Source organism: Calonectris borealis, chromosome 5, assembly GCF_964195595.1.
Source record: "Calonectris borealis chromosome 5, bCalBor7.hap1.2, whole genome shotgun sequence".
NCBI classification, from domain to species: domain Eukaryota; kingdom Metazoa; phylum Chordata; class Aves; order Procellariiformes; family Procellariidae; genus Calonectris; species Calonectris borealis.
In genome coordinates this window covers 19,587,952-19,876,309 of record NC_134316.1, presented here as the reverse complement: position 1 = coordinate 19,876,309, position 288,358 = coordinate 19,587,952, and the positions used below count along the sequence as shown (strand labels likewise).

Genomic DNA, 288,358 nt, shown 5'->3' with positions numbered 1-288,358 from the left:
ATGAGGCGTGGGGCACCGCAGCTGCTGGGTAGCACACTGGGTGCCAGCAGCACCCCAGCTAGGCTCTCCGCTTTGCTCGCGGACAGCATGGGCAGCAAGGACACACAGCACTGTGCAACGCATGCTCTGCTATGGAGATGTGCTCCCAGTTCTCAAATAAAGGCAATTCCCTTTCCATTGTACTATTTCTCACCTTTAATACTGTGTGACTTAGTATCAAAAGCCTATCTACCTACTGGCATCTCTAAAGCACTTATCTCCATGGTGTGATACCTTGGCATTATACATGGGAGTAAAATAATTACAGCAAGACTGCCTATGGGCAGCTTGTAACGATGGCAAATATTTTCATTTATGCTACTATTTCTATATGTAGTTTTGAAATAAACAATGTGTACTTACTCAGCTTCCTATGAAAAGGTTTGTTAGATTCTTTCCATTTCCATTTATCTGTTTCTCCTGAGTTTCTTCCTTCTTCTCCTCTTGCACTTGAATTTCCTTCCTTCCTTCTTTCACATTGCCCCTAAAAGAGATGAGAACAAAAAAGTCAGAACCTTTTAAAAGAACGTTTCCAAAAGGTTTTCTAAAGAAATTATTATGCTGGCTAAAAGAATGTGAATTGCATCTGCTGTTGCTTAACTATTTTAATTTGTAGCAAAGCACAGGACTGGATGAGGCTAAATAGATATGTGAGCTCTTTTGTTGTTTGAGCTCCTATTTCTAAGGCTTAGTTCCCTCAGCTAATAAACAGACCTGTTTTTACTGTGTTACTATTTCTGGTGACAAGATGAAATAAATACCCAAATACAATTGGGTCTATTTAAAATAATGATTAGAAGATAGACACGGTTATACCTAAACTCTGATCTAAACCTGAGAAAACGATGAGTTTTCATCCTGAGACAAGTGAGACACAAGACCCCCTGTTTGAGGGGCAGCACTCAGACACAGTTATGCAAAAGGGAAAATTCACTGAAATTATAAAAATCTAATTAGAAAAAAACTTAAATTATTTAAATTGTTTGCAATGAGTCCCTGTTCTTATGCAGCTTATTTCTAAAAAATATTAAGTGTCTTTCCTTCTATTTGTATACTTTCTATAGACCTTAACTGGAATCAATTTGCCCCTTAGAATCAGGTATAGATCCATCTTTTTACCATATGATTTAATAATCCCCCAAAACTTGCTGGGGTTCTTAAAAGGCCTTTATTAATCTTCAGCACATAAATGAGTACCATGTAAATAACAGTTTACACTGTTATTTACAACTGAGTAACAACCAAAACTGCCAGCCATCTTCCTTCTCCAAGAAAAAAACAAAATTCATCAGTGAAATCAATGGGTAAAAAGAGGAAACTTGTAATTAACCCTGAATTCAATAAAGTAAAAAAGGATTCATAACAAATCATTGTACATCTTTATACACGTTGATAGAAAAGTTTGCTGGGGAGCCTCGTCAGCTTGGGGACACCAGACGGTGCCGTGGAGGGCTCTGGGGGACATCAGGGGGCTGGCAGCAGGGAGCAGACCCAGGGCTGTGGGGACACAGGGGACAGCAGGTTTCCCCAGGAAGCCGGGAGAGCTTCCTGGGCTTGCTCAGCCTAAAAAGCCACTGAAAATGACGGGATGAGAAAGCCAAGCTTGAGGGAAGGACGTACTCTGCAGGGAGACGGGGGCAGGAGGGAGGCTGGTTTCCAAACCTTGTGCTCCATTTTGGGCCAGAAAGCTGAATTTACCTATTGAAAAAAGTTATCCTGGTTTAGTTTAATATTATAGCACATGAATAAGACAAAGCGTTAAGGACTGGAGAGTGCTGGTGTCTTTTCACATGCTCACTTTGAAGAAAGGGAGGGATGTGCCTGGCTCAGGGTTGCATCACGGGTAAGCGCTAGTTCCCAAAGTGCTGCTCTGCATGGAGAGGAGCAACTCAGGCTTGTGGTGGAGGACAAACAGAAATGCAAAGCAGAGACAACTGGATAAAATTTACTTTTCTTATTTTTTTCTTTATCCTTCACGTTGTTACATTCTTAATGCATGCAACATTCAGAAACAATTCAATTTTTAATAGAGGGAAATTTCAGATTCTCAGCCATTGATGCAAACCAAGGACAGGTCTCTGTCTTTGACGTATTACACAGCAAGCGTTACTCTTTTTGTAATCATGACGGATGGTGAAGGATTTCCAGGGATCCAGAGATCAGCTCAGTCTATCAAAACTCTGTCCTACGAATGAGATAACATACCACGTGCCACTTCCCAGAGCCCAACAGCTAGATACGCTTGTAGCTGGCAGCATCTTGGCAAATTCTGCTCAATGTCTTAAGCAAAAAGGGGGTAGAAGAAAGTTTCTGCATAGCAGGTGCCAAGCTCTGCTTTCTGAAAGCTGGGGACACAGGAGAGAGCAGTCCGTGGGTTTCCATCGGCTCCGCAGTGCAGCAAACAAGAGCAGCATCGCATCCCCCTCACTTCCATCCAGTTCCAGCGAGCATTCGAGCACTATCAAGGCAGTCAGACATCTATCTCCTTCACTACGCACCTCCCTTTAAACAGCAAGATTTTCAAAATGTTGAGCAGTCACAGATCCCACCGAGATCACGGAGGGTTGTAGCAACTTAGCATGTGCGAAACATTGGGGGATTTTAATTTCCACATTTAAATATCAACTTTGGTGTCTAACTTCAGGTGTCCAACACTTACAATTGGAGCCAAAGCAAATAAGCATGTCTGCTCCTGACTAATACTTTTTGGAAAGCTGAGCACAACAGAAAATAATCCTGGCAATGAAGGCTTCTTTCAGTAAAATTGTTTTCACATAAAGATTACCAGAACAAAGCAGTATTTTTTTTTTATTTAAGTATTTCTTAATGTATTTACTCATACAAAATAACAGTAATTTCTAATATAGGACCATGTGTGCAGAACGAATAATGGAGTAGACTGGAGTTTTCTCCAGCGCGTCTTTTCATATCCTCACTTCTGCTTCTGATTAGGTTGGAAGCACAGGGCTAGGATGGAGTAATGAACATCTTCCCAGTAACTTATGTGACAGAAAATTGAACAACCAGCTCCTCGGCCATTATTTCTGTGGATTTCCCAAGCTGTACGTGCATCAAACAGTAACAGAAAAACATAAATTCTGTTAAGCAAAAGGTCTCATTTTTCTAGGTATGTTTACAGGCTTTATGGGAAAAAACCCTCAGAATTAACAGGTGGACAGAAAACCTGTAAGAGCAAATTTTTATTCATTTGATAATGAATTACCATGGTAGCCTAAATTGTCTGAAGGTGTTAATGATTTTAGATGCCCCGTAATATGGGATCCTAAAACCTATAAAATGACATTGGTTTCAGAAAAAAGCCATACATTTGCTACCCAAATCTTAGACCTTTTACCAAATGTTTTAAACTGGGACTTCAAAATGCTGGACACCAAAACCAGCTCATTATTTTTACCCAAATGTTAGCCAGTGGACTTGGAAATGGAGAAAGGGGAGGTTCCCCATGAGGAACATTACTCTGACAAGTCCACAACCAGATGCTGAAGTACCATCTTCCAGATGTGCTATAAACATAGGACTTGATTTTACTTATCCAAAATTAATACCACTAAGAGTTTATAGAATTAGTTTTGAAAAACTGGAGAGAATGACTAATTTTGTGAACCTGCCAGCCATAAATTTATAATCTGGTAAAATATATTTGAACAAGAAAAACTCTGCGGTTCCTTAGTAACTAAAACTTCAGTGAGTTTAATGCTTAGGTGTGTTTAAATTGTCTGAAATATACTACATCAAAGCCCTCAGCAGCAGCAAAGAGCAAGGTGCCGGTGTCCATTGAGTAATACAAGTATAAAATTCAATTCTATTTTTTCACTTCGACTGCCAATTTTATGGCACTTCATTTAAGCCTGAATCTCCAAAGAATCAATTCAAATTAGCTTTGTAATTCTCCCCAAAGAATCTGCTTTAAAATAAATTGAATTGGAACATAAGACTTAGTAAATGAGTGTAAAATTCAAGTGAACTTCTCTGAAGGAAAACCTCTTTTAATCAGAAGACAAATAAAGCTCAGGTGCAATAATATATGACAGCTCTAAAAATAGTTTGTCCTTGCTGGTAGTTTAACATTGGACAAACCATACTTTGTGTAGTTGCAATGTCTAAGGATTTCACACCACGTTACTGGGAATATGAGTTGTATATAAGATTGTGTCTTAAGGCAGATGTAAGAATCTTTTTTTTTTTTCAAGAAATGTAATTTCATCAAATCTTAGTCATGTTGTGGCAGAGCACCAGTGCTTTTTGACTTGTTTTCATACAGTTGTGGTTCAGAGTGAGATTTATGCAGTTTCCCATCACTGATAGTGGCATTATTTGTTACAACTTCGGATGTTTTCCGGCACAAGTGTTAAAGTTTACCCTCCCTAAGCAGCTGATAGGAAGTCGAGGGACCGCATACCTGTGACCAGGTTCCTTGACCACTGGCAGTGGGCACAGGCTCCCGGGGACAGAGCAAAGAGGTGGGACAGTTGCAGCAGTCATCTGCCAATTTGGCTCAACCTTCTCCCCGAGGAGGAGGAGAACAGCATGTCTGGCACCAGGCTGGAAATGAAGGCACAAAAGCATAGCTAGCAGCCAGTGGAGTTGTCAGGGAAAAGCCGAGGATGCTTACCTAAGGTGGTATTAACAGATTTTAACCAATGACAGGGAGTTCAGCAGAGCACTGAACCCAGATGTCAACATCCCTTCTGAGTCCCATCTCCATCATTAATTTTCACTATGTCTCCTTGGCAATTTATTTAGATTTCCTTTACGGTTCTGAACAGTAAATGCTGAGAAAGTGCTAAGTTTAATTATCATATCACATATACATAAAAATCACTTTGCATTCTACTTATATGCAGCTACATTCAAGGTGGAAAGCTGAAATTGAAATAATATTAATTCCAGCCACAGCTTCATGCTGCCCTGGTGTCAGGTGTCCCCAGTAATCCACCTAAAGAAGGACGATGAGAAGATGGGGATGTTCTCCTGTGGACTCCTGTGGTTCTTGCCCCGTTGTAGTCTTCAGAAAGTTCACTCGAAATCCGGCCAGCGTCGGTGTCTCCTGTTGCCTCACCACGGCGGCAGAAATCCGTGTCTTAGCCTGTGCAGCTCTAATCACAAGCGTGTTAATAAAGTGTTCAAAGAACAAAAAAACCATGTGTTCACTTCATCTGATGCCACACATGTACAGAGGCAACGAGCAGTCACTCCTGTTGTCACCTTTCCTTTTCTGTAAAAGCAAGTGAAATCAGCAAATCGGATTACCTCCGATTTATTTTTTAAAAAATGCAAGGAACAGATAAGCAATTGTTCGGAGATGGCTGAGGCAGGTCTGTGCTTGAACCCAGCAGCTCCTGCCCCTCACTCTGTCCTGAGCTGCTGCATGGACTGTGAGATGAGTTGCCCTTCGTGCCACCGACGTACCAGCGATTTGAACATTTCCTACCACCATCCATTGCAAAATCGTTATGTATAGAAGACGGCATCTATATCCAATGCGCTGCCAAGTCTTGGTGTTTTGGGAGGATCTGGTGAGGGAATGGCAGCATTACCTCAGGAGTCCTAAAAACCTGAAGGTGGGCACTGGAATTTTTCTGCCCAGAAGAGGCCTGGTGTTGTTTCGGGCGGCACAGCGGGACTGTGTGACCACCCAGCACTGCACAGGGCGACCCGGTGCGGGAGGCTGTCTCCAGCCAGGAGGTGAACAAACCCCTGGGGCTGACCCTGAGGCAAGAAAACAAAAATACCCCAAGAATTTACAGAGCTCTGCTTTGTATCAACACCTCCAATGTCGCTCTTCTACATGTCTTCTGAACTTAAAAGAAACCACCTCACAAGCTCTTGAGGCAGCATGGGCTGGTGGCTCCCTGTGGGCCATGGGGGCTCCCTGGGGTGGCAGGGCAGGGCCGGCAGCCAGGGCCCGTCCCAGCCCCAGCCAGGAGCCGGGCACCAGGGGCAGCCCCAGCCCTGGGCATCGGGCACCTCCCTGGGGTCAAGGACGGGCCGAGGCTGGGCCAGGACATGGGCCCACAGGTATGCCCAGCTCAGCGGGGCCCATGGCCGGGCAGGACAGGGCTGTGGGGAGCTGGAGACCAGCCCTGCTGCGCCATCCCTGGGGCAGGGGCTGACATGGGGTCCTGGGCCGGGGGCAGGGCGGGGAGGCCCTGGGGAAAGCCGGGCAGGGGCAGTCCGCCCTGTCAGCATCCTCAGGCCATGACGTGAACTCTGATATTCTTATGTTTTACCCTCTCACACAGACAGATACAGTACTTAAGAGCAAAAGCCCCTCTGCCGTATCTGACAATCTTCATTAATATTATTTCTGGCTTCTGCTTGAAAAATATATTGCTAATATCCATATGGGCAATGAGATGCCCAAGATACCCCACAGACAACAAACAACAGGAGTACAAACACTCCATAGATACAGTCAGAGAAGTCTTCATTCAGGACACCTCATTATTCACTTAATTATTCATTTTGTTTATTTACAGGAGAGGTATTACACATAATATGGTGTAAATCCCCAGCATCCTCAAACACCAGATGCTGGTTTTTCTCTCCAGTCCCAAAAGGAAAAACCAAAGCATCACTGTGAGAATTAACAAAAAAGCCCAATTAAATTCCTTGCCAGAATGTTAATTTCCCAAAGATAAAAGCAGCAAATTAATAATAAGCTTCTAGTCACCTCCCTTATCACTTTTGCACACATTTGAAACGACAGTAATCTGTGTTTAAAATGGTCATTATCAGGTAGACAAGCAAATTTTAAAACTGATTTTAAAAAAGCAAATATATAATGCTTCACCATTTTCTCGTCTCAAATACAGGTCATAGGGAAGAACTGCTATGGGCATTGCTCCATTGAACAACAAGTTATGCATAAATGTTGGTATAAAGACATGGGAAATGAGAATCTTCACGCAGAATACAGAGGACCACAGCAGGGGCTGGAAGGACCTCAGAGGTTCTTTCATCTCCCTGCCCCATGGCAGAATGGGCTATACCTAAGCTTTTCTTGGCAGGTATATGTTCAGCCTGTTCTTAGAGCCACCCCTGTTAATGGGCATTTGACAACTGCTCCAGGCAATAGATCCCTGCCAGTCACTCCCTGATCATTAAAGAGTTTTTCCTGCTTTAAAATAAATCTCACTTGCTGCAGTTTAATCACATTACTTTTTGTACTATCAATGGACATGAAGAAAAGGATTATTTTTTTCATATCTGCGAGTCTTTTGCGCATTTGAATAATGTTACCACGTCCTCACTCAGTTTTCACTTCTTCCTGGGATTTTTCCCAATTGCTCTGACACCACCGCCTGTTTTGGGGGGACAAGGGCAATGCCATACACACTTGTATCAAAGGGAGTTTTGCCATTTACTGCAGCAGAAACTAGCCTGAGCCCCAGCCACATTAGAACCCTGCTCTTGCCTGCCATTTCCCCTGTGCCAGGGAAGCCCTAGCAGTGTGTGATAAAATGGACTGAAGGCTTCACACTGCCACTCCATGCTCATAGTAAAAATTAAATTTTTCAAGCCCAAAACAATCAGATATCTTTCAGCCATATTTTAATTCAATTTAGAAAAATTGTTATTAAATGCACATTTCTTAAAACGTTTTGACAAAGCACTGCTCTTTTTTTTTGTAGCAGGGTCCTACAAAATCATAAAGCCTCACATTAAATGCACTTCTATTTCATGTGTGGGACCAAATCAGCGCTTTCATTATCAACGAGCAACACATCTTAAGTTGCAACCAGACGGCACTTGAGCAATTATGCACATATATTATCCGGCACAGGGAGGAGAAATATCAAACATAGCTTGCCAACCTACTGTTGCCCATGTGATTTTTATGATAATACCAGAGACTATTTCACAGAGGTGAAATATTTAGGTTTTCTGTTGATTGATTCAGGAAGGGGCCTTAACGGGTTTTGCAAAACATGCAAAAAATGCAGTATTCACATAGCTAGAAATAAGTAAAATCGGTCAGAAAACAGTGGAGTAAGGATGTTATCTCAGCAGGAAGAAAGATGAACTGAGTATGTATCCTGTTCTTAGAGGCAGAGACCCTTTTTGACAGGTTTGGGGAGTACTTTGCCTACTGGCATCCTGTGCAAGGACAGATACTGCTGCAGTAAGTATTCCTGAAATAGTGATCAAGAGTATTTAAAGGAAAGAAAAGATTTTATACTGGATTACATGCAGTTTCTAGCATGGACGCTTTAAAAGTCATAAAAATAAAAAGTTTGAGATAATCCTAGCCCTATATTGCAGGTAAGTGAACACCACATGTATTTTGTAATATACAGTAACAGTGTAACTGGAGAGTTAGATTAACTGCTATGCTCTGAAAAGTGACTAAAATGACATCGTGTTGTTTCTTGTTTATTGGGCACCAATGATTTTTGAATCAAATATGAGTTGTAAGTAAAAAGATGCTTCGCATAGTTGCAAATCTTCCAACAAAACTTCCAACACAATTGACACGTAACTAAATTACTGTTTTCATGCACTATCATCATAATTCAAGATTCTGCCAACAAAATAAAATCTTCACTGACACCTGTGATTCCACTGATTATGGATGGGATATTGAAAAATGTCCAGGGGTGTTTCTCTGCTGTGGAGCACAATACAGAGACATCCACAGTTAGCAGTAGATGAACTAGCTCAGATATTGAAAGCAGCTTAGCTTCAGCTACTTTTTGCTGACATAAATTAGCTCATGCATATCTTTACATCCCTAGTCAAGCCCTAAGGTATTCAGCAATGTGTTGTACATAATTTCAGTGAAGCAAGCCACTAATTTTCATAGACACTTTTGAAAATCCCACTTTTACCTTCACTGGTGCCTATGTAGTCCTGCCAGCGTTGGATTTGCATTGGGTGAAATGGATTACAAATCAGCAGATGCAATTAATATTGCTATTACAATCATGCCTATGGAATAAAAATATATCAAACAAAGAAGTTTTATGCTTTTGTATAAAAACCACACTTTATTTGTTTGCGTATCTCCCTCAGTACTTTAAGTGCATTTCTAGTGTCATTTTCCAAGGTATTCTCAATTCTGCTGAGATGCTCTTGTCAGCCTGACACTGACAGGCTTCGTCTATTTTGTTTCTGGACGCTTTTCAGTTCTATTCTTCAAAACAGTGTCCTTAGTAGTCTCTATCAGCATTTCTGCTATACAATCAGCCCAACTGTTTAAAGACAGTAACATATTTAAACCTTCTGTTTGTATGTAACAACTTTATCAACAGAAGCCTGAATTTTGTTTAAACTAGTGTAAACTAAATTCATGCTGTTGAAAAGTAAATTGAAAAGGAAGTAGAAAGGAATTTGAACTCATTCTAATTCATTCATGTTAGAGTGTGAAGATTCAGACTACTCTGGAAAACACCGAAATTCAATGTTTAACATTTGTCTTAGCTTCAGATTCTCCTTCAGAAAAATTTTTAGGTAGACTTCTCAGGCATATACACTCAAAGGGTCCTTATGCTAATTGAGATTTTATCTCCTGGAAATCTCCACTTTTTCATGTAATAACAGGATGTCACGTCCATAACCATTGTGTAACAGAAAGAGTGAAGAAAACCTCTAAAGTGAGAGATGGAAGATAGGTCCTTCAATGATTGCCATTCACTTGGGAAGGTGTGGTATTTCCTGGAATCTGAGATGCTCTGTACAAGCTCTCAGAGAAACCCACAACTTTAAACACATACAAAGTTACACAAAAACAACCATGCCTATGAGCTTCATTTGTTCATTTTATACCATTTTAGGAATATAAATGGAGAGTATAAACTACATTTATACTCATTCTAACATCCCTTTGCAGTGTAAGAATGACATAAAAAGGCCTAAATATAAATAAGAATTGCAGATAATGCATGAGATAATACAATACCCAGTCAATAAGAAATCACAGGATGGTACTATACTTAAGTCAATCAATCAACACATTTTTAAAAATCAGATCTTCTTAAATAAACTTGGTATGATTTTCCTACGAAATTAGAAGTCTGGTCTATTAATGTTGTTCTGATATGACAACCTCTGTGAGGCACTTGACTCAGTACTAAACAACATTTGGATTTTGAAATTACTGTATAAAAGCAACACAGTATACACTAAAGGGATTCAAGTGTCCAAAAATACCCTTATTCATGAGTTTATGAGGAATCTTTTCTGAATGATATTCTAGAAGAGTAATTTTGTGTTCTTTCTTTATTCATATGTTATTCTTTAATGATTGTGTTAGTTTGTAGATTAATGAAGACTTGCAAATAATTAAGTGGACAGCTCATTTTTTACCACATTTAAACACCTGATGCAATACACAAACCACATCGGGCACATCTTTGTGAAATACAGGGATATGTTATCGAGAAAACATAATTTTCTTCTTTTCAGCCCAAATAGATAGAGGTTTTGAAGTAAAATATAACTGAAGGATTTTCCACCTCTTTTTCTGCGTGCAAGTCCATCTTTGGATCTTTCCATCTTTGATACCAAGGTCCATGTTAAGATCTATGGCTTTGCTGAAAGCACAATAAAAGTCATTTAAAAAAAAGTAGGTGTAAGGGAGAGCAAAGCTGCTACTGAAGAATTTCCTCTGTTGTCAGAAAGCTGTGGAACACTATTAATTAGCATTTAAAATCTAATCTCATTTGTATGCTTCCTAGAAAAAAGGAGCATGCTGTAAAAGAACAGTGACATATCTCTATAGAAGATCATAAATATACTTTGAAAGTCTTTGACTGTTTACATTTTCTTATGACAGAGTCTAGGTTTTGTTTTTTCAACGATGATTGGAAGGGTCCAAGCCATTTCAAGTTTAGCTTAGCCTGTGTTTAGCAGTTCTTGTAAAAGTAAACGGTTTTTTCCCCTCACAAGTCTTTAGCAGTGTGCCCTCCAATTTTTTTAATCCGGTGACTGTGGCTGCTGGGGCAGTATGAGGGGACTGAACCACAGGTAACATCCAGGCTTGTGTGCTCTTTCTAAATAGTGTTTCCCATGGGCACAGTTGGAGACAGGCTATTGAACTAGATGGACCACAGACCTGACCCCACAGGGCATTTCTAAAGTTCTTATGATTTCAGTAGGACAAAGGTGCCTGAACTTCTTTATGTCCCTTGGCCTATGTACACCATTTCTAAATTTTTTTGTTCCATACTATAGTCAGAAAACCGCCACAGAGAACAGAGAACTGTGATGATGAATCACTGCAGTGGAGAACTGGTACAAATCAGAGAGCTACAAATATTTTCTTTATGATCCTACTGTTCTTTCTGCCATGACCGGCTCTCAACTAGAGATCCAGCATGATTTCTCACCCTTGACTTACAGTCCTCAGTTCTATATGTCTAAGAATGGGTCTTTTCCTGATCTAAACTTTAATACATCATACCAACTTGCAGATTGTGACAGTTTTCACAATTAGGAGCAAAACATTATAATCATGGCAACAATGTAAACATAGTTTCTGACCAGTCTTTGTCAAAGGCACCTAATAAGTTTCAGTATTAAATGATTTTTTAATGAATCTGGATGACTCACTTTTCTTAAGCTCCAGTAAATTTAGGTGATTTGCTAAATTTAGAAATCCGCACCTGTTCTCTTGGATCACTGTGAACAGAGAAAACCTCTCTGTGAAGCAGTCTCTGATCATAATACACCCAGGCTGTGGCACTGCATAAAGACTGGAACGCTACTTGCCTAATAAGGCAGATCAAGCACAGGCGAGCATTGCAGAGGGTTCTCAGCAGAACGCCGAGGAGGGCTGCTCCACCATTCGGAGCAGCACAGCTGTGTCAGCACAGCAAAGCACAGGACCCAAACCTTGCTTCTAGGCAGCATTTTGCATGATATTGCCCTGCAGTGTATAACTACACCAGTGGTCAAGTACCAGTCTGAGGATCTACCTCATGTTCTCAGTGAACTGCGGGAGTGAGGCTGTCTGTTATAAGTGTCTGATTTTTAAAATTCTTCTTTTTCCTATTTATTCATATGAAGTCTCTAATTTTAAAAACCTAAAAATACAGGCTGATTCCTGCAGGATTTTCAAAGCTATGTACGTAGTTAGTGCATGAACTGTTAGATTCCAGTAGAAGCTAGCACTTAGCTGCCTCAGCCAGTTTGCAGATTATAAGAGCCATCTTCCTATTTATTTAGGTGCTTAAATATTGCAAATAATCTGACTTCTAATTTTTATTTCTTATTTTAGAGATATACATATATATTTATTTATGATAGTAAAGTTATATAATGTATGAATAAAGATCATGGCAAAAATAAAGAGAAATCTAACTGCTTCCTAACATCATTTCTGAATTAACTGTACACCCATTTCACTACTGAATCTTCAAATTATTATTATGAAAGCTATAGAACATAAAATGGGAAACATTATTATGCTGCTATATAAAGCCACAGTTATTTCCACAACTTCAGTAGTGAGCACAGTTCTGATCATCTCAAAAAGACTCTAGTAGGACTGAAAAAAACACAGAGAAAAGAGCAAGTGTGATTCAAGACAGAATCACTTCTATAGTATGGGACATAATAGAAGGGAGTTGTAAACCTCTGGCTGCTGGACATACAGGGCGAGTTAGGGAAGCATCACCCTCTTCTACAGCCCTACTGCTGTATGTCCAGAGACTGGACATTGGAAGAGGTGGATCTTAGGTCTGTCCTGTACAACAGTGACAATTTTCTGGCATTTAGCTTAAGTTTAAAGACTCTGTTTTTCATCTTTTATGTGGTGAAATTCTGTCTCTGTCTAGACAGGGATTTTGGGCTCCATTATCTGCACTATTCTGCAATTGCCCCTGTAGGTCTGGCTTCAGGCAGTATTAAAATCTCCAGTAAAATGTGTTCATTTCACAAAGCTTACTATGAAAAAAACAAATAACACCCCCCCCCAAACCATTTCATTAAATGTATTAATTCAGATCAAGAGCCTCTCAGAAAAAAGAAAGCTTAAAACACGTTGCTAATATATTTGCTAGCTTATCAGGCGGTGACCTGTCTTCCAAATGGGGACTTGGAAAATCTAGGATACCTGGGGTCCTTCTTCAGGGTTGCTCTCTTTGGGCACAGTGTATCAGTTCTGGAATAGGGCTTCCCTCTTCCAAAACAATGCTGTCAAAAGTCAGAATTTCATATAATTCATCCTCTGAGGCCTTTTGAGACAGTTAAATGTGTCTGTGTGCTGCTTCCCCAACAGAGTGGGTAAGTAGAACTTCAAATGAGTTGTTATTTGTACTCTTTTATCACTAGAATTTTGTATTACTAACTCTCAAGATTGCCCTTAGCCAGGAATAGGAATGCTAACAAATATATGACACTTAAAAAATTAGTACAAAGTTTGACTATGACATGATTCCATAATGTCTGTTACATTTCAATATGTCACTGAATATTTCACAATTATTTAACATCTATCACAGCTTTCTTTTCCAAGAAAGATTAAGTATTTCAAAGTTCTTTCCCTTCTAACGTACATGTTCTGCAGCTACTAGGGCTTTCTCAGTAGACCTATTTCAGGTCTTTTAATGCAGCATCCTAATAGTACATCCCAAGATGTACTATTGTAGGTGTCTTACTTTTCATAGCTAGTTTGTAAGCCATCTTTATCTACAGTCTTCAACATTTTCTTTTATTTAATAAAGTCAATGGTAAAAGAAACAAAATTTTCACTTTACATATTAAATTTATTTAAATTAGAATGACTCTAACAGGATTACATATCTAAATGCAAACTTGACTGGAGTGCGCATAGAAATACTCCTCCTTGGTGTCAGTGAGAGATTTCATCTTGACTAAGGCTGAGATTTTCACCATAGCATAGGTATCAAAGCAATTTTAAACACCAAACTCCCTGGCTAACTCTACATTAGCAAATACTTCAGTGCAAAGCAGTAGTTCAGTATTATGATGCCATTGGTGCTGAGTCATTAGATGAAATGTTCTCACCACACATTTTGGTCAAAGTTGTCTGAATAAAAGCTATGCCACAAAACTGTGGCTTTCTTGTCCACAGGATCCTCCACCCTAGGAAACTCCATGCCATCCTTTTGTCTGTCTCATGCAGAAGACAGTAGCACGTCACTGCCCTGTCTCCTTACGGTCCCAAATTGAAAAGCAGCTTTATTTCTGTTCCTGCTCATTTCTGGCTGACGCCATGATGCTGGTTGCCAAACTCTGCCCCCACTCTAAGTTTGATCAACATCCAAAGGTCCCATTGAAGGGACTAACGAAGGCCTGGAGCCATGGAAACAAATCCAAGAGGACACTTTGATGGCAATGACACTGGCTTTTCTTTCAAATGAAAAACCAGACATGGAGAATAGGATACCTTGCTGCTGTGACTGTTTTGCTGATGGTCAGCTGGACTGCTTGATACATGCTGGAGGACTTGGAGAACCTGATGGTGGTGCAAGCTAGTCATCATTCAGACTCACGTCTCCATTAGGTATTGAAGCATGTTTTGTGCATGCCCAGCGTGGTCTTCTAGTTTACTTTCCTCCAAAATGAATCTTGATTTGCATGCATCATGATGACTCTGCAAACTGAACCAATACACAGAAAGTGGGGAAGATGAGTGGATTCACTTCAGAACCACACTATGTTTTGAACCAGAATGTTAATGCATGTGCAACCTCTGGGCTCTTTTACAATTTACAATCACTAATTTTTTATTTCTTGCAAGTAAGAGGCTCAGATATGGATCCTTAAATAACTATGATTAAAAAACCCACTTGTTATTCCTGTTTCTTATGGACAACAGTGGAATGTATTTTCTCAAATTGTTATTGGCAATCTCTACACAAAAAGTTATACAAACAGGTCTGACTCTTTTTTACATTTGGGCAGCCTTCCCAAAGAACAGTGTTAAGGAATCAAAGCAGGGATGCAGCTGTAGTTCATCCTAATTTTAAGACTGCATTTCATTGCCAGAGAAGTGTAAAGCTGATATGTTGTAGTAAATGAGAGTCATGCCAAAGCTTTTCTTTGAACTGTGACATTTTGTGTGTCAGCTAGTTACTGGGTTTGACTTGTCAGCCACCACCCACCCAGCTGATTAAAGACAGAAGACACAGTAACACTGCCGCAAACCTAATGTACTATCTTTACACTAAGTTTTATTTTGGGAACCTTATAGGGACATATTGCATATGCTATGATGTACTGCACATATTTATTTTTGGATTCTTCTGATTACTGAATAAATGGATGAAATACTATTTGATATACCAGGAAAAAAAGTAAACAAAATATTTCAACGAGGACAATCTTGACATGGGGCTTAATTGTCTGAATTGTTTTTCAGTCAAAGCTCTCCCAGATTTCAGTATACTACACTGTGCAGGCTACCAAGAATGTCATGTTGCCCAAAGACCATAGTTTAACAACCACTCATTCAATCAATAAAATAATAGAATCATAGAATGGTTTGGGTTGGAAGGGACCTTTAAAGGTCATCTAGTCTAACCCCCCTGCCATGGGCAGGGACATCTTCCACTAGATCAGGTTGCTCAAAGCCCCGTCCAACCTGACCTTGAACATTTCCAGTGATGGGGCATCCACAACTTCTCTGGGCAACTTGTCCAATCTAAATCTACCCTCTTTCAGTTTAAAACTGTTGGCTCTTGTCTTGTCACTACAGACCTTGGTAGAAAGTCTAAATCATTCAAATCCTTTAAAAGGAAATTACAGATTACTAGATTTCAACAGTGAATTACAGAAGCCTCAGGGGAACAAAACAAATATAATTTGACAGTACTTACGGTTATATAATCTATCTATTTGCTATAAAATGGCAGCAATAATCTATGTGTATAAAGGATCCATTTGCAAATAATTTAAACAGATGATTCCTCACCTGAAACCTTGAGAAAAGTAAATATTCTTTTAATGGGTATTTTTAACAAGGAAATCCTGCTTGTTAAGTAACTGAGGTGTCAGAAAACAACAAAAAGTCTACGTAATAAGAAAGCAAACGTGCTCATAAACTTGGAAAAGATAGTATAACATTCTGGTAATTAAATCCTGAAGATCCACCTCTGTGCGGTTCCATAGGATACACGAATAATTATTTGTTAAAGAGCTATGGCTCTTTAGCTACTGCAACTCATTTTTTTGGTGCTGGAGGTTCAGCCACAATTCAGTTCCCAGGGTTGTGCCAAAGATGGTAGCCATCAAACAAAAGAAAACTTCTTATCTGGGCTCATATAATTCATATCATTGATGTCCTTACATGCCTGGAAATGTTGCAGATAAGAATGTAACCTGCTAATGAGTGTATAGTCCCATTTTATGTCACTCTAGAATTGACATGAGTTGTCAGAGTTGCAGCTTGTAAGCTAAGACTGATCATAGCTCTTAGCTCTGCCAATCCTTTCATGTTGACCTTTCATGTCGAGCTGTTACATCAGCAATAGAAAACATACAAAATGAAAAGCACGTGGCCTCTTTCATCCAATAGCTGGGTTGCTATTGCTTTTATTGTTTCCCAAACCGTTACTGAGATAGGTCACCACCTAACCCACCTAATAAATGTAATTCCTAATTTTATCAATTTGTAGTGATAGCTGAAGTGTTTCTGCAGTTTGCTAGCCAAAACCCAGATAAGCACTAGCTAGTAAATAATTTTTACTCAACTATTCATTAGGAAGAGTGTCACCAGGGCCTACTCAGTTCCACTCAACTGTGGTCATCTGCAGTTTCCTTCTGTCATCCCCACGGGACGAGAAATGAGAACACTTATGATCCTTTAATACAGTTCTATTCTTTTCTAAAAAAAATTCCAACATGGTAAAATAATTTCATTGGCCTCTCCTGGAGTTTATGCTCTCAGTAATTCAAGTTCATAGCAACTTTTCAAGTCCTTGAGAAAATGAGGATTGAGAGCATATAGAAATAAAGGAGATAGAGAGCACTTTCCTCTCTAGAGTTCCTTGCCATATATACAAGACACATATATTTCTTAAAATGAAAAGCACACAAAGACCTTTCTGTCTGTTATAATATTTAACAGAAGACTATACTTGTACAATATAGCAGATATATTGTCAGATATTTAGACAAAAAAACACAGCTGGACTAGAAATATAAGCAAGAGGCCATAGAGTTTTAAACTGCTCCTTGTGATCTAAATAACTATTTTTTAAATAAGTAAAGTAATAAATAATAATAAAATAATATATAGTAATAAAATATTACTGCATGGATTGAGTGTTTAGGGTCTGGGCACCATAAAAACTGAAGTCTATTGACCAAAAAAATACAATGTAAGTAATATCACAGCAAACCATCATACATTTTTTCATGAATGTGTCTAGACCTGTAGCGACTATCCCTGTGGGATAATAATTCAATCTCCTGCATCTCGAAAGAGGTTGTGATGATATTGCTAATTAACATCCATGGTGATGATTCTCTTATGAAAACATTAATCTATTGGGAAATGGCATTTCTAACGCAAAACCTCCAATCTATTAGCATGTCTTGCCATCACCTTTCAAAGGTAACACCAGTTCGCTCCCATTGATTAGCACATAAAGCATGCTATTTGAGTTACAGCTCATTTCATCTAATGGATATCTGGTTCTTACATATAGAATCAGCTATATCTGCTGATATATTCAGTGTCTCCAACTTCCTCCCTTTATTTATATATTATGTGCCTTGAAATTAAAAAAAAGAAAGATTTCACTTTGCCTGTACCTACTGAGATACATACATTTAATGGGAACAGAGAACATAGATACCGTTTTATAAATACTTCACCTGTAAACTGTACCCTGGAATGGCTCACTAAATTTGAAAGAAATTGGAGACTCTCTTGCTTTAAGAGTAGAATTGATACTCTATTCCTCTTACTGATCATTATTATTTGTTATTTGTTATTTATTTACAGCAGTATTAAGTACGTGCTACAGTCTGTAAGCTCACTTGAGGATTGCTTCTGGACAGTTTCAAAAGAAATCTCTAATCCAAGCAATTTAACAACTGGCAGGTAAACAGAAATTAAGCAATAGAGTGGACCATATGATCAGAGACAGTGGCCATAATGAAATCTCTATCATCTGTTACTATTAATATGAACACACAAAGGCAGTAGGAAGTAAGTGATCACAGATAAAATAAATTGAATAAGAAAGATTTATCTCACTATAGCACAGCTTGGATGGATGTATATAAAGTTACAGCAGACAAGAACATCTCCCAGTTACTGGATAAGAGAGAGAGAGAAGGGAAGATAGCTGTGTAGACAATGACAGATTCTACCTTATACTTCCCATCAACTCTTGGGAAATTCTCTGATCTTGGTAAAGTATATATCCAAATTCTTCCCTAAAAGTCAGCTGAAAGTTTGAATACACAGAATTTTCAGCCTGCAAGACTGAGGTCCATGATGTACACTTTAAAGATTTATTCTTATCTCCATTTGAAAAATTGTTTAAAAAAAAAGAAGCTACGTATTTATGCTTACTTTACTTCCTTACATATACAGTTCTTCATAATTGTTCAGAATTAAATCAATTAGCTAATTAATCAATAAATTTTAAAATGAAAATAATGTGTAATATATAAAAAAGAACAATATATGAAGGTGAAACAATAAAGGGAAGACAAATATAGTACTGATTTTTAAAAAACAGGCATTATCTGCCATAAATTTAATCAGTTTCTATACATATGAGATATTTTGGTCTGTCAGCAAAGGACTGTTGAAAAAGTGAACAAATAAATTTCACAGTAACTGGAAATCAGAGTTGCTCCTTTTTCATCTGTTAAGTCAAAAGGAAAAAGTACAGAGTTGCAGTTCCTAAGTAGGGTGATTGGGAATCAATTGAGACTTCAAATATTTTAAGTATTCTACACACACATACACATGTAAATTAATACACCCGACTTGTCAACAGTAAAGCTTCAAAGGCTGTTATTCGGAGCTACACTTACAGTCAAAGTTCTTAAAATGCTGGCTGAAACAAATGAAGTTTCATTGATTTTTAAATATCTTGAGATCTGAAGTTTTCACTTTGTCTTTTCACCAGAGAATATTCTTTAGGCAAAGCACACTGGTGATACTTCATCTTGTCCGTACTTCATTGCAGATTCAAACTCTTTGAAGCTGATGCAACCATCAGAATCCTGATTGACTTCTCCATAAGAGAAAAGAGATTTGGTATTTAAAACCCAAAATACATTATGTAAAACAGACATTATACTTGCTGTAGATATCCAACACCAATATTGTTTTTGAAGAGCTCAGGAGTCCTACCATTTGAATTCTATACAAAGAATTAATGAACTAAAAAATGCTTTTTGTGTAGTACATCTCATATGAGAATCTCAAAGCTTTTTAAAAAGAAGAACAAGTATCATTATGTGTATTCAACAGGAGGTAAAAGTTAATTACAAAACCACTTGTGCAAATTTAGCACTTTTAGCACAATTTAGTTCTTACATCTCATCACTAACTCTCCAAATTCAATCACCTGTGGCAGAGATCCTCAAAGTTCCATAACACAACATGCAACCCAAGACCTCTAGGTCTTAAGATATTGCAAACTCACATTTAAAATTTCCCAAATTGCCCCATGACCTTCCACATGCTGCAAGCAGCTTATTTTGAAACAAAGATTATGTACTCCTTGTGGTTGTAAGAAAAAAAAGCTAATTTGTATGTTAGTATACGCTACGCTAAAGTGGATATTCCAATAGTCAAAAAAAGTCTCTGAAAAGTAAAAGTTGTTAATATTTATTTCCACAATATAAGCTGATAGAAGATTGCAATTTAATTAATGCCACTAACACACAGGGCTAAGTTTTATCAAATACATTTTGCAAAATTATTTGATGCAGTTATAAATTAGGCTGACAAAATAGTATTCTGGAAAGTATTTGTCTTAGTTCTGCCTAGCTTTCTTACTAGAAATACAACACTTACACAAAAGTTAAAATTAAATAATCAAAAAACTGATTAATTATTGGATCTCAACATTCGCTCATCATGTAGGAAAATGCTTGGTTTATACCAATGCGCAGTCCATAATTTTACTTATAATGTGGAATAAAATTTATTATTATTACTGATAAAATTTACAGATGACACAAAGATTGCTAGAATTATAGTGCTGCAAACTTTGCCATCACCATTAGTGTTCCATGGTAGTATTCCTACCATCTTGCAGCATGCAAAATGGGATGCATCTTCTATATAGACAAAATTGAAAATTCCAAAATAATCCATGCTGTTTAGCAGAGACACATTTTATTATCCTTTGAATGCCCTGGAAATTTCGAACAGATATATATCCTGAAGTAGTAGTACAGTAATTCAGTTTTAAAGAAAGCCTTACACAAAGGGATAGGATGTCCTGTTTGACACTTACTCTAAACGCACTCTTGAGAAAAGCCTAGTAATGGTAAAAGAAAATAATTTATTTACAACAGCTTCAAATACAGAAACACAGTTACAAAGGTTACAAAGACTGATAAGAGAAAACAGAAAACTTCTTACATCTGCCTATCCTTGCCTCAGTTGCAAGCCGCTTCTCTAGATTATCCAGCTTTCAAGACATCAATGACTATCAAATCATGGGACTAAAGAAAGTTTTCTTCTGAAAAAAATACTACATCTTTACGTTTGTCTTCACAGAAGAGGGTCTCGATTTGGAGTATGTGCTTCCCCTTTTCCTGAAGAAGTACTATTTAGATTAAGTGTTATCATTCTTCCCTTCAATAAAAATTATTAATCTTAATCTTTTTCAAGAATCCCGCAGACTACCAACTTCCCACCTCTTTGGAACTTTTAATGTCATTTGGTAAGATTCCTCTCATTTCTTGGCAATAAACAATCTGAACTAGTGCTTAACTTTGCTACCAATGAACAATTAACCTCTTGTGAAGTAGACTTGGTCAGACAAAGCTCAAGCCTCATGGTGCAATGATGAACCTTACATGGCCATAAACATAGGAAATGACACCCTGTCATTATGGAAATATTTAAACGAAATTAATTCCTTCAGCTCAATGTTGGCTCTAGATTAAGACTAAAACATGATTATATTCTATTGCTTTTCAGGTAAGGACAAGTTTGAGATGATGACCACCCTTAATCAAGTCTTTAGGGACAACATGATAGCTGGAGATGGACCAGTCACTCAGTTTCTTGCTGAAAGGGATCCTTTCAAACACCACGTTATAATACAAAGAAATGCAAACTTATTCACCAGTGAAGGATGAATGCAGGTCATAATTACAAAATGGAGATGTTGTCCTGGAAAGCAGTGACTGAAAAGGACTGAGGAGTCATAGAAAGTAATCAAATTAAGATTATTTCCTACTGCGATGCTCTACATGAGAGTGTGAATATGATCCTTGAATGTATAAGCAGGATAATATCTAAAACAAATAAAAGACTGATTTTATTTCAGAATACAGCATTAGGAAAATTATGAAGGAAATACTGTGTCTACTTTCCGGTGCCCACACTTCAAAAAGGATACTGAGGAACTTAAAAGAATTGAGGAAATAACTACAGTAATTATACGAGTTCTGGAAAACATGCCTTATAACGAGACATTAAAATACTCTGTTCAAAAAAAGATTGGAGAACTGATCCAATCAAATCAAGACCGTAAGTATCTCTCTAGGGAAAGTATTTTGGATAGTATCTTTTTAAGCTTACAAGGAAAGACATGATGATAGGCATAAGTTGAAGCCAAAGCTAGAAAAAATTTATAACTTAAATAAGGTGTTTTTTTTTAAATGAGGTTGATGAGCTGTTGAAGTAACTTACCCAGGGATATGGGAAGTGATACTTCCTTGATTTACCCTCCCTTGGTGTATTCTCTCTATGTCCAGGAGTTTCCTAAACCACACATGTATGTCTGCATGTAATTATTTGTGATGTATATTTATTGCATGGATTTGTCTAACAGCTTTTTGAACCAATGTAAAGCCCATGGTTTGAACACCTGCTCTATGATTAAGTACCACCTCTTATTTGTTTTGAACCTGCAAGTCATTTGATACTCCTTTTAATTTAAATACTCTTCTCAGTGACTATATGTGTCAAAGGGTGCATAAAAGGGATCTGTTTTTAAAGATCAACCATTGAAGTATTTTTTAACAAAAAGCTATTTTAATAACAGTAATTATTATTATAACCTGTGCTATTTGCAAGTAAATTATTTCATTCAAAGAAAATGTAGAGATTTAAATACCTGAGAGAATGTATAACAACCAAATAGCAAAATCTATTTTTTTAATATTGTGATGCTGTTGTGGTTTAACCCCAGCTGGCAACTGAGCACCAGACAGTGCTCGCTCTCCCAGCGGGATGGGCGAGAGAATTGGAAGAGTAAAAATGAGAAAACCCGTGGGCTGAGATAAAGACAGTTTAATAGGTAAAGCAAAAGCCGCGCACTCAAGCAAAGCAAACCAAGAAATTCATTCCCATCGGCAGGCAGGTGTTCAGCCATCTCCAGGAAAGCAGGGCTCCATCACGAGTAACGGTTATTTGGGGAGACAAAATGCCATCACTCCGAACGTCCCCCCTTCCTTCTTCTTCCCCCAGATTTACATGCTGAGCATGACGACATATGATATGGAATATCTCTTTGGTCAGTTGGCGTCAGCTGTCCCAGCTGTGTCCCCTCCCAACTTCTTGTGCACCCCCAGCCTCCTTGCTGGTGGGGTGGGGTGAGGAGCAGAAAAGGCCTTGCCTCTGTGTCAGCACTGCTCAGCAATAACGAAAACATCCCTCTATTATCAACACTGTTTTCAGCACAAATCCAAACCATAGCCCCATACTAGCTTCTATTTAGAAAAGAAAATTAACTCTATCCCAGCCAAAACCAGCACAGATGTATTCTCAGAATTTAATTCTGGAAGATCACTTCATGAGTGTTTTAGAAGTTAGTGCTGACAATCTGGCTAAACTGAAGTTAATGGGAGTTTTGCCATTAATTTTCAGGAGGCAAGGATTTAATCCAAAATATCTGAGTTATGGGCATAAATCACATCTTTAATGTTTATATTCACTATGTGTGCCTGTTTGGAAGCTGCTCTTGAAAAATGGCCCTCAACTTTATGTGGTGTTTGTTCAACACCCTTGAAAGCCATTAAATGACTCTTTGAATTAAGAATCACTTTCTGAACAACCTTTCAGCAGAGATCAGCAAGATATGTTGGGTGATAAATAAATGACAAATAAACTGGTAAGTAGTTAGCTGTTGTAATCTGAAGAAACACTACATTTATTTAAATGTTATGGATTTTTGGAACCTTGCCAAAAGTAATTTGAAAGCAAGAATGGCCTTAGAGTGTTAAATTTTCATTTTCATCTAGCTGAAGCAAATGATATATTCATCCTTGTGATTATGAAAATACTATGTCACAGCATATTGATCTTTATTTCACAGGTCACTATTCATTTAACACTCTTGTAAAATATATGTAGATATTTCAAGGTATGTAGTGCCTCAGGTAGATTGTCTGATCTTTCACCGAAAATTGAGTAATAATCAGCATCACAAGTTACTGACTGTGAGATATAAATTATTCTCTTATACAATTAGGTAATTGAAGACTCCCAAAATCATCTAAGTGTATTTTCATAGGAAACTGGATTAGATAAATGGTATTTTCCTTTTGACAGGAATATTTTAACCATAAATCTGAGTAGAGTAAAATGAATAACGTAAAAGACTAATGTTTAATATAAGTTGCCTCTCGAAGTTTCATGTTTATTAATTCACTGAAATAAGTACTTACCATAAAAGTATCCACATGCAAATACAGCCTAGCCTTTTATTTTATAAATAGCGGTATATATTAATCAGTGACTTAAGCTTTTTCCCAACTAACCCCACAACAATTTACATATGGGCAGATCTTGTAGTTCCTGAGATAAAAACACAAATACAGAGTTTGGCTATAATATCTCTTCTTTTTGTATGGAAAGACTCTCACATAAGCACAACCTCTTAAAGTAGGCACACAATTGGAAATATACTGTATCTATCTGATTTATACATCATTTTTTTCATTAATCCATCATATCTGTCCAAAATTTGCAAAAATATAGATCAAAGTTTTTAATTCTACCTTGTATTTCTCTAGATAATTCAGTACCTGTCCTAAGTGGTAAATAAGAGAATTAAGCAATCATTTCTATTACTTGAAAATAAAAGTAGTGAATGCACTGCAGAGCCAGCAGAGACTGCCATTGAGTTGGCTTCAAGTGGTTAGCTCAGTAGAACAAGCCCCAAAAGTCAAATAAGAGCCAGGATAGATTAAACTCTGCTCAGATCTCTGATGCCATGGCCATACATCAGATGTGTGCAAGTGAAGAAGGTGGCTTAAAACTAGCTTAGATTTCTCCACTATGTAAACATCCTTAGAGATCATTAATTATGCTATTAAAGATGGATGGTCCTCATTTGACTTTGAAAGGACTGAGGTTAACCCTTGGGCAGGAAGTTTTCATTTAATCTATTTTATGGAGGCAGAAGTTTTCACAGAGATCAGTGAGGAGAAAACACCAGATATATCATGTAAATGAAATACAGGAAGAGAAATGTAACATATGGGATATACCACTGAGAATGAAAACTTCAAGGTTCCTTCTCACAGCTTTCTACAGGAATAGGGGTTCACTTTGGTTACTGCTCAAAAAAAAAAAAGTATTTCTTTAAAAGTGATAGAAATGGTTACTTGACTTTCCAAATAATGTATTGTCTAATTTATGACTTAAAAACATTCATGATACATTAAGTTTGGGTAAAACAGCATAAACAGTTACCATAACTAAATATAAAAAGACTGCCTTCTGTTTACAAATAAACATAAAATTAGAAATTTGAGGAATTTTAAATACTTGTTTCCAAACATTTTTAGTTTCCGGTTAACTGACGTATTATGAGAAACAAGAAGTTACAGAGGCCCCTACTTTCCATTCACAGTTGCAATTTATCAAATGCCTACATGTGGAGGCATAAAACATGGCCTTTTATGTATTGCTATATAACAACCATTTTCTCAGAGCAGATGAAAATATAATGAGATATACCATGTGTATAAGTAACTTATTTCTGTAATAGTCCATGCACTAGAGTGATTTTCTTAATTGGCCATATTTTTTCTTCCACACTGAAAGACTTAGCAATAACATATACTAGTTCTCCTGAATTAGAGACGAAAGCATGACAGGCACACAAGGCTGGGTCTTCAAATCACAATTTCTCTGCAATTTGTATTTCCCTGGTTTTAGGACATACCAAGAATAGTGTTTTTTCCCTATTTATTGTAGTGATACAAATGAGATTAAGCATTCATACACATTTCTATCATAAGTCTCCAAAATAGATATATATACCAAGTTCCATGCTATCGCATTATTTAGGCGTATACTGTGAGTAAAGAGAAGTTGTGCATTTTTTTAGAATTATTTAAGAGAAGTGCTAAGGAGTGCAGTTTCCTGAATTACCATGCTAGATTGTATCTGAACTGCTTTTAAGTACTGCGAGCCATTCAGCAGTACTGCCTTGCAACTCTCACAACACATTTATTGTCTCATTAAATATTCTCTACATTTCAAATGCTGTATTTTACTTACACACCAGAGGCCAGCAGGATTGCTGGCTATGAATGATTTAGGCCTGGAATCCGTTTTGCAAGTATTTCGGGGCATAGTTCTTTTATGCTTAAGTTCCCGGCACCATTCAGGTCTAACAATGTCTGCCTTACCTTCACTCTTCCGACCTGGCTGTGACAATCCAAAGCCTATTTTCTATTAAAATAACCTTTCTTATTGTATTATTTATGGAAATCTAATATGAACGTCATAGGGAGCCAGCCTACACAGGAAACCCATGGTGATTTCATAAGGAGAAGGCACCTAAGAACCCCACTGCCTTTTTCGCTAATATCAAATGATGTTAAATTTTGATCTAACTTATATTTTCAAGGAAGTAGAAGTACTGAAGAAATGCAACTTACCTTATGATCCTTTACTGCTCCTCTACTGTTTCTGACACTATCCTTCCTCTGCCTGAGGCAGAAAATCTGGATTCAATTTCCAAGGGAACCATCTTCCCCGTTAAAACTTTATCATCCACTGTATGTGCCCCAGTGATAAAATTTTCCAAATTATGTTTGTCTACTGTATGCAAATTCTATTTAACCCTACTACTGACATCCTTTTCTTCCACGTTCATTTGCTCTATAGAGCCACTTGTTACAATGTTCTCGCAACCTCCTTGATGCACTGAGCTTCAAAGCAATATGGGTAAATGATACTTGGCTCTCATCCTTGGTCCTTGTTTTATCTTATTCCTCGTGACTTGAACAATGTCAAAAGATCTGTAGGATAACATGTTGCCTGCCTGCCATGAGTCAGAGATGACTGCTTTACTGCCTTTTTCCTCAGATTAAATGTTAAGACCATGGGGCTCAGAATTTTCTTTTACATCTTCACTATCTGACTGAGAACTTCAATCCTGACTTCTTTCTTTGGGAATTACAATAAAAAAAAAATTAAAAACCCTAAAAATAAGACAATTTACAAATACAGGTCTGTTAAACATGTTTTCCTACTATTTGGTCACAGTTTTATAAATTAATACTGGCTCCAATAGGCAACTACCATAAGCTAGAAAAATAAGTCATATTAACTGGAAAAAGCCCTTTTTCTCCTATGCAAACTGCTTATGGAAACAGCAATGAAAAGAACAGAACATTTTTTTAGACTTTCCAAAGTACCAGCCTGTGAAATAAACAGATTCATAAAAATATTCCATATGATTACAATATAATTCCAGAGAGTAAGCAGAAATATCACTTGAATATGCATTAAACTATACAATGACCATACAAAGCTGTGGATCTACAACAGCTGAAATCTTGTATTTCACAGTTTGAATTGCTCTGAGTAAGAAACTCACTACTTGACAATTATTCAGAAAAAAACTACCACCACCAAATAACCTGAAAACAATTGCTAAAAACTGCAGAAATTGATCACATGTATATAACCCCAACAGTTTAAGAATAAAGTTTTCACATCCAGAGTTTAAAATTGTTTATATCTTTTAAATGCAAATTTTATTGCTATTACCTTTATTTGATATTTTTAAATAAACCATCAGGGAATAATTTAAATCAGAGCCAAGTCTTTCACTGCATTTAGAACCAAAGCTGTCATACTGATTGAGCAGTGAGAGTAAAAATTACACTTCATGCAAGGAGTCCCTGCTGAGGACAAAATGACCCACCAATTGAAGATTCAAGGATGACAGCTTCTTCAACAAGCTGCCTTCTCTTCTGATTAACCAGCTGGTTCTTTCTACTCATCTTGCTTGCTTCCTTGTTGACGGGATTCCTGCAGAGTTCCACAGCTGTTTTGTTACTAAAGTGTGTATTAATTTCACTTCTTTAAAAACCTGAGTGTTGAGAAAAGACGTTCTGATCTTTAGTAAACACAGAAGAATTATGAAGATACCCCTGGTTGTGCTTCCTGAAACAGGACACACTATTGAAGTACTAGCAGAAAGAAGTTTCAGTTAGGTAGGAGAGCTTAAGGAAGCATTTAAATTGTCATAGAATTGTATTACTAGTAAGATAGAAATGCATTTCACTTTACCTTCAATGCTGTTCAGTTATTTTAAATTATTTTTAAAAGTAGAGAACAAATTAATTACTAACTGAGGGGAGACCTGCACCAACAATATACTATCTTCAGTTGTTTCTTCTCTGGGATAAATACTGTCCTTTTTTTCTGAGTGCACTGCCTGACTACTGCTGTCAATAACTGTAACATACTTTCTTCTTGATGCCCAATTTTCTACCTGCAGTATTCCTTATCCATTGATGTATGTTTTCCCTGATTTTCTTCTCTCTGAACAACAGAAATAGTCTTGGACACCCTAGTCCTGCCAAAATTTGTGCCTTCTTTCTTAGCTGGTTCTGTTTTCTGAAGTCTTTATCATTCATGCCATGGCTGATCCCATCGGGCTCCCCAAGTAGTGGTACTTGGGTAGAGTAACTCTTCAGATTATTTCTCTGAATGCTTCTCAGTGGGCAAACTACCCCAGACTCTCGTCTCTTGATCACTTCTGCCTTCTTTTTCTGCTGACCAGGAGAGCTCCACAGAAGAACCTCTGAGCCTCTACTTCTCTGAGCATGTTTCCTAGCTCATCTTGAATTTTTTGGTGTGCAACTGCCCACTGTATCTTGTCTTCTCATGCCTTCTCACTCTCTTTCACTTAGGAAAAATAATTTACCCTTTGAATATAAATTACCCTTGCTTATGTCAATCTTTTTTACTGCTTTTTCTTGTTCTTAAGCTTCTGCCCCTTAGAAAAGATCTACTGAAACCTACAAGGATCTCCAGATTTTATAAGTGAATTAAGAAATGCCTTGCAGAGCTCAAGAAAGAACTGCCATTTGGAATCATTACCAAATGTGTGTGTTTCTGGTGGATTTATTTAATAAGCAGTTGTAGGAACAACATCATTAATAAATATTTTCATCCCTGACTTGGAATTAAGTAGAATTTATAATATATGATATATATTATAATGATATCTAATAATGTAATTATATACACCACATAATATATAATATGTGATATAATACTTAATAGGTAATATTTAATGTGTAATATAGAATATAATCATTATATAATGATATAATGTTGTAGAATACTATAATTAGAAATAATATATAATTTATGGATGATTCAGAGAATGACGCAACAGTATGTAACGTGGAAGACATGGTAGTTGGATACAACAGTCTGAATTGTGCATTAAGCTTGCCTGTTCAAACAAAATCACTTTTTGCAGAGTCAAAACTAGAAGCCTAGGAAAAAGAAATGCAGATTATATCCCCAATGGGAGGTTTATCACAGACAGATGATTATAAAGAGAATCTGGAATCTTAGTGGAAAAGCAACCCAGCGTGAGCTTTTAAGGAGCAGTGAAGACATAAAGAGTGAACTCATTTTTAGTTACACAAATAAGGGAGAAGTGCTATTTATGCTGCAGATGCAAAATGCCACGGAAAACACCAATACTGGAATACAGCATTCAACCCCGGTGTCTGTTTTTTGAAGAGAATACTTCTATGATGCAGACACCTAACCTGCCAAAAAATTATTTGGAAACAGAAATTGCCCAAAGGAATTCAGTTCCTCCGTTTCCGTCAGATGCTGTTTACATGACCATAGTGTACCTCCATAGAGATGATACTCAATATCAAATGGCTAGTGAACAAGAACCAGTGACAAAGGCTAGGAGGAGACAAAATGAAGAATAAAACAAAAAAGTTTAGGAAAAAATGAGTCAAATTGTATAGCCTGTAATGTAAAAATATTCAAGCTAGTATCTTTAAAAAAATTTAATCACTATACTTATGTCAAATAATCCCTCATCTCTTCCCATTTTACTTAGTGTAACTGCTTTAAAACCATCATCCTTGTGAGGACGATACACCTAACTTTAGAGCTAGCAATTCTGCCTTTAATTACTCGATAAAAGCACTGAGGCTGACTCAGAGATTGACTATTGTCTCCATAGTACTAACTCATCAGCTGAGGAAAAAAGGGAGTTTAAAAACCAAGTTTTTAGTTATATCTAATGTATTTAATATTTTCATCCTTTTATCTCCTCTGAATAGATTTATTTGAAAACATGAAATACCTTACTTCATGGCTAAAAAATTTAACTATTTTTATCACTAATGTTCATCTTTTGCTGTTGCCTAAAAGCCTCAATCAGGCTTGAGGTCTCATTTAACAAGGTACTATAAAATACAGAAGACAAAGACTGGAAAAAATGAGCTTATACCTAAAAAAGAGGACACGAAAAGAAGTAATCGAAGTAGATGAGTACTAGTCCATCCAAGTGCTGCCTAAACTGGAACTTAGGTTAAAATTTCCTTAAACTCCACGAGGCAAATGGTCACCCTGCTTGCCAGAGCTGCCGAATCTTTGAGATGGCTCATGAGGCATCACCTTGCTTAGCCAAGCATTCCCTGTGTGGCAATTGTTTACCCTTGCTCACCTAGGTTTGCTAGAAGCAGAGGAGAGCATGTACCCACCTAAAGCTTCAGTTTGAGCAGATGGTCACCTGCACTCTCCTCGTGTTCCTTGGAGAAGTGCAAATAGTTAAATAATCAAACAACTAAATTCAATGTAACTAGATGGTGTGGAGTTCTGCCTCCTCCATACCTTAACTTTTTTTGTTCCAACACTGAAAAAGAAGAATGCTATTCCCTAGCTAACTTGCAGATTGCAGGAGAAGACACACACATACATATATTTCATGGTTTTTCTTATTATTTAAAGCTGCACTCTCAGATCTTGCAAGCTAGGTAGGATCAGATGTGAAAAGTTTCAAATAAAATGCATAGGTTGGAAAAGAATAATGGTGTTCCAATACTCAATCCTCTAAGTCATTTTTGAAACAATGTTCTAGCATGTTCACAGAGTAGATACTCGGTGACATAGGATGCTATCTTTCTAAAAAGATTAAAAGTTGAGTATTGAAGTTCATGGACATATGAATAGGCTGAGAGGTGATGAGTTAAGCTTTCCTATTTGTCCAAAGCTGCAAACCCATGATGCAAATTTTCAAAGAAGTGGCAAATGTCCTCCTTGATGAACGATGCAATTTTCTCACACTCTTAAATGTTTACCTTTCATGAAGAGCCTGCTTGTTTCTCATGTTTTCAAATGCACATCTGCTCATCTGTGTGCAGCTGCCATGCTGCAGCAAAGTTCATGCTTTGAGCTTCACAAGTTAAGACAGCAACTTGATGCGGTAGCACTATCTGCACACATCTAATCCACATTCAAAATATATTCTTGCTAAACCTTGATTATTATATTCTTGTTGCCTACACTTTCAACCGGATACTACCAATCACCTGTCAGGATCTGAATTTATTGCAGTACACGGGATAGAAAGCACATTATGGTCTCTGTCAGACAATGCACATTATGTCTCTGTCAGACAATTCACACTATGAACACCGTAGTCATCCCTGCTCCTTCTTTTCAACCTCTCTAGAGCATTTGACATAGTTAATGAACTATGAACTGTATGTAAAAGAGGCTGACTGTTTTGAAACAGTTTATTTCAAGAGAGTCATAACCAGAGAGGAGCAGTAGAAAAATGTACCTCACAGTTCCCTTTTTCTTCAACCTTATTTAAAATACAGACACAGAGACTGAAAGAACTGGAAAGGTGTCATGAACTCCAGTGAAAACACTATGTGGGCATTACAAAATTCCACTCTTTTATCATATTGTATTGAATACAGTAACACAATGTCACCAAACTGCCTCAGTACTTGAGCTCATGGATAAAAAGCAGAAGGTGGAAGCAGAAACGGAGAAAAAGATAAGTTACACTTGATGGCAGGAAGAAACACTTTAAGGAGCTTGTGGCACAGTGAAGTACCTACTGGCTGACATTACACAACCCTATTTAGGCAAGTCAGGCTATAATTTAGAACTGATCCTGGACTTCTCTCTCTGACAATAACTCTAAAACAGGTACAAGAATTCATTCCGTCTTTACTGTTGACAATTTGGCCTCTGTAATACATGCTTTTGTCACCTTTCAGCTGGACTACAGCAATGCAATATCCTGGTCACGAAGCCATTAGCCCTTAGGAAACTCAAAATAGTACAGAACACAGCAGCACATTTCCGCTGCAACCCAGGGCACTATAAGCACATCAAAACTGCGTTCATCTTCTACACTAGCTCCTGTAAAATACTGAGCCAAGTTTTATGTCTTTGTCATTATCTTTAAGGTGTCCAATAGTGTAGGAACAGAATACCTAAAGGATCAACTGAGAACCTGCAGCTCTGTCCTGTTAAGGACAAAGCTTATTTTGTGTTGTAGATAAAGCTTTGACAGAGAATAGTCTAAAGCAGTTGAACAAATGCTCATTAACATCTAAAGCATTCTCACTTGCTATTGAGTACAAGATATACTTTTTGGATGTTAATCTCAATAACTAGTTCTTTTGTAATAATAATTCAGCAGTTTGAAACAAATTCACAAAAATATAACAATTTTTTGCTTGCTGTAATAGGAGACAATGAAGGAAAACAGAATCACACTTAAGTGTTACCCGTTTGTTCTGAAAATTACTCAGCTACAAAGATAATAAAGTACATATAAATATCTGAGTAGAAGAGCATTCGCTCCTTCTTCCAAATGTAGTGGCACTGCATGTCTTACATGAACCAGGATATTCCATGTCAGTGACAATTAATCTAATTGTTAAAAAAAAAATACATCAGAGCAATGTGTTTTAGAAACGTTTAGGAAAGAAGCAAAATATTAAGAGGCAACATAAAGGACCTAAGTGTAATTTATTTTCAGTGAGACAGAATTGTAAATGCCTAACAGACCCAGAAAGTAATGTGTGTGTTAGGCACTTTTAATAATTCCATTTAAATTTTATTAGACAGTAATATATTTAAGGTGATATAAAAAACTGAATTTCTCATGCCACATCTCGCATGCAAAGATGAAATTAAAAAAAGGACTGAAAATCCAGAAACACTCTATTCAGCAAAGGACAAATAGAAATGAAAATTTCTTCAGGGACATACTAATCTTAGTGTCTCTGTACAAATTATCAAAATGGATGCCATATAATATTAACTAAAGTATTGGTTTTATCAACAAAAACTGTTCTGTAATCAATTCATCTTAGGGATACTAACAATTATATAATCATCATGTAATAAAAGCTTTTGAAAACTGATGATTATTCAAGTGAAAGGTCCTTCCTCCCATTAAGCCTTCTCTGAGGCATCAAGTTCCCATTCTCCACACCTAATTCAGGTACAGAAATATTTCTTAATTTCTTAATTGTATTTATTAGTATCAATGTAAATAAGAGAGTTTGAAATCTTACCTCTAGCATATCAGTTCCTGTTAGACAGATTTATACTCTAAATGTCACTCAAGTCTTCAGGTAAGGGGACAGTTACAACGAACCATAAATATATTAACAGTAATTGAAATAAATCTTAAACACTGTGATACCAAAAAGATCAAATAATTTCTATTTCAAATATATAATCACTTCAACTGAGCTATCCAGTGCTATCTTGGAGTTGATTATAAGATGAAAGAAATGGGACAGCAATGATAATTATTTAATCCCTTAAGAACAGCTATTCTGAAAAGCTTTTCACTTTGTGCTCAACAGTCTTCTAGTATGTTATGATCCAGCTAGAAAAGAAGGATAATGATGAGGAAAATTATGTTTCCAGTAACAGAAAATTTTCACAATAACAGGATGTCCTACAAGAGAAACAATACCGGAAAACTGACCACTTGAACAGATGGTGTCATAGATGAATGTGCCGATGCAGTCTTTGACAGTGGGGAGTTCATGTCATCAGATGTGGTGAGGATTTGTAGCTTCAGAACTAATGTAGCAGAGATTAATACGTATTTGCCAATCCTGGATGCTGAGGATATATGCACATGGGACTGGGATGAGAGACTGCCTGATTCTGACTGTACATTCATTGATATATTCAAAATTAAATCCTAGTTGTGATTCCCAAACTGAGGGTGCAGACAGGTGACACATGAATACCCAAGCAGCTTCGACGTAGACTGCGGGAAAAGGAAGTATGGTTGCTCAAGAGGGAGTTCCAAGGAGCCCTTGAGGACGTTTGACTGAGTACAACCCATCTGTCAACTTGCTGGAGTTCTTTGCTGCTAGCAGACTGCGGTGGAGCGCAAGAGAGAGAGGTGTCTGGGATGTCCTGAGGTCTGCAGGAACTGTCAGTGCTGTTCCCGTGGAACGCTGACACCACCTTCCTCCAGGGTGAGCAGCAGAACACCACTGCAGAAATAACTCTCTACAGAGTTCCCTTTCTACGATGTATTTAAAAGAGCATGAAAATGACCGTATAACCTTCCTATCAGGTAATTTTTGCTGAGACCGCTTTTACATTTTCAGTTACTGCAACATTTGAAGTGCTTTGGAGAAGCTTGTCTACTACTGTGAAATGTTGTGAAATGTTTTAATCAGATGCTCCTTAGTGGCTGCGTAAACACAAAACTAACATTGCATTGTGATGTAAATCAAACTTGCGTGCAGTCTAAAAGACTAGTTTGAAGAAGAAAACTAGTAAAAATACCACTAAAGCAACATTGGATTAAACCTGGTTTGTAAGATCTGTTTTGAGTACAGGTTACCAAATATTTATTACTATTTTAATTTCTTTTTATAATATTGTATGTGGTCTAGGGAGGACAGCATTCAACATATGTTATCCTTTTCAAACCATGACACAATTTCCGTAAAGAACAAAATAAAAAAAAAGCAATGGAAAATAGGAACTAATATCAGTTAGTGTGCTACATAAAGGGAACGGTTTATGGAGTGCTTATTTTTAATAATTAGAGAAATTCAGTAAACAGGAACGGAATCAAGGTACCCTATCAATATGTGAAACAAAACTGTGCAGTAAGAAATTTCTACCTTGTAATAGCTATCATGCTGTCATACACTGAGGTAGCCGAAGTTTTCAATATTGTAAGATTTGAAAACATCACTTCAGCCATTAAAGACACATAAAAGATACTTCAGAGTCTACTTTGTCCCATGCTGGCAAGATATTTCAGTAAGTGTGAGGTCAGCTTTGGTCCCTTGAAAAATTTATTTGCTAAATGTTTGGGCAGCATGTAAAAATAAAATTTCAAAAATTTTATGGAAAGTCTAGCTTATATAATGTTACAGAATTTTTTTTGAAAATAATATTGAGTGTTCTTACTCACTCATCATATATGGTCAGTTCAACTTCTTTAAAATTTCAATGCAAATCAACATCACCTCTGTCATATCTACTTACAAACAAAAACCGGTGCAACAAAAAAAATAGTCTAGAAGATCAGCAGACTGTTAAATGGACATGCGTCTGGAAAAGCAGAAGGTATCTGAGCAAATTTAATGTCCAGCACAACTCATTTAGGAAGAAAAACAAAATAAATCAGAACAGGAAAATAACACACTTTTATCATGCTCCCAGTAGAAAAACCAAACTTGTAAGAAACTTAATGGTCTCTTTTTTTCAAAGTAAATTAGCATTATTCACTAAAGTTCCAGCAAAACATAAATCCTTCTGTTTATATGTGACTTTAACAAGCCAAATACAACTGATGGAGCATATAATATGCAAAAGACACTGACAAGTTTTGGCATATTAGTATACATCATAGAGCTCTGGTTCTTAATATTGCCATGTGTTAACAGCAGGTGGAATTAGTATATACCTCTTGACGTACTGAAGCACAGAGATGCAGCTATAATAGATTTCTAGTAATACTTCATTTGGTAGACGTATCACACTGCATCTTCTACCTTCAGATGTACATAACTGATTTCTTAAACTATGCATGAACTATGATATTATTCTAAAGATTCAATTTTTGAGGTAAATTTCAGATACAAAACTTTTCCATAATATTTTATAGAAGAAGGAAGACTGTGACCATTTTGTTACATGCCCTACTGGAAAAAGTAAAATGTCAACAAGACCTCTTGTTAAAACATTGGCATTCATACAAGATTTTGTAATTTGTATGTATTCAGCTTTTAATAAGAATGTTTTCTAAAACTTTTCTACACTTAGTGAAAAATGAGTATCTCTCAATTCATTTTATTTGCATCAGAAAGTCTTCTTGTAATCACCTATTCGTATTACTAATTAACCAGAACAGACTTCTTGGTCTTCTGTGTGCTTTAAGAAATACAGGCACTAGCATTACATGAAAGATAAATCCCTCACAAGATAAATAAGAATTACTGAAGTATGCAGTGAACCTTATACCTTTGATTATTACATTCTGACTACCTAAACAACTCTCTGTAATTGCATATGGTAGGCTTTACGTATTGATTCCAACTTGATTCTTGCATTGCCATACGTTTCTGCCACATTTCTCTTCAGAGGTGCCTTTATTCCAGTGATGGGTTAATGCGTTTGCATATATGATTGTGAAATGTGAAGTGATGTGAAAATGCAAGTTTCTAAGAGTATTTGTATTCTATGCTGTAAATCATAAATTTTCTTCCAGTGCCAATGGACCAGATTATATTAATTTTTTTGAGGCATAAATCTCAAGGAACATCAATTGGGAGGTAATACTAAATTCTGGAAACGGTATCAGGAATTTACACATTTCACTGATGCTATCTGCACTCTAGGAAGAGTACGTCACATGACGGACACCTTAACATAAATACTTTCATTCAACGATTTGATATTTTTGTGTTCTGTTTTCTTCCACATTTTTCCTATGCACCTTCATCTCAATTTGAGAACACAGCAAATTATTTTTTCTAGATAGAAAAAGAGGGCTTAGGAAATTATTTTAGGAAACTATTTTAAAAACAAATGAACCTGAAAAAAAGTGTTAGTTACAATGAATCTGAATTTTGTGCTTCAATTTTTCCATTTACTAAATATTATTGGGAAAAAAACATTGTATAAGAGGTAAAAATAGCATTAACTGTGTGTCAAACGTTTTTCACTTTGAGGTTTTCAGATATTTATGACTTCTGATTAATTCTTCTCATTTTTCTCCCTGTTTAGCAACTGGATTCACCATCTGTTTCAGTATAAAGCATCACATAAGGGTAGCATAGAGCTGGATAACCTAAACTGCCTCAAAAGCTGCCTTGATAAAAACAGATGGAATCATACAAACATAATCTTTAAATGTGCAGTTGCTGAAGTTATACTTTTTCTTTAGAAAAGGGATCTATTATTATTTATTTAAAGAAAACCAGGCCAGCTAGCTAGACTATTTCAGTAAAAGATATGTTACTATATACTTCAAACATTGAACTAAACTATCATTAAACCTGCATGCTTCATTAGGTGTGGTCCTATATAGCAGTACTATATTCAACAAGAAGTAAAGATATGCATCAAAGCATAAAAATACAAATACATGTTAAAAGCAAGTTTAAGAAGAAAACAGTAGAGGTAAATAAATCTCTTTTCAGATTTACAGAAATCATAAATTCAGAGGAAATCCTAGCTATTTACGAAACTTACTAAATAAATATGTTTTATAGAATCCATTATTCTACACTGGCCAAACCATATTTTCATTAAACTGTCTTTATTTATGTCAAAAAAAGAGACTTTTTATAGACATACTAAAGAAGAATAACCTGGTTTTACCAATATCATATTAAAGTTATTTCAAGATGCACAATACCAGCGTATGCTATGTCTCAGAAAGAGAAGCAACACATTTCTATTCAAAATTCTTAAAAGGAAAGAAGGCTATTTACCAGTATACGGAGCTAGAATATTCTGTTTCTGCAAATCCCCACTACTGGGAAGTGCATGCTTTCACTGCTGAAAGCAGAGATCAGTGAACCAGGTGTATGCTCCATCACAAAAACAACATTGTATACTGAGTTTCATTAAAAGCTGTTCCTTGGTGTCGTAAAGGACATCCACAGATGAATTGATTAAAAAAAAAACCCTGAAGAAGTGAGAAAATCAGAGAATTTACACTTAAATTCTTCAGCTCACTGGTAAAATTCCTTTTTCTTTCATGAATCAGTTCTATAGTTTTCTCTCTGCTACTGAGATATGACTGTAATAGATAAGAAAGGTAGTGGAAAAGAGTAAAATAACAGGTTGATGTTTTCAAAACAAGAATCTGATTGGACTCAGAGAGTGTAATTTTTCACTGGCATTTCACATTTTTTTCAAAATTTATACATTCCTACAGCAATCTATAGAAAGCTACTTCACATTTTATGGATAAATGTGCTGGTACAACTGCACCCTCTAACACCATAAGAGGATTTAATGCAAAACCTAATCCATTTGCATAGCATCTGAAATGAACTAGCTTTCTCTTTAACCTTATGTTTTCACATTAGAAAAAAAGAATATAAACACAAAAATTGCCACACTAGATCAAATAATTGGTTTTATCTTGTACCCAGCCTTTGACAGTTATCAATAGGAGACACTTCAGGAAAAAATACTAGTCCTTGCCAATAGTCCTAAGTATGGAAACATGCATTCACAGAGGAATGTTCTTCCCAGTGCCCATTGATCTGTGGCTGCCTTACACTCTACGTGTTGGTATTTTCTCACCTAAATAAAAATCTACTTAGTATAACTTTCTGTATTTTTACTCCTCATAGGAGTAAAAGGCTTAAGCCTTTTCTGAATACTATTGAATATTAGGATTTATATAATGTGTTCTGTGTTCATGCAAGCCTCATTGCATTTTTTCACATGGTGTTTGTACTTTTATTACAATAGAAGATAAGTACTAGTTCAGAGTTCCTTATCTTCTTTACCATCCTCTTTTTTGTTTCTTTCAATCATGCACGTCCTTATTCATCTCTTATCCAAGCTAACTGATCCCAATCTTTCCAATTTCTTCTAAGGTGTAAGTTTGCCTTTATCTATAATACTTTTTGCCTGTTTCTGGAATTTTTCCATTAAAAACAAAGCCCTTCTGAGTCAGGAGGTAGAATTTATGTGGTCTAACTTGTCATCAAAAAGTTCTGTCTAGTTGAAACTAGTTATCTTGGTTTCGTCTAGCCACTGGAGAGAGGGAGAGGCACTTCCTGAGAGGAAGGCATCCCATCCTACCACAGGCATCTAAGATAGGTGGGATGAATCATCCCCTGTAAATAATCCTTAAAAGAAGATGAGAGATGAGACTATCAGTTTCCACTGAATCACAGGGAGCAACCAAGAAAAGGAATAACAGCAGTTTACACTAGTATGTTACAAATATTCCGATATTGCTTTTTTCCTTGTTCCTTTTACTTCCCAACACTATCCCTATATGGTTTTGGTATTGCTGAATATAAGCGGAGATATTCATTGACATGGCTATGACAGTATGCAGGTCATTTCCTTTTTGCTGAGTTAATTTAGAACTGAGAATGCACATGACTATTGCAAACCATTCCTTTGGCTACCTATAATCTTAATTCTTTAGGTAATGGTGTTCATCTCCTATTGGGCTACCAATTTACTTTGCATTAAAGGTTCCATTGGATATCTTGATAAACTCACAGAGTCTCAGCCAACATAAATAATCTGACATTCTGTATTAACCAGTAACTTCGTTATTCACCCCGTTAATTAATAAATGTATTTTTAAAATGTAGGATTTAATCAGATGCCATCCCACTATTCAAGTCTCATCTTTGCAGTTTACTCTTTATTTTATGCGTGTACTTTTCTGTTTTTCAGACATAGACCTAATCCTGAAAGCGCCCAAAGCTCTGATCAGCATGGAAGCTTGTATGGAACAAAAAGTAAAATGTCCACAGAGGATCTGTAGTGTCTTTGTGCAAAGAAACATATTTTTCCCCACCCTAAACTCTCTTTCTGAAAGTAAGCGTGCTTTTTCTCCTACTTCCACACCTGCCAAGGCGTGGCAGTAAAAAACAATTTAAATTAAATACATAAAAGCAGTTAGGCACCCTGGATCCCCTATACCTATCCCACAGAAAGTAATGAGATCCCATTATTTAGCAGTGTAGATGATGTAAAAAGATCATGTGAAAAAGGAGAGAGCTAACTTGCAATGGTGATTGTTTTGGAAAATTTAGTAAATCTGCTACCACATGACATTATTAATTTACATGTAAATTTACTTATAATTATCTTTATTTATTAGAATTTGGTTTTCTCAATGACAAAAAATCTCTGTGATCAGATGCAACTGTTTATTTTATGCTGAAATACTGCAAACAAACTGTCAACAGCTCTATAAGCAAAACAGAAAAACAAATGAAAGCAGAGTAGTAAGTAATGTCTATTTTACTATCTAGATATAAATTCCATATTCTTTCCCATGAAGGCTTGCTCTGTAAATAAGTCACATTTCTGCTTCTCAAAGGAAATCATATACAATTGGAAAGGCACTGTATAAACAGTGGAATGTGTCATTCCACTTAAAAAAATGATGTATGAATTTAATAACCAATCATAGACAGAATCATAAGAAGAAATATGGGTGGAAGACACATGGTCTAGTCTAGAACTAGAGGCCTGCGTTCAGTTATGCTGCTTCTATTTGTTCCATGTGTGACACTAGCCAAGCCATTTCATCTACTCCGTGCTTCAACTTTCCTGTTTACAACACGGAGAGAATGCAACCCTTCACTCCCCCAAAATCTCTCATTATACACTTTAAAAGTGGCTGTAAGATACTGAGATCCTACTCTGAGGACATAAGAGTTCCTAAGATATTCATTATACTCATCACTAAGGTAATTCGTAATTTTATTATGATATCCAACACAAGAAGACCTTTTTTCCCCATTTTGTCCAACATATAGATAAAATCACAGCTGCTTAGTAGTTTAACTGTGAGCCAACTACAGTTAAGGGGTTGTTTTCCTCTTTTCATTCCTACCTGTGCTTCTTTTTCCCTGTTTTTTTGGGGTTTTTTTGGTTTTTTTTTTTTTTTTGCTGTTTTTTCCTTGCAGCTATTGAAAAAAAGTTGAAGTAAGGAATTTGTATTTTGGTCCTGAAGACAACAAGACTAAGTCAACTTTCTCTCTTCTGGTAAGAGCTTTAAAGCTTCTTCTCTTGCATGGAGAAAACACAGCTTTGTAGTTCACAATGGATTTAAGAGTTGAAAAGTCATTACTGGAATTTGGGAAGCACTACCTCCAGTACCTTTTACCAACAGCATTAAAAGTCTTCAGTATGAACACTAAACGACCAAATTCAGCTAAGCATACAGAAAACATTATTGCTGGGTAGGAAACATCAGACTGATGGTCTTAAACAGCTTATCTGAGCACATGGATTGCTACAGCAAAAACTATCAGATTGGAATATCTTCATCAGTTCATGAAGGCAAGCATCACTGTAGCACAGCCCACATGTTGTAAGACAGAATGCAGTCTTCTATTTATTTGCATATGCACAAAAAAAAAAAAAAAGTGTGGTTTTGCATATTTCTGGCTCACCCAGTAATTCTGTGGATTCTAAAAGGATATCAATTGCAGTCTGAAAGGTGACTTGGCAGCTTGAAGAAAAAGTTCCTCTAATCCACCCTTGAAGTGGAACAAATATTACTAAGGTAAGGTACTTCTTCCTACTAATATTATTTGTGTACTCTTTTTTCTTTTCAGAGTTGTTTTAGCTAGGTTTAATCTCATCCAGGCAGATGAAGAATTGGAAGGCAGCACTACCTGTGACAAGTGCAAAGGAGATGTAGAACTGGATGATGACTGCATAGAGCTGACATTAAGGACTGCCGTGTCTCAATAGCCTATATTAGCCTAATATTAGCATTAAAAATGAAAGAAAAACTAACTTTTTGAATTCCACAGGCAAGTTTTTGTGATCACGGAAGAAGCTACTCATCATTATTTTCAATGACAAAAAGAAAGATATTTATAGAAGCAATTAATGCAGCTTTCATGTATTCTAATTTTTTTCTTCATTGTTGATCAGTTGCTGAAAAGGTAGAAAATGTAAATATGGCATGGCCAGACTGCTCAATTCTCTTACTTTGGAAAGTAAGAGACATGTTATGAAAGGAATTTCATGTCTCTGAATAAGACTAGTTCCCCATGCATTTCCAAATGAGTAGATAGTTCTTTAATTTGGAACTCCAACATCCAGTTTCAGTAAGATAAAGAACGTTTTAGTTTCAGAATATCAGTTATGATGAAATCAATGTAATGTTGTCACAACTGAGATAGTCCAAGAATTGAAAAATTCATGGGAAGAGGTAATATCTTTCACTAGATAGCTGGATAAATCAGGCAAGATTTCAAGCACACAAGTTCTTCAAATCTTGTTTCTTTTAAATGAATTGATTTTTTTTTTAAATAAAAACAATACATTAAATGCAATATTATAATTTAAATGGAAATAAGATAAAGGGACTTTTAACAAAACCAAGAATTTTTAAAAACAAAAGTAGCACATGAAATAGCACATGCTAGGTTTTAGCACATTTGGAGGCCACCACTGAAAGTTCTTTTATGTATGACATCTAAACAGCTAAGGTACATAAAGTTCTTAGCTACAGTGTAAAACAATGAGAAATAATGGTCTAAACATTAAAAGATAGACTGTATCTGACTTATTCAACTCTTACTAGAGCTAGTGAAGATATTAATTCGCAATTTCTATGAAGAAATTACATTCGAATTTTTATTTTGTCAATATCTGACAATAGTGGTGGGATTTTGGAAGGAAAAATGTTTGCTGACCATCATTCTCCAAAAGTAATTTTCTTCATTGCATCTGACCAGCTTTATCCATTTAGTGTTTTAGAAATTACACTTTCAATCATCATCAGTCCAATAGAACAAAATATTACAGTTAAGTGCTGAAAAGTGTATAGCTGTCTATGAATTCTGGTGGGTAATTATGCAATACAAACATTGTACATTTGTAGTAAATGGTATTTACTTTCCTTCCATTCAACCATTTTTCTGTTATAGAGGAGACTCATGCTCTCTTTGTAGCTCCTCACATTTTTACTACGCAAACCAATGAAGCAATAAATTTGTTTGTAATGAAGGAATATTTCTGCCTATTGAAATTTTAATGATAGTGGCATCACAATACAGACTTAACCTCGTAACTATGAAACAGAACAATAAAACCAAATTCATATACACTCTAACATACCCACAAAGAAAATACAGTTCTGAAAGGTACAAAATACTGTTAAACCTTTACTATGACTTTATCGATCAGTAGATTGTTCACAGGTCATAAGTTCACCATATTTTTCAATAGATTACTTATTAAATACTTCTGTGCAGATAACATTGTTTTAATAATATTTTTTGTATTAACTGTTTTAGAGAGAAAAACCCAATCTTTTTCATGTGTGAATGGGTCAGAAAGCAGATATGCAAACTAATAAAAAAAGAAGAAATCAGTTTAATGTCTCAACATAGTTTGAATCTATGCTACCTGCTTCTCCTCTATTAACACAGTGGCATTTACAGCCTAATTCCCCTGTTATCATTCTTTAATTTTTTCCTTTTTCTAAATTCATATTTCTAAATTCATATTCATCTTTCCAGACTACCTTACCTTTCCTCCTATGCTTAAATCTTCAATGCTGTTAAAGAAAATATATTCTCCTTTATTACTCTCTGTTTCTGTCTTTCTTACCAGCTCCTTCCCAAGTTCCTAACAAAACGTAAGAGTTGTATTCAGCTGTATTCAGTAGCACCTATATGCACTTTTCCTTGTTACTCCAGTTGAAAACATAGTAGAAAATGATGATGTTGTTAAATTAGTAATGTACTGGTTGGAAAATAATTATAGCTAAATGGTCTAAGTCAAATGATGAACATTTTGGATGTACAGCAAGTTTCTTTATCAATGTCTTCAGAGCGGAGTGAGAAATTGCCAAAGTTTAGACGGATTGATAAGAATATTATTCCAAGTAAAGTGCTATAGGAGCAATACTAGCTGGATATTTCCGCATAGGAAGATTCTGATGAAGGATATTTTTATAAGGATTTTAATACTGGGAAAATTAGCAGTTACTAACGCAATTCGTAGCAATCATTAATACACACTGAACACTCACTACACAGTATTATATGTAAGTCTTGGCAAGAACTAGAGAATAGTACTGTAATATTTCAGTATAGGTCATGTGCTATGCCAGAACTGAGGGTCGTAACACTCACAGATAGGACTGTCAAGCAGATTAAAGAGAAACTGACAGCAGCACTGAGACTTGCAACCAGGAGGGATAAGGAATCATGTATTTAAAAGGTTCAGATAGGAAACTGAGAAACTAAGTCGTCCAGCTTCTGTACCTACCTTTGGTCCCTACCAAAGAAATTCTCTAAATTTTAACTGATTTGATATTGAAGCTTTCAGAAAGTGATTTGGTTTCTTTATTTATCAGCTGTTGCCCTATCTACTTAGTTATGGACAGGCTATTTAGAAGGTCCTTACTGAAACAAACATCTCATTTTGATACAGTGAAAAATTCAAGAGAGACAGAGCAAAGTGATAAATATTTAGTATTAAACAATAAAATTCCTCACATACAAAATCAGACTGAAAAAAAAGGTCCAAAGAAGGCTCTATTGTCTCTCAAAGTAGGACCCACTTCTGGAACACTTCCATTATTTAGATTATCAAGTATTTAAACACGTTTTCAAAAGTTAATTAAGAGCATTATTTCATATAGGTATAATGGTTTACAGGTAGCAAAAAACATGTCTTACTATATCAAAGTCTTAACTAGTGAAAAGAAAACAGGGCATTTTTTCAATATACAGAAATATAGTGTTTCAAATAGGTCTCCATCTGACAACAGTGAAATTGTTCTTTTACCTTGTAGTGGCTCAAAAAATCTAAAATTCTAGTGCTTACAGACAGATGATTAATAGATTCATGGCATTAAAACTAGAATGGCTTGCTATAACCATCTAGTCTTCCTTCATGTGTAACAGGCCCCAGAATTTCCAACCAATAATGCCTCTGATGAAGTAAATTATTCAGTTTGGCTTTACAGCTAGTCAGTTTAGGTATTTACCTTAAATATAGATAAAACTGCTTTATCTTCAGCAACCTTTGAAGAAACAAGAGCTGTTTTCTACGGGATAGGTATCTATATATTCATTAAATATTTTAATGAACTGATTTAGATAAATGGATGGAAGGCAACAGCTTTGATCATAAAATACTATTTTACTCTTGGAAACCATCTCCTTCACTATAACCTTGAATTATATAGTTAAGGAATATCACTTTATAACATTTTATACTGTTAAGTTATAACAGTATCATTTTATACTGTTTATGTCTGAAATATTTGCACAACATCAAAATACTGTGTGAAATAAAACATTTCAAAACCTAAATTTCGGTTTAGTAGATGCACTCATTAGAATGTTTTGTGACAAAGATAAAAGATTAGCTTAATTTACAAAAATCCACTCCTGGAACACATACTGTGATGTGCAGCATTACCATTTTGTGGGAGAGCCTAAATGACATCTCTCACATCTCCTTGGATCTCAGCTGTACTAAGGTCTAATTTTTACCTCTCTGAAGAAATAAGAAGTCTGATGTTACTGTCCATGCACCTCAACTATATCATTTAGGAATGCTTTAATTTTTATGAATATTAAGCCTGCTCGAGGCAGTGGAAAAAACTCTGATTTTACATAAGCCTGAACAAATCATAATAAAGAGTATATTATGTTAGTAAGGGACTGACTTACCTATATACTGAATGCTTTCATCACTCACAGACCTTAGCCCCTTGTATCTAAGGAATCTAAAGTTAACAGAAGGGCTAGTTACAAAAAGTAACGTTTTCTTTTCGCATACAATTTTCACATTCCATGTTCATAGATGAAGAGCTGCAGATACAATTCCTATCCAAAATCTTTATGAACCATACAGAAATAAAAAAACCCTAGCATTATATATCAATCTGTCCAGTGCTCAACTACAAAACTTGCTATTTGGAGAAAAACTAGTAGGAATCATCAGACTAGATTCTGGTTGCGTACGAAACATTGCATATAAAATGAAATACTTTATTTGACAGGTCCCCTCACCAATCTTACATGCCTGTAACCATGGAGGCAAAGTCTATGATGGAAAGATGCAAATTTTGCTATTGATGAGCGATGCTTCTTGCATTATATTTCTCATATGGTAAACTGAAATAAAAGTTAATTCTTTTGCCTGATGAACAAAGAAAATGGAATAAACCATAAATACAAGAAAAAGTTTAAAGTTGTAAAAAACTGTATCACCGAGATTATCAAAGGTTTGGCACAGTCCCAGATCATCCTAAGAATGGAACTAAATGTGTACAAAGCCAACACATACAAAGCAAATGATTCCTAGAATAGCAGAAACTCACTAATCAAAAGATTTGCATAATAATCATCCATCTGTAGGAAGCACCATATGGCCAACAAGACTGTAATTTCACTAAATATGTTTTCTAGGAAAAACATGTTGCTTGCACTTTCAACCAAGTAAAAAAACCCAAACCCTAGTCATAAATGGCAGATACACCCAAGTGAGGGGAAACTTTTGATGTAAATACGAGGAAGGCATGGAAAGCAGCATGCTGCAATAATCACACGTATATGAAAAATATATTTCATGTGTGTAAAAGATTATGAAAAAACCAGTTTCGATAAGAAGAAAAGCAGTGGGCTACTGGCAATGAATTACATGTTCAAATCTTTGTCAGATTTTTTAACATAAATAATTTCAAGTTCCTAACATATCAAAAACTGAATTCCAGCTTAGCTTTTGAGTTACATCTGTACAAATAAAATGAACACTTCAATAGTGCTTTAGTATACAAATTTGAAATAACAGAAAAGATAATCAAGAGTATACATGCAGGGATAAGATCTAGAACTCTTGTATCTGTTTATGTAAATTCTGAGGATACTAATGTTGACAGCTTCTTCAGGAACAGAACCAAATTGTAGCGTATCTATATAAACCACATAGCAGCCTATCTATATTCAGATAGCTGTGCTTCCCCAGAAACATGAGTTCACTGATTTTATAGTAAACAACAATTTTAGCAAAGCAATACTTTCAATAAGGATTTTAGGAATGCTGTGGAACTGCATGGTGACTGAGAGGTTTCCTGGTTTTAACCATTGATGAGGCAGCTTTTTAGGAAAAGCATTTAAATATAGACTACGCTAGTCATTATGATATGTAAATCCAAATTTGCCTTTTACAAATTCAGTGGCATAGAGAAATGTCAAATCAAGGAAGAAACAGAATTCAGCAATAGCTGAATGGGCCTGTTTTGTGGATATCTTTTTATAAATGTGGTAAGTGTGTTGAGGAGTCTCTTCCCTTTGAAGAGGAGGATAGGCAAATCTATTTTTGTAGGCATATATTCTTAGCTCTTTGGAGCTAGGTACTTTGACAGAAGACCACTCAGTAAGAAGGTACAATAACAGTTAGGATTAATTTTCAAGGAAGAAACCTGTTAAATCTCAAGCAATCTATGGGAGGAAGTAAATAAAAGTAAATAATAGAACAAGAGGGGAGCAAAAGGTGGCAGAAAGTAGACCAACTGATTGGAACTATATAGTAGAAATATGTAGAATTCTTTTATTAATCTAGACTTACATAATGAAACGTCTAACTGGAACTGGCACCAAAAGGAAGTACCTTACGAAATGTCATTTTCATTTTTGGCAAAAGGAAGGCCAAAAAAACACCTGAGAGATTCTGTCGAGAACACGCTAATTTTTGCCTCCACTAATCATGATTTAAGAATTGGAAAAAGTGTTTTCTGCATGAAAGACCCTCTTGTCAGCTAAGCTCTGAAGCACTAGAAACTGCCGCAGAAATTAAAACAAAAATAAATTGGAGAGATCTTTCCAAGTTCATCTAAAGAGGTGTTACTGAGAACACAAGTGACCAAATTAGAAGTCCATTTCATCTCTTTGGATGAAATCCTGTCCCACAAAGCCAATAGGAATTCATAATTGTGATGGAATTAACCATTTAACTGAGAGTGTATGTAGATGGTGATGATTCAGTCTGCTGGACAGAAATGTTACAGGCAGGCATCTCCCTGGTATATTTATGCTTGGAGCTAACATTTTTGGTGAACCAAGAGAAGCAATGCTGAACAGCTTCTATTATTTATTGTTACTATTAGTTCAGGTTAGCCAGGAAAAGAGATCCTAACAAACATATAAAAAACTTGGTATCTTAAGAAAAAATGAGTAAGCCTCAGACTGCTACTAACTTTGGCCAGTAATGATGTTTAATATTTACATAAAATTCAAGATTTTGGGTTAATATAATAGGTTACATGAGGAAAGCATTAATCTGAAAACTACTGTGGTTTTCTGAAGCTGAAGAACTGAACTGATTTTTAGAATAAACCATCTACTATGTTGATCTCAGCTTCTGTAGATGTTGCTTGGGGCGGGGAGGGGATTAAAAATACTAAAATATTTTGAATATAATAATGTTTCAAGAAGAGTACCCATATATATTATTAAAAACCAATATTTAAAATCTCCTGAAGTATACATATGATTAGTTCAAAATGCGAACATTGTGCAACTTCAGTCATTTTCTTTATTGTTTTAATTTTACATTTATTTGTACTAAGGTGAAACAGCATAAAATATAAAACACTTCAGTGCAATCACTTCAGAAAACATAATGCAAGCTGAAATAGAACATGCACACATGTTTCTTCACATGTAACAACTATTAGGTGATCATATTAAAATAGAATCTATTCCAGAAGCAAAAAATTCTCAAATTCCTGTGTACAATAATGCCATTTTGCTCAAAAAACTTAAAAAATGCAAGGAGGTATGGAATTTCTGTCTTTTTTTCCACTCTTCATACTAGTAAGTTCTTTGAATAATTGTATATTTTGGGGAACTGGGCTGACTTGGAAGAGATTTATAATTGGACAGAGGACTTCACCTTCAATTTACCAGATTATATCTGATGTAAGTTCTTTAAAATTCTTAAAATTGTTAAAACCAATGATTACCCAGTGATAGTGTTAGTTGAGTTCCCTACAAGCTAGTGCCTCTGCCAAAAACCTACCACCTACAACACCTACAACAACTTCATCGGCAGTCTCAGCAAAGAAACCAGGGGTTGAAAGCTATGAAAACACAGGAATCACGTGGTAAAATTGGCATAAACCGGAATGATTTTCTTACTGTTACAGTGGGCTCCTCCAACCTAGCCTTGAAGCACAAGAAATGGGCAGTGTAGAACAGCATACAGTGGAACTGTGCCTATAGTACAGCATACAGTGGAACTGTGCCTATAGTACATCATTCAGTTAATTCAAACATGATTTAATCTAATTTTAAATACAATCTCTCCATATGTTCATATAAGTATGGTCTCTCCGTATGTTCATGCAAAATCTTGACCATCTAAGATAAGGAGATGCCTTGGTTTGTATTATTTGAGATTATGGAATCATTTTGGAATATTTAATTTGGTTACAAAGGAACAAGAGCTGTGAATTATTTTTCCTTAATTTGTATGACACATTCCTACAATAAAATATTACTCCATTTAAACTATTATCCAGTAAATTTTTACATATTACTAGCGTCTAAGGAAAAGTATACTAGTAGCATGGTTTTGAAACACTGACATTCTTTTGATCTTTAATAACATTATGTTTTTAATTTTCAAAACCAGAGTACAGATTTTTAAGTCGTTATCGGGACCTGCAGATTCCATACAATTCTTCAGTTTCAACCATTTAAAGATTTCAAATATAATGCTTCTGGGGAACGTTAACATTCACAGTATTTATTTTACAGAAAAAAAGCATAAATGCAAGATATTAAACATATTAAACTTAAGATCCTCAGTCACATCCAGCACACGTAAAAGAAACTGCTTCAGGCTCCATGTTTTTCTTAGGTATCTTGCAGAACTGCTACTAGTGCTTATGTATCTTTATTAAACAGAAGAGATGGGTAAGATAATTAGTATTGGCTGGAAATCATAAAAAAATACACATATAGGGCAGGTAGGGGCTTCTATTTAAAGAAAGCCTCTTTACTGAGGGAGTCTTCCGAACTTCTTATATAGTTGCACATATCTATCATGTTCATTTTAATGAGCTCTACAAAAAGGTTACATTTTTGACCTCCAGAGCTCAAAGATCAAGTTATCACAGTTTTACTTCTTGTTAAAAACCTCTGGAATCTATTCATATCATGGGCATTATATGACCAATTGTTTTAATGAAAATTGGGCAAATACCGAAGTATAAGTCAAAGTGATGTGTTGCCTACAGCCCCAGTGTCCATAATTGATTCATCTTTAAATAATTACCATATCACCTATAACCCTGCTGAAGCATGTTTTAAGACTCAGGACTCCCTGGAGAAAACCATGTTTTATTACTAATTGGTGTTGAGAAGAGAAGACAGAAGGAGAAGGAGGCTAGCTTTAACTCTACTACTTCTTCAATGTTAGCATAACAAGCAGATAATTATTTCTCTTTATGCTGGTCTTCAGTGTTTCTATGTTTGTTCAGTGCTCACCTATATGTAATTGGGTAGTAAGACTAACTGCAGGCTAGTATGAGGTCTCCAATGACAAAACTGCAAACTTTGCCTAATTTTAGCAGCTATGGTGCAGTAATTTCAGTTTGCACTTTGCTTTGGTTTCTCAGCAAAGTTAATGAAGGTGAGGCACACACAGAACCTGAGGCAAAACATAAAAACCATGCAATTATTTCAGAAAGATGGCAGTAGCCATGCAGTAACTCTGAATTTGTTTTCTTTTGCGAAAGTACATAGACCCATGCACATTCAGTAATAGAACTATGATGCTGGATGTCTTCTTCACAATATTAGAAAATGGAAGTTGAAATGGTTGGTAAAACAGTTGCAACAGGAATGAGAGGGGGAAAAAAGACCTGTCCAAGGAAAGGAGAATGAGATTGGGGTCACTATACCTGCCTACACTCATAAACTCTGTGTTCAGTTTCTGTTTCACCTACAGATTTTGTGTGTTGTCTTCTATATGTCTCATTTCTGTGATTCAGTTTTTGATCTGTCAAATGAGAATTAAAACCCATATTTATTTCACTTCCCATTTCCCTCAGCTCTGGCATAATTCCATTTGAGAATATAGCAACGTGAAGAGCCTGGATATATTGTCTGATAGTTCAGATTGCCTCTAAATGGTAGCTGTAAAAAGACGGTCTTTACTGTGACTTACAAAGAAACCCTGATAGCACTTTGTAATTGTTTAGAAAGCTCAGTTTTGAGCCAAACAAGAATACCAGACACTTCAGAAACTCGTTAACCAAACAGCATTATTAAAACTATAATTAAATTTCACTCCTTTTGTCCAAGCTAGATGAGATAGAATCATAGAATCATAGAATCATACAGGTTGGAAAAGACCTCTAAGATCATCGTGTCCAACCGTCAACCCAACACCACCATGCCCACTACACCATGTCCCTAAGGGCCTCATCTACACGTCTTTTAAATACCTCCAGGGATGGTGACTCCACCACTTCCCTGGGCAGCCTGTTCCAAGGCCTGACCACTCTTTCAGTAAAGAAATTTTTCCTAATGTTCAATCTAAACCTCCCTTGGCACAACTTGAGGCCATTTCCTCTTGTCCTATCGCTAGTTACTTGGGAGAAGAGACCAACACCCACCTCGCTACACCCTCCTTTCAGGTAGTTGTAGAGTGCGATGAGGTCTCCCCTCAGCCTCCTCTTCTCCAGGCTAAACAACCCCAGTTCCCTCAGCCGCTCCTCATAAGACTTGTGCTCCAGGCCCTTCACCAGCTTCGTTGCCCTCCTCTGGACGCGCTCCAGCACCTCCATGTCCTTCTTGTAGTGAGGGGCCCAAAACTGAACACAGGATTCGAGGTGCGGCCTCACCAGTGCCGAGTACAGGGGCACGATCACCTCCCTATTCCTGCTGGCCACACTATTTCTGATACAGGCCAGGATGCCGTTGGCCTTCTTGGCCACCTGAGCACACTGCCGGCTCATGTTCAGCCGGCTGTCGACCAGCACCCCCAGGTCCTTTTCCTCTGGGCAGCTTTCCAGCCACTCTTCCCCAAGCCTGTAGCGTTGCCTGGGGTTGTTGTGGCCGAAGTGCAGGACCCGGCACTTGGCTTTGTTGAATCTCATACAGTTGGCCTCGGCCCATCGATCCAGCCTGTCCAGGTCCCTCTGCAGAGCCTTCCTACCCTCCAGCAGATCAACACTCCCGCCCAGCTTGGTGTCGTCTGCAAACTTACTGAGGGAGCACTCGATCCCCTCGTCCAGATCATTGATGAAGATATTGAACAGGACCGGCCCCAAAACTGAGCCCTGGGGAACACCGCTCGTGACCGGCCGCCAACTGGATTTAACTCCGTTCACCACAACTCTCTGGGCTCGGCCGTCCAGCCAGTTTTTTACCCAGCGAAGAGTGTACCTGTCTAGGCCGTGAGCCGCCAGCTTCTCTAGGAGAATGCTGTGGGAGACAGTGTCAAAGGCCTTACTGAAGTCCAAGTAGACCACATCCACTGCCTTTCCCTCATCCACTAGGCGGGTCACCTGGTCATAGAAGGAGATCAGGTTGGTCAAGCAGGACCTGCCTTCCATGAACCCGTGCTGGCTGGGCCTGATCCCCTGGTTGTCCCGCACATGGCTCGTGAGCACCCTCAAAACCAACCGCTCCATGATCTTCCCCGGCACCGAGGTCAGGCTGACCGGCCTGTAGTTCCCCGGATCCTCCTTCCGGCCCTTCTTGTAGATGGGAGTCACATTGGCGAGCCTCCAGTCGTCCGGGACTTCCCCAGTTAACCAGGACTGCTGGTAAATGATGGAGAGCGGCTCGGCAAGCTCCTCCGCCAGCTCCCTCAGAACCCTCGGGTGGATCCCATCCGGCCCCATAGACTTGTGAACATCCAGGTGGCATAGCAGGTCATGAACTTCATCCTCTTGAATTATGGGGGGTTTATCCTGCTTGTCGTCCCTGTCTTCCAGCTCAGGGGGCTGAGTACCCTGAGGATAACCATTCTGACTACTAAAGACTGAGGCAAAGAAGGCGTTGAGTACCTCAGCCTTTTCCTCATCCTTGGTGGCAACGTTCCCCCCCGCATCCAATAGAGGATGGAGATTCTCCTTGGCTCTCCTTTTGTCATTAACATACTTATAAAAGCATTTTTTGTTGTCTCTCACGACAGTGGCCAGGTGGAGTTCTAGCTGGGCTTTTGCCTTTCTAATTTCCTCTCTGCACGAGCTAACGCGATCCCTGTACTCTTCCTGAGTTGCCTGACCCTTCCTCCACAAGTGATAAACTCTCCTTTTTTCCCTGAGTCCCAGCCAGAGCTCCCCGTTCAGCCAGGCCGGTCGCCTTCCCCGCCCGCACTTCTTGCGGCACATGGGGACAGCCCGCTCCTGCGCCTTTAAGACTTCCTTCTTGAAGAACGTCCAGCCTTCCTGGACCCCTTTGCCCTTCAGGACCGTCTCCCAAGGGATCCTCTCGACCAGTGTCCTGAGCAGGCCAAAGTCCGCCCGCCGGAAGTCCATGGTAGCGGTTTTGCTGGCCCCCCTCTTTACTTCACCAAGTATCGAGAATTCTACCATTTCATGGTCGCTAAGCCCAAGCCGACCTCCGACCACCACATCTCCCACCAGCCCTTCTCTGTTCGTGAACAGCAGGTCAAGCGAGGCATCTCCCCTGGTGGGCTCGCTTACCAGCTGCGTCAGGAAGTTATCCTCCACACACTCCAGGAACCTCCTCGACTGTTTCCTCTCTGCCGTGTGGTATTTCCAGCAGACATCCGGAAAGTTGAAGTCCCCCACAAGAACAAGGGCTAGCGACTGGGAGACTTCTGCCAGCCTCTGGTAGAATATTTCGTCTGCCTCCTCTTCCTGGCCAGGTGGTCTATAACAGACCCCCAGCAGGATATCTGCCTTGTTGGCCTTCCCCCTCATCCTTACCCACAAGCACTCGACCTCGTCATCACTACCATCGAGCTCTAGACAGTCGAAGCATTCCCTAACATACAGGGCTACTCCACCGCCTCTCCTTCCTCGCCTGTTCCTTCTGAAAAGCTTATAGCCGTCCATTGCAGCACTCCAATCGTGCGACTCATCCCACCACGTTTCCGTGATGGCAACTAAGTCATAGCTACCCCGCTGCACAATGGCTTCCAGCTCCTCCTGTTTGCCGCCCATGCTGCGTGCATTGGTATAGATACACTTGAGCTGGGATTTCTCCCCCGACAATGGCGTGCGGTCCCTAGGCTCTTCTCTAGAGAGCCTGGTTTTATCCCCGTCCCCCTTCGAATCTAGTTTAAAGCCCTCTCGATGAGCCCGGCCAACTCACACGCGAGAATCCTTTTCCCCCTGCGAGACAGCTGAACTCCGTCCGTCGCCAGCAGGCCCGGTGCCATGTAAACCTCCCCGTGGTCAAAGAAGCCAAAATTCTGTTGATGGCACCAGCCCCTGAGCCACGTGTTGATCCGATGAGTTTTCCTGTTCCTTTCGGTGTTCCGCCCCGCCACTAAAGGGATCGAGGAAAAAACTACCTGTGCTCCCGATCCTCCTACCAGTCGCCCCAGCGCCCTGAAGTCCCTTTTGATCCCTTCGGGACTTCTCCCTGCAACCTCCTCACTGCCAGCCTGTATAACCAGTAGCGGGTAGTAATCGGAGGCCTGCACGAGACTAGGGAGTTTCCTAGTAATGTCCTTCACCCGGGCCCCAGGGAGGCAGCAGACTTCCCTGTGGGATGGGTCCGGCCGACAAATTGGGCCCTCGGTCCCCCTCAGAAGGGAATCACCAATGACAATTACCCTCCTTTTTTTCTTAGCGGAGGCAGTCGTAATTTGTGGGGCTGGCTGCCTCTCCTCGGGCAACCCCCTGGATGGGCCTTCATCTTCGTCCTCGTTCGTCTGGCCCTCAAGTTCCAGAGCCCCGTATCTGTTGTGTAGGGGCAGCTGGGAAGGTTGAGGCGAGGAAGGCCGGCCGGGGGTTCGCCTGGCGCCCCGAGCAGGGACCTGTGTCCATTCCCCTCCGTCGCCTGGGTCTCCTCCTTCTGCCTGGTGGCAAGAGGGCAGGGGTTCCTCCGCTTCTTGCGGAGCCTCCGTGTGCTGCCCTTGCCTCAGGGATGGCAGGGTGCGGTTCCACCAATCTATCTCTCTCTCGCACTCCCTGATGCTCCTTAGCCTCTCCACTTCCTCCTTCAGCTCTGCCACCAGGCTGAGCAGATCATCCACCTGGTCGCAACGCACGCAGGCGTCGTCTCTGCTGCCCTCCTGTACAAGGGACAGCCTCAGGCACTCCCTGCAGCCGGAGGCCTGGACAGATGTGTGTTTGCGTAGGGGCTCCGTCTGGGTCGCCACGTTTCTCCTGGCGATGGCTTTCGGCCGAGTGGATACCATGGCCAGGTCCTCTTCTGGGAGGGCAACGACCACGAGCTGAGCTGGCCTCTGGAGCCTGGAGGGGGGCTGCGCCCTGCCGGCGCGAACTGCCGCGCCACGCCCTTCTGACGCGCCACGCCCTGTTTGCCCGCCCTGTTCGCCGCGCTCCGGGGACTCTCAGTGGCAATTATGCCTCATTGTTGGTATGGGACCTTGAATTTAAAGCAGATGGTTGATTTTGACCCAGATCTAGAAATGATACATTCTGCAACTCACTGGACTGACTCACTAGCATCATTTACAGTGCTGCTCTAGTAGAGGTCTCAGCTATGTATGTCTACATCGTCCTGTGAGCCTGCAACAACGGCCTTAGGAGTAGCCTGAAGACATTCTCTGAGAATGGTGAGCCATGCATATGGATGAGCTTAGTAGCTGGGTACATTATTACGCATACCCATATAGACTGTCTGAGGGTTATCACAGAGATTAATATGCTAATCCGACTTGATCACAGCTGTTCCTAAATAACAATACAAACAGAATTAGTTGTCTTCTGCTGCTGGAAGAAGCAATATAACTACTGGTTATTGAGAGAGTTTTTCATAGATTAATAAAATTTAAAGTTAAAAGGAATCATTAGCAAATCTAGTGTGACTTTTGGTACTGCAATAACTTAATTTTTTTTTGTTAATTGGCTGCATTGAGTCAAATAATTTCTATGTAGTTAAAGTGACCAATATTTATTTTAAAATAGCAGGTAATTCACTATTTCTCTTGATAATTTGTTCCATTGGTGGGTGTCTAACTGCCTTTTCACCATCATTCTTTGCTATTTTGCCCATCTTAGTGTCATCGACATATTCTACCAGCACTGACAAATCACAAAAATGTTTAATAAAATGAAGCCTTGTATTAATAACTGCAAAACCCAAAAGGAAACACCTCAATTCAACGATAATTTTTCAATGACTTTCTGAAATCTATTCAGTCAGTTCTTGGTCCATATAACACATGTATAATCATAGAATCATTTAGGCTGAAAAAGACCTTAAGCTCATCGAGTCCAACCGTTAACCTAGCACTGCCAAGTCCACCACTAAACCATGTCCCTAAGCGCCACATCTACATCTCTTTTAAAACCTCCAGGGATGGTGACTCAACCACTTCCCTGAGCAGCCTGTTCCAATGCTTGACAACCCTTTTGGTGAAGACATTTTTCCTAATATCCAATCTAAACCTCCCCTGGTGCAACTTGAGGCCACTTCCTCTTGTCCCATCGCTTGTTACTTGGGAGAAGAGACCGACCCCCACCTCACTACAACCTCCTTTCAGATAGTTGTAGAGAGCGATAATGCTATCTTTTAAATTAGAAAGTCGTGTAAATTACATTGTACAAAATCGTAAGTATGTTAAATCTACACGGTCATCTTTATCACCAAACCTTGTATCTCACAGAATGAAATCAAGCATTGTCCAAATTCTGCCTTGCCAGGGGCAGTAAGGGAAAACTAATAAAGAGTGTCACACCTATTCATTTGTACTGTCAAATGGGACCCTACAAGGCACAGGGAACTCACATAACTTAGAAAATCATTGCTAACAAAAGTTCCTGAGCTTGTATGCATGAACTGTATGCACATTATAGTGAAAGCCACATTTAACTCTCCCTTAAAAGCAGTATTTCTCAGAGACATTGGAATAAAAGACTATTTGATATAAAATATTCAAAAATAGTAGATTCAAATATGACAGCATGATTTTTAACATAATAGTATTTTCATAAAGATAATTACAGTAGATCTAGTAACTCTCTGGGACCCTACATAATTTTAAATTCTTTTTTAGTTACCTGTTTTATTAGGAATCAAAACTATCAGACCATTTTTCTATTATATTTATGGGATATTATTGAACACTATGCTTATAAAGACATTTTACCATTTCTACTGTATATTTGCAACTGCCAGCCTTCCACTTCTAAACAATACAGGCACAACATAATTTTAGAAACTGGGAGAGGAAAATGCTATGTTGGGTGTATTAAAAAAAGCAAAAATCCCTTATTCCTTTCTAGAATCCATTCTGTGTCTAGTGGAGGCAGAAAAATAGATACAGACCTTTTAATACTAATGAGAAAAGGGCTGTTGTAAGAAGAGCAACAATGCTAAGCAAGAGAATGATATAAACAGTAAAAAGACCAGAAATAGCACTGTAACTGTAAAGCATTCATTGATTTTGGGGTAACAAAGGAGATCAGTTAAAACTGGAAATAATTTTGTGGCTGTGGATGTCCTCTATACGCATACATAGCACATGCCTTCTACGACAAAGTAACCTGCTCGTGATGTGGGGCATTGTCTACCTGGATTCCTCCAAGGCTTTCGATACAGTTTCCCACAGCCTCCTCCTAGAGGAACTGATGCGTTACGGTCTAGACAAGTGGTCTGTGCGGTGGGTGGGGAACTGGCTGACAGGCTGCACCCAGAGGGTGATGGTAAATAGCTCCTTTTCAGACTGGCAACCTGTCACAAGTGGGGTCCCCCAGGGATCGATAGTGGGCCCAATGCTGTTTAATATCTTCATAAGTGATCTGGATAATGGGATCAAGTGTACCCTGATGAATTTTGCAGATGATGATACCAAACTGAGCGGGGAAGTGGACACTTTGGAAAGGAGAGCCACCCTGCAGGAAGACGTGGATAGGCTGGAAGACGTGGATAGGCTGTTGTTGGGCTAACAACAACCTTATGAAGTTCAGCAAGGACAAGTGTAAGGTCTTGCACCTGGGAAAACATAATCCAGGAGTGCAGCACAGGCTGGGATCTACTGGGCTGGGAAAGCAGCTCAATATGAGTGCTGCTGTGGCAAAGAAAACCAACAGGATGCTGGGTTGCATCAACAAGGGCATCACCAGCAGAGATAAAGAAGTCATTATCCCACTCTACTCAGCACTTGTCAGGCCACACCTGGAATACTGTGTTCAGTTTTGGTCCCCGCTACGCAAAAAAGATGTGGACAGGCTGGAGAGGTTCAGAGAAGGCCCACAAAGATGATCAAAGGACTGGGAAGCCTGCCATATGAGGAAAGGCTGAGAGAACTGGGTTTGTTCCGCCTTGAGAGAAGAAGGCTTAGGGGAGACCTTATCACCATGTTCCAGTATTTAAAGGGTGGCTACAAAGAAGATGGAGACTCCCTTTTTACAAGGAGTCATATGGAAAAGACAAGGGGTAATGGGTACAAGTTACTCCTGGGGAGATTCCGATTGGAGGAAAATTTTTCACAATGAGAACAATCAGCCATTGGAATAACTTCCTCAGGGAAGTGGTGGATTTGCCAACATTGGACACATTTAATATGGGGCAGGGTGCTGGGCCATCTTGTCTAGACCATGCTTTTGCCAAGAAAGGTTGGACCAGATGATCCTCGAGGTCCCTTCCAACCTGGTATTCTATAAAATCTATGATTCTATGTACATGGTAGAGTTCTTCATAATACTAATTAAACTGAAATCACTCTCAGGGAGTAATATAAAGTTGGGATCCCATTCAAAACTCAACACTTCAGTGGCTAGTTTCCCAACCGACAGCAGAGGAATTGGTCGTCACATGGGTCCAGGAATAATTACAGCAGCAGATGTACACTCCTGAAGCGTCATAGTTCTGCTTATTCTGTCTTTGCTAAGGACTTCTATTAGCTCCTACTATCACAACATTGATTCACTCCCTCCAAGCAAAGCACATGGCTGCGTCTGCTTTAACAAACATATCTTTAAGGAATCTCTTTCTTCTCAGGATAGATCTTGTTTCTACAACAGGTAGCTTGTTACTTTAGGGAAGATTTTTACTAGGGGAAAAAAAAAAGATTACCAAGGAAGTAAAAAGAAATAGGGTGTAAGGATTTGGAAAGTGCTTTAAGTCTAAATTCTTCTTATCTACTCTATAGCACTAATATCTTACAGAACTTTCACATTAAATCTAAGTCAAAATTTTGGATATTTTATTGTGTACCTGTGAAAACAGTCTCATGTATGTTTCTTAACTCCCAGTTCAGGGCAGTATTCGTTAACCAATTGATTCTTGTGCATATGCTGAAGTACCAGTATAGCCATTAAAGTCAATGGATCTCAGTCAAGTCTAAGTGCATCACTGATTTATCTGTATAAAGGCCTGTAATTTGAATACATATTTGTAGAAGATTTAAAGAAAGATTGAAGAGTCAAGACCAAAGGCCAAATCCAACCTAGATATTCACCATAGTAGAACAGTTTTCTATTTGCTCTTTTCTCTAGCCAGCAATGTGAGAGCGAGGTGGCCAAGGTTTGATTTCTCAGCCCAAGCAGCTAGATACCCATTTACAACTGATGAATTCTGGCACAAATCCAGATAAAGACTGAATTTATGCTCAAGACTGATAAAGAAAGGCTTGGCTTTCTGACCTCAATAAAAGCTGGTACATCTGAAAACTTCTCCAGTTTTTCCAACTGAACCAATTGGTCTATATAAAATATTACTTTATAACCCTGTCTCATCTATGTCAGTGTCGTCATTTGTCCAGTCTGTTACTATATCCACGAAAGCTGAAAGCCAGCTTCCAACTCAAAGACCTTTCATGGTCCTTAAATAATGTTCCTGCATAATGATAAATAAAATAGAAAATTATCTGCTTAACTGATAGGATAGTTACTTTGTCTTTCTTTCAGATACTAATCTAACACAGAAACTTTGTTTCAACATGCAAAGTGGAACATTCCTATATATTCCAAAGACAGCAAACAAGCAACCAGAAGAAAAAACAAACCAAACCAAAAGAAGACATGTTTTTCATCTAAAGAACACTTAACAAATGACAGACACTTTACCATGTTTCATTTATAGAAAACAGCATTAATAGACACTCAACAACAAAAATTTGACATTTGTCTAATATGCCTTGAATATGCCTGCTACTCTCATTTTTCTGGTCAGTTCTGATGAGATCACCACATTTTGCTTCTGTAAAATGGAAGAATGACACTATCTCTTATGCAGAGAGGTTTGTGATGTGCTGATGAGAAGTACTATACACTAATTAGTTATTTATGAAGCTTCCACTGCTCGTGCTCTCCAAAAGAACTATACCTTATTCTACTTTGTTTGATTAAAAAATGCTCTATCTTCAAACAATGTTTAAAGGCCTTCTATTTCAAGTGCAGCTATGAAAAATATCACCTTACTTTCTATTCATGCTATTTTTCTCTATGCACATCTCTATCCTTTTTCTTTAATTTCAGTTTTGCTGCTGGTTTCTCAGAAAACGTCCTCTTCAAAGTCTGGGGGAAAAATACATGACAGAAGCAGCTTCACAGCCACCAAGTAAGAATTGGCAAAAGCAGGTTGAAAAAAACTTCTAAACTTTAAAAGAGGATTCTTTATAATTACATATACAGGATCATTTTCAGAATGAAGCAGGATTTTCAGATTGACAGTAAACTTTCTGTTTACCTCAGCTTCCCGTTTGTAATGTGGTGGTTGCAAGAGTCAACTGTTTCCAAGAGATCTTGTGTGGTGGTGTTCTTGAAACATGAGAATCAACGGAAGACCTGTTTAATTCAGTTTCTGTTCCCTTCCAACAGTTATTCCTAGACCCTTCAAAGAAGGGTATCTATCTCCATCGTAGTAAACCATTAAATGGGTTGTTCACAGATAACTTTCCTTCTTAATCTAATCCATCTACAGCTGGTGACTGGCTGTAATGTAACTCTCAATGTAATTTAATTAAAAACTCAGTGTAACTGTAATGTACTGTCAGTGTAACTGCAAATAACTAATGTAACTGCAAATATCCTTATTATTCATATAACTGTCTCAACTTCTTGAACACAGCTAAGCTTTGAACTTTGGGTTATATTTCATGGAATGCATTCTTTAGACAACTATTCTCTGGTCTGGGCCAAAACAAATATAAAAAAGTATAACCTTTTAGCAAAACGAAATTTTTTCATTCAGTTCTATTACTACCCCTTTACTACCCTCATCAGATGAAAAATGGAATTATATCATTTTACATCCATAATAAGAACTGGTACTATGTATCCTAATACTTATCTGCTTCCTAAACTAAAGAGTCCCCAACTCTGCAGTCTCCTCTCATGTGGAAGTCTAACCAGGTTTGCTCCTGTTTCCTTAAGTTCTTTTTAAGCTGGAGAAAGCTAGTGTTCAAAGGCAGAACATACCTCTGATTCACACATTTCTATACTTGTTCATAGTATTTTTTCTATTGCAGTCTTATTGGATATTTTAGCGCCCTTTGAAATGAATTTTACATTTCCAGTGAAAACTCAACATTAGCACTTCTCTTAATTTGATAAAAGATATCTGAAACCCAATAATTATTCATTCTAATTTGTATCAGCGTTATTGCTGAACACATCTCTTATCAATCATTGGGCAATTATCAATCATTCCTCCTAGCTTTACTGGGAGCCTCTGACTCTTCAATACTTTCTCTATGTATAACTAAGATAAATAACATTATATCATTTGTAAGTATTGCTACTTGATTGTTCATCTTCTATATTGAATTTTAAAACCTTTGGGCACTTCCTTACAAGTCTTTTGAAAATTAAAAATGGCCTAATTTTTCTTACTCTTTTATTCTCATTAACCGTTGTACAGGAATACATTTTAACTGATAGCTAACATGGTTGAAGTTTCTCCAAAAGGTTATTCTAAAAAGCCTTCAAAAATCTTGGGAGCTTGACTTCAGTTAATATTTGTGGAGTACTTTGGAATCATAATCTTGCTTGAGAATAGACACACCTATCTTTTAATTCAGTGTCAACACAGAATCATTAAGGTTGGAAGGGACCTCTTGAGATCATCTAGTCCAACCCCCTTGACAGCTAGGTTGTCCAGGATCGTCTTGAATTGGTTCCTGAATATCTCCACAGGTGGAGACTCCACAAACTCTCCGGGCAACCTGCTCCAGTGTTTGACCACCCTTACAGTAAAAAAGTGTTTTCTTGCCTTCCCACCAACATTTAAATAGCATCTTCATTAAAGGCAAGTTGCATATTGAAAATAGCTTTCTAATTAAAAAAAAAAGACAAAAAAAAAAATACGGAGATGTACAAGCTAAGATTAATCTCAGCATTATCTTGGTACAGAAATTCAACAATTTTTGGATTGAAAGTATTTTGGAACCTACTGGATCTAATTTTTCTGTTTTCTAAGCATTCTCATCCAGTTACTCTACAAGCCTGAGATGTCTCCTCTGGGAGACTTATTGTTGCTATGTTTGTATACAGAGTTCATTGTTTCAAGTGCTCTGCAAGTCAGATTAATTAAAATATTCATTTTGTTTATTTCACTGCTGCTGAATCAAGGCAGACCTACATCTTGTAAGAATATAAGTACTTTACACTTCTACTTTTAGAGCACATTCCACACAAAGTAGTTGATTTTCCTCATAGGGACCAATTATAAAATATGAAGGAAAATGACACTTATTTACTGATATTGAACCTTTAAAAAGGCCAGCAGAAACAGTAACAGAGGAAAGATACTACTAATTTTTGACTCCTCGCGGAAGCTGATAATGATATACATATTCATAGTGTTTTTGTTAGAACACTGATACACATTGGAGAACTTCAGTAAGTTTAAACGTTCATTTAAATCTGTTTCTTTTCTCTCTGTAAACTAGCTGTGAACTGTGACCAGAGAGTCTTAGATCTTCTTCAGCTTGGTTTTCCACTCTTTACTCTTTTGCTTTCATGGCTCAAAAGAGGAACAATAGCCTTGCTGTTGCTCAACTGTTCCTGTTCCTGACAGGCTTAGGAATAGGTGTTCCATGTGCAAAGAGGTAGCAGAGATATTTGCAAGTATTTACAAACAGGATTGCAGGAACTGCCCTTAATCACAGAACTGGAATCACCAACGGCTATGCTAACAGTGAGGATTTCCTTTCTCAAGACTGAGGAAGGAAAGCAAGCAGTATTACTACCGACAAAGGATTTTCTTTTGGTTTTAGGTAATGTTGTGTTCTGGATAACAGGAATAATTTGTTTTTTTCATTGATGTTTTGGGGGCATTCCTTTTTACATAGAGTACTTAAAGTGGTCAACTTAGTTTGGCATAGTATTACATAGTTTATCACTGATTTTAGTTAAAGCAGATTTTCGTTTCAGTGTTAGTAACACACCATATTAAGTCATATCCAATAAAATCAAATAATAATATAACTGTTCTGCTTAAATAAATGCCATCTTCACACTTAAATCTGTGATATCCTAACAGTCCTGAGACTTTCTTGTACTCAGCACTCTGGAAAACTGTATATATGGCTGTTCACTGTGACACAGCCAAGTGGAAGACAGACAATGACGCAAAGGCAAACATTGGAGTGAAGAAACTACTGGAACAGCCACTAGAAGCTATCAAGTAAATAAATTCCATACACAACCTGGGACTAAGCTTTTAAATTAGTTAACAATGGGATCTTCTTGCAAATTTAGACCTGAATATCCTTCTATTACATACCTTCAAAGATAAATATTAACCTTCATATCTTCTGCTGTCACAAAGAAGCTTCTATCACCCAGCTGTTTTTTTTTTAAAGGTTACACTTTCAAGAACCACAGCCTATGACTCTGAAAGTCTCAATACTTACTGGTGGTGCAGTACCAGAGGATACAGTAACATGAAAATGGCTTTACAGTTTGATTAATCACACCTGAATTAACTTTGCAGAGTTTGAATGGTATGGATTAAATTAAGCACAAAGCCATGCACTCAGCAATAACACTGAGCAGATGCTTATTAATTGAACAATTGCACTTGATGACTCTGAATGAAACAATGAAATGGGAATTCTTTCTTTAAAAAAGAAAAGAAAGCAATATGTAGTCACATAACTGAAGACCTTTACAAAATGCATAATCTCGAAATGGGTCAAATAAAACCATGCAGCAAATCCATCTTTGATTGCTTGATTCTGCATATTTAATATTCTTTTAAAACAAACTTAGTAAACATAGTTTTTCACGGTTTCCAAAAAAAATCAAGTACAGATGTAATAGTAATCAAATAGCTTATGATTAGAGTTGGAATCTATCCTACAATCAATTCAGGTAACAGAATATACATATATATGTGTATATATATTCATATATATTAACAGCTTTTATCCTTGTATGTGGACTTGGAGCACCCTAATGATGTCACAAATTCCTGCTGAGTAAGGGAATACAGAACCTGAAGACTCTTGGGATTTCAAATTATCCCACATTTCTGGGTGCAAATTTCGAGAAGTCTCCTGTAGAGTCCTTCCCACTAATTTTAGATTTCAGCCCCTTGTTACAACATGGCTTTATTCAAGTCATCATTCAAATTATTATAGCCATAACAAATATAAAAAACTACATCTGAACAACAGACTAGAACTTAATTTAGATTGATCTCTATTGTTAAGTAGCCTGTTTTTCAATAATTCTTACTGATTATGTACATTATGAGAATAAGTTTCATGTAATAACAGGCATACATTACAATAATATTTTGCAGTCCTCCATTATGGCATGATCACTGTACGAACAGTCAAAGTTTGTAAAAGCATTTATGATTACAATATTAATGTGCTCAGTGTGGCTGGTGAGAAATGCCATTTTGTGATGAGGAAACTCAGGCACAAACAGTACAGCAATTTGCAGAAGAGTATGCAATAACCTTTGGCAGGTATATAAACCACAGATCCTCTCACTCCTCTTACAAGACAATCATTCTAAATGCATTCATTGATCTGTGTATGTTAGACACCCTTAGTGTAACTTTCTCATTCAATGGCACAGAGAAAAAAAAAAGCCTAATATTTATTTTGATAGATTTTTATAGAAAATTCTTCATAAATTCCAAACCATACTTGAAGACAGTTAAGTGAAAAACTGTACTAGAAGGAATTTTGTCTAAGCATTAGAAAATGAAGCTTTAAAAGCAACCACACGAACAGAGTCTTTTGAGAAGTGATTCAGAGGCAGAAACTGTGGGCAAATTGGATTCTTGCTAAAAGAGAACGGTATTATTTCAAATGCTCATTTTCTAAGTAACTGAAATAATGTTAATTCTACAATAAATTGCAAAATAAACTTTTATGATATTTTAAATTTGTAATTTTGTGGGGTTTTTCACATTTTTCTTTATAGTCAATTCACATTTTTAAATTTATGTTTCCTTAGGGTAAACTATATTATATTAAGGCATTATCACAGAGGAAGTTGCTGCCCATTTTTTTCTAGCTAATGTTACAGGGAAAAAATTAGTCTACAAAGAATAAAAAAAGTTTCAATATTTCTTTTAACATTCTTTAAAACTGTTTTCTTTACTTCTCTCATCTTTTTTGTATTCCTGGTTATTATACCGTACCATGCCATGCACATGCCTCTTTCCTTTAATTACTTTTTGTACTTACTTGTTCATCCACATTTTTACTGCCTGTTGCTAAGCAACATGCATAACATTAGGATATATATTCATTTGTCTTTGAACATGTTCTACTTCTAATTTGTGTCATTCCTTTTCCAATACTTTATCCCACTCAGTGTTGCTGTTGATTTCCACATTTTTTCACACCTTGTTCAGAGTAACTTGCCTAAGAATATCTATACAATTTTTAAAATAATTCCTAAACAGCCAATATAGTTTTAATACTCAATGTTGATGCTCTTTTTTCATTTTTATCTCTATTTAATTAAAAAAAAAAAAAGATGATACAGAAAATATTCTGTATAAAGAAATGTATCTGTTAACTTGGGCAGAGGTATGAAGTCAAGAATAGAAGAGAGAGAAAGGCTACCAAAAATCGACCCGCAGGGAGGGCAAAAGACGACATGAGTTAGCATCTAAGATGGACCTTGTTTCATAAATATGGCAGCGTCTTGGAGGTAGAGAAAAGTGTAAATTTGAAGTAGTTAAGACACAGGAGCAAATGTAGGACTTAAAATGCAGAATATCTTGGATAAACCAATTACTTCAGCAATTAGGAAATGGAAGGCTTTGGTCCTGTATGTTTCTTGAAAGCACACACAGAATAGGAAACAGGTTAACTTTAGTAAGCTTTCTCTGAAAGATTTGTAAGACTTACTATGTAGACATCACAGGTGTCTACCTTTAAAGGTTCATATTAACATCAAAAACTGAAAAAGCTTCGTTATAAACTATTATAGAATATGAAAGAAATTCAACCACCTGCCATCCTTCAGCCTCCCCTAACTCTATTCATTTTTGTTCTCTTACATTCTTTCAGAGTCATGGAATATTTTAATAAATTCTCTTCAAAAAGCCAGACAGGGTTATGGCAGGGAAGAAAGGGGTTAATAATGTCCTAAGGAATTAGCCTTGCCAAATAACAGATGCTGTCAGCATCAATCCAATTTTCTCTTTCAGAAAAAAAAATTACATAGAGGAGCAGAAACAAAATGTTTAATGAGTAGAGAAATAATGAATCTAGTCTTCTATAGATTTGCTTCATCTACCTACCACAATAACCTGATTCCTCAGTGACTCCTCACTCACAAAACTTCCAATTCTCTTCATGCTTCTCCCTTTTCCTTTTCCTTTTCCTTTTCCTTTTCCTTGTTGTTTGGCTGAATAAGAGGCAGTATGCCACAACTGACTGAAGCTTTATGTATGTTTAAAAACTACATGTATGTAAAAATTGAGTAAATACAGGCTTAACAGATAACCTGCTTCTATTTCTCAGAATGAGTAAATAGCATGTTTTCTGCCTCAGCTGGAAAAAACCACATGTTGCTAAAATTTTAAGTTCTAGAAACTATTTGTCTCCATGTCCTGGTTTCGGCTGGGATAGAGTTAAATTTCTTCCTAGTGCTGTGTTTTGGATGTAGTATGAGAAGAATGTTGATAACACACCGGTATTTCTAGTTGTTGGACTAAACTTTTCAAGGACTTTTCAGCTTCCCATGCTCTGCCAGGTGCACAAGCATAGCCAGGACAGCTAACACAACTGGCCAATGGGGTATTTCATACCATATGACGTCATGCTCAGTATATTTAATGGAGTTAAATCCAGTTGGCAGCTGGTCACGAGCGGTGTTCCCCAGGGCTCAGTTTTGGGGCCGGTCTTGTTCAATATCTTTATCAATGATCTGAATGAGGGTATTGAGTGCTCCCTCAGTCAGTTTGCAGATGACACCAAGCTGGGCAGGAGTGTTGATCTGCTGGAGGGTAGGAAGGCTCTGCAGAGGGACCTGGACAGGCTGGATTGATGGGCCGAGGCCAACTAAATGAGATTCAACAAGGCCAAGTGCCAGGTCCTGCACTTCGGCCACAACAACCCCATGCAATGCTACAGGCTTGGGGAAGAGTGGCTGGAAAGATGCCCAGAGGAAAAGGACCTCGGGGTGCTGGTTGACAGCCGGCTGAACATGAACCAGCAGTGTGCCCAGGTGGCCAAGAAGGCCAACGGCATCCTGGCCTGTATCAGAAATAGCGTGGCCAGCAGGAGCAGGGAGGTGATCATGCCCCTGTACTCGGCACTGGTGAGGCTGCATCTCAAATACTGTGTTCAGTTTTGGGCCCCTCACTACAAGAAGGACATGGAGGTGCTGGAGCGTGTCCAGAGAAGGGCAACGAAGCTGGTGAAGGGCCTGGAGCACAAGTCTGATGAGGAGCGGCTGAGGGAACTGGGACTGTTTAGTCTGGAGAAGAGGAGGCTCATCGCTCATCACGCTCTACAACTACCTGAGAGGAGGTTGTAGCGAGGTGGGTATTGGTCTCTTCTCCCAAGTAACAAGCGATAGGACGAGAGGAAATGGCCTCAAGTTGTGCCAAGGGAGGTTTAGATTGGACATTAGGAAAAATTTCTTTACTGAGAGAGTGGTCAGGCCTTGGAACAGGCTGCCCAGGGAAGTGGTTGAGTCACCATCCCTGGAAGTATTTAAAAGACGTGTAGATGAGGTGCTTAGGGACATAGTTTAGTGGGCATGGTGGTGTTGGGTTGACGGTTGGACTTGATGATCTTAGAGGTCTTTTTCAACCTGAACGATTCTAATGATTCAAATATAAATAGGAAGCATGGTCCAGGAAGTAGCGATCGCAGCTTGGTTATCCGTCAGCGGGTGGTGAGCAATTGCATTGTGCATCCCTCATGTTGTATATTCTACCATTATTATTATTATTATTATTATTATTATTATTATTATTATCCCTTCTTCTTCTGTTCTATTAAACTGTCTTTATCTCAATCCACAAATATTTTTTTTTTCCCGATTCTCTCCCCCATCCCACTGTGGAGGGAGGGAGGGAGTGAGCGGCTTTGTGGTGTTTGGCTGCCTGCTGGGTTAAACCACAATACTCCCGTTTGGTTGAAATTGGCCAATATATTAAAAATAATTAAGGCAGGATACACAGAAAGGGTGAATGCATACGACCTATTTCCCTAGAAAACCAGAATGGTATATGATGAAATAAAAAATAGGAGTAGTATTGATCAAAAGTCGCCATATAGAATGAAAAGTCAAGGTGTCAACCTACTCCAGAGTAGGGAGCATATTGTAATTCACTTCAGCTACCTGTTCTTAAGTCTTTCTTCTACATGTCAGCACATACATGATGCCTTCAAAAGACCTCTAACTCTGCGCAGAACTATACAATAAAGAATGACTTCTTAAATCAAAACTATATTAAAGCACTGACAAAAGTATTCTGTACCCCTCTGTGAAAGTGCCAAATGGCACCATCAACAGGCAATGCACAAGATAAGTGTTTCCTTAACGGCAGTTATATGATATGTCAGTCTTGAATCACTCTTTTGACACAAAGGAGAAAGCTTTATTCTTTGGCATGGAACTTTTTTTCCCATTTACCCCAAAATTCTTGTTCCATTTTATACATGTCTTCGTAGGACTAAGAAAGAATTAAAAGGGGTGAGGAGGAAGGGAGGAGAAATCAATAGTTCCATCAATATAAGAATTTCTCCTAAGATTTCTTTTAATATATGATATCATTCATACACAAAGCACGATTTAGTCCATGTCCATGTTCTACCGATTGCCCTCCTTTTCCCAAGATTTCTATGAATCTATAATGTCAACAAACTTTAAATAAAGCATTCTACTTTCCCCATCTTACATGTTAGGCCTCTGGCACTTACTGAAAAAGCAGAGATATAAGAGGGGTTTTTACTTATTTCTCTGCAAACTGTTTAAATAGGAATCTCTTTGTTCACACTATTTTTCATTGTTTCACTTTGGCTTTTGCCAACTTCTCTGTTCTGCTGTATTTGAGGATGACATCTCGAACCAAAATAAACGTGTGCTTTTCTTCATTGTTATTCCCTGCAAAGCAGGCCCTGCATATACTGGCCAACAAACTCTTCCTAGACCATCAGGAACCATTGCCAGCACCAGCCTCAGCAAACAAGCCAACCAGATCAGAGACCCCGTATCTCTCTGGTCACCAAAGGTAAATCACAGTTGTTCCTGGTTGTGGCTGGACATCTGCCACCTTGCTGAAGTTGCAGAAGGTTGAACCAATTTAACCTGAATGACCCTAAAGTCTATCAAGAATGCTTCATGATTCCCCATTAAAGATGCAGTAGTAGGTAATAGTTCCTCTAATGTCTAAAAGGCCTCCTACTATCAAGACATGAGACTATGAAAGGATTCACATGAGACTAGGAGGCTGTATATGGTAACTTATTACATTGCAAGGTATGCAGATTTTAAATGCAATAACATTATATGCACTAAATAAGCAGCAAATGTATGTATGTGCCTCTGTAGGCTTCACTATACATTCAGTTCAGCAAGATAACATTGTTTCAATTCATGCCAGTGAAAAAATCCTAATCATGTTTCATAACCAGATTAAGAACTTTTTATAAATTTTTATGGGATTGCTACCAGATTTCTTGACATTTTTACTTGAGCTCTGGACTTAAATTAGCATTTGTTGCTACCAAAAACTATATTAACTGAAGAACAGAAAGAAGTTATTTCCAACTTCTGTGTAGGTACTTAGGTTTTCCACCCCTAAAAGTGAAAGTGTAAAACAATATAGAAGACAAAAATGTCCAAACTATTACAAGCTGTTACTATGGAGAACAGTTAACATGTAAGAACAGTATTTTCCAGACCCATTAAATTCTAACTACTGACACTGCTTGGGGGAAATCAATGATTTCTGAACACCAATAATATTAATCACTTGACTTCAGAAGCTATAGTCGCTAAAATTCATACCCTCCTCAGTTATCTTTAGGCATACATGTGAGGCATGACCGTTGTTTACTTTCTTCTAAATGAAGGACATCAGCAAATACAAAAGGAAATTCACTACTAGAAGGGGCCGACTATGAAAAGCTTCCAGTCCCAAACAGTCAGGATTTTAAAAGTATGAAAAACAGAGGAATGGGTCTGTAAAACAATGGCTATGGTATATACATATATGAAAATAAGCATAACACACATTTACTAAAATCAATCTTCAGAAAAAAGAACAACACTAAGGTGAAGGCCGGAGAACAAATTAGTTAATTACAGTCTTGTTAATTAAATGCATCAGTGACTCCTTACTGACCTTTTTAACTAGATGACTCCAGACAAGACTCCATTTGAAGTGTTTATGAAGCACAGTTTGTGAGCATGAAAAAGTTAGGCTGAAGAATTTATTAACCTTCCTACATAAGAAGCCAGGAGGAAGAGAGTAAATAGTTTATATAATTCTTTCAAATAAAACTTGACATGCCCTTTAAAATTACATTAAAATGTTTAAATTTTTTCAGAATTATTATTTTTCACTATAGAATTAATATAAGGAAAAATTTATTAGGTCCTTAAATTGGAATAACACTCATGCTCAAAAATTCTATCACAGCATATTACGTATATTTATGCATAAGCAGAAGACAATACCACTATGTATTTATATTCACTAACTTAGGTAAAGAATTAACACCACATTTGGCATTGTAGTGCATACACCATATTAATGTTACTCATGGGAGAAAAACCCAGCGGATAAAGACCAATAGAAGGAAGAAGACAATTTGCTGCCAAGTTTGTGATTTAGATGTGTAAGCAAACAGCTTAGTATTTATTAGCTGAAGCAAGAGACATTGTCAGTTACAGTAGACAAGACAAATCAAAACTCTCTGTTGAGAAAACAAGGGTTGTTCATTCTCTCATTTCCTAAAATTATTTGATTCCAAAAGACATTAACAGTACTAGAAGTTTATAATCAGAGGACAAAGACACACACATAAAACACAGTAGATAGACTGACTAGGAATATACTAAAATAAAAAAATAAAAATCCTTAATACAAGATAGTTATAAAAGGATCATTATTTTTGCTTTGCTAAATATACTTACCAGTTAAATTACAGAGATCATTGATCAACTTCTCAACAGTAAAACTGCATTCTAACTATGGAATTTTGTTTACTTTCAGCAAAGACTCATAACTAGCATGGAGAATAAGACTTCAAACTATGAAGGACTTGAAATAATTTCTTTACCTGTTTCTGCAGGCTATTTGGCAATATGGAGTGATGGGTTACCTTGATAGAAAAATCTGAATTTGTTTCCCTATGCTTTTTTGAGTGTAAGAAATATGACCTCTGCATGTGTCTGAGCAATCCCAGGAATGTACTCTACTGCTTGCAAAGTGAACATGTATTCTGATGCCTTCGACTTACATAATTCTGACAACAGGCTTTCAATAGTCAGTCAATCAAGTAATTGATTGAAACATCATAACCCAGAAAAACTTTGGTTTTGTTGCAATTGGTTTGCAGTTCCCAAACCAATTCTTTCATAATTCCTATAAGTATCAAACTCTATAAAGAAAGCACTTTAACTGGTATAAGAGACTCTACAGGGGATAAAAACCACAACCTTATCTCGCTAGGAAGTCTTGGTGAATTCTGGATTGTTAGCAGAAATTTGGAATTGGTGAAGGAAAAGAGGACAATCTCTGCTTCCGAGCTAACCAACTGTCTGGACATCAGCAATGTCCTTTAAACTCTAAAGCCTACCGGTACTGGATTATTAACTTGGAGGAAAACATCCTGAAAGAGAAACAAATGATCCAAATTGTTGAATGAATTTCTCAGACATTAGTGTTTGTTAAACACATGCAAGGATTGGGAGTAGATTGAATACACCTGCGATACTCATACAGCATATACATGGCATCTCCCATATCAAGATAGAAAGATTATGTCATGCCAAGTAGTCTTAAAAGAGGACATAGAGCATTGGTGGTACATCAGATGTTGAGAAAAGGCTCTTCTGCTCATTTTGTCTTGTTAATATCTGGTCTGGATCCAAATATAAATAATAATGAGAAGAGGTCACATCAGGTTACTCAGATGCCATACACATGATGATAGAATTGGAAATGTAAACTTTCAACAGCCTTGGCTAGGCTGTGAAAATAAATAAATAAAAAGAATTTATTTAAGAGAGTCTATGTTCAATGCAGAGAATGCAATCACAGCTGTTGTACAATTCTAGGATACAGAACCTGGACAGGGACAGTTCCTGGTTGAAATGGAACTACGAGTTTCATATGGGAAACTAATAGTTTGAATTATTGAAAAGTTTCTAAAAAGTATGACATGATTCCTAGGAAAAAGAATGTTGTTCTACAGAAATATGGGGATAACAACAGCATATCTGACAAATAAACAATTTCCTCCCCCATTACCTGCCTATCACAGTGGGCATCATCAGACGTTCCAAATAAAGAATAATTATGGAGCACTTTACTCACTAACAAGTTTTTTTCCTATTCCTAGTTAATAACCAACATAGACAAAGAAAGAAAAATAGGAAAAAATAACTGTGAATAGGGATGGGGTGGGATGGGATGAAAGAATTAGAAATGATAGGACTTTAAAAGTCTAGAAATCGAAGACCAATGGGGTGAGAAATTGCCATGAAAGGTCTTTTTTGCAAAGGAAAAGAGAATTTAGTGTGAATCAATTACCTTTCCTACAACTGCTACAGTACACAAACACAGAGTGAAGAAATCTGAAGCCACAGTTTCTGGTCACGTCTGAGAGAAGGAAGTCTAGAGTGCGGCAATTAAGGCCTTTTCACACAAAGCTCTTTTCAAACAAAATAATAACAGAAGAGGGTATGTTTCTCCAGAATATGTGGCAGGTAAGTACTGAGAGCGCTCAAGGATGATATTAACAAAGGATTCTAAATGGCTAGCATTTTATTTAGAATATCTAAAAATTGTTCACAATGACAGGAAATGGAGTCCTCTTGACTCCACTGAATCAATGGATTGAATAGAGCTTTCCCTGTACCAACTCCCTGTGAATGACACTGAAGTTCTGTGTGAAAGCCACGTATGCTCTTTCTTACATTTAGAAGCACTGTATTTGTATGAGAAAAAGCAAGGAAAGGCATACAGACCACAAATCCACAGAAAGTTCGTTAAAAGAACTGGTTATGAAGTTAACAAAATCTGTTGATTCAAATTACCAACAATTCAACACTTTGAAATTTTATCCAGAGCACATCAATGAAGCCCTTTCAATCACTCTTTTAGCTATATTGTTCCATCACTAAATAGTGACACTAGCCAATCTTTGTTGGGAGAAAAAAACACCATTTATTGCTATCTTTTTGGCATAGGACACGTCTTACCTAACATAGCCTCAGGTCTGATGCGGACCACTGACCCACATAATGATAGTAATCCAACTCCATCTCATTCAGAAGAATCTTTTGCTTTGGCACACTGACTTCTTTTTTATCATTCCAGTTTGTGTTCTATGACAGGTGCATACATTTCTGAGTGTTGAGATCATTTTCCAAAAACATTAAGGATAGTCAGTTCCATATCTCTATCTAACTGAGATATATGCCACAGGTCTTAAAACTGTGGAGGTGTTGCGTTCTCAAAATGTCCTCAGCACCCAGAGAAACATAGCTCATTTCTCTAAGATGAAGAGAACTCCTCAGGTTCTGGAATCTACTGCCTCTCATACGTATTGCTATTTGCTCAGTGGTAACTCACAAGATCTTTGGGAAACAAACAGTATTTTGCTTAGCATTTGTGTATCACCTAGTGCAATGTGTGACCCTAGTCCTTAGTTAAGTCTCTCAAGTGCTACTGAATGTCCTGTGACTTCTGAGGTTCTTGTGCTGTAACAGAAATCACAGAAGCATAGAATCATACAAAACTATGGGTTGGAAGGGACCTCTGCAGACCACCTGGTTATGTTGAAAGTAGGGCCTTAGATTAGGTTACTCGGGGCCCTGTCAAACTGAGCATTGAATATTTCCCAGAAGGGAGATTCCATCACTTCTCTAGGTAGCCAAATTCAACGTTAATTCTCCTCAACAATGAAGATTTTTTTTCCCATATTCAGACAGAATGTCCCCTGACACAACTTGTACACATTGCCTCTTGTCATGGTACATTGTTGTGCTATGCTGGGGCCTTTTTTATGATCATATGAATTTGTGTACTGAAGACTCCTCTTCTGTAGTATCATTGATGTACCAAAACCCAAGATGCAGCACATGCTCAAGGGTATCTGTAATCTTATTTTTTCTAGGATTCCATGATTAAAAGGGAATCTTCTCTTGTCATCAAACTTATTTTAAGAGAATTCGCACAATGTACAAAACATTTGGAGAAAAAATTCAGTGGATACATTTTAAAAATTCAGAAATCATCTTAGATTATTAAATCTTTCAGGATTTATGGCATTATGCTTTTCAAACTTCTGAGGGAAATATTACAAAAAAAGAACACAATAGTTATAAATCATACTAAACAAATAATTCTGTGAAGAGTTGAGCTAATGATGCCTGATTTCCTGTAGATTTGCATCTTATGATTGACTGACTTTAGAGTCTATGATGAAATCTTTGTCTGAAGCTTCTCTGCAGTTGGGCCTTTATAAGGTCTTGCTTCCATGTAGGCTCTATGAGGCCTTTAAGATTCATTAATTCACATAACAACCCTTTCCTCTGTTGGGGGCACTTACAGCACCTCTCTCTTTTTCTTTGTTCATTTATTCTTATGAAATTTGCAGAAATCCAATTATGTATTTGATCTCAGCTCTTTGTGATACTTCACTGAAACCAGTCGGTAAGACCCAAAGGTATCAGTGAGAGGACACCCATTATCCTACAAGCCTTGTAAGAAGTCCGTTAAAAAACTCACAGAAATTCTTGTAAAGCTGAGACACGAACACTTTTATAAACTTTGTCCAATTCAGGAATATAAGGATTACTAAGAGCATATACATAATTTAAATGCTATTAATAATATTTTATCCTTAATTTAAACAAAATACTAAAGATGAAGTAAAGGGACACTGTGCAGCTATATCATAAACAGTACATGCTGCCAATTAACTTGAGCGTTTATTAAATCAAGTAATAACCTAGTCTGTCATGTTAAAAACAAGCACTGTCATCAGGTATTTCTTGAAACTAGCTATTCATTTAAGTTTTGTTAGGATGTAATATTACAATATTCCCTTTTCAATTGTGTTGCAATTCTGATGCTGACTAGTTTTCTCAAAATGCAGCAGAGATTGTAAGAAAAAAGAACAAAATCTAAACTCAAAGAAAACTACCTAACAATTTGACAGGAGGCTGTTCTTTTATTATGGTTCATTTTTATTTTTGTCACAGTTTTTTCCCGCTACAAAGGGACCACAGACTTGCAAACTTCTTTGCTACTGCAAAGAGTTATTGCTATTTATATTATCTATTATTCATACTATTCATACTGTACTATTCTACAATATTCAATTCATTTTTGCCCCATTCTTTAATAATACTGATAGACCTTGGGCTGCCCAGTCCCCTGAGTCAGAGGACCACGAGTGTGGGAACGGTGGCTTTCCATTTGTGGACACTGAAATTGTAAGGGACCAGCTGTATCAGCTGAATGTTCACAAGTCCATGGGGCCTGATGGGATTCATCCAAGTTCTGAAGGAGCTAGAGGATGTTATGGCAGCACCTCTCTCGATCATCTACCAAAGGTCTTGGGAGTCCGGGGAGGTCCCTGCTGACTGGAAGCTAGCCAATGTTATTCCAATCTACAAAAAGAGCGTGAGGGAAGACCCAGGGAACTACAGACCTGTTAATCCAGTTTTCCAGGAACCTCAGTTTCTGGAAAAATTATGGAGAAGATCATACTGGGTACTACTGAATAGCATTTAAAGAATAATGCAACCATCAGGCACAGTCAACATGGGTTCACAAAAGGAAAGTCCCGTTTAACTACTCTGATATCCTTCTATGACGAGGTCACCCACTCAGTGGATGAAGGGAAGACGGTGGATGCAGTTTTTCTGGATTTTAGTAAGGCTTTTGATTCTGTCCCTCACAGCATCCATCTGGACGAGTTGTCCAACTGTGGGATGAGTGGGTTTATGGTGCGCTGGGTGAAGAACTGGCTGAAGGGCAGAGCTCAAAGGATTGTAGTGAATGGGGCTACATCTCGCTGGCGACCGGTCACCAGTGGTGTTCCTCAGGGTTCAATTTGCTCAGGCCAGTTCTGTTCAATATATTTATCAATGATCTGGATGCAGGAGTTGAATGCACCATTAGCAAGTTTGCTGATGATACCAAACCGGGAGGTGCTGTTGACTCTCTTGAAGGTCAGGACGCCTTGCAGAGGGATCTAGATCGATTGGAGCATTAGGTGATGATTAATGGGATAAAGTTTAACAAGCCAAAATGCTGGATCCTGCACCTAGGACGGAGTAATGCCAGGCACAGGTATAAATTGGGAGAGGAGTGCCTGGAGAGCAGCCCTTCGGAAAGGGATCTGGGGGTGCTGGCTGACAGCAGGCTCAATAGGAGTCAGCAGTGTGCCCGGGCAGCCAAGAGGGCAAACCGCATCCTGGGGGGCATCAAACACAGCATAACCAGCCCGTCAAAAGAGGTGATTACCCCGCTGTATTCAGCGTTGGTGCGCCCTCACCTTGAATACTGTGTGCAGCTCTGGGCCCCACAATTTAAGAAGGATGTGAAGGTCCTTGAATACAGCCAGAGGAGGGCAACAAAGCTGGTGAAAGGGCTGGAAGGAATGTCCTCTGAGGAGCAGCTAAGGACTTTGGGTTTGTCTGGTTTGGAGAGAAGGAGGCTGAGGGGCAACCTCATTGCTCTCTCCAGCTTCCTGAGGAGAAGAAGTGGAGAGGGAGGTGCTGATCTCTTCTCCCTGGGATCCAGTGATAGGACGCATGGGAATGGTTCAAAGCTGCACCAGGGGAGGTTTAGACCGGATATTAGGAAGCATTTCTTTACAGAGAGGGTGGTCAAACACTGGAACAGGCTTCCTAGAGAGGTGGTCGATGCCTCAAGCCTGTCAGTGTTTAAGAGGCATTTGGACAATGCCCTTAACAACATGCTTTAACTTTTGGTCAGCCCTGAATTGGTCAGGCAGTTGGACTAGATGATCACTGTAGGTCTCTTCCAACTGAAATAGTCTATTCTATTCTATTCTATTCTATTCTATTGACTAAAGTAAAAAAAATTCAAACATATCTGGTTTTCAGTCTATCAGCATACATGACAGATTACACTTCAAATAAAAGATGCAGTTTATTTTGAAAAAAATCTTTTATTCTTAACACTAGAGAAAAATCTACTTTTAATAAAAAGTATGCTCTGAAAGAGTTTAAGGAACATTTTCCCCTTCAGGGTAGAGGTTCAGCTTTGGATGAAAATGAACAAGAATTATTGTCATCTAATGGCTGTTTAATAGTCTACTTGAAATGAGTTTGGTGGGGTCAGTCTTTTTCCCAGTTTCTATCATCCAATGCAATTAAAAAATAATCAGCATCTGTGTAGGTAGTTCCTGTAAAGAGATCACCAAACTGAATAAACATAAGCTACTGCTAAAAGAACTGATTCACATTTGAGGCAAGTTGGCAGGTGAGAAAAAAGATATCTGCGCTGCTATTATCCCAGATGTTATTCATAATTAAAAAAAAATTAATCTTTGATGTTTTGAATTTGGTCTATTTTATAGCTGCCACATTCTAATATTTTTAATTATATGTCACAGTTTTATCCCATCTGAAAGAAACTGTCTTTAAAAGAGAGCCCCGAGGATATGACCAGCTAAGCACTTATTGTGGCATTAACACATTTTAATAAGTTGTATTACCATGGATGTATTATGGTAATTGACCACGTGCATATCCCTACTCCACGGCAATGCAAAATAAAATGGATTCCTGTGAACTAAGAATGGTTTATGTTAAAACAATTTACTGTGCACTTCGAGGACCGATGAAAGAAGGCCAGCGTGAACAGCAGGAGTGAAAACTAAGAGGCATGAACCAGTGACTTATTTAAATTTGCTAACATAATTGCAAATACTTGTTTGGACATATCCTCAAAAATAGGAAAAGCACAAATTTTTAATTTAAAAACTAACTTCATTTAAATTACTAACTTTCAAAAATATTTTAAGATTTATTTCATGTGGTATTTTTTCCCAAATTAGAAAAAAGTATGTTGAACTATTTAGCAGGAATGAGCGTGTAAATGTGCAGCATATTGTATAACACTCGCATGCTAGGTTTTGCTCTCAAATCTGCAAAAATTCATATGTGTGCTTGTCAATTGTTTTAGCAGTCCCTTTCTCTTCGGATAAAGTGATATACACAAAAAAGTTCAAAATTTTAAATTAATTTTCTGTAGGATTGGGAAAATAGATAGACCTGGGTCATATCCACAAGAAATGCTATTTAAAATTTTTGTTAGGATGATTTGGTGTTAGATTTATTTATAGTGAAAGCTCCATGCTTTCACTAGATGTGAAATAGATGTATAACGGCTTACTGCTCCGTAGGAAGAGTATTCCCATTTCCTGCAGGATTTAGCTAGTGATGTTTTTTATTAGACAAGTGCTAGAACAAATGAATAATTTCAATTTACAGTAGTGTACTAGGTCTGGCTAGGATGGAGTTAATTTTCTTCACAGCAGCACAAATGATGCTGTGTTTTGGATCTGTGACTAGAACAGTGTTAATAACACACCAGTGTTTCGGCTACTGCTGAGCAGTGCTTGCACAGCCTCCAGGCTTTCTTTTTGCCACTCGGTTCCCCTAGTGAGTAGACTGGAGGTGGACAAGAAGTTAGGAGGGAACACAGCTGGGACAGCTTACCCAAACTGACCAAAGGGATGTTCCATACCATGTGAATTTGTTGCTCATGCTGTAAAGAGACTTATGATATCACCTATTGTTGCAATAAAAGAAAGGCTGAGACAGTTGAGGCCATTCAGCCTGGAGAAGGCTCCAGGGAGACCTTATTGTGGCCTTGCAATATATAAAGGGGGCTTATAAGAAAGATGGAGAGAGACTTTTCACCAAGGCCTGTAGTGACAGGACAGGGGCAACAGTTTTAAAATGAAAGAGGGTAGATTTAGATTGGCTATAAGGAAGAAATGTTTTACAGTGAGGGTGGTGAGACACTGGAACAGGTTGCCCAGAGAAGTTGTGGATGCCCTATCATTGGAAGTGTTCAAGGTCAGGTTGGACGGGGCTTTGAACAACCTGACCTAGTGAAATAAGTGGCAGGGGGGTTGGCCTAGACAATCTTTAAAGGTTCCTTCCAACCCATGCTCAGCAATAAAAGCTTGGGGAAAGGATGAGGAAGGAGGGGATGTTTGTGGTTATGGTATTTTATTTTCCCAAGTAACCATTAGGTGTGCTGCTTTCCAGGAAGTGGCTAAATATCTGCCTGCCGATGAGAAGTAGTGAATAAATTCCATATTCTGTTTTGCTTGCATGTGCAGCTTTGCTTCACTGGTTAAAGTGTCCGTATCTCAACCCACAAGTTTTCTTGCTCTTGCTGTTCTGATTCTCTCCTCCATCCCACTGTGGGGGCAGTTAGTGAGTGACTGGGTGGGTATTTAATTGCTGGCCAGGGTCAACCCACCACAAATAGCGAAGTATGTTGTTAAGTAATTGGATTACAAAATTGGTAACAGACTTATAGATAGGAAAAACAAACCAAAACTCATTATTAATATTACCCAAAAGATACATCTATCTTTAGGTGTTAACTCAGGATTCTCCACAAAATGTTTTTAACCATACATGTTTTCTTGCAAAGTATCACCCCATTTAGGCAGAACCTGGGACACATACAGCCTTAATTGTGTATTGGTTCCCTGTGTAGTGCATCATCAAATACGTACTGCCTTGAAAAAGAAGAACTTGTGTTAGGGTACAGCTTCTCAATGTAAAAATAATTCAGTTTGACTCTTGTCAACACCCTGAACACCCTTAGTACTTTTTTAGATTAATTATGAGGATCTCTTTTTTTTTTTCAGTTCCTCTCATTTCTTATCTCACAAGAGTGAAACAGAGTGGGTATTGTAAGACAGCTGTTGGATTTTTGTCCACCTCACAAATGCCAGCTAACGACAGGTAGAATCTGTTGGATTATTTTTACTTTCTGTCTTCCTAGAGTGAGATACTGGTTACAGAAAAACATTCTTAACTCCAGTCCCTGATAGGAGATAGTAAATAAAGATGCTGAGCCAGGTCCTTACACTTTGATGTTCAGTCTGGTTTACCATCTTCTTTTACCAGTTTTAGGGCAATGATATATTATTAGGGGGCATGGGACAAGCTTTTAACCTATGATTTGAAAAAAAAAAAAATACATACACGGATAGGCATTTTTTCTATTAGAGATGGTTCTCAAAAGATAAGGAAAAAGACTTGTATAGGTGATTAAGTGTGATAATACGAAAGGCTGCAAGACAGTTGCTTAAGAAACAAGAACAACAAAGGAATAAACTACTGCAGGCATCACCAGAGCTGGAATGACATTGTACTGTGTACTATGTCTCCATGGCAACTAGCCATAGGAAGATGAATGTCTCATATTCACTGTGCTCTGCAGTACATGTCTATAAATCAAACTTGCATAAAAGAGCATAAGATTTCTTCCATGGGGTGGGTCTGAAAAACAGGTTATTTTCTCATTACTGGATAATTACATGAAAGAAATACGAGACAATTAGGTCATTTTTCGTATGGAAAGTACCAATACATACAAAAGTACTAATATACCTCTAGTGTGTGATCCTATCAATCTAAAGGCACAGCAGCATAAAATGCAGATCATGAACGCCTTCTTTTCTTCCTTAAGATTTGATTTATGCTTGCTAGCTTTAAAAACTGTATGAGAATTTTCTGTCCACTTTTGGTTTCTAAGACATTTTTCATCATTTATATGTTCACTCACATTCACATGTGATTGGTTTTCAGCTTACTTCTGTTACTATTTCCATTATCATGGTTTAAGGATTTAGCATACAAATAACCTATTCTTTCTAAACAAATGGTACAGCTAAGACAAATATTTTCTCAGCAGCAGTAATTAATAATATTGTATAATTCAAATATGACATTCATCTTCACAACAAAAAAGGAAAACAGTACTTGAAATATTTTTTTAAGAATTTGAATCCCACTTTAAAAGACAACATGTTCACTTACAGACAGCCATTTGTCACAAATTATTATTGCAAAGGACTTGTCACATTTTATATCCATGTAGCTACATGCAGAACAGCAGCATTATTATAAAAAAATTCCTGTGTGTGCTACCCATTACAAAAAGCCCCATCATGAAAGAACATATCATCAGACCATTAACCTTAGCAGGTACTTCGCAACTCCTGTGTCGAGAATGTTTGAGTTTTTATGGTACGACGGCATTTTAATCAGCTGCACACCAGGTGCATGATAAGCACTTGAGCATTTTGTTCAATACAACTGCAATATTAGCTCAGAAACAATAAATGTTATGCTACTGTTCAGGCAAGATTATGGTCAGTTAATACAATCAAATATAAATGGAAAAGTCACCCACATTTTGCAAACTTTAGCAGCAGCTACATGCAGTATATCACTGACATTTGTAAGAAAACAATCCCGCAGGAGAAAGAACGTCTACATTAAATATTATTTTATCAGTATGGGATATATTTATGTGTGGTCCTATTCCCATGGAATTAAAAAAAAACACCAAACCACCTACTTACTATACTTAGAAACACTAGTGAATGAGGTATCTTTTTTCTTTCATAAAATAGAGCATTTAACAACACCACTCCATCCTGAAGCTCTATTACCAATTCAAATTAATTCACTACATCTTTACAGATTTATAAAAGGATATACAATGTTAAAGTAAAGCAGAGAGATTAACTGTATGTTTCATAGCCCTGTATTCCAGTAAATATAGTACAGCCATTGCTAACAACAGGCCTCAAACTCTGTACTGAGTTTGCAAGGTCTGAGGACTGAGGCTTGTCAGACTTAGTCTGAACTTGCTTGACCTGCCTGGAGATTTTACTTGCTTTATCTGTAACAGCAGTTCTTTTAAGGACCAGGTGGCTATGTCTAATTTGTTCTTCTTACCTTTATACAGTATAAACATAGCTTTATACAGACAGTAGTAACAAGAATTTCTTCTATGTAAAATGAAATATTTATGAGTTTAAGATAATGATGTAGGGAAATATAGACCCAGCATGATAGCAGAGGCTTTCAGATGTAAAGATACAGCATGTAGAGTAGAGGAGTACAGGGATGGGATGTTAAGATAGAGGGCATAGGCTAACACTGGAGGACCAAGAGTATAAACAACTCGCCAATAGTGAATTAAAGAAATGTAGACACAGGAGCTGGGCAAAAGTGGTTTTATGGATGACAAAGAGAGCAAGGAACAAGTATCTAAAATATGTAATATGTGCCGTGTATAGTAAATTTGGATGCAATATGGGTTTGCAGACCGATGAAGAGAGGAAGGTATAAACTGTGTTGGAAAACATATAAAAATGATCCAAAGTGGATGCTAGAGTGAGAGAGAAGAAAACATTAATATGAATATCATACTCCTTCGTGAAGAAGTCAGGATAATGGCAATTCACCCTACCATGCCTGCCTTGAACCTGTCAACCTCAGGACTGATAGGGACAGTGGAAGACTGAGAATAACAACAGAAACAGGGGTAAATGTTAGGAGGCGTATAACATATTTAACTGCATTGAGATTTTGTAGCATAGTATTCTTTATTTTATTTTTCTTTCTTTTTTGCAATTATTAAATCTGTACCAATAATAATTCTTTGACTAGACTGCTAGGATTTCAGTATATAGTAAAAATAAATATTGGCTTTATGAATCAGGTGTCTCTCCTTTGTAGCCATAAAAAGATTTTGAGCATAACAGTTGTTTACAGGTAGGTTAGAAAAATAATCCATTATTCTTTAGCTTCTTACTATATTATATTAAACATTTAAAGACTATTTTAATATTAGTAAAATATTAGTTCAATATTAGTAAAATATATGAATGATAAATACAAGAATTCAATTTTCAAGCCTCAAGTTTGTTAAAATCAGTTCAACATGTATGCATGCCTCATCATGAGCATTTTGCACATCTACAAATCAAGTCTACTTGATATGAAAGCTAAATTTCTTCAGTGGGGCCCTTCATTCTTAATGTAAATCAATTACCGATATTCTTCCTTCCTTGTGTTCTGCGTAGCTTGAATACACTTGTTTTCATTTTATGTCTAAGAATATGTTGAGAATTACACTCTATAGCACAAAATAATTCCCTGCTCTGTACGGTAAGTAGAGAAGCTAAATATTATGTATGTGCCTTTAACTTTTTTTCCTACTTCCCTTTCCTTCCCTTTCCTTTTAGCCTTTGTGACACCGATCACAGACTTAGCTTATTCTGTAACATGTTACTTCATTTAAAGTATAAGAAAATAATACATGCAACCTTCCAAATTAAAGGAACCTACCAGTACCTGACATGGTTTGGAGACAGCATTTCCACCAAAGTGAAAATTTTATAAATAAACGTAAAAAACCCTTTTCATATAACAATTTCACAAGCTCTGAAATATACCAATTAAGCTCTTTTCCCCCTTGTCTCAATATGTCACTATGTTTTACTTAAGATTTGGAATGCTCTTTTGAATTGAATCTCCCAGTCTTCCCCACTGATTGTACTATGGTTAACATCACAGGGATCACAGTATACAAACTGCATTCCTTCCAGATGAAATTAAACTGAAAGATGTGGTCCCAGCATGCGCCCAAAGCACTCCAACTTCTAGTGATCATTCAGTCTGTTGACCAGACTAGAATTAGTCCAAGTAACTCCCTCAATGAAGGTCATACAGATACTGGGTCCCCAGCATAAACTTCTTGCTCTACAGACCTGATGCCTATGTGCTGTATTAATTGCTAATACAGACATAGTTTTAGAACTCACATTTGATCAGAGTCATCACACCTAAAGATGCTAAACATCTTACGTGTATATGTATTGTAAATTATTTTACTTAACACAAAAGAAATATTTTAAAACTATGTTCAGTCCCAAAACTTAATTTTAATCTCTATACTAAAAAGAGGGAAGTGCAAGAAACATATCTACAAATATGAAATTATATACGCTCTGTTTGTTTTAGCAGTCCATTGTAATATGGATTTTGTTACTCTGGATCTTTGTCACTCTGGTACTGTTTCACTTAACTTTGCAGCATCCAGCACGTCTCATCTTAACTTCTTTTTATTTCCTTCAGTTTTGTTTAATTGTTTTAGAATTAAATTAATACTCCAAATATTTAGGAGAAAAAACTTACCTTGCACATCAAAAGCTGTAAATATTTGCCTTGTTTCATTAATGTATAACTGTACAGCCTTCTTTGCACTCATGAGATTTAAAAACTTTTCAAATAATAGACCTAGGAAAATGTAAAATATAAATAAATCTCCCTGCAAAAAAGTCAGTTTTATTTTTCTCCTTAAAAATATATACAACTGTGGTCTAAAAATTATGAATAATTTTAATTATATAAATAAACACAAAAATAAAACTGAAATAATAGTCTTCAAAGTTAGATCATGATCACGCAAACATTTCAATATCGTTTACATTTTCTCACCTATTTTCTATACTTGAGTATAATGCTTCTGTTTACTTCTACTTTTTTCTTCTTGTTACCTGCCATCTCACATTTCTTTGCACTGGAGAAAAACATGGACTTTTCTAAGTCAATAGCCCTTGCATGCCACAGATAAAGATCCACGCTGCATAAACAATCTGGCATCATTCCCAGCAGTCAGAGAACTTGAAATAATCTACAACCTCGGATATAGATTCCTATGAAATTCATAATAAAATTGAATGTAGAACTGGATTGGTTATTCCTCCCGCATACTATATGAAAGTCCTTACTTGTGCATTTATCTTATCCTTTTAATGAACTGAAAATGAAAGAAATCGAAATGCAAAGCTAGTTTGTAAATACTTAATTGACCATTTCTCCTAAAATCAAAGTAAAACATAAAAATTAAGAAACAAAAATCTGTCTCTCAAAACTTCAGGCCTCCCCATGAAACATGCAAAAATCTTGATATAAAAATTCTGCAGATACATTTTTTTTTGGCAAAAAAAATCCCACTTCAGCTCAATATTTAAACAGACAAATATTCCTTTCTCATAACTTTCTCATACATGCTTTATGCTCATTTTAAACAATTTAATTTTCTTTAGAAGGCAACATGACTGTATCCTGCAGGAATTTTTCTTTATCAAATATCATAACAAAAGCTCTGCACTTCTCTTTCTTTTGATTCATTCATATCCTATTCTTGCTGCAGTGGTTCAAAAGCACAACTCCTTCAGCTCCACCTGCTGTCTCAATTCAAATCTTAAACTCAAGCTCACGAGTTTCCAGTGTTTCTTTCCTATTTCTTCTTGAAAAATCATATATTAAGAACTGTCACAGTCTCAGTTTCCAGGATTACAAAGACTTGCTGCTCTCAACTGCTAGGTTCTGTACATGCACAATTTCTTTAATAACAGAGGTTGCCTAAACATACTGAACTTGCCTGCATGAACAGCTTTCCATTCAATTGGATAACTATGGAAGTGAAACCATAAAAAGCAATGTAAGCTTTCCATCCATTTATTTTTTCCCTTTCAGAGTAACATACGAGCCCAGAAAATTATAGCATACAATTTTCCTTTTATACAATGACTCCTGTAATAGAGTGCCGCCTATTCATTGATCTTGAGACTTGGCAATTTATGTACTACTAGAACAGGCTGTAAAGCTATCTCAACACACAAAAAGGTCATCTTAAAAAAATATTCAAGCCAATTAGGTATTAAGAAATCCATAATCTATCTTTATATACTAGTTCACTATTTTTCGTTTAGGCATTCATATGTGGTTGTTCTCTTGAAAAAAATCTGAGTAAAATCTTTGTTCTGTATTTGTTGCCTAAACTAAAGATCTACAAGTAAGGTTTAATGAACATGGGTTTTGGCATTAATGCTAGAATAAACAAAACCAGCCTCCGCAAAGACCTTCAAATGTATTGATACAAATACTTATGGGGCCATGTGGCGAAAGGGATGAGGGAACTTATTGATAAAAGCAACCCCAGTTTTTGCCACTTTATTTTTTATATGAATCATTTCTCCAATAAGACTTGCCACATGACCCCACAAACAGATGTATGGGCATAACTGATAAGGTCAAGGACAAGAAAAAAACAAGCAGAACTATATAAATGGGAGGGTTGTCACAGAAAGAGATATTTATTGAACTGTGATTTGAGATTCCAGTATTTGCCCAAGTAAACAGTGGAACAGTATCAAAAAACTGATAGAACCTCTTTCATCACTTACCAACCTGAACACTAAAAATTACTAATTACTTTTCTCTATCACTAATCTATATAATGTTGCTATTAAGAAATGTCACTTCGAGAAGCAAGAGTAAGTTCAAGCTAAATGTAACATACAAGCACTAAAAATATTACAAAACTAAATGAAATCATAATATCCTTTTTAATAGCCATGGTCAGCTCATTTATAGAATCATAGAATCATTCAGGTTGGAAAAGACCCTTAGGATCATCAAGTCCAGCCATTAACCTAACAGTGCCAAGTCCACCACTAAACCATGTCCCTAAGCATCACATCTACACCTCTTTTAAGTACGTCCAGGGATGGTGACTCCACCACTTCCCTGGGCAGCCTGTTCCAAGGCCTGACCACTCTCTCAGTAAAGAAATTTCTCCTAATGTCCAGCCTAAACCTCCCTTGGTGCAACTTGAGGCCATTTCCTCTCGTCCTATCGCTTGTTACTTGAGAAAAGAGACCAACACCCACCTCGCTACAACCTCCTTCCAGGTAGTTGTAGAGAGCGATGAGGTCTCCCCTCAGCCTCCTCTTCTCCAGGCTAAACAGTCCCAGTTCCCTCAGCCGCTCCTCATCAGACTTGTGCTCCAGGCCCTTCACCAGCTTCGTTGCCCTTCTCTGGACACGCTCCAGCACCTCCATGTCCTTCGTGTAGTGAGGGGCCCAGAACTGAACACAGGATTCGAGGTGCGGCCTCACCAGTGCCGAGTACAGGGGCACGATCACCTCCCTGCTCCTGCTGGCCACACTATTTCTGATACAGGCCAGGATGCCGTTGGCCTTCTTGGCCACCTGGGCACACTGCTGGTTCATGTTCAGCCGGCTGTCAACCAGCACCCCCAGGTCCTTTTCCTCCGGGCAGCTTTCCAGCCACTCTTCCCCAAGCCTGTAGCGTTGCATGGGGTTGTTGTGGCCAAAGTGCAGGACCCGCACTTGGCCTTGTTGAACCTCGTACTATCACATACATTAACATTAATCTACATCAGGTTCTTCAAAATTCTTAAGAATCTAAGCTTCAGTTTTTTTAAATTTATGAATGAAAAAAGAGTAGAAATCATTGACAGATAGGTGTTTGCATACTACCTGAAGTTCGTGGTCTCACAGAAGACATTACTGAATCCACCACCACCTGGAACACAGAAGATATGCCACAGTGGTTTTCTACAGAAGTGATAAATCTGAACTCCTGTATGATTTCCATTTTATATCAATAATATGTGATTTCCCTAAATACAGATCTCATAATAATACATATTACACAACAGCATCATCTATGGCATTTAAGTAAGAAAATATTTTATTCTAATTAAAATAAAACCACCTCTTTTTCATCCAGTAAACTAAGTATATATGTAGTCCTAATAGAATCCTAATCAATATCGAAACGTTAAACTAAGTATGCTTAAACAAACATGCTTAACTTTATACAGATTGGTGTTCAACTACACGCAAAGGAACTGTAATATTCAAAATTAACTTTTGGAGCATCAGCCCCAAAATTTGTTTTTTCCTTTAAACAATGAAAGAACTTTCCGTTACAATATTCAGATTGGAAACCAACTATTTCCTGAAATCTAGTTTGATCAAAATTCATTTAGTAAATTTGTCTAAAATAAAAACTTTAATAAAAAGGTAGAGAATAAAAAAAATGAGAAGAAAATGAAAAAAACCTGTTTGCATCATCCAGCTTCTGCAACTATCCTGAAACTAATCCACCATGGTCTCATTTTACATACTATGTGTCTCCTCTACTGTCTTTCAATAGGATCTTACCTCACAATTTTGTCTGATAGGAACACAGGATTGACACTTACATGTTGATTAGTGTGTTACCAAGATTCACTAATACTCACTAATATTAGTGTGTTACCAAGATCCATTATAGCGCAAAAGCTAAAGGACATGATGAAAACAAAAAAATTGACTTTTCAGAACTGAATTAGGAGTTGACCAAGAGATCACTGGAAAAGATCTTTGAACAATGTAAGGAACAGAAAGGGAGTGTATATCCAAGAAAGCACAGAGGTCCACTGTGGGCTATATTTATACTGCTTTTTAGCATGACTGAGTGCTCGTGAGTCCAAACTCCCGCATCTATGCTATTAGAATACAAGATTGCACATAGTTGCAGCACTGAGAGAACTCACGTGGGAGGAGACGACATGTTAGCAGCTTCTAGTGCAACCTAAGCTTACTCCATTCTGGAGAATGGACAAGCCAAACATGCTGTGACCAGTTAACCTAAGACTATATATTCCATTTGGCCTGCAACACTTCTCACATAGACTGCGTCAGGCATACAAATGGACTTGGGAGTCCTTTTTAGAAAGCTTGTGCCAGAAGAGCATCTGGAAGTTGAAACCAGCCCTGAGCTCAGACTGGCCTTCTGTATTCTGATGTCAGGGTGCCCTGCTGTTGGCACCTCGTTCAGCAGCAGATGTCGACCTACCGGTGTCCTGAATGGTTGTTGAAATATGAGAGCATTTTAGATCAGTTCGAATAATTTTGGGGAAAAGAGCATCACTGAACCAAACTTTCAGAGAAAAAAAGTGTAAGTCCCACAAACGTGATTCCCACAATGCTGCAAGTTCCCAGAAATGATGATTTTTATATGCTAATATATCGAATATACATATAGTATCAGTCCAACAATCAGGTTAATCTCTTTCTATTTTCATGTTTTACTTGTCTCAGAAGGCTTAATTTTAAACAGTAGTAAGTTCAGAATCTCTATGAATAACCACACAAAAATAATATTTTATAAAAAATAATACAGAATTGTTTCAAAAAATTATTTTGTAAAAGCAAGTGGAGTAGGAATGGGATTCAAATTCTTAGGGCCCACCTTCTCCAGTAAAGAATTCGTTAATGACATCTAGTGGGTAAAGTTAGTATTACTTCTAGTTTATAGAATAAATAAAAACATGACCAAAAAAAAGATGCAGCAACAATTTACTAAAAATGCAGTTGCTTGATTGCAGTTGATGATGCTAAGTAATTGCCATTTCTACTGAAAAATGAAAAATGTATTGTAGTATGTAGTGTGGTTGAGGAAACAGTTTCACCCTAACTTAAGAAGTAACACATGCACACCATCCCCTATTTCTTGGAAAAGCTCTTGAAAGTACTCTCCTTGGCAGGGCTGTTCCTAGTAACTTCTGAAGACATACAAGGGCTGTTATAATAGTTTCTGATTTTAATCAGTTTGACAACAAAGTAAAATGCACAATAAAATGCTTAGGCACCGGTTCCTAACAATCAACTTTTAGGATTGTAACTTCTGCGGTTGGTTCCTGTCTAGTGCACAGAGAAAGTTGTGTTTCTCAGAACTAGATTAAAAACTACCAAAATGTTGAAAGGAACACTTACAAGGCCTAGCCATCAGCAAAAGCAAAAGCGTGGTTGTGCCATAAACCATAGTTAATGCATGTCAGCAAAAGCCACAAAGAAAAGTATCTGTCTACCCAGGGATCTTTTAGTACTTCACAATGAGCAGTCATTGGGTAAAGAGCAACAGTTGCTGGAATTGGGCCCACTTAAGGAGCTAGCAAAACCACTACAGGACAGAATCACTCCTGGAACAAATGTTTTTAATTAATTTTTGTGCAGCTGCAGAGACAAAATGGTCTACAGCCAGGTGGTCACAGCACTGCCTAGAGACACAGCAGGTGTGACTTGGCATCTTTTCAGGAAGAAGTAACTAAACCTGCACCTCCTTTCTTTCCAGGAGTCCTCCACTTCTATTCTCTTTCCAAGAAGGAGCCATCAGTGACTTATGCATAGAACCTGCTCTTGTTTGAATGCCTTAAGCATGTTTTGAGTACTCCTACTGAAAGAAACATTCAAGGAATTTAACAGAACAGCTAATTTTTACATGAAGGTAAAAACAGATAGGAGAAGATAGATAAGAGGCAGCTGAGCATTTTCAGATTCATAATTCAGCAGTTAAAACTCACTTTAGAAGTCTAAATTATTTTTAGATCTGGCTCTAGCTCACTGAGAAAATGTTTACCCACAGCTGAAATGTATCAGAGATGACTACTTTCACAGTTTAATAAAACATTTCTGTGGTTTTTACTTTAAATCATCATAGACAAAATTTTGTTTATGACCTTGTTAAGACTATTTTCATAAACTATGTATTCAAGTAAAAACAAAAAATTAGTCACAAGTGGTCCTTGGGGAAGATGATTGCTCAAACTGGAGAAGAAACATGAATCATAATTTCTATGCTAAATATACTTTATAGTATATTGGTCAAGCTTGTATTGACATGCCATGAGAAAGACAAACTCACAGACACACATGTATTTATTTTGAAATCTTGCATGTGTGTTCTTCTTTTGAGATCACTTGCACTACTAGAGCAGAAACGTAACTTCCAGAACTACATTAAGCCATACAATTTATCTTGTATCTTCCTGTGAGTATGCAACACATGATTTCTCTCAATAAACCTTTCTTTTGTTACGATTTTTATACAGCTATAGATTTATATTAGAGAAGTCAAGACTAAAAATGCCCAACTGTTACTTGAAATGAAAAATAGCTATATTTTTGAGAATACATGTTTATTATTAGGACATGCAGTAGTTTCACATCTACTGAAATCACTGAGTAAAGAAATTGAGCATACCACTAATAAAAACCAATAATCGATCAAGCTCAGTAAGTCACTTATTTCATACATCTTGTACACATATGAAATACAATGCATCCTTCTGCTCATCACAGTCTACAGCAGTAAAGGTAGGGGTCTGATTATTTTCTCTTGAAATAAATACCAGATAAGAAAATTACTTTAAGAATCTGCAGGTATTTCTGTTTACCAAACCTACAGTAATCCACTCTAATCAGCACGAATCAGTCAGTACACAGAGCTCTCAATAGTGAGACGTTTATGTAAGCTGGATCTTCAGAACGTAAATGAAAAAATATATACCTTTGAGGGTTTATAACCAACATTACTATAGCAACTTTAAAGTCCTCTCTGCTTAAATAGTCTTTGTTATCTTCATCACATGCTTCAAACACCTAGAAAAAGAGAGTGATTCGCATTAAAAAACGATAAACCTGACCTAATATTTTTTGAGTAACTGTTATGGGAAGAATAAAATAGGCACTTGCTGAATAAACTATGCTATTTTTAAAAACTATTGAAGATTAGTCGCATCTCTGTCAGAACTCTGTTCATCTACTGCGTTACAGTAGCTGAAAATGGACTGAGTCCACCTAATTTTAATTTTTTCTTAAGTTAAAATAAAATTTTCCTACTTCTACGTTTTGTGTGCTTTTTATGAAAAGACTTTTTTTGCAAACTTAGAATACATGGTACAGACTTCCAGAAAGCAAATTACATTAAATTTGTATCTGCAAGATCTTGAAATTTTTCCTTGAAAAATGTCAGGCATCTTTAAGTCTCTCAGTTAAGTCACTATATAGACAGGAACTATGAGGAGAGACTGGAATGCAAGCATAGTCAGAAGCCATCAAATTTTCTGAAGTACTTTTAGAAAACAAATACTGGTTCCATAGTCTATACTTAGACAAGAGATTAGGCACATAATATACAAAACCATGCAACTTTCCTAGGAGCTTTTCCCATAGAAGGCCTTCAGCAAGCGTTGATAATAAAACATTTAATCTCATAGTAGTGAAGAGTATACCCACAGATTGTTTCAGGAAGAAGCATTACATGCAACTCTCCAGAAAACTACTAATAGAATTACACAAACAATTTGAAATTTCATTAATGTTTTTCTAGGTGTAGCTTGCCGATTGTATTGCATGCTGATATAAGACACATTATTTGTTAACTGCAGTCACAAGCTTGTAATAAATTACGAGTAACGAGAACCAAATGCTAAGACAGTTCATCTTGGTAGATAGAGCAAGCTTTGACCTAGTCCATACTCTTACTTTGATTAATTTTACATCTGTTTTCCTCCCATTCCCTTCTTGAAGTCGTCACACAGTTATCTCATTAGGGGGGCACTTCAGACACAGTAATTAACACCGAGCTGAACGAACGATTATGCAAATAGTGCACCTGCCCTAAACTAGTATTAAGGTCAAATAAAGACTTATTAGATTAGTTCAGGTCACTAAGACGCCACTGTTTTGCCGCTTTAGCAACTTTGAGAGAGATGCCATAGCTGCTTGAGTGCCTCTCGACACCCGTGCGCCCCCGGGAAGCCGGGAAAGCCCTTCAGGGATCACCGGGCGCGGCTGGGACGGACCCGTCGCCCCTTGGGCTCCTCACCCGCACGGCTGCGGAAGGGGAAGCTCCCTTCGGCCCGCGGCGGCCGCGCCAAGGGGACCCACAGGCGCGCAGCGCGCCCAGGGCGGCGGCAGGACCCGCGCCGCCGAGCACCCCGCGCGCCGCCACCGACTCCCGTGGGGCAAGCGCAGTGCCGGCGTCGATTGGCTAAAATCAGACGCGCGCCATTGGCTCGGGAGGAGGGGAGGGGCGGGGCTGCGCTGGGGGAGGGCGGGCCTCGGCCTTCCCCTCTTCGTCTCAGGCTGCGGGCGCGCTGCCTGGGCGGTGAGACCTGGAGGTAAGCCGCCGGCCTCCCGGAGCGGGAGGGGGCGGGAGCTGGCGGCTGGGGTGAGCGGCAGGATCGTGGGGTCCCGGCGCGGGCGACGGCCGCCCGGCTGCGGGGCGGGAGCGGCCATTGGGGCCGTTGGCGCCGTGGCCCGCGCGCTGGGTCGCGCCGCCTCAGCCGGTGGCGGCTGCGGGGATGGTGCCTCCCCCCGGCCGCAGGCTCTGCTCGCCTCGCGGGGCGCTGTTGGAGCCGGCGGGAGCAGCGGTCCCGTCCCCGCGGCCCTCGGCTTCCTGCCGCCCTTGGCTTAGCGGAGGGGCGCGGCTGAGGGCCTCGCGGGGGGCGGTGGAAGGAGGCTGTGGTTCCAGGCTGTGGTCCCGCAGGGGCAGCTGGAAAGAGTGGCCGTGACTCGGCTCTCTGCTCCCGTGTCTCCTCAGCAGAGCGCGCTAGACCTTTAAGCGTTAGGGTCGGCGTGAGAAATATCTGTGTGAAACAAATTACTCTTTCGACTTTTGAAATACTTTCCTGTACGTGTCCCTATCCTAGCCGGTTTTCCATGTGCAGATTTCCCCATTAGTTGCTTCCCTCTTGATGGTTGCTCCCGTTGCACGTGTTTCTTTGTTTCCTGGGCATAGAAACAAATAAGCCTTGCGTGCTATGAAATTCTCCCGAATCTGAAGTTGCATGGAGATTCTGCTAAATACAAAAAGCAAAGCTCCCTAATAATAAGCAAAGGGAAACTAGGAAGGAAAACAGACTTGAGCATAGCAAAAATGCACAATTTTTTTTGGTGTTTTGTTTTTTAATCCCTAGGAACATGCTTCAGGAAGGTGCACACGGAAAATGGACAGTATCTAGCAGTGATGAAAGTACTGAGGAAAATTCTGACAGTGAAAAACCATCTACATCTTCACTATTGGATGCTGCACGTGGCAGAACAAGTGGGCCACAATATCCCTGCTCTGAAGCTAGGAAAGCTGCTCACAAGAGAAAAGCTTCTCCCCTGAAGCTCAGTGATAAAAAATTTTCTACAGAAATACATCCAGCAGAAAAACAGAGAACTAGCCAGGAAGGCTTAGGCTGGTGTCTTTCTAGTAGCGATGAAGAGCCTGAAGATCAGGAAAAGCATGCCCACAAAGAAACGCTGAAAGAAGAAAAATGTGATGCACCCAAAGAACATCCGCTGAATCTTCACAAAGATGATGAACTCTTAGAGACTCAGAAAGCAGAGGACTATAGTGAAATGCCCAGTGAAGCCCAAGATACCTGGGATTTGTTGAATGGAGGAAACCCTTTCAGGTTTTTTCTCACTAAAGTCAGAGGAATTAAACAGAGCTATAATTCTGGAGCCCTGCACATAAAAGGTGAACAAGTGGCTTCTACAGGAGTGGGCTTTTGGGAGACTTGTTTGCAAGAGAATGTTTATTTTTAGTTTGTGGGTATTTTTAAATTCAGATATCCTTTGGTGTAATAGAGGCTTCATATTTTAAATGTGCATGTTGTAGGAATTGGTTCTGTTATCTTTGCCTTTCTCTTTTAGAAGTATAGTGTAAAAAGCATTAATTTGCTGATACCGATTCTGTTGTAACTTCTGAATGATGCCGCACAAATCTAATATGCATTTAGCCAAGGCAAATCGTACGGTGCTTCTTATTGCTGCTTACTGTGTGAGTTAATCGGGGTAAACCACTTGCCTTCGTGGCTCTTAAAAGGATACTTTTCTTGGGTGCATAACCATGCTCCCTGAGTAGTTATTTGTACTTGTGTTCATGCTGCTGAGTGGTTTGGACCTAGTTATTCACTATTACTTGATGCGGTACAAGATAGTACTTCTCAAGTTTTGTGGCTGGAATTGATGGGCCCATTTCAATTCAGTTAGAAGTGAGCATAAGTCAAGAGGGAGTAAAGTCTTTGGTGTACAATACTGATGCTTCAGGAATGCCGTGTAGTTGTAGTTTGATGTAAGGGGGAACAGCTCTGTGCACCTGTAAACATCCCCTCATTCAGAAATGAAATCTCATACATTACAAGACAGAATCAGAAACAAGCATTAATAAGAGATTTATGCACAGAAATACAGTAAAACGAGGCATGAAAAATTTTGTAGTTCTTTGAAGGAGAACAAATGACTGAAGACCTATACAATTAGGTTGTAACTTTTCCTCAACCTCATGTGCTCCCTATGAGCATTGATTATTGATGGCAGCCCGGTATCAGAGACCTCACTTGCTTTACTGCTCTATGTCTTTATCTGCTTTGTGAATTCATTGTGGCTTTTGGCCTGTCCTCTCTTAGGACTAATTGTCCTGCTGGGTGATTAGTTGAGCTGGTGGAGGGGCTGAGTTTTCTGTTCATTTAGCCTGCAAAACCAGATTTCTATAGAGAGAGGACTTGAAATACTTTGTCTATCCTAGAAGGTATTTGTAGGATATGTTTTCAAGTTGCTGCTGTGCTTCAGTTATTGAGGTATAAATCCTCAGTCGGATTAGTTTTCTGTGTTACTGTGAATGAACTAAGGATACCCATATCCTACAATCAGTCTGCAACAGGTAAGTCTTTAAGCATTAACTATGCCCTTATTGCTTCTACCCTGCCACAATTCTTCCAGCCCTCTCTATAGGGGAGAGAGTAGTTTGATGTCCCTTTCTCCACATGATCTTGGTCTTTCTCCTAATGAGTTTTTAAAATTTGTTTTCTACTTTGGGGGGATTAATGCTTTTTATAAATGTAAGACCATAAGGGTTTCACAGGGGAATTGGTCACTTGAATAATCAAAACAGTAAACTGAATTGTGAATGTCTCTTACACCAAGTCTGTGAACAATCTGGCACTTGTGTTGCGGTAGTTATCAAACTGTTCAAGATGTGAAATGTTTACTTGAACTTTTTTTACTCAATTATGCTTTAATGTTTTCAATAGATATTTTGTCTCCTCTTTTTGGGACTCTGATATCGTCTGCCCAGGTGAGTTTCTGTTTGCCAAATTGATTTCACTTGCTTATTTCATTTTATTAACCTTAAACTTGATAATCCATGTTTGTGCCACGTAGCTGATGCTAGCAGGGAACTCTGTTAAAATAGAGAGGGAACTGTACATGTTTTCAACTGTACAATTTTTTTAAAATATAAAAATCATCCCATGTTCCACTTAGAATTCAGGCAATTATAAGACTGCTTTCTGTCTCCTATTTTCGGGGAATGCGCAACTGAAAAATGCATATTTATGTGCATGTAAATGATTTTTTTTGAAAGAAAAAAGCCTTGCAATCTAGGAATGATGTTTTTGTTATTGCATAGAAGCTTTTGTTATCATTCATGGTATAAGCACATGGCAAAGAGATGGTTCTTGAACCAAAGCTTTTAGATTATATGCATGTGATTCTTTTTTTCTGCATGTTAAATGTTATGAACACTAATACATGCTTTTGAATAACTTTAATTCCTGAATTGTTAAGAGACATGAAAGAAAGCATGTGAAATTCAAAAATACACCTGTTTTTAAAACATGCTGTGTATGATGTAAGTGGTATTGAGCGATGACTTTACATAGAAAGCTTTTTTGCTGTGGTTCATTGTTCTGACAAACTCTGCTTTTTCTTTTTAATGAGTCTGTTTTCTTTTTCATGTACAAGTTTAACTACTGTATAGATGTGGAATGGCTTGTAAGACAGTATCCGCAGGAATTCAGGTATGTTTATTTTATGAAGATGAAATGATACCGTTTCCAAATCATTCTATTCATGCAAGTTGCTGTTATAACTGAATGATAAACACTTGTTTGCAGTTGCAGATTAGTGTTACTAATTGTGTATGTGTAGCCTCTTGGTTTTCCTTGTACGGTTATACCACAGTTGTAGTTCTCTATTGATTTCTTGCCTTTTTTCAAGACCAGTACATGGTGTCGCAAATGAGTGATTTAGAGGCCGCTCAAAGAATCACTGTTGACAGTATTAGCAGAAAGTGATTTTAATAGAAATTTATAAAAGTGTGACTTAGCAGAGTTCGATAGCAAGGTTTACTCTATCACTTACTACACGGATGAAGCATACAAAGGAAAAGAGCATGGGAAACTGAGAAATCCTTGGCTAATGTAAACACTACTTAGCAACAACTAAAACATCAGCGTGTTATCAACATTATTCTCATACTAAATCCAAAACCCAGCATTATACAAGCTTTTAGCAAGAAAATTACCTCTGTCCCAGCTGAAGCCAGGGTATTGTGTTAGAACTGCGTTGGGATGATTTATACAGAGGCCAAGAACTAAAAAGTTAAGGGAGACCCTCCTGTTGAGTCACGAGGTTCAGAGAAGACCCAGCTGGATCTAATCCTAGTCTCAGACTAGGGCAACAGTTTATGTCTGATACAAAAAGGGTAAGGAGACCCTACCATTGAGTCACGAGGTTCAGAGTAGACTTGGCTGGACTTACTCCTAGTCCCAGACTTGGTCAACAGTATATGTCTAAAGATTTATGGGTTTAGCAGCAGTCTAAGGTTCATTTACAATCTTGAGATAGATCATAAGATTTTAGCAGACTCTAGTTACTAGCAGGTACTTCCATCAATACACACACACACGCACACAGATGCAAAGATGGATAAATATACAAAGATATACCTGTAAAAATCTCCCTCGAGTTCAGTGAAATACTCACGTAAAATGTCTTGGCATTTCTCAATGGGCGAAGGGTTGATCCTCGAGGAGTATTGCAGCCCAGGTCCCGTGCCAGCCGGCGACGGTCCTCCGAATATCGCAGACTCGAGAGTTTGCAAACTCTGAGGAGCGTTTCACTCGGAGGGAGATGCTGGGCGCAGCCCACTGCGGTCCAGGAGAGCTCGAAGGATCTCACTTAGGACCACCATTTTTAGGTACGCAAGATGATTGACTTTAGTCGTGTAAATTTTCCATCCTGGCCACAGTCCAAGGCGGTAGTGACTAAAATTCTGAAGGTTTCAGTGTTGTTACAACTGAGCTACAACTCAGATAAGATGGCACCTGGGCCAGGCAGTGGGAGTACATTCCCAGCCTCAGCCATGCAGAGTTTCTGATATGGTCAAAGAGTGCTCAGACTCAGTACACCATACAGCTTACTGAGCCAAAAGCAAGGTAATGCAAGAGAAAGGAGGGAATGTAGGAAGGCACAAAAAACTATGTGAAAATGATCAGGATGATGTGTCATGGATATGATATGGTTGGAGTTGCTGGATATTGTCATGAAAGCAATTCTTATGCTTGAACAATTCTGATAATTGCAACCTACTGCAGATGAAGTGAGCATATGATGTAGTTCTCTGTCTCTTTTTTTTTTTTTTTTTTTGCATTTTACTGGAAATGCAGTAGAACAGAGTATTAGGAAGTGAAAATGAAACTGCTGCCAGAGTAGACCTAACCCTCTCCTTTTCAATCTCATTCTTCCCATCTTCTCTGTAAGGTAACAATGATTAAATTGTCTTAGATCCACACTGTGTATATCAGTACTTTTGAGAGCTTTTATCTGTCTGTTTCTAGCTATACAGACAAGAGTTCCTTACAAGATCTTGTATTATTAGTTTCTATTTTGGTGTCTGATTTATTCCATGCTTCCTGTTTTCCTTTTTTTTTTTTTTAATTAAAGTTTTCTAGCGTCTTTCTCTTAGAGGTTCTATTGTATTTACTGCTTTTTTTGTGTTAGTTAATAAGGCATGTAGATTCTGGTGCCATCTTCCTAATGGGCTATCAGATTTAGGGGCCAGAAGTCATAACTGCCTGAAGGAGTGGTTTAGACTGATTACTAATTCACTTGATGTTTTAATAGTAATCTCCTTTTATTTTAGGAAGAAGCCATTGCTGATCATTCATGGCGAAAAGAGAGAATCCAAAGCTGAACTGCTTGCACAAGCACGCCCTTATGAGAACATTAGCTTTTGTCAGGTAATTAACATTTGTATCATCCTTTGGTTGAAATTAAACCATCTGTTGCACTCAAAAAATCTTGTTATGGATGAAGAGAGACACACCTTATATGGGAAATCAAGAATTTATTGTTACGCTTTAAGGAATATACTTACCAGGACTATAGGAACATGGTAACTATGTTCCTGGTCTTCTGTGATTATGGTAGACTGTCATTCACAAAAGGTTTGCACAGAACGGCTGCCCCCAAAAATGTCATGGGGCTCACAGAAGAGCTGCATACCTTCTGCACTACATGTTGCACTCAAATTCTTGTAATGGCTGAAAAGGAAGCACTTTTTGTGTAAAGTGCAGAATGTAGTCCTAGTGTCACTGTAATCTTAAGTCTCATCAAAGAATTATTATTCATCCAAATATGTTTTACACAAGAAAATGCTGTTACAAATAGTCACCATAATACTATTTAAGTTGCTATGAGCACACTTCCTGGCACATGCCATTTTCTCTCTGATGTTATGCTTGCACTTTTGCTGTCCTTGAGTCATGAAGTTATTGGCTTCAGCCTGGGGGAGGGATGTGGTTATGGCAACTTGCCAATATTTCAGGATTTTGCTGGGTGGAGTATGTTATTGATCATGGGGGTATCTTATTCTTTGTTAGGAAGAGAATGATTTTGGAATTTTCTTCCTTCTCAGGCAGTCTGATAACCCTGAGCTTCCTAAAGATTGCTATATTGATGTCAAACATAATGAGTTCTCAAGGCCAGGATTTCTGGGTTGCTGTGTGCTTTACTAATCACGTGTTTGCACTAAGTTGCGGAATAGAAACAATTTTAGACGAAGATTTCAAATATGCTAACAACAAATTCATGTTTTTGTGTATAATGTTTCCTTTGTGGTATGTCCCATATGATAAACTTGTCAGTGTAGTTAATAGTAAGTAGCAGGGGAAAATGGCATTTGTAATGATTTTCCTATTTGGGTATACTGCTTCAGATTCTTCTGGTAGTCTATATGCATTCCATTATGTTAGTACCCCAAAATGCAATGTAAGTATTTTAATCTTCTCCTCCATGTCCATATTAACTAGGCACAATGTTGGAGCCATCACTGGCTAAAAGTATTTTCTTAACATCTGTAACTCATGTTTCATTCTCTCCCTAGAAATTGTGCTGTAAATACTCCTTAATAAGAGCAGAGCACTGATAAAAAAGCATTTCTGTCTGGCTTCTACCTTTTCTTGGCAGTGTTAGCCATTAAACTGCTTGTAACAGTCATCGTATGCTTCAGAATCACAGAATGGTTGAGGTTGGAAGGGGCCTCTGGAGGTCATCTGGTCCAACTCTCCTGCTGAAGCAGGGTCGCTTAGAGTGACCTTCAGGACAATGTCCCTCCAAGGAGGGAGACTCCACAACCTCCCTGGGCAACCCATGCAAGTGCTCAGTCACCCTCACAGTAAAAAAGTGTTTCCTGATGTTCAGAGGGAACCTCCTGTGTTTCAGTTTGTGCCCATTGCCTCTGGTCCTGTCGCTGAGCACCACTGAAAAGAGCCTGGCTCCCTCTCCTTTGTACTCTCCCTTCAGATATTTGTACATATTGATAAGGTTTCCCCCCGAGCATTCTCCAGGCTGAAGAGTCCCAGCTCTCGCAGCCTTTCCTCATAGGAGAGGTGCTCCAGTCCCTTAATTGTCTTAGTGGCCCTTCGTTGGACTCTCTCCAGTATGTCTGTATCTCTCCTGTACGGGCGAGCCCAGAAATGGACCCAGTACTGCAGGTGTGGCCTCACCAGTGCTGGGTAGAGGGAAAGGATCATCTCCCTCAACCTGCTGGCAACACTCCTCCTAATGCAGCCTGGGACACTGTTAGTCATCTTTGCTGCAAGGGCCCATTGCTAGCTCCTGTTCAACTTGGTGTCCAGCAGACCCTCAGGTCCTTTTCTGCAAGGCTGACTGTTTCTGAAAATATTGCTGGTAAGAGACCAGAAGTCAACAAAGAGCTGCATTGCCATTTGAAGTCTAACTTCTAGAAATTAGAGAGTACATTTAAAGGTGTTGAGGGGAAAAATAATGTATTTAGTGATCTGTCCACTAGAGAGCAGTGAAATGAAACAAAATGAAGAAGCACCTCTCCTTTAATATTTTTGCATATAGGAATGCACAATAGGAATTTTTAATCATTAACTTCTTAATTTTATAGGCTAAACTGGATATTGCATTTGGAACTCACCATACGTAAGTATGAGCTGTGAAGCAGAAAGCTCCACTTGTAAAGATGACCACAGAGTTGGTACATGCAGTTACCATAATTGGACTAATAACTAGTGTCTTAAAGTATTTATGGGATAGAAAGATAGATTATTACTGTTTGTGAAAACATAATTCTGAAGGCCTAATATAACTGATGAAATGTAAAAGTAGTATCTTTCATGTTCTATGTGTATGTTTCATTTATCTGGAAATTATTTTAAAGCCATAAAACTGGGTTTCATAGAAATTGCTGAGTCTTAAAGAAAAATTTCCTTAATTATTTTGTATTTATAGATGATAGGATTGTTCTAGTTTAAGGAAACAAATCAGCTATTAGGTAGATATGAGATGTGTAAGTTAGACAATTGAAGTCAGTGAACTGCAGGTCCTGGCTCTTAACTCATGCCTTAATACCAAAACTGTAATGCAGACTTGATCAATCATTGGCAGGTGGGACACAACACTGAGTTACTGCTCAGTTTTTGCAGTTAACGTGGATGATCTAGAAATAGTTACTGAATTTTGGGGTCTCTTCAAAGAAAATACTTTATTTTGATACTACAGAAGTGTCACAAAGTTTGCAAGCTACAGATAAGAACAGATTTAATCTTGTGTCTCATAGTGAAGATCTTTGGTTTCAAGGCACTGTAGTTTTTTTTTAATCAATTAATCCTTTTGTATAACTCGTTTTATAAAGCATGACAATACATTAAAACATTGATCTGAAATGCCCACTTAAGGTATATCTGTCTTTCTGGTAGAAGCATACTGACATCCTCATTGCCTGTTTGGAGAAGAATATGCAAATAAAGGAAAGAAATCAGCATTTTGAAAATGAGTCTTGCTTTTCAGGTTTAGTGAGGGACGTAGAAGGAATTGGGGTTGTTTTTCAAATTGATCGTTCTTGAAGCTTTAGCTTATTTTCACTTAAGCAGTTTAAGCAGCAGCTCTCATTCTCTGTATGCTCAACTTCAAATTTTTTTCTTCCACCGCTCTTTGGGACAAATAAGTGGTAGTGATGTTAAATGCTACAGTTCTTTATCCCTGTATTTTAAAGGGTTGTTCTGGGTAGCGTATCTCTGAATGCATGTTCCACTGCAGATGGAGCACAAGAAGTGGGTAGCAGATCAGTAAATCGGATCTTGGTAGGTAATAAATCAATTTTGTTCCAAGAGAAACTTAACAGATTTCACCCCATCAAAATAAAGACTTAAATTCACGTCATTCCTGTCATATGATGTAAAACTTAAATTACATTGGTGATTTTTTGAGACAGTGGTGTTTTGGTGAGTTACCACTTTTATATACCTTAATCTTGCACTTTATTTTATAGTTAGGGGGTCTTGCATGTTGCGTAAACTATGCGGTAAGCACGGGAAAATGTGCAGGTACTTGAATGTTAGTTTGCTGAACTCTAACATTAAAAGTCGAAATTACTGATTAAATCATTGTCTGAATTGGAGTCTGATATCATTTGCGTAGCATCTCGCCATGGGACTGCAATGAAAATAAACATTTTTCCTTACAGCTTTCATTCTTGAGCATTGGTTTCTATGGATACCATCTTATCCTTCAGGGTTACATGGATATACTGTCTTTACACAACTATTTAAAACTTGTGTATGAAAATTCGAGCACTTATGTTACAAAAAATATGGACATTTATTTTTAACTCAGTTACTAGTTTTAAAATTCCTTTGTGCTGTAGCTTGAGTTTATGGTAGATAATAGTTTTTTTGCTATCCCAATGGTTAGTTACCTACGTATCTTCTTTTATTTTAAAAGGGAAAAGAACTAGGTTTTAATAAATTCAGCTATAAGCAAAAGCCTTTTAGTGTTCCTTAATTCTTTTCTTAACTATCTGTAAAGGAATAAGTTTATCTGAAGAACATAGCAAATATAGAGTGTGTTCTGCAAGTATTCATTTTTGCTTTGGGAAATCAGTTGCATGAGATGTCAAGCTGTATGCTGGAATATATCATATGATGCTGCTGACAAAATATATGGGGATAGTCTAATGACTGCCACGCGAGTTTGGCATGTACATGGATTGAAGTCTAAGAGTTTGCATTATGCAGAACAAATCTTTTGAAAATAATGATCTTGGAGCATTTTAATGAATTGTTAATTTCTCTCTTATTCTCAGTGTACTTGAAACAGACGAAGTATTACATATCTCTTTTTTTTGAAAGGAAAATGATGTTGTTGTTATATGAAGAAGGTCTTCGAGTTGTGATACATACATCCAATCTTATTGCTGACGATTGGCACCAGAAAACTCAGGGGTAAGCAACAATCTCTAGCAGGTGTATGTTTACTTTAATATTTTCTGTAGGCATCTGCTACTGCTGGAGACCGGATACTAGATCAGGTGATCCAGTGCTACAAGTCTTACACTCCTAAGATAGGAGTGTAAAAATAAATAAAAAAAAAAATCAACACTAGGATGATGGTAGCTGTCTAAGCCTGAACTCTACTTGCTTTCTACTGTAAACGAAATTATGTCCTGAGCTGGCTGTTACCTTAAACTCAGTCTGACTGATTTAAGATCATTTATTATGCCATGCTATCTCTTTATGAAAAAACTATCTCGCTATAAAATACTCTTTATTTAAAAAAAATCTTAATACTGCAAGAACAATATGAATGTGCAGATGTTCTGCTTCTGCTGTGACTGTATCTAGAATGTAACCTGATAATTGCTGGCAACATTGGTTCATTTATACAGTAGATGACCCAGTAGCGTTTCCTTGGAAGGAATTTTGTTCCTTTTTTTTGGTAGAAGTTTTTAAACTTAATGGCCAGCTTGGGACATTGTTTTGTTTAGAGCACAAAAAATAGGACTAAGTGCCATGTTAATACAAGGCCCGTCAACCTCTTGTTTTCTTGGCTATTTTCTTGGCTATTTTTATGGGAGCATTTTTTAGTTAGATCTCCAGAGTAACTCCGGGTATAAGATTTCTTCATGAAATTAATTGAAAATAGCGTTTCAGAAGTTACTGTCACCTTAACATCCATTTTGCTGCCATTAAATATGGCAAGGTTTTGAGGCTTTTCACTTGTCTGAGGCAAACTCTCATAAGGGTTTTTGAGTGGCAAAAATATAACCACTGATTTTTTGCCTTTAAATCTTTTACTTAAGGATGGCTTTATTTGGCAGTTAGCTTTTCAGAAAGCCAAGGCGGCATGAAAATAGATACTTGATATGCTTAACAAGTTGCCCTACTTGTCAAACATAAAAAACATTTTTCTTTTTTAGCTTTTGCACGCTGCAATAATACCCAGTATCACCAGTATGATGGTTCACTGGATTCTCTGTTTTATAGGCTTCTGAATTACAAAAGATAGTATCAACATGTTGTAAAGTTGATAATGCAGAACCTTTGGTTTCCATGGCTACAATAATGTGTGACTGGAAAGAAATGCTAGATGTTTTCCCTGCGTAGTGCCCACCCTATTTTATTCTGATGGAAGTTCTGGAGAGGCAAGCTATTGTGGGCTACTCTTCAAACTATGCAGAACTTTCAGGTGCCCTAACTGGTGTTTTTCTATATCATTACCCAAACCAGTAGCTTAGCAGAATGCGTTGCAGTGTTCTATTCATACAGAAAATCTTGATGAAAGGACAACTGATTGGTAAGTCTGAGCCTGGCCTGTTTAACAGTGATGAAAGCTGTAAACGTATGCATGGATAAATGTGTCAAGATTGTTGTTTTCATTTGAAAGTATTAGCTTTACGGTATTGAGTGTAAGACTTGACGATTCTGTAATTGTAAAGGCAAGTCGCTCTCTAGTTAGTATTACAATAAATCTGTCTAGTATTCATTTAGGACCTTCAGATGTGCTTTAATCACTTAATAAAACCATGTGTTAATGTGTGGTGTCCTTGTTTTTGTGGCTTTGTTTTTAGAATATGGCTGAGTCCTTTATATCCAAGGCTACCTCAAGGAACAACTGGTTCTGCTGGTGAATCTGAAACTAATTTTAAATCTGACCTAATAAGTTACTTGATGGCTTACAATTCACCTGCGCTCAAGGAATGGATAGATCTGATTCAAGAACATGATTTATCAGAGACAAGGTATATGTTATCTTGTATTTATAGTAACTTGCATGCTTTTTTCCAAAAAATTAAACATCTGTTAGGATCTATTAGACATGGGTTTGTTTTGTAAGCTTACCTTGTTTCAGACTTAAGTTGTCAAACACGAGTCTAACTTTAGGCAGTTTTTTAAATCTATCTTATGCAGATTATGTTGAATTGACGAACTTCTAGTTTTATAAACATACATTTTAAAGGAATGAAAAAAGGTGCATCAGCAGTAACTTGACAGAAAGTAGCTGTAAGTAATAAGGACTCAGAGTTTCATTTAAGTCAGCAGGGCTTAAATATTTGCTCCAGTAAAATTACCAGTGGAAAAAACTGAGTTGTATTTGGTTTGTAATGTAAGAGGGATGATATAAGCAAAGGTTATTGTAATGGGGATTTTAAGAATAGGCTTCTGTACTTTTAAGGCAAAGTTCAATCCATATATGTATGTATAGAATTTTGCCTGTTACAGGCATGGATTGTGTCTGGTAGGCAATGTTACGTTAAGCAATAATATACTTTGTCTTGAAACAGTCTTCTCCAATATCACATTGTTGGTATTACTTAAAATAATTCAGGATGCTTAATTCTGAATTATTCTTAATATATCCAAAAGTGTCAATCTCCTTGGCTGCCTAATAGCAGTTTTATAAGCTGGCAAAAACTTGTTGAAAAGCTGAAAAGGTCATAAACTGTGGTGGAAATAGAGACTGAAACCTTGTCTAGTAGAAGGTATAAAATAAAAAATGTGCTTTTTTCTTTACATGGAGTCTTTACAAGATTGCGGGGCGGGAAGTATGTACCTTGTAGTCAGGTGAGATAACAGCCTGAGCTGCTGTTCTTACTCACTTGATCGTTTGCATGAGCTTGGACAGGTTGGCTAAGCCCTAGCTGATGTGCATTTATGCATGGGCTAGGGCAGAGTCACTTGTTAGGATAAGGATCAGTTCCTTGCCATATAAAATATGTATGGGACATTCACTCATGGATAAACCTACACATGAGATGCAGTAAGGAACAGCTCCTTAAACCATCTGTTTGTTGTGACTCTGGGCAGGTCTCTTCTCTGTTTTCAGGGCAAAGTCAAACAGGTTACTAAACCATATTAGGAAGACAATTGAAAAAGCTGTACTTTGCATCTGAGCTATTAGGTGCCCAAATGAAATCTCGTACCTGAATCTGCTGATTTGGATGAAGCAATAGATTGGCTTTACTTAAAATTACATGCCTAATTATGTGCCAAACAAGCTATTTGCATTTATTGCTGTCATCATCTATCTTCTGCATTTTTGTACACAGAAATAGATGCAGTTCCTGTCCATGCTATAGAACAGCCTGGTGGTGCATGACAGCCATATAGGATGCTAATAATAAATTATACAGCTGAAAATCCACTTTTCTTTATATTGTAAATCTTAAGTGTGAAAGATTAAATATTTCTGGTTGCATTTCTATGTTCAGCCTTGCTGATAGGTTTTACTTAAATACCTTAATACTTTACAAACCAAAACACTCAAGAGCTGCAAATAACTTGGTGTTATTTTTTTCTTTCTGTAGAGTGTATCTGCTTGGTTCTACCCCTGGACGATATCAAGGTAGTGATAAAGAAAAGTGGGGTCATCTTAGGCTCAGAAAGGTACTAAAACTGTAACCTTTTTTGTTAATACCCTCTTAACTGTAAATATAATTTTGGAGAGCATTCTTTAGTTTCTTTCAATTATTCCAGCTATGGTCAGCAATCTTCTAATACATTGTCACAGTTTAAGTTAGCAGTAACATAAGCTTGCAAGTTATGACAGTGTAGACTTTGCACATAATATTCCTGGGCATTATTGCCATGGTCAGCTTGTGGTCTGAATTGTCATGTGTTTACAGATATCTGAGGAGGCACCATCACTCAAATGACTTCCTATCTGCTGTTGGTGTTTCTAACAAGTGTGACATTATCAAAATCCAGTATTCTGTGACTGGGAACCAAATACAGTCTTTTTCAAAGGCACTCACTGAGGAAAGATGTGTTGATACAGACTTGCCTGCACATAGGGAACAGGCTTATTTTATTTACTTAAATATTAAGGGCTATTACAGTTTCTTTTTCCCTAATGACCTGGCAAAAAAAATCAAATTAAAAACCAGTTTGCACATAGCTGATGTCATCAACTCAGTCAGGTTTTTAGTTTTGTTCTACTACATTTCTAAGATCTTGATGGTGTTTGTTTTGTTTTGTTTTTTTTAATCAACTGAATAATTAGGAACATGGATTTTTTTTTTTACCTCCACCCCCTCCCACGTTATTTAGATAAGCCATAATGGTAAATCTTCATACAAGATTGCACATCTCAAGTTAGTAGAGCCCCTTCTTTTTCAGTATTTATTTAGAATCAGGTGAAGTATTTCATGTCATCTGTTAAATACCTGTCATTATTGGGGAATCTTCAACCTGCATCTCCTGCTAAAGTGGCATTATTTCAAATTCTATTGTGAATTTTACATGGAATTTTAATGCTGTCCATGGCAGACTTCAGTGACATACAAAATGTCTATTTATCACATTGCTTTTCAACACAAGGTTACTCTTTTAGACTTCCCCTTGTTCGTAAAGAGCTTGCCCTTTCTGATGTATGTTTTCTGCATGGCTTTTTTGCCTAGTAAGACACTGAATGAAAACAAAATAAAACAGAAAAAGCCTGTAAAGGATGAAGATGGTCATGTGGCAAATGTTTCTGTGATTAAAAAGATTAATTTTTTTAGTGACAATGAAGATAGACCTGGTGACACTACACTGATGACTGAAGCCATTTAGTTATGTGTCCTCTCTAGAGGAGGGGGAAAAGGTAGCTGCTACATACAATTTAATATGCGCCTATATCCATCTGGTTTTAATGTGACTTTAAATTCCATTCACAGTTAAAGAACTCCTCTAAAAGGGTTATTTCAATTTCCTCTTCAATTGTTCTTTTTTCCTCTCTTATTCTGGGCTTCTATTGTAGCTGGGGCTTTAGGATATGAGAGGAATTTTATGGCTGACAACCACCAAATATAAAAAGATTAAGTTGTTTAATTTATTGTGACTTCTGAAGCTGATGTTTCATGTTTTTAGGAAGAGATGCTAGCATTCTTTTTACCCATTATTTAATGATTGGCTTCGGTGCTTTTGGATAAAACTCGTGATGTTTGGCCTTCTCTTGAAAGAACAGTGGATTTATTTGGAGAGCCTGATGACTCTTTTATTGCAAAGTTAAATATATAGTATGAATGTTGATCTCTGTTGTCAGAAGTGAATTATAGAGGATTTATTATATCAGAAATGATATCAAACCCCTAATTAAGGTTTTCTTTGCCTGTTGAAGTCTAACAATGTTTTAATTTCCCTCGCTAGCTTTTGAAAGAGCATTCTTCGTCAATACCAGCACAGGAATCCTGGCCTGTTGTTGGACAGTTCTCAAGCATTGGTTCAATGGGAGCTGATGGATCCAAGTGGCTGTGCTCGGAGTTCCAGGAGAGCCTGGTGGCTGCAAGCAGCAGTGTGACAAATTTCCTTAAATGTGATGTTCCAGTTCATTTGGTATGTCTTTTAGATGCTAGTGACCTTTATTTAACATTTATTCATTTGTTGTTTAAATCATAGTCATTGGTTTGCTTTTAACTTGGAAGACATTAACGTAGTTTTCATCCTGAAATCATAAGGATGCCACTTAGTGACACTTACTTGTGTATGGTATACTATAAAAATGTGCTATAATTTCCATCTGCATGACACTGGAGTATATACAATTTAATCAAAATTATATTCTCATTCTATAGCTTGTCTTCCATTGAGTTTTATAGATGCAGCTGTTCCTGCTACTGAGATGTAACGGAACCCCTGAGTGATTAATACCTTAAACAAATTATTTTCTAACCTGGTTATTTTAGTCAGGTTATTAGCACAGTTAAGGGAGGAGCAGAAATAGTTCCCTTACTGTGTGCTAATTGCTCCTGCGTATTTGTATTTGAGATATGAGTCTAAAATCTCATAAAATAACGTTAAGAGCTTACTTTGACTCCCGTGGAAGTGGTTGAAGCAGGATTGGTTGAGTCTTGCTAGCTAATTTTGGTAAGCTCTGCAAGAGGGGTAAAGATATCTTCTACTGGCACACGACTAGTTTTAAACTGCAGTGTAATTTTATTCATGCTGAAAAATGAAGCTTTTAATGTTTTTTTTTCTCAAGTTTTCTTTAAGGTGATTTTTGTTTGAAAATTGACAGCTTGTGTATTTAGAGCTGTGTTATTAAAATTACTTTTTTCCACCCCCTCCCCCCCAAAGGTTTATCCTACTGTGAACAATGTGAGGCAAAGTCTGGAAGGCTATCCTGGTAAGCAGATGAACCCCAATTTATTAGGTTTTTGTGGTCATAATGTCCTGCAAAATCCCTTCAATGGTTGATGTTGAATGAACCTGAAGTTGTCATCTTGCTGAGAACTTGGTAGAATAGGTGGTAGTAGAATCCTTTTATTACTGTTACTGGAGCTCTGACTCCAGCTCTCCTATTGTGATTGAATAGCAAAAACTTTGTGGACATTGGTATATAATGTTTAAGTCTGTATAGCCATGTTCATATATCACTGTATAGGAAAAAACAGCACTTGCCCTCTGTTCTAACTCCAGTCATACCTTCATTTTGGCAGAAAATTCAGGTTTGAGTGTGCCAAGTTCTCCTTGTGTTTTCTTTGTAGTGTCACCCTGCACATCAGACACAATGGAGAATAAGTTGTTTCACTACTCATTAGTCATTTTTTTTTAATATTGCAGTATGCAATTGTTCTGTTCAGTCTTCCCATGCCTGTGTTCATGAAGTCAGTATATTTGTATAAAAGCATGGCCCCAGCCACCTCAAAGAGGAAGAGGTACTGTTGTATTCTGATGCAGTGAAGTTTCTGTTTCTCAAAAGCAAGCACTTATGTGGGTTACACCCATGCGTGCTAGGGAGCTGGCTGATGTCAGTGCAGGGCCGTTGTTGATTAGTCTTCAAAAGGTCAAGGCAGTTGGAAAAGATTTATCAGGACTGAAAGAAAGGAATTCTTTCCTGTCTTGAGGAAGTGTAAGAAGGAGGATCTGGGGAACTATAGGCCTGTCAGCCTCACTGTGATCCCTGGGAAGGTGATGGAACAAAGAATCCTGGAAACAATTTCCAAACACGTGACGGATAAGAAGGTGATAGGGAGTAGTCAGCATGGATTTATAAAGGAGAAATTATGCATAATTAACCTGATGTCCTTCCACAATGAGATGACTGGCTTGATGAATGAGAGGAATGCACTGGATGTTGTTTATCTTAACTTTAATAAGGCTTTCGACACTGTCTCCTAAAACATCATTACAGACAACCTGATGAAGTTGTCTGGATGAGCGCACAGTGAGCCAGATGAGAAAACAGCTGAACTGCCCTGCCTCAATGGCTGTGATCAATGGCACGAAGGCCAGCTGGAGGTCAGCCACTAGTGGTGGTGCATGTCAAGCATTGATACTTTAATATCTTCATTAATATAGTAATATCTGGATTAATATCTGGATGGTGGGTCAGAGTACATCCTCAGTGAGTTTGCAAATGATACAAACTCAGGAGGAGTGGTTGATGTATCGGATGATTGTGTTGTCATTCAGAGGGACTGTACAGGCTGGAGAAATGGGCTGACAGGAACCTCTTGCAGTTCAACAGAGAGCAATGCAAAGTACTGTGCTGGGGCAAGAATAACCCCAGGCACTAGTACTGTGGTTGACCAGCGGAAAGCAGCTTTGCAGAAAAAGACCTGGGAGTGCTGGTGGTCACTAAGCTGAAGATGAGTCAGCAATGCACCCTTATGGCAAGAAGGCCAACAGCATTCTGGGCTGCATTAGGAAGCACATTGCCAGGAGGCTGCGGTGAGGTGACCTGTCCCCTCTATTTAGCACTGGTGAGACCACATCTGGAGTGCTGTGTCCAGTTGTTGGCTTCCCAGTAGAAGACAGACATGGACATACTGAACCAAGTCCGGCAAAAGGCCACAAAGACGAATAAGGGATTGGAGCATCTGTCACGCAAGGAGAGGCCGAGAGAGCTGGGTAATTCTTCAACCTGGAGAAGAGAACTTTCCTGAGAGATCTTATCAATGTGTATAAATACCTGATAGGAGGATGCAAAGTAGAAGCAGATTCTTTGCATGGTGACCAGTGAAAGAACAAGAGGCAATGGACATAAATTGAGATATAGGAGATTCCAGTGTACCCTTACAGAAAAAATGTTTTCTGATGTTTAAATGGAACAGATTGCTCAGAGAAGTTGTAGAGTCTCCATTCTTGGAGATACTCAAAACCTGACAGGACACTGTACGGAGCAACGTGCTCTATTTGACCCTGCTTTGAGTAGGGAGTTATTCTAGATGATCTCCAGAGGGTGCTTCCAATTTCAACGATTCAGTGATTCTCTGGCATTGCTGAATCCGTAAACATATGTTCTGTTCCAAGCCAGATACCTATGCTCATATGTAGTATGGAGTAGCTGTTGAGCTCTTCTAAAGATCGGTGGAATTTGAACATAGGGCTAGCAGGAATGCTTTCAGCTCTCTTGTCTTTCCTCTGAATTGAGCAGTGTTTGGACATATGTAGAAACCGCAGCCAGTGAGTTTATAGATATCTATGGTTCCCACAAGTGAGTTAGTCTGTTGAAATACATTTGGTTGTCTACAGTATCTGTTTAGCAAAGTTGATACTCTTGAAAGTCAGGGATGCAGTCTGCACAATGACTCCTTACTGTCATTTCTTTCATGTTGTGAAATAACTTGGTGAATTACATAACTCTGTATTTGTGCAAATGAACAGCTGCACGGACTCCTGCAGTTAGTGCATTCCTGAGAGTAGTAAAGCTTTTGTAACAGGACCTTATGGTGTCTTCTAGGACAGGTTGATGCAGTAGGTTTTGCATCATGTTTTTAATACACAACACTAATATAACTCAGTATGCCATGGCTGGTTCTTCTTTGTTAAATTCGTGTCAAGAAATCGCAACATGCATTAGCCAAAGACCAAATCAATACAAATACAATTTCATCAGAGAAGTTCTTGCTCTTTAAAGTAATGTTGTTTGGTAGTTGTTTTTTTTTCTTTTTTTTTGCTGAAAGCTGCTTGTTTTATTCCCTCTAGCTTGAATGGGTAATGATTCTATTCTGTTGACATCAAGTGATATCATAACAAAAAATTATCCATAAACATCTATCTTGTAAGAGGACTTAATTCTGTAGCCTGTATACTGTTTCTCTTTTTCCTAGTATAAATCTGCTACATAGTGTTTAGGAACTTGTTAAATTATAAAAATGAAAAACCAAACAAATCTATATACCATTTAATACTACTGGAGCATTTAACCGTTTTCTGAAAATAAGTCATGAGGATAGTGCAGATAACTTATTCCCCAAGATGCTCCTTTTAGAATGTCTTTCAAAAAAGAAATGTACACGTTCTATTTTTTTTTTCCTTAAGCTGGTGGCTCCCTTCCGTACAGTATACAGACAGCACAGAAACAGCTGTGGTTGCATTCCTATTTTCAGTAAGTAGAACTCAATTCTTTGGTTTTTTTTTCTTTTCGTAGTCTGTATGTTTAAACTTACAATGCTGTAATGTTTGAGTGTTAAAAGCAAATTAAGGGGAAGTGGTCAGAAGCATGATACTCTTGAACTCCTTAAAATAAAAGCCTTTATTTCCTTATCTGCTGGTCTTATCTCCAAAACAAAGTCAAAATGTGCTGTTTACCTGGAAAAATTATGTGAGGCACTGTTGCTAATGGAGGACATAAGCAGATTTTGGATTCTGTAAACTTCTATTTAAGCTTTGCTTCTCTGAATTGGAGTAATACTCCTCTTTTTTCCTTTTTTTGGTGTTTTTTTTGTTTGTTTGTTTGTTTTTTTACAGTTGTATTTCACTTTCCCACTTGTGCCTGGGTATTAACAGAATTTCAACTGAGCCACAACAGGGTTAGGAAGGCTTTTTTTGTTTGGGTTTTTTTTTTTGAGTGCAGCAGTCCTGCTGCAAAAATTCTTAGTCCCTTATGGTAATATCATCTTTTGTTAAAGGTGCCTGACGTTTTCCATTAAGAACTTCTATTTTCACTTGCTACTAATACTGCCAAATTCTAACAGTCTAACACATTCCATACCAGATGTCTCCCTCAGGCTGAATCTTTAAAAACTTAAGCATGTTTTGAGAACAATGGGAAAAGTTGTTTTGCACAGATCAAAAAAAAAAAAAAAAATTCAATCTGGTAACCTCTTACAAGACCACAGCTCCCCATTCCTTTCACCAGAAACTCTTAACTCTTCCAGGTGGAAGTTGTGCTGGTAAGATACTTTACCCGTATCTAAGTAAGAGTTTGTAAAGTTGTGTATATATTCAGAGGGCTGAGAATACAACTGCTAGTTGCAGAGAGCATCATCCATTTTGGAGTGAACATGATTGCTGCTGTGAGCCTTGCTGGTCAATGTCCAAGGAATGGAACTGGAACAGAAAACATGTGAGGCATTGTCTCTCCTGTCTTTGAAGTATGCCATCTGAGCACATTCAGCAAAGGAAGAAAGCTTCAAACACCTTCAAGACTTCAAGATTGTTCAGTCATGATTCAAAAAAGTGAGGAGATCATAAAACTGGGGGTGTTTGTGAAGCCTTAATTCAGGTTTCTATAAGCGTATACCTCATGAGAATCTTATTGGAAGAAAAATGTAAACTTTTTTCAGTTAGTCTATTATTTAGTGCACAGAACATTACTTGATATTGAGACCATTCATTGTTTCATTCCTGTTTAATGAGAAAACACCCACATACCTGTCTCATTGGACATGTTAGGGTCCTGCTCTGGTAACAAAAGGGCTGTTTTAAATTCATCTGTTGAATTGGTTGCAGATGACAAGTGGCCCTGCATAACTGCTCTGTAGTGGCTACCCAGATGCAGATTCTTACCCTGCAGTAATACAAGATATTAGCCCTTGAGGAGAGCCTGCATGTAAGCTGTTACCATAGAGCAGATGACATACAGCAGCTTCTTATCCGTGGTAACCTGAGAGACACAGAAAATGGTAGGTCCTGTTTCAATAGAGTGAAATATAAGATGAGCTATTTTAAAGACTTGCCATAATGCAAAGCTTTTGACAGTAGAAAGATTAGAGGAATTTGTCTTTACCTCACTGGAAAATAATACAAAACCAGCAAGAAACTAGGATCCTACCAGAGTTGAAAGAAGATAAATACTTTATGCTTACAGTAAAGGAGAGGAATAGCTCCTTTTTAGAAGTAGGGAGAGATTAATGGAGTTGCAAAATGATGTTCTATAGTCTCACTCAAAGAGGTAGAACCTCTGCCCCAGACATACAGTTTTTATAATGTCTGTGGGCTGTTTTTCTATCTCTTGTGCCAGTTTAGTGTATTTAACTAACCAGTAATGCAGCTCTGAACTGTAATTTCTCAAATTTCTTGAAGTAATTTCTCAAAAGAATAAGATGACTAAACTTAATATTGATTTCACTTTTCTGATCACAGCAAATGATTACTAGACTGCTTTATTACATTAGCTACTGTGTAAATGGTAAATGAGCAATTTGCTCAGTTTTCTCTCTGGTAGGGTTGCTGTTTTTCCTTTCAGTATTTAGTATTACGCATTGATAAGGAGAGATTTGCAATGCTTAATGATTTCTGTTATTTGTTGCTTTTGAAGCTTTAGCAGTACATAAACATTGTATTTTAATGCTCATTTTAATTGATTGACTTTTAATACCACATGCCTTATGTTTGTGCAGTTACTTTGTCAAATTTTTATTTTCAGAGAATGGAAGAAATTGGTTTGACAGGAGCTTGTTTGACTTGCTGTTGACAAGTCCATAACTGTAGTTGTGTTAGAGCTTTATGCGTTCTGTAGGCCTGTAGAGTTTTGAAGAGTAATCATGTTTCTTCTCAGTTCGAAGAACTACAGTGTTGTTCCCCTAACATCATAAATGATGAGAGAGATGGAGCATTTACACAGAGGACCTATTGTTTTCTTATGGTTTAGACTAATGATGTGAGTTGTTTTAACTATGCTCAAGCCTTGTTGCCAGCATCTTGAGATGGAAAGCCCATTCACTATTTGAAGGAAGAACTAAATGATGAAAGAGGTGGTGGTGTAGGAAGTGAGTTATTCCTGGCTCTGCTTATTGATTGAGTGTGTCTGCACAGATTAATTTTCAGGATGTTAGGATTATCTGGCTTCCCTGTCTCAGTAGCTCCACTTGTAAAGGGGCCCGTGTCTGCTCCTTTACCTCATTTGTGCCAGAAATATCAGACGCTGGTGGCAATTGATACTTGCTGTATGTCTTCCAGCTAAATGCGCTGTGATTGCAGTGTAGTCTCCTTTTCAAACTCTAAAATTCATTGCAGAGTAAAACAAATATTTATCAAACATTTAAAAAAAACATACTTCTGAAATTTTGCAAGTGGTTAAGTACATATAAAAGCAACAACTTGTAAGCATTCACATTTGTAGTGCAGTGCAAGTGAGTGCAAAGTATTTTTTATATTGCAAAAGTTACCTTATTTGTGGTAGAGAACATTTTTTCCCTCCTGTCCCAAAAGAACAAATTACGTGAAACTCAAAAATAGCTATTGGAAAAATGGAGGGGCAGGAGGGGCAAAAGCTGTTGCGTTTTAAGAGTTGGAAAGTAGATTACATCTTTAATTCAGTGCACCTAATCATCACATTAGAGGCTGTGTAATTAAAACGAAAAAAGAAAAAGTTGCTGACTGAAATGCTATAAAAGACTGGGAGGGAGGAAATAGCAGCAAGTTAGTGGTAAAAATGTCAGGATTAGTGGTCTACAGTCAGAGTTAAGTTGTATTAGTGCTAAGGAGTTCTAGTCCTAGGAGTGTAAAAGAATAAAAAGAACTAGCAAGAAGACTTTCATGTTTTACTGTTCAAATTCTGAAAATACCTACTCACGTTACTCCTTTTCCTCACCCCACATTTGAGCTTTTAGTTTACATGGTACCATGGCCTCTAACTGTCAAAAAAAAAAAAACTACTTCAAGCTGTGGTTTTGCTCCATAAAATTTTTCAAAGCTAGTTTCATTTAACTTACCATATTTATCTCTGATGAGACTGAACATGAAGTTTACTGCAACATGAGATTAGTCCTGTGTACATCCTCCACCAGCTGCATTCTGATGAAAAGTTTACAGCTTAAAATGTGTTAAGACAATTTGACTAGAAGTAGCCTGAAATTGTTATATTAACATATGCTCTTATCCTTGCTGTGCAAAGCAACTGCACTTGTATTTTACTTTAGGCTTTTTTTAATTTGTTTTGGCTTTTTTTTTTTCTAAAATATGCCAGGAAAGTACCATGGTGAAGTTGAAATTTAGCTGTATTAAAAATAGATTAAATGAGATATTGTACCCATCTGAGATCCCTTCCAGTTCTTTTGGTTTATCATTCCATTATGCGGTCTGGAGATAAGCTGACTTGTAGTCGAAGGGAAAATATTTTTTAAATACTTCTTTGCTAATAATGCTTTTACTAAAAGCATCTGAGTTTTTCAATTGAGGTAATTACTTTAAAAAATAAATAAATAAGAAAAAACAAAACCTGCAAGAAAACCTCCTAAACAACCAAACCTGGTTGAAGAACATAATCACTTTCTTTCCTCTTTTTGTCCTTACATACTTGTGCTGTTCTATTAAAGAAAATATGGCCAAAATGTATGCTCCCCTTTCTGATTTTAACTTTCTGGAATACCAGTTTCAATCACTTGTAATTGAAACTAACCACAATTAGATTACTGTAGAATGTAAATGGAAGAGAAGCGGTAGTACTCTTACTAAAACACAGTACTTAATTGTATCTCTCAAACCTGATAAGGAGGCAAAAAGGCAGTAGACTGAGATAGTATCTCAAAATTACTGTAGTTAATAGTGGGGGGAGAAGTTTATCCTCAAGTAAGGCAGTGAGATGGATCTAAACAAAAAAAAAAAAAATCTGTGTTCAATTCCCAATTCTACTATTTTTCCTGTTTTTCATTTCTACAGTGTTACTGGACTTACCTAATTATTTTTGTGCCTTAAAGATAATGTTTGCCTAAACGGTCAGCTGTGAGATAAAAGCTATTAACAAGAATTGTTGAGTTATGGTATAGCCTTACAATCTGTATGTATGTAAAGTGTAGAGTTCTGTAGGGGAACACAAGTTTAGTTAGCTATTTCTGTATCATATATATCTTAAAAATCATATATATTCTTCAAAAACAGACTTCAGTGTGGCTTGCATCAAAGTATGAAGATGTCTAGTTTGCTCCAAATGTGCATACAGTGCTTTAGCTCTTGCCCTTTAGGAATACAGGACCAGTTTTCAGAAACAGTTTTCTTTCCTTCATTGGAGGATAGGGTTGTTAAAGTGAGTAGGTCTTGAACTGCAAAGCCTCTTGACTTAACTCGTGAAAGTCCTGGAAGTCAACTTGGGTAAATAATTCCAGCCCTTCCACTTCAATCTTCTTAGACTTTTAAATGAACACAGTTCACTTAAGAGGTTTTTTGGAGCTGATCGCTTCTTTTTTATTTGCCTTTTAGAACAGAATGCTAAATTAGGGAAACAAGATTGTGATAACCAAAGCCAGAGCCTATTATATTCTGAACTGAGAAAAGAAAAGTCTCTGGTGGAGGAAGGTGTACTTGGTGGAAGCCTTTTTCCTGATTTTGAGTGAGGACTAACAGTTGTGAGTGGAAAGTGCTTCTAAATACCGTGACTACATACCTTCAGTTATGTACATACATTTACTGCTTGCTTACAGTTTAATTCTGTAACATTAATGCTGAATTACCCCAGCAATGGCTTGTTGTTTTAAACGAGTTTATATATATACATACATAGATATGGCCTCTACTTTCTTAAGCCCTCAAATTTCTCGGTGGCTTAGGGGCGCAGAAAAGGGAAGAGGAACGTAGTGTCAACAATCTCTCCGCTGCTCCCTGCCTGTACTTCATGCATAATAAATTGTAATGAGCTTGGGGATTTTGCGAGCTTTAATTTGGTGCCAAGCTCCTTTGCTTAAAGGCATAACCACTGATAGTCTTCAAAGACGAAATATTGGCTGGAAGTTTGGACTTAATTTCTTGAGTGCTAGCTGGAGTGGAGGAATGGAAAATCTTGTTAGGAGAGCCTGATACACGGAGGACAATATCTGTCTGGTTTGTTTGTAAAGAAAAAAAAAAATCCTGCCCTTCTGGCTTCTAGTAAGATTGGATTTCAGGATTAAAAATTTTGTTAAAGTATTTTCAGCCTTTCGGGGGGGGCAGGGGGGAAGTATTAAATCTTAAAAGTATAGGGTAGTATTACCAAAAACGTGGCACTGTAGTATGGTGAGTATTTTTTAGACCTCAAAATAAAAGTGCATATGAAAAGAATTCCTTTTCTTTTTCTAGCAAATGGTCAGCAGAAATCTCGGGTCGAAGTCATGCTATGCCTCACATTAAGACATACATGAGACCCTCTCCTGACTTCCAGAAGATTGCATGGTTCTTAGTTACAAGGTAAACAACTAACCATATACCTCTCAGAGAAAAGAAAAAAGTCTTATATAAAGTTCTTGTCAATTGCAGGCCCAGGTGAGTTACTGCCATAATCCTCGTAATACTATAAGTAGTGACATGAATTTTTGTCCATATTTAATGTTTCTTCATTGCATTGCCCCTTTTGGGGCTGCAAGTTGAAATGACTATGTCAGGAACTGTGGCATTCGCACCAAAATCTTGTCTGAGCTGTAACTGCCAATTTTGGGGTTCAGCATCAACTGAAGTGATAAGTAATTTTAAACCTTGGTTTGAGTTTCTTTAACACATGCTGTACATGAATATGCTGGTTTGTACAAAACTGATATGGGTTAAGCCTAAGTTTATCCTTGCACTGTCTTATCGTTACAAAACATGTAGATACCTAATATTTGGAATCTGACCTTTTGTCAGATTGAATTGTTCAGCAGTCTAGGTTGAAGTCTAGCTGTGTATTTCTATTGTTTGGTTTTCAAAGATGCCAAAAGAGGGAGCAAGAAATTTCTTGATGTGAGGGGAGAATGTCTTGTGAATGAAAAATACATTTCAGTTTTGCCAAAACTGATTAAGTTATTCAAATGTGATGCTGAGTCCACCTAATACAGAAATTCATGGTTGCTTTTTCTCATGTTTCTTCTATCCCACCATTTGCTACTATCAAAAAGCAACCAGTATGCGTGTCAGTTAAAACGTAAGGTTTAAGCTTTATATTTTGCTGTAGAAGTAGGTTTTGACAACAGAATTATATTAATTTCTTGACTCCCAACTTGATCTACTTCATAGCAGATACTGATGAAGGATCAGCTACAACATGGTGCTGAACAGCACATTAAAACAAAAATGCTCTGTACTAAATGTTTTCTAATGTAACTAGTCATAATTGAGCTAGCCTTTAATCTTCCTAAGTCATCAAATTGAAGCTATTTACCAATACCAGGTTCCTTTCTGAAATGTACAGATTCAAAAGGCTGAATTTGTCTTGTAGATCTGTATGACACAAGGAGGCTTGTATAATTATCCACATGTGTTGTATGAATACCGTTTTATATATTGTCTCTGCTACTCCCACTGTGCTGTAAAAATAACAATAAGGAATAACACCTGAATGACTTTTTATGAAAAAACTGTTGTGATTGAAGTTCTCCTGCTAGAAGTGCATTGCTACAGCTGTGGTACTTAAGCATTTTCTGTTGTGAAGGTCATGCCTCACTGAAATGCTTTATTTCTCTTTGCAGTGCCAATCTATCTAAAGCAGCTTGGGGAGCTCTGGAGAAAAATGGAACCCAACTGATGATCCGTTCTTACGAACTTGGAGTCCTTTTCTTGCCTTCAGCATTTGTAAGTTCATAGTTCAAGTACAAATCCTGGGATATGCTGAGAATCTGCAAATATTGATTAATACTAATGTGACTGAATAATCTACTTACTAGGTTCTGTGTTTCCAGGTTAGAAAGCTAATAGCAAGTGCAGTTTACACAAGGTATTCTTTAAAATAGAAACAGTCTGTTTTCCTACACAGCAAGTATGGATTTGGTATTGATGTGGCTTTTGTTGCGTTACTGAAAGGCAATACTATTTTAAAATTGTAACATATACTAAATGTTGCTGGAAAGGATGATCAAATCTCTTCTTTTGTGCTTCTTAAAACTAGGCTGTGAGTGCATATTCACATTGAAGTGATGCGAATGGGTGTAACTTGAAAAACAGTTCCTAATGTTGCACTGATTGCCGTTCTTGCTCTTTCCCTGAAATGCATTTGCAAAGCCATGTGACTGTCTCTTCTCAAACTTTCTGCTTTGAGAAGAAGTTCTCAAATGCGTCTTCTAAAATCTCCGGTACAAATCTAAGAACATCTTCATAAAAGGCTGTTTAAAAGATGAAAGATTGTATCTTCCAAACCTATGTGACAGCAGTCTTGGTATATAGAAGACAAGTTTGACCCAAAATAACTATTATTCTAGTGTGTGGAGCAGAGGATTGGGAGACATGAAATGTTTTTGTGGCAACTAAGGTCCATCTAGCTTGTAGTCTAGTCTTAGTGCAGTTGTAGCAGATGCCATGGAGATTAGCACAATAAACAGTATGTATGTGATATCTCTTTAGTAAATTTTCCCTATGATTTATTTTAAAGGCTTTCCAGGATGAAAATTGTATCCAAACCATAATGGTTAGTAGCCACAACTCGGTTTATTCTCTTAACACATCAAGTTCTTTATTGAACTACTCTTGCTGTATTTTAGCCCCATGCAGAATCCTGTGGTAGCAAGTCCTGTGACTTCATTGTATTTAAGAAAAAAAGCTTCCCTTTTTTGTTTAGATTGTTTTTTGTTTTATTTAGATCTACTGCCTGATAGTGGGGAGATGTGAGTCTCTTGTTCCTGTTGTTGATTCCTCCTTCTCTCTGGTAAACCTATTAGTACCAAAATGTTATCAACAGCAGTTAGTGTATGATCAGAAGCCGTTCAAACTCCTTCCTGTGTGAAATTTCTTCTTTTCCAGAGAAGAAATTCCAAGTTTCTCTGAAAAAGGGTTTGCATGCTAAGAGTCCTTAGAAATATTTTTCTGATGAAGAATACATCTTTCCTTGATAATGTTCATGGATGTTCACGTAATGTTTCATAATTTCTGTTGATTAATAATGTATGCCCAAATGAATATTTACTAATATTATGACATCGTAAAAATGTTTACCTACCATAACTGTATAATTGCAGTGTCCTAAGATCGCAATACTAAGATTGATGGTTTCTGACTAAACAAACCTGCAGGTTTCAGCTAAAGAACTCCTGTATATCACTCTGGACATTTATGAAGGAGTTTACGTAGTAGTGTGGTCTCTGATATTGTGAATCTTAGAGACAATCTCAGACATCATTCTCCAGCATGGTTTATCTGGAAGAAAACTTAAAGAGAAAAAGTGTTGATCAGAGATTGAAAGAAGAAAAATCCTACAACTTCCTATAGGAAAAATCCTACAACTTTCTACTACAGTAGGAAGCATTGGTTTTGATACCACTGCACTCTTTTAAAAAAAAAAAAAAAGCAAACATCACTTGCATAAACAACTGTCAATAATAAATAATGAAGCATTGGGCAAAAAAATTGTGCAAAAAGATTTGACTTTTAATAGCAACTGACTTCAGGGGTAAAATAATGTTCTAAGAAGTTGGCAACTATTACCTCCAGATGCTGCCAAGCAAAGAATTTACGTGTGGTACTGTTATGATTGTACTTAGTGGATGAAGTTTTTTGTATGAACATAACTGATGACCAGATTGCACAGTCATTTTACATAATCTGAATATTCCTGTTCTGACTCTGGCTTTTCCATGCATTGCTAGTTTTGGAAAACATACTTCACATGGGTAGAAAATCAGGAATAATTGAGTTAGTCTTTTTGCCAAGAGTGACCATACCTGTTTCAGATCTGAACAATCTGCAAAACTTTCACTTTAAAAAAAAAACAAAACAAAACAAAAAACCACCACCCCAAAAAACCCCCTCTGAGAAATTTGACTTGCATTCCATCCCGAACCTTGCTTTCTACACAGGATTTCTTGCATGTGGAGCAGGGGAGGGGGGGATCACCAGAATGTTTTTCAGGGGGCCAATACTTATGTAAAAAGATTGTGAATTTTCTTCCCCATGCCTAAAATAGTAAGTATTAATGCCTTTGATGTCATTCTTGTGAGTTTTTCTATAACGTAACTCAGTTTTATTCTAAAATCAGACTTCATTTTGATTAACAGAATTATTTGTTCAGGAGCACTTAATTTATTTATCAGAAATATAAAAGATTCTGAGGCACTCGAACCTGAGAAAATTTCAGCAATCTGAAGTTAAAACTTTACTTTCTTTGCAAGCTAGTTAGACCTTTCTGCTATTAATGACTTTTTCATCATTCTGGGTGTTTATTTAGACCAAAATTATTAATGTTTTTGTTTCTGCTTGCAGTCCAGTCCTAGCAGATGGAGTAAAATCCACTTAGCCATTTTAGAGATTGAGAATTATTAAAAGTAGAAGTGTATTTTTATTCTTGTTTTGCATCAAAATAACCGGAATTTAAATGCAGTGTCTAAGTGAAGTTTACTGATGATTAAAAACACATTGGATACTTATTAAGCATCTGCTCCAGCCTTTAGCAGAAGCCTGCAGGCCTGTTTACACAAGAAAATTTAGAGATAGATTCTGCTATAAATCCAATATGAGTACTCTACTAGTAACGGCAACTGTAAGGAACCGTTTTGGTAAATACTGTTGGGTAAACAGTTCCTATTGAAGCTCAAGCCTTGTGGTCGTCAGGGTGAGAGGCAAAAAAGACATTGATTGGGTCTGCTCTCATGAGAGAAAGTTTTCACTGAAACACTGCAAAAATTTGACCTCTTCTCTCCCTTCTTTGCCAAGCTTCTGTTCGGGGACCAGAGATAATTCTGCTTGGTGTGGGAGCGGGACTGCATTGCTTTGAATCTTAAAGGCTTTTCAGCAGCTTTTGCTGCATTCTGCATTCATATGCACACTCTAAATTTGTTTATGAAATGAACCCCAGAGAACACTTGGGTTTTAAATGTGTAAGAGTCCTTGACTTCTCGCATTCTGTTTTTTCCTTTTGATCAGCCTTTTGGAAGAGGTAGTTAGGGTGTTCCTCTGGCAATCCCCACTATATTCAGGAAAAGATCCAATTCACCTATTGCTATGTAGCTCTATGTTATTTTGACATCAGTTGAAGCAGCAAGCAGTGTGAAAACTTCCTGCAGTGTAGAAGAGTCACTGCTGAAAGTTTGACCATTAAGTAAGGGGATGAAAAATGTTTATTTTGTTTTTAATGTTTGTGGTAGCAAAAAGGAGGGAGTATTAATACATTTCATACACTGGGAGCAAGAACTGTAATCTTGTATAGTATGCCTGCAAAGTAACATCAGATTAGAGAAGTAGGATTTGTCTGCTGCCAATCTACTCCACTGCTCCCTACCCTCTGATTGTTGTGACTGTCCCCTAGAAAAAGATTTCAGGCTTTAATACTGTAATAGTGTCATTGTGCTGCCTTGCCTAACACCTGTATAACTGCCAACCTTACAGCAATAATGAAGTTCTAGTTTTCATCTTGGGATTGTCCATCTTCTTTCTTAATAAGAAAAAATTGTCGTAAAAAACACAGTTTCTGTGTTGCTTGGTGACTTCTTTTTAAAGTTCAAAATAAACACAATTTATATTTAATATAGTCAGTGTCAAACGCAAAAGCTAGGGGCCAGTATTTTCAAAACTGAACTTTCACTTATATCTCTAACGTGGTTATAGAAGTAAGCTGGATTGTGGGGGGTGGGGTCTGGAGTGGGGTTGTTTGGGAACCCAATGGCTTTTCAGAGAGTGCAGAAACATACATATTGGGAAGATGAGTCACTGCCAACAAGTGAGTAAGTACTGCTGAAAACAAATTCAATTGTAAGCATCAAGGATTTGAACGGCTGATGTTTTTTATTGCAGCGTAAATTTATCCTTATGATGCATGCATAACGCAATCTTATGTCTGAAAACCAAAAATAGCTTAATGCACACAAGATGTTTCTTTATTGAAAATTGCCAGTTGATGTTTATAGCAGTAGAGTTCAGTACAAAATGGCAAAACTGTCCAAGAACTGGAGCTAATATAGAGCCATGGTAAGTACCGTGTTACGATTACTGTGCTAGCAGTGTCCACATTAGTTTAAGGCTTCCTCAGGCATATCTGTACAAGCTGCTGTCATTACAGTGACATGCCTTTCATTAATCAAATACATTACTAATGATTTAGTAGACACCAATGCTTTTGGCAAAGTTTTTCCTTTATGCAGCTTTAGGAGTCAGCATCTCAAGAAGATGGTTCTAAGTATCTTTAAATGAGATTTAATTTAGCATCCATAACTTGAGATAACTTGCTTTAAGGCTGTGTTTCAGTCTAATGATACCGTGTAGTAGATTTTCTAGTGATAGGATCTGACCCTTGGGATCTCAATCTGTCAAAAATCATTCATTTCAAAGGTGTCATTAACCTTTAGAGATGAGAATTTTGTCTGTTGAGCCATCCTTTGTCATCAAAGTCTATGGAAATGTTGTAACTATATTCAGTGAAAAAGGAGCCTTCAGCAGGAATTGAAGTAGTTAGTTACTCAGAGTAGATTAATCCAATTTCTATACATAGAGCGGATCAAATCAACAAAAGTAACTCATACAAACCTGGCCAAGATTTTGATCTCACTGAGTAGTTGTAGGGTGAGTTTGGATTTACAGAAAGGATGCTGAAAATCTTGGGATTGTGGCAATCATTTTTTTGATGTTCAAGGCCTCTTCCTTAAACCTACAACTGCTGCAGACTTAAGCCCTCAGCCTAGGAAGAATAATATATAGTGAAGCTTTGCTGCAACTCAAGATCATGTTCTGGGCACAAGTAGGTTGCTGTACCTGTCTGACTCAGCAGATCAGTCTATTAAGAGAATTAACTACCTGATAAGGTAGGTTGGAATATGACTTCTCAAATATGTCAGAGCAATAGATTAGCTTAACATGTGGAACTACATCATCATTGACCCTACCATGATTGTAGCCTGTCCGTGGCTGTCTTCACTCACATAGTTGTGTTGGCACTGGTGCTCAGTGGATTCCTTGTGCTTTAAACCAGCTCAGACTGGCCAAAACCAAATGGCACAAGTTTTCAAAGTGTTGTTCCATAAACCAGCTCAACATGATCAGGTGAGTGCTAATGCAAGGAAGAAATAGGAAGGGCAAGTTCAAGGGGGCAGAGACCAGGGACGGGCATGTAGGATCACATTGAGATAGCCTTCTTTTGGCCTGGTTTTGGAACCAGAGCCTATGGAGAAGGCTGATCAGTGAAGTTTTGGATGAAAATAGGCATAAATGGCTAGGACCCAGCAGAGGAGAATATATTGTGCACTATAAATGGTAGAGCCAAGCCCCCAGATTTTCCCTTTTTGGCACACTGGTTACTCTAAAGTAGCCACTGTTGGGGGAGTAGGCGGCTTTACTTTGTCATATCAAAGACACATCTCAAAACTCTCAGTGGCCAAAATCAGATGCTTATAGAAGAGTGGGCAGGCATGTATGTAGTAGTTTAGCCCTGAAAATTTCTTGACTTAGAGGCTATAGCCTCTTCTGTGGACATCTCTTGTCTTCTCTTAAATGCCTGTAGGCTTCTAGCATTCACAACCTGCTCTGGCCGAGTTCCACAACTTAACAATGTCACATGAGGCACAGTGTTCTGAAAATTAGTTTAATTTGATGGTTTTCCCTTCTTGCGTTGAAAGACGCAATAACCATGTGATCCCTATTCACCTTTTCCATACCACTCTTTCTATAGACCTTTATCTGTTTGTAGGCTGAAGAGTCCTTAGCCTGCTCAGTTGCTCCAAGGGTGGAGATTGTTTGATCGTTCTTACTGCTCTTATCTATTTTTTTTTTTTCCTTCTGTATCATTCGGGTTAGGAGGGTAGTGAGTGGAGGGACAAAGGTGCACATGAGATGCAGGTATAAATCTGGAGAAACAGATCCAGATATAAATCTTTGACACAATGATGTTCTCAAGGTTTTCGTCACTCACTGAGTCTGTTTGGCCTGCTGTATTTTTTACAAAGTGATATGTAATATGTTAGCCTCTGATTGTTTTTCATTCAGGATTGACAGAAATGTGTACACGTGAGAAACATAATTCTAATATATCACACTTCATGACAAAGTTTAGTTTGATTTTGTCGAATACTGTAATTAAAATGTATGTAATATAAAGATGCTTTGTGTAAGTATAATGCTTTCTCTACAGCCTGCACAACTCGTATTTGTCTTATGTAAATTATAGAAAACACACAAATATGTGCTCCTATACAGGTGGCTGTACTAAAATCTGCCAGTGTGCATGAGATAGTCTTATGTTTGAGTTTCAGACCTCTCAGAACACAACTTAATTGAAGCTCATCTAAAAACTTGCAAGAATATGTAACATTCAATACATATTTCGGAAGAGAATACCTAGTTCTTTTCCTCCCAGTTTCCTAAATATTGATACTTAGTTGTGAAGACTGGCAACCAGAAAAAAACAAGTCACCTGTCAGTAGTCACATGAGATGGTGTATATGGGAGCAAAGCGGGGAGAGGGACTGCAGCTGTCTTTCCTTTCTTCACTGGGAAGTGCCTGCAGAGACACCTGATAACAAGGAGGTTGTCAGAGGGACAAATATTAATACTTGCCCTATGTACATGCAGTCATCTGATATTCAAGTTGCAATGCTTAGCTTGTAAATCTATCTTAAGTATATGCCCTGCAGCTAACTGCATAGAAAGTGCTTCTTTGATAAGTTAGTCTGGTTGTCAAGACTTTTGCTGGTTCTGTGTGGTTTTAACATACTGTGTGGCAGAGTAGTCTTAGGTGAAGATAATGGAGAGCTAGGAATAGACTAACATTTTTAGAAACTGAATTTTTTAAAGTTTGTTTGCGATTAAAAATACACAGACTACAAACTAGATAAAGTGCTTTGAAACATAACTGAGCATTCCTAGGCCTCGAAAGACTCAGTATGCTGTAGCTATTGGAATGCCGATTCAATACTGCCAACTTCTGACAGTTCTGTTTCTTCAGGTTGTTTTATGCAGTTTGACCACAAAGTTAGTGACACTTATTCTGGTAGAAGTTAAGACTCAGAATCATAGAATCGTTTAGGTTGAGAAAAGACCTCTAAGAGCATCGAGTCCAACTGTTAAAACATTCCTGGCAGCGGTGGGATTCGAACCCACGCCCCCGAAGAGACTGGAGCCTTAATCCAGCGCCTTAGACCGCTCGGCCACACTACCCTGGTGGACTTGCATAGCACACACTTAATATTCCTAATCTTAAAAACTCCACTAGCTCTGTGGTTTGTGCCTTCTATTTTCTGCTGAATACAAATTTGGAAGTGGATTGTTCCTCACTTGCCATCTGTTGACTGCCAGTTTTTGTCTGGTTTTTAAAATGCTTCAAGAACTTATTCTTTGAGGTTTGGTCTTGGCCTGGTGTGCTAATGCAGACTCCTAAAAATATGTTGAATGGTTGTTCTCAACATAGCGGCAGCTGTTGCCGTTTACAATTTTAGTGTTTAGGGGAAAATCAGCTGATGGTGACATTAGATCACAAGCTTCTCTTGATTAAAACATAATGTTCATAAAAAAGATTGTGTCCTGTGTTTGAACTGCATTTCCCTTTCTATCTTCATTTCTATGTCTCGCCTCCTACATCATCATTCTCCCTCGTGTTCAGCTTGCTCTTTCAGCTGCTGGGAATTCCTTTCCAGAGGCTGAAATAAATTACATCTTTAACATTAAAACATGTTGAGAGAACGCCATCACCTAACCTATGGAGTTCTGGGAAGCATGTTGCAGTAATTATTTTGTTTGAAAAATACTGGAAATGTCTAATGGAAAGCTTTCTAAATAAGTAGTTCCGTCTCACAGCTTCTGTGTCTGATAAAGTTGTAAGATAAACTGAGCTTGACCTGTAAAATGTTATAAAAGTTTGTGGAATACTTAAATCTTCTAAAGGGTGTGTTGAAGAATATGGTACTAGCCAGTCAGCTTTTGGAAATATAGACTCAGAGAAATATAGTAGTTGCTATTAAATTGAGAACTTACCCATGATTGCCTACCTAGTGCTATCAGATGCTGCGATTATATCTAGATAATTGGTCACAGACAACTAACAATAGTATTTCAGATTCTGAAATGCTGTATTTGATGGCGAATATTCCCTGGTAACGAGTAAGATACTCTTTTATAGTTGCCTGTGGGGATGGGTGCATGAGCTGAATCTGGATTAGAGAGTAGCCAGCCATTATGTGTGTGTGATCATCAGAAGGGAACTGCTTAAATTTTTGCTGAGTTCGAACAACTGAACCAAGCACCATCAGTCATAGCTCAACTTAGACCAGAACCAAAGTAAAGTAGGTTAAGCTCTTTGACTGTAACATCAACTTCCAAAGTAATGTCATCCCACTTTTTTCTTTGATTTCTCTAGTTTCAGATGAAGTCACCTATCCTGTATGAAATAGAGTGGGGGTGGGAAAATAAATGCAATGTCGGTAAACCAAGACTTTATATGTGGACTTTGGGATGTTTAAACCTTGCTTTTAGTGTTCACAGAACTGCTACAAGGTTTTCAAACTCCAGTGGTAAAGACTCCCAGAGACATGTTTTCCAAGCCAAGAAACTTTGGGTTTAGATACCTGGATTTGTTACTGTGGGCTTCTTACAAAAAAATGTTTTGATACAGTTGAGTAAAGCTCTGTTTTGAATAAATGCGCCTCGATGTTGAGGAAGGATTTCATTTTGTATTCCTCTGGCCAGGGGAGCATGGTCACTGTAAAGTTTGTGTGCATCCTTAATTCTTTACTGCTCAAACTAGTGAGTTTTTAAATGGTTTTGCTGAAGAGTGGGCTTTTTTCTGTTTGCTGGCATGGGAAATAATCATCCAGTGGAAAAATCAGCTGTCTCCTGTAGGAGTTACTTCAGTAGTATTAAAATACTGTAGTGATATCAGTGTTACTTCCCACTCAAGTAGGGATAGCAATTCTTACCTCTATCTTATGTGATGTTTTTTTATAATCTGCAATCTGCCTTGTGTTTGGGGCAAAAAAGGCTGGAAAGCAGAATTTTAAAAGCTGTTCTACTTCCTTTTCCCATTCTTCCTCCCAAAGCCTACTTTTACAATGTATGATGTTAAGGCACTAAGAGAACCCACAACAGCATCTGAAGTTTCCTAAGTACAATAAAAATATGCTTTCCCAACTGAGAAATGTATCTCTCAACATTTCAAAATGTATTGCTGTGAGTGGCAGTCAAAGAACAAAATATAGCTGCAGAGGGAAAAATTCTAAAAGAATAAAATATGGCTGAGGAAAATTTACAAGGCAGGCAGAATTTTTTTTAGGCAAGATCCTGCTGGTTTGGTTTTTTGGAACAGCAATGAGAGCTGTCAACATCCAGGAAATGCTCAAAACAGACAAAATGTGTGACTTAATTCAATTTCTGTGTGATCTTCTGTGTGAAGATAGACACATGAGAGTTATTTTTAAAAGCATGTGAATCTCCTCAGAGGGCCTTGTTAAAGAATGTATTCCATAACCTAGACTCTTACTCCAGGATGTTTTGAGGAAAACTAAATATATTATCCTAGATTAGCATTTCCTGAATGGAAGATCTCTACAGGTTAAATTCTGACAGACAAATAAAACAATTTTGGGATCAGCTGATGGAGTCCAGGGGCGTTGGAGGACAGCATCAGAGAGAAATAGGACTCTCAGAGGAGAGGAAAATGTAACTGGTGACTACTGAGAAAGAACAAGGAAGAGGAAAGCAAAGGTGTAGAACAAGAGATGGAAGCAAAATGCCTGAGAAGAAACACACTGAAGTAATAACAGGGCACAGAGGGTAGAAGAAATGAAGCAGAACCAAAAACATTACTGCGTTGAAAGAAAATGAGATTAAAAATGTCCTACAAGTGGTGCATTTTTCTTTCATGTTGTGTGAAAAGCACCCACTGCTATGAACTTCAGAGTGGAATACATGTGGCATAGTTCTTGATACTTAAATTAAACTGAGATTACTATGTGTGTATGTAGAGGCCTAAGTAGGTATTGTTCTACATTATGTGCTTTGATAGCAATGGTTATACAAATTTCAAACTCAGATGGTGCCAGGCAACAGCTGTGTAACTTTGGTGCTCTTGACCAGGCATGCATATGAAGTTCATTGTAGAATAAGAATCAACTCACGATATGGCCGAGAAGCCTTCTCTGCCATTCCACGTTTCTCTTATAGCTGCATGTCGAAGACAAGAGAAAAGCTCACAGGTGCTCGGGGCAATCAAACCTCATACAAGCCATTTTAGTTCGCAATTTCAGTGTCGCCTTATAAGTAGTATCTAGGACTGCACAGCATCCAGACCCTTCACTGACTGAAACCTGACTACTATGAGTTGTGAAAAAAGCTCTTACCACCACTTACACAGATCCTGTTCTTTGTGAGCTATAGCATCCCTGGCATATTTCATGTTCTTTCCACTACAGACATAAGTATGGTTATTTGCATTTTTACATGAAACTTCTATCAATCCCTGAGTGATTCAAGTTCATTGGAAGTAAAGCTGTACAACTTGATTGCGTTTTTTTTCCTAAGTAATTCTGAATTTTGTATTTTTCTATTCAGTCAGTTTCAAACCCTTAGATATTTATGAGCTTTTAAAAATAATCTTGTATCTTTGCATTCGTTTGTTTTGAACATATTGCTTGTTACTTAAAGGCTAAGCTCTACAAAAGGCTGTAGCCTGGTTTTAATGAAGTTTTATCAAAATTCCACTAACTTCAATGGTATAAAAGGGGTTTAAAATGGATTTTCATTTACACAGTCCTTTAGCGTGGACCTTGTTTGTTTGTTTCCCCTGTTCTTTCATTTAAAAGGCAGTGGCTTTTACCTAGTCTTTGAAATAATACACAGTTTTTGTTACATCATAACTAGTAGTTTCCTGTTACTTTGGGTCATGAGAGAAAACAAGCATCTATATTCTAAAGGAGTTTCTTGAACTGACTTGCTGGAACTGCTGTAATACAGCTTGACATTTTCTTTGGCAGCTCTCCCTATTCTCTGTTACTATCCTGCTTGAATATCAAAGAAAAAGGTGTAAGGCTGCTTTGTATCCCATGCTTTGTGTGGTCATGTTAATGTTACTTCCTCCAACTTACAATGCTAACATTTGATGAAGTAAGACTTCAGTAAAGAAGAACTTACAGTATTTAAAAGTACTGTATATAGATGGGACTATGAATTCAGCCAGCATGTATGTTTGAATAAAATGGGATTATTTAGTGGTAATTAAGAAGCTTGCTTGTATTGTCACAAAACAGTAATCCAGTAAAACTTAGACTGATGGATCCTACAGCTTGGATAAAGTATAAGTTAATATTCAGACGTGAGCCGGCAACGTGCGCTCGCAGCCCAGAAAGCCAACCATATCATGGGCTGCATCAAAAGAAGCGTGGCCAGCAGGTCGAGGGAGGTGGTTCTGCCCCTCCGCTCTGCTCTGGTGAGACCCCACCTGGAGTACTGCGTCCAGCTATGAAGCCCTCAGCACAGGAAAGACATGGACCTGTTGGAGCAGGTCCAGAGGAGGGCCACAAAAATGATCAGAGGGATGGAACACCTCTCCTGTGAAGCTGAGAGAGTTGGGATTGTTCAGCCTGGAGAAGACAAGGCTCCGGGGAGACCTTATTGTGGCCTTTCAGTACTTAAAAGGGGTTTATAAGAAAGATGGGGATGGACTTCAGCAGGGCCTGTAGCAATTGGACAAGGGGGAATGGTTTTAAACTAAAGGAGGGTAGATTCAGACTAGATATAAGGAAGACATTTTTTACAATGAGGGTGGTGAAACACTGGTACAAGTTGCCCGGAGAGGTGGTAGATGCCCCATCCCTGGAAGCATTCAAGGTCAGGTTGGACAGGGCTTTGAGAAATCTGATCTAGTTGAAGATGTCCCTGCTCACTGCAAGGGGGTTGGAGTAGATGACCTTTAAAGGTCCTTTCCAACCCAAACTAGTCTATGATTTTAGAAAGAAAAATACAGTTGTTCAGTAATGTCTTAGAAAACAATAATAAAAGCTTGATAACCTTTAAACTTTTAGTCTGTTCTAATCAAATTGTACTTGATTGACAATAGGCTATTGGAAATCTCAGTATTAGAGATTTGCTTTTATATAACTCATTACAATTGATGAATGGGATCCAATTTTCTGTGGAGAAGTGACTAAGCGATATCATCTGCCAAAGTTACTTGAATCGCTTTAAATCTATCTGCCCTTGTATTGCATTGTATTATAGCTTTTTTTTTTGTAGTCCTTAACCTTGCTTGAAATCCAGTGTCATTCTAATATGAGTGTAGTCTTTGAAACTTTTATGCAAGCAGTTTCAAATCTTCATTAATTTTTTTTAGCGTACATAGATAGTGTTACCCAAGATATCTGGAAAGCATAGGTTTGAAGATTTTCCGTATCACGAGTTGAATTTTAATTCAGTTCATGAAACACACTGAACATCTAACTAATATGGTCAAGATGAAACTAAACAGCAAAGAGAAAATTTTTAAAGCTTTTCCCTTTAGTTAAATATTAAACACCAAAGGTGTTCATATTTTGTTTAATAATTAAAATTTTATTCCAATGTCCATAAGCGTTTATGCAAAAGAAGCAACATCTTGTATTGAGATGTGCTGCCCATATGGTACTAGCAAAGACCTCAGGCAATTTGGATAGAATGGCTCACACAAGCAAGGCCACAAGTGTGTTTACCTAGTGAACATGGAAATAGATTGGTATATGTGTAAGGGACTGAGAAGGTAGAGTATATCCAATGTGGACCCACCTGTGGGGCCAAGCCAATGACTGTAAAAGAGAAGAGCCTGAAATAGTAGTAATAAGAGAAGCTGAGTTCTTAAGACAGGAGGGTGGTTTAGGAAGTATCTAATCTCAGTAATGGAAGCAAAACATTTTGTTTATTAAAATGACTCTTATTGAGAAAGAATCTATTGTGGATTAGGTTTGTCTTTTTCCCCCCAAACTAATAAGTCTTTCTTCTGTATGTCTCCCTTCCTTCATAGGGATTGGACAAAGGTTACTTTCATGTGAGAAGGAAAATGCTTTCAGAAAGTAATGATTCAGCGACGTATTTTCCTGTACCTTATGACCTGCCACCAGAACAGTATGGAAGCAAAGGTAAGGTGTGACTTCAGAAGAAAATTAGGTATATTATACATGGAGCAAACTAATTTGAGTAACTCTGAGTCATTTGAACACTGCTGTGTTCCAAAGCTTTATTTTAACATTTTTGTGGCACGACTGCATTTGAGATTATATCAGTCCCATATTCTGCTTGTGACTTCAAAGAAAGCAACTATAGAGTCTTTTGGTTCTAATTTTTTCTTTATTGTTGTTTAAGTTTTGGATCAACAACCTAAATATTATTTTTTCATTCCTCTTCTGGGATTCTTGTATGCATTAAGAAAATAGATATTCTTTATGGAATCAGAATGTTTTTCTGCAGAACTAATGGGGGAAGGAGTGTTGAAAGCAGAATGTTTGGAAGAGAGCGGGTGTGAGGGAAAAACAATCCTCTGGAAGTGGGGTGTGAAAGAAATATCATAGAGCAAATGTGAAAGAATTGCTGCAAATCAGAAAAAAGAAGAGTTGCTTTTGGTCCATTCTATATTTCATGGTTTCAGACTTCATTTTCTTGAAGATCCATGTTGGAATCCTGCTTGGAGGGGTGGAGGGGTTATTTTATAACGCTTGACGAGATTTACAAAATCTCAACCTTCTCAGCTTCCAAGACTATCTCTAGAACATGCAAATCAGGAAAGTGATAAGTAAGTGCTGCTATGGGGTGATGATGGCTCGAAAACCTAAAAATACATTGAGGATAATGATGTTGATGCGAGGATAATGATGATGATACGCAACCTGCAATATGTGGGAAGAGTAAATTTTTATATTTTTGTTCTTAAAACTAATGCGAAAAGATTGTAACTCAATTCTTTTTTTGAGATGCCATGATCTAAAAAAGACATTATCTTCAGCAGAGCTTGAAATAATAGAGAGTAACAAGGAGTTCAGGAAAGATAGTGTTTATAGCAACTCAAATCTTTCTGTAGATTTTTGAACTAACAAATGATGTGGGGAGAAAGAATGTTTAAAAGCTAAGAAGTAAATAGACTTATAGAGTCTTACATAGTAAATAAAAGTAAAGACACATTCCAGGGTGACTGAAGTCCCCCAGCAGGATCAGAGCCTGTGAGCATGATGCTTCCTGTAGTTGAAGTAAAAATGCTTCAGCAGCATCCTCTTGATCGGGCGGCCTGTAGTAAACACCAACCATGAGGTTTCCTTCTTTGGCTTGATCTCTGATTTTTCACCCATAAGCTCTCAACCTGTTCATCACTGTTTTTCAAACACAGCTCTGTGCAGTCAATCCACTTTTTTTTTACATAGAGGGCAAACCCCTTGCCCCTTCTTCTTTGCCTGTCCCTTCTTAACAATTTATAGCCATTGATTGCTCCAGTCATGTGATTCATCCCACCAAGTTTCAGTGATATCGATTAGATCACGGCTTTCTAGCTGTGTAGTGGCTTCCAGCTCCTGTTTGTTATCCATGCTGTGTGCATTGATATAGAGGCACTTCAGCTAGGCTGTTGACCGTGTCACTTTTTTAGAGGAACAAACCCTAATTCCTTTGCAGCATTTCACAGGTGTTTCCCTGTTGGTTCCTAATGCTTCAGCAGCCCCTGGCTCTTCTGTGTTGTTCATAACTCCATCCCCTTCTGCCACTGGGTCTGGATTAAAGCTCTGCTTACAAGTGTGGCCAGCTTGTTGGCAAAGAGGCTCTTGCCCCACTTGGTCAGGTGAATCCCATCAGCTCCCAACAAGCCTTCTCACAAGTAGATCTGTGATCACAGAAACCAAAACCTTGAGTATGGTACCAGCTACACAGCCAGGCATTCACCTGTTCAATATGATGCATGTTACTTTTATAACTTGCAAAGACGATTTTTCTGCTTTAAGAGCTTACTACTTACCTGAAAGAATTTTTAAATGGTATTTCAGTTTTCCCAGAGAAAAAGTACTGGCTCAATGTAGAAATGATAATACAATCTATTATACTGTTTTATTTAGTATAAAACACGCTGTCCATTTAAGTATTGTTAATGTCGTTTCAGGGAGTGGTGGCAGGGCTTGCGCCTAGATTACTAGCTAACTAAAGGGGAACTGTTATGCTCTGGGACTTGTATGCACTGTCTGCTTTTTGACTAATGCTCATACTGATGTTTTTTGGAAGGTTTTTCTAAAAGATCATACCTAAATTTTTGGAAATTTTAAAACAAAGAATAAAAATTAAAATCTGTGTATATTCTTAAATGTTGTCATGAATGAGTGGTTTTGAGGCCACTTAAAGAATCACTGGCAAAGATATCAGCAAAAAGCGATTTTAATAGAAATTTATAAAAGCACAACTTAACAGAATTCGATGGCAAGGTTCACTCTATTACTTATTACATGGACTAAGTATACACAGGGAAAATTGTGTCAGAATTGTGTTGGAATGATTTGTGCAGGGATTGAGGACAAAAGGGTAAGGGAGACCCTCCCGTTGAGTCACAAGGTTCAGAGAAGACCCAGCTGGATCCAATCTTAGTCTCAGACTTGGACAACCATTTGTGTCTAATACAAAAGGGATAAGGAGACCCTCCCGTTGAGTCACGAGGTTCAGAGTAGACCCCCTTGCTTTCTAAACTCCTTCTCAGAGAGGAGTCTGGGTGTGGCTGGATCTACCCCTAGTCTCAGACTTGGTCAACGGTTTATGTCTAAGGGATTATATGTGTTTAGCAGCAATCTAAAGTTCATTCACAGTTTTGAGGTAGATCGTAAGATTTTGACAGCACTTAATCATTGACTAATTTAACAGTTACAAAGTAAGTTAATCAAGTTTACTACAATTACTAAAGTATTACAGATTATGCTTATTATTGGTTATCTAAGTCAATACACACAAACACACACACACACACACGAGATCTAGATCAATTCACACATAAGGGCCCAAAGGTAGATAAATTTGTAAAGGCCTAAAGCTAGATAAATTTATAAAGGCCTAAAGCTAGATAAATTTATAAAGGTATACCTGTTAAAAATTCCCCTCGTGAAATACTCACATCTTGGCATTTTTCAACGGGCAAAGGGTTGAGCCCCAAGGAGTGTCTCAGCCGAGAAGTGTTTCAGCCCAGGTTCCAATGGTCCTCCGAATATCAGAGTCTTGAGAGTTTGCGAACTCTGAGAGGCGTCCCACTCAGAGGGAGCTGTGGTCCAGGAGAACTCAAAGGGTCTTGATTGGGACCACTGTTTATAGGTTTGCAAGATGATTGGCTTTAGTCATCAGTAAATTTCCATGCTGGCCACTGTCCGGGGTGATCCAGGATAGTCATTACGGTACCACAGTAACAATGGTATTGTTCCACTTGAGTTATGATCCAGGTAGGGAATGCTTCAGGGCTGTCAGGGATGACGAATTATCCCCTGTTTTCATTCCCTGCCTTGATCAGGTAGCCGGTGTTCCTTGTACGATCAGTGTCACTCCCCACCTTAGCCATGTAAGAGTGCCTGGTACAGTCAAGGGACGCTCAACCGCCCAACTCGTTATACAATGGCTAAGGCCCAACAGGAGTTCCTGAGATCATAGAGCGGCCCAGGGGAAGGGGGGAAACACACCACCACAAATGTCCTACATATACTGTCTTCCTTGTGCGAAAATGTAGTTGTATAATTAATAGTGTTCTTGTTTTAATTCCTGCATTTAACCTACTGTGTCAGTGAGTTTTATGCATATTTCAACTAAATGTAAAGATCTTTTTCCAAATAACTTTTTTCACTTTTTGCATGGAAAGCTTATTTCTGCAGAGAACTCATTTGTCTGTATTTCAACTTTTGAGTCTCAGCTTTCTCCCGTGATATGAACAGATGTCAGAATTCAAGTTGTCTAGGCTTTGGCAATGGAAGCAAAGTTAGCTGCCTGTGCCTTTTCACATCTCTTTCCTGAATATTCTGTTTCCGTTCCTCAGCCTCCTGGTGGAAAAGAGGTTTAAAGAATTCCCATGTTATGGGATGGACTCATAAAATAATCTGTCCTTAACAATACAGTTATCAACTCCCAAAGTCTCTGGAGAGTGATATAAATAGATTTATTTTAATAAAGTCTTGAGAAGCAGAAATGCAAGTAATTATCCTTTCGCTAAAGAAACTGTATTGACTGGTCCCTATAATTGAAGGAGAAAAGGCTCTGGGGTATTTTCCATGAACTCAGATTCTCTAACCACGGGAAAACAAAGTATGCATTACTTTCATATAATCAGAAAAATCCTATCAGGAGCAGGAGGGAGGAGCAGTAGGCAGAACAGTCAACAGATGGTCAGGAGCAGGGCCATACCTTTGCCATGTAAAGTTCTAAGTAGAAGATAGGTATACCAAAATACCTTTTTTCCTGTACTTGTGCAAATTTGAATCTTGGCTCAGACATACTTAATGTTACAGAATTATATTATTATATAATGTAACAAAGTGAAAGAAAAACAGTTCCTTAGTTTGTGGAAATAATTTAATTTGTGAAAATAATTTAATTGCAGAGATTCTTTGTTATTCTGTCACAATGGCTTTCTTTTAATGTCATATTAATTGGTGTTTATCAGATGGGACTGGACTTCCAGTGTGAAAACTGTTACAGTGAAGGAAATGCATCGTGAAAAGCAATAAAATACATCTCAGGACATACAATGATAAACTCGTCAGTAAACGATGTAAATAATCTGTCTGGTTTCAACCATAATCATTCATGAGGTTGATCCACAGTCTTTTAAAGTCCATTAAGTTCAATAATAATGAAATAATCTGGTCCCTGTCCTACTTTTCTCTCACCCCATATAACAGGGAGGAAAAAAAATGCAGAAGACTTGTCCACCTTTGCCTGGTTTGCCTCATTAGTCAGCGAGTTTCCTTCTAAAACTCAAGTTCAGGCAAAACTGAAAAATAGGATCTCTTGGAGAAACAATCATGAAGATTTTCTTCCTCCTCTTCCTCCAAAGATTTCTAAAGAGTATAAATTGAGGTCATTGTGAGACAGATAACTTGGTTTTGCGCTGTTGTTTTTTTTTTTTTTTTTTGCACTGTTTTTTTTACCCAGAGAGATGGATTATCATTCACTGAAATGTAATCATAGGCTAAGCTGTAGTCACTGAAGGATGTATTGATGTGCTTTAAGATGTCACTGGTAGGGTAATTATGATATATCACCTCTGTGACAAGTAACATATTTAAAAATTTCCCATTGCTTTCATTTAGTTTTCAGCTGTATTTCAGAATTGCACAGAGCCACATTTTACAATACATGGACAGGTAAACTCCATGCTTGTGCCAACCAGAGTCATTGGATCTTCCTGAAGAATAAAATTTAAGTAGATCTCAAACCATAGCTGGTAGCAGCATAGTCTCTTCAAGTTGAGATGAGTTTGTAAGATTTCTTCTGTGAGAGAAATCATACCAGAAATATTTCCATGTCAAGTAGCTCATTTTAACTACATAGGATGATTTAAAAAAAAAAAAAAAAACAAAACCAAAAAAACAACCCACCAAACAAAAAAAAGCCACCAACAAACCACACCATCATGCTTGAAAAAAATATTTTTGGACCTAAAAATTGTCAGAAAGTAATGATTACGTGATTAATTAGCTCAATGTATCAGTGAATCTATGATTTACATGTATTGTAAACCAGATCGTTGTTGTATTATAGTAAGCTTCAGTATTTTGGGCTACTTCATCTGCTTTTTTTCCTAGTGAGTTGCAGTTAACTTTCTAGTTACATTTAAGTGTGATTACATTTCGGCTTAATTGGCTCTGTTTCCTGCTTTTTTAGGGAGACCTCAGCAGGTGAAAGATTTCTGAAACATTTTTCTGCGTTATTATTCTGCCACATTTCAGATTTATTAGTCTCATGCACTTGTTACGGATCTCTGTTATAGCACTACTGAAAAGGGGATGAGCTAAAAATATATTTATCAGCAGTTCTTTGAGTTGTGACTGGGTTACAAGGCAGGAATTTATATAAGCTTTTTCTGAGCTTTTAGTTCAAAATGTTCTGGAACTGCTTAAACCCTCTGGAAGAGAACCCCATAAAGTAGGGGGGTAGGTAATTTCTGATAAGTTATTTCTCATTCAGTTTTCTCTTCAATGTATGTATTTAAATCAAGGAAAGAAACTGACTATTCAGTTGACTAATAGTATACAGAAAATATATGTATATACAAGAAAATAAGACAGGTTCCAGCTCAGTTGAGATTAACCTAAAGTTAGAGTGAAACTACATATTACTCTCCCCATATGAATTACATTAGTCTTTGTTATTTTGCTCTTTGTTGAAGATTTCTTTCCTGGGCCATTCTAACAATTTGTAAAAATGTACTAAAATGTATTTCATTATTTTCCATCAGGAAAATCTATTTTACTCTTGGTAACTGGGGGCTAAAGCTATCAAATCTCATGCTATGAGAGGCTGAAAGAATGGTGGGCAAATGAGATGGAAATTTGCTTTAATGCAAGTTGAAGCATTGTGGAAAAATGAACAGTCCACTTAACAATTCTTTAGTTCTCTAGCTGAAGTTTTCAACCTCTGACAGCTGTGATTTTGTTTTCTAAAGGATCTGTAACATGTCTCACAGGAACAGCTCTCTCCCTTGTGAAGGGCCCTGCTCACTGTTCAATGTTCCATTGCCACACTTATGTGGAAGAGCAAATTGACCTTTTCCTTGTAACTTCAGATATTCAGTGCTTGATATTTTGTCTAGTTTTCAATGAGTGGGAATTGGGAGTATGGTGAAATTACATTTGGTATATATTTGTAGTGATTTCAGGAAACTAGTAATACTCCATCTTGTTTATTACACATAAACTGCTGTTGTGTTGGATAAAAACAAGAAAAACTTCATGGCTGTCATGGTTTAACCCCAGCCCAGCAACTAAGCACGACTAAGCCGCTCGCTCATTCCCCTCACAGTGGGATGGGGGAGAGGATTGGAAGGGTGAGAGTGAAAAAACTTGTGAGTTGAGATAAAGACAGTTTAATAGGCTCAGCAATAACGAAAACAATCCTGTTTTCAGCACAAATCCAAAACATAGCCCCAAACTAGCTACTATGAAGAAAGTAACTCTACCCCAGCCAAAACGAGCACAATGGCATATTTGCCTCCGGCTCTGGTAGATTTAGATATTTGTGTTTATCCTATTATTTAAAGAGTGGGGATAATTTTCATTTATCCTGCCTTGTGCTAGTGACAGAGTCCCTGAAAGAAGAGATCAGTGTTTTGTCCAGCTAAGCTAGAGGAGCTTTTATTACTCTAAGCTCCCTTACGGGGACCTGCTGTATCCTGCTGTATTCTGGGAAAATGTCACTGTACATGGTCTCTACCTTTCTCCCACTTTTGTTTTTTGTCCAAAGTTCTAGAATTCTCCACTTTCTCTGTCAAGTAATTAAAATATTTTTGAAGACATTAAGAAAGAAGACTTCTGGGGAAGTCATTCACGTTTTTTAGTAACTTCCTTTTTTTCTATTTAATATTGCATAGCTACATGGAGCCTGTGTACTTTCTAGAGTTTGAAAGAACTCAACTGGCAGCATCCTATATGAATTTTTAGAGAATTTCAAGTCCTCTCAGTATGCTTAACATGGTAAAAACTCTTAAGAGAATACCCTTTCTTCTGAGAAGATAACAACTAGAAGCTAATCCTGTTTCTAGTGATACTACTACATTGAATAGAAAATATTTCACTTATTTAACACTCAGAGCAATGGTAAATGTAAGTCTGAGTATGTTTAGAAGTATAGTTTTCAGTTTTTTCAAGCAGCAAGTACACATTGTCATTGTAGTTCATATACTGGGGCAGAGAGCAGGGGTTGGAACCAATCTCAGTCAGTGCTGGCATCCGTTTCCTTCCTAGGTGGAACCAAAAGCGTTTTTATTGACTGGTAAACCTGCAGTCTGGGATTGAAGCTCTCCTAAGACAGCCTGACTTCAGACGCTTCCTCAGATGGCCTCCCAGAGTCCAAGTGTAACAATTGAGTACACAGCAAAACCTGTTTTTCTTCAAGCTTTTTATAATGACGGTGAAGAAATTAACAGTTTGTATGGGAGGAAACTTGAGTTACAGAGTCACCATTTAGTTTGACCACTTGCCTATATTGTTTTGATAGCATTACAGACCTGAAGACCAGAAGAAGACACTAGATTGTCTGATCTGATTTGCCACGTTACTAGCCAGTTTCTTTGAAGTCAAAGCTTGTGTTTGGCTAAGAGGGATCTTCCAAAATATGCTTCAGATCCTTGAGAGCATCGTAATGAGATGGCAAATTCACCAGATGGTCAATATTTTGCTTCAATACTTGGTCAACCGAAGAATTTAAAAAAGCACTTTTATTTTGATGGTTCTTTTTCAGGATAGATGTATTATGCCCAGTCTAGTCATTTAATTTATATGTGATTTGATCCATCTTGTGCAGAGTGCAAGATTTGTAGTTGAAGTCTGAGGAAATGTAACAATATGTCATCCTAACAGATCAGAGTTAAAGCTGCATAGAGAACTTTTACTTGAGCATTTTTCCTTTAGACTATTTCTTTCCAGCTGCTTTAAATTACCAGCACAAAACAGTTTTATTATGCATGATATACATAGCTTGCATCTTTCTCTTGCTGCAGTGAATAACATGCACGTTTTACATCTGGCAGTTTTAAAATAAAGATTAAGATCATTCCACTCTGAAGTGAAAAAGGACCTCATGAATTTTTAGCAGATAACATTTGTTGTGTGCAACATGTACATTATTAACTCTTTGCAAATTGCTGTTTTGAGCAATTGCAGTTGTTCACCTCTGATAGTCAGCTGAATAGCAGAACGCTATTTGTGGGCAGCAGATGCATCTTCAGGGCAAAACATTTAAAGAATTTAAAAAAATAAAATTATATGGTAGCTGATAGTACTACTTAGTATCTTGACAGATAAACTGTATAGATACAACAATCTCCTGAACTCTTCTGTTGTTAACCAACAGATTCAGTCTGTTATAACAAAAAAGACTATGACAAAGCTGAATGTATTGATGATACTAAGATAAAAGAAACGTATAGACCAGCAATATAATTTCAGAGATCCTTGGAAGGAAAACAGAAAATGATCCAGTCTGGTATTTGGGAAACATGCACACAACAGCCAGTCTTACCTAGCAAGATATTTTTATAAATAAAATTTCTTTGTGCCTTTGATAATGTTCAGACTTTTATTTCCCTCTAGAATCTTTCAGATGAGTACTGCTATTTTGTTGTATAAAATCATCTTCCCATTGAGCTCCATTGTCACATCTCAGTTGCAATATTGCTATTATCTCTCTTACCAATACAAGTTGACTGATCCTCTCATGAAAGCACAGCATTTCATTTAGAGTGTTTGAGGACTGATTCCCCTATCACTTTTGTTTCACCCTATTGAGAAGTTTCTTACAACAGACTTAGACTACACAAAGGGATACAGCCCCAGGGTTTTTTTGTACCTTTGCGTGGGAAGAGGTACAAGCTGCTTGCTGTAGTTGAGGAATATCACTTAATTTGTGATTTAGGTATTACACAGTTTACTGACTGGGGAAATCGTCTGCTGTATGGGAGGAACTTGAAACTTTAATACATAAGTCCATCGAGGTGTTTTTTAGAACAACTTGGGAAAGGCCTCAGAAAAGTGCAAAGGACTTTTTTTTTCTCATCACATCAACACTTTGAGAAACAAAACAAATCCTGCTTTTAAACTGCAGTACTGTTTTCTTTTTCTTTTTCTGTTTTTTTTCCCAGTGAGTGGTCATTGTCCTGGCCTCAGGAATTATTACCTTGTTTGTGAATATTATTATAGATCCCACATCTATACCCTGCCTTTCCCCCTTCTTGAGATCTTTCAGATATGATTTTTGCATTGAGAGGTACAAGATGAGTTCCTTTTTAAATGCCATGCTCATCCAAAGGGATGGGAGAAAGGAGACTGAAGTATAGTGTGCACTTTCTGCAAATGCTGAAAGGGAGAACTTTCCAGCCTTATGCAGCAGGGAGTAAGTTTTCCATGTTAGAATGTATATGTAGAATGACTTGAAGAACTCTGGTTATTTGTGAGTAAGCTTTCTATATACGTGAACACTTATTACTTCAAAGCTACATTTTTCAATTGGAAGACTCATGAAATATTGTGAAAGATGATGTAAGAATCCAGTCTCTGCATTTAGAAATCAACCAGGAATATCTGTCATCCAGATCTCCATTCACAGTGCAAAAGACACTTGTATTTTAAACTGTAGGAAGAGGATCACAAAGGTGCTTTAATTGTATTTTATACTTTACTATTCATAGAATCATAGAATCATTAAGGTTGGAAAAGACCTCTAATATCATCGAGTCCAACCGTCAACCCAACACACCATGCCCACTACACCATGTCCCTAAGCGCCTCATCTACACGTCTTTTAAATACTTCCAGGGATGGTGACTCCACCACTTCCCTGGGCAGCCTGTTCCAAGGCCTGACCACTCTTCCAGTAAAGAAATTTCTCCTAATGTCCAGTCTAAACCTCCCTTGGCGCAACTTGAGGCCATTTCCTCTCGTCCTATCGCTTGTTAATTGGGAGAAGAGACCAACACCCACCTCGCTACAACCTCCTTTCAGGGAGTTGTAGAGCGCGATGAGGTCTCCCCTCAGCCTCCTCTTCTCCAGGCTAAACAACCCCAGTTCCCTCAGCCGTTCCTCTTAAGAGGAACATTCAATTGCATGTTCCTGTAATTCACAGACTTTTCTGGCTTTGGCTGTACATACCATACCACCATCTATCATACTTCGAGAACATGAAGTTTTGAGATGGCTTGCTGGCATATTTTTGACCTACACAATATACTGCATTTGTAAAATACTATTGTTAAAATTTGCAAAACCACCTTGTTGTACCATTGTCAGCTCATGATTTCATATTCTGTAATGTGATCTCAAAATGTGATTTTTTGATGGCATCCCAAAATGGGATTCTTTGACTGATTCATCAGGTGTACTTGAAAAAACTTGTCTTATTCTCCAGGAGCTCTCTATCTTTAAATGAAATGTGATAATCTATTCAGTTGTGAGAGAATCTTCAGAAGTCTGTCTGAGTATAACCGAAATAGTGCTTTGTCTGAGATTTCAGATAATCTTAAAGTAGCAGTGGGGTAGGAATGGCCCCATTCATTTTACTGTGTGCTAACTCTAGTGCTAGAGTTCTGCTGCTTGTAAGTGAGGCAAGAAGGAAGCAGTGGCACTGGGTCACTAGATAACACTAATTCCAATAAGGTGCAATTGAGACAAAATTAGGGTATCAGAAATGAAGAACTGAACTTGAAAGTTGTGGAAGGTAGGTATGTTGAGCGCGCTTTAAAAATATATATAGTGGGCCTATAAATAGGGAACAGTTAACGTTTTTTTTTCCCAGAAAGATCAAAGGATTTAACTTTCAAAAGTTTGGCAATCATTTTAGTGTGCAACAGTAAGCAGCTACAGTCATACAGTATTTGTACATAGTCATTGTCTTTCTTTTGCTGCTATAGCTCCTATTAAAAGTGATAAATAATTTTAAATTGGATTTGACATTTTAAAAATAACTGAATTATAATTTCTTTCAGCAATAGTTTCACACATGGCTTATTAAAATAGTATCAGGTGTTTTATAAAACCAACAGCATCCCATTAATGGAACAAAGTTCCAAGTACATTAATAGCTATCTTAAGAAAATTTTATTAAGATAGCCACAAAAAAAAAGAACTAATTAGGTATTGAAGCCTCTCAGAGTGGTTTAAGGGGTGACTAAAGTTATTTCTGTACATCTAAGTCTTCTTCTGCCTGTATGTTTTGCTAAATTAAACAGAGTAACTGCAGATGGTAGCAAAGATGGATAGGTCCAAGCTGCATAATATACTCCAAGTGACAGATACCAGTGCTTGAGTGGGACTGGATTTGTTCTGATGTCATAGATAGATGTCAGTGATCAAATCTGAATGTATGCTTGAATTCCTCAATGCTTTTTCCAACATTTGCTTTATTCTGTACCCATTCTTATAACTATTAATGTTTATGGTATTCACCTAAAATACAAAAGGTACAAATGGCTCTCAAGCAGGAGACTGATAAAAGAAGCTTAGGGAAATAATGGTACTACTTTTTTTTTTTTTAAGAGATCACTCAAAGTCTCGGTATCCTGCAGTTGACCCAGAAACCTAGAGACACTTTTTGGCAGTGCACTGCGAGTTATGTGCTATAGTTTCTTCTGGTTTCCGATGCCTTTTATTTTTTTGTGCTTGGAAATCACCTATGCAGTGTAACCAAAAGCTAGCCAACTACTTCTTCCACCTAGAAGCTATATCGTGATTTTAAATCAGGGGAAGACATCGATGTTTGCTTTTATTGTCTTTTTATAATAATGTTATATGAAAGATGGCATTCGTTGCACAGGCTGTTCTTTCTCTGGTGATCACATTCCTGTGACTTGTAACATCCCTATCAGTCTTTATAAAGTCTAAACATAAAGTCTTTTTTCAAGTCAAGCAGATTCAACTTTGTTGTAATTTAAAGCATTTTCCTATTACCCTCTTACTACTGTAAACAGACACTTTTGTAGAACATTTGCATAGCTGGGATATGTTTCACTGCAACATACGGAACTACAGTACTAGAATTAAACGCACTCTAGTAGTAAGCAATGAGTACTTGGTAGGAATGCTCTCCCTGCCCCATGTTTAATTGGTGTGGTATTTGTCACAGTGTGCTGTTGTGTAATCTATACATCCCTTCACTACTGCTTCTGTCACTTTCTTACTCTCCTCTTGCTACAGTAATTCTCGCTTCATATATTGTGAGATCTGGCATTGGATCCTGTAAACTTAAAATTGGACAACAGTAATCATAATCAATAGCTTATCTAAAATTTCCGTTGACAAGCATGTAGCAAATCTTCTATAGCAAGTATACATAGTATATCATGTAGATGAATAGCTTGGTTTTGATAAATGAACTACTCCTGTCATCCTCGGAACAATTCAGTTTAATCTATGCATTGTACAGATTAATGTCACTGTCTTCCTTCAGGGCTCATTTTGGAGATGGAGAAAAGAAACAGGCTAGATTTATAGAAACTTCTTATTTGAGAAAAATCACTGAAAGGATTGAAGGAGTTGTCTCTGTATTTCAGTAGGAGTAGCCTGAGAGAATGTCGTGGTTTAACCCAGCAGGCAGCCAAACCCCACACAGCCACTCGCTCGCTCCCCACCCCCTGCAGTGGGACGGGGAGAGAATCGGAAGAGTAAGAATGAGAAAAACTCGTGGGTTGAGATAAAGACAGCTTAATAGAGCAGAAAAGGGAAAATAATAATAATAATAATAATGATGATAATGATAATATACAAAATGAGTGATGCACAGTGCAATTGCTCACCACTCACGCTGACTGATAACCAAGTAGCAATCGCTACTTCCTGGAACACGCCTACCATTCATATACTGAGCATGACGTCACATGGTATGGAATACCAGCCAGCTGTCCCGGCTATGCTCCCTCCTGCCTGCGCTTGGTAGGACATGGGAGCTGTCCTTGACTAGCAGGGTACTTAGCAACAACTGAAAACATCAGTGTGTTATCAACATTCTTCTCATACTAAATCCAAAACACAGCACTAGGAAGAAATTTAACTCTATCCCAGCCGAAACCAGGACAGAGAAGTAGAATAATAGCTTGACTTCATAGACCAGCTGTTTTTCTGCAACATATATGTGGTAGGAGAAGGAGCCTAGAGCAGGTTGCAGAACTAGTAGTTGGCTCCTGCTGTGTTGCCTTTTCTCCTTCCCAAGAGTGAGAATGGCTTCTGTATTCTGAGAAGTGGAGGGAGGGAACTGTCTGCTGCAAACCTGTTGCTGATCTAAAGATGTAATGTTTGAAGTGAGGTGTGAACTCGAACATTTCAGAGTTCAGGCAGCGTCATTCTTAGATACTGAATTCGTACTGTCCCTGTGAAAAATACTAATACGTTACAGCACTTATTTATAATTCCATTGGGTTAAGAGATACGCAGCACAAAACTTGCTGCCTATGGGCCAAATCAAATTTGGCTGCATTACTGTTCTTGTATACTGTCTGAAATACAATTCTTTTACAGCTGGTGGGGAGTATGTTGGGTTATGATAATTATATTTAAAATAATATTTGAGGGGAAAGAAAAGCCTTTTGAAAACTCTAAATCTTACCGTTTTTAAAAAAAGCTGAATAAAAATTTCCAGTAAACTGAAATTGCACATGGGGTTATGTGAAAATCAGTGGGAATTTTGACCTTCCTCCTCCTCCAAAGGGAGGGGTGGAAGAGAATCAAAACTTTACATTTAATAACTGAATTTGTCATGAGCTTGTTTTTGTTTTGGTTTACAGATCAACCATGGATTTGGAATATTCCTTACACTAACGCCCCTGATACACATGGAAATATGTGGGTTCCATCATGAATGTTTCCAGTATTCTGTGACATGTCACTTACTGACACTGAGCCTGCCACGCTACTTGCAAGACTGCTTATTTCTGTTTTTTAAGCTATAATATCTGCTATAATGGCTAATTTGTAGTTGAAAGAACCATTAAAATGTTGATAATGGGGAGGTTCTTGGAGAATCTATAACCATATTATTGTAAGTGAACCTGCATTTTTAAATACCTTTTTATATGCTTTTTCCTTACTGTGGTTCCCAATATGCTTTTCAAGATTAAAACAAGTGTAGACTGTTCTCAGAGATTCTCTCCGCATTTTTAGCTGTAATGAATTAAAATTTACTGTTCTATGAGACTGTCAGTTGGCCCCAGTAGCTGGAATAGAAGTTATTGTATGTAAAATTTAAATAAAAATAAAGTCAACCTTGTTTATATATCCTTTGTTCCATCTTCTTCTAAGTGGGTGCATTTCAGATTGGATTGAAACTTTGCTTTGCAATTATCACTTCTAATGCAAGCTCTAATATTTGCTGGTTTGGCTTCTTGCAGTATTTGGCTTCTTGTCAGTTATTTCCTAATCCTCTTTTTTTTTCCCCCTTGCAGACACCCAAGTACTGTCCGAAACACTAAATTGAAGTGGATGGGCTTGGGTGCTGAAGAGTAGTCTTAAATAGTGCTGTGGGATGTACGAACAGCTGGTTCTGCAGCCTGGAAATCTTGTAGTATAGTGTGGTACTTCATTCAGAATTCCCTCTGGATCCCAAATAATCTGACTGCGTAGTTGTTCCAGTGCTACCTCATTCATTTTTCAGTGTCATTCCCTAGGATGGTTTGGAGTACACTGGGAGTGCACTACTTCCTAATGTTTATCTAATGGCTATCCCTGTTTCATTCAAAAATGACCATAGAAAAGGTGTATGTTTAGGAAATCGTCATCGCATCTGGCTAGCAAGGAGAAGTTTCCTTTCGTTTTCTTACTCCGTCACAGACCAATCCATAGAAAAACTCTATGAAATACTGCTTCTTGTCCATCTTTCATATCCTTTCCCTGTTGTTCTACCCTCTCGAGTTAATTCAAGTTCTCTGGTGCAGTTATCAGATGGTCTTTCAAATCAAAAAGGTTATGGCTTTGAGTTATTGTGGGAAAATTATTGTACAGTCTCTTATCCAAAGGGTAAATGGAGCTAGAGAGTGGAATAGCCTTGCCTATAACACAGAGGAATTTCACATGCACTCTTCACAGCAAATACCAGGAACTTGGGTGTTTAGGTTGCTCATTTCTTAGCTCGTGTTGGCAGTTTAGAGGCCCAGTAATCATTATTATTGCTTTATCTGGTTTTGAGAACTTCACAAATAATGTGAGCCGAGTACGGGTCAGAGTGCTGCTGGGATGTCTGTGGAACAGATAGAAAGATTGCTTTCTGCTTTCACCTTCCCTCGATTCTGTATGCACAATCTTTACTGTTTATGCTACATGCAGAAACTGTTTGATTCTGTCCCTGATGAGCCTGAAAAGACACGGATCGGGGAAGGTAACATGAAAATGGAGCAGTGTGCTCTAAAAAATGAGGTAACAACTTCATAGCCATTGTTATACTTTCTTTTTAACCAGAGTATTATCTTTTTTTTTTTAATTATTATGTATTTATTATTATATTTATTTTATTATTATTTTCATTCTGTGAGAATTGGAGAAGTTCTAAGTATGAAGATGTCTTCATGTGAGGAAAACTTTAAGAGTTCTATAAGGTCGGCTAACAATTAATGGACATTTATGCTTAATTTGTGAAGAATGTGATTTATTAATGTTACATATATGAGTATTTCTATTTTTGTCGTAGAGTGGTTTGACCAGCTCTGAGGCATTCCTGGTTAAATTCCAGCTGGAATTTTTCGGTTTCCAGGAACTTGGCGTGATTTAACTTCAGGTCTCCAGGGCTCAGATTAATGCAGTGTCAGAAGATCCTTCCAAAGTCCATTGGTGGAAACAAATAAACCAAGTGATCAGTTCTGCTCAGAAAACTCAGGAAATCTTTCCAACACAGAGCTGTGACCCAAAGCAACTTGGACTGTGGTAGAAGCGTGGAAGTGAGGCAGTGCTGGGTGGCAGAGGTGGAGGAAAGAGTGAAGGCTAGGGGTTTGGTTTGCTGGGCAGTATGTGGTGTGAGGCAAACTAATGGTTCAAATAAAGGTTGAGCTTGGTTGAAACAGATATGTATGTAGTTCTGTTTTAACCATTTAAACAATGCTTTTCCAGAACGGCAAGGAAATGTTTTGAAGAAACTGTCCGGAGATAACTAAAACTCCAGGGTGGCAACAGTCTTTTGCAGTCAGTGCTATGCAACCCAAACACAGTTGGGCTTCATGACATACTGGAGCTGGACGGAAGGCTCTTTACAAAACCTTTAGCCAGAAAATGCTATCCAATAACAATTTTCTAGACGTGCAGCCTCCCAGGTGCCAGGACAGACTTAAGAACACTTCTTAACTGTCTGAATAAAATTTTAGAATTTTTCTTGTGCAGAATACTTTGAAATTCCATTTTTCATAGCATCCTAATATTTTTTTGTTTCATGTCGGGGCCCTAACATTTGGAAAGTGGAACTATGAATAAAGAGAAGGAGAAAACAGACAATCAGTCCAACCCACAGCAGAATGTCTGACATATGTAACTGGATTTGACTCTGGGATCTTTGGTTAAAGTGATATTTAGGTCTGAGACCTGTGCGCTTCTCCTTTATTTTTAAAAGGTAGTTCAAATTTAAAAAAAAAAAAGAAAAAAGGCAATAGCATTGCCTTTTTAGAAGTAATTGTTATTCAGCACAACATCTTTTTTACTCAGTAAATTGCTGATTAATTTCTCTTGCTACTGCTGAAAATGAATGTGTTCTGGTGCCCCTTCAAAATTGAGTGCTTTCCATTACAGCAACAGTGTAAGAATTTATTGTTAATGCATATCAATACATGCTGGTTCAAACAATGTGCATACATTTCTGCAGTGCTGCTAATTAGGTTGTAAAGAAGGAAATAGTGCACTTTTCTGTGCCTAAATGGCTAAAACAATTTGATCAAGCCCTAGCTGATTTTAATGGCTGATGCAATTGGTTATGTTTTGTAAAAGCTCAACTGACTCTTAAGCCCCAGCTGTACAAGGTCCCACGCTGGTGTTACAAAGCATCCCTCAGAGAAGTCACAGCATGGAAGGGAAGCAAACTCTGCAGAGCTGCCATATGCCCTGCGGAAGGAGAGATGGAGGTGGACAACTGGAAATTTGGTTTTGCAATGGCACTTCAATATTGGACTGCATTGCTATGGCCATTAACATAATGGGATAATACCAGCTTACTCCCTCCTGGGACAAGGAAGGAAACTTAGGGGTTGCTTGTGATTCCAAAAAGGTTAAATCTTCTGTCAAGGACAGCATAACATTATGCAGTTTCTTGTTGGAGTCGCATAGTATAGCAATGATCTAATTTTGGTTTGCTCAAGACAGAGATACAGTGATCTATCTAGAGTCTTTTCACCGCACTTGAGGTTAAATCCAGCATCACAGAAGGTAAAAAGGCATAAAAGGTAACATGCGTTTTGTTCTATGCTAGATGTGCAAACATGCAACAATATTATAGCTGTCTCGGGTGATGGCTTTCCTAAATGCCAATGTGCTTTTTTTCAGCAATTAGTGATACGTTAATTCCTTGTACTTTCTTCTGCTAAGTCTTTCCATGGTTTTGATATTCCAGCCTGTCTTCCAGTAAACAAATATGAACACAGTAACAGAAATAACTGCACAAAAAAATCCAGGTAAATGAAATTTAATAAAGATAGATGTGATACCAAGAACTGAATATTGAAATCAGTAAATTAATATAATATATACATATTCACTATGACATACCCTGGCTACCCAATGTGTGTATTTGAAAAAGCTAGAATGGAGATGTAATATTCTTTGTAATGCTAGATGCTACCTAATGCCACAGATATTTCTACTGACATCAGTAAAGTTGCTGACATTTTACAGCTGTGGAATTAAACACTGTGACCCAGGATGTCAGAATTTTAGCTGAACACTGACAGTAGTCACACCATTCCCTCTCCCTTACCTCTGAGTTTCTTTTAATCTGAGCAACTGTAACTGGCATCCTGAAGGGCAAAAGAAAGAAACATAGCAAAAAGTACTGGAGGCTGAAAGGAGCTGTGTAAGTTCAGAGAAGTAAGTTTCTATGTTAATCTACAGTCTTTATATCCTTGGGTTTTTTTTCTTTTTGTAATATACTAGCTTTTCTGCTTCTCTGTTTATCAAATTTTATCTCTACTCAAACTAATTCCCAGTTACTGCTTTCTAAATGTTGCTGCAGTGCTTTCAATGTGACCCTATAGTATTAATCAGAATAAAAAGTTCATCCTTTAGTTGAAACTATTTTCCATTGCTTAGAATGGAGGAATGTGGGGGGGCTCCTGGATTCTTTTACTAACTCTTTTTCTGACTCTGTTCTGACTTCACACAAGTTGATTTGTGTGTCTCTGTTTCTCCCTTAACGTGCAAATCACTATCGTACATAGTTCTAGTACCAATAAGCATGAACAAACAAAAAACTTTGCTCTGAATTGTGGTTGGCTGTTACGCAGTTTGGAAAAATCACCCGAACGTGTTTTTCTTACCTGTTGAAATGCTGGAAGATAAACAGCATGCAAATACGAAGTGGCTTCCAAAAGTGGAAGTTGTTCCTGAGGACAGCTCTTGAGGAGTCCCTTATAGGGACTTTTAAGCCCTGTCTATCTCTGCCTCACTTTCCCAATTGTACAATTTAATCTGCAAATATCTTCAAATAAAAATATCCCTATAGAGTATTCACAAAGTATAAATGAAATATTGTCTTCCCCAAGAAGATTGGAATACGATTATCAGCCACACTTTAGTCACTGATATGAAAGAGAGAGAAAAAGTTTTCACATTTTTATTCCTGCAAATCTCTTTTATACAGCCAGGTTCAGTCGTCTTTACTGCGAAGCGTCTTCTGCTTTGTGAGGGATAAGTACACTAGGTAAAGGCAAGAAGCAACATTCCGGCTGAGTATGAGCCGGCCATGTGCCCAGGTGGCCAAGAAGGCCAACAGCATCCCGGCTTGTATCCAAAATAGTGAGACCAGCAGGACTAGGGAAGTGATGGTCCCCCTGTACTTGGCACTGGTGAGGCCGCACCTCGAATCCTGTGTTCAGTTTTGGGCCCCTCACTACAGGAAGGACATGGAGGTGCTGGAGCGTGTCCAGAGAAGGGCCACGAAGCTGGTGAAGGGCCTGGAGCACAAGTCTGATGAGGAGCGGCTGAGGGAACTGGGGTTGTTTAGTCTGGAGAAGAGGAGGCTGAGGGGAGACCTCATCGCGCTCTGCAACTACCTGAGAGGAGGCTGTAGCGAGGTGGGTGTTGGTCTCTTCTCCCAAGTAACAAGCGATAGGACGGGAGGAAATGGCCTCAAGTTGCACCAGGGGAGGTTTAGATTGGATATTAGGAAAAATTTCTTCACGGAAAGGGTTGTCAAACATTCGAACAGGCTGCCTGGGGAAGTGGTTGAGTCACCATCCCTGGAGGTATTTAAAAGAGGTGTAGATGTGGTGCGTAGGGACATGGTTTAGCGGTGGACTTGGCAGTGCTAGATTAATGGTCGGACTTGATGATCTTAGAGGTCTTTTTCAACCTAAATGATTCTATGATTCTATGATTACTTCACATTCAGTAGGAGTCCCCCAGAGGTGCAACCTCTTTCAAACTTTTAGCAAACCAACAGGGATGTTGAAAAGTTTAGCCTACTCTAGATGCCCCAAGTGTCACATGTTCATGAAGTTTTGGGATTTTTTTTCAAATTAGTTTGTTAACATCAAGGTTATTAAGTTGCAGAAGAAATTTTGTTTAGCATCAAAGGTAATAGAAGGCTGGTTTCTTTGCTCCTCTAGCAAGATATTTCATTATGTATAAAATTTACTCAGGAGTAAATGGCAGCTCTCCCATAGCTTCTCCAAAGATAAGCAGTGCATTTTAGTTAAGTGTACCAGCTTATCACTTCCAAAGGAGATGTTTACTTAAAAAGTGCTGACACTGTCAATGAGAGAGAGTAACTAAATCTCTGCGTGAATCTTCCACGTAATTTGCTGATGCATTAATAATAGCTCTGTTCTGACCGGACATTTGTTGGTAATCGTTACTAGGGTAGCTTTCTTAATTGCAGGGTTAGCATTTAACATTATCAACAGAAGTAGTAAATACATTGATTTTTTTCTATTATTTACAATCGTGCTAAGTCTCACCACCACCCATCTTTTTGTCACTAAGTGCCTGCACATATAGACAGTAGGGAGCTGGGTGCTTGTGGTGCTGAGGGGTAGGGCAAACCTAGCAGGTTTCCTGATAATGATGCCACAAGTGACTGCACTGAGGTTAATGGCAAAGCATTCAGTGTTCGGGCTCACAAGATGTTAACTCAGATTTGGGGTTAATTTAAATGTGAGCAGTATGTTTAACCATTTTTTTCACCTGAAACTAAAAGATAACTTTTTTTCCCTTTTGTCAGTGAACACATTGCATTTCTTTATTCAACCTTGCTTAAACGCTCTGAAAGGTGACTGCGTTGTTACACTGTTAGTGCTCTCCACACACTCAAGTTTTTCCAGCTATCTACCAAAGAGCAATGGGAATAGTGACCTTTTTTACAAGAAAGTACCTTAATTAAAACAGGGGAAGTAAAGGAAGAAAAGGAGCTTAAAACAATAAAAGGTGCCACACCTGTGATATTTGTCAGCCATCTTCTCATTTTCTACTTCAGGATTCCAGTCAGTATCAGCTCACTCTTGCTCTATCCCTTAATAGGGAGCATGTCCTTAAAAAGCCGCTTTCTAAGAGATTAAATCACTGCACGTCCTTTATAGTGTTTTAGTTTGGTGAAGATCAGATTTGACAAATTAAGGGACCTTGCAATTTTTGATGCTCAGTGACAGTAGTATACTTCATTGTCTTTCAAAACCATGCCAGGTGTGCTTACCTGCATTAATGTAATGCTCCGCTCCTTCTACGCCCAAGACCAACACAAAAATAACTATTCCTCACTAACAAAATAATATGTAAATAATAGGAGGAACTCCTATTATTTATTATCCTATTGGATAATTCTTTGGATAATGTGATTGTTCTTCACATTCCTTTGGGCAATCACATTGACGTCATGGTTGCAAGCAGTTAAAGGCTCCTGTTCCCCTGTGCTAATCCAAGCCACCCAAGAACAACTTTGATGGATAGAGACTTCAGTGTGGACTGAGGGTGCTCAGTCAGTTCTGCTGCCTCTGCTGGCTGGGAGAGCACTGATTTAGATCCATCTTCCTTCTGGCTGGCGAAGAGCAGCAAAGCAGGGAAATACAGGTTGGGGTTTTTTCCTCTAATAGGAACTATCAATAATTTTAAAGATACACCAGCATTTTTATGGAAGCATGTGGTTACCTTTAGCACTTGGCACAGAGTCTGGTTAGTTTGATTGGCATCTTGTCTTCCTCTTTTTTTGGCTGTTTAATGTCTTCCAGCACTGCTGCTAATTTTAATTGCCATATGTCAGTCTGTGTTGAAGGCTAATGAAGGGGGAATAAAATCCTGCAACATGATGTGTTATGTATCAACAACAAATAGGAAAAAACAAAGAGGAAGCATTCATCCTCGGCTGTTGGTTTACTGTGCAACGTGGGAAAAGGACTTGGCTTCTCTCTGTGCCGAGCAGTTTCGTTGCCAGGCAGTTGGTGATCCTCTCTCGAACACCGGCCCAGAACTGCCCACAGTCCACCCCCAGGAGTCAGACCGGTACCCGAGATGCAAGTACACCTCAGGCTGTGAGACCATCAATGCCTCTTACGCTAAGTATACGATTATCTACCGTTAAGGGAGATTTGTAATTACTAAGATCTTACCATTAGTTCCCATTGCCTTTTAACGGCAACATAATTAATAGAAAATGGGGGGAGGGGAAGTAAATGTAGTAATTCCTCATTAACCTGCTTTCTAAAACAAAATGTATGTAGGTTGTCTTTCATTGGAAAGAAAGAGTGTTTATATACTAATGTTTTATAGAGCTGAATTCTAGCCCCCAATCATTTTAAAGTAGAATTCAGCACTGTAGCAATTGCCAGATATTGCTGAGTTTAGCTTTTTCTTTTTATAGTAACAATGATTTTTCCAGAAGGTTTGGATTTAGAGCTCTTTGACCCTGAAAATAATGCATTTTTAAACCACATTGCAGTTGGAGAACTGCCTCTGTCTTCCACACACAATTTCCCTTCGACTGCCCAGTGTCGAGGATGGAGATGTAATAACTTGTCGAGAAGGCAATCGATAACCAGACCTGTAGAGAAAGAGGTGCCCTCTTTTGGCAAAAGGGAGTAATTTTTCTTGCTTTGATGGTAGGGGCATGTCATCAGCTGCAGATTTTTACTCCTGGTCTCTGGAAGAGGCCCCGTTGCCCTGGGCGGCACAGCGCTCCTCCGCCCCACGGCCGCGGGCCTGGGCCGAGGACTGGGCGGACAGCAGCCCCCGGCGGGCGGGAAGGCCGCGGGCGCTGGGGGGGGCAGCCCCCCGCCCCTCTGAGGGGTGGAGGCCGCGGGGCAGCCGCCCTCCGGCGGCCCGCCCTGCCAGGTGCCGGCCCGCCCCGCCCTGCCCTGCCCGGAGCACCAGGGAGACCCTCGGGGGCGGCGGCCGCGCCTCGGCCGAGAGGAGCTTCCCTCAGAGGCGCGGCCCGGCCCGCGGCTCCCCGGTGGCCATGGCGCGGGCGGCCCGGGGTCGGGGGCAGCCGCCCCCCGCGGACCGGGGCGGAGGTGCCCCACGGCGCCGGCGGGGGAGGGCGGCGGGGCGAGCTGCCCCGGTCCCGCCTCGCCCCCCCGGCAGGCAGGAGGCGCCTGGCGGTGCCTGTGCCTGCGCCCCGCTCCGACGTGCTCGGGGCGGGGGAAGGAAGGGGATATGAAACCGGCGGAGTCGGGAGCCCGGCGCGGGGCGCGGCGGGGCTGAGGGGCACCGCGGGACGGGACGGGCCGGGCCGGGCCGGGACGGGCGGTTCCTTCGCCCGCAGGATGCGCCGCAGCCCGAAGCCCGTCCGCCGCGGGGCCGTGCGGGGCACGGCGGGGCAGCGCCCTGCCCCCGGGGCGGAGGTGCCGGCCGGCTCCCGGGAGCGCTGCTCGCTGCCGCCGGGCTCCGCGGCACCCTGAGCTCTGCGGCCGCGGCCCGGCGCACGCCTGGCGGGCGGCGCCGTGATGCCCGGCGGCGGCGGCGGCGGGAGGGCCCCGACGTAGCGTGGCGGCGCGGCAGCCCGGTCCCGCGGGGCGGAGGATGGCGTGTCGCGGCGGCTGCTGCTCCAGCGCGGGTCGCCTGAACGCGGACAACGCGCGGTTCCTCCTGCTGGCGGTGCTGATCGTGCTGTACATGCTGTGCGGCGCCGCCGTCTTCTCGGCCATCGAGCTGCCCACGGAGCGGGAGGCCAAGGAGCGCTGGGAGGAGCGGCTGGAGAACTTCACCCGGCGCCACAACCTGAGCCGCGCCGAGCTCCGGCATTTCCTCAGGGAGTACGAAGAGGCCAGCGTGGCCGGCATCCGCGTCGATGACATCCGGCCCCGATGGGATTTCACCGGCGCTTTCTACTTCGTGGGCACCGTCGTTTCCACTATCGGTGAGCGGCGGGACCCGCCGGCGGCCGCGGAGGGACGGGCGGGGGCCGGGGCGGTGGCGGGGCGAGGGCGACCGGGGATGCGTGCCCCTTCTCTTCTCCCCAGCTCCCCGGGCTTACAGCGGGCTTCGCGCCGGTGCCGGGCATGGTCCTGTCTCCTCGCTGCTCCTTCTTTCCCCTCCTCCCCACAAAGCAGGTGCGGGAAGCACCACGCTTGCGGAAGGCGCGCTCCTGTTAGGCGCCCCAGCAGCGCTGGGAAACTGGGCGCCGGCAGCCCGGCGGGCTGCTCGCCCTGCGGGCGCTGTGCGGCGGGCGGGCAGGGCAGCGGCTGCCGAACTTCTCCCCGGGAGTTTGGCTTGCCTGCGCGGGGGAACCTGGCCTCGGCATGCGGTGGCAGACTCTGAGAGAACAGTCGCACCCGAAGCCCAAAGCTTTAAACAAATGCTGTATGTCTTTAAATTCTGGGAAATCTTATTCTAGCAAATCTTAGATCTGGAGGTAGGTGGCTTCATAGGCTTCATAAGCTCAGAAGAGACTTTTCTGAGGATCTAGTCTGGTCTTAACAAGAACCATAAAATAGATTTTGTAGTGTCCGGCTGCAAAGTGTGCAACTTGGAAAGGTTGGGTTTCAAAGCACTCGGCTTTTTGCGCTTCTGGCTTTCTGAGGCAGAATCAACAAGTCGATGGGCACCGCTGATTTCGTTTGTGAATAAACCCAAGTTTATTCAGGTTGAGGGAGCCTTCGGGGGAAGGTGATATTGAATAGAAATTCCGAGGGAGCTGACGAGAGTACATTAAGATGAAAAGGGGCACCCCAAGAACCGGTGTAAGCACCCCAGGGAGCCCACGGGTGTCAACAGACAGGCTTTGCTCAGGCGGCTGCGGACAGCTAAAAGCCCCGGAGAAACGGAGCTTGCTGTAGTTAAAGACAGGCAATCTTGTGTGCATTTACCACTCTGACAAATGGGGTCACTAAATCTTAGTAATGGTATCTCCAATTCACATCAGTTTCCCTCCACGTGTGAAACGCACACTGAGGAATGATCATTTAATTACCAACAGCAATTCTTCAGGAAATCTCCATTAACACTTGTTCCCTGAAGAGGAGTTTTGAGATGCCTTGCTTTGTGTGGGACGTGTGAGAGTTTGTGCTGTCCTGCAGGTTGTAGAATACCTGACACTTTCCAGTGGTTCTGCTCAACATCTCCCTAGTACTGAGTTGCTTAGGTCTGGAGTTAATTTTGTTGTGAAAAATGTCATCAGGCTGGTTTTGTATTTCCTCAGGGCATCAAGATTTGGGTGTTTTGTGTCCTTAGACCTTAAGTCTGTAAGGCTCAAGAACTATGCTTAAATGTTCTGCTGAACTGGTAATTTAAAGTAACTTACAACAGTGTTAAGCCCATTTTTGCGAACTGCTGTAGTTTGTTTGCCATTGTAACATCTCTCTTAAGGTGTGCTTCTTGTATGATCAAAATACAGTGTCGATGCTAGCCTTTGCTATAGCCATAAAATCGTAGTAAAGAGAGCTGGGACCAGATCTCCAAAGTCCACCTGGTCCACCTCTGTTCCTAGAGGAGGTCAATTATATGCGAATTTTTTTTCCTGATAGATGTTTGTCCAAGCTGCCATTTTGAACCTGCACTGTTGGAGATCCCACAACTTCCACAAGGAATGCAGCCTTGTGCATTATTATCCTCACCAGAAAAAAAGGTTTTCCTGATGTCTACCTTACTGCAGTTCAGTAACTTGCATTATTTTTGTCTTACCATGCTTCATACTCAGAGAATGGCCTCTTAGGTACTCAAAGATGGTTGTCATGTGTCCCTTCAGTCCTCTTTCAATTCAGAAAGCCACAATGTTGTAACTCCCCTTTGCAGTGATACAGTTACCTCTCACATGTATTAACTGATGCCAATAGTTCTTAACATTAATATTTATCTTATATAAATGAGACTGTTAAGGAGAGAAGGGTATCTATGGTCTTATTACCTGTAGCTGCTTGCAAACACAAGCATCCACATATCCACTCATACTTTCTGGTAATTTCGCTGGCTTGCCGATTTCCGTGGCCCACAATTTAGAGCTCCATCAATGTTTCTGCAGAAAATGTCCTCGAGAACCCTTTTTCCTTCAGATTGTGTATGGTTTGTAGACTTTGGCAATTTACATCCTGTCCCTTCTTTTGACCTGGTGTTGTTCTTTCGCAGTCTTATCAATGGTGTCACTTTTTCAGTGTGTTTTATCAATTGCATCATTCTTTCTTAATCCCATCAGTGGCATTGCACTCTTTCAATCATAGCAATGGCATCCCTCTTTCTTAACCTTCTTAGTAGCATTGCTGTTTTGTGAGACTGATTGTGCGTTTCAGCTCTTTGTGCCGCGGGCTGGGCTCTCCAGACATTCACAAGACTGTTGTGCTTCGGCCAGAGCCCCTCAGCTGTGCCACGCAGGAGCGTTCTCCTGCAGGCTCTGCAACCACACACCCATTTTTATCAACCATATTGGGGTCCTAACAATAGATATTGTTTCACACATCTCAAATCAATATTTTTGCTCTCTTATCAGCCCTTTCCAAATGGTCCACATCTTCTTTCATGCCCCAGCATGGTGTGCCAAAATTAATGTATTACTCCAGCTGTGACCTTGCTAGTTCTGAGGAAAGTGGAATGATTATTTCATGTGTTTTTCAGTCTATACTTCTGGTGGCTATATACATTTCTACAGCTAAATAAAATTTGGTGCCTTCAGTTGAAAGCGCTATGTCAGGAATACGTGCTTTTATGGTATATTCCTAATATGAGCTAACCTTCTACGCTCAGCACTATGTGCTAGTGTAGAAGCTTTTGATTTAGCAAGTAAATTGTTGTAAAAGCAGTCATCTTTTATCTCTTTTGTAAACTTCATATTATTTTTTTTCTTTTTTGTATAGTGTAAATTACTGTGGTGGAGTAGCAAAATAAATTTATTTCTTCTGCAGTAAATAAGGTGACTTTGATATACTGCTAAAGCATCACTCAAACATTACCTGTAGCATCAACTGCTTCCTGTACGTTAGCTAGAAAGAAATTCCGTAATGTGTTTTTGGCTTTCAGAGAAAAGAAGAGAGTTTTGCAGTATCTAAGGCAATTAATACTGGCTTTTTAATTAAGGTTCACATAAAATGTTTGTCACATAGATATCGGAGCATGATATCAGTGCATCGAGTCAAGAGGTCAAAACTTAATATAACCAGCCTGTTTTCATTTGTCAAGAAAATACAAAGCTAAATAGAGCTGAACTAATAAAAAATAAATAATGTCTTTTCTTAGTTTAGTAATTTAGAGTTTGTTCCATAAAAGGATTTATTCCTATCAGTGCTCAGCCTGTAACTCTTAATTTTGATGTGTCTTTTGCTTAGTGTCATCCAGCACTAAGGTTACCTATACAGTAAGTGGAAACATTAGAAATGTAAGAAGCTACCACAAATACCTGCCCAACTGGGAGACTACCTAGACTAGCCAGGAGGTGATTCCAAGGAAGAAGATGGGATCGAAGCCTCTCCATCCCATGAAGGCAGGTGCCTAACTCTAACCTGCAGGGAGGAGCCAACACATGTGTGGTGGGCTCCTCCATAAGCCCGCTTTGGTTTCCAGTTAGCCCTTTGTCACATAATGTAGTGTCCCTTTTGCCTAGAAATTAGGTGGTAGTAGTACTGCCTCAGGGTGTGAGAGATCAAAGCAACTTCTTTCTCAGCAAGGACTTGAAGCAACATCCCCGTGTCTCAGCAGAGCGCCCTGACCACTGGTCTGGGGAATAATCTTAAGCTGGGGCTCTGTGTTTTCTGTTGAAACTCTTCCACTTTGCATAGACTAATAAAATATTCTGCAGACCAGAAAGTAAAACAAGATCTAAGTCCCAGTTTGCACTTCAGTGGATGTTTATGTGGTTTATATGGGGGGTACAGCATTTGGTAGGCTCTGGGTGTTCAGCAGCATTAGACTGTAAGGTCTCAATTATCAGCAGGCTCTCTAAGGACCTCTGTGGAACAGACAGTAGCGTCTCCAAGAGGTAGGGAGCTGCTGCCCAGGTGATTGAAGATTGACGCATTGAATCACTTCTTATCTTTTGTGACAGACACTGGGCACCCTCAATTCCACTGGAAATAGGTGGATGCTGCTACCCTTGAGCAATACAGAGGCTTAGCATTACTGGGCTATTTGCAGCATCTAGATCCTCCTCTGCTCTTTGAAACCATTGGAAAAAAACGTTATTGACTTCAATTGCATCAAGTAAAGAATTTATCGATGCATCAAGACACCCTTATCTCTTGTAGAGCTGTTTTTCTTTGAATAACTTAAGAAAACTGAAAGGACTTTGTTTCCTTTTTCTTTTTGAAAAAACTCACCCCAGCCCATATTATAATCTTGATTAAAAGCTGTTTATTTTAACTCTAAATGGAATAAAATGTTTCTTGTCATCAAGGCATAAGCTGAAGCAACTCCTCAAACTGACGTATGATACGGCTGCCCTTTTCGCAGGCTGGTGGAGGTTGCAGGGGATCTCTGGGGATCGTCTAGTCCAACCCCCGCACTCCAAGCAGGGTCAGCTCCAGCAGGCTGCTCAGGGCCACCTGCTGTCGGGGTTTGGGTATCTCCATGGATGGAGACTCCATAAGCTCTCAGGGCAACCTGTGCCAGTGTTTGACCACCTTCACAGTAAAAGAGGGTTTCTTCTCCTGTTCAAATGGAATTTCCTGTATTTCAATTTGTGCCCGTTGCCTCTTGTTTTTCTGTGTGAACTGTTTATAAGCAGTGAGGCAAAGGAGGAAATTACATCATCTTCACAAAAAGAGGTACATTTTCTGGAGAAATTACAAAAATTTGCATCCTTCCTCTCTGCAAGAAGCTGCAGCATGTTGGACTGGAGGCGTAAAGTTTTGGTGCAAGGTGAGAAAAGAGATTTGTCCACCAATGCATTACCTGAGGCCCAAGAGGTAAAATTTCCTGGAGTGAAGGGTGAGATTTTTACAGTAGAGATGACCAGCAACAGACAGCGTATTGTACAGAAGGGAGTCACACCATCTTCTTTAAGCAGCCTCGAGGGGGTTGCTGATGGGAGCGTCGTTTACTAATGGGGAAATCTGCACAGGGTGAGACAGCCACACTGTCCATCTTACAGCAGTCTGTCCTGGAGTGAAGGAGGGAGTGCTCATCAATGTCAGAGAAAGTGCCAGTTTCCTCATTTCCACCCGTGTAAATACAGTACCTAATACTGAGTATGAGTTACAGCTGTGCAAAAAAAAGTGTGTGGGGGGGGTAATGCCCAGCAAACCATCAAGGTCATTAAAACCAGAGAGCTGGGCTACTGCTTGTAGCCTTCAGATCACTCTGTCTTTACCATATGTAGACTGAACAAAGGGTGGCAACTGCACTGAATGCTCCACCTGGGGCCAAGGGCCAAGCTTACTCCTAGAGTCACAGAGACCAAAGGATGCACCATTATCTAACCGGACCATGCCTGAACTATTTGAACTTGTACAGCACAAGGTGCATTGTTCTCCTAGCTAACATTTTTCTTCTTTAAGTATTGTTTATGCTGGAAGCAGCCCTAATAATTCAAAACGACCTGCTTAGCCACTGAGCCATAACCAGGGCTCCGTAATCCCAGGTGGGACAATGAGGTAAGCTCACAGGAGCTAGCGTTTTCTTTTTTCATAGATTCAGTCACTTTCTGGATTTTTCTAATAATAGATTCTGGCTGTTCTTGATGAAGATTACATTTAGTGGAGGGCGATGTGTACATCATTTTCAGTATTATGGATCCTTTACTGATTCCAAGATGCTTTTCACCAAGGCTGCTCTCAGTGATGGAGACATTCCTATGAAGAACTACTTGTTCGGCACGGGGCCTGTTTCAGATACCCTTCTGAGGTGCCTACCTTCTCCTTGGTACGATGTACAGAACCAGAGCATGCAAGGACTAGATTACATTCCTGGAGCCACTAAGCCTCTGAGTCCTTTCCTGCATATAAAGTACTTTTTGTCATCTTGCCATACTCATCAGCAGGAGTGCAAAGACTGCACCAGGCTGTTCAGATTCTCTTTCAGATAAACAATTAAAAATAAAACATTTAGTTCCAACAAACTCTGTTGAAGGTAACGTATTGATGGTTCCCCTGCTTTCTTCTATTGTAGAGTAGCCAGAAGGATAGGAATACCCCAAATATCAATACAGGTCATGACTGCTTGAGTTACAGTGACACTCGCTCTCTCTTTCCCTTTGAATCTACCACATCCTGCAGTGTCTGACTTGACAAGCATATTCCACTTGTAGCCTGGAAGGGTGGAATACGGGTTACCGAATGTGTCATGTCTGCTGTCCTTTTCCTTTTGGCATCCTTTAAAAATGATAATTAGTTTCCACAATGACAAAATATCCAAAGATCTCATAGTTTCAGTGCAGAAAACTAGGAATTCTGATGAGCAGAAATAGTATACAAGAAACAGCTTCATAAAAATGTCATTGCAGTAATTAATGTATCAGCAACTGTATGGTGATAGTTTAAAAGTGGAAAGTGCATCTGGCTGAGTAAGTAACATTGAGCAAGGAGATGAAATTTAGAAGGGAACATTTTGCTTTGAAATATTTCACAGATATACAAGAAACAACATGAAAAAAAAAATTGTTACACTGATTGCTTTGGAGGCTGTTTTTTCGGAAAGTATTGAAACAATCCTGCTGGCCTTTGTTGTGTAAACAGAACAGAACAGGGTTTATTTTTTTTCCAAATAATGTAGAATTTGCATTAAGAGGACTACAAAGAAGATTTTAATTAAAGATAAAAAATATCTCGCTCAATAGATGTCTTAAAAGTGGAGCTACAAAAGAAAGAGGAACAACAAGGCTTGCCCCATGCCAAGAAGAGGAAACAAATAGCAGCCAGAAACAACGAAATTAGAAGCAGCGAAGAGCAAGGAGGTTTATTTGACATGCAGGGAGCTGGCAGAGTGGGAAAAAAAAAAGGAAGAATGTTTCCTCTCTCATTTTGATACTTTCAGAAAAAAGTTTTGTCTACTGTATATAAAAAAGTCTTTCATTAATTATAGGTCATCTTTAAAAATGCATTGTAATACTCCTGCACTGATAGCCCTGAGCGCCTGAAAGACGTGGGTGCTCTGAGGTTGAGGATGGGACTGATTCCCTTCCCTTGGGCTTGGGAAGGAGCTTCGGGAAAGGCATCTCTAGAGCAAAAGGCTCTTCACTTTCCATTCCCATCCTTCATCTCTCTCCGCCCCCCGCCCCCATTTGATTCTGTGTTTGCCAGTAAGGGGTGCTTAGGCTGATGCTTTAGGGAAGTTGCAGGTAAACTGAGGCCCTTTATGTGCTTTACAGAGACTACTGTGACTACTTGGTAGTTGTCAGCTCGCTTAACTTTTAATTGCTACCAGCCTAAGGCAGCATATGTTAATAAAACTAAAACATTCCCCACCTTTGAAAGACTTACCTGCTTAAGTGAACGGTTCACTATAACTTTTACTGAAAGCTTTCTGTAATATATGACAGATCTGTATAAAGCAAAGATGTAGGAAAAAATGTGAAAAGGAGAAAAGTGGTTATAATGACAAAACGGCCACCAGTCTCTGCTATATGCAGAACAAAGTAGAAATCTTCAAACAAAGCAAACCATGTAACAGAAAGGAAGTATGAAATTAAATCAACCTGGAAATACTTTTACAAGCAAGATCTAAAAAAGGTGCAGGAGTGATGGCCTAGCATGTTCTCTCTTGGACACTGGTTGAAACACAAGGCTAAACCACAGGGCTGTAACCCACAAGGTTAGGGGAAAGGCCAGGGCAGTTCTCCTGTGTAAATTGTATTACTTCTGTTAGTGCCAGAGTCTTCAAGTGATCTTCAAGTCATCCAATTTTACAGAAGAAATCTAAAATAGGTCAGATGAATTAATATGTCCTAATGTGTCTGTTCCTCTTCCCTGACTGGAAAAAAGCAGCTGAGGAGCCAAGTGCAAAGGTAGATATTTATACTATCGGTGTTGAAATTTAGGTGAAATAAATCCCACCCTAGCAATCTAAAGATGGGCACCCAGGCAGTAGCAGAACCAAAACAGCACACCACTGTTGGCAACACTGACTATAACTTCTCTGCCACAGGTTCTGTCTCTCTTAAATGAGAGCAGTAGGTAGTTAAAAGCACTCTGAAGTCTGTAGAGGAAATAATTTTATCAGTTACACCCTCTCAAGAAGATTTGGATTAGGTTTTTTGTGGGGAGCTGGCAAGATTCTCCAGGGCGTGACTTGATCATAATAGAGGGTTTATCTATTTAGTGGTTTATGTGCTGGGAGATGAGCACAAGTTCTCTAGCAAGTTTTTGAAATGTATAAGCAACTTAAGAGGAAACCTTTCTGGATTTGATTCTATCCTAGTTTCAATGGATTTGTAGAAGGCAACTTCTGTGACCATAGAGTGGCAGAGTTCATTGTTCTTTAGAGGAGAAGGAGGAAGAACAGAAAACCAGGGAATTTCAAGAGCAAAACTTTTAATAAACTCAAGGATCTGCAGTGTGCGATCTCAGAGGAATCAAAACTAAAGAAAAAATGAGTTAAGGCAGGCTAGCAGTTTCTCGGACAAAAGATACAAAAGATGCTGGCTTAAGTGATCCAAATGTAGAAGGAGGACAGGAATTGTAGTAAAAGACCAACATGTCTAAATTTTAAGTTAGTTACTCATTTCAGTCACAAGAAGGAAGCGTATAGAAAATGGATAGAAAATGAGATCAGTGAAGACAAATAAAAGGAATAATATGCAAATACAGGAACAGAATAAAAAATGCAGCTTCTCAAAACATGATGCTATTAGCAAGGGGTATCAAGGGTGATGTGAACTCATTCATCCACACAATACTGATGAGAAAGACTAAGAAAAATATTGGTCTGCTGTGCAGGAAAGAGGAAGAGCCCTAACAAATTACTCCAAGAAGGCTGAAATGTTTAATGCCTTTTTCTGCACCCGCCTCCTCAAAAGGTCAACTCTGAACTGATGTGTGGTACAATTAACACTTGTGATAAAGGAGAAAGTAAAAGAACGGGTTAGAATCCCTAAATCTGTCAGATCTTTTCAAATCACTTAAGCCAACTCAACTTCATTCTAGAACATTCAAAGAAATTACTAAAGCAGTAAGGAGCCCTTTGGCAACTCATGGAAGGGACTGAAATTCCAGGCAACTTATAATGGCAACCATTTTGCCAGTCTTTAAAAAAGGCATGATGACAGGAAGGAATTAAAAAAGAAAATTATAGCCCAAACAACTTAACCTTAATTCACTGAAAATTGCTTGAATGGGTAATCAGATCAACTATTTGTAAACATCAACATGGAAACAAGGAGTCAAGTAATGATCAAAATAATTACCAAAAGTAGATCTTGTCAAATATAGTCTATTTTGTTGTATGACAAGGTAACTAGCCCTGTGGATAAGAAATAAGCATCTGATCTCTGATATCTTGTCTTTAGCATGACTTTTGACATTGCCTCACATTTGATAAGCAACGTGAGGAAATGTGGTTGTGATGAATTTGCAATGGGGCCAGCTGGAAATTGTTTTCACTGAGTAGTTTTCCCTGGATCATTGTCAGAATAGAAGGATGTATCAAATGGGGTTCTGCAGGGGCCTGCCGCCTGTCTCTGGTCCAGAACTGTTGCTATGCCTTTGTAAAAAATTTTTTTTAAAAATCGCATTGAAACGTATGAGGAAGATTGCAGTGTAGTATTTCCACTATATGCTGTACTGAGAAGCATTGTCTGGAATACAGTTTTCAGATTTCGGCTGCTTCACTTCTAGAAACAAGGTCTAGAAGGAAATGATTGGTATGATCAGACATCTAGAAAACAGAACTTATTCAAAAATCGGAAGAAATCAAGGAACTTGCACAGCTGAAAGAAAGGAATTAATGAGGGAGAACATAATATATGAAAATCCGATGCAGGAAGGATTGAACACAGTATTCTCGAAGTGCGTGACATCTATGACATAGGTTGATGGGCTTAAATTGCAACAAAGAGGATTCAGGTTATACGTTAGAAAAAGTTTCCTAACACTAAGTAAAGCGAAGCAGTTGTGCAGTCTCCCTAGGAATGCTGTGCAGACTCCATCACCAGAGTCTTTGCAAGCAGGTTAACCAGACATCCTGCAAGAATGACGCTGGAATCTTTAATTCCATCATCGGGCACCGAATGGATGAGATGACCTTTCTGTGCCTCTGCCAGAGCTTTTTTCCCCAGGTTCTATGATAGCATGTATTCATTATCCCTGTTAGCCTTGGGGGAAAAAAAAAAAAAAAAAAGGTAATGTGTTCGGCACACTGCATATAGAATCTTGTTCTTTGGCAGTTTTTCACTTGGATTTTTAAAATGCAGATAAAATTAATTTTGTGACATTTACATGCAACTTCATAGATTTATGTTTTTTTAAACCTTCAGGAAATCAAAGCAACATTTTAATATTAGCATGAAGCAGGCTTTGACATGTGCAATTATGTTACCCTGCTTAGCATACATCTCAAATTAAATAGACTTTAAACCAGCCTAAAATAGAACTGATCATGGACTGAGAAGCACTTACTTTAAGCAGTGAAATCAGATATAACAATATCTTTACTGATGCTGGAATGGAAAAAAAAACCCTGAATGGAAAAAGATTCATCAAAAAACAGCTAAAAATAAACAGATCTTTACTTTGAAGAACTTAGTCCTCTAAGGAGCTGAGTACGTTGCTGGAAGTCTCTATTTTGGCAGCTGTAATTAATTGTACCTCCTTCTGCTGGTGTTACATATACTGGTATGACTTGGAGACAAGAGCGTGAGGAAATTACTGTTATCCGTATTCAACAGATGAAGAATTAAGGCAATGAAATTCCATTTAAACCGAGCAGTCGATATTCTCCACTGTGCTCTCCACTGCTCCCTTCATCTCCCACGTGTTGAAAAGAGAGACCTAGCAAAATAAACCCTTGCTCACTTTGGGGCTCCACGCTTGCATTGTTTTCCTGCAGAAACCAGGGGATGGGGGGAAGTAGAGGGAGGAAGGGTGGCTGGGCATGCCCAGGCCTTGCCTTCGAGTGTGGGTGGGACACGGCTGAGGCCACTGTTGTGGGATCCCACTTTCCAAACACAGACAGATAATAAGTCTTAGATATCTGAAATTGTTGGAAGGCCTAAATGATTTGGATGGCCAAATCCTATATTCTGGAGTGATTTAACACAATTAAACTTTCAAAAAGTCCATATACTCCCAAGCCAAGGCATTTTTTGCTCAAAACACTGCTGAGAATGGAACATAGTCCTTCAGGTGGCATGCAGCAGGGACCTTTGTAGGAGATCTGTGTGTCCAAAGGAAACGTTGCGAGTTCGCCAGGTGAACGTTGGAAGGAACATGGCAGGCAGCGCCGGACTGCCCAGCCTCCGTCCCCAAGCTATTTACACTGCAGCCCTTGCAGAAGGGGGAGTAGCTCAGGAGACGCACCGTGCTCACGGCTGCTTTTGCAGCTCCCTGGCAAAGACTGAGCATACAAATACCAGGCCAAGGAAAGCTCTGGTAGATGTTGGCTTTCTCCAGATGGGCCAAGTGGAGAATGGGTCCATTCTCCAGATGGACCACCCTCCAGCCTACTCACCTTGTGAAAAGATCTCCCTGCTATAATTCTGCTACTTCTGCCTAATACTTACTTCTACGACATCTGTAATTTTCCAAGCCAGAAGTTTCCTGAGGAGCATGCTGCAGGCTGGAGATTCATTCTACATATTGGAGCACACAGCAAATGAGGGTTTTCTGACTGGAGTGGTGACACATGCAGTACTAAGTTTTCCTATTTCCTGGAGGGAAAATTACTTTTTGAATTGAAAGCAAAAGCCTAATCAGGGCTGAGAACATTAGACATGCCCTGAAGTGGGATAAGTTGGATAGAGAAAAGAAAAACACTAATGTAAACAAATTACTTGCTGATTATGGGAACAGTCTTAATTTGTCCAGTGGATGAATTCTAGGAATAAAGAGGGTCTAGGTATACCAAATAGTGAGATTGCTCAAAAGCAATAAGAGAGAGACTATATTGACTTAAGTGATTAAAAACTAGTTAGTTCAAATAATGATTTATGTTATAGTTATTAGTATAAAAGAATTATTTTGACTTGAATTAGCCCACATATAAAAAGAATGGGAAAGTTGTGCTAATTAAATCGTAAATGCTGGGGGGAAGGGTTGCAAACTTAAATCCTAATATTAGCTGACTGTCTTAACTGAATTTTAGAATAGTTTAGTCAAGATATAAAATACTGAAAATAAAGGCTTTGATTACTATTTATGTTTACTCATATGGATAGTACTGTTTATTCAGTGGAATCATTTCACCTGTTAAAGTGAAACATTTGTTCAGGTTATTGATGCACCAACAGTTAATATATTAAAGCTTTTTCAGCGCAGTAAAGATACTTCAAAACAGAATTGTTTCAATATTAAAAATGAAAAAAATACTTTTATGTATGAATAGTATTCTTTGAAATATTATTATATAATTTAGATTGCCAGGAAAAATATTTAGGATTATAACATTGGGATTTTTATAGCATTCATGTGGTTTAAGCGTTCCATTGATTTCACACTGCCATCCCTGAAGGAAGAATATAGCTTGTGGAAGTGTTTCAGTCTTCTTGACTTGTGAAAATTCAATATATCAGAAGGTGCTGTTGATTGCAAATATAGCCCAGGCTTTTTGCAACCTCAAACCAATTTTGAGTTTGAGGTGGTTTTGTTCTTACAGTAAGAATGTTAATAAGACCCTAAATGTGATTTTATTCACACAGAAGAAATGATGACTATTTTAAGTGTGACACTTTTTAATAGAAAGCAGTTCTGCTGAAAATCTGATAGTCTTCAGTTATTAGAAAACTAAAGAAGTGGAAAATATATATTGCTTCAGTGTAAAACTGTAACATTGTAAAAAAGCAAAACAAGTAGCAAAACATTTAATTTAAATGTACTAAAGAGGCAGACTAAAAAAAGTTTTCTATTTTAAGCATATATTTGCATCCATTTTGTACTTTTCTGCAACACTCTTTTGCAGTAATTAGTCAGAACTTCACAGCAACAGCTGTCCAGCCTTCTTGCTAAAATAGGCTGTTCCTGGTGTACGTCTGTACTTGTGATTCTCTTATTCATGCCAGCAATGTAGATGTAACCTGTACAGACAGGTGATTCTGTCTGATTCTGTCTGCTTGCCAAACAGGCATGATATTGAATTACGTGTTCTTATGCACACACATGTAGTTCCTTATATAGTCAAGCTCAAAAATCTTAAAGCTAGTTAGAGCAAAACCAGCATGTTCCATGAATTGCTTTGAAAATAAGGAAATGTTATAGTCCAGTTAGAAGCACAAACTGATTGTTTTTCTGAAGTTATTTCTATAAAAACAGAAATAGGATAGTGCTGTTAGGGTAGAACCTTCTCTTTAAATGCAACTTTTTTCATATCGCAGATTAATTCTTTTTTTTTTAATTCCTTCTTTTTGTATTCTCCCTACATCACATCTCCTTTCCATTCCCTGTATGCTGTGCACTGGCACTGTGGTGCTATTTGTTGTAAGAAAAATTATGTTTTGTAATGGTCAGTTTCTCTCTTCTTCTAAGTAGGAGTTAATTTTGTTATACAGGCTGCTCTTCTTCCTTTCATCTTTTATATGTAATGCTTTAAACAGGAATTTTCATCTGCCCAAAGAACTAGAGTCGGCGTCATGCATCTCAGGCTGCAATATTCCTAGTTCTGAGTAAGCAGGTGCAAGCTTGGTTTGTGGCTTGATGAGAAAGTTCTTAAGCCTGTCCTAGGTGCTCCAGGGAGCAGTACTGGCCATTCCTTCCTCTGAAGTGCTGCTTCGCCACAAATTCAAACATCCTTGTGCTGAAAGAGACGCTGCCTTCCAGATGAGCTGTAAACCAAAGCCCCTTATCATTAGAACTGTCCTGGCACCCTGTGTGAGAGTAAGACTTTAGCCTTGCCCATATTTTAATTTGGATGCTCCCGTACAGGTACATAAAAGGAATTCCCCCCACGTTTTCAGCTGGACACTGTATTCTGGCTGTTCGCTGATACCTCATGGGTTTTTGTTTGCTGTTACATTACAGTCTTGTTTCTTGGCAGGACTGCTACAGTTCAGTGCTGGTGACAAAACACCCCTATATAATCTTAAAAAAATCATTTTGGAAGGAAATGTGTTTCACAAGTTATTAGTATTGAAGTATTGCAAAGAAATAAAACATTTACTCTTGAGTGCCCTCATTTACTCTTGAGGGCCGTTAGTGACAATTTCAAGGTTCCCCACGTTTGTTTCTTCCAATTTCTTTGTCTGGAATCTGAAAGAGCAGAGGCATAGGGGGTAGCATGTAACAGGCTTGTCATAACTAGATACTAAATATTTTGTAATTTATGCAGCAAGAGCTAGGTTACTGCTTTGCAAATTGTCCTTTTACAAGGAGAAACACTCCTGTTAGCCATGTTTTTTCTCTGTCGCTCCCCCAGAATGAATTATCTCCTGCTTCAAGAGCTGATTCAGGAGGGTACTGGAAAAAGAAATTAACTGGATGAGGTTTTATTGCAGAAACTTGGGAACTGTTTTCCTGATGTCTTTAAAGTTGAGCATGTAAATAACAAGGTGGGTGAGTTTGCAATCAGTTTAAAAGCCATCTTTTGCAGTGTACTTCTATACAGATTGTAAAGTGTTTTGCTACTCAAATTAAGGACAAAATACTGGTTTTTGAAATATCATTTTATTTAGTCTACAAGTGTATGTCATATCTTGGAGAGACTGTTGCACTGAAGGGCAGATAATTTGAAGATTAATTTTTTATCTTACCAGCATACAAGGGGCTAAATTAAATGTTTTATACAACCTTTCTGCAGAGCCTTCTCACCCTAAAGAAAACATTGGCATGACTCAAAAAACACACAGAACAGATCTGCTTTGTTTACTAGGTGATTTTACAGTCATGTTTCTGAGCAGACTTGCACTTTAAAAATCAAATTTTGCTCCCATTGAATAAAACCCATCGAATATCATCCATTAGTACTAGTTTATGTAAAGTTCTTTACCATTACCTCTGAGGCTCATTAACCTAAATACTCCATCAGAAAAGAAGATGTAAATCCTACTTTTAATCTTCTGTCCATGCTCAAAGGCAGAGCTGCAGTCAGCTGGGTATCACCACTTTTTAAAGCAGGTGCCTGGGCAGCGAGCAGGCAGAAATGAGGAGGAGGGGGGCAGTGGACGGCAACTGCAGAGAAAAAAGACCTCCCTGGAAAGGGCCAGTGGGCAGGCAAGTGTTTAGGATGAGGGTCACAGGCTTAGAGTCACCTGCTGAGCTTCAGCAGCAGCACAGGTACTCACTACCCCTTGGTCAAAGTGAAGTGGTCCAGCTGTCTTTTAGTGCCACTGAGTATTACCCAGGCTAAATGCCTTTGCCCCTCAGTCGCAGGTATTCCAGATGTTTTGGAGACATAGGTCTGGCTAAAGAAAGTGTTGAATATAGACAGTTGCCTTTCAACAATGAGGCTATGCTCCAAAATCTTTTGGCTTGCATGTTCCCGAACTGCTTGCTTTAATGAGTCCTAAGATAGATTTCGTCCCTTACACATGACAATTATGGCATCACACAGGTGCTTGTTCCTACAACATTTCATTTCTTCATTAAGGACTTAGAGCTTGAGGCTTTGTTGCTAACTGGTGTATCTGTAGTTCCTGAAGAGGAAGGACCTTTAACATAACACAAGGATCCATTCATTAATGGTGTCTGTCCATTTATGTCACACAGGGAATGCCTGTTTTTCTTCCCATCACTTCAGTGGGAAGCCTTTTAATCACTTAGAGCATTTGCAGAAAATATAGTCACTTGGAGTGGGTATGCTTGGTGTTTTCTTTTACTTGTGGCAAAGACTTAAAATTTGCGTAATCTCATCCTAATCAAGAGCACAGAAGTTAAACTTCATCTACGTGTATGGATAGGGATGAGACCCATCCTATGACTGTTGTAAGAATTTGCTGAACAAGGAACTGATGTGAACCAGGAACCTAATTAGAGTAAAAACGATCTGTCTCTATACATCACTTCCCTCTGTCTCACCTTCAGCCTGAGAACCTTTTCCCATGCTGTCCCAGCGTGCTGGGAACCTTTCTAAGGATTTAAAAAATTACGCAGATTTCTGCACAATCCTTGCTGCAGAGATCTAGATCACACCACTATAGCTATGCCATGAGTGCCGCTGACAGGACCTACCTTGGTGGCAGAAAATTCTCCTGCAGGATAAGGAGTCACGATGCTCTGAGACAGTCAGGTTGGTGTTTAAGCGGTCACCAAAGTTGATGAGGAAAGGGCACAACAAGTATGCTAACTGTCACTGATTCTCTATACTTTTGGGGCTCCTTTCTCAGAGTCTCTTGTGCAATCCTAGCTGGAATTCAAAACTACTCTGATTCAGTGGGGTCCCTGGGGTGATCCTGCTGCCATTCCTGCTGCCCCCCTCCAGTTGCTCAGGAGAAAATTCCCTTGCAGTAGAGCAATCTCTCTGACTATCTGGGGTGTAACTGTCCATATTAGGGTAAATCAAGTGCTAGCTAGAATAAATGACTTAAAGTAGTGTTTCTTCATCTGTGTTTTTTTTTTCTTAGAGCAATGCCTTATATCAGCAGCACTTTCAATTGCAAACAGATCATTTTTTCCATGACAGAACATGTTGCACAAGAAGGAAGTAATAAGGACTAGCCCAAATCTAGCATGAAAATGAGCAGCTCAGAAGCATACAAAAATATCAGCTCAGTTTCTGATATGTTTATTTGCTGCTAGAGCTGTGAGATGCAACAGTCTCGTACCTAGAATTGCCTCCCTGGGAGATTAAAGGGGGAACATTGGCAAGTGTTTGCAATCCTGACAAAATCATGTCAACTCCTGACATAATGAGTAAAAAAAAAAAAAAGCGTGAAACACTTTTAAGTATGAGTTTGAGATATCTTAGAGTTGACAGAGAATCAGCATCTGATCAGCATAGAGAAAAATCAAAGCAAGAAATATGGGTAAGAAGAAGAGCTGCTCTGACTTCCGTAAGCACTTCCCAGCACTTGCTCCTAGTGCCAGCCAGGTCCGAGGTACAGCTGTCTGCAGCGAGGAGGCTGCCGGGGGTCAGAAGCCAGCTTTTGCCTTGCTGTGATATTAGAAAGGTCGGGTGACTAAGCTGTGTGTTAAAATAGCTGTGGAATAAAGGAATAAATGTAAAGGGCTATGAATTTACAGGAAAACAGTAAGTATCCACAGCAGAGGAGACTTTTCTGATTGGGCTGAAACATTAAAATCACATCATTTGTTTACCTTTCATCTTAAATAGTGTCTTGGTTGCAAATGCAGTCTCCTTTTCTCCCCCTGTGCTGTTTTGATTGTTATCCGATCCATTAACTGGAGCCCAGATTCTGTAACTGGAAAAACTGAGCCCTGATGCCTTGATTGATGCCTGCGATTTGTGAGAAGGAAGACGCTCTCAGCAAAGCAGTACGTAGAAGCCTTTATCTAATACTGGCTGCTGTAAGAGTCTCCTGTAACCAGGGATGTGGGATCTGTCTTACTGGCCCGCAGTATCCAGCCCACTCTTCCCCAACTGCCAGGGGATTATGCCTCTTTTCCTGAGGAAGGACTTGTTTTCTGCAAAAATATTTTCTTCCTCATTCTTCTGTTCTGTTCTGCAAGTCTTATTTTCCGTGTAATGCCTAGTGGGCCCTGGCCCTCTATTCTGCTGTAATGCCAAAATCGGAGTGCAGATAACCAGCTATGAAGAGGTGGATATTAAGGGGGGCAATCTCCCCCTGACTCCAGCTGAATTTCATCTTCTGACCTGGAATAATGAGAATTCCTCTTTACCTTTCGTTGTAAATCCGAACATTTGGTCATCATTTTATCTACCCTTTAATGGTAAATTAGGCTGCAGGATCTCTGTGACTTCATTTCTGCAGCGCTACTCCATAATTCAGAATTACAGACCAAGTTATAAAATGAAAATATATTTCTTAGCAGAACTGTTTACAAAACAGATGCTCAACTTTATTAAGAAAGGAGCTAGCTAGTAATTGGTAATTGGCCCACTAAACCCTTGAACTCTGGAACTGTCCCAGGACAGTTAGTGCTCAGTTAGAGTGCCAGAGGACAGTTTGCAATAGCAGCGTGTTCAAAGGTGTTAGGGGAAGCAAGTGACCTGGTGGAGCTAGTTCAGGCTCAAGATACCATTTGCCCAGAGACTCAAAAAGTTGTCTGCAGGAATACTTTCTTTTTCTCATTTTTCAAAGCAACATGGAGCAGCCGGATATGAAATGTCGGGGATTCTGCACGCTGCCAAGTGCACCAAGGACTCCACTTGCTGAATCTAAAAAGGAGAGTGGTTTCTGGGAAGTTTCTGGCATTGGGACAGTTGGAGACCTTTTCCCAGAATAAAGGTAGTTTCTCCCAATGCCGAAGGGAGCCCGAGGACCGCTGTGTGTCTGAGAGCCACCAGCACAGCTGGACTGTCTTGAACCTCTGGCTCCATGACAGGTTGTTTTGGGGTTACGAGTTACTTGTCACCGGAGAACCCACAGAGCGGGGCTGTCCCTCAGCCACACACAAGGAAACCGGGGCTCTTTAGCAGACCACTAAGGAACACGGCTTCTCAATTGTCAGAATCCTGTTTCTGTTTTGGGAAAAATATGTCAAAACCAAAATGTTTCTGTGAACCGCTTGGGTTTGATGCTTTGTTATTTCCCCGTGAAAAATGTTTTGTTAGAAAATTCCTAGTTAATTCCACTACACAGAAACAATTAGAATGTAAGTAATTTTCTTTCTTTGTTCCCGTATTGTTTTTCATTTTTTGAAAGATACTCTATTTTTAAAATTAGAAATGAATCAAGCATCTGGCAACATGGGCTTTTCTTCACGTCAAGGAACTATTATGGGACTTGGTAAGAAGTCAGTTTGTTCTGCCCGGTGAAGTTCATCTGCGGTGGCCAACAGAATTTTACTTGAATCCAGAGAAAACAAACAAACTTTTTTGTTCCATAGAGGATGTCAGGAACCTCTGCCTTAACCACAGAGCCAAATTCAAATTCTCCTTGGCAAAAAACCCGACAGTACCGATGGACATGAACATAAGAAAGTGAAGTGGGCCTTCCCCACCATTTCTGAGGCTTGTGCTCTTGCAGGGCTCTGACTCAGAGAACAGATAACTCAAATCAGAGATAAAACATGGGTTTAGCCCTGCAGAGAGGTGTGTAGCTCCCTTTCATGGCTTTAATGAGGCTCTGTCCATAGCAAAATGACAGAATCCTAATGCATTTTAAGTCTTTTGTAGACTTTGCTTGGAAAAGAGACATCCTGAGAGACATGAGTTATGCAGACATTTCAGCTCTTCATATTTAATTGCCACTTAATTAAAGCGTTAAAATGGAATAACTTTACTGATTAATGCTCCCAGCAGCAGTAAGGCAGAAAGGCAAAAATGTTAAGGTTACAGTGTTGTGTTAGCATGCAAGAAAGGAAAGTTAAGTGGGTATGACAAACTTTAACAATATGCTTTGTGTTAGATGTAAATATAATTGGTTGTCATTACTTCATTAATTAGGAGGTGATCAAAAGACCTATAGATAGAGAGAAGCAAAAGCCTCAATTACACCAAATACAACTTTTAAGTACTTAGAATAACAGCCATTTCAAAAGAATGGGCAAAGACTTTTGAACCACGAGACTAGCAATATACTGTCTTTAGCATTTGCTCTTTCAGAGGACATCCAAAAAAGTAAATCTGTGCAAGATCCCACAAAACTAAGCAATGTAAAAGAAAAAGGTATCAGCAGAGTAGATGCATAATTACACACTGCACAATTAGTGCTCTAAGATGGGTCAGACCCTGAAATACAATGAACTGGTTAGGTTTTGTTTTCTAAAATCATTAATTCAGTTTTGGTCAAACAGAAGCAGTAGCAGTAGGGTTTTTAATTTCAGAAGTTTATTTCTAAAATGGAGAATGTAGTGTTTACAACTAGTCCATTCAGAGAAGTATATCCCCCTCGGAGCCTCTCTGGGTCATTGTTTTTTGTTTCAGCGCTCAGTAAAGCTGTGGGGTCTGATGACAGCCAGAGTCCAACAGACACTGCTAGCAATGGTTTCATTTGGATGCTTTTTCCACTTTATATAAAATCGCTTTCAACAACCACAGACTTTGCACCTGATCTTTCTTTTTTCCCCCCTTCTTTCCTTATTGTCTACTTGTTCATTCATTCCTGACCATTACCTTGTCCCTGATGACAACACAGGCGTGACTGAGGCTTTCAGGCTGCGTTGGACTGGATCTTCTCTTTTCTGAAGAGTGCTCTTCTAGAACAGAGCTCTGGAGAAGCCCCCGGGGGCCTTTACCTGAGCCAGCTGTCTGGTGTGATAAGCTAAGGGGCTGACAGGAGCGGTTTTTCCAGGAGCAGATTCCCCTGAAGAATCTCATTTTCCTAGGGCAGGGATGAAAGATGACCCCATAACAGCATTCCTAAGTGGTGACAATCAGTGTCAGGACTTTGCTATACTGGTAAAATAAAAAAGTAGAGGTGACACGGTCATTATCTTCCCTGGCAACTCTATGTCCACACTCCATTTCTCCTCCTGTTATAGTTGGCACCATGGCCCAGGTTCCCTAAGAAGGGACAGAAAAGGCTCTGTCCCAACCTTGTGTTCAAGTTGGTGGTTTAGATACTGCTTTGGGGAATGAGAGCAATGCTTGAAACCTCCCTGTGGCCAAGTAGGACTTAGAGCTGAAGCTTCTGACTTCCCAGATGATTGGTTACTTCAGTCGTTGCCCACTATATGCAATAAAATTAGGCACCACCACTAGTGATTTGGAACAGAATTTGTAATTGCCAGTGCCTAGTAAAGTCAACAAATGTAAGGCAAAAGATGCAAAGAGAGTTTAGACATCTCTTTGCGTGACTCCTGGAACGCAAGGTTTGGATGGCCAGGCTGAGTTGCTGTAGAGTATTCATGGCAACTCATATTTAGGTGCTTTGGGTACTTTCTGGAGGAACAACGAGGCTCTAGGAATTTTCTAAGTCAGGTATCTGCAAAGGGGAGAGAGAGTGAATAGCACTCTTGAATTTCTGTGTTGAAAATGTGCCTAAAATAGATGGTGCTGTAGACAGTGTCTGAAATACAGTCCAGATTTTTGCAGATGCTTAATCTTACACATTCTCAGTAATCACCCTGAAGTAACAGAACTACTTACTTTCTTATTCTGGGCAAGTAATACTTATAGACAGGTCTCTGCAGAAACGAGTTTTAAATTTTCCCTCTGCAATTACACATAAAACATATAATTAATGTAGTTGAAATTTCTTTTTTGCTTTTTTCCCTCCATTTATTTCTTTACAGGACGGTGAAGTATAGCTAGTTTTCTTCATACTGGCATTTCTTACAGCAAGGTGAAACAGAAGAGCAAGTGAAGTCTTCTGTAAAACCACAAACGATCTCAGAAGGACAAAAAGGTAGCTATTTTTTAGATTGATTAGATTTCAGGTTTTTAGTATCCATTTAATTTTATATTTAAAATTTTCTTTTTAAAGTATTATGACAAAAATATGTAGGTTTGAAGCTCTGATGTGAGAAGTAGAAGAATAAGTACAATACTTGCTGTTGAAAAAATCCTGCTGTTAATCTGAGGACTGAGGAATCTGCCAAAACTTCTCATGGCGGCACCATGGGAACCTCTGGAAACATCAAAGGGTTCCGTGATTACTGTCAAAACATGCACAAATTAGCAATAAAACCCAACAACCCTGCAGCATTTTAGAGATTATTATCTCCTTTGAACCTTTCTGGATTGTAATTGATATCAGTTTGGTTTCACTAAATTAAGATCATTTTGTTGGAAAAACAATCATTGTCCCCCTTGACATAACATAATGAACCATGGCAATAACAGTTTCGTGGTCATTAGTCAACTGTATGCATGAAGTGTGAAGCCTAAACGGCGTGGCTTTCTGCCCTTAAATCACAAGGTCTCGGCACAAGATGCCGCACTGCCAAGGACTGCCTTGACGTGCCGCCAGGAGCCGACTGCCAGGGCCATCCTGCCTATGAACTGTGCTAATCTGCAAGTGCAGGGCTGTGATATGAGCTTAGACTTGGGTATAAATTACTTTTTTCAGTGCATCCACACTTAGAAATGAAGATTTCTAGTCTTACAGAATGCTTCCTTGCAGAAGTTACAGAGGAGGGCTGCCCAGGCTATTGGGACACCTCTCTGTGAATGTATGTTTGACACACGCCATGCCACAGAAGACCTGCATTCATTTACACACCTACACACAAACGAAGTAATAAATAGAAATGAACCAAACCCACAAAGTTTTCCTCAAATTTATCAGTGTTTGATATGGGATTTTCCTGTTTTCAGAAAGCATGTTTTCATGTAGAAACCATGTATATAATTTAGCTGATTCGTGTGTTTGGTAGGCAATTGAAATGCAGGAGTAATACTCCTGTATTGAACACCAAAATGTGTGTGTCTGATCAAAGTCATAGGGAGACCAGTGATGACTGTGAAATCCACGTAGAGGAACTGAGTTTAGGGATGGTTTTGGAGATGGTGCTGGCTGTACCTGGTGCACTCACACATCTGGTAATAACCTCAGGAAAAGAAGATGAGGTTTTAACTTAGGTTTCAACTGAACTGTGAGTGTGTAACATCCCAACTGGCCTAGATGTTTGTGAGGATGTATTTAAACTTAGTTAAGATTGTATCAATTCTATCTGATTTTTTTTTTAATTTTAATTTTTTACTTGAACTCAGTTTCCTTTAATTTGTTCCCTGTATTCCCTCAGCCAACCCACTCTACAGTGACAGTTATGTGTCTTCTGATCCCCTTAAATTCACAAAAATCGGCATATGCTATGTCTTATCAATGCTAGGCAATGCGTATATGCTGATCGCTGTCAAACAAAATATATAGAAGTTTTTCCAGACTGCTCTTGTTTTAGAATAACACGAATTAGCGTCTCTGTCTGTTACCCAAACTCTTATTGTCAGAAAATCTGTAGGATCATAATTATCTTGGAGACTTCTAGCCCTGTTTCAGATTTGACAGAGACTGATCAACAGCTCCAAAAATTACTCAAGCAGAATATGACTGACAGATAGTCAGAGAGATGAGCATATGGGCACGTAAGCGCCATTTTATTGCACAGCCCAACTAAAACTATATATGTGGTTATTTTTTCAGTTGCTATCACTACTGGACTTTCCTATGCCAAGCTTTTCTTTAGATTTCTGAATGCTTTGAGCTTAACAACATATCTATGGGTGTAATTGCTTTGTTGTTAAATCCTGGCTAGGCATGGTAAGAATGCTTTTGCATTTACATGTTTTAAGTGTACATATATAGGTTTAACAGAGGTACAGAGGGCTTCTCATAGCAGAATTAGGCAGGGAACCCTTGAGTTCTAGATCTTTACAAAGTAGCATAATCTATGCCTAAAAATGTATTTGCTTTGTAAATAATCTCTAAATAGACTAGAATGTAAAGGATGGGCAGGAAGGATACAGACTGTGGATGTTCACACACACTTGGATTAAAACTTGAGCAACTTCTGAGCAGCAAGTGAAAATGAGTAAGACAAAACTGAAATCTTTTATGAAAATGAGTAAGACAAAACTCTACTTTCATCTTTCAGACACTATCATCTGTCGTCATTATTGTTACCTCCACCATTTTTTCTGCTGAAAAATTCCATTTCTTCTCATTGCTATGGGACTATGAAAAAACTTGCTGGGTAAAAATGGAACAGCCTTGTTTTCCCCCCCCATAAAATCCAGTGAATCATCTTTGACTCTTACACATTGCTCGTGATCACATTTAATGATAATCAAGAGCACGATGGATCTTCCTCAGCAGCCGTAAGAAAAGAGTTACTGGAGAAAGCAGCCTTTGAGTCAGTTGAGGAAAATTCTGCAGGGGAAATTTTCACTCTTCCATCCCCCAGTATAATCCTGGGGCTCTCAGTACCCAGTAGTGAAAATCCAGGACAAATAATCAGCCTTGAAATGTAAAGAATGGAAACCATTCACTGATTCACCCAGGTATTTATAACTTTAAAAATATGGAACTATCATTTAGAACCAACATATAGTGCCAGCTAGAAAGAATAGTATTGCAGGCATAGGCAAGAAAGCCGATGTCCTGATAATGTTTGTTAGTTGCTAGGAAAATATCACTGCTAATGCAGTCCTGTACCCATGGCAATATGAGTTTATGAAGCTGAGTTTGCAGCTCTCAGGTTCTTCTGGTTTCCATATTGAAATGCAAATCATCCTGAGACTTCTGTCCTCACTTCAGGAGCCATATAGCAATGAAATTAGTAGCTCTGCCATTGGGAAAAAACTGATGATTGCACATTTTAAAATTCTAATGTTCTAGCTTAGTACATTGGAATATGAAACTCGCTGTTAATGGTGATTTTAGTTCCTCACTCACTGATAGAGGCAGTGCCACTGATTATTGCTGGGAACTGAATGTGCCGGTCTACTGTCTTAGATTAGAGCCTGATGGTAATTATCTAAGTCCAGAAAGTCCTGAATTTGGAAACTCAGCAACACTTTTATTTCGTGGTAGTCAATTCATAATAGGGAAGGAAGAAAGGAAAAGGAAATGATATCACAGTTTCTCACCTACACAAGTTTGGATTACATATTTTTTCTTTATTCCAAACTCTGTATTACTGGATATATTCCTTGAGAAGAGGTACACACAATAAATGTGTGATCTGGAAGGAAAGAAATGTCTTTAAGGAATGGACAATTCCATGTTTTCATGATGATGCATCCAGTTGTGTTAGTTGTAGTGATTTGTATTTAATCCTGGAATATCGTAAGATTGGCTCAGTGCTTTGGAAATGGGAAATGTGCCAAAAAATCAGCAAGCTACGCTTGCCAGGTAGTGCTCAAAGGTATGACTTGACTGAGATCTTTACAATACTGCAAATTGTCATCTTGCAAAGGTGCCTCCCTTGACAAGGTATTTTAAGTAGAAAATAAGAATAAAATTGTCCTTCTGGACTATATGGACTCGGTTATCTCAGTGCAAGAGCCTAGACCTTGAAATTAGTTTTCACACTTGGACAGAGGTGGCAGCCAAGGTGTTGCTGTCAATTTGTTACAGATGGTCTTGAACATTAAAATTGAAGAGAACTATGCTATGATCTGAGTTTCAGATACCTCAGAGTTCCCGTTTATATAAAGTCAGGGATGATTTGCAAGATACTGAAAGTTAGTGTTTAGTTAGCTCTGAAGTGATGTTTTCCTGCAGATCCTTCTGTCTTTCTGAATTTGATCTCGTACTATGGTGATATTTGGGGTGTCCCCTTCTCAGAGTGAAAGGGATCTGTGCCTCGGCAGATGGGAAGATGGGAAGATGGGAGTATGATTAGGACTGCAGGACTTCCCCAGGCTTTTTAAATGCTGTGGGATCTTTACATCCCACCTCCACAGCAACCATGCACGAATAAAAGAAACACTGGCTTAATGTCTCAGCATGAAGAGAAGCATTTGTTGCCTTTTGGCCTTACATAAGCACTGCGCATCTTTCCTTGCAGGAATAATTCAAAATAGAAACAGAAATAGAGGCAGACTGACTTCACTGGAAGAACGTCTTGTTTGCCTAAAGATTTCTTTGCAAAGAACTGAGGCCCGTGTATACCTGCATCACAGAGGAAAGTGCCGCTCAAAACCAAGATTTTCTGACATCTTTTTCTTCCTATGTGTCAGCTGAACAGCACAGTTAAACCCTGTAAGAGAAACTTGTACTCACTGTCACAGATATCACACTACACTGTACTTTGCATCACTACCTCATTTAAAGCTTGCCAGGTTATGCCCTCATTAATAACAGTATATGTATTTGGTGTTATTTCAATAGGAAGTTTTTGTTAACTGTATTGCGTAAAAAGGAGAGCCTGTCATATGGTTCCAGCTCAGAAATTGCTGTCTTTGTGACTGTATAATGTCAGCTGGCCATACAATAGAGATCTTGTGTGCTGCACTATACAATCTGTCCCTGCCTATGTGAGCAGGAAAAGGGAAGAAAATTGAGTTTGTTCCATGCAATAATATTGTTGAAAAGAAAAGGGCTAAGTTTAGCTCATATTTTGTGGGCTGACATGCAGCTGAATAAATCTGAATTTATTAGCAAAACAATCCTGCAATTACAAATTATGGCAGAGCCAAAATAGTCAGTAATTATATCCTGTTGATACCGCCGAAACAAAATTTTCAATGCAAAATTTGGCTAGCATGGGATCCCAAAGGGTTAAATAAACTAAGGAGAAGAAAGTACAAAGTCCACTGTCAGTGGGAGGCAAAGATGAGTATGCAAAAGAAGATGCCATACAATTTAAGCAGACATAACAGGGTGTTTTGCTAGAAGTGAAAAACAGGAACCATTCTAAGATTGGGTATGGTCTTTTTTTTTTTTGCCTCCTATCTCTGCTGAAAATGAAGACAGCAGTGGTCTTAATATGGCCCACCATCACCACAGTACTGTAGCGGCCGTCTGAACTGGGGGAGTTGTGTTAGCCTCCCGGAGGAGACAGGACGGCTGTGGCTGAACTGCACAGCGGGCAGTGATTCCCGCTCGCGGGTCCAGGTCTGGTTCCGCAGTGGGGCAAGACCTGAGCGCACCTGAGATGTTACTCCAAACGATCAGAGATTGTCAGAGAATATATTTTATGAATCAGCCAAGTACATAATGCAAATACGAAGAAAAAATGCTTACATGCTTTTAAGGTATAATATATGTGTATATATATTATAAGAGAGACATAAAATATGTATACATATATATGTGTATGTATGTGTGTGTATAGTGTTTATGAAGTATTTGTGAGGCTGAACACATTGAGGTTATACACACATTCTTCACGTTGTTTTGCAGCATGCATAAATGCTGTTGATTTGAGCTTCTAGGCTTTTACTGCAATAGGAATAATGATCTGCTGGTGTTATCTTTCCCTGCTTCCCTAAGAAGCTCTCTAACCAAAAAGAAATCATCTGTGATATTCTGCCAGGGTAAAAAGCAATCGGAAGAAAAATGCTCACCTTCATGAGGTTGTCGTGACAGATCTTCCCATGTAGTGATGAAGCATTTTGCTTCATGGTATATACCCTTAAACGACAGGTAAGCAAACCAAATGGAGCATCTGGAGGTTTGCGACTTATCAATATTTATTACCTCTTGTGACGGCTTTGCTGCTTGCTTTGTATGAAATAACCACTCATTCACTTGGAACCTAAAGACGATAGAAAGACAATAAGAGAGCATGAAGTTATCCACTGAAAATGAGCAGGCAGAAGTTTAGAAGAACACCAGGAAACTATGGGAAGAATATTTTGCGATTGCTTTCCTGGAAGAGGAAGGATGGAGTTTGACTTTCAAATAGGCAGGGAACAGCTGGGCATAGTTTGCGGAAGAAATCATTTGCTGGTTAAGAGACATACAATAAGCAGCTGAGGTAAATACACAGTGGGAGTTATAAAGAAAGAAAATACCAAAATATTAGTAACAGCTTCAAAGACATATTTGAAGTGGACCAGTGACTGCTGTAGTGACAGACAGACAGCTGGAGAGTTACTGTTACCTGAGCATTGAAATGCAGCAAGCAGTTACAGATCAGTCCGTAACTTCACTAAAAAGGAAGGTATCAGAAACAATTATGCAATATCTTGACAAGTTAAGCTGTGACAAATACAAGTGGACTTCAATTGACGGACTTCTGTTTATGAAAATAAAATGCTTGTAATTAAATTATGATAATTTTATAAAATAAATCATTAAGCACCTAGTTCAGGAGATGTTATATACTATGCTATGCTATGCCATGCTGTGCTATACTATATACTCTTTCATAGTATATAACCTGTATATAAGACTGTATACTCTTATATATTTGATAATTTTGCCAGATATGGATTATTTAATTTGAAAAAAAAACCTCAAATTTTTATTGTCCCTTTGGAATAAAAAGAAACAAATTAAGTAAAGAGAACATTTTCCAATTAACAACCAAAATACAAAACAAAAGAGCAATTTAAATAAAAACCCCCAAATATTCAGGAACATTTTTTAATTGATTGAAAAGATATCTGGAATAAATTGGAACATGTTCATTGATTCAAATGGCTTGGTTACAGCTATTGAAAAGTTACAGCTATTGAAAAGTTACAGCTGTTTATTACTGGTATTAGCTTTTTTGGAGAAAAATGTTCCATTGAAATAATTAGAAAATGTCCTTTTAAAAATTAAGTTTCTTCTATAGAAAAAAAATTGCTGGATTTTTATGAACAATGAATCTCAGGTAGGAAGAAGAAAGAACAGCTTTAAGAATCAGACAGGTGAAGTGGGCATGCTAGGTGACAATTCATCTAGTTAACCATTTTTTTGGTTTTTTCACTTGCTTTCTTGGAATAATTATATTTTGCTTCTCTGAACTTTTCCCCCCCCCTGGAAATTCCTGCCTTTTTAATTTTAGATAATTCCAGTTTTAGACCATTTCAAGAAAAAACAGGTTTACTGAGGTGTATTGCCAGTTTCTAGTCCACTGTAATTACGAAGTCAGAGGAAAGGGCAGCCTGAATTTTGGATCCCTGCATCTACAGGGACTACAGTTACAGCCAGAATCTTTCCCCTGTGAACTGGACATTTTCTTTCTTCCTCTCTTTTTTTAATATGGAATACAGAACAGCAGAAATACATTTCAGGCTAAAAAAATATATATATATATATGTGCTGATATACTGACAGTAAATGGAAAGGAAAGGAAATAATTTTCTTTCCTATAAGCTGAGAAAACTTGAGTAGGAAGGAATCAAGGGGCAAAAACATGAGAGCTGGTGTATGAGGGATGGCCTGTGTGAATAAATTTCTTTCCATGACAAGCTCATGGGCCTTTTCAGTGGGAAAACGGAAATGCCAGAGGTCATTATTTTAGCATAAATTTTGATACTGTCTCACATGGCTGTTCGTGCACATCCTGCATAAACATGGTCTAAATTAAATTACTGTAAAGTGGGTATAAGCTGGTTGCAAAACTCTGTTCAGGCAGAAGTCATCACTATGAGTGTGTGTACACGTACCAGGTGGTGCTCCTAAGGCAGGGTAATCTGGTCCCAGTCAAGTATTTTTGCTGGAAGTCTTTCTATGAGGAAGGAGAGAACTGAACTCACAGCTGATGGTGGGAGCGGTGCAAGCCTTTTGAATGGCAGAATGAGAATTCAAATTGGAGGGAAGATCCGCAAGAATGGAGTGAAATCCAATACCCGGGAATGCAAAATCCTGCAATGGAGAATGATCAAGCACACACGTACAGAAGCTGGACAACAGGTCGGACAGAAATTCTTCAATAACAATACCTGGGTGTTATAGAGGATCACAAACTGAGAAGATATCTTGCTGGGAAAAAAAAAGAAGGTCTCCCTTTGTGGCATATAAGCAAGAATATCGCTTGTAAGGTGTGCAAAGCAACCACTGCCCTCTGTTCGGACCCTGTTTGCAGTTACAGGAGTATTCCTGTAACTCTGGGCACCGCACCTGGAGAAGGTAGTGGAACTAGGTTGGAGAGAGCCCAGAGGAGATGACTGAGAATGATCAGAGCCTTAAAACATCATCTGTTAGCAAAAACTGGAGATTTAAGATTGTGCTGAAGAAAGAAAGAGGAAGGAAAATGGGGTAAGAGTCTTCTACTACATGAAAGAACCTGCAAAGGCAGAGGGAGCGGTCTGCTCCCTGTCCAGTAAGCAGGGCAAGATGTGTTAGGGGGAGTGAGAGAGATTCAGGCTAGATGTTAGCAGAAGTGTATTTCAGTGCCTTTTGGATCTTACTGAGCAATCAGACAACCTTCCTTAGCCTTGCTCTGGGTGGAGTAATAGATGAGATGACCTTTTGGGTCCTTCCAGTTCTATTTTCTCTTCTTCAGTGGGTCTGTGATTTTGCTTGTGCCTGAAAGCACTGAAATGTATATATCCTTTACATTTTTTACCTACATTTTCATAAGAGGATATTTTTTTCAGTAAAAATATAATTCTTGGATTCTTGCTAACCTCATGTTACCATAAAGCAGTGAGTCCTCCAGCAGTGTTACCAGTGTGACTGTTACTTATTTTAATGATATTGTTCCTTGATGTATCATTGCTATTATTGCTGATTAGGTTTAGTCACATTTAAATTGCAGTAGTGTATAGAGTTCTCATACCCACTTCTGGGTTGCTTTGTGCAAGTGCGTGGTAAAGGGCAACCCCCATCTCTGGTGATTTATGTAATGTGAAAATATTTTCTCTTCTTCATCAGTATTTGTATTTAAACAAAAACCCTCTTGTTCTTGGGTTAGAAAACATAGAATCATAGAATCATAGAATCATACAGGTTGGAAAAGACCTCTAAGATCATCGTGTCCAACCGTCAACCCAACACACCATGCCCACTAAACCATGTCCCTAAGCGCCTCATCTACACGTCTTTTAAATACTTCCAGGGATGGTGACTCAACCACTTCCCTGGGCAGCCTGTTCCAAGGCCTGACCACTCTTTCAGTGAAGAAATTTCTCCTAATGTCCAATCTAAACCTCCCTCGGGGCAACTTGAGGCCATTTCCTCTTGTCCTATCGCTTGTTACTTGGGAGAAGAGACCAACACCCACCTCGCTACAACCTCCTTTCAGGTAGTTGTAGAGCGCGATGAGGTCGCCAAGAAGCCAGAATGCTTCGCTTTCTTTACACCAATAAGTATCTTTTTTTATTTTTGTCGTAGTATATCTTCCCTTAATAGTTAACACTCAGAGCCTTTTCAATCTCTCTTCATTCAGCAGTTTTCCCATGCTTTTCATCGTTATTGTTACTACCCCGAATCCTCTTTCTCCTACAGTGAGAGAAGCCCACAGCTGACCATAATAACCGTGATGAGATCACACCAGTGATGTGGACCGGGGCTTTGCAGTGCTGCACGCTCCAACCCCCCCAACTCCAGCAATTTACATAAGTGCTTAACTTTAGTTATATATATAGTACCTTAGCCTGTACTGTATTTTAGGTGAATCTTATCTCCTGTTCTTTATGTTCTAGCATTTGTTAGCTATTTTGATTGTTACTCAGCTCTATGTCTTTTTAATGATAAAATAGTTTGGTGTGGCAAATCAGCATCTCTTTTCATTGTGGAAGGCTGTGTTGTCTCTTGCCATTTCTTCCAGAGGTGTGTATTTAACTAGTTTAGACAGATTCATATTAGACTAATTTAGTTCATTAACCATTCTTTTCTTATTTTACTTTATGCCTGTTCTTCCATATATATTTTCCTATTTTTTCCACAGTCTGATGATGTTTTCTGTTTCTTTGGGGGGATTCTTTATTGAACTACTCCCTCGGCAAAATTCAAGGCCCAATTACGGTCTCCCCGGCTGAGGATGAAATCAAGAGGAGAGCCAGTGCATGCATGCAGTTTCAGACAGGACCAGATCCAGATGTTGTGTTGAAGCTGTCATGAAAGCCTCAGAGCTGCGACTGACGTGTGAGGACATGGGCTGGCAATGTTTTTCCACAAGGGAAAAGCCAGAGGTGGATGTAGAAGGGATTCGTATATGAAAAATGGGTTTAAGTATCCCTGGGATTGTTTGTTCTTACAGAATTGGGAGGATAACAGCATGAGGATTTACAGCACTGCAAAATCTTGCCTTAAATAACAGGAATGCTTTCACACTTGCCATAGTAACAGCAAAATTGCTAGTGGTAAAATTAACTTAGCCTCTGTATACTTCGTATTATTGCCATTTTAACACTTGGTATGCCTTTTAACTTTGCCCGTGGCCAGGATATATAATGAAATCAGAAAGGCTACAGTTGATTAAAGTAGCCCTTGAAGTGATTGTAGCACATACATGTGAATGGTGGTTTAAAATCGATGCATGGAAATGAAGTTTTAATTCAGAGCCTGTCTCCATCAGAGAAAAACTGAAAAAAAGCCATTTGATCTAAAACACAGGCCACCTTGAGGGATAAATTTACTGCTAACTGTGCATTTTATCACTGAGGCTGTGTTTGGATTTTGGAGAGTCACTACAAGCTGTAACAGGGACCTACACGCAGACTTTTCTCCTAAGTGCTCGTTAGAGCTGCCCTGAGTTAACTCTGCTAACAGATCATTGTTCAGAACATGAACATCGGTGGAAATTGAGTTTTAGAGCAAATGACAGCATGAGTTTCCCAATAAATATATTCATGCGATTGTTGTAGGTATGAATATATCACACATTTCAGTAATTTTGAAAGAACTGTGAGGAACCTAAGTGACTTTTACAGACTTTTTAAAATAAAACCTCCCTTTTCTAAGAAAGCATTCCAACAAGTATTTTCTTTAAAAACCAACCCAACAGTTCCCTTCCCTTTCTGAGTCATCAACACCAAAAGCAGTAATAGCACGTCCTCCTGATGAATAGGATTTATTTATGATTTAACTTTATGGTTTCCTTTTCCTTTAGTGGCAAGGAAAATACAACTGGTTTTTGCAAGTCAGGTTATGTATTTCCATTGCACTTCTAGAAACCAGAAAACTCGGTTATTGCTTAGTCAATTCGATGAGTTTGTGGAGGTGACGAGGAACTAGAGGAAAGACGTCCTTCTCCTTGCTCTGCAGATGCCTGCGGTTGGGAGCTTTCCCTAGAGCCCCTCTTACCCTCCATTATTTCGGTAGCAGGGTGGTGCCAGCTCTCATACTGCTTCTCTAGCATTGAGCCTCTCTAGAAAACCCTCAAGCTGATACCTCTTGAAGCCTCCTAGAAACCCATTTGGGTATCGGTGGGCTGCACAGGGTTTGGCGGCAGAGCAAATAGGTTGTCTAAAAAAAAGTTTAATATCAGGGAAAAAAACCTGGAAATTTTATTAACCGTTAGCTGTCAGATGGTGGTTTTGAATCAGCAGTGGTCTAGAAGATGCTTGCTGTTAAGTGTTCTAGCTACTTTGATCTGTTAAGTTGTGCTCAAAGCAGTTAAAAGTCTTGTGAATCGTTTCTTATTATTTCCTTCCAAGTCTGCAGTTGTGCCAAGCTGGGCATGGGGATGGACTACGATTGCAAATGCTGAGGGAACTGACGTGCTCAGTCACAAGTAGAGGAGGCACCTATGAAACATCTCGTCTAGTAAGGTGTGGTTCTTGCACAGGAAAAGATTTTCGAATATGTTATGAGTCAATGAGGAATATTTTATTAGAAGTTGTGCAGATCCTACCACGTGATATATTTTAGCCAATTTAATAAGTTCAGTGGGTTAGAAGTCTTGATTTAATAAAGATTCCACTTTAAATTCTGGAATATCATGTAACTTTATTTTAATGGAAAAGCTGTGCCCAACTAGTAGCTTTCAGAATACTAAATCTTTTCAGATTTTTTCTATGTAACATAAAAGTAATGTAGCTGAAATATTATGTAGCTTATTACTCAACTAGCTATTAAAATAATTTGGGGGTTTTGATGGTTCCCCCCCCAATTTTTGTCATCCCTATCAGATAATATTTATTTTGTTTGCTAGATACTGAATCATTTGTGCAAAGTTTTACATCTGTTGTTTACAGCACATTTATATGTCACTGAATTTGCTATCTTGGTGTCTGACTCATCATTGTGTTTCCCCAGTATAAACAGATTTTTTGTAATGGAGTTACAAAGGCATAAGAAAGGAGTAACATAGCACTAGACCAAACTCTTTGGCTAGTGTAAAATTTTCCTGTGTGAATATCTGTGCATGGCTAATGAGAATATACACAAATAGAGACAATTTTTCAGAGGTTTTTTTGATAAGCTGTGTAAGTAGTTATGCTTTGGGGTTTAAACTGCTCTTTAACTGACATAGACAGAAGGAAACTTTCCGTGACCAATTTGTCTTACAGTCAACCAGCAGCAGCCCTTCCCTTTGTGAAGACTAGTTATCTGGTTATTTTCAGAGGCGGAATACACTATGTTGGGCACACAGACACCATAATGCTGTACCTATATTCCTTGGGAAGCCAAACAGTAGCACAAGAGTAGTGAAGCGAATGCAATTTTGAAAACATGTTCTCGCCTTTATTTAATGCCATGTACAATCTCTTCCAGTTTGTGATCCAGTGCAGGGCTCCCATGCCAAGTATATTGCCTTGTACTGTGTAACAGGCAGAATGTTTGAACATCAATGCCTGGGTCTCTTTTAAAACCACAGGTGTAATTAGGTGATGCTGACCTGAGGAACAGTACACAAGGGTGAGGGCAGCCACGGAAACTGGCCTCCAAACCTGGACAGGCGGAAATCTTAACTATACTGCAGGGTTAACGAGCTGACTTGTCAGGGAGGCTGGAAATGTGGGAATATCACAGTGTGTGGACTGGAAAGGTGCAAGACCGTTGCTGTTTGTGGCCTTTTGCAGTTCATCCTTTCTGCCACAGCAACAGCGTACTGAAGCTTTAGCAATAGAAGTGGTACGTGGAGTCAAACGTCGAATAACTTATCCATGGGAAGTCAGTTAGAGGTCAGCTGTGCACTACGATGAGATGCCTTATGCCAATGTGATTAATCTGTTAGATGACATGAGTTGCAGAGTCTTTTTGTTGCATTTAGTACTTTAATGTGTTTTCCTGATAAGCATTCATTTTATACTCATGGGACAGCTGCTTAGTCAAGGAATTAGTGCTGTAAGTTGTTTAAAGAAATGGGAGTCAAAAACATTTAGCATTTATTTTAGGTTCTGCCATTAGCTGATAGACCGGCTTTGCCTCTCCTGTGCCTCAGTTTAAACATCTGCCAAATTAGGCAAAAATGCTTAATTATCTAATACAACTGCAGCGAGATGCAGTTTAATCACATACATAATGGAATGTAATATTTGAGTTTATGAGTTATGAAAAGTACAAGCAAATACCAGTTTTAAGGCCTTTTTAATCATCATTTTCATTAGCTGCTTCAGTTTTCAAGGTGATGCTTTGCCATTGACAAGCCAAGATTTTACTCCAAGCATGGGCTTTCTTTGTACATTTAACCCAATGGAACGGTTTCTTTAGCTTACCCCATTCAGCTTTACAGTTACAGAGAAGCATTTGCCTATGGCCTCACCTGGTTTGAGAGCAAGTAATGTCAGGGCACGGATGGTCATTTGTTATGACAGACTCTCTTTAACATCCTGCTTCATTGCTTAGGGCTTTCTAAATAGGACACCTGAGATGTACTAGTAAACTCTTCTCCAGGTTTCTGTCTCTTGGTCAAGTCTATGCTTTGCCTTTCTTGCTTCAAACTGCATACAAAGAATAGGGAAATTCCAAGAGGAGAGCTGGCTCCTCCTTTGGTGGAGGAGATATGCATGTTCCTAAAAGGAGGTGGAAACCCCTGTGACTGGGCTAGTTCCTGAGTATCTGACAGTTTTACTGCGTAGCGAGTGCTAGCATGCAGCACGCTTTTCAGTCGAGGCAAATGGGATGTGCTGTGCATTTTGCAACAAACATTTGCAGGATGGAAATGCCCCTCAGCCGTTCTGGGGGTTAGCATGGTCAGCAACTCGGCATGCAGCCTGCGTGGGCTTCTGCAGCTGAAAGAGCCAGGGCTTATTTTCACCTGTTTCAGCAAGGAGATACTGAGAGGTAGGGAGGTTACAGCTCCACTGCGACTGCACGGTGTTGAGCGTCAGTGAACCTCGTTCTTGAAGGGAGAAGATAAAGTTTTAGGAAAGAGTCATGGGAACAGTAGAGTATCACGAAACTTGTTTTCCAAGCCTTGAATTCATTCCAATTTATGAAAAAGGAGTGTGTATGATGCTTTTGTGACTGCATGAGGAATAGAAAACTGATTTTAAAGATAGCCAATCTAGCAGATTGGTTTGTATGGTTTGGCCAGCTCAAGCTTTCAATGGTTCGTTTTAGCGATTGGAGTTAAGGCAGAAAATTGTCTATCGGTATTTACAGTTGGGATTCTTTCATTCAGAATTTATGAAGAAGGGGTTTTTTGCCTGCTGAAGATTTCATTACCTTCCCATGCCAAGAAGAATTGCCAGCAAGAATATTGATATAACTGAAAGTAAAGAGCTGTGTATTATTTTTCTTAATCAAAATAATTTTATTGCTTTAAACATAACCTTCTATCTTACATAATACGTTCCCTTTCAGACATGAACAGTTTTTCCTTTTTTTATTTGCCATATTTTCTGAACTTCTTGTGATACATGGGAAAAAAAGTGACTCCTCCCATATTTCTATCCATTCTAGGCATCGAAATACATGAGAAGATGCTCTGTGGAAGGTATTTGCCTCCAGAGACAGTCTAAATCTTAGAAAGAAAGCTAATTTAATGTTTTCTTCTAGCCTTTAATTACCATTCCATATGCTGGTGAACACATTATTGTGGCAGGCATGGTGATTATTTAATGCAAATATTTTTAAATCATCACTTTTCTGTAGTGTTTGCAGCCAAAATATTATGGCCTTGTATATTGCTGCCTGAGAATCTGCCCAGATATAAAAGCAGAACTCATACCTGTTTTCACTAACTGCAAAATAACTGAAAAACCCCTCAGAAGGGCCACAGATGGCAATTACTGAAATGCTTTGTTGTTGTTGTTTTTCTTACTTTCAGTAGTCTATGACTGTGTTATTAACATTGAAGAAGAAAAAACAATACTTGACCTTTGAGTTGGTTTTGATTTGAATTGTAGAGACAAAATTTATCTCTGGGAGAACCAATGGTGATTTTATCAGGATCAACTCAAACCATTAAAAAAAAAAAAGCACAGAGCATCAGATTACTGTATAACTGAAAGAAAATTTCAGACCCATCCATTGTAACTGAAAGTGTGCTAAAAAATCATCAAATCATCAGTGGGATTGAATAGCCATCCATCGGTTTATTCATCTGTCTTTCAAAGATATACCCATGCACTTCAATTTGTCATGACTTCAAGCCAGTAGTTTCCCGCCATAGGATAAACTAAGCAAATGTGTAAGTTTTTGAAAGCAGTGACAATATTTTCACTCATTCTCCGTTTGGTGAGAAACTCAAGGGGAAGTCTGTGTGTTTGAGACTCAGCCTCACTGCACACATTGCACACTCACTCGCTGTCTGCATGTGCCATCAACAACTCTTTTTCTTGTTAAAAGAGTTGAAGTTCCTGTTTCCCGTCACCACTTCACTTTTTTCAAGGCATAAGCCTCACACCATCTGTGCACATTTCATTGCAAGGCTCTAATTTGTATCTGTCAAGCTAAAAGGAAGCATCTTTTCATAGCAGTTCAATATTGCTCATTGACATTCAGTGGGATTCATCCTGGAAGGCAGAAAAAAACTTTGTCAGGAAAAGAGAAGTTTTAGGGTGTGGCAGTAAGACTCAAAAGTGTCCATCGCCCATGGAGATGCTTAACTTTCCATGAGGAGCAAATATGGCAGTTTCCTGCATCTTGTTATTTTAAATTGACAAGACCCAGCTTGCATTAATGGAATTGTTCACTTGTTCTACAGTGGCAAATGTTAGAAATTACTTCTTAATTATTGGTGTGAACAATTGCATCTTATCCAGTGTGCTAAAACACAGTGCTTCATCTGTGGCTGCACATGTGCTGTACATCTGCTTTAAAGTGAAACCTTGTCCTGTTCTCTGTTTCCTATATAAAGCTGTAATTCTCTCTTGCAGTATTCCAGTTAGTTTACGTGCACATAAATAGCAGGGAAGAGACACTTAAAATTTTAAGGAAGTGAGATTGTTGGTTTCTAGCAAACTATGCCTGTATCAAATGTGAGAAGAGAAAAAACAGGGGCAGGAAAGCTGGATGTTGTCTTCAGGTAGAATCACACCTAATTAGAAGATGTCTCAGGTTTTTCCATGAGGTACTAGCAGACTTCTTACTGTACCTGTTTAATGATGCTAGAAAATAATTGGAGACCTGAAGATGTGACAGGTCCTAATATGATTTATTTCAATTTATTAAAGTTAGGCTTGGATAAAATCATCCTCCATTGAAAAAAAATGGCAATGAAATATAAACTGGCAATGACTATTTCTCTATCACTTCTTCATAGACTTTGCTTATATCCTCTGGGAAGTAGAAGACTAAAATAAATGATATGAAATTAAAAAGCTGCTTGCAAATTTCAGGGTAAGTTCTTGTATATCTTTGCAATTGATTTCTTGCCTTAGAAACAAATGTCATAATGTGTGAAACTCAAAGCTGCGCATGAATAACGTTTGGCTGAATGAGATCCCAGGAGACTTTAGTCTCATTTGGGTTTGTGTTAAAAAGTGAGTAATTTTCTGTATTTTCAAAAAAAGGTTGATTTAGCCGAACCGCTTTTGTATAAAACCAAGGTGGATGGAGTCTAATCTGGACAAGTGTGTCCCAAAGGAGCCTGTGTAATGTCCTGGTTCAGCCCCCTCCTCCTGAGCTGGCTGCACCTCTGTCAGTGAGGCCCTAAGGAAAAGTAAAACAGGCAAGTAAGGTAATACTTTATCTTGGATGTGGGAAGAGAAAGGCAACAGCAACAGGATGGGATACTAAATTAAGAAAAATCAATGACCTGATTGTCCAGGTGGCCTTTGAGACGGAGGCGGCAGTACTGCACTCCTGGCTCCCCTGTGCCAGTATCCGAGGGGGAGAGCAGGGCAGCAGGGGAAGGCGAACTGGAGGACGCAGAGGAAAAACAGTTCTTTCACGGGTTTCCAGCAGTAGTGTTGACATACGTGATACCTGGCTTTCACAGTTCTGGCTGTTTCACAGCTTTCTGGCTCAGTGCTATACATGGGAAGGTTACCAAAACGGAGGCATGGTGGTATGCATGGAGTTGTCCATCTTAGACTCCTAAATGCAATTGCAAGACAACTGGAAGGGAAAGTCAGCTTTTAAACTCAGGCGCATAATAGCCGTTTCTGCTACATTCTGTGTTAATGGAAAGAACTAACGTTTTTCTTCAACGGAGGGTTGCACAGAAGGTTACCTGCTCATTTCCTGGACAACTAAACTGCTCAGATTAAACTGGCTTGTGTAAGTGCCTGTCAGACACTCTGCAAGTGCCTTAAGAGAAACTAAACATGAATTTCCCTGATGGTTCCAAATTAAAAAAAATATGATTGTGCCCAGCTAGATGTGAGGAAGGTAGTAAATTGATCATGATGGACAACTCTCCCTCAGCAGACGTCAGCTCCTCCTCTTTCATGAGAGCAGGGAAGACAGCAGAGGACGACGCAGAGCTGACTGCTTTGCTGAGTCTCTGCACCTCTCCGTCTGCTCCCCGTCCTCAGAGGAACAGGCCCTCATTTTAGGAAGCATGAAAACTCACGTTTGCTGCCAGGAGTGATAACTTTTAGCCCATTGGTGTATTGGCTGTGATTTTTTGCAATTGCTGACAGACTGCTTGAGTTGCTGTTATATCGGTGTTTATACCAGCTCTGAGAGCTGTTCCTGCTGGGCTGTTCTTTCTGCTTCATCCCCCTGGCTTTCTCTGCCTCTAGCGTACGTTCTCCTATATACAGTTGCCCATAGCAACACCCATTTGAAAAGGCCCCTGGTGCTGTCTCTCCAGTCCTCCGGAGGGGAGCTCTGCCGGCGCCAGCGGCAGCACTGGAAGAGCTCAGCTCTCTGAGCCTCTCCTGGTGAGCAGGGACCGAAGGAAACATACCTTCAGAAAACAACAGTTTCCAGGAATGAGAGGACAGCATATCCAAAACCAAAAGCATTTGATGAATCACTTACTCATTAGGAGCTGGTCTGGTGAAACACCACATCCCTAACACTGCGCATCGTCCTTGAGAGGCAGTGCTGCGCCCCGCAGCCCCGAATCCCTTCCACATCCAACACCAGCACCACCGCCTCCCTCCCACCTACCTGCTTCTTGTGGGGTTGTGTGATTAGCTGGATCAAGGAACTCGTCTGGTTAAAAATACTCTGACGAAAGGGTTATTTTTAACCTCTCCTCTGGATTAATATTTGGCCACAGACAATTGCACTGGCACAACAAGAAAGCCAATGCCAGGGTTAAGTGGGCAAGGGCTGCTTCTGCTGCCACTGCCACTGAGATAAACGCTTGTCAAATTTCAGTGTAAATTGAGAAAGCTACATTTTTTTTTTGTTAGTATAGCTGACAACTTCTGCATTCATGCTGGCAATGCTGGTGTAACTACAGCAACAGGGCTCAGACAGGACTTGGTAGCTGGGACTCACTTGCCCTGGAGTCCTGCACTCAAATTTGCCACCAACGAAAGTATAAAGGATTTGGTAAAAGATGCCTAATGCTGATATAGATCTAGCATCGGTCAAGTCTGTGTTCCTGGAGATCCAAGTCCCAGTCTTTTTCAACCTTAATGCTGGGATGTTTGGACTTGGATCTAAGCTCTCTACACTAGGTAATTTGAGCTCACACCAAGCTCCTTCTGCATCCTCTTTCTTTCCTGCTTCCCTAACATATACCGCCACCTGCCAGTTATGTGAAACCATGGATCTGTAGCTTTTAACCCATCAGATTACACAAATTCCATTTACTGAAACAGCAAAACTGCAACAGCATTTAGGAAGGCTCGACGCAGTGAGGTCTCTGAGCAAGAACTGCTGAAGTGGGTATGTTGTAACTCAGAACAGTGGTGCAGCTCAAAACTGGGCATTGAAGCTTCAAGATCCTCAAGGCTGCATCTCATCAATGCTAATAATGCCTTCATTTTCTTATTTGGTGTGCATGACACTGAATTTCTTCTAATAGGTAATGATTTCCTGAAGGAGTTTATTATTTCTGTTCTAACAGCTATGGCTGTTCTCATGTCCAAATACAAATTAGAAAAGAAGCGTATGTGGCAAACCTCTAATAAATACGGTGAAATAGAAGTATATTATAGCTTTTCAAACTGAAAGTGAATTTCTATTTTTTATGTAAAGCATGTGTTTTAGAGACACTTGGAAAATGCATAGTAGGTGTGTAAATCCTGGAGGAGAAGCTTATGGAAATAGTAGTGGGAACCTAGGTTTTCCTTAGCCAGTGCAGTGGGTAGAAAAGCTCAGATACTCACAGATATCTTCCTACGCAAAGCAGTCAATCCATGCTTTAAGTTTTTAAATCAGTTCAGCCTGCAAAATTTTGCTTGTATGCCTGATCCAGCTCTCAGGGGATCCATGCAGGCAGCGCTTAAGCTTTGCCTCACTCCAAAGAGAGCATTGCTGCAACAAAGGGTTGTGTAAAATGGGGAATTCAGAAGTTTTTAAATGATATACTAGCATCTTACAAGCCAAAGCAGTAAAGGATGTTTGATTTTAGAGACATCTATACTCTACCAGGCAGTATCGTTACATTGTGGAAGACCTGACCCTTGAGCAGGCTGCTTTAGGATGTGCCTACTCGTACAGCACTGGAATAAATCTGCCATTTCCTCACACCTGCTCACATCATTAAGTTATGATTATGCTGAATTACTACCCTCACACTGCTGAGGGCTTTAAAAACAGTCACTTCAGCCTATTTAAAATAGAATTAATTGGAGGATGCCATAATATAGACTCACAATTTACTAATCTGAATAGAAAAAGTAAAGCAATATTTATTTGTAATATAAGAAACATAATTGCACCTTAAACTTCTCCTTAAAAGGATGAACTCAGATTTTTATCATTTGCTTTTCATGGGGATATATAAAAGGTGGCAGTTTTTTTTTTAATTTGCATTTTGTCATGTACCAAAGCAAGAGAATCCCGTAGGCATCAACGCTTTCAATAAACCTGCAGCGAGCAAAGTCCCTGAAAAAAGCAGTTACTGTTCCTCATGCTGAATGGTCTGCAAAGCAAATGGTGTCTTTGCCTGAATCATCAGAGATCTCCTCAGACTCAACTGTTCCAAGGTAAAAATAGCAAAGTCTTTAACTGAAATTGTGAATGTTTTGTGGAAAGACAAGAATGCAAGAACTGCACATCCTCTTCCTCACAAGCTCCAAGGCCTCGGCTGTGGCAAGAGACGTGGGAGGCCATCTGCACAGCACTGTGTATTCTCGTAATTGAGTTGTGAACAAAAGTTGAAGTGCGTGTAGTCATGATTATTCTGTGTTGAGGGGAAATATGTACCTTAATGTATGGAGACACTACGGTGATTTGCAATTCAAACTATATATTTTTTAGCCATGGAATCTTGTACTCAAATTTAAGTTGACAAGTAGTAAAGTAATCCTGATTTGCTAATATCCCTTAATAATTTTATGAAAACAGATTACTTCTCACATCAAAACTTGTTGAGAGGAAGTACCCAAAATTTAATCACATGCATGATGTCAGTCAGCCCAGCCTCCCTCATCCCAGTCTTGTTTTTCATTGTGTCAGTGAGTATATTGTGTTGGATCTCTATGAAATGCTGGAAGCTGATTAATTAGATGTTTCTAAGATGTTTTCATAGTAGTTGTTTTCTAAGATATATGCTTTATTAAGTAACGAAGCAAGGTAAAAAGGATTTTCTAGCTTGAATTAATACTTTTGCTAAGGAATGCATGAGAAATGTGACATCTAACCCAAAACTAAAGGAGAAGGTGGGAGGAGGGTGGAAGGAGCCTTCCTTTTCAGCAGAGTTGGAGTAACATGCACACCCTGACTGGGCAAGCAGGAAAGCAAGGCTCTTCTAAAAACATGAGAAATTCCCAACAAGGCCAGACCAATGCTCCCGTTAGTCCAGTGTTGTGTTCCAACAGGAGGTTGGAAGGTGATGCCATTTGGGGATGTGAGCCTGGCCGAAGTCACAGGTCCTTGTCCTCCCTCAGCATCCACAGTCGTTGGATGTGGATGTTAGAAGGCGCGTTCTGACCCATTCCAATTCCTCTCTGTTCATGGACTCTTTGTCTATCAATTTGTCCAATTCTTTTTTGAGTTTGCTCATTCTGTCTGCCTCTATGGTCTCCTTTGGAGGCAAATTCTAGACCCTTTGAGTATAAAAGAACTTCCTTTAAGTTTTAAAGCAGTTTCTTACTTGTTTCTTTGAATGATGTGCTAGTTCTGGTATTTCAGAATCTGCTCAATACCATACCCCAGTTCAGCTTTTCTACTGCGTGGATTTTGCAACCCTTAATCATATCCATCCTCAGCACATTCCTCTCTAAACAGAGAAGTTCTCTCATCATATAAAAGCTGCTCCATTCCCTTAATCACTTTAGTCATCCTTCTTTGTACCTTTTTTAACTCCAGTATTTCCTTCCTGAGATGTAGAGACCAGAACTGAATGCAGTTCAAGATGTCTACACCAAGAGTCTTACATAGCAGCCAAATGATGCCCTGTTTCTATTTTCAGTGCCCTTTTTGTGGCTTGCCTTTTTTTTTTTTTTTTTGAGTGCTGCTGCACATTGAGCCAATAATTTCAGAGAAACGTCAACAGTGACTCCAAGATCTTCTTCCCATGGTGACATGGCCAGGTCTGAGTTCAGCATTGTATAGGCATGGTTTAGGTTATTTTTCCCTCGCTATGTTTCCCTACATTTCTACGCAGAAGTTCATCTGCTACCTTTCTGCAAACTCACTCTGTTTTGTGAAATCCTTCCTTGCTCTCAGTGTAACATTTGATTTCCCAAACAAACTTAATGACATCTGCAAACCTGGGGATCTCGCAATGCGCTCCCTTCTCCCGGTCATTGATAAAGATGCTAAATAAAACTGGTCCCAATACCGATTCCTGAGGAATTGCCACATTCAGAAGATCTCCTGTCTATACCAATGTACAGAATCTCTCTTCTATATTTTTGCTGACAGTGACATAGTGATAAAAAAATAAAGAACTAATCCAGCTTCACTTTGAAGGTTCAGATGGACTCATTGATCATCTAGTAAAGAAGGAATATAGGAAGAAAAGAAAGTTTGGATGTGAAGTAACTCTTAGAGCAGAATGTTTATGAGGCTGTGTCCATAGTTCTGACACCTAAAGGGAAACCCTGAGTTAGAATCTGAACAGAGAAATTTTCAAGTAGATATTTGATGATTTTTTTTCTTGTAATATTGTTTCCAGTCCTCTAATCAGGCGTGCAACCTTATACTTTGTTAAAACAATTGTGATTTATTCCTTTCCCTATTCTTGGCTTGCTCTAAAGTCCATGGAGACACCCGCCATGCCGCTCTTCATGAAAGCTATCTCGTTGGTGTGCAGGTGTATCTGATGGCATGTTCAGGGAACGTCAAGAGCCTGACACATTTCTCATAGTGCTATAAAGATCAGTTTAAATGTAGGTAACACAAGGAGCCAAATTTATCTAGAGAAGCCTCCTCTGCCAGCACCTACTCACCGGCAAAACCCATGGACTTTGATTACTGGGTGCTGGCAACGCACAGGAGGAACGTACGGGTTTGCCTGCAGCAGCCACTCCATAAACCCTTTTGAGCAGCACGAGTAAGGGCTCCCCGTCTGTGTGCGCTCCGAGGCTACGTGCAGGCAGAGGAAGAAGGAGCCCCAGTTGTGCAATTCAGCGCTCACTGCTTCGGCTGTGAGGTGCTAAGTAGCTGTGCTGGGGCAGGGAGTGCTGGAAAGCAGCCGGGCTGGGATGCTGTGTCTCCTAATGCCAGCTTTGCTCTGCCCAGCGTGGTGGGGAATCCCTTACCGTGCTTTACACAAGGTCTGCGGGCGCCGCTTCCACCCCAATGCTCTGCACGAGGGAGCGATGTCCAGAGGATTGAATCCAAATCTCAGACTTCCCATAACAGGCAGACATCGCCAGCTGGGTTAAGTGGAAGCGGCAATAGCTGTTGTGTTTTGTGCTAAATGCAGTCCTGCTGCTGCGCGTTAGCCATGTTTAGAATACAGCCGGTGATTCAAGCGCTGAGGGACCTCGGCAGAGAACTGCCTCGCCTGTGCACCCCAGAAATGCTCAGGCTAGGGGAGGTAACAGCATCTATAGGCACTCAGGCAAAGCAAAGCTTCTAGAGAAGTGTCAGCGGGGAACATAATTACCTGCAGATTTTTCAATACGTAAGGAAAAGCTGGGGTTTTGTGCACTGCTTGCTTAGATTTTGTCACCTAATTTTTTCATGAAACACACTTTAGGTGCTGTTGTACCATTTTTGCTTTGGTCCTTGGTAAGTATTTAAAGATTTACTTTACAATCAATATATCCTCTTGTCTTCAGCCAATAGTTCTTTGACATACATCCAGCTGCTAGATGCTCTTTACAGCACAGGAGTGTTTACTTCAGCAAGTAAATTCCCAGCTGTGTTTATTTCCAGAGAATGTTAATGAAAAGATTATGTCCTTTTTTCTTTTTCTTTTTTTTTTAACCAAGAAAAATCATCTATCTGTGTAGTCCCTCTTTAAATGACCTCCTTTGCATTCTTACCAAATTTCTGTGCTTGCACCCAACTTCCTGGACATTGTGCTTTAGCTTCCTGAGGTTGAGTTTGAAACCTTTTTGGTCTCTCTAGCACGTTTCTAGGAAAAGACTGATTTTTTTCATTTCATGGCTCTCGCTGTTTGGCTGTCATGGCTTCCAGGACTGATACTGATCCCATAAGAGACCCTGCCAGCATAAGCACCCCCCTTCCCAGAGCCCCAGCCCCAGGGAGCTCTGACGTGTGGTTTACCTCTCCAGGACCACACACTGAAGCACATCCCACACAAACTCTTCAAATGTTCAAAATCAACCACGGCTTTCTCTGAAAAGCAGAAGAAATACTCAAGCTGAAATGCCTGTTTGCTAAGATGGACTGGACCACTATCTTTCCAGTATCCCCCATCTTTTAATTTAGAGTTCTTTCCTCATAGCTATCACAGCTTCTCCTCCAGAGGAACATATCTCCTTCTCCTCCCCAGAAAGTCCCATTCTCTGGGGACTTGAAGACCTTTCTTCTGCTGACAGCTCTTGGCTCCCTTTTTCTCTTTAAAACAGTTCTGTTTGTTCCTTTTCAGGACCTACCATCACACATTGTTCCTTCCCTGAGAAGGAAAGGAATTAAACGGATTATTTTCTGGCTATAGACCCTTCTTGGCATCTTCATCAGCTACCCAGAATTTGGTTAATGCAGTCAAGTTCTTCTTTGTTTTATTCTGTTTCTCTATTTACTCCAGAGAGGAGGTTGGTATGTGTCAGCCCTAAGCTGAGTTGCTACATATTGAGACCGACAATTTCATACAATTGCAAACTTATCTTTGAACTTAGTTATCTTGCTTTAGGCAGAGTCCTCAAATCATCATCGGATGTCATGTAGCTTTTTCATTCATTCCTCAGAATCAGCTGTCAGGTTTTAAGAAGCTGAATGATCTTGGGCAAGGTTATACAAACCTAGGGAAAGACAAGAGTAGCACACATCATCGGTATGTATGGTTCTCAGTCTATACTATTCCTTTGCTTTCCGTGGTTTGTTTCTGTGATATATCTGCTCTCATCACAAAAATTAATGGCAAAACTTCACTTCCTAAGATGTGAGTAGCAATTTCCCATCACACAGCAGCAGGCAAAACAGCAATTTCTAGACAAGATAAAATGCTGGCCAAAGTAACTATTCTATTTTTAGCATTTATGCTTCTATCCGCTAAGATATTTTTATTATAAATAGGTAGCTCCCAATGAATCCCAGGGCTGTGGGTCAAATTTTACCTCACTCTTATTGCTGCAAAACCAATATAATTCCATTTATCTTAATAGATTTATATCTAATTTGTAGAATATGGTTTGTATCAAGGCCAAAATCTGATTGCCCAGTGAATTTCTCTGATACACCATCATGTACAAAGAGTACAGAAATCTGGCTAAAACTACTATGTAATTACTGCTTGGTCAACTGGATTTTCCTGCCTACTGGAAATAAAAGTAATGAGCAACTAAATTCAGGCATTTAATATGATTTTAAGAAACATATTTTCAGCCTCAACTGATTAGATCCAATTTGATCAACTCCCTCTGACTTTCACCTTACTGAAATGGAAGGGTGTTTCTTGCAAGGATGGGAAGGAGGTGGCAAGGACAATTTATATGGAAGTGCTTCAATAAGGAAGGGGCTGCAAATGTGAGATGAACTACTGATAATTCAGAATTCTCCTTGGTGTTCAGATTAACACAGAGCAAATATTTGCTAATGCCAAAGCCTCGTGTTGAATTGAAAGATTTAACTAGCTGCTTCTCTTTCTTACTGCCAGTAAGTTTTTGGGGAAGGGTTTGCACATGCATATAGTCGTATTGACCCATGCTCTGTCTTCCTATTTAATTCACTTATCCTTCCCATGACATTGATGTTTCTATTAAATTAAATCTGGGAAGCATGTACCTATCACATTATGTTCTTTATCTAGAACGTAAGAACTCTTTGGGTGCAAGACCTTATGTGCAGTGATAGGAAATGAGTTAGGAATGCCACATGTGTTGTTCTGTCTTTATACAGTCTTTTAGGTAGGAATAACGATTAGGTCTGGTTTACAAGAGATGAGGAAATGCATTTTTGTAAGTTGTGGAAAAGAACCTAAACATTTTGCAGTTGGCAAACTTTCCCTTCCTTGTGTGGTCACTTGAAAGAGAAGGCAGCAATGGGTTGCTCAGGCTGGGGCTGTACTCAAAAGCAGCAGTCTTCAAACAGAAAGACAAATTATCCTCCCCGGGAGGTGGAATGTAATGTGGAAATGTGGATGTCTAGAAAGCAGCTCCTAAAAACAATTCATTACTTTACCTCTGTCGATCAGTGATGGCTACCCAGGCAGCAAGGGGAAAGACCACTCTTGTTCTGAACTCTTGTTGGAGAAATGTTTTGGTGAATTTATATAATGGTTTGAACCAAGGAGCAAATTTGCAAGGGCAAACAGATAACAAACAGCAAAAAGGGCTAAAAGTGAAAGGCAGCGTGCAACCGGGAGAGCAATTGATCAACTACATGAAAAGCAGTGTTTTGTTATTGTTTCTTCTCTTCATTCTCAATAGCTGGATGATGACTTCCAAAGCCTTTCAGAAACTACACACTGGCAGTCCTGCAGAAGACAATATATTGTTCACCCTCCATCGCTGGTCATGCCTGACAGGGGTGTTTAAAAGGACACTCAGAGTATGAAATAAATGATATGAAAATGATCTCAAACACCATATTACCATAGTTTGGAAGGGAGTTGCTTTTATCAAACAGCTGTAAAACACTATATATTATCACCTCATTAAATAATTTTTTTTGTTTTATTTAATATTTTTATAATCTACGTAACCAATATGTCTTCACTAGTCGACAATGTTTCAGATCCAGATACATTTATACAGAAAGCATTTTTAAAGATAATGTATCATTCCTCAGATGAAGTGGGAATTTTGAAGTAGTGAATATTGTTTTTTACAAGCAGCCAAAAAGCACTTACTAAAACAGTAGGCAGATAACAACTCGGTTTCCAAGCCAGGAGACTTCTACTGTAATCACCAGCACAGTGTTTCAGACAAGGAGGTTCAGTGATGGGCAGCTATGGTGGCAGGTCACCAAACACAGTTTGAAATTTTGAGTGAAATTTTAGACATTTTCTCCAAGTAACTCAGTCCTTAGGGCTGAAAGGCAAAAGAGTTGCTGAAGAACCCAAGTTCTTCAAAGCCTTTTAAGAAGAAGACACATATACCAAAAATTTTAAACAGAGAGGGGAGATTTTTAATAACTCGTGAAGCAATTTGTTAAAAGCTTTTGCTTCATCAATCATAGAAACAAAATGAAGCTTAACATCTGGGATGTGGAAGCATTTTCTGATCCACAGCAGCATTTGCTAAGAAGCATTTTGTTGGAGTTTGAAGATTTTTAACACAAAATTCGTCAAATGCCTGTCACATATGTACGGACATTTCCCTACAAATTTTCTGAGAGCACGGAAAGGGTCTATGAGGACGGTTTGTCCAGGCTGTAACCCATTTTCAAAGGCAGATCATTTGAGGCTTCTTCCTGTAATCAAAGGCTTCTTTGAAGGGATTGTGAATAGATGTTTACTGCTGAACTGTTCATCATGAATGATATCTTAAGCAAGAGATTGAGACAAGAATACAGGTATAATGATTATAAAACGATTCTTGTTTCTCACTGAAGAATTACTTAGCCCCAAAAAAGACAGGGATTAAAATATTCCCGCTGAGAAGAAAAGGCTGTTTAAAAATGCTTCTTAGTTAATTACTTTGGATGATCCAATAGATACAACAGTTGTGGGGAAGCCTTTCAACTCTGCATTATTACATATATGAAAGAAAATCCAGAGGTCATAAGGTTAGACTTCAGTCCTGTGATGCTTCTTATACAGTGGATTATTAGCCAATAGTTAAGTATTATCTGTTGATTTTATTCATTGAGATTATCCAACATCTTCAGTAAAACTGAATACAAATTTAAACTGGTTGCTTCTGTACATAATCAAGTAACAACCCCTTATAGAGGATTTTTTTTTTATACCCCACTGCATTACCTCCCCATCTAAAGAACAAATAATAAATACATTACCAGACTGCATGCAAACTCTTTTGGCAACCTGCATTGCATCTGTAAATAAACACGACCCTGACATGATCATCATTCAGAAAAGAGCAGAGCAGGCACATCTCCAGTTGCTTTAGCAAAGTTGCTGCAGTGCATTAGGATTTTAAAACCCAAAGACTCCAGATCCTAAAAATGGAGACCTATTGCAAAGTAGAGGCTGGGCACATCCTCCGCCCGTGCTGCCTGGAACCAGTGTGTTTGGTGGGAATATTCAATGCCTCCTTGCAACGTTACAGCTCTTTTGAGAGTGGCAACCATTTTAAAACCAACATCTCCAAAATAGCCAAGGATATAGTGCATCACTTTGCCCAATCTTTTTTGACCGACATGAAGGATCTGGGCTGAGAGGATGCTGACACCCCAGGTTTTCTGAATTCTTCAAGCTGTTGTACCTGCCATTAAGGGAAGTCTAAGAGGGTGCCTGGGCAAAAGAGGGAACTTCCTGGATAAAAGAAAACCCTTTAGCACCCGTGTGGTTTTGCCCTGTGACTCTAAAGAGTGTGCCAGTTCCAAACTGGTTGTGCTCCAGTTTGTTGTCTGGCAGACCAGCATCAAGTACAAGAAGATAATTTCTCTCCTAGCATTACAGAGGCTGAGCAGGAATCCAGTTTGACATTTTTATTCCTGGAAATTGCATAAATTATATGGTTTTAAACAGAATATTGCCATTTCTTTTCTGAAATTTTCTGTGACCTCTATTGCTCGTGCAAAGACTGCTGCTTAACTTCAGCATCAATACTTCATCTAACGATCTTCTGTTGGTTTATTTCATAAATATATCTGGTGACACAAAACAGCAGAAGTGGACAATAGGAAACAGGATTTAAGAAATAAGTAAAACTCATTGCCAGAGTGAAAAAATAGAATTTCCGAGTTACCTGAGCAACAACCAGGTCTTTTCAAGACAAGTTTACTAAATGACATGGAAGTGGAAATTAATGTGACTTTCAATAAGCTCATCTGCTCAATTAGTGACGATCTAACCAAACGTGGTAAACTACAGGCTGCACCCACACCAGGATTTGGGAAGGAGGTGAAGGTATTGCTATGCCTTCCTCACTGATAAATACTGCCTGGGTTATACAGTAATGACGTGCAGATGTTCAAGCAGCTGGACCAGTTGCTGGCAGTACAATTCTTGAGGTAGTTCTCTAGGCTAGCTGTCAGGTTTTTTGAAAGTTATGTCTTCGGTAGAAAGTCTGCTAAAACATCTCCAGCTTTAAACATTGTGCTGTCAGTTCTGAGGCTTGTAAGTGGATGTTGAAAAGATCCTGGTATTCAAAACCACAATATGAGATCAGAAGATACAAGGAAGAGAACATGAATCAGCTATAACATGCATATGAAACAGTTGCCATTGCTAGCTAATGGTTGTCTGAATGTATTCAGATCTTCTGTCTGATGACACCTCACTGTCGCTGTTACATGGGCGATTAACAGATCTTACACAAAAGCAAATTTCTTTGGGATGGCAGGCTGTCTTAATGGCCCTGGACTCAGCCGTCAATGCACATTCACAGAGATGGATGGGGTTTAGTTTGCTGTTCGCCCGTCAGGACATCTTCATTCCTTTTTCCCTGAACCGTATATACTGTTCCAGAATAGTCATTAAAAGTTCAAGTGAGAGTGGATTTTATGTTATATTTTGCACTGCATGCTTAAAACACCTCTTACTCATGGACAGCATTGGATCCTTTATTTCTTACCTCAACAAGAAGGATTTATCATTTGAATATACTTAAAGCTTGTTATTCCAGTGCGTCTGTTAAAGAGGAATTCTAGTGGTGCATTTTGTAAAAGATAAATCATAAAGCCGTAAACATGTCAAGATTAGCCAAAAACATGTTTTAGCAAGCCCAGACATGCATCTGGTAAAGAACATCATTGTCACGTTTCTAAGTAAAACATCGCTCTTGGGACTGCAAGACAGCTGGTGGCTGGTTTTATTTTTTTGTTAGTTTTGCTTTAACCGCTTCTAAGAAAACATTCATTGTAACATCTTTTAAAGCAAAATTTTATTCAAAGTCAAACTTTAAAATCACACCTTTAGAATATATAAAAAAATATACTGAGCAAAAAGTATTTTAGCCAATTTTCACTTTCTAGGAGGCCAGAGAGGAAGGGACAGTGGTGTTTCTTGGTCAAATCCAGTGTGTGTGATACAGATTTTCAGGTGTTCCCAGAGATCCTGGAAGGCAGCGACACTCAGCAGACAGCAAAATATGGCATCACTAGTTCAGCCATAGTTTTCACTAAAGTATCAGCACCCCAGGAGCTCTAATAGCCTCGATGAAGCTGAGTGCATTGGAATACTTACTGACCAATTTTTGGTTTACAGCTCCCTTTTGTTATTTCACAAAATATTTTTGTACTGGACCAGCTAACTTGGTCGCTCAGCATTTTAATGTTAGTGCATCTTCAAATCATACTGTACTCCTAACAACAGCCTGGTGTGTGTTGTTGGTTTTTTTTCCTTATTTTGCACTGGTGGGAGTTTGGCAGGTATGGTCTCCCTATTCTGTTGAAACGGGGTTAATTTTTCTTTGTCGATATCATTCTGCATCATAGATGTTGAGAATTTTTTTAAAACACAACAACATAAAAGCTTGATCTTTTCCTGTTCCTTTAAAACTGTCACCTGTTTCTCTACCTGTTAAGAAAGTTGCTGTGACTTTGAAACCATTGATTTCTTCAGCTCCTGGCTGGGTGGAAAAAAAAAAAAAAGTTTTTTTCCTGTGTAGTTCACAAGCCTTGTTTTCAGAAGAAAACCAGTCTCTAATGGGAGCCTGATAAACTCCCTCTCTTCAACTACTTCACTGACAGGCTTTTTATTTTAGAAGAGATTCCTTTGTGACACAGGCTTTTGCACCTATTTTTCAGCACGTGCATTATATGCTATATCAAAGCACTATTTCCTTTTCATGTATGGCAAACTGCTTCGGACATGGCTTCCAGGAAGCCATTATAAAGACACAAAAGACTGCACAGAGTCCTTTTAGTGCAGAAAGGACATGATAAATGGCCTCAAAACTTTCAGATTTTTTTTCACACAGTTAGCCACAGCACTGGTCACTTATAGTCCTGAGAAATCCCATTATTTAATTCTGTGCTGCTTTTCCAAAGTAAAGCGTGCTGTTCAGCTGGGGAATAAGCACTCTGAATGGTGAGGCTAGAAGCATTTAAACCTGTTACCAGTACAGGTGACATCTTCAAAACTTCTAGAAAGAACCAGGACTTTACTTTGTTGGTTTTTCAAGGTTTTTAAAATGAACCAAGTATATTGTATTTGGAGTTATTTGTGCATTTCTTCTTTCCCTGGCAGAATACATTATGAACTAAATGGGTGATACTTCAGTTCCTGGGATAAATATAGGTAGTAAAAGCTTTTTCAGCTTCACCATTTTCATAAGCAGAATGTGAAAAATAATTTTCATTAAATGTAGATCAGCATTAACAGTATCAAGTCAACCACAACACATCCGTGAAAAAGGTATTCACAAAGCAGGGTGTCGTACACAGGCTGCCAACAGCCGAACCTCTCTGCTTCCTGGCTTAACAGTTTCCGAAAGCCTGGGAAAAGCTATCTTCCAAAATAATCTGAAATCCCTAGGGTGATTCTTGTGATAAATTTCTCTTTGTGCTTTTTAAAATGCCTTTCCTTCATTTAACACCAGTGTTTGAAGTGATGGGCCTTTCTTAAGTGGCTGTTTCTTAGCGCAGAGGCCGGGACATAGCCCTAGGTTAAATCTTTCAGACTTTGAGAAAGTGAGTTGCTGTGTCACGCTCCAAAGTCCATGTAAGCTCTTTAAGGTTCAGACAGGCATTTCTCCCCAAAGTTTTTACTCTTGTGTTTTTCAGCCTTGTGATTTCAACTCAGTGACTGTCTTCAAGTAATCGCTCAGAGAAGAGCTCGCTTCTCCTGGAGGCTCACAAATGTTGAGCTCTGGTGGGAACCTCCTTTGCTGGGCCAGGGAGCCGCAGATACCTGCGGGCCGAGGTGAGAGCCCCTCTGAAGTGGCTTACGTTTGCAACAGCAGTGCGGTGTTTGCTCACATACAAAAGCTGTTACTTCAGTTAACAACCTTGCAGAGAGAAGCCTCCTAAAGCAGAGAGAAAGCAAAGAGAGAGTCTCTCTGTGTCTCTCAAAAGCTACTGCTGGGTGTTTAACCTTTAATCAAAAGTATTTCAGAAGCAGTTTCGCAATGTTACTTCTGAAAGGATTCACTTCAGTTTTATCTTTGCATAAATGAACGTCTCTTTTTCCAGACATCATTAAAGTATGATTTTATTTCCACAAATCTATAAATATCTGACCGGAAAGCCTGGCAGCCCTTTTATCTTCTAGATGAATTCACATCCGACCGGACACCTGCTGTGCTCTGAGCGGGGGGCTTGGACTGGCCAGTCTCCAGTGGCCCCTTCCAACCTCAGCCATCCTTGGATTTTGGGATGTCCTTAGTACACTACTTGCCCAGTTATGTCAGAGAAAGCTCAGCTTTGTAGCTTTTGACCACTCTTTATCATCTTGTTATAATCTCATTCAATTCTACCCTCCTCTACATGCTTGTCTTCTTCTTTTTTAATTGTTTGTGTGGGTAAAGCAGCTGATGCTGAGATTTTGAGTATGCCTGATGCACAGAGAGCAGGATTGGTTATCATCCAGATGGTAAGAAGAGAATCAGTCCTTGCAGTAGGTATTGTGTCGGGGTTTTTTTAACATTTGCAATGGCACAATACTTCGACAGCAAGCCAAAGTTGCTACAGAGGACTTGGAGTAGTGCAGTGCGAGCCTCCCTGTCCTATTTTACATATAGGTCCTTTTTTACATAAATGGGTGGACCTGTAAGATCGTATGAGTGGGCTCGATCATTGGACTTGGGCTTGTCTTATAGACATATGCCACTAGACTTGTCACTAAAAGAGCATCTCTGGCTTCACAGCAAGGGACACGTGCATTTCATTTAGGACATCCGTGAGCCAGGGACTTAGCAAGTCCTTGCCTTTTGAAAAAGCCAGATATTTCGAAAACAAAACTATATGCTTGTCGTTATGCAGATAGAAGCCAGCACACTGTTTTGGCAATGACTTATTCATTTCTCCAAGCCAAAATTGACTGTGCTCGCTATTGCTGTCACATTTTTCTTCTCTATGGTGTCCTAAGTTTGTCTTGACATTTTTGCACCTGGTGGCAATAATGTGTCTTTTGTAGGTGATGTATTCTTTGGAGTAGCCTGACATTATTCAGGTTGAGCAACCTGATCTAGTGAAAGATGTCCCTGACCTTGGCAGGGGGGTTGGACTAGATGATCCTTAAAGGTCCCTTCAAACCCAAACCATTCTGTGATTCTATGATTACTTCACAAACTCAGTCTCCACCTACCAGCCCCCCCCCAAATAAGTTTTTGCTTTCAAAGTGTCAACAAGTGTGAGAAATAGCCTTTTCCCCCTTCATAACGCCAAGCTTTTGAGACACAGATTAATGGATAAGAAATTCAAAGTTGATAAAACAGGTGTTCAAATTTATCATCATATGCTCATCACAAGTGCTCACAGAATTGTCAGTTCTCCGTCAGTTCTCCAGTGATAAATATTCACTGAAATCTCTGATAACGTTTGCCGTCAGCATTGTCTACCTGTTTTTGTAATTTTAATCACAATATTAACATCTGCTTCCTCTTTTATACAGAATATTTTAAAAACCTTACTACATACCATACCAACAGCCCTTTCTATATGGTGTGAGCTCCTGGTCCTTGCTTTGCATTTGCAGTGCCCACAGCACCTGCTTAGGAACTCTCAATTTTTTATCTTTATTCTTAGCTTTATGGAGCTGTCTGTCAGTCTCTGAGGAACTAAAGCAGTGTTTGTGCTGTTGTCCTGGTTTCGGCTGGGATAGAGTTAATTTTCTTCCTAGTAGCTGGTATAGTGCTGTGTTTTGGATTTAGTATGAGGATAATGTTGATGATAACACACTGATGTTGTAGTTGTTGCTAAGTAGTGTTTACATAGTCAAGGACTTTTCAGCTTCCCATGCTCTGCCAGGTGCACAAGAAGCTGGGAGGGAGCACAGCCAGGACAGCTGACCCAACTGGCCAGCGGGGTATTCCATACCATATGACGTCATGCTCACTATATAAACTGGGGGAAGAAGGAGGAAGGGGGGACGTTCGAAGTGATGGCGTTTATCTTCCCAAGTAACGGTTACGCGTGATGGAGCCCTGCTGTCCTGGCGATGGCTGAACACCTGCCTGCCGATGGGAAGTGGTGAATGAATTCCTCGGTTTGCTTTGCTTGTGTGCACGGCTTTTGCTTTCCCTGTTAAAGTGTCTTTGTCTCAACCCACGAGCTTTCTCACTTTTACTCTTCTGATTCTCTCTCCCATCCCACCGGGGGGGAGCGAGCGAGCGGCTGTGAGGGCTGAGCTGCCGGCTGGGGTTAAACCACGACAGCTGTCTTTTATACTGTGCTCCTTTGATCTGTCCTTCAGTCTGATGTATCCAAGCCTCAGGCTAACCTAATTTTCTGGGTGAGGTTTTCTGTTCCTTGGAGGTAACAATGCTGAGGCCCTTGGCACGTGGTGGTTCTGGTAGCGATGGCTCCCAGCTTTCCTCTCTGCCATCAAGACAAGGCTTGAAATTGGTTGGGAAAATGTAATCACCCACAAACACACATGCACATACACTATTTCCTCACATTACCAAAAATTAGCTTTCCTTATCTGTGTCCAGCTTCCTTCCAGCCTGTAATGCTGGAGATTTTTTTTCTTTACTTTTTTGAGCTTAAGAGTCACAGCCGAGGTCTTTCTGCTTTAGTTGAACCGCAAGTGACACTGTTGCATAAAATTGCTCTGATTGTGTTGGTATTTAAAGCCAGGGAAGAGCTGTAATTTTACAAAATCCCCTTCACTAAAATGCCACTAACAGCATTTCCCCAGGCTCATGTTACCAAGAGGGTACAAAGAGATATACCACATTTTCTCACTTGGTTTTTTCCACTGGGGGAAACCAAAAACCCTGCCTTACTTCCCGTAGTTTTACCCCTAAATGAGAAGAAACACTAAAGCCTTAATCCAGAGGAAAGCTGTATTAATACGTCTTGGACCGAAAAAGCAAATCACAGAAGCTACAGACATATGCACTTTTCCTACAGTATTACATGAAAAATGCCCTCCAGGAGACACAGAAACACTTTCTTCCTCCAAGAAAAATAAGATTATGTATCCACGCCAAGAATAAAATTCACGATAAGCAAATTTAAACTAACCTTTGAAAACTCTTAAAATATGGGCAGATTTTTACTATGTAAAGGAAAATTTTAGTGTAGAAGAGCCTATAGCTTACTTATCCTATTCCTTAATAGCAGAAGTTAATATGTTTACACAGACTAACTGACTGAAAACAAGCCCTTGAAACAGTGTTAATTATATTCACGATTCAGATAAAGTATTATCCTGCCAAGATGAATTATGGCCTGAAGTTACTGCTTATTGTTAATAAGGTGACTATTCAACAGAAAAACAGGTTTATATACATATATGCATATTAATCATATATACACATGCTTATTTGACACAGATATATATATTTTTCAGTTTTGCATATATATGAATCCATTCATGTTCTTTTAAGTTCCTTCTGCTGTAAGGAACTGAGACAAATATTTTTTAATCCCTGTTTCAGTCACACTTCAAGATCTTTAGGTCTGGTTTTGATTCTTCAACACATCACAGACACTTCGTATATACAGTGTACACAGCATATACCTGTCTTCTGAACATACTCTTCTGGGATCAGTAAGAGAAGGCCAATATTTTAAAGCATTTTTCCTATAAATATGTCTTTACGGGGACTTCTTTTGGTGCTAAATGTTAACCAAACATAAATCACAAGTCAGACTGTTACTGCGTTTCTCAATGACCTTAAATCCAAAAGCATATGCCTTTGGCTTTCAAATTGTGTTGTGATTAAAATTTTGATTTATTTTTATGTTTATGGTGTTTTTTAACAGGAATGGAACTGGTGATACTGCTGTTTTTTACTGTATTATATAAACTGCGTCCTCAGCAATGGCATTTTTTAACTATGGAAAGGATCAGTTCGTTCTACCATATTTCTTTATTGTTCCTTCGATAAATTTGTGTATAGCTTGGAGTTTAGGATATTGCAGCTATTATAATTTTAAGGAAAACCAGTTAGTGTTAAATAATCCGCTGGCCCACTGAGGGGGTCTAACACTTTGCTGTAGTTTGAACTTGAGGCACACCTATTTGCCACAGTTTTGCCAATCTCTGCGAGGCGCGTTGGCCTCCGCCTCGGGGAGAGGACTTAGGCAATGCGTTGGGTTAGTGGCAGGGTCAGATGAGTCCCTGGTTTTGGTGCGGTCGGGCTGGGCGAACAGGCGTACCCTCCCCTCGAGGCACAGGCTGGGCATCCCTCCAGCACACAGCAATCTAATGCTTTTAAATTTATTTACTTTGAACAAGAGAAACACTACTGCTTCAGCATCCTTCTTTCATCGCGGCATCAAATAGAACTTTGTTTTTTTATTGTAAAATGCAGGGCTTTCATTTCTCCAAAAAGAAATAGCAAAAAGCTGGTTCCCACTAGACACAGACAGCGGCCTTAGGGGCCTCTGCTGGAGGCCTGAGAGAAGGGGACCGGAGCACTACGGCCTCACTCGCTGAATCGCCGTTGATGCTCCTCGTCCGCAGAACCAACGCTCATCATTATTACGGTACCCATACCAAGGTATCGGCTGCTAAGCACATTTCGGCACAGGGTTTCAGGTTGTCTTGGGGCCACGCAGGTGCAGGTTTGCACCCAAAGAGGGCTCTGAGCCCCCCAAAGCTGGGCTTGGAGTCACCATTGGGGCCAGACATTTCCATGGAGGGGAGAGGTGGAAGCTGGTGTCTCAGCACATTTGCAAACAGCTGCAGGGACTGAACCCTTACTGCCTTCCCAGGGGCTGGGAAGTGTTAGTGTAGACGGAATCGAGCACTCGAACACTGCTGCAGCCCCAGCAGAGTTACCGATATTATTCTGCCTCTAAAAGCCTGCCAAACTATTGATGGCTGGCTTTGATGGGTGTTCAGGCTGGACCAGATGTGGTGTTGCACGCATATATAGGGCTCCAGTACCTTTTCATATGACATAGTAAAATTAATATTTAATTAAATATTAAATACAGATGTGTTAATAACATTTAGATTATTTAATTAGATAAGTGTTTTTATGTTTTAAGACTAAATAAAAACTACACAAACCTTTAAATGACCGTTCAGTAAGTCACAAAAAAACTTGAAAATAATAATAAGGTATCTTCAAAACTGAGCCCTGTTCTATCCCCATAGTAACACAAAAGGTGTACAGACTCACAAATCTATCTAGGGATGATGGAAAGGCACTGGACATAGCACCTCAGGCTTCAAAAACTACATAAAAATTATAAAAGGAAACCAGAAGGTAGGCGTAAAATATTTATGCATGGAATTTATGATAGCACAGGAGCTGTAACAAGGCTGTGTACATTTCTTACACAACACCTGGAATGAACCTTAAATAAAATATAACCTTAATTATATAAAGCAGAATGGTAAGGTTTCCATAAATTATCTTATATGAAAAACTTACAATAACGAAAATTACAGAGGCTCTCTCTCCCAAAGAGTCATGTATTATATAAGGGCTACACAGACATTATAACAGAGGTATCAACAGACCCATAAAGATGTGGTCTATTAAAATTGAATTTTTATTATATTTTACATCCAATGTTGTCCCTTTAGCATTTTTTTTACTTATGTCTTTTAGATTTCTTAACATTGGATGCTTTTCTTAAGCTAGGTTTCTGTTCAAGGCAGAACATGCAGTTTATATATGTAAAATGAGAGAAGGGCAGTAACAAGTATCCAGCTCTCCAGACTGGTTTTAACAGTGACTCCCTGTGAGCTGAACTTCGCTGTGTGAAATACAGACATTGCCTCACATGCACTAACACAAAACCAGCTTTTCTTACGCTCTCCAAAACCAAATCTGTGAAAGCCCCAAGATTTTGCTGTTTCTACCCTCGAAGTCCCATTCACACACTCGGCGTGACACTAACCTACACCTGTGTTACAAGACTGGGCTCTCAGAAGGCTTTTCTCAGAGGGAAAGAAATGTTACACACAATCTTTCACACAAGTCTTTTACATCCCCACAATGGCACAGGCTGAGCACGGGACTCCTGCAGTCCTCGAAGCAGCATCTCCCTCCTGTCGAGCAGTGGCGAGAGTGCTGTCTGCCAGGTTTGAGAACTCTCCAAACAAGTCAGAGAGGGAAGAAAAATCTCAATATATATAAGAAAGTGTAGATTGTACTTGGGTAACTATATTTATTGTTTCCTCAAAACATCTTATATCATTAGTTTCAACATCAATATTGCCCTTTAGGAATGGACTTAACCCTGCTATGCGCTCTGCAGAAGGTTACGTCTCTCTCAGCCTGCCTGAGCTCGACGTCGCGGGTGCAGACCGGCGCAGGAGGAAGCAGCAGCAGTGGCACTCAAGGCAGGGTCCCAGGTCACCAAGCAGCCGGTCACTCAGCGTAGCGGTATATACGCGGATATGACTCAGCTCTAATAGCCCTGGGGACATTTCCAGGTTTTACAGCTCCACAGAGTGCTCGGGATGCCCAGGCGGGAGGCGCAGAGCTCGCTCAGACAGGCAGATCTGGAAATAGAAGAGCATACAGCACAAAGGAGTGCTGTCATAGCCCTACACCCCCTGCCTTCCTGGGCAGGCTGAGCCCTTCTCCACCATGTAGCCATCTGCACGAGAAAATAACATTGCCAATGAAATAAATGCTGCCACATACCAGGCTGTCCCTGATAAAATATTATTTTGTCAAATAATTCTTGCAGTAACGGAGAATTTCAGGACACAGCTAGCTCATTCTCCCCTCGTAGTCAGAGGGAGGGTCAAAATGTTGAAATGAATGGTTCTGACAACATGTAGGAACGTATGTCTCACTAGACAGCCACACAATTCAGATGCCGAGCTTCCACTGATGGGAAATCACAGAGGGGGGTGTGCATGTGGGTGTGTGATTTTCTGCATACACTTAGCAAAATGAACCACAGCAGACATATTTTTTTTATATCAGAAATTGGACCCAAGGACAAGTTTACTGCTGTCAGGTAGCTGTGACAGCACCATGCCTGCTTCTGTGGACATCTCCTCTCACACAGTGAAAGTCTTCACAGAAATGTGTCTTTTTCTTCCCTTCCCGGGAAGGACTTAATGTCCTCGTTCCTTCCCAGAACAAGACTCTCTTACAAGCTTGCTGATGTAGCAGGGTCATAAGGGGAGCGATGTGACGTGATTTGAGAGTGCTTTAGCTCTTCCTACAAGAGTTCCTATGGGTGACAATTACTCCACCAGAACTAGAGTTTTCCTAGGACGACTTACTCTGCTCTGACAGCACCAGAATAGGCTATCATGGCAGAAGTGTATTTTACCAAATTACTAGTGTCTGCACACTGTAGGAACAGTGCGCAGTACAGGACATTTTCTCAATAAAGTCTCTGAAGTACAGCTTCTCTTAGAGTTGTTTCTTCTGCCTCTCTTTTAGAAGCACAAAATGTCCTTACGTAGATAGTTCAGAATGCGCAGAATGTGTCTGAGGGAAGGAGGCTCAGCATCTTTGCAGGTATCTAAGACTTTCAATACTTCTCTTTCCTAATTACTATTTTCTTGATGATCTTTTCACTGCAGTTGAAAGTCTTGGTCCTATTTAGCTTGGTTCACGCCTGTCACGATCCTCAATCATTTTCCAGTGACTGTTCCACTGGTGAAATTCATGATTTCCCCAGGGAGTCATGACCAAAGTAGAACTGATAGAGAAAAACAAGGAAAAGAGTTAATCAAATAAATAGAAAATGCATTAGGAATATAGTCACAACATCTCAGACAAAGAGCTCTGATCGCAGGCTAAACTGGAAAGCTTTTTCCTGATGATATTTATATTTCTAGCATCACAATGATTCATTATTGTTGCTATAGTGTTACCCCCTCTTTCTGCCCACTTCCTCTTTGTGGGAAGGCAGGAGCAGCGAACTGCACACATTCAAAAAGGAAATGAAACTTCTCAGAAAAGAGAGATATTTTGCAGAACAATAGAAAGACCCAATCTCATGATTCAAAATTAATTGTAAAATCTATATGTCTGGTCCTAGTCTTCCTACACACAGGTTATATTCAGCAGCCCAGGCTTCATTCATGAGGGATTAGGATTAATGAACTGTTTCTCACACTCTTTCACGGCGTCAAGCGTACCAGGGAATGAAAACTGAAGGTTTAATTAATGTAACCTGTGAATGTCAGGACATCCAGAATTAAAACACGTGCTGAACCGTGTACCACCAGGCAGAGGGAGATGAGTGTGGCTAATGATCCAGGAGAAACGCTTACAGCAATTGGTAGCACTGGAGTAGTTTACAACAGAAAAGATGAAATGACCTAATACTGGCCTGGAGTAGGCAGCTGGATTCCCTGAGGCTGTGTGTTGGGCCTGTTGGTCTCCTAAGAACATGCCAGGCCGTGGGTGGCACGAGTCCCCTGGGCTGTGCCTCCTTGGCTGTGCCTGGGGAACGGGATGTGACGGGGCGGGGGGACCCCGGCAGAGTGAGAACGGCTGGGTGGGACGGCTGTGCAGCCTCCTCTCGGGGGTCTGGCTTTCGCAGGCTGGTGCTTGTTTTCATTCAGCTCTTCTAGATTTTCAGAGGCTGATTGCCAGAGTATTGAGGAAAGAAAATAGAAAAACTAGATTTTTTTTGTAGAGTTGATTAATTGTAGAAAGTTGTAAAGCTGATTAATCATAGAAAGTTGTAGAGTTGATTAATTATAGAAAGTTGATGCCTGTTTCCTCTTGTTAGATTTCAACATAAACACGTTACTGTTAGATTGAGATAAATATTTCCTTAATGTTAGTCAATATTTACCTTCTGTCAGAGGATTCTGCTTTAGGAGAACTTCCTGTTGGACCTCAGTCCTTCTTACCAAACTGACTATTGATAAGAATTACAGCTGCTTGCTTTTCTTTGGTTATACTCAGTACTTCCGTCAGGAAACCATGAAGCATGATTATATTATACTATCGATGTGTTTACACTTTTTAATTGTTCTTTCGTATAAGTAACCTATATCCTTTTGGAATATGCATACAATATAACCTGAACGTACAGGTGGATTTTAGAGCACTTTGCAATACCAATCTGCAAGATAGAAGTTTTGCTGCCAAAACAATGTTGTTTGGCGTAGGAGGTGTGCAGTGCTTTAGAAAACTTTTACTGTCTCTACTTGGAGTTTAAATTCCTTCCAACTTCTGAAAATGTAGCTCTGCTACAGAAAAATTCAGAATTGGTATGAGTATTCAGCAAACAAATCTGAATCCTTGCTTAAGCAGCATGTGGAAAAAAACCTTGAAGGAACAATACTTGAAGGAAAATTGAAACTACAAGGGATGTAGTTGCTCAGTTCAGCTAAATATTAGGAAAGATTGTATTACCAGGTTGTAGTAATCAATGGATCATGGGACACAGGCAAATCAGTATCAAACTGATTTCAGAATAGAAATCTGAAATTTTAACTAAGGAGGCCTTTTTCATTGCTGGGCAGGTAAAGTTAGCCTTTGTCATGAGTTCTATCAATGGTGATAATAAAGTGCCATATCCACAGACCTATCGAACAAATCAATTGAAACACTTTTCAGTACCTTAAAAGCGTTCAATTTTCCGAACTCAAAATGGTCTGATTCCCACTTGATTAACTATAATCTTGATTTCTACTTGAAATAACTCTTTTTCAAGAAATGTCACCCAACTTGTAAAATAAAGTTCACTAAATTTCATCAGCATTCTCTCATACCATAAAAAATTATCACTAGAATGTTTTTTCCTGCAGTTGTTTTCCTGTTTTTATTTCTTCATCACAAGAAGCAATCTTGTATTTTCACATAATCTCCAAGTGTCAGCCATTGCTTTTATTTCCTCTTTTATATAATTTCATAATTTCATTCTGTATTTGCTTCCCAGTCTGCCAATTTAACTTCTTGCTCTTTCACTGTTAGGCTGTGTGGATCAGACTTCTGCTCTAATTATTTACTAAGTCATTTCCCATCTATATGTTTGGCTGTTGGTTTCTCCTCTACTGCTCCTATTTGAGTGATCTCTTTCAGACTGCTAGAACTGAAGTTTTTCATGCAGGACTTATAAAAGAACTCAAACATGAAACTGCTGCTTAACTAAGTGTGGTTTATAGACTAAAATCAGTTTTGGTGCACGGAGAAGAAATGATAGCAAATGTAACAACAATTTGTAGAAAAGACAGCAAAAATGTTCCTGGAAACCATAGGCCAGTAAGTCTGTCTTCCAGAGAGGCACATTAGGAGAGTGTAAACAAGAATATAATTAGTCGGGACATTCAAAAAGGTGATAGAGCTTTTGCAGAGGGAAGTCAGGTTGCACAAAAGTAACAGTGTACCTGGACATTCAAAAAGCCTTTTCACAAACGTCCTCATCAAAGCCTCTAAAGAAATAAAACTCTAATGGGATGAAAAATGGAGTCCTATCATTGATAAATAACTGTTTAAAAAGAATAGAAGAAAAGTCTAGGTATCAATATTCAGTTTTCAAAATGGAAGCACATTAACAACAGAGTCTCTGAGGCTCTTTGCTGACACCTGCACGTTTCAACTGTCATAAACAAGAAAAGAGGTAAATAAATAGGTAACAACATTTCCTTAGGACAGAGAAGTACTCAAGATAGTCAACCATAAACATGACTGTAATGAACTGTAGAAGAATCTCATATTACTGAATAACTAAGTAAAAAAATAGATGAAATTCAGTGGTGGCAAATGCAAAGTAATGCACATGGGAAAAGAGAGATGTAATTACAGCCAGACATTGAAGAGCTCAAAGACAGCCATCGCTTGTTGAGCAAGGGAGCTAAGACCCTCTGTGGATAGGTTGCTGAAAATATCAATTCAGTGGTCACTAGCAATTAAAAAGGCAAACAGGAATTCCTATGAAAAAGAGAGCAAAGCACAACACACCAGTATGCCCTGCATCAATTCAAAGTGCTTTTGCATTGCAAGTACTGTATATAGTCCTGGTCCTGCTCCTTTATCTTTGAAAGACTCTATTAAGGTAGAAAAGAAACAAGAAAGTAATGGGGCTGGTTAGAAGTATGTCTCAGCAGACTGAAAACAAGAGACTAAGTGTTATAGACCTCCTCAGAGTGGGGAAGAAATGAGAAGGAAGGAAATAATAGAAGTCTATAAAATCTGAAGGGGGAAGGTGAAGGGAGAATGTGCGTGGAGAATGATGATCGCTACAGCTAACTGCAGAAAGTGGGAAGCCTGAAATGAATTGTCAGGCAGGAGGTTAGACAAAGACTTCTTTTCTGCAAAGCATAATTACACTGGGGAACTTACTGCCTCAGGTTTAATGGAGACCAACAGTATAAATGATTTGAAAAATGATTTGACCAGATTGATGATCGAATTATTAAACGTGATGTCCTCAAAGCCTCTAAACTGGTGATTTCTGCGAGCTGGGAGGATGTCCCAGGGAAAGATCACTCTGTTCATATTTTCTTCCCTATTCACACTTTCTTATATCTTTTCACTGTCAAAGACGGTGGTCTGACTCAGTATGATGATTCTGTGTCCTTGCAGCTTGGTCCTGCTCACCCGAAGTCTCTAATCCCAGGGCAGCTGACACCCCTCAGCTGGCACGTAGAACGTGGATGACCACCTCCTGCAGTACGTGGAAAGCAAAAATATGGCAATTGCTTCTAAACCCATCATTTTTGCTGTAAGAAAAGCCAGGCAACTAGGAAGGCTTAGTTACACAACTGTAGTATGCATTTCGGTGGTTGATTTGACAATACCAAGAGCTACATTTTCTGATAAACATGACTTGCAGCTATGAAAGATATGTAGGTCTAGTTTGTGAATGAACCTGATCTTATAATTACAGTGGAGAAATACTTGCATGTGACACTCTTAGCTATCTCAAGAAGACAGCAAAAATGAACTCGCAAGTCTATATGCACAGTATTTTCTCTAGCTCCTGCAGGCATCATTGAAGTTACAAGGACTCTGCCTTTGGTTAAGATTTTAAGGGATTGGAAATGAAAAGTCTGCTGTTTGCAAGGCTGTACCCTCTGTTAGGAAGAGAGGGCGGCTCAGGGGCAGTTCTGCCTGTACAGGTCACGGGCGTGGAAATGGGAGCTGCTGGCCCAGTTCTGGGGTACCCCAACAGGAAACAGGGGAGGTGTGATTCTCCTAGGATGGTGCAGGGACTGGAGGAAGACACCAGGCAGAGCAATAGGTGTCCTACCATTGTGCCAAGACTGCAAACTCACATATTTCAGCTGCAAAATTAAATATTTTGGATTAAAAATGCTGCCTCAATCAAGCACGTCAATAGTAATTCAGATACCTCATGGCCTGTTCTTCTCTGGTTCAGTTTGTCAGGTAGGCAGCATCTCATGTGGGATGTCACAGAAACCCTCAGCTGCTATGGAGAGACCTGCCAGGCATTTTTTCACATTACATTTTTGCAAAAAAAATTAAATGCTGCAATATTTCAGTTTTTAAATGCTGTAGTGGCATCCCAGACTCCATTCTCCTTTTTTATAATGGAAGGAAAAAAAGGCATTTTACAAGCAAAGTAGGGAATCCGTGTTTTTTAGTCACTTGCCCTGTAGAGTATCTGAAGCAGAAGAGAGGGGATCAAAACTGCTTTTGCTAGTGTCTCATCAATCTTCTGGAAAATATATGGTAATGTTATGTCTTGGTCGGGGAACACAGGTGCACTTTGCAGCTACCAGGTCTGAGTGCATGTCCCAGGTTCACGTGGAGATGTCACCCGGCTCTGCACCAGCCTTCGCTCACATCTCTCCACGCAAAAGAGGCACCAGGTCCAGGATGCTGAGGGGATGTATGGAGATATGTCCATACCTCCAGGACTTACGGAGATACCTGCCCCCAGGACAGACATTGCTGTGCTAAGCGTTGTCTTTGCTTTCAGAGGGAACAGCTCACGGCTCCTCTGATGCTCGAGTAATGCGTATGATCCTGGCACGCAGACAACAGGCTTATGTCAGTGTCCTTAGGTTAGAGGGGAGAGTTTTGGTGTGAGAGCTTTCACTGACCTCGTGAAAGAATTGACTTATCCATAGATCCTCTGTGTTTGCACAGCACAAGATCATCAGTAATTTTACTAAAAGAAGAGCAAATCCTATTGCCGTACCCTTTTGTCCATGAATGAGCCACATTTTTCTCTACAGAAGTTTGCCGGAAAAAAGAGGCAGATCCCACCAAGGATAACAATTTACTTCCAGCTAGTGTTTGCAGGGCTGTTTTATGAAAAGGGTTTTTGAAAGAATTCACTTTTTAGTAGAGATTAACGAGCAGTGCATTTCTGGTTTGATGGCTAGTGGGAAGAAATAGGGAAAAAACTTAAACTGAAGTTGTATAGGAACAGATTTTTTTAGGTCTTTCAGAAGTATAAAATATAATGAAATTTTTGATAGGTTTGATTTGATCATTAGTGAAATGTTGTGTCCCATTTTAAGATTATGAAACTTTAAAAAATCTGAAAGATTTTTCAAAGGTTTTTTTTCCATTCTTTTTACTTCCAACTGAATTTTTTTTAACCAAAAGGTGATTGATATTTTGAAACAAAAAGTTTTATCACAAAAATGCCAAAAGAAAACATTTAGTTTCATTTCAACTGTTTCAGCCTTTTATAATTTTGCCCTCCTGCATTTCTTGGCTGAAACAATTCACCAGATTTACTTGGATTTAGGAATATTTCAAACACTCCAAGAGTCCATTTGGAGAAAAATATACTTACTGTCAAACAAGTCCTACTCTATAATTCAGCATCCCAAATTAATCCCGAGTGTAACACTGTGATGGTCAAGGTTAACCAGGATTAGTGTGACCCAATACATGGAAATACAAGGCATTTCAAGAATTGAAATTATTTCTGGAACTAAAAGGTTATAGCTCATTTTTGTCAAATGATCTTTGAAGAAGAATACTTGTTAAATTAATATCTTTATACTGCTTTTAGGTTTTCCATTTTAGTGCTTCTTTGGAAATGTTAGTATTGATTGCTACAATTTGAGATTTGTAAATAGAAAAATGAACAAAAAATTACATTTACTCCAGGAGGTCAAAACAGCGTCCGTGCTGAAGAGGAGGAGCTGACAAGGGGCAGAGTCACAGTCGGAGCCTCACTGCCTCTCTGGATCAATGATGTTCTGCATCTTTTGGTATTTGTAGTTCACCATGCATTTCCTGTCATGCCTGTTTGGGTGTCTTTGTAAAGCCTTTGCTAGTGGGTTTTTACTCACACAGATCTGAGCTCTGAGGTAAAATCCAGTCGACTAAACAAACGAACCTGAGGAGCTCAGGCTCTAGCCGTGATGCCAGTGGCAGGATCACAAGAGGGGCCTGTGGGAAGCAGCCCGACGGCGTAATGCCACGCTGGAGGCGTGAGCTGAACTACATTTCTCTTCCCAGGGCATTCGCTTTATGCTGTGAGAGATGCGTGCCGCTCCCCGCTGCCCTTCGCCCTGTGCCAGAGGCTCCCCACCTTTCTGTCCAGCCTGCAGCCGCTTCTCTTCAAAGAGCAGGGTGGGCCAGGGACGCAGCGGCCCCTCACCTCCCTCCCCACCGGCTGCTGCGGGCAGATCCCACCAGCTGCAGAGAGGTTCCCCTTGTCCCTCGGTCTTTACATGTCTGTCCACAGGGTGGAGGTCATGACTTGCATATAAGCCAGGCTGCACAGAAAATAAGCATCAAAACTAGAATTATGGGGGGATCGTGTCATGGAGCAGAAGCAGAAGGTAGAAAGCGAGTGGAAATATTTGTGTGCCAAGGGGAACAACGGCAAAAGTTCTTACCACGAAGAACATTTTGTCTATGTAGTTTGTCCTCTGGTGCTGCTCTCCACGGACAGAGCTGCAGTCCAGCTCTAGCACAGAAATTTGATGTGAGGCTTGTGCCTCCTTTAGGTCCTCTGGACGCTGTGGTTTGGCTGTTGTTCAGAGGGGGTCGTGCCGCAGGGGTGAAGGCAAGGGCTGTCGCTTAACTGTGTGAAGCAGGAGCAGGGTTAGAGAGGAGTCTGTGCTGGTAGCAGGTTTCCAGTGAAGGGAAGAGTGCATCTCCCTTGGAAACATGGTCTCTTCACACTGCTGTTGTCTGTCTTCCAAGCACAAGCGTATCACACTGAATATGATTTCCTTTATTTCCCAGAGCCTTATGTCTTTATTTCATAATTAGCATCTCACAATTACAAAGAGAGGGAAACAAATAAAAGCGTCTCGTGTCCAACATGATTCTTCTGTCCTCTCAGCAAGTTTATTTTGGCTTAATTGATCAGTTATGTAATCCCTTATTAATCCTAATAAGACAGCAGCAGTTATTTATCATGAGTATTACTCAAATTTGCTCAATGATGTTCTGGACATGCTTTTTATTCTTTAATAATACCTTACTAAAGCGAGATTGTCTTATCAGTAGTTGTAACCAAAACAAAATTACTATTTGCAGGCTTTAGGAAGGGAGAGATTTGAGAGAAGACTGAAGCACCTCTAACTGAGAAATCCCATGACAGGGAATAAGACCAGAGGAGACTTTCGTTGAGACTCAGATACAGATTTGACCTATGAAGTGGGACACAGAGAAATAGGAACACTTCAGCAATGATGATTTAAAAGAGGGCGGATACTGAGCGACCAACACCAGAGTGAGACGCAGGGCAGCTCTAATGCCTGCTGGGGACCCCCGTGAGGGGCTGCTGCCCCTGCCAGGGGCTGCCTCCCGTGTGCGCTCCCAGCCTGGGCTTCCCCGGCTGGGCTGTGGTGGGTGCTCGGTGCTGGCTGATGTGCCACCCGCACTTAGAGCAGGAGCTAAGATCTTGCCTTGGGTTACAAAGATTTGGTGGGGCGGACCCCTGTGAGGTAAGAGCCACCCTGGATCAGACCCATGGTGCAGAGCAACATAAGAGAGAAGAAAGGGGGTGCGATAACCCCGAAGCCTGGAAATGATCCAAAGCACAAAGGGAGATGGCGTGAGCCTAGCAACCAGACCAAAATTCAAACCTTCACTGAACTCTCTTTTCTTTCCAGTGTGTTTTCTTCTGCTTTTTGTTTCATTCTGATTCTGGAGGAAATGCTGGCATGAGTTTTCTTCCCCCTTCTGCCGGGACAAGGTCAAGCACAAGTAGGTAACAGTCTGGGAGAGTGTCCTCACTTTTTTCCAGAGCTGATGTGTGCCATGGGGATTTGCTGCCAGTTCTTTCTGTGACAAAACTCCTGACGTGGTAACCACAGGTTTATTTTTTTCAACTGTTCTCTTTTGTCTTCCAGGGTTTGGCATGACCACCCCAGCCACCGTCGGAGGCAAAATCTTTCTGATATTTTACGGCCTTATAGGATGTGCAGGGACCATTTTGTTCTTCAACCTGTTCCTGGAGCGCTTGATCACTGTCATAGCCTACGTCATGAAGTCCTGCCATGAAAGACAGCTGAGGAGGAAAGGGGTCCTCCCTCACAACAGCCGGCGGGGCTCGGGGACCTCCGAGGTGGACAGCCTGGCGGGCTGGAAGCCCTCCGTGTACTACGTCATGCTGATTTTATGTGTAGCATCGCTCATCATTTCCTGCTGTGCCTCTGCAATGTACACACCAATTGAGGGGTGGAGTTACTTTGACTCGCTTTATTTCTGCTTTGTGGCCTTCAGCACCATCGGATTCGGTGATCTGGTCAGTAGCCAGAACATCAAGTATGAGAGCCAAGGCCTTTACCGCTTTGGCAATTTTGTCTTCATACTCATGGGTGTGTGCTGCATCTATTCCTTATTTAACGTGATCTCTATTGTCATCAAACAATCCATAAACTGGATATTAAAGAAGCTGGACTGCAGGTGCTGCCACAGGTGCCAAAGAAAATTATTTCGTTCACGGAGGAACGTGGTAATGCCGGGAAATGTGCGCAGCCGGAGAAACATCTCCATTGAGACTGATGTTGTCAATGAGAGCGACACAGACGGACGCCGGCTGTCAGGCGAGATGATCTCCATGAAAGACTTCCTGGCCTCCAATAAAGTCTCACTGGCCATCATGCAGAAACAGCTGTCGGAAACCGCTAATGGCTATCCGAGGCAAATGAGCTCTAATTCAAAGCAAAATGGATTCTCTGGTGGGGTTGGAGCACTAGCAATTATGAATAACAGACTTGCAGAGACAAGTGTGGATAGGTAAAATAATAACAGTAATAACAGTGAAACAGTGTGAACCATTTCAACAAGTATAGAAACAACATGAGTCAAGTGGAAATAGCTAGGGAGAGAGTGTCGCCAGAGGGTGGGATGGATGTAAACAGCATACCTCCTGTTGGAACACCTCTGACACTTTTTTGGGGCTGTCATTTCATGTCTTTGCTCTTTGAATTGCACCAGTCTCAGCCTTCCTTCTTCACCTTCCTTCTGTTCCTCAAACAGGTCACTGCAGGAGAAATTTAATTTAGCCTTCAGATCAATTTTCCATGTCCTGTTCTCCTCCATTTATGTGAAATACAGATTTCAGGATAAGGAATCTGTGGCATGGGGGGAAACCAAGTGTGTCTACTGAATACATTCTTAATTCAAAGATTGTTCTGAGCTGTCTGTCTTAACTCTCGTCATACCTGTTTTCTGAAAGTAGCTTATCTGAGACCAAATGAGGAATCAGCCTTTCTCTGTGATATTGCAGATGTAATTTAATGGAATAAAAAAACCAAACTATTTTCTTTTATATATAACTTCTTAAAATGTATTCCTATTGTGAAACAGCTAGGCTTCGAAAGCCAACTTCTGCTGCCATTAATGTTTGTGTAATTCTGGAGTAATTCTGTGAAAGTTGGTAGGACTACTCTGGAGCTATTGTGGTGTGAATGAGAAGAGAATTTGGCCTTTAGAATTTAATTTAGTCTTCCCTTTAAAAGGATACTGTCAAAAATGACAGAATAAAAATCTATCCTCTTTTGTTTTCTTCTCTCCATTTGCAAAACATGCGATTTTTTTCTAGGCTACTTTTTCTTCTAGAATTGAATCACTGTGGCTTTCTGTTTCAAAAATATCAAATTAAATTGAAAACTGCCATGCTGACAAGTTGTATGAATTATTCCACAATAACAATCAGAGACTTTTCCAAATTTCTATTCATATTATGCTCAATTGTGACTGATGCAATTGAGCATCAGCATCATGTAATGCAACTAGTAACTGAGTTTACACAACAGGCTTTAGTATGCAATTAGATTGCCATGCCAACATTCAGTGTATTGTTATAAGCAACTGTGATCACAAAATCACTTTGGCAGTGTCCTTTTTACTTTTCATGTAATTCTGTCATTCTTCACCTGTTTTTCTGGCTTTCAGTGATGATAATGACAGGGTCTTGATTAGGGAAATAGAAAATGTTTAACTCCTCTTTTTTCTCAATGAAATGCTCCGAGCGTTCCTTATGACTAGAATGGAGACTTCAATGAGAAGAAGAATAACCATGAGAAGAATATGAAAACAGGAAACAAGGTGATCTTTAATGACAGTGAAATCATGCTTTATATTAGGTAACTGGAAAAGTAAGGGATTAAATTAACATAAAGTCAAGCAAGAATTTAAGGAAGACTGGACTGAATTCCTGGTTCTCCTTTAACCGTGCAATGCCTTAAAGCTAAACAGTATGTGAGAGTGCAAATAAGCAGAACTGGTCACAAAGGACCTGATCCAATTCCCCCTGAAGAGAACAGTACATGCATCAGGATTAAATGTTTTCTCACAGCTAGAAAACCTTGCAGAATACTACAATTTTAGGGAATTTAAAAGACCAGTTTGCAGTTCTTAATTTCTCTCATTTGGAACAATGCAGTTAGCCTCTTCAGTTTGATTTGTATTAGGAATTAATATCATATCCTTTTTCTTCATTCTGGCCAAAAGTGCTTTTATTTAGGTTCCTAATACTGTAGGATAACTTTTTAATACTCATTTTAAGCAATATTTGAATTTGAAAACTAAACAAACCTCTTGGAATCCTTTCATGTAATAAAGTAAAACCAGATATTAGATTAAACAACTGTACTTAATTAGTGAAAAGTATTGCAAGCCCTTTTTGACATATTGCAGCTAAAATGTCCTGATTAAAAGTCAAATCCTGCTGCCCTTAGTTACAAGGAGAGCTTCAAACTGAAGCCATTAGTCCAAATTCTGATATCAACTCAGCTTGTGCAGCAGTGGAATATCCTTAATATTATCCCTTCATATTTGCATCCATAAAATCAGAATCCGCTCCCAAACCCTAACTTTGGTGAGAAAAGCAGTCTGACTTGTTTCTGAAGGGGTTATGTATTAGCAAAAATTGCCACTGAATTATTTTAGATTATATTATAGTACGCAAGATCCATTACATTGTTATACTTTTTCTCCCAAGACCTTTGTCTCAACCTCACTGAATAAAAATACTTGGATATAAAAAGCGAAAAGTACTGCTCTGAAGCCTTCTTTCCAAATTCATTCAGCAATGCCTCTGTTCACTGCCTGTAACCCCAAGATCTCATTATTACAGAAGTGTTCCTCATGCTGCCAACTAGTAGAAATAGTTTAGGACTTGTCTCATTGCTTAAGCAGGGCTCTCATTCTGGGCAGAACAGCCACAGCCTTGAAAACTGCAGCTTACTTCTCCATTTATGACAGTTAGTAACTCTTAGTTGCAAATGTCAGATTTTTGCACCACTGAACACAGGAGAAGTTACTCAACACTACTCCCTTTTCTAGATGATTGAGGCAATGCACTTTATCATCTTAGACAAATAACCAAAACATGCAAGTTTCTTTAGTTCATTTGTTATATAGTTTTGTGTCATTGTTAATAAAGGATCTGGCTTCCATATAGGATTTTCACTCAAATTCTTCCATATCTAATTAGCTTCCAAAATTTGCTTCTGAAAGTCTAAACACAGGTGAGAAAGCAGGTGAGAAAGCAAATCGAAGAAGAGAAAAACGTATATACACTGATGGAAATAGATGAAACATTACAATCTATATAGTCAATTCAATAGAGATTATTTAGCTTTTAGAATATGATACATCCCAGTGGCAGATCATTAAGATGGTCTTTAGATGGTTTCAACTGCTCCCAAGACATAGCACAGTTGTGTTGCTCCTTTCCATTCTTTGTGATACCAAGCCTCAGTTACCCATCACCACAGAGGAATCTTTATCAGCTATTTTCAATAGATCTGAAAACATCTATGGTTATGAAAGCAAGGGACTAATATGTAGTCTTGATCAAACAGCTCGGACAAGGCTGTATGAGATCTTTGGTGTACGCTAGCTTTGCCTTCGTTGATCAGTCCTGACCCTCTACTCTCTCAAGCACTGGCTTCCTCATGACCCGAGCCTGCAGTTGCAAGGCTCTCTGCAGCAGTTTTGTGGTCTGATTTCATGTCCGCTGAAGATAAAGAGGGAATAAGTGCACTAATTTTGTCTAATCATCTCTGTTCAGATGAGAATTGCTGTTTCAGAAATGAAGGACCAGTACATTTTGTGACTGTGCCATCTTCTATCATGATGTCATCCTGTCCCCAAAAGACCTCTGACTTTGTCATTGAGTTCCCCCTCTAGAAGCCACCCTGAAAGTTGAATGAGGTAGCTTTACCTAGGAGACCAGTAGAATTCTTAGAGAATATTTGGGGATAAATAAGAAGACTTTCAGGATCGGAAAGAGAAATTTCTGACTCCAGTCCAATGGTACTACTACAGTTGTTTTTTCTAAAGGCATTGGACAGAGAAATCCCAAAAAGCTCAGGTTATAAAAGTCATAAAAGTCATGTAGAGATACAAACATACATGTGCCAAAAAAAGCAGAATTTAGCATAGGAGTGACAAATGCTCATCCTGTGTGAAAAATAAATAAATACAATAAAAATACAGACAACATTGCATTTCTTGCATTGGTTTTTAAAGTAGTGATGAGGAATTAAAGGAAATAGTGTCAAATAGCCAGGGATCTATTTCCAAAGCTGTGTAATCTAAATTTTAATGCTCAGTCAACAAGATGGAAACTTGCTCTCAAAAGTACCGAGTTTCCCCATAGCCTGCTATGATGGCTACGGGTGTGGTTTTTTTAATGCAAAAATGTTTTGGGGAAAACCTTGGATGTACTGAGGCTCTGAATCTCACTCAACAGGTCAGGAGTACCACTAAAATCAATGGGTTAAACTGCAAGTTGCAGCCTGGTAGACTGAAACTGAAAGTCCTTAATGGACTAATTTCCTGGAAGTTGGGCTTATAGTTATGCCTCTCCCTAATAATATTATTATTGTACAAAACAATTATTGCACATTGAAAGGAAATATTTAGTGCTAACCAAAATACAATCAAATAAGTAAAGGTAGCTCTTAGGGTTTTTCTGGCTTGTCTTAGGTTTTGTAAAATTTGTGTATCAAATGCTTTGCTGGGTATATAGGTGTCAAAGGAGTTACATTCATTTATCTCCATGAAGGACATGGTCCTCTGTTTATAAGGACATGAATAGGCTTTTCAAAGGCATCTAAATCCTGCTGTAAGTCAATTTACTTCCCGTCGTACATTGACTTTCAGTAGAAGTCAGGTACCCAATTCCCTTAGGCAATTTCAAAATCCTAGCCATGTTTTAGGTTTTGAATCTAAGCTGACCTGACAGTGTCCCTGAAAAGTTCAAACACTTGGAGCAAGGTTTCAGTGCTGCAGCACAGTAATAGCTGAATTCATTTATTTAAAAGCCTTTTATAATGAAAGCTTTGCATCAACCTAATAGCACAAGCAATGTTTACAGTTTGTTTGATTTAATCTTGGCCTCTGCCAGTTTTAATTATATTTGACACACTTATAAATTGAATAACAAAGAGAAGGTTGGGCTGGGCATGAAAAACAAACCAGCTCCATTTCTCAGACTGAATTAATCAAGAGAAAGAGGTCAAGTTGGGCAAAGAGCTTTCTGATTATCATTATATTTGAACAAAGTTCCTCTGGAGGTGGAGGGTATTAAGTTGTTTGGATGACTCCTCTCCAACAGCTGTGAAAGTGGGGCTGTTTGCTATGACCTGCCGACAGGAATAGCAGCTCAGTGAGCCTTAGCTGAGAGATGGGTCAGCACTTCAATCCATACAGTTTGCATCATCTGTTGTTTTGAGTTAGGTTACTAACATTTGGCTAATACTGTAATTTCTTGACTCTTCAAGAAGTAGTAAAGTTCTTTTGCACAATTTCATGTACAAGCTGTAGAGAATCACCAAGTGTTGTCTTTCCCCTATGCTGAAAATACTGCCAAATATACCAGTACAATCTATCTATTTGAGAACTTTCACAATAGTGTTTTGCTTAATCCAGAAGATAAGAATACAATCCCTTCCCTCTTCCCTATTTTCCAAACATCTCTTGTCAACAATGCCCACACAATACTCTGTGCTTACTGCTTAAAAGATCACATTTCACTAGGAAAATTAAAGCCATTCCTCATCTAAGTGGACCAACACAGTCCTATTCTTTATCAGATTCAAGAGAAACACAGTGTGAACACAAAGAATGACAATTCAGGTCCAAGTAGTCAGAAGCTTTTTGATATGGCCCATGTTTATAGAGCTGCTTCACATCAAACCAGAGAAAAACCCCACCGCTACAGAATTTTAAAAGCATTAGTAAATGTAAGAACAAGTAATTTATATTTTGTTTTTCTACAGTTCCACTCTAATATTTGCCTACAGTTTTCATGAGTTGAAGTAATTGGCAATAATAGAATAAAGAATATAAATTTGCAAAGATTTTGGGAGGCATATTAGTGGGATTTGTTTAAAATGAAATATCCTTTTCCTCAGGCTGCCTAGCTTTTTATAAATTGAAAGTTTGATTAAAATTAGAATTAACGGGCTCTCTTTCCAAGCAAGTGTGCCAGTTTCTGGATTCCAAATGGATTTCCTACTAGGTGTCCATGCAAAAACTCCCAGAGAGAGGCAAGATGGCCTAGTTTTCAAACTTTATCTTTTGAAATGTCTTTCAAAGCTATTCCCCCTTTTAAAGCAACAGAACACTGTCAGCGTTTTCTGTTTGTGCTGTCATCTGAGAAAACTTAGCCTTGCTTTTTGATATCTTTAGAAGAAAAAGATGCACATGAAGAAAAATGAAAATAACTTACATAACCGTTACATGTACTGCTTGGAGCTGCTAAAATCCTCCTCTTTTTGCTAACTCAAAGTTTGCGTCAGAGTTTAATTTCTCCAGCTCACCGAAGAGGTTTGGACTTATTAGTGAATAGTCACAGTTCAAATCAAAGAACTTTAAAGTTATATTTTTTCATCTGTTCTAAATGCAGGAAACGAGCTGATGTTCTGAATAGTGGGCGCTGTGCTAAGTCTGTTAGAGTTAAAAAGGCTGGAATCACCATTGCTCACATCTGTGCTCTGTGACCAGTAGAGTCCATATTGCTGCAGTAGCAGCAATTGCTGTCTGTTAACCTCTGGGTGTCATATTATCTGCATACAGTGTACAGAGCCTAAACAGAGATAATGCTGTCCAGAACCACCAGTTCAGAAATTCACAGAGTAATTTACCCTGGAAGAGGCCTCTGGATGCCATCTAGTCTCCAAACCCTTTCCCAAAGCAGATCCAGCTAGTTCCTGCCCATCTCAGTGCAAATACCTGTGATTTGCTGGGTGATGCTGCTTCTGCGTGTAGCACTCTGCTCGCAGGGTGCTGAAAGTGCCCTTCTCATGAAATACCGACCACCACCCCCTGCCACAAGGAAGTCACAACCCTTCTTCTGCAGTTTTGCATTTGGGCAAATACTTAGCTCTAAGTTAAACACATTTCTTTGTAAAGAGCATCTAGGCAGCTGCTTTGCTCAGCCTAATACATAGCAGATGGGCATTTTGATCCCTAGGTGTCATTATTGTTGGCCATCTTATTAGAGATGGCAAGGCCTGAAAAGGTCAGTCTGCCAGCCCTAGGCTCCTAGGCAGGGGTATTACCCCTTTGGCAGGCAACCGTGGCATCTTGGCTTGGCTCCGCACGTTGGATTTGGCTGCGTTCTTGGCTCAGGAACTAATTCTGCTCCACTGAAATCAATGGAGACTTTGCTACTGGGCTCTTTATCTGTCACTTTCACAAGAATTAATTTCACTTTACAAAATAATGCAAGGAAATGTTGACTAGGCTTTTGCTTTGCTTTTACCACCAGCTGTGCAAATGCTAATTCTACTGAGTCAGTACTGTGTACTGCACCAGCTTATTACCCAGGGACCACTATTTGGTCTACAAAATAATAATCTACTTATAAGGAAGACCTATTTAAAATTGAAAGTATCCAGATTATTACCTCTAAGAATTGTTTGGTAGTTACTTATTTCCTCAGCTTGAAAACTCTGACAAATATCACATTTTCCCTGAAACTTCCTGCAGTTCTGCAAGGGCAGGTTTTGCTCTGTGCTGACGGCCTGTGTCAGCTTGTTCTTTCCCTTAACTTTTTTCCCTCAGTCCATACCTGCAAGATCGTCTTCCCTCCTTTTTTCTTTCCGTTCGTCTTTGCCTCAGTTCATCAAATCCTTCTCGTAACCAAATATACCATGGGGTTTGCCTCTGTTGAATATTGCACTTGAAAATGGACTCACTGTCAAAAAAGGATTCTAGTAAAACAAACACAATATTCAATATGGATTCAGAGCCATACCTCATCCTTATTTTTCATTCCTACTTCCATTGAGAGAAGCAAGACAGTTTTTAGGAAGTTGGAGTTAACTTGGATGGAGAGCAGCAGAAGTGTCTTTGACTCCTTGGCAGCCTGAAGGGATATTCTGCCTCTTTTTGTACATCCAATTGGCCTGCAATTTGCATGGACACTTATGTTGTCTATAGGTGCCTTCAGTAAAGGCTGATGAGTTGATTCAGCCTCATGGTATCAATATTTGTTGCTTTTGGGTTACTATATTTTTAATAAATGAATGGGTCTGCATTGCTCTGTGAGCACAGTAACACTCCAGACTTCCTCACGTATTAGGGAAACGATAGTCTTGACTTCAATTTTCTTCCTTTGATAAGGACTAATCTTCATGGCTGCTATAAAACACAACCATGGCTTAGATGTTAAAGATTTTTATCTCATCAGCTTCTCAGCCATGATTTCACTGGCATTTGGTAGAATTTCTCCCACCAGTACCAGAGGCAATAATAAGATGTTCTTAAAGCATTTTTGCCTGATGCCTTATGGAAAAAAAGTGCATGGGATCAGACTGTACATATGTGTCTGTGTGCTTCTGCTCTGTTTTAAACATTGGCCAGTTTCAAACAAAATTGCCAAAGGGGGGGAGGTCTCACACAGAATCGATTTCCTACACCTTTTGATAGATGTTAGCAACACACTCAAGAAAAAGTCTGAGAGGCAGGCTCGCAACTTGTTAGATACAACAAAAGCCACACAAAGCAGGTCAAGAGAGAAAGAAAATGAGGCACAAAGAGAGAATGATGTTCCAAATGTCCCGTCAGCTGAGAAGGTGTGAAACAGAGCTTATACCCCCCCAGACTCGCAGCACGGATCCAAAGGGAAAACAGCTTCATGTGGTCCCGTGAAGACAGACCTATGCTTTTGTTTCATGATGTATCTAGCTTTTACTAAAAGTAGTTGTCTTTGATCGAGAAATTGTTTCATATCAGCAGTAAGATTTTCTGACCACCTTTCTACAAATTCCTGAAAAGCCAGCTCCTCTAAAGCATCAAAAAGAGTGTTGCGATATTTTAGCATCGCTAAAAACAAGATCCCTTTAATCTGCCAGGATTTTAACTTTTTTATTTATAGCTCAATCAGCTTCTTTGCTAGCTGCCCTGAGCTCTGTTACCTTCTTTGGATGCCCAAGGCTTAAAGGCCCTGGGCTTAAACAACCGAAACTACAGAAATGTGTCACCATACTTGCAAAAGATTTGGTCCTTGTTTGACACCATGTAATAGGTCTGTGCAATAGCAAGAATTACTATCTGCAGACCATAGTCTATGACGATAAGAAAACAGAGAACTTTGTCGTGCTTTTAATGAATTTCCAGTGTTAGAGATTCCACGGTTGTCCCAAGCAACCTATTGCAGAGCATCATTAATTTTACTTTTAAACATTTTTCCAAATGCTTAATTTCACTCTCCCTTGCTACAGCCGAGGCACATTGTTTGCATTCTAGCCATGCTGAATACGGAGAGCAGAATATTCCCTTCCTTTCCAAAGGAAGGTATTTTTTGCAATATCACCTCTCAGTTTTTGCTACGCCAGACTAGAAAAATCCCCTTCTGTATGTGACATTTTCTATAGTTGCTCTATTGTGCTCCAGACTGTCTGGTTGATCCACTTTTTGTTTTTAAAGTGCTCAAACACTGTGTTCAATTTTGAGCCCCTCACTATAAGAAAGACATTGAGGTGCTGGAGCGCATCCAAAGAAGAGCAATGAAGCTGGTGAAGGGCCTGGAGTGCAAGCCTTATGAGGAGCGGCTGAGGGAACTGGGGTTGTTTAGTCTGGAGAAGAGGAGGCTGAGGGAGACCTCATCGCTCTTTACAACTACCTGAAAGGAGGTTGTAGTGAGGTGGGGATCGGTCTCTTTTCCCAAGTAGCAAGGGATAGGATGAGAGGGAATGGCCTCAAGTTGCACCAGAGGAGGTTTAGATTGGACATTAGGAAAAATGTCTTCACTGAAAGGGTTGTCGAGCATTGGAACAGGCTGCCCAGGGATGTGGTTGAGTCACCATCCCTGGAGGTATTTAAAAGATGTGTAGATGTGGCGCTTAGGGACATGGTTTAGTGGTGGACTTGGCAGTGTTAGGTTTACGGTTGGACCTGATGATCTTAAAGGTCTTTTTCAACCTAAATGATTCTATGATTCTGTACAACATCCGTTTCACTTAGGTTCTAGGCTGATGTTTGCTGTTTTAAAACAGTGTTCATTGATGTTCAGTTTGTCATGTGCTATTAATGCCCAATTCTTTTTTGCAAAACTGTTACGTAAACTGTAGTGCCTCCAGTTTATGCAGGTGATTATTCCTATGTACCATTTCACATGTATTGTTGTTGAATTGCTTCTATTTTTTCAGATCCCTTTCCTATATCCATTTTGTTTTGAATCCTAGTCCTTCAGCGTCTTTGCCACCCCTGACTACCTGGAATCATCTTCAGACTTAAAAATTGAGTTCTCTATTCCATCATCCAAGTTATTAATAAAAATATTGACCCAGGGCAAGTCTTGCAGAACCCAGTAAATACCTTCTTCCAGTCTGAAACTAAACTATCACTCTATACATACTGTTGTCTGAATACAGTTTCCCAATCAATTTTGCCCTCATTTTGTGTTAGTTTCATCAAGCATAAACGACAGTAAGCTGCAATTGCAATATTTTTATTGCAGGTCATGAGATATGAGCCAGAAAAGATTTAGCTTTCAGATCCAAGTGAATTTGCACAACTGATTAGTAGGGTAAAAAGTAGTTAAAATTTAAAATCAAACAAAAGGAAATCTTGATTTACCAAGCCTCCAACACGAAACTCCACTCTGTCCTTTTACAGTTACATCTTATAAAACAATTGTGTTCCCAGAGCTACAGAAGTAGGTGAAACTACCTGAAAGATTACCTAGAAAAATTCAACCTGAAAAATACAAAAGTACTTTGGCAACACATGGTAGGATTTGGGTTGGGTTTTTTTCCTGCACACCATGTATTTCTGTTCTACTGATTAAAATCCATTAAAAAAAAGTCAAACATCAGCACAAAATATTTTTCTATAAATATGAGTTTGATTTTAATTTAAGTTTGTACATCAAATCCCATTTTAGGTGAGATTATGCTAGACATATTTAACCTGATTGGCTAAAAGTACTGAAACACAGAACCACTTTTTTTTTGTGTATGACGAAAAGGTTTTTCAAGAACGATTTTCCCTTGATGTGTCAGGCTGTTGATTATCTTTTTGAAACATTGATCTCCATGAGGACAGCAGGAATAGAGCTGTGTAACCAGCAGATCATAGAAACTTCCTTGCTTCAATCCCCAAACAAACCTTGTGGATTTATAATGAATACGCCGAATGTGGGAGGGTTCATTATTTATTTGTCTAAGGAATCTCGGCTCCTGGTCCACTAGCAAATGCTTGTCTCAAAGGAAAAAAAAAAAGGTTTAAATGTACTTTGCCTTCCCATCAGATACCCATCATAGGTAAATATTCCTATGGGCAGGGAAGTTGGCCTGAGCTAAGGCTTGCTGGAGGGAAATCATGCTGCTCCCTTTCGTAACCCTGGAGAGTTACACGTTAAATATACAAAATACACTTTGTAGGAAGTAGGTCAATACAGTGAAGCCATAACTCTCTTGATTTTGATATAAACTTTGAATGGCCTCACGAGAGGAGCTGTATCACAGCTGTTTGGCACCAGTAAGCACTGCAATAAGCAGCTTCCAGCACAGAACAGCACTTCTAAATGGGGACTCTGGAAGCAAATGTAAGTTAATAATAATAGCAAACAACAGAGAGGAAAGTGATGAGAACTCACTAAACATACTCCTCATCTTCTTAATATTGTTAGGAATTGACACTGGATGTTGATGAGGACTAGATGTAGGTTGGGACTTTTAAAAGAGAAGCACCGGCGTCCTTTCAGATGCATGGTAAAGTGGGAAATTTTTAGGGCTGCTTTTTCAAGAAGTTTCCCCTAAGTGTGTAAGCGGAAGAGCCTCCTGCATGCAGCATCCTGGTAATCCTATTGCCATGGTGAGCTGCAGCAGGGGAATACCTGGTAATCAAAACATGTTTGCGTTATTATTACAGGAATGGAGTATTCTTCCAAAGGGAAAAGAAGGACCTAAGTATCTTAAACGGACCAGGTTACTCCCAAATAATAAAATTTCTGAAAGGCTTAGATGACTTAGGTGACTGAGCCTCAAATTAGAGTTATTTTCAGTAGGGTTCCATAGGCCACTTTAAAACAGCAGCTATGTTTCCAACACCAGCCTGCTTTGCTGGTCCCCTTATACCACAGCTCCACAGAGAGTGGGCAATGTGGTTGTGTCACCCCAAATGCCTCCTTTGACATGACCACGGCCACCACACACTTCCTGCTCCCCATGCTGAGCTGGGGCCTCTCCGTGCCTGGAGGGTTCGGAGGCACACACGGCCCCATCCCACAAGGGTTGCTGTGTTTGCAGCAGCAAGGCATTTCCCCGCTCTTGCGGTTTGTTTTCGTGGTTATCCAGCTCTGATTTCCCAGGGAGCAGGCTGGCCAGCCAGGCAGCCACACGTGCCGGGGGCCTCCCAGGCACCGTGTCCCAGGGCACCCACCCGCCCAAGCTTTAAGATGAAATTGTAAGATTCTGCTCAGACGTTCCCTTACTTAAAAAACCTCTCTACTAACATAGCTAGCAAAAATCTCCATAAGCAAGTTTTCCTGTGAGCAGCGGAACTAGCAATGCCTCTTTGCATACATATATCTGATGTCCCCTATACTTGTTCCCTGCAATGACTGTAACATCCACATATTCCCTATGCAACTAGTAAAGCAATCCAGCCCCTTTCTTTCTATTCCCAATGACACCCTAATCTGATACCCCTATTGGATATCCAATATCCAATATTCAGATAGTCTCAGCTCCTTCCTGTAGCCGTAGCAAGCCCACTATGATATCCTAATTTTTTTCCACATTTTTAAAAGCCTTCTCTCTTGCATTGCTCCCTGCGCCCTGGCCAGCACATCCTAAGCTGGCGGTGGCTGGGCAGGCTGCTAACAGGCCAGGTAACAGCTTGCCCTGCGCTTCCCTCAGGCACACTTCTCTCCTGGGCACTTATCTTCACAAAAATTGTAGAAATTTAATCTCTTTCATATTTCTACCCCCGCATCAAATGTGGCTGAAAATAACTAAGAGGTTCAAATGCTTTCAAAGAGTCCAAACAGTTGTGTTCCCAGCTCATTGCCAATAAGAAGTGTCAGCAGGAGGCTGTAACCATGACCCACCTCTAACACTAAACAGGTATTGTGATGGGGGGAAAGGAATCTGCGTCTGACCCAGTCCAGCTGCCAGCACAAATACTCTAATAACTAATCAGAATCAGAGTATTCCAGGAAAGAATATCAGAATATTTCAGGGTCAGTGGAAAATCTGAACAAAGAATAATATTTCACATATATACAGCTAGGGATAACTCTGAGGCCCTCCACAAACACTGTGTTATTAGCAGATGTAATACCACAAACCACTTGAGTATATTCTATTTTAAAGGGAAAACATTAGACCGCATGAGATGGGTTCTGAATGATATTTATAGAGGCAAGTAAAAAAGCTATTTTCTGTATTTCCAAAGGCAGCTGAATGATGACATATGCTCAAGGTGCAAAGCAAGTGAAAAACAAGTAGCATGGTAAATTGTGCTAAGAAGATGTGTTGTTGTGCTATATAGATCAGATATTTGTCCTCATCCTGGTTATTATAGTAATAGCTTGACAAAAAGATGATTGCAAAAGTAAAAAAATAATGCCCAAGGAAAAGCAGTTTAAAATATTCAAAGCGAGGTCCCTAAAAGCTTCTTTTCCTCACATAGGAAAACAGAAAGTCAGGACTATTTGCAGATCTGAGTAATGAAATATGTGTGAGTCTTGCTTATGCTGCGACTGGAAAGAAGAGGACAAACAAGGGGCGTAGGGCATGACTGAGAAAAGCCAGTCCTTCAGCACAAGCTCCCCCGGGTGCTCAGGAGGGCAGCTATTCCCTCCTGTGCAGGTACAACAGGAGCAAGGCTCGCACGTCTCACTCGAGTCCCAGGGTGCCCAGCAGAGTTACCACTTGCAGAATAAAAGGAAAGAATAAATATTGGGACCCATTTGGTTATTTCTTCGAAAGAATTAAAAAGGAATGAATTGGAATAAAATGCCAAAAAAAAGGCAAATAAAAGGAAAAAAATTGCACTTTTAAGATTGTGTTTAGTTAATGCAGAACAATAATCATGTAAAGAATGCAGCAGAATTTAAAAAATGGATGTTTGCATAAATAATAATAATTGAGCTATCTGATATAAAATAATGCTTCTGAATCATCACTCTTCCAGGCAGATAATGTTAAGAAAACATTGTCCTCTCTTGCAAAACATAGATTTTTATAAAAAGCGCATGTGAAGGTTTTACACTTTTCTCTTTAGCAGGTGGCATTAAGGACTTGTAACCAGACCAGTAAGCCTCTGCAGTTCTCCTAAACACTGTTTCCCATGTTACTAAATGGCTCAGGAAGTACGTGAGCAAAGCACATTTATTTTAGAAATATACCTGTGCTAAAAGCAATATAGAACCCATAACAGAATATTTATTGAAAATGAAAAATGTATGTTTATATACTGCAACCATATCATACATTTAAAGATTTTCTCCTCTGCTGAGGAATGCTCAGGAAAGCAACAGGTTTGTTACAAATGGATGCAAACGACCAAGTTCCTTTTCAGCTTTCGTAAATGCTGTGAACTGCTTAAGGGCGAAGCACTTTCACGAACAGATTTTTCAGGTGCGGGTAAACTGGCAGATTTACACCAGGGAAGGATTTGGCCTTTGGTACTGTTGGGCCTAAATATTAGGCCAGCTCTTTCCCATTAAGGTAATGTACTGCTCTCTCCGAAGCCTTCTGGAGTGCTCACATTTCTGATTCTTGCAGCACTTAGATATTAGAATAACAGTAGGGGTACAGTGTAGAAGTAAATTTACATTAAAAGACCTGTAAGGAATAGTAGTGTGCTAATATACGTAGCTGTATGAACCTTTTAGATTGCATTTTCAGTATTGTATTCCATCATCTTACTCTACTTTAACAGCTATTTGCTTTTTGCAGAGGTTGGGAATTGCTACGTAAGCTTAGCATCAGGGATTAGGCTAATGTTCCATGAAGATGGGCAACTGTGATAATGTATCATTCGAAACTCACATTTTATCAGATTCAAGTCTTGCAAAGTGATTTTCCCACTATTTCTTGAATTACCTATTCATTTGATGACACTTTCGCACTGAGAGATATTCAGTTATCGACCAACTATTAGAAAGATCAGTGCAGCATGGTGAAAGCAATAAGGAAGTATAAAATCTGACCCTATAGGAGCATTATCGTCATCGAGTTTGGCTCCTGCAAACGAGAAGCTGTGAGAGTATTGATAGCATGCAATCCGTTTATTTTCATGCCAAGAAATGGTTTGTAAGTTACTTAAAAATTAAGATACTGATATTTTTCTATTCAATAAAAGGTAGCAATGTTGTCATACGTGCGTGGATTAACTTTTTCGGGTAACACTGACCAAAATGACTACTTGCTTTACACTACAAACCAGCAGCCATTAGGAAACATGTTGGTTATTTTTCCAAACACCTTTTCAGAGTGTGTAAGGGCAGGATGAGCGGCACTGCTACAAGGCACAGAAACTTATGGCTGGCGGTTTGGTGTGAAAGTGGGATTTGGCACTTTGGAACGCAACACAAAAGTGTTTGCACGAGTCAAAAGGCTGCTGCATGAGCAGAGATTTCAAGCCTTTCAGGCGAGAGGGCTTTTCGTTGCTCCTGCCGTAAGACGGGGACGCAGCCTGGCCCCCGTAGCAGCCCCCAAAGCAGGGAGCTGCTCTCAGCCCCACACGCAGGCCCTGCTCGCCCCTCACAGCTGTCAGGCACTTTGGGGAGGCACCAGGCGACCCCTGCCACTGGGGACGAAAGCCGGTGGTGAGCTGCTGGTCCCTGGGGGGAGCAGTGTGCCTCGGCCTGTGCCCCGCAGGGCTGTGCTCCGCGGGGAGGGCTGGGGAGAAAACCACACTTGTGAGGCACCGTGACAGAGCCCTGCCCGAGACCTGCCGAGGGTGAGGTGTGTCTGGATGAGACCCCGCTGAGGGGAAACAGGGTTGGATGTAGCCCTGGGATGGCAGGCAGGGCCACGGGGCTGGGGCTGGGCCAAGGTCGGGCCAAGGCCAGGCCAGGACATGGGGCCATGGCCGGGCAGGGCAGGGCTGTGGGGAACTGGAGACCAGCCCTGCTGTGGCATCACTGGGGCAGGGGCTCACAGCCCCGGGAGGCTGACATGGGGTCCTGGGCTGTGGGCAGGGTGGGAGAGGCCGGTCAGAGCAGTGAGGCCCTCAGTGCCCTGACTCATGTGGGGTTTGCCCTGGTGAGGGTGAGAGCTCCAGCTCTCAGGGCTGCCCCTAGGCACAGGTCTCTCAGCTGGCGGAGCTGAGAAACAGCCATTTTAGGAGGCAGGAACTTCTCAAGGGGCAGCGAGAGCATGATGAGGTTCGTGGTTTGCTTCAGCTCAGTTTTAGTTCTCCAGAGAAGCCCCACTGGCGATGCCCCCAGACCCCACCAATTGTTTGCTTGGCATGGCGTGGCGCGACGTGGCTGCTCCCTCGCAGCGCTGTGAGGCTGCGCCATGTCCTGTGACAGGAGAAACAGTCAGCGCTCACTGCCAAAATGAAAGCCTGTCAATTAAATGCTCTCTAATTTAATTTGCATGCCACGGACTCGGGCCATTTTCTGTGAGAGTGTCTCTAACCCTGTCTTTTAGTATGTTGTATTAGCATAGCTTGTCAAAGCGCTCTCATTGTCTCAGCAAACAGCTAAATGAGACGCTTGCCCCTTCTTACATGATATATCAAATCCATGCATACAGCTCCCATGCATGCTGTTTGCTGAAAGGCAGATGTTTCTGTTCATTGAAACTCACTCGCTATAATTAAGACAATGTTTTACATCTTCAGTTCTATTTTTTCAGAAGTTATTCTTGTGGCTGAGTTTGTGCTCCTGACAAATATGGTGTCAGTGGTGAGTCGGGGGAGAACGCGGTTCCCACATGGGAAGTAAATTATCTACATTGTCCTCAGAGTATAATCTGGGGTTTGTGTTTTACAGATTCCTGAAGGCCTCTCCTCCTGCTTTGCTTGGTATTAAGATAACACATGATGCAGGAAAATGCTTTGGCTTAATGTAAGTGGAGGACAAATATTCAGATTGAAATCCCTGTTAGAAACAAATGATCAGACCTGATTTTTGTTCTTCTAAAGAGTAGGCTCCTGTATCCCAGGTTAGTGTCTCAATCACGGGGTCATAGAGTGCTTTCTTTAGGTTATATCTGTCTTAGAAAAATATTACTATGGGCCTGAAAAGTTCTCCAGTTATTAAGTGATAAAAAAATTCAGATTTTTTCAAAGGAGTATTCAGTGAACTGGTGGGGGAAAAGTCTGTTAAGGGTGCTTCCAGGTACTTATTTATTTGAAAACTAACCTTTGGGATACTGCTGTGATCATTGTTGAGCCTGAGTCTACGTGGTGGGACAAGACTCTCCCTAATATGTTCCACAGTTCAGGTCGCCCTTTCCTCCACACCAGGCTTTGCTGGAGGCTTGTTGGAGAGCAGCTCAGATCACTCCCTTCACTTGTGCCACCACTTCCTTTGGAAGGAAACCTGGAGGTAAGTATAGGTCTCAAGCGCAGTCCCTGGATGTACCACTGATGCACGGCCAGGGAAAGCTGGGGGACCAGAGCTGCATTATAGGTTGCGGAAGAGCTCAATCCTGTAGTCTCTGCTTAGCATATTTCACACCTTCAATTTCTTTATCTTCCTAGCACAATTATACAGAGGAAAGGCAATAACAAATGTTACAACTGAGACATTACTCCACTGCCTTTTTTTTTTTTTTGACCAAGAGTGAGTTTGTTCTAAGGCATAAAATTCTATGTGATCTATTCTAGTGACTAGCTGGGGTGGTAAAGGACTGTGCTGTGCTAGCTTAAAAAAAAAAAAGCACCTTTTTTATCTTGACTGGAGTGCATTGTCTGTGGCACGATGGACTGATGATGGAGCAGGCCTGATAAGTACTTACCAAGCTGAGACAGGACAAATGCATGTAGATGTCAGCGTGAATCTTGTTGTTCTTTATTCGTTGGCTGTCAGTACCTTTGAAATGAATATTATTTTCCTTTCCTCTCCCTGTTCCTCATTTCCAGTGCAATCAATACCAACCAACAAGTACTGTTAGGAATGTGTTGTGCTTCACATTGAGCAGCAGGCTTGTTTGATATTAATAGCTTTGAGTACATGACGCTAGCTTGTCATTACCTGATATTACCCTTCCTTCATATCAATGCCAACAAGACTAGAGGAGCTTCTGGAAAGCTACACGTATTGAAGATTCATGCTCTGCCCCTTTACTCTTTTTGGTGTGTTCAAATCTCTGCCTTAGAGAAAAGTTTAGTATTTTTCTTTGGAATTGCCAATTTTACAGGTGAGGACATCTCTGCAGTTTTGGAGCGCACATCTCTGCAAGTCTATAAGCGCACAGTTCAAAACCATGGATTTTTTTTTTTGCCCTCCAAGAGGAAGTAACTTTAAAAGTAACAATACTGAGGAGATCTGGAGTATGTTCAGATAAGAAGTTTCAGGCATAACTGCAGTATGGAAAACAGCAGAGTAAAGATCTGGCAGTCTGAGTTTTATTGTGAGCTGAGAAACAAAGCACAAGGTGCCTAGGGATTTTGCCCATGCAATTGCCATATGTACAGATAATCTGCTAATGTATTTAAGGATTGTGTTTTCACTGCCATTGTTGTCCAGATAGCTAATTTAAAAAATAGCAGTGGATTTATTTGCACATGCTACTGTCATACCTAGAGTAAAAACATCAGCGTGTTCCTAGATGTTAAAGTTGCTTGAATTTATGCAAGTGGATTTTCTAAGATTCCTGCAGAAAAGAATCCAGTTTAGCTTATTTGAATTAACTCCTCCAAGGCTTCTCCTTTATTTTGCAAATGTTTCCCTTATCTATGTGCTTTTCCTGGGATGGTAGCCAAATGTTAAGAGAACGATAATACTAAATAGACTAAACAGCAGCACTGTGTAAGGCAATTTTTTTTTCATATTGTATCTATCTGTAGCAGTCTAGGAAATGAGGCTGAACTGAAATCCACAGTATAAGCTCATAGCCTAGACTGTGCAAGAGGAATGATTGAGAGACATCCCAGAGACGTATTCAGCTAAACTTCCTTTGAAAACTGCATGATTTATCTCTTGCATGTATGTGTGTGCCTTATATTAGCTCTAAAAAAATCTTGATATGCTCACCTTGCATAATCATTTTTCATGTGTTCACTGTTTTTACTGCTGTGTAGCTCTCCTCCCAACTTTCAGAATTGTTTGCCTCTTAATGACTTGAGAGCAGACAAGTTTTATGGTAAAAATACTTAAAATTACTTACTCTACCATTTCATGTCCTGGAGATAGAAGTTAACAGAAGTATCTGCAGTAGGAAAAGGGATGACAACTTCATTTAACTGTAAGCCTTTTAAGAAACCCATGTCCACCTAGCATTTTCTGGTTATCACCATGCAACAGGTCATGGTCATCTGAAATTTCTCAGTGACAGTGGACAAAAATCTGATCATCCTACTTCAAAAGCACTTACCTTTTGTTCAAGCAATAGGAGTTAACTTTGCTCCAGCTTTAGCAATGTAGCACAAGAACAGGTAACTTTGCTCCAGCTTTAGCAATATAGCACAAAGTCGAGCAATTCCATTTGCAAGAAGAATGTAAGAGGAAGCCAAATACCCTTTCCAATATTAAAAGAATACCTGTATCTGGCCATTAAGTATATAATCAGATACTTATTGTACTTCCACAATTATCTCCAAAGCAGCACTACTTTAAGCACACATTTTGTTAAAATAGCTTTGATCTGTAATAGCTCTAATATTCTGAGAATATGTCACAAAGCTGCAAAGTAATTTGTAGATATTCTGCTTCTTGACAAGGTTTAGACACCTTATAGCACTTGCTTTAATGCGGGTGGTTGCCTGGTGTATTTAAGGCATTTCGCTTTTGTTGTCCCTAGTGATTATCTTGATGAATCTCTTCTGTGAACATTGGCTTCCAGTCCACTTTACCTCACTCTTCTCAGGGAGGAGAATTAAATTTAACCATGCAGAGTAATGGATTACATCCATACTTGGATAAGGTGTATTAAGTGTTTTGCATTGACATCATACTTATTGGTGTTTTTCTGTAGTGGCCTGTGCTCATATTTGATAAGGAATCATTCAAGCCAACAAACTGATCCGTCTGAGAGAAGTAGAAATTAGATCAAACTCCAGTTCTAGTAGACATACCAAATGTGGGCTATGGGTAGGGACACTGGACAAGTTCTGGCTGTTGGGTTGTGGGGAGGGAAGAAGAAAATCCTCCTAAGACATTGAAAGTAAAGGTCATGTCTGCAAGGATCAGAACTTGAAAGAGACAAGTGGCTTTGTGCTAATCATTACGGTAGTGCAAATGTTGTGGTAAAGACAGGGCCTGGCTGAACATCCTTACGCCTTGCCAGGCCATCTGTTCGGAATGTAAAACAAGTGAAATTCAAAACTGTATTTATTAATGAAGCGTTTTGAAGCCAATGAGCTATAGAAATTATTTTCTTCCCTAGCAGCCTGCACTGTCTTTACGTATCAAAGTAAGACCCTGTAATTTCTGTTCACTAAGTATAGCAGCTACATCTCTTCCTGACAAGACTCAGAAATCTCATCAGTCTCAAGTGGCTCAACTGAATATTTTCTTGGCAAAAATTATCTGAGTCTAGCGAAAAAGACACAATGGTACTTCGAGCCTTCAGAGAGCAGCCTGGCTCTGATGATTACAAAATGGGGTCCATAAGGAGAGGGAGATAATTCCATCCCTCACTAAATCACTCATTTGTGTTCTGTTTCTCAGATAAACAATTCAGAAGGAAACTGTTGCTTACCACTTCCTTTTGCTTATGGATGTCCCATTAACTAACTGGACTCTTCAAATATGCGTTCATATAGAGGCAGCTGAAGTATGGTGGTGAGCACTACACTGCCTATGGTTAACACAGGGTACTTGGAACTGAAAGTTTGAAAATCCGTTGTACTGAACAACAATATTTCTTCTCTGATGTCACTTGGATACATGTTTTTCTGCTAACTGTGATGAAACAGCAGCAGCTGTCTGCTTCAGTTCCAATTTGCTCCAACGGATAGATGTGCCATCTCCTTCTCTCCTTCAAGTGCTCTACACCTGTGCAAACATTTCATAATGGATGTGGAAACACTTCTGCAACATTTGAGCGTAGTGGGACATTTCTGACCTATTGATTATGCAGAACTAGACAAACCTTCCCTGGCCTTGCCAACTACAGACTAGATCTGCAAAAGCCCTTTAGTTCAGCTCTGTTCTCACCATATAACTTCCAATCCTTTCTCTATCCTTCCCTGTATGGACTAGGAAGTCGCTATGCCAGACTTAAATGTCATGTTCCCAGCTGCAAGGTGTGTTACACTGCCCTCATTTGTCATATGCAGCCTTCAGCCCCACCAGCTTCATTGCCCATTCGGGCGTTTCTGCAGCTGTGTTTGTGCTCTCCCCGCACAGCTCCATCTGGGTGGGGAAGTTCTTCCTGAGTTTGCCTCTGCTCAGAGCCAACTCCTGGTATCATGGTGATCTATTGCTTGGTACCTCACTTTTTTCCTTAATTATCTTCTCAGGTAATGGGAGTTTAACAGAACAGTACATTGACAGGAAAAAAATACCCATTTTAATTGTCTGAGTCATAAACTTCCAATGTTGGCCAAATGGTCACAACTGAGCAATAAAAAATCCGTCTCTTATTGCTAGCCTTGATAGTGATCTTACAGCTCCTGTGGTTGCAGTATATGCTCAATATATATGGTTGCAAGAGATCTAGCTTCAAGCTGCACCTGTACAAGTGCAGGCGTGTTCAAGCTGGCTTCTTCCTTCTCCCGAGGAGTATCTTGCTGACAGTCCAGTTTTCATATAATAGACACTTGTTTCCACAGGAACAGGGTCTGAAAACCTGGTATTTCACCTGCTAGTTTACCTAACAGGTCTAGTTATTGCACTGTGACTGTTTAAATATTCTATACAAATATTAATATGTAATACAACTGCAATAAAAGAGGGACAAAAAGACCTGCCCTAGAGTAGCCTGTCATCTGGCAATTAGATTAGACTCCAACAGATGGCATATCTCAGGCCTCTGATTCTTCAGAACCATTGCATCCTTCTGAATTGTTTCTTAGCTAGTTATTGAAAGGTGAAAAAAGCTGATTTACATTTTGTCTGTGCTTTGGCTTTTCTTTCATTCACTGCTGGACATGATGGGATCATGCTTAAAGGGCTGCAGTTCACTGATTCTGAGGTCTGCTACCAATTCTGTCATTACAGTCACTGTAGGGACCCCCTTCCCCCTCAGTCCAGTGAGTTTGAATAACAATTTCAGTATAAACATTGTGGCATGCCCTAGATGCAAGAGTTAATATCAAAGTTTTCTGGCAGGCTTGTGCAAGGCTGGTGCCTATCATAGCTTTGCTTCTGTTGTTACTCAATTAAGCTGTATAAAGACATCCTGGACATGATGATCCCATCCAACTCCAACATATGTGTGTCTGGCTCCAAAATGTGTTGTCACATCAGTCTCTCTTTTAAAATAATGCCTTTCAGAATCAGTATTTTAAAGAACATCAAGACCTGCATAGGGAAAATATTATCACAATGTAATAATTTTCTTTTATTTTGCTGTACCTAAATTCCAAATTCCAATGCCTTTAAGGGTGGAAATAGTTTGGATTTGGTGGTAATTTTCTTTTTTTTCCCTGAAGTGCAGTAAAACTGTTTCTATTTGAAAAGTAATGCATTTGAAGTTAAGAGGTGGTAGGGAGCATCCTGAAGCAAAAACTTCAAAACCATAAATCCTCCAACTCCCTGTCTCATTCTACACACCCACCTCCTGAAAAAAAATTCCAGAATAAACAACTAGGACTTTGATTTATCTTTATGGGGAGAGTATAATATAATACTGGGTCAGATGAATGGTGTATTCAAATCTGTGTCTGGCAGCAACCAGTGCAAGATGCCTTAGAGAAGACTGCCTGAATTCTATTAATGGATAACTATGAAATAATCTGCTTATCTGGGAAATTTATCTTTAATGTCTTTCACTTAGAATGTAGCTTATGTCCAGAAACAGTATAGTTTATATTGCTTAGAAAATTGTCATGTCCAATATTGAATGGTCCCGTTCAAATGGATGTTACTGTCTTACTTTGTTCTGTGTAAAAGAAATCATGCATTGGAGTTTCATGGGTTGAGTGTAACATTTTAAACATCTACACAAAGTGCATAAGAGAAAAGCAGTTGAGAATAAGGCTACTGCTACTACAGCTGGGATGTTTCTGTGGAAAAGTTTCCTGATCAAAGCTTTCCAAGATCTTAAGCACTGAACCATCTTCACCATCTTCACTATCATCATACGATATTCTAGCTGGCCCAGAAAAGTCTCACTGATTTGCCTGTTTCCCCATCCTTCCAAATTTACACATTTTTCATTTCTAATAAATTATTTTCTAATAAATTCATTTCTAATAAATTATGCCTATGTAAACACCTGTATCCCTTTCAGCTACACACTTTGCAAAATTGGTGGAAAAGTAGTCATTTTTCTTATAAGGCAAGATGACATATGATACTACTTCAATAAGATGATAACAGCAGTAGTAAAAAGAACAAAGATGTTTTGTTGTCTTCCCATAAAGCATCCTTCATATGAAAAACTACCTAAGTTTTATGAACTCTGACTAAATTATTAATCATTTCTTTTTAAGGTGTCTGACTGTACTGTGGATTTCAGTTATTGTTTTCCGATTTATCATAGTATAATAGATGCACACACTTCATCCAAAGGATAGTTTTATTGCTTTGAAACAGTCATTTCTGCATGTTCCCATTCTGCTCCAGCTCAGCTCACTTAGAGGTGCTAGCAGGCCTAAAATTAGTAGTATGGTGGGCACGAAATCATTAGATTCAAGTGTAAGGGGAAGCAGCAATATACTGATATATGTAATCTTGCAAGTGTAATCTTGCATCTTTCCTTAGCCACGGAAAGCTGGAACTTGATTTTGATGTTTATACACTTCCCCCTGGTTTGGTTTCTTGGTGACAGTTGCCACCACAGCATTTGAGAGGGGAAAGAAGCATCCACCTGTATGGCTATGAACAGGGCCTTTAGTGCACCGATGAGCTGCCCAGGGTCACACGCAATCTGAGGCTATTGGGACTTGAACCTGCAAAATGTTCAGCTTAAAAACTGTTCTTTGCATTACAAAGCTGTATGGAAAAGCCATACATTGAGTAGCAGTAGGACATTGCTCCACACATAGGGAAAGGGTGCAAGTGGCCCATTCAGAGGGATGTGAAGATGTCTATTGCTCCTGGACGAACCCATACATAACCTGCTACAGAGCAAAAGTCAAGGTCTTTTTGTCCTCCCCAGTGTTACCCTGGAGTAGTAAAAAAACCAAACAGGTAGCTTCTGAGCACTGTCAAGAAGTACAGAAATGTGTACACACATACACACTGTATGGGTAATTTAGGGGCTGAAAGGCTGACACTGTAGTATGAGACACTCCAAGGCAGCACAACATTGCTTAGCAAATTGTGCCTGGCACAGACACTTGCAATGTTGGTGTGCTCCAGTCAGTCTGCCATCAGTACTTGGTTTCAAGCAAGTTTTCTCAGCTTTGGCTCTTGTTCTAAAAAGTTCTTGGTAAAAATACTTGTAGTTCAATACTGCATTATTTGTTCTGTGCTATAAAGTCTCCTTATGTTGCTGCTCTAACTACACACACAATTCCAAGTTTTGCTCATGGGTAATGAAATTGGCAGATGACTAATGTTAAGTCGAACACGGAGAATTTAAGCTCATATGACAGTCCTTGGGAAAGACATACTGTTATATATTTCCCCTGAGCCCCAGCAAATATATAGTCAGTGCTTACCACTTCAGGTTTCCAGTTTTAACATGAGGGAAGAGGGAGTTTTTGGCACTTGTTCATTAAAATTTAATCTCGTATTTGCAGTATGTCATAGCTTACTGTAGGCAAAATGACGAGTGAGAAGTGTTAATGAGCATCATCAGTGTTACAGGCTGTTAGTCTGGACTTCAACTCCTTAATTTTACACCAAGGGTTCCCAAATTGTCTTTGCTATGTACCATCATGAACAGGAGCTCTGCGGTGTAGGGCAAACTATGTACCGCTGTGAGGTGTTCTGCACACTATTAATGTTAAATGCACAGCTCCTTGTGCAGTATAAATTTGGCACTCTAAAACTGTACTAGGATACTGTTAGATAATGTCATCTAATTTAAAGATATTTGGCTAGATTCCAAACCCCTAAGTTTAAGGAATTTAGTTACATAAAATATTAGCTATGTTTTTGAAGCTGGATGGAGGAAAATTAGGTTGAAAATTTATTTCATTTAATCAGTAAGCTTATGTGAGGCTTTGCCATCATCAATCTGACCTAATCATTCATCTAATTGCCGTAATCACTCCTGACATCTGATGCACACATTTTCTTGTATTCAAAGAAAAGTATAAAATAACGGTCTGTCTTAGAATTATTTCTGCAATGCAGGTCTGTCCTGTTTGAGCAACAGCTACCTTTGCTCTCAGTAAGACAGAAAGCCTCATGATGCTGTTTGCAGAGAACTTGGGGTGAGTGAGTCACAGTCTGACCCCTCTCAATGCCTCTGCCCTCAGCTCCTGGCTGCTTCTGCCATGCACTATTCAGAAACATTTCATGACATCTGTAGCACTCATCCCAGAGAATGGAGTGTTAACTCTGACCTGTTTACTGGTGAAAATGTATAATTATACCAAGCCCCTTTTCCTGCATGTGTCTCTGACAGAGTTTTCAGTCAGTTCTGATTCACCTTTAAGCAGTCTCATTTGGGCCACATTTCCCTAGATTGCTTATGAAAATATTGTGGAAAGATGGCATCAGAGCTTTGCAAAGATGTATGGTCTCTACCTCTTCTCCCTCTTGTAGAAAGGAATTACACTGATTTGCCATAATTTGTTGTTGACATACCCATGTAGGTATGCTTCATCTGCTTAGAGATGGGGAGCGGGCCTGGTCTTTGTTTGTTTTTGTAAGTATTTATAGACAGTTTGGATGTTTATTTGCAGAGATAGGACTCTGACTGGGGCTATTGAACTCTTCCAAAACTCATATAAAATAAAAAATTGTAGCCTAATGTGCCTGAATAAGGAGAGAAAATCATGATCAGATAACCTAGAATTTCTAACAGTTCTGTGCTTGGCTTAGCAGCTTCAGTAGGTATTCAGTTAGGTATTTTTAAATGGAACTTGCATTAGGCATTCTCCTTTAAAAGATGCTCCAAGGCTCAACAAGTGGGAAGATTTTCTTAGAATTTACAATGTGATGCCCCTTCTGTGATTTTTTGTAATTTGTCTCAAGAAAATTAGAAGAATATCAGGACAAAGGTATGTTCTCTTCTACAAGTTCTTCATGGGTTGCCTAATAAAAATAATTGGAAGTTACACTAAGAGTAAGTGCTATTTCCTCTGAACAGAGTATTAGCCCAGACTTTCCTGTTCACAAGTAAACCAGTCTAGGTGAGATGAAGATTACATTAGTAAGAGCATTAACAAGTCAAGCCAAAATGGGACTGACTACTTGTACATACCAAAGCAGGTGTGTTTTATAAAACTGAGCTTACAGTCAAGAATGTGAAAGTTGAATCTTCTGTTGACACTTTATATCCAGATCTTTACCAGTGAGGTGGCTTAGTACAGAACTTAGAAAGACTGCCTTAAAATGAATACTGTTAAGATTAGCTGGAAAATTAGTTAAATCTCTGTCCTCTGTGTGGTTACGAGAAACTCTTTGGATTTTTTGGGCTCAATTTTAGGGCCAGTGCTCTTTAATGTTTTTATAAAAGATCTGGATGCAAGAATCGAATGTACATAAGTAAGTTTGCTGATGATCTGAAACTAGGAGGAGCTGTGGACTCCCTTGAGGGTAGAGAGGCCCTACAGAGAGATCTGGATAGACCAGAGAGCTGGGCAATCACCAACTGTATGAAATTTAACAAGAGCAAGTGCCAGATTCTGCACCTGGGGTGGCGTAATCCTGCTTATACATACAAACTGGGGGACAAGAACAGCCCCGCGGAAAGAGATCTGGGGGTCTGGGTTGATGGCAGGTTGAATATGAGTCAACAGTGTGCCCTGGCAGCCAAAAGGGCCAACCATATCCTGGGGTGCATCAAGCACAGCATAGCCAGCTGGTCAAGGGAGGTGACTGTCCCACTCTACAGTGCACTGGTGCGGTCCCACCTCGAGTACCATGTGCAGTTTTGGGTGCCTCAATATAAGAAGGACATCAAACTATTAGAGTGTGTCCAGAGGAGGGTGATCAAGATGGTGAAAGGCTTCAAGGGCAAGACTTATGAGGAGTGGCTGAGGTCATGTGGTTTCTTCAGCTTGGAGAAGAGAAGGCTGAGGGGTGACCTCATCACAAGGGGAGCAGTGGAGGGGGAGGTGCTGATCTCCTCTCTCTGGTGACCAGCGACAGGACACGAGGAAATGGAATGAAGCTGTGTCAGGGGAAGTTCAGATTGGACATTAGGAAAAGGGTGAGAGGGTGAAGAACTCTGGGTTTGGAAAGAGAAAAGAGTTTTGGAAGAAAACAGTAAAGGAGAACCATGATGCGGAGAACAATGTTACACTGAGTGCTGCCCATCTCTCTCCTGTAGGCTGAGGAGTTCTAAATTGTTCAGACGAACATCCCAGCATTTAGGGGATATTGAAAGCTGTCCCCAGTCTCACTTCATGAGCTAGTGTTTGGTTTGTGAACACCTCCAAGAGGTGGAAAGGCCTCCTCCAGCTCTGATAGATAAGGCAAACCTTTTCGTCTGCTCTATGGCTTCAGGAGGGATCCTTGCTCATTCTGCTGCCTCCAACTCTGCTGCACAAATGCCCTGTCCCAGCAGCAGACAACCCATGGAGGAGGTAAGGCAAGAAGTATCTTGGCAAGGGCCATGCAACAGGTGAATTGCAGCAAGCAGCACCTGGCTCTCCTGGCTCATGGACCACTGCCCTGTCTGCTCTGCCACTGCCAGAAACCTTCCAGCTGTCTTGGGCACTTTGTGGCTCAGAAAGACATAGACAGGAAAGACTTTCAGAGAGTCCTAGGGCAACCTTTGTCCAGCTGCAGATGATGCTTACAATGATTTCCTTTTGAGTCTACTAAGTGAACTATTCACCCTGTAGGTGTGAATAAACAGGACGGGGGTTTTTTACACTAGGAAGTATTTTGATTTGAGTTGATAAGTTGTTAATTTAAGGAAGGCAAATAGGCAGGTCCAGAGGCAGAAAATCACTGTAGTTGTGATTCCAATAAAATTATTTTTCCCTGTGGTAACTTTAATATCCTTGAGCTAGGACTTAAGAAAAAAAAATTATATTGCTACCCTAGGGATAATTAGTGAAAGAACAGAATTTAAGAAAGAGCACACCCTTCCCCTGCAGCACAATTATACCAGCCCTTCCTGGGAGGGGGCCAGAAAATGCATTTTCACTTTTTGCTAGCAATAGTCAGGCTTCTATGGGGGCTGTGTGCCTGGATGTAGCTGTGATTGAATTGCATTTTGAATAAAACACTACAAAAGGTTGTATAACAGAAAAAGTTGTTTTTTCCCTCCCTAACTGAAGGTGTTAGGAAATGAATTTATCCAAAATCAGGGTTACTTTCTGCTCTATTTCATCATCCTGCACAAATTTAATATTAATTATGCTTCAAATAGTAAAGTAAACAGTTTTAAAGCATCTTCTTCCAATCTATTTTAAATACAATGATGAAATTAAAAACAAAATGTGCAGGAAGGAAGTCAGAGTGTGTGACAAGCAAGTCTTTTGGCACTAAGCAGGCAATTGGGGGCCCAATCCTGTAAAACATTTATGCAGGGATTTATACAACTCAGCAGCTGTTTACGTCAGTAGTCACTTGTGCTATAAAATTTATGTGACCCTTAGGACCCAGATCCTGCTATTCAGTCATCCTATTGATTTTTTGTCTTCTGTGACATTGATTCTTGAGGCTGAAATGGTGTTTGTTGCCCTGTGAGCAGGGGACAGCCTAACGCCTGAATTTTCAAAGGTATTTGGGCAGGCACAAGTGCGAGTAGCAGCTTGCAAATTCCCCTCAGCATCCACAGCCCTAACGCCTATCTGTCAGCCTTGTCTTAAAAGTTAGATTTGGTGGGGACAGGAAGCTGTGCAGGAGCAGCCCCAAGTTCAGATCATGGCCCAATGCGGGGCTGACAGTCTGGCGTAGCCATCGCAGCAGCTGGTGAGGAGAGGAGGAATCACCAGAAACAGCAGGCAATGCCTCAGGAGTGTTTAGCAGTTTTGGTGCTGATGCTCCCATATGCTTTATAGCTTGTGTTAAGTACATTCTCATAAGGTGTAGAAAAACTTCTTGAAGACTGCCCTAAGCATTGCCCAAAAAGGATGGCACTACCTTTTCCCAAACGTGTGGTGTTTTGACATTGTAATGCTCTTAGCTTTTTGGATGAATGCTGTGCAAGCAGTGTGGAACGGAGAGCGCTTGGTGTACCACCAGTTTGTAGGCTTGAAGAGGCTGGATGCCACTCAGACCTTGATTGTTGTCCACATGCCCATAGGCTGTGTGTTTACTGGATTTGTTTTATATGTCCTCAAGAGCTGGGTAGTAACAGAACATTCATTTTGAGAATCCAAATTTTTTATATAGCTGTCTAAAAGTAACATTAACTATGCTTTGTGAATCTACTCTGAAGTCCCCAATTTGATTTTGCAGTTCTTTTTAATGGTTCTGAGGCTTTCTAAGGATAACTTTAAAAAATACCCTAATTTGGGGAAATCTCTGTTACTCATTGTATCTCACAACATTTTTAAGTACTAAAGTAACTTCATTGCTCACACACAATGTTTCATAAATCTCATCCGCTGTTCATGCATTTTGCAGTCTAGTGAAATGATTCTGCCTCTCAACAACACTGTTTGGAGAGCAGACTGCCATCAGGCTAATTAGAAATCAGTCCCCGGATCTCCCACAACCTACTCGCTGATTTTGGGTCTCCAAGGCTGTAAGGAAAGCGCCATGCATGCTCCTCCTTGCGGCTCCCAGCCATGCTGCTTCCTTACAAGATGCCTCACACTCAGTCTTGATTCATAATCTTGATACCACGGGTGAAGAAAATGACACACACAGACACCTCTGCCTCTGCTCCGTTCTCACTGACGTCAAGGGCTATCAGTGGCACTAGAGAGAGTACATAGCCTTCATGATATTACCAAAAAACACTGGCAGGCCCTTTCGCATCAGGGATCAGCTAGTTTAGACATTAGCTCTTCGTATCGCATAAAATGGCTAAGACTGGCTGAGACATTTGTGCTGTCAGTACAGAGGACTAAACCTCCCAATATCAGCAGCTGGAAGTTGTCAACTGAAAGATGAATCACTCGCTGTAAAATCTGGCCCAGTCTCTCAGGATTTGGGGCTTGTCAACCTGCCAATTTTTAAACCAGTGATGAGGTGCTCAGATGCCTTGGCAATGGGCAACCTGCCATACAAGCAACCGAAGCAGCTAAATAAATGAGTGAGTCTCAATAAAAGATTCTCAGTAAAAATGAAACATAATGGCTTAAATCAAATTTAACATCCAATACTTCCTGCAAACTGGGGCAATTGAAGCATGACATAGAAACAGGAATGACACTGTCGGATATGGGATATATCAGGTTCTGAAACAACACAGACTGGATTGTAGGAAGCTAATTAGGTGATGCAGGTGAAAGCTATGTGTGCTTGGCAAGAAGCAAGTCTTCCCCTTCTGAGTAAAGCCCCCAAAACCTCTTGTTTTGTGCAGGTAATTTGTTCTATGGCAATTTGAAAAAGGGGAAGTCTTGTCCTCAGATAAATACACCAAAATGCCCTACACTGGTGACAGCAGTGACCCCATTCCCTTCAGTGAGGTGCTTTGACCAGTACCTCTAACAGCTGCAGGTCCCTTAGTTTGCCATATGTGCACCTGCGCTTGCCCGCTCAGGCCCTCCCCTGCAGCAGCCCTTCTGCTTCTCTCATGGCACTCTGCAGGGCACAGCTTCCTCGGCAGGAGACAGCAAAAGCTGGGTTTGCTTTGCCTCTTACTTTCTTTCCTTCCTGTCCTGAGAGGTGAAAGAGTGACAGCAGCAGCAGCATCGTGGCCTCTTCTGCTGTGGTCTTTGTGTTGAGAAATGAGCAGGGTTACCTGCACTGAAAGGCGCAGTGCAAGGAAGGAAAAATGCATCACTCTTACGGGTTCTTCCCAGCACAGCCAGTTCCTCGGAGCAGCCTACGTGTGCCACAGGCTCTGCATCATGAGCAAGTGCCACAGTCCCTTTTGGCTCTTAGCTGGGGAAGATCTCTCCTAAAACATACCATGAGAACAAAAGCAAGGCTGATGGTCCAAAAAATACAGGAACTGCTGTGTTGTGTGAGATGGGGAACGGAGGCAGTCTGGGACATGGGGGCAGATTTTGTACAGTGAAGAAATGTGCAGGAAGGCAGGCAGCAGGAGCAGGAGCTGAATTGCACAGATCAGATGGTGTAGCACTGGTGAAGGGTGTGAGAGCAGCAGCTCCTCATGTGGGTTCAGGCGAGAAGTAGCAGCTGTGTTCTGTTTGGGTGGAAATCTTACTTGATGCAAAAAGCAAGTGTACTTGGGCTTGTGAGAAATGGGACAACAAGGCTTGCCGGCAGCATGTATGGTAGGAGAAGGGAGACTTTGAGAGAGCTCATTATATGCAGGTAGCTTTGATCAGGATGATGGGGTTTGGGGGATGAGACTCTAGCCACTGTTTAAATATAGAATAATTACAGAACGTACCCAGTGATATAATGGCTGATGCATTGATCCAAACCACTGGGCCTGTCTGGGCAATTATTTCCTACAATACCAATGATACTGGATGTTCTTTAAACAGAAATGTTTGATTTTTTCTAACAAATACACAAATGAGTCACCTGTTGGGTCCCATTTTATAAGCCTTAGAATCCTCTTCTCAGGGTCTATATTTGGGCATATTCATGACTGAGTCAAGATTTTGTTGTGACTGACAGAGTTAATCTTCAATTGTAAAAACAAGTGTTGCCCAACAAGATGTCTCTAATCAAGCCAATATCCTTGGAATTGACATCTTGCTTATGTAGCCAAAACATATTTATCCCATTAACTCTCTCTGTACCTCCACGTTCCACATGTACCACAAAGGGAAGCAGAGAGGTGCATGGCCAGTAGCAGTGAGTGGCTGTGTCACCAAAAGCACACACTCTGGCTCATGCAGAGAGCGGTTGGTTGGTTGCCTGTGCAGGAAGGGAAAACAACCATACTTGCTTTCCAATCGTTGTTGCCCTTTGCAATGGTTTGCTGTAACTGAGGGATTCTTGACCCTCCACCATCAAAGCAACATTCAGAAAAAAAATTCCTGCCATCTGTTCAAGAGTGAGCCATATGCAGTAAAGGATTTCAAACAAACACAGAAATGATAAAACTGAATACCGGAATATATCACAGCATTTCGATAACTTAAGATCACAGCTAATATTTCCCTTCAGCAATTTAAAGCTGCCATGGTTTGTTTGAAAAACAAGAATAATATCATAATGTAATTCCCAATTAGTCACCAGAGAATATGATCATGATTAATTATAGCTTTGCTGACTGACAATGGTCTTTACATCTCCCTTGAAGTACACTGACTCTTTCTGAGTCTATAGCTTGCTCTATACGAGCTATACGAATAGATTTCTAATGAGGCTTATTGTGCTTGAGGTATAAAAGCAGACAAGTGTTTACCTTCCCACTGTACAATGAATAAATCAGTGTACATGTTTTGGCTGTGTGGCTTTTTCATGGTTCTCTTTTGCGAGTTATTCGAGTTCTTTCCTCAGTGAAGGTGCAACAATATGCTACATTTTTTGTGGTTATCTGAGTTCGTAATAGCTCTCCTATTTTAACAGGTTAGCTGTTGAATACCCTTGCAGCTGGAAGAGACTGTAGGAAGTATTCATACCCACTATCATGGTCTGCAATCATTAACAGCAGATCCATATATCACACAATAATACTTCAGCCCTGGACTGACCAACACATACATGCAACTGCATTTTTATTAAATTAGCCAGAGTACAAAATAAGGAGTTTACACCAGCTTCATGACTTCATGGACATGAAAATACAAGGTTGGCAAGCCTGCCAGTGCAAATTTATTTCTGAAAATACTTTGAAGGAACTTCAGCTACTTGAGTAAATTCTTACCAGATCGGTGATTTGCTTCATGCTTGATTCTGCATTATGAGACAATATATCCAGCTCTAAAGATCCTCAAACCATAGTCAGTCAAAGTGCAAGCTGTCTCAGGACACAGCTCGACAAGACCACACAGACCGGAACAGCAGCTTGCTGCCAGAGGAAGGGAGGGCTCTGGTCCACACTCCAGGCATTGGGGAAAAGAAAGGTCTATTCACCAGAGCACAGAAATCCCAGCTGGCCCTCACCAGAAGGTCCTGTGGGAGCCAAAGTCTTGGTGAATGAGAGAGGAGCAGAGAAGGTGCAAAACCACACCCTTAGACATATCTTTTGATCCCAGCTCACTTTCAGTCCAGATGAATCTTGAGTCTTAGATGCTTTAAATGATAATTTCTAGATGTCAGACTCAAATCAGGACACAGACTCATTTTCCCTTGGACCTTGGAAAAATCTGACCTCAGAAAAATCGGACCTCAGCACTCAAGCTGTACTGCGTTTTGCATTTAGTGGCCTTCAGTTGGGAACTTCCAGCACATCTGCCCACACAAACACACCAAGGAGGCTTGGGAAATGGGTAGGCTGGCCTCCAAACTGAGATGTGAAATCTGTGGCTTGGAGCACAACTCTACTGCTTTTCTGTATGTGATTATATTTCATGCACTATGGTGCATCAGATATAGAATTATAAAACCTGGACTTTGTCTGGCTTCGTTCAGAGTAGTGGTTTGGAAAGGTAACTTAAGCTCTCTGTAATTCAGTTTCCCCACCTGTAGAATGGTTTGCAGTAGCTTACCTTTATAGGATGCACTGAGACCTACAGAAGAAAAGTACTGGTAATAAACAGCATTTATGCACTGCAGTTGTGCATTAAGTGCCTTTGATTTATCTTTATGGACCTGAAAGTAATTACAAATTCTCTTCCCAAATTAGTATAATTATTGAGACAATATATTAACTTCTGCTCCATTCCAATGTGGCGTCTGTCTGATGATTTGAAGATTTTGAGACTCTTAAGACTAATAAATACAAAAGCTGAAGAGAGTAGGAAATGCAGTCTCATCCGGGAGAAGCCCTGGTAACGCAGCCTACATGATTCAACAACAGAGTGCATTTCACTCAGGAATCAATATGCTTAGTTGTTGAAGCATCAGAGGCACAAACTCTTCTTATAGTAGCTGTTACTTTAATGTTGTTAGTTGTGAAAGTCACTGGACAAAACCAAAAACCCCCCAGAAGGGGCTGTGCATAACTGCAGGAGCAACACACTGACCTCTTGACTATAACCAAACAGAACTCAGAGCACTTTGCTCCCAACCGGTTATTCCCAAATACATCTCACTGCTTTGGTGGCACTGTGGCAGGGCTCCTCTCTTTATGAAGTGGATGCTCTGATTCATCAAATGAGGAGAGGTAAGTCAGACCAATGAAGTCAAGACCTGCAAAAGGCTCACAGTGGAGTCCAAATGACAAGACTTTTTTTCTTCCTAAATTTTCAGCTGTCGTATGATTCCATTGAGAGATTTACAAAATGAGAATCTCAGCAACCTGCAGGAGCACGAGGTGTCCTTGCAGGCTCTGGCTCAGGATACAGTATGTTAAATGAGTGTTTTCTGCATCTGACTGTAATCTTCAAGGCAAAAATACACCACATGGGAGCAACAAGCTCCCATACAAAGCACATGTGATCCTTGGAGCTGACAGAATTTCACAAGAAAGGTCAAGCTGAGATCCATAGGGATGAAATCACTGACTGGCCCATGTCTTGATACAGATTAAATATTTAAATAGGTCTTCATGCCAGTGGGTCGTCTGCTTTTATACCCACAGTAAGTCATACCACTAATAAATAAGTGAAGGGAAGAAAAGTACTGTTTCCTTTTTTGATAGAAGACTTACCCATGGTCTGAACAACTGGAAACATCTCATCAAATACAAGTTGATTTCATAATGCTATACTGATACAGTACCTCCTAGCAAGGTTGAGTGAAGAGTTCCCTGAGAATAAAAAAGTTAAACTTTGTATTACTGACTGAAAAAAAACCCCACAAACAAACCAAAAAACATTTTTCTCAACCTCTCATGTCTGTCTTTTTATGTCTGTCCTCTTTGATCCAAAGGAGAGAGTTGCAGGGTTGGATAGGAGATCTGGTAGTCCATTCCCAGGTTTGCTCCCATGACACGAGCATCACAGTTGTTCCTTCACACTTCAGCCAGTGCAGATCAGGCAGATTACCAGGGAATATGCTAGGATACAAACATGCACCTGCACGGCTCTCCACTCCAGCTGCCCAGCCTGCAGGGACTGCAAGGTTGTTCAACCCCTGACATTGAGGAACCAGGTCCCCAACCCTTCCACATTGTAAACTCACGTGGTATCTTGCTTTGCAGTAACTTGTCCATACTGTAGAAAAGGAATTTTGGGATTTTAATTTGATTATAGCATTTTAGTCTACTGACTGCAAGGTACTGAATAAGTTCCAAGAATTAGAGTTGTTAATAAAAGAGTGAGTTAATTTGGGTGGCATCCTTTGAGTCTTTTATAGGTTGCCAGAGTCAGATGTAGGTTTTGAATGGCATTTGGTACCTTTTGGCACAGATGAGTTTTCACATGCTTCGCCAGTCCTCAGCGGATCTCCCCCACCCGGAGATCTGCATCTGTGGTTGCCGTGGTATACCTCACTTGGATAAAACGGTGCTGCAGAGGATACATGCAAAGCAGCTTCTAATGGCTCTCCCTTCTTCCTCTGAACAGAAGCTAGCAAAGAAACAAATATTTTTCTGAAAAAAATGTGTTAATATAGTCAGCCTTAGAGTAGGAGTGAGCAACTACAGCACTACAGGGCTCCAGTAGCTCCCACTGAAGTGTACAGGAGAGCAAACACACAGCCCTGCTTGCACTGCGGGCTTGCAGTGGGAGGCAGCAATACCAGCTCGCATGTACCTTCAGGTCAGCATGGATTTCAACCCAATTATCAGCAGTGGGATTTAAGCATGCGTTCTTGCTATACTGATCTGGGGCCAAGACCCTCAGAAACATGAACCAGATGAAAATGCTGCCACTGACTCTACCAGCATCCCCTAACTCCTGCAGAGAGCATCTGTGTAATACTTATAAGATAAGCAGCTTTGCTGGAGGTGCATCGCACCTGTGTGCTGTAAGGGGCAGATACGCTGTTTTCATACAGCTGAGCTCTTTCAGGTCCTTCCCTGACACAGCAATGCATCATTCATTTGCTGAAACACATGCTGAGTCTCAGTGACCTCCTAGCCCATAAGCATGGGCTTAAATGCTCTACTGAACTGGGAAAAAAATTATGTCATTTAAATACAAAATGCTTTCTTTTCCTGCTGGTTCTTGAAATGATTGAGTCTCAAGTGATAGATGCAACACAATGATGCATAGCTGATCTATAATAATCAGACCTTATGGGAATAATGTACTGTAAAACTAATTGAGTAGTTTGCCACCCTGATGAATGGAGAAATTGAAAATGTGATTTGTAATTCAGAAAATAATGGGATTAATTAAATACTCATGAAAACCCAAAGATTCCTTGAGTAATAAGGCACTGAACAGAGACCCATAATTATAACAGATGAGAAGGGAAAAAGCTGACTGGCAGTCACATTATCATCTATTGTTCCAAAATTTACTTGAGTGGTATGGTGAAAAAATGCACTGAGGAAAGACTGATTGCAGTAAGCCATGCTACAAAGTCAGATGGTAGCTATGTTATTCCTCCAAAAATTGTCCGAATCATGTGGTTTGATTCCAGCTGCCCAACTCTGGAAGATGACCAGAGGCTAATGTCTATTTTGCGTTTAGTTTGGGATGTTTCCTGCCCTGTACCAACATCACTGCTGATCTGGCCCACGTACATGGCACTAAAAGCAAGGCCGCAATTGCTAATTGGGCTATGAATGGGACTTTGATCTAGGGGAGTAGCAGCATATCCATAAACTGCAGACCATAAATACCAGGATTTGGGGTAACTTTTATGAGAGGCTGGTTTTAGCTATTCTTACCTTGCCATCGCCTCTATGAGTGCAGATTTGTTTATGCTTTTGGGGGTAGGCAGAAAAAGAGAATGTCTGTTTGACATCCAAGGCAAACCAGTGTTAACAGCTTGTGTGCAAAGTGCTACAGATACTGCCACATTTGGAGGAAGGATAGCTGGGAGGTCCCGTTGCTCCCAGGTCCACTCTGTCCCGAGCTCAATCAGGTATGCTCCAAAAACACCTGCAGACAAAACAGCTGGAGCAGCATCTAAATGCCCCATGGCATAAGCCAGGTGCTCAGCCAAAATGCAGCTGTTTATGGACCCACTTTGAGGACATAACCATGGAAATGACTCCAGGCTATGGCCATTTGTTTGAATTTGGGCACATGAATCCTTTCTGGATTTAACTATTCATCATGCTAGCAAGGCTTGCCCTGTGGAGAAGGGCTGAGAGAAAAATTGGGACCAGAGGGTCAGTGTTAGCTAGATACCTTTCAGTGGGGAAAAGAAAGAGTCAAACCTTACTCTACTGCAAGATGCAGTGTGGGGCCAGAGACTGAGACCCTGACTATGTGTATGGGGGAGGAGGAACGTTTCTCTCTGCTTCCAGTTTTCCACTGTGCATTAGTCCAATGTAGACTGTGTAGGGGAATGGAAAAGGAAAATTCATACTTACCCCTCTGACCAGTGAATCCAAACAACAATTTATTAACCTATTCATTTTAGAAATTCTGAAATTTTAGGAGAGAAGCTGTTTTGCTGGGCAGGTTAATTTTACCAAGCCCTCACAATAAGGGTTCTGTAACTGCATGACATTGGAAGCAAAGAGAAATCACAAAGGAGAGAAGAGGGAGCCAGAGACGTGTGTGCCTGTTGGGCCATGCTAGCAGGGAAATCAGTCACTCCGCCTTTGCTCAGCTCTCCCAGGGGATTTATGTAAATATCAATCCCATGTTCACTTCTGCAATGCACAAAACAACCACAGTTCTGTGATTAGGCTCGCAGCATCTATAGCCTTGTTCTCCTTCCCGTGAGGCTGCTACAATGTAAAATGTGTGTCATTCTCTCCTCCCACTGCTGTAAGACTATTTTATTTCAGCAGAAGTCACACATTCAGCTCCATTAAACATAATGGCATCAGACTGACATGAATGCTCTTTTTAGTTAACTAAGTGAGTGCTTTTGCCTTTGAGCACAGAAATCCTCTCTCTAAAAGCCTCCATTCTCCTCATTGTGCCAATGTGGCTACACTTTGGGGGAGGTGGTTGTGCCCTGCTGATGCCTTTTTGGCATTCTCGTCCACACCCCAGCTCCAGAGCTCTGTACCAGCATGTTTAAGAAGGAGATCTACAAACTTGGTAAAATTATACAAAACGGAACTGTCTTTATAGCATCAGTCACCTATTCTTCAAGGTGTTTATTCCTGTAAAAACAAAGCAATAAGAATCGACACCATAGCATGTTGTGAGAATTAACAGATGTTGCAGAGCAGCTGGGGACCTGGGGTGCAGGATGTTCACAGCATGGCTGTCCCAGTTTTGTAAGGCAGTTCAGTCCTTCCTAGATGTTTCAAATCCAAATGCTGTCCCCAGCTGGCACCACGAGCAGTAGTGGCACATATGCCTGCTAGGATGTACTTGTGCTAACTTCTCAGAGTGATTTCTAGAGGTATGAAAAAGACATAAGGTCATTCACTGCAATTAACCCCAAAGTGCTCTCATATCTCCCACGGACAGGCAGATATACTGACATCTTGTACTACAAAATCCTGGGAGCTGCTCTCCTGTGGCATGCTCCTTCCTTCATGCCTCACTCCACACTGAAGGCTTGGAGGTTGCTGTTACAGGAATAAGTTATTCCTTCAGCTTGCCTCTCTAGCTCCGAGTTTGCACCTTGGTGCTAGGACAGTAGCAGCAGCTGCTGCAAAGACAGGGGTCAACAAAATATAAAAGTCCTTGTATTACAACAGTTGTGCTTTCCATCCTAATGAGAAGAAGACAACCAGGCGCTGCAGGGAGAGAGGTGGCTGGCCTGACCCCCACTGTGGGAAAAAGTGCATTCCCTGGGAAGCTCAGGCTGATCTCTATGGGGCTAACATATAAAGCAGAAAGGCAACTGAAAGGTTGGGAGTGTTGGCACTGCCCTTGTTGTGCTTCATCATTGTCTTATAGTTTCCTCTGGGCGGGCATTTGTGTCGACACTTCTGCTCGTGACAGCTCTCTCCCCTCTGCACACGTGCCTTCTAGCACAGCTCCTGCCAAAAGACCAGCATTAGCTGCCTGGGCGAGGGGTGCCCCTGTGGTTTGCTTGCAGTGCTGGGGAACATGAGGGCTGATGCTTATCTGCCCCTCATTTTTTCTTTCCACAAACCAGTTCCCTCCTGGCAGACCTCAGATTCACTCCATGTCGCAGCTTAGACATGCTTCATAGATGAATCAATAGGAATAATGTATTGTTAAGTGCGACAAAGGGCCTCAGAGCATCTTTGGCATTTGCTTTAATTTTAATTTTCCCTTTTTTGAAAAAGAACCACTGTAGTTTCCATTTGATCTCTTGGGCAATTTTAGAGCAGAGTGTAACTGCTGCAGGGACCTCAGGCTGTGGTGGCTCTCTCCACATCTCCTGTGCCTTTTTGCCATGGCATGTTATAGTCTTGTGGACTTTTGGTAGTGTGTACAAAAGAGGTTACACTTATCACAGGATACGGGGAAATTCCAGCCCAGAGCTATGGCACAGAGGGGATGCTCTGGAAATGCAGTGGATTAAATGCCTATTGTGTGGCTGCCTGGGATTGTAGGGACTGGGTTTCATGACCCAAACAGCCCCTTCCAGCTTTTTGAACTTGTTGGAGTATGTTATGCGCTTGGTAACTCTTTGATTCTGATGCACAAGGTAAAGTTTTGCTTGATTCTAGAATTAAAATTCTTGAGGACAGAAACAGCCGAGCCCTGGCCATGCGTGACTCAGGACAGACGGGTGCTGTGGCTGCCAGCCCAAGAGACAGGAACGCAGCCCTGCTCTGAGCAGACTCTGGTGACTTAGGGGAGCACATGCTTCACTTGCCAGCGCCAGCGGGGGAAAGGATTAGATTACTTTAGCCCATTCTCCTCCCCCTCATAAGCCTGCATGGTATGGGCAGGTGTTGTTTTCCCTCATTTCCTGTGTTAGTATAAGATTTTTATAGGAAACCAAGCCATCGAGCACATTCTGCGAACGCACTTCTTTCTCTCCTGTCCCACAAGTTGCCTTCTGCACCTCAGGAACAGCGTGCAAACTGCAGACCTCTTGTGGCAGGGTTTGGTCATTCCTGGCCATCCCTTCATTAAATAGGCACTAACCGAACACGGATCCCTCGTAGCCTTCCTAAAACAAAGTTGTTAATGGAACAAAAAGGCTTCTTCATTGCATGTTTCTGTGGCTAGGAATGAGCTTTTATTCCTCATGGAGCACAGAAGAATAGATGCAAGTGTCTGTGGTAGCTGTATATGCTCGTTTCAACATTTTCCTGTATATAAACCAGCCTCTATATTACAATGCACTAAAAGCTAAGAAAAACCCATTCATGGAAGATGCCTTAATGAAGCTATGCCAGATCAGGTCAGGTCAAAGGTCTAGTCGTGCTTCCAACAGCAGTGAGTAGCAGAAGACTGCGGGACTTCATGCAACAATATCTCCATACAGCCTTTCAGCCTCCAGGGATTTTTCTACTTAAGGATTTCCCACACAGATTCTGAGGGAACAGAAACCACAAAGAGAGACCCCATGTCCCTATAATTTGGAAAAGCAGCAAAGAAAAGGAATCCAACAGCGTAACTCAGAGGGAGAGTGAGCAGTGGAAAGGAGAGTGTCAAATGATATCTGCTGGCTTGCAGATCGACATCAGTCCTGCAAAACCTCCCATAGTTCCCCAACATTGTGTCATCCTGCAGTCAGGAGAAACACCAATATTGATCCTAAATGAGTCCAGTTTCGAAGCTAACTTGGTATTTTCCTTCTCTGAAGAGGCTGCTAATGAAGGTACTCACCGTGCTGGTGCTTGCCAGGCAGCACCGGGTTAGTTCAGTGAAAGCAGGGCTGTGTGCCAGAGAGGAGCATCTAACCTTGTAAGATGGGGTTACCAGTGTTTGCGTGCACCTGCGCTCCCGGCTGCCGAGAAGTGTGTAGGCAATCCAGGCAAGTAAATTAACGAGCTTTGCTTAACAAACTGCCTCAAGTGAATTCCTGAAGAAATTTACATGTTAGGTATATAGCAGTAAAAATTCAGACTAGCTCTTTATAAGGGATAAAATAGCAGGGGATTTGTAACGAAGAGGAAATATGACTTGGTAATTAGATAGGAAATGAATAACTGAGCTAAAGGCAGAGTTCAGACAATTAACTGAAATATGCTTTCAGGAGGATTTTTCTATTAAGGCTAATTGCAACAATAGCTGCTCAATAACATAATCCTCAAGCAGCATGAAATGCTTCTGGTCCCATGCACTTAAACTTAACTAAAAGAATTTACAGGCCTGTAATAGTATTCCACTTTTTTAGTGAGAAAACTTCCAATATTGTATTAGTGCTGCTTCTGGACTTTGATCTGAGCTCTTTGCCCTGGCCACTGCTTACAGTCAGCCCTGGTGTAAACTTAATTTCAGCAAGTTGAATTAGCCTAATGACCAAAACCAGTTCTGGTCCTGAGTGTTGCATTCATGTTCAGACAGTGGTGGTTTATTTTCAATTAGCTGTGTAGACAAAGGACTTGAGAGCTTCTCCGCAGTGCCAGAGATAACACAGAGGTGGGCAAAAAGGCAGCAAACAATTCACATGTTCCAAACAGGTATTGTCTTTAAAAACAAAAAAGATGTTAATCTACACTTTCTGTGGTCTCACACTGAGTTGCTACAATAATCAGTTGCAACAAGCCACGTGGGAGGAAAGTCTCATCTCTTCTTTTTCTCAACAGTGCACCCACTGAAAAGTAAATCAATGAGCTAGTGCCTTGGTGCGGCAAATGGCCCAACTGCATATATGTCTAGCATTGAACAGCATGTGCAGGGAGTTTCCTGACACACATAGGTGACACTGTGTATGTTTGCATTCCTCCTTATTGCTTGTCTGTTCTGGAGGGCTGGAAGCACAAGGGTGGCAGTCAGTGATTTTCCCTCTGGGCTGGTCACTACAAGTTTCCAGGCAGCTGCTGGGTAAGTATGCTTTCAGTAGCTGGTTGTTCCTCAGCAACTGTTCTGGGAAGTGAGTTGTCTATGCCCAGTTCCTCTGGGGCTGATGCTCCTACCTCAGGGTATTTTGCAGCTGGGATGCCTGGCCACCACATGAGCTGAGGGGAAAGGATGAAGAGAGATAGGGTCATGAAAACTGAAGTCTTCTGCCTGTTTGGATGTGTATCCCTCCCCCCACATCACACAAGTAGAGATGAAATCTGGGCTGTCTTTGGCACGTATAGAAATCCTCAGTCACCAGGTTGTCGGTGAGGATGTTCTGCCATGATGCATGGAGAATGGAAAGGAGAAGGGAAAAAGAAGCCCTCCTGGTCCTTCTGACCAGTTGGCCACTCACGTTTCTGTGTGACACTGTCTTTCAGCTGCCAGTAGTGAGTGCAAGAGCTCTCCAGTAGTCCCGAGTCTCTGGGAAGCCTGGCTAGGCTGGCTCCAGAGGACACATAGTGTTGTCAGGATATCTCACCCCAAAACCGAAACTGTCAGGATTGTTTTCCTCCCTTGCATCTCTGTTACCATGGGAGAAATAGAACTGTTTACAAAATCAGGACATTAATGAGAGTAAAAGGTTAAGGATTCGTCCAGCAATTTTTGCCTCCTCCAAGGAGTCTGACAGCACAGAGACGTCATACTCCTGCTCGTTTTGTTTTAATTGAGGATATGTCAGACCTCTGCCTGCCCAACACTCCTTTTTTAATAGGGGTGTATGTAAACAGTGACTTTCCAATGTTCCTACCACAAGCTAATGATGAAAAAGAAATGATGGTCCCATTTTTTTCTATTCACTGTTACACATCTCCTCCAGACTCTCACCTTCCTTTTCTGGAAATACCTCCTCTGGCTATAGGTGACAGGAATCAGCTGAAATCCCTTTGTACTTCAGCCAGCAGCCAGGCAGCACAGCCCTATAAATCCCTGCTCCCCCGCCTCTCCTTTCATCTTCAGTTATTGTTGCCCTCTATCTAGCCAACCAGTTCTTACTGTTTTATCATTGCCTTGCAAGGTCTCCACTTTGCTCCTGGAGTGATCAGAAATAATCATGGTTTTTGTCAGCACTGTTGATTTTATTGGTGTATTGAGGATATTGAACACTTTCCCGGGAACTCCCAGCCCCTGCGTCACTGTGATCCGGGAGCATGTCAGCTTTCTTTTATAAAAGAAAGTACTCTCTCATGGTCACAAAGAGAGGCTTGAATACAAAGTTCTGGTGCACTCTGTACAGTCAAAAAGCTCACACATTAAAATGTGTTTCCAAAAATCATGGAGAAGATTGTGATTTTCATTTCAGTGTTTACAGCGTGGCTTTGGGGTTTGGAGTTGGCAGTGCTGTGAATGTTACACACAAACACTGCAGCCAGCAGTTGTTAGCATGGGGTTGGATTGTCAGCAGCCTCCACAGAAAAATCGTCGGGAGGAGACAGCAGAAAACTCTGAGAAGAGCCTCTTACATGGGATTTAGCATCCTTGAGAGGGAGAGTGTTTGGACTCTGGAAACCGGCAGGAACAGAAGGTACCCAGTGCTATCAACATGCAGACTATCGAGCAAATGGTGCTGGCTGCCTCCCCAAGGGCTGCACTGCCTTCAGCCAAAACCTTTGCCTGCTTGGCATGGACATTGGTGACTTCTGGCACTGCAATTCAAACCTGGCTGCTGCCCTGAACAGCCCGTGCACCAGCCTCCCACTGCTTGTCCAGAAGCCGCATGAGTTGCCCTGCTCCATCTTAGATGAGATACCTCACCTAGCAGTGATCCAGCTCTGCTACCTTCCCTGCCACGTCTGGATCGCTCATCAAACCTGACCCCCATTCCACACTGCGTGAGTAGTCTGTAGAACAAACTAACAGGAACATCAGACATCTTCAGAGGAAGAAAAATAGATGAAATGATAGTTTTCTTGGAACTACTGTTTCAGGATGTCTTGTGGCCTTTTCGTTTGACAACCTTAATAAAGAATGCTTATGTCGTACAGGAAATCTGGTTAGTCTCCAAGAGAGGACTTCTCAGTTGTTAATCTCATTTCTGCCAGAGACTAAAATCTGGCTACCATGATTATTGTCAGCCTGTTGATCTAATATTCATAATCATATCCGTAATTACATAGCCAACCACTTTTTAACTGGCAATAGGATCTCTGAAAAATACATGTGGTTGGGGTAGTAAATCCACCTGATCTAGAGATTCCTGCTTCTAGTTTGTCTTGCTTATGATATTGAACAATTTGCAGACTTTCACTGAAGTCCACACAAGCCATAATTGTCAGTGCTGCCATTCACTGTACAAATGCATCATTGTGTACCATTTATTTTGACACCATTTATCCTGTTGTGATATAACCAATAACCCAGTCATGAGGTGAAAGACAGATCAGCTGCTCCAAATACCTTGGGGAGACACAGATTGCAGTTAGTTAATAAAAAGAGAGACAGTCTCCTTTCAAGGCAATGAGTCGTATTAGATTCTTTTTAAATTTCCCTATGTTTTAAAGACAGCATATTAATAGTTTGGGATCTAGCGTAAGTGAAAAAGATCATGTCTATACAGGCTACAGATTTTTCTGGCTAAAGAACAGATATTTAATATTAAGAGTTTTACCTAGGTATCATAATTACAGTAACATGTCAGCTTCTCCTCTGCCTGGGTATGGTTCATACTAGTACAGGGCAGTTTGCAGTTACTATAAAGGCCATAAATCTAGATCCTCAAATGAGTAAATGCCAAGTTGAGCTTCAGACACCCACCAAAATCCTCTGGAATCACGTGACTCTGAATTCTTTCTCGTCACCTCTTGGAAATTATGACCTTGACTTGGGTGTGTGGGCTCCCCTGGGAATTGCATATAAAAAGCCAGGACCTCCAGAAGAAGATTCACAGGTGGTGTGCTGTGTTTAAGACATGTTGTGTACTATCTGCTATAGAAGAAATGTGGCATTTTTAAAGAAGAGACCAGAATAAAAAATTGAGAAGTTTTCACTCTCTCTGATCACAGCTGATTCCTGAGACTTACTGGCTTTCTGGGAACACACCGTTGCTGTCTAGGTTTCAGAGGAGTGCCCTGCTTCTCTGTTGTGAAATCAGTTTGTAGAGAATATGGTTTGCATTTACCCAAGCCCTGGCAGAGGGATTTCGCCTTTGTTGGGATGCTCACTTCCAAGGACTCAGGTGTTGCTCCAGAGGAATGATGCTTATGTTAGGAAAAAAAGGCAAATAGTTTCTCATTATCAAGAAGATGTAATGAATAGACAAATGAATGTTATTTGTCACCCATATTGTACAGAAGAAAACCATCATCTCCATACGAAGTCCCACATTCAGAGCAGAGTGGAGGTGGAGAACACTGGAAATCAAAACGGGAGAGGGCTCTTCTCCATCTTCTAGGGAAACAGTGATAGTTCCCATTTAGTTGCTAAACACCAACTTGGAAATGCTTCTAATTTACAAAGTAAATGCTCCAGTCTGAAAAGCCAAAAGCCCGGATTTATTAGGAAAATGCCCTGAAGTCCTTACTAATATTCCGAAGCTTCAAAGCTTAAATTGGACAGAAGAATGAAGTACGAAACAGGTTGACAGTGCTGCTGAGGAACAAATAGCAAATTTGGTAGGTTCCCCCTGCCTGTTTTCTGCAACCTTTTTTGTAATCCTGCCCCACAGAAGCCAGCAAGGCTCTTCCCCCTGCAGAGCTGCTACATGGCCAGGGCCAACTCCAACCAGCTGGGCAGGGACTCTTCAGTCTGGCCACAGCCCCACACCTGTGGGCCCAGCAGGCCGGCTGCAAGATAGGAGGATGGAGCGAGAGTGCCTTGAGGGGTACTTAAGAGTTTTGTGTAAAGAAAATAAGACCACCCCTTGAAAGCTCCATTTCTTACAGTTCTTTCTTTGTGCACTTCTGCATCACATGAGAACCTCAAGTGATGTTTGGAGAGTTGGAGCTGAAGGACAGTGCAGGCAACATGAGGAGAGATTTGCATGTTCAGAGGGCACTTCCCGAGAAAAAGCCACAGTCATTATGTAAATAGCTGTACTAATGTTTTCAGGGAGTTTACAGAGTCATAGGCAATACAGTTGCCCAGAGTAACTATAATATAGTACCAACAAACGGTTTCCAACAACCACCTAAATGCAGAAAACGGGGGAGAACTCTGGGACTGTGTAACATAAACCGTGCAGTGTTCCCAGCTGTTAGAGGCTGAACTGAATTTATTTTATTGCAACAGTGCTGTATTCAGTCTCAATTAAATGTGCTCAAGAGATCTATTTTCAAATGTTATTCATACTGTATGACCAATTCTTCATTTACAAAAGGAGCATCCTGAGCTAAAAAGACCACGAAGTGAGTAATTCTTGTTGATGGGAAAGTCCCAAGAAGGCAGGCTTCGGCGCAAGGAAACGACGTGCCACATGCTGCTGGGAAGCAGAAAGTACCTGCCCTGTACCCGGAGCCACTCTTGGCCAGGGTGAGACATTGCCAATGGTGTGTGCCCAAACATTTGGCTCATTGTCCATTTCAATGTCTTTAGGATCTAGATTTCCAATGCTCTGTTTAGAAGAATACTCCACAGGCTCATCTCCAGGCAGCTTTTTTTGTGCAGTTAAGATTATGTTCTGCTTCTTTCTGATTTACATACTACCTCTCCCTTCTTAGTGGTTATATTCTTCAAGTGTTTACAAACTATTACTTTGTTCTTCTCAAACCTTGCCATGTGTATACCCAGACACACATTTAGATACCGCTTAGTTGGTTTGGGTTTTTTCTATTTATTATTGGTTTTGCAATGTTACATATCTCCTCCTTGGTGATTTGTATTATCGCATCCCATTCTGTCATTGTTTAGTCTCTCACTAAACAATGAGCTAAACTGGCCTCTATTTTATAAGTGTCTCACTTATTTTTCTCTCCAGCTGTAACCTTTCTGTGTAGGGAGACAGTTTACTTGGATTGTATGACCACTGCGTAGATATGCACTGTCAATAAGAGCAACAGCGAACCATAAATGAGTAACAATGGGGAAAAACATGATAACCTAGAGCAAAAAGTGCATCTCTTCATGAAGACAAAAGCACACATACACATGAAGATCTCTGCTGGCAATCTCTATTTGAGAATCACTGAAATGAGAATGAGAGTCTAAAAATGTTAAACTGTTTAATGAATTTTACTTCTAACCAGACCTCCAGGAAATTCTTCAGAAACAACTTAAATCTGACACTCAACACCAAACAGTTTTTGAAATTGCAAATGCTTTTCTACTCTGAATCCTGGCGATATATGGTAAACACCACGTTATTTCTAAAGCTGATCACAGGGAAGCACAGGTGGACGGAGCTCCATCCACTCACAAAGACAGATATTGATAATGAAAGTACAATCAGTCATGGGAAGACATTAATTTCTCTAAATTAAATTATACTCTTAGATCCAAATATAGATGCAGTCCTATATAATTATTGGCAATGGTGCACCGTTTTAGCTGGAATTCTTTTGGTTTTGCAAAGGACCATTGTTTCTCTGAGTGGGCATCTGCCTTTTTCATTCTCAGGCTGTGAAGGTTTGGCTTAGCATGAGCTAAAGACTTCTCCTTTTAAGAGCTGACAGCAGAATATATTGACATTATTGTAACTGCTATTCCTGTTTCATGTTTAATGAAATGGAATACTTCCATGAGGTTCTTTAAGTCACAGTTGTGCCATGATGCAATCACATTTCATGTATAAACATGTGTGGGCTGGATCATTATTTGGATGTGAGACCTGCCAGCAGTATACTGCTGCTGCAGAAAGTTGTCTTTAGGTGTTAAGAGCGATGAAAGCAGGATAATGGACTAGAGAATTTTGCATCTTGCTGTTGATTCACATGTAGCCTGTGTCAGGTCACTTCAGACTCAGCTTGGGGGTACTCTCATAGGTTACATCTTTTTTTTCTGCAGATTGAGAAACATATTCTGCAAAAAGTAATGTCTCTTCTACTTCTAACTTGTATAATTCTATGTATCTTTGGTTGAAGCCTTTCTCTTGTGTTAGAAGGGATACAGACAAATCGTACCAAATGATCACAGCACAGACAGTTACAGTCTTCGCACTGTTGCGGTGTAATACTTTTGACATGAAAAACTGTGCACATCAGCCTGTCACCAAAGCATTACAACCTTTTCATGTTGCCATTCAAGAAATCACTAATACAACAGGTGATTTTACATGTTTCAAATGCAGTTAGGAGTAAATAGTATAGCATCTAAAACAGAAGATTATGAAAGAAGAGGTGACACCCAAAATGTCATAGTGTGACGCCAGTGCAGTTTGATGTTATTGAAAAACAGTATAATCCTACAAATCAAACTCATATTGTCTCTAAACACTTCACACTAGAATATGAAGTATATTATTCTGATAGATGTAACATTTGAGTATGAAGGAAACTGCTGTGAATGAAAAAGAAGGAAACTGAAGTAGAGAGCTGTTTTTACAGCAGGGAATACGTACAATTTCACTACCTATAAACCTGTATCTGAAAACCTTTGCAAGGCTGACTTTATATGGGGGTGGGGGGAAGGAAGCCGTATCAGGGAGGGACAAAGTTTTTTCAGCAGACTTTTTTGGAGAAGATAAAATACAGCTTCAGAGCCACAGCACCTGCATGGCTCCCATGCTTTTCTAGAGGAGACTGGCACCTCGAATACTGTGTTCAGTTTTGGGCCCCTCACTACAAGAAGGACATGGAGGTGCTGGAGTGTGTCCAGAGAAGGGCAATGAAGCTGGTGAAGGGTCTGGAGCACAAGCCTTATGAGGAGCGGCTGAGGGAACTGGGGTTGTTTAGTCTGGAGAAGAGGAGGCTGAGGGGAGACCTCATCGCGCTCTACAACTACCTGAAAGGAGGTTGTAGCGAGGTGGGTGTTGGTCTCTTCTCCCAAGTAACAAGCGATAGGACAAGAGGAAATGGCCTCAAGTTGCCCCGAGGGAGGTTTAGATTGGACATTAGGAGAAATTTCTTTACTGAAAGGGTGGTCAGGCCTTGGAACAGGCTGCCCAGGGAAGTGGTTGAGTCACCATCCCTGGAAGTATTTAAAAGACGTGTAGATGAGGCGCTTAGGGACATGGTGTAGTGGGCACAGTGGTGTTGGGTTGACAGTTGGACTCAATGACCTTAGAGGTCTTTTCCAACCTTAATGATTCTATGGTTCTATTCTATGATCTCCAAATACTCCTGAATTCATTACCCTGCCCATTATTAGAAAAGCCATACGAAGCAATACCCAAAGCAAACAGGAATTCATGCATTTCTCATTTCTCACTTCGCATGCCAATACCACACTCATTCCACTGAATTCAGGGCCTTCTCCAGCTGTTTTGGATAGACAAGATTTCTGCACAGCCTCTATAGTAAGTGCTGACACTTCCACAATGGGGCTTTGGTTCTTATTTTTAAAGTTTTCAATAAGAGTATCTTTTGTGTGAATGAGCAAAGTAGAACTAGAAAAAACAGTCCCTCAGCAGCTGAAGAACTCATCTTTAGAAACTGCTGCTTGCCAGTGAGGATGACTGATTTCACTAACTCAACAGATTCAATTTGCATTATTAACAGTAAACATAATTACATAGGTATATCAACCATACCTCCAGATAGCGCTGCAATTACAGGCTCATTGAACAGACTATGCATCATGAAATCAAAGCCACAATTATTCAATAGAGGATGTGAACATGGTGAGACGCTTGTGCAGTATTAGATTACAGTGCTGCAGGAAGTGACAGAGAGGAGTGATTACATTATAGTCAACAGATTAATGCAGAACCAGTACTTCAGTGAGGAGCAATTAAAACCAACATATCTTCGTCTCAATTTCTGTGGTAAGGTGGTGAGCTAGTGACTCTTAGGTTACTAGGGACATTAAGATTTTTCCGCTTGTTTTTCTGATGTCTCAGACAATGACTTCCCATTCTCCTACACTGACAATAGCTCTCTCCCTTCTCTCTACTTTCTTCCCTTTAATACTCCAGTGCATCCAGTCCGCTTATGCTATTCATTGTTAGACTCAGCCTTTCTTTCCGTCTGCTTCAGTGGGCTTCACGGCTGTCCCTAAGCGCTTTCTGACTTCAAGTCGCTCCTCAAACTACTGTCTTTAATGAACCCTTCGCTGATGCACTTTGCCCTCTGGCCTCCTTCCTGTGCTGCACTGTGAGGAGAAGACCCGTGAAGCAGGCGCAATGCCTTTCTTGGGTTTTGCAAAGCACGAGCACTTGCAGCATTAGATAAGTAATTATAACAACTCTGCCCTTTCATGAGGAAAAACATACAAATCATTAGCAATTAATAATTCAAGTCTGTGAAGCACACAGACTTGGCAAACATTTATTACTGTCTAAGGATTTCAGACTCACAGCCTAAGTAGTAGTCAGTATAATATGTAGAAAGCATTCATATGTGTCTTTAGAAATATTACTTTCTGTAAAATGAGGGGAAAAGCCTATTTCATGTTTTCCTCTTTCCATGAAAATTATTTCAGTGTTTCTTCATCAACTGACTGAGTCCTGCAAAGTGGCTCTGGAGCAAACTCAATTTATGTGAACCTTGATGTAATTAATGATGAAGTATTCAGTTTGTTAAAACCATCCTAGACTATTAGTGTATCAGTGGCTCGACTCTGAGGAATGCTGGGTGATAGCATCTTTTCAACATCAGCAATTATTAATCAGCCAGGTGAAGAACTCTGTATTCCATTTAGATGACATCTCCGCATTTCATTACTTCTCTTTTTTCTCTTTTCCCCAAATTTAGTAATTTTCTCATCAGGCAGTCTTTTGTATTAGCTTTCATAAAGCTACCAAAAGCCCTACAAAATATAGACTAGCTAATATGTTAGACCTCACGAACAAATCTACTGATTATTACATTTGCCTGCCACGCAACAAAAAGTCACCATAGCAACATTGTTCTTTGCTCACTGCTGAAGCACTACAGGATCTTTTTTTACAGAAATATGAGAACTAATAAGCCACACTACCTAGTATTTTGCCAATCACTGTTTCAAAAACGGGGAGAAAGGCATTTTCTTCGTACACTCACCTTCAGTTGGGTTTAGGATGCCACTTTGCTCTTGTGCTGCTTTCACTCATTGGAACCCTTTGGGCCAAACTTTGCCATCATTTATGGGAATGTATTTGCCACCAGGTAAATGAGGTGAATCTGATACTGCTTACACTAAGGGAGAAGTAATTTCACTTCAGCTGCTGGATGATTGTGGCATACATGCACAGCCTTTATCATATCAGGGCAGCCCTACCATCTCTCTCTCCATTGCACCTCTCATATCTTCCTTCCGGCAACGATCACATGTCTGCTCACAATTCCCTTCACCTGTTTCTGTTCCTGAATCAGCTGGTACTCATTAGGCCACCTCTTAATTCTTCTCCACATCTCCCCTTTTTGTTAATGATTTTGTAGCATTACCAAAGTCCTATCCGAAACTCCCGATTCCAGAATTCTTCTCCACGTCACCCCCTTTTTTGTTCTCAATTGCCAAATTGTCCATTACATTCACTAGAACAAGTTCATATTCAAATGAAACCTGTGACCCATATTCTTTTATTGATTTGCATACCTCCTTAATCACCTCATATGGTAGACAAACTTAACATTTCTAATTCTTTTTCCTATTCTCCATCACACAGTTCCCTTTCCTCTAGAACATCACTGATATGTGTGTGTGTGGGTACAAATCCCCACAGCAGATCTTCTTGGGGGGGGGGGAGGGCAGGAACAAATGGTGCTTTAGCCTCTGTCTCTGTAAAGCTTCATCTGCCATTGGCACAAGTTCAAATGAACCTTTCTTATCTTTTGATTTTCCCTCCAGAATTGCTGAATCAGTCACATTTTGCAACACCTGCTCTGCAGGACGCAACTTCTGCAGAGCTGCATACACACAATATTCCTTCTAGAACTTCTAATTGCAAAGTTTTCCTCATCTGCAGTTCTTCTACTGAGATGCCAACCACCCCATGACTAATGTATAAAGTTCATATAACTTCCCCACAGCTGCTCACCTCTGTATCCATTTCCTTTCAATGGCTTTTTCTTTTACCCCATTTCCTTTCAACAGCTTTTTTTCTTTTATCCTATTTCCTTTCAATGGCTTTTTTCTTTTATCCTGTTTCCTTTCAACAGCTTCTATCCCATTTTCTTTCAACAGCTTTTTTCCTGTTTCTTTTCAACAGCTTTTGCAGTTCAGCAGGGCTCGCCAGCAGATATTTCTATTTCCTTTCTTCAAGACCTTCTTTCTTCAGGTTTTCTTCTTTCAGTCCCTGTTCAGGTGCCAATTGTGGCATACATGCACAGCCTTTATCATATCAAGGCAGTCCTACCACCTTTCTCTGCATTGCGCCTCTCTTATATCTTCCTTCCGGCAACAATCACATGTCTGCTCACAATTCCCTTCACCTGTTTCTGTTCTTGAATCAGCTGGTACTCATTAGGCCACCTCTTAATTCTTCACCACAGATGGTAAGACTGAGACAGCCTCCTTCACCTACCTGCCTGCCTACAAGACCATGAGATTTAACTTAGGGGCATTGTGTGTTGCTTTGAGACTTCCAATGAGACCATATGAAGACACAGTATATTACAAGCATAACTTTTAATATAATGACTTGTTCTGCAGTATTCTGAAAACACGTATGAGTCAGCCTTCAAGGTGTAAGACTTTGCTACAGTACTGAAAGATTCCCAAGAATTTTATTATCAAAATTTTGAAAGTGTCCATTAACTTCGGATGTTTTGAATTCTGCTTGTCCAATTCCAAATAATTCGTGCTCCAAGAAGTCTGCTTTTCAGTGGTATTTAGACTTCACAACACCAATACATATCAGTGGGAGCTGTTGCACAAAGGAATAAGTACTTGAAGATAAAGTGATGCAGATGAGTCAGTAGCTGGAAACTCAGGTGAGTATCCAAATGAATAGATACTGCAGAAAAATAGGTTTAAACATATCAGTTGTGGCACTAATCAACCCCCAACACAGCCAGCAGGGAAATGGGATGGGACAGGTATTTTATAACATGCTAGAACACTTCAACTCCTACAACAGAAAGGGGAAGTAAAAATTATGGCATCCTGTTTACACTGTAGTTAAGTGCAGTGTAATTAATCCAGCTCCTGAGAGTGAACATTTGCTGTACTGCTCAGCTGTCCCCTTAATAATTACTAAGCTAAAAAAGAAACATATATTTATATTTCTTTATGATTCTTGCTATACAGCAGTTGATCATTTTTCCTTATTTCCTGATACCCCTCTCTCAAATATACATTTAAGTGGAATACCTTCCTCCAACTGTAATGATATGTTGGAACAAACTGTGCCCTTTGCAGATAGAAATTGTTTTCTCTACTCCATTCAACTTGGCATCATTTGCCCTTCAAATAAATCTTTGATGTATTAAATTTGGTCTTTTTGGTTACAGGACCAAAACCAGCTTTGCTCAGCTTTATGTAAAGTTGTTGTTGATCTGGAAAATGAACAAACTAGTCACTTCCTCCCAAAGCTAATCAGGAATATCTGCTTAGACATTTTTCTTTCAAAAGTGTTTGTTTTGGGTTTGGGTTTTTTTTTTTCCCCAAAAGTAAGACTATAGAAAGGGGTTGTTACAATTAATTTCATTACTCAAAAAAAGCTTGGGGAAAAACTTCAACATTGTCAACCTATTCTTGCTTTTTTAAAAGAAAAGAGTTTTGTTAATACCTTTCTGTTTATAAATTTTAGCTAACATAGTTTAAAAGTTAAAAATAAACATGTCAAAATGAAATAAATGCTTAAGAATTTTTCTAAATTTTCATTCTACTTTTTAAATTTATTCTTTATCATCACTTTTATTGGAAGCGAGAAATAATCTGAAACTTCTCATATTTCAAAAACATAAGTAACTTGGAAATTTAAATTAACTAGGTCCTTAGACTTCATGACAAGAAATAGATTTCCTCTGACTAACAAAAAGTGGGTTTTTTTAAAGTGTTTTAAAACTTCTTAATGAAGAGGAATTTTGATTAGCTAGTAACCTATTAATCTAGAAGAACGAGACAGATTAAAGCCACTATCAGGCAATTTTGGTAGCACAAAGAAATTTTTTAATTTCTTCAGGAAGTCAGACTGTAAGGATTTCTCCTCTATTTTATCATCTCCTTTCCAATGCTCAGTAGAATCTATCCACTTCAGCATTTGCTTCTGCTACCTGCTTGAGCAGGTAAAGAGGCTCACTGGAGTCTTTGTTACCACTGGTGGGAACACGCATTAATCTTTTAGAGGGATAAGCCTGTAGCCGCAGTCCTAATCCTCCATTCTGTTACAGCTGCTTGGTGCTAATTCACTACCATAAAGCTGCACTAAAGCTGGGGATCCATCTCGGGGCTCTCCACTGAAATGAGGAATCGGCGAGTTGCCTTCCGTTCCTGTTTACTCTTTTCTCTTGAGTAATAGCATGGCGATTATGTGCAGGGAAAGAAAGGCAGGGCAAGAGGTCTTTGTGCCTTGGGGATGCAGCAGAGTCACTGCAGATCCGAGGAGACTGAAAGCTGCTCTCATCCACAAGGCAGTTACAGAATATCCTGGGGATCAGGAAGGCATAAGGGCCACCACTGTTCACAGCTCAGAAACACAACACTATGTCAAGGAAGGTCACAGAAGTTATGACTTATGAGTCAAGTTGTGAAACATCAGGTGAATCTTTTCTAAGGGAATGCTGTTTTTGTATACACCCAATAATGCAAATCAAATGGGTTTTAGCTAAAAACCGTTGATGTAGTTAGGGCTGAAGCTAAAAGGCTTCCACTCCTTTTCAAAAATGAACTAGTGCAAATGTACAATACAGACTTCTGGAAAAGAACGGAGGTGAAAGTGACATTCCCATTTTTAAAATCATCATATTTGAATCTTGGTGATGGGAGAAGGAGGAAGTAGTCATGCTGCCTGACATAAGGCACTTATTGGAGCAGCTTAGGTAAAAAAAGCCATGTCCCTATTTCCCTGAATGGGCAATGTAAAGTAAAAGACTCTTCCAGAAGATGATGAGCCTTGTTCTGAATTGGGGGAGAAACTTCTCTTAGTTGATTCTGTGGGGAGCCTACAAGGAGTAAGTACCCTGCTAGTAACTACAACATAGTTACATGCCAGTTAGTAGGTGGTGGGAATACCTTCCATTGCTAAAATGTTTGAACAACTTGTAAGCAGCACAGAAACTTAATGGTTAATTGGGTACTTAGACACATAAACACTTAAAAAAAAATCTTTTCCAAATGGTCTTCAATAACCTGCAGTTTTATTCATTTATTGAAAGGGATGTAAGTTCATAACCCACTTACGAGAAGAGGGAGTTCAAATTGCAACTTTTGAAAATGTAACCCACTATATGTAGCTACAATAGCAAGATCAATCTTTTTCTTATCTGTAGGTTTGTTTATTTAGATTTAAGGAAACATAAAAAGCTCTAGGCGCCTAGACATATATTAAGACAGACAAATTAACATCAACAACACGAGCAATCCTAGTAATTTCCTCTATGTGCAAAGGGAAAATAAACCTCTCTGCTTTGTACTAATCCCAACCCCAATATTCCTTCAGCCCTCAGCTGCCCTCTTCCTCCTCAAAAGCCTGGGAACAGACATGGGGGCTTTACAATATGCCCAAAAGATCAGCAGCAAGCTTACTTCAGAATAAAGAAGAGGGAGTAGAAAACACTAAGAAAAACAAAGTACAAAAAACTCCCACCCTCCCTGAACAACTCTTAATATTTTTTGATATGAAGAGAAGCTTTTCGACACCCCCAAGGCTATGTTCATCTTTAGCAAACAAGGATGGTGTGTTCTTCCCTGTTACCCCTGCTCACTCGGTCATTTGTTTTTCTCTAGTGAGGGTAACACAAAAAATCAGAGGCACTTGGATCATTAAACATGTTTATTGTTTAAACTTCTTAATTTGACATTATTCGTACTCTGTAAGCAAACCAAAAGCCTGGATGTGGAAAGTTAAGACAAGCAGCCAGGTTACATAACTGCATTTCTACAGCACTTACAGTTAGCCAGCGTTACTAACCCGAAGAATTGAAAGCCATTAGCCAGATCACCCCAAATCAAGAAGTTGGTTCAAAATCCACAGCATTTCCCTTCTGTGATTCATGTTTTCTGCCACAGCTGCTCCACAGCATGTATTTAAGTGAATGAGCTGGGAGACAATCTTGACAACATCCTTTTGCTGTTGCTCCCGTATATAATATCCTAATAATTATAAAGGCTACAAAAACACATATGCTGTCACAGATGTGTCTTGTGAGCTCACAAATGCAAAGTTGAGCTTTTAGATTCACCCTACACCCCTACCGTTTTGGTCAGCTTATGAAATAATTCTCCCACTTTGAATGACTGCAAAGCTACAAGCCACTAGAATCAGGGTTTTATAAGAAAAAAGTAACAAGAAATCTGAATCATAACCAGCACTACCAATTACAGATATAATTCTAAATAAATATGGGTATGTCTGAATCTAAAGTGAGGTTGAAGAGAGGAAAAATTGCATATATTTGAGGGAGACGATATTCTAGCATCTGTACACTGTAAGGTTAAAAGAAATACAGATGCAATCCTGTAAGACAGTAAATTCCATAAAGTGAATGTTATTAAAGCAAAGAACATCTGTTTTAATTTCATTTCATTCCAAGTGTCCTTAAAAGTTACAGAACAGCTGATACCATAACAAAAATGCAGCTAATTCATAAAAGAATAAAAATAATAGAAAAACCAGATTAAACCCACAGTGCAAAACAGTAACCCTTGTGAACACATGGAAGGAACCAAAGTAAATGATCAAAACCTCACACCTTTCTACACAGCCCAGACAGGTACATTAATACTTAATAAATAAAGTTCACTACTCAGACATGAATTCTAGAGAAAGTGAGAGAAAAAACAACATCAAAGCAAAAAAGGAAAACATACTCCACATCCTACTGACTGCTCTAAAGTGAATGCCTGTTTCATGAACTTTACACTGAAAACACTGATGGATGTAAATATAATCTATATGCTGGTTAACAGGGAGAAAGCAGAATATAAGTATTTTTAGACTATAACCTCATCTTGATTATAACCTTTCTGCTGATAGCGATGCTCATAAAAGCATATGTCCTTCTATACCGACTCCCCACACAACCCCGCAATGTCTTGTCACAGAGTTTTCAGCCCACACGGCTGCATTTTTATATTTTATTCTAGGTGCATTTACAGTAAACAGTTTACTTTGCAACCGGAGATCTTTTTGGGGAGGGATTCTTACAGGACCTAATTCTGCTCTGTCATTCAGTCCTATCGGAACGTAGTTCTGGTAGAAGTTAGGTAGTGTGCGTGGTCTTGCTAGACCTGAAGTGTCACCCCATCCACAGCATTTTGGTTTGTTTAGAGGCAACTGAAGCACATCAGTTTTGATGAGAGCGTTGTTGCTGCCTTTAAGGAACTGCTTTCCTACGTGGCTTACTATGACATCTGTTTTCTCCCACCTAGGCCCCAGGAAAATGAAGTTTAATTCCCTCCCAGGTCCCGTTGCTGAAGCAACAGCTGCAGTGGCAGCAAAGGCGCAGGTGCCGTGGTTGCCAGCCAGGGTCGCTGTCTCCGCCTGCTGCTTTGCAGGCTGTGACCTCGGGGCAGGGCAGAAACCCCCGCTGCTCCCGGGGCCGCCTGGGTGCCTCCGGGGGGCTTGCCCCGCCCCCTGCCCAGGGGATTGTGGGAAGGGCGGTGGGCGGGGCCCGGGGGAGAGGAGCCACAGCCTCTGGCCAGGGAGCTCGTTCTGCTGCTGGGCCTCTGTGGGCTCGGTGTCTGCTGCTCCTCCAGGGGATTGCAGCTTTTGAGCCGTCCGAGTGATTTGGGCAGGTGCCTTTTGACGTTTAGAGAAGCGGAGGTGTCTGGTTGAGGCAAGAGCTTCGGGACCAGTCGAGGTTCAGCAGCACACGTAGTAGCAAATACACTTGTGTCCAGCTTTTTGGGTTTTTTAAGGTCGGTAATTTTGTATTGAGTGTTCAGGGGTGGCAAGATGGTTTAAGAGAAAGTATCTGAAGATCCCTTAAGTTCATTGTTGACACAGCCAGTGTTCCCGCACGTCGGTTCTGCAGTGAGCAGACAGGGAGCAGCCGCTGCAGGCCCCAAACAAGCACGGGGCCTGTGGTGCAAGCCCCTCTTTGGGACAGACTTGACCCAAAACAGGCGTTTGGTTCTGGATTGAGCACATGCTTTACGCTTGGGAATGTCAAAAGCAGACACTGAATGTTTCTGCTGCATTTTCCCAGGAATATTACAGATTGGTAGAGCTCATTGTAGGCATAAATGTTATGTTTATCTGGAGGGAGGGATTTCCTGAAAACTTTACCGGTGTTCTCACAGTGCTACTCATAAGAAAAGCAGTTCTTACACAAAAAATTATATTGACTAGCCGATGCAAGAGATGGAAGGAAGCTTCAGGTCCAGGGAAGAAACCCCGTAACTTTAAATACAGGTCACAAAGAGTATTTGCCACTCTTCCTCCTCTGCTTCTACGGTCCCACACAGGTCAGCTCACAGCAAGAAGTCCTAACAGAAAGGTCACAGTGTCTCTTCTTTCTTGGCAGTTAAAACTCCTGAAGCTAAGATTTCATTCCTAAACATACAAAAAACCCCTCAGTTTCTTTGATTAGTATTTCCATTCTTTCATTAGTGAGAAGCTTTTCTGGTTACTCCCTCTGCAAATAACTTTACAACAACGTTGGATGCCTTCATTTATTTTGAAAACACAGATGGAAAAATGTTACAGGAAAACAAACTTTTGAGAGAAGAGCTACTGGCATTTTGTACACAGAATGAATGCCTGTTTGTACTGTTGGAACAGTCAAAACACGTGGCAGCTCGCACTACATGTGGAGAACAACCAGTACCAGTGGCACTCTGAAAACATTTGCTGCAAGCAGTACTCTGTACTAGTCCAGACATGGTCTCTCTAGAAGATCCTTCCACCAATGTTGTAAAACATTAGCTTTGTTTTTGCTCCTTTCCATACTTCAGTCTACTCTCCTGAGCTTTAAAGCTGCCATCCCCTACAGTGTTCACATACCTTCTTCCACAGTACCAGGCCACACACTAAAAGCAGAGTTTGCAGTATGTGCAAGGCAAATTGTGACTGATGAATTCTTCATGACAGCATACTTTAAAGAACCTCCCTGACACCTGACAGGGGTGGGACCACTCCCCAAGCAGGCAAGAGCTGCGAAGTCTTTAACATTTCCACTGGTGGCACAACACAACCAGAGTGTTTTGGTCTTTCGAGGAAGACCCATCTCGTG

General features: G+C 39.6%; 3 protein-coding genes, 1 long non-coding RNA gene and 1 other non-coding gene across 10 annotated transcripts in view; 2 read left to right on the top strand and 3 right to left on the bottom strand.

Annotated features, from left to right (window-relative positions):
• The window catches only part of LOC142082672 (uncharacterized), a 7,611-nt gene extending 7,140 nt beyond the window's left edge, over positions 1–471 (bottom strand). The window contains exon 1 of the long non-coding RNA XR_012673781.1: positions 403–471. This is a non-coding gene — a long non-coding RNA (uncharacterized LOC142082672). The remainder of the gene's footprint in view (positions 1–402) is intronic.
• An 83,984-nt stretch (positions 472–84,455) lies between these two features.
• Positions 84,456–92,306, bottom strand: EFCAB11 (EF-hand calcium binding domain 11). Its single transcript, XM_075152430.1, is given in 6 exon segments — positions 84,456–84,460; positions 84,702–84,803; positions 87,857–87,902; positions 91,716–91,735; positions 91,738–91,807; positions 92,298–92,306. Coding segments are annotated over 6 exon segments (252 nt in total).
• Positions 92,307–93,256: 950 nt separating this feature from the next.
• TDP1 (tyrosyl-DNA phosphodiesterase 1) lies at positions 93,257–148,716 on the top strand. 6 transcript variants are annotated; one of them, XR_012673830.1, is made up of 18 exons: positions 93,257–93,330; positions 94,129–94,679; positions 96,235–96,278; positions 96,947–97,002; positions 99,129–99,225; positions 101,403–101,437; positions 103,645–103,737; positions 105,363–105,533; positions 107,100–107,178; positions 108,922–109,107; positions 109,849–109,897; positions 113,038–113,104; positions 118,990–119,097; positions 120,351–120,453; positions 133,772–133,886; positions 134,393–134,536; positions 145,682–145,793; positions 148,229–148,315. XR_012673830.1 is itself a non-coding variant. In XM_075151302.1 (16 exons), exons 2-16 carry the CDS (start codon positions 94,133–94,135, stop codon positions 148,300–148,302), a joined length of 1,824 nt encoding a protein of 607 aa, XP_075007403.1. In that variant the 5' UTR covers positions 93,257–93,330; positions 94,129–94,132; the 3' UTR covers positions 148,303–148,716. The 6 variants fall into 6 exon arrangements, 3 of the variants coding, with proteins under 3 accessions (XP_075007403.1, XP_075007404.1, XP_075007405.1); XR_012673831.1 differs by lacking the exon at positions 145,682–145,793 and having other exon boundaries at positions 148,229–148,716; XR_012673832.1 differs by lacking the exon at positions 134,393–134,536.
• TRNAL-AAG (transfer RNA leucine (anticodon AAG)) lies at positions 127,866–127,947 on the bottom strand. Its single transcript has one exon. It is a non-coding gene; the product is annotated as a tRNA-Leu (tRNA).
• Positions 148,717–157,634: 8,918 nt separating the features above from the next.
• Positions 157,635–229,523, top strand: KCNK13 (potassium two pore domain channel subfamily K member 13). The gene is made up of 2 exons (XM_075151301.1): positions 157,635–157,971; positions 227,924–229,523. Exons 1-2 carry the CDS (start codon positions 157,635–157,637, stop codon positions 228,814–228,816), a joined length of 1,230 nt encoding a protein of 409 aa, XP_075007402.1. The 3' UTR covers positions 228,817–229,523.
• Positions 229,524–288,358: the final 58,835 nt, after the last annotated feature.

Excerpts from the sequence above, each read along its gene's own strand:
- TDP1 (XM_075151302.1), top strand. The coding sequence starts at position 94,133 with ATGCTTCAGGAAGGTGCACACGGAAAATGGACAGTATCTAGCAGTGAT. Across the intron at positions 99,226-101,402 it reads AGAACATTAGCTTTTGTCAG|GCTAAACTGGATATTGCATT; the intron begins GTAATTAACATT and ends TTAATTTTATAG. Across the intron at positions 107,179-108,921 it reads GTCATCTTAGGCTCAGAAAG|CTTTTGAAAGAGCATTCTTC; the intron begins GTACTAAAACTG and ends TTCCCTCGCTAG.
- KCNK13 (XM_075151301.1), top strand. The coding sequence starts at position 157,635 with ATGGCGTGTCGCGGCGGCTGCTGCTCCAGCGCGGGTCGCCTGAACGCG. Across the intron at positions 157,972-227,923 it reads CACCGTCGTTTCCACTATCG|GGTTTGGCATGACCACCCCA; the intron begins GTGAGCGGCGGG and ends TTTGTCTTCCAG.